We start from the raw sequence: 263,047 nt of genomic DNA on the forward strand, positions 1-263,047 counted from the left end.
TATTCATGGCCACTTTACAGCCATTTGTTCTTGTGCAAGCATTGTCTTTTAGCTTGAACACCTCTTCTGCCTCGCTGCCGTTCCCTACTTTCATGTATTTCAAGAGGCGAGTATATCCCTGTCAGTCCTCGTGTTACTCCACGTTAAATAAACCAAACTCTTTTTGTAAGGTCTCCTGCTCTGCTGCAGGCTGCCCCTGCAGCCGTAGCAGCGTATGTGGGGCTGTATTGAAGAGATTGTACATTTGATACAGTGGGGGCTGCCTGGGGGGCACTTTGGGGGCCGGGCCCCCTTTGCTCCCCTCCCCCCCCCCCCCCCCCCCAGCACAGCAGCCCCTTCCCTCAGGCCGGAGACTGGAGGAGCAGCGGCACACGGAGACCCGGCACCCCCTTCCCCGCTCGCCCTTGCGCTTCACAGGTGCGCCGTCATTATTTGTGTGTAAAGCAAAGGGGAGAACAGCGTGCATTCCTCTGTTAAAAAGAATAGTAAATTGGGACCGCCCGGGAACGGTGCTTTTGAGTCTTTCCAGCCCCTGCTCCGCGCCGCCGCCCCGTCCCGCCGCTGCCGGGTTGGACCGGGCCGGGCAGGGCCGGGGGAGGAGCGGCGGGAGACGGAAGTGAAAACAAGACCGGGGGGACGGGGCCGCCGCCTCCCAGACGCGCCGCGGGTGTCCTCGCCTCTCCGCGCCCTGCACTGCGCCGCGCCGCCGGGGTGAGTGGTGGCCCGGCCGCGGCGGGGGCGGGGGCGGGGGGGAGAGACGAGACAAAAAGTCAGCAGGTTGGACGGGGTTTTTAAAGCTTCACGGTGCTTAATTTATTTTTTTAAGTTATCTTTTTTTTAAGCGGGGCGTGCGGTTTGTCGTGGGCTGGGGAGCGCCGGGCCGGGGCTGTCGGCGGTGCCCGGGTGTCGCGGGGGCGGCCGCGGGGAGCGGGGCGGGCAGTGCCCGGCCCCGGGGGCAGCGCCTCGGAGCGCCCGTGGGGTGCCTTGTCCCGCGGCTGTGGGGCTCCTTGCCCTGGGCCGGGCGTGCTGGGGTGCCTGTGGGGCTGCTCGGGCACGGGGCTCTGGGGTGCCTTGGTCCCCAGGCTTTGTGGCACCCGTGGGGCTGCACGGCGGGGTGCCTGTGGGGCTCCTTGGGCCTGGATCTGGGGCTGTGGGGGCGCCTCGGACCGAGACCCAGCGCTCTGTGGGGCTGTCTGGTCCCCCAGCCTGTGGTAGCCGTGGGGCTCCTCATCCCGGGGCGCTTAGAGCGTTTTGGTGGGGGAGCTGGGCAAAGGGCGTGCTGGGGGGTACGGCGGCCTGTGCTGGCGCAGCGCTCCCCAGGCACAACCACCCTTCCCGGGGGGTAGGAGGGCCCCGCTAGCCACCCCCGGGCTCCTGGGGCTCTGTGCCCCGGTGGCAGTGGTGAAGGCGAGCGTTTCTGCCTGGGTTTTGAAATTCCCCCTTCCAGAAGTAGATCCACCAAGCGTTTGATTATCTAAATGAAAGTTGCACAATTTCACCCTTAGCTGGTTTGTTTGTGCAATGTTCCCCACGTGAAGCGGGGTTGGTGGGTTGCAATACTTTCTCTTAGGCGTTGCTCTAGCATATTTTAAGAAATTTGTTAAATTAAACTTTGAAGAGACCTCCTGTGTCTGCTATTCCTTCCTGGTGTATCTGTAAGCCTAGAGATGCAGACACGGCAGAATCGAGGGGGTGAGAAAGGAAAGATGAGTGATGCATGGCATTTCAGCGTGCAGTCTCTTCCCTCCTATTTGTAGTTGCTACAAATGAAAAAGAACAGTATCCTTTGCTAATATAACTTAATCTTTTCCTAGGTCTGTTATTGTAACTAGCTGTTACTCAGTTTAAAAAAAAAAAAAGCACTACACAGTTCTTCAGTTTTAACTGATGGGTAAAGCCTACTGCATGTGTGCTGGTCACTAGCTGTGGTTTGCTTTTCTGCAGTCTCTTAATTTATAGTGACCTGTCGCTGCGGTGGATTTCATTTAGAGGGAATGACAAGAATTTGTATTTTTATACGGGAAGAAATCTGTGGCTAATTAAAATCCACTTTTTATAAGGAATTCAGCGCACAGAGCAATTAAATGAGTTGTAGTTCTTGCTTTAGTGGTGAGTCCCCTAAGAGTCCTAGCCCAAACTTGCTGGAGGCTTTTTATTTCTTTTTTTTTCTTCTTCAGCCACATGAAAGCTCAGCGGTGTGTGCTTCCCCCTCTGTACGCTGGTGCTTGTTGAGACTTTTAAGGGTGGGTTGAGTCAGCGCCTGGGGTCAGAGCTGCCCCTTTGCTGGATGCCAACAGGCAGGGCATGTCAGGAACTGCCCAGGTACCCAGGCACCTCTGTTACCAGCTCCGAATTCTGCTTCCTAATATATATCTTGTTCTTTCCAATGCCAGCAGCCCTGTTCTGGTTACCTGAGTGGCCGTCAGTGTGAATAAAGGTTGCCGTTTGATTTAGAAACAGGTCTGAGCAGCAGATCTCTGTGGCTCTGGGAGGTGAACCCAGAAACGTGCGTTACTGATGGCTTTCTCAGGGAGTGATATTAAATGTCCTTCCCTGCACCCGCGGGGGCTGTGTGACAGCCCCGCTCTGAAGGTCTGCAAGGCTGGGCTGTGTTTGCAAAAATCCACCGCCTCAAAAAAAAATAACACTCCCCCTGCAGTGTATGAACAGGGAAAACCGGGCTTTGCAGAGCTCGGTGGGGTTTGCAGCCCGCTTGCTTCTGCTTGACTGAAGGTCCACCTTAAATGTCCCTGTACGAGTATGGAATCTGGCTGTGCCCCGGTGTAGTCTTACACCAGCCCGCCCTGGTGTGCTCCTGCCTGGCTTCAACCATACAAAAATAGACGGGATCCACTACCTAAGATGTCATTGTAACGTTACTTATCTGAGGTGAAACTGAAGCCCTTATCTTTGACGCTGAACGGCAATAAAGTGCCTCGGTTGCCTTTTAAAGGTAATTTGTTGCCCACGTTTGTGGGGAGGGGAGGGAGATGCTTGGGTTTTGCTTTGGTTTTGCTGCCTCAGCCTTAAGTTGTGTCCGTGGGTATTTTGCTTTAGTTCACAACTTTCATTTGAGGGTTGGTTTTAATATCTGTTTTGTCTGTAGCATAGTTCTACCAATATGAAGCTATGCTGTAAAAATAAAAAAGCCATGGGGATTTTATTTTCTCCCGATTAACTTCAAAGTTGTGATGTTTTGACATCGTTTTGAAACTGTCAAGACATAATGTGTTTAGAAACAAGCTGTGAGCTGATGACAGGGCAGCATATGATATTCATTTTGTTAGAAATGAATGTGCTAGTAGTGCTAATGTCTTCCATATTTAGATTTAAGGGATACTATCAATTAATGCTTGTGTCAACATTGACTTTTTTAAGATGAGCTTTAATGTGCGGTGGGTTTTTTCCCCCCACACAGTATTTTGTTAGTAGAAGTAGTTGTCAAACAGCACCAGAAGTTCTCAAAGTCCCAAGTCCGTGTTACCAGTTCCCTAGTTATGTTTCTTCCTAAGCTATGGAGGAAAACAACATGTGAGGAATAAAAACACAAGTAATGACAGACATGGTGTGGGGTTTTTGGCTGTTTTTATACTGTGGAGGGGAACACAAAGAAAGAAGGCTTTCAAAAGGGTAGACAGTGCCTTTTGTTTTTATCGTCTTTAAATTAAAACTCTAATCCTCTTCTGCAGGCATCAGTTCTTTGGATTTGATCCTTGAATGCTAAACATCATGAGCAACTACAGCGTGTCTTTGGTCGGCCCGGCTCCTTGGGGTTTCAGACTTCAAGGGGGCAAAGATTTCAACATGCCTCTGTCTATCTCTCGGGTAAGTGCATTTGCCTCTTTGCCTGCATGTGGGTATCTGTTATGCTGTGGCTGATCTGCAGCCTTCAGACTAAGTATGCAAAGCCATTAATTACAGTTGCTGGGGCTCAACTTGCCCTGTGGCATGGAGGGCTCTTGGGAGCGGGGGGGAAGCTGAGAAAATAAATCTTCTTTATTGTCTGAAGGCTCCAACAAAATTGTTTTAGGAAGGATGTGTTCATTTGAAATGGTTGTTTTATCTGCATTTATTTATGCAACAAACCAAAGAAACCACCCTTGAATTCCCCTCCCTGCTCCCACCCAGAAAACAGAGATGCAGGGCTTGGAGCCTGGCAGGAAACAAGCAATTTTCTACGCAGGGCTGAGCCTGTGCAGTTCAGATGGGTGGGGGGGTAGGGGGAAATCACTCATGTTACCCGTGTTTATTCAGCAGCTCTTAGCAGCTTGAGGATCTTCTGGTGTTTGTTCTTGCAAATCCCACTATTTACAATAAAAAGGTACTTAAATGACAGTAGTTGTAAATAGCGGTTCATCAATATGTGCTTGAGGGAACGTGCCAGTTTCTCACGAGCATTTTATAGAGTATGTGCTCTGAACTGGTATTCAAAGGATTTAAGGAACTAAGTCAAAACAAATGTGATCTTTGTACCCAGGCACTATCTAACTAGTTTCCTGCTTTAAAACCACGTTTTCAGGGAAGGCTTGTCTTTCAACGTGGGCCGTGTTTCAAAGCCTTCCTCAGATGGCTGAAGCACTTCACATATAAAATACAGGGACAAACTTGCAGCATTGAATTCATAGGATCGCTGGAAATCTCTGGGTGAAGAAACTGGCTTTTGATGGCCCTGTACCCTGGCACCTTTAAATTTGATTTGCAGCGTGGAAGCATTTATGTACAAATGGCCCCTTCTTTGTCGACAGCTCTCCTCCCCCTCCTGCATATTCGTATAGTTTAGTGACAAAGATGAATTATTTTTTACACCTGTTGGGACTGCAGAATTGATACTGCCCTGGGAGATGGGGCAGGTTTCTATTTGGGTTTATGCATCATGGCAATATTTTTAGCTAATCTCAACTAGCAGTTCAAACTCTGCCAGTTCATTTAGATTTGGCTTATCCTATCCACCTGTGGATTATGCTGGTGAAGTTAAATACAGTTTGGCTCTGCAAAGTTATTTTTATATGGCTAAAATGGACCCGAGAGCTGTAGAAATGCCTGTGTACAGATGAATACAGCTGATATCTGAGCCAAAAAGGGGTTAAGAAGCAGTTTATTCCCAAATTCTGGGGATTTTCAAGCTAAACTGTAATTTAGTTTCTTGTTCAGTAGCTGGTTACTCCTACACTAATGAGAAATTTGAACTGGGGATGCGGATAGCGCTCTTCTGATTTGACGGTAGAAGTGCTCTCATGGCAAGGATTTGCACAGGGTACTTGTGCATGGTACTGATGAACAATTAAGCGCTGTAGGCAGTAAACCATAGTAAACAACTAGTTTTAGGAAAGGGTAGTACTTTTTTGTAGGGGCCTCTGCTGTCCTGGAGATCTAGAGTGCAGTCCCGCTGTAAGCAGGCTTCCATCTAAAAGTTTCTAAAGAGGAAACGTATGTTGAAATTAGCCTAGACTACTACTTTATTGCAGGAATCAAATACGCTGTCGCACGGAGTAGCCTAGGGGAATTGGCCTAAATAGCTACATGTAAAAGCCTCAGTTATGGGATTCCCTAACGACAGATGTCAGCACCCACCAGAACAACATGAAAGATGGGGACCGGGGTGGTTTTAGGACTTTAATTTGCGCATGGGAGGGGGAAGCACGGTATCCAATTCACCTGTTATACCTCGGCACTGCTCCTCAACTGAACTGTTTCTTCTTATTTGCTGTTAAGAGTATGCAAATATTAGACTGCCTGGTGCTTTTTTTTTCTTTTTCCTTTGGATCAAAAAAGTGCTTAGCTGTGGTATGCCAATCCAGCTTTGGCCCGGTAGCTGGAAGAATTCAATGCCGTGTTCCTGGTATGCTAGAACAGCATGTACCATTCACCCCCCCCAGCCCTTCTTTTCCTGATGAAGCATAAATGCCTTCCTGTATCTGAAGACTGCTAATTAAATTATTTTAGCAAAACAGTAATGAGACAGCAGAATTATGTTCTTTGGCAAGGAGGACTTTTTTGGGTTTGTTTTTAATTTGTCCTCTAGATGCTGAGGATGAATCTAGCTGCACTGCTGAGGGCTAATTTCCTGCTTTACTTTAAACTCCTTGAAATTAAGTTCAAATAAAGTACAGTTTATGAAGCGCAGAAAATACACTGGTTTCTAAAGCTGTTTATCTGAAAAGCTAATCTCTTTTTACTAATGATCTGAACAAATTAAGATCTCATATGGTTCCTTGGAGCAAGTTTTTCTAAGTCATTCAGCTTTGTACAGAATGCAGTTTAAATGGGCTTATTCCTTGTTGTCTCTGTAAGGTAAAACGAGCCTGGTTTGTGTTCTTCAGCTGAAATTCTTAATGTCAGCTAAGGTGTAACAGGTTAACATTAATGCAGGGGTAGCAGTAACATTTGATTTTTCATAAGCTAGTATATTGCAGACTAGTTGCAATGTCATAACCAATAGCAACAGTTATTGCAGGGTTATGTCAGTCACTTAATACTGCTCTCTTAGTGCTTTAAAGTTGCTACGTATACTTATACAGCTGTACACATTTCATGGTAAGTAATATATGTGATGTTGGGGATATAGCCTTATAGTTAGTGGCATAAATCAGTACAACAAAAATGCATGCAGTACTTGTTACGTATACTTGTGTCTGGCTGGACTTCAGCGGGGTAGCTTTTTGCAGTCCTCCTCCTTACCTTGCAAAGGCACCTGTCTGAGCCCTGCAGAATGCCATTACACAGGTCAGGAATTCAATGCCGGGAAGCTGATGTGGGGTGGGAGCGGTGATGGGAGTGTGGTGGGGGGTATGGCTCTCACGAAAGAGGGGTCAGTGGGAAGGAAGCTGCTCTGAAAGTAAAACAATTTGATCTTTCCCTTTCGACCAGGAATAAAGGGTGGGCTGAGGTGGTGGATCTACAGCTTTTATTAACAGCCAAGTGTTAAAGTGGCTCAGGCCACCACATGTAACTGTACTGTAGGGCTTCCAGGTAGTTTATTCTGTAGCGGTACTTGTATAACAAGAGATTGCAAACTGTGACCAGTTAGCCTGCAGTGAAGAAGGTAGAAATTACTGGAGCCGAGGTGTGCAACCTTAGATTATTCTGAGTTGCTGTTCTTACTTTTTCCTCACAGCATTTTACATTAATTAAAGAAGCAACTGTTCTCCTTATTCCTTCAAGACCTATGTTGTGATGCAAAACTGAAAAAATGAAAAGCTAGAGCAGATAAGAACAAATTACTGAGATGTGAGGCTAATTATGTTCTGGTAGCTGTAAAGTAGCTATTGTAGGAAATGACTAAGATTCAGGCTATCTCCCTATGGAAGAAAAAGCTTGATGTCTATCCATCTATCTGTAATATATGTAGTCACGTGAAATGACGTTTGCCATAATGCGATTGTCTTCATATGAATTAATTGATTACTTCTGAATCAACACAGACCACTGAAAAGGCAGCTACTTAACAGGCATCTCCATCTCCACCTGGCAGATTTGGGAGGCATTGTCCCAACACTTTGAGTGTTGGCTACACAGCAAGAATTACATCATGGGTCCTCCTCGTTTCTTAATTATTTCCAAACAAAATTTATTTCCAAGTTGCAGGATGTTCTGCTAAACACCAACTGGGTCAAAAAAGACTATCGGACCAAAATAATTGCAGCTGAATTACTTTGTTTTTAATCATGATTGCCAATAATAAGGGATCTGCTGTTGCTGATATCCATGTAGATCTGTGGTCTCGGATAAATCCTACTGATGCTAGGGATATGTCCAGTTTGGGAATAACATTGGTCTATACTCAATAGAGCTTTGCCTTCTAGATTTGTTTGCGCAAGACTGTGTTTCTTCTGCTGAATTAGAATAAAGAAATGCAGTTTTGGAGATAAAGTAATCCAAACACACTGCTCGGTAGGATTTCTGGAGTGGCTCTTGGGCATGCTAAGTATTACATTTACAGAATTTGGGGTTAATGATATCTACAACATGGTCTATGTTGTTTATGTGCAACACAGGAGGTTTTAAAACAATACACATCTCTTTAGAGTTTGAATTGACATTATATTTGCTTTACTTTTTTGGGAGTTGGTTAGTTCCCAATGCTTAATTAACGTAACCAGAATAAACTCAGTAAGCGTGACTGTAGCAGTCAAAACTGCTGTCCTCTGCAGGCTGAAATAAATAATGTTTGGTACTGATGATTTATTCATTATGTTGTGATGACCTGTGAGAGGTTTAGATATTTGTTGTAAATGTATGCTTGAAATGTTTGTAGCCTATCAAAATTTTGTGGTGCAGTCTATAAACAGTGCTTGTCTCTGTTTTATGGCACTATTTACCACTAGAAACAAGGAAATACTGAAGTGAAACTATAGTTTGAACAGTAATGTAGCCTATGTGCAATACATACCCTCCCACCTAATGCAGATACATAGGATGTTTTCTTGTATTTAAAAGTTACTTTTATGTTCAATCCCGGTGGCAACTCTAGCCATCTTCCTTCAGAAGATGTTTTGCTATTTGTCTTTCTCCTCCTGTAAGAATTAAGTGGAATGCGGTCTTCTTTAAATGGTTGACCTGATTGACAGCTCTGTTTTTCTACTGCAACTTCTTTCAGTGTGGGTTCCCCCACCCCAGCTTCTTCCTGCTTCACTGGTCACTTAAAAAAAAACAAAACAAAAAAATGACCCCCACCCCCCATCCCCCCCTTAGAAATAGCCCCTTCTTTTTGCAGTTTTTCAGTTTCATTATTTCATCTGTTTCAAGTATGTTTTTCTGTGTTGTTGTTGCAAGCTTATGGTTGATGGAAGACTCATGATAATCAATCTCTCAGCAAGCAGTACACCCAGGGAGCAGGTGGGAGAGCAGCCCATCTTGGGATGAAGTAGATAATGCGCGTGCAGCACATCAGCTGCTCAATATTCATCTCACATGAGCATACTGACATTCTTCATGCTGGTATTGGGAGGTCATTATCAGAGGAGTTGTCTCCTCTGCTCTCCCACTTTCTTTCCTTCCTGCCCAGGTACATACATGGTTACCCAGCAAGTTGTCCACGTGGATGGAGCATGTATGATTGGTTTTGCGCAGTGTTTGCTTATGCAGAGGTTTGGCCTTCTTACTATTTGGAACCAAGTTATTTTAAAGTCATTAACATCTGTGAAAGTAATATTAATGAGACGAGAATAAAGGAAAATGATGCTTTGAATGGACCTAGAGCATGTCAGCTTTGATTGATTGGAGTCTGGCTGAGCCTCTTGCCCTTGTGTTTGCGTGAATTATTTTATTAAGCTGTATGTGTCATTCCCAGTAAAATCAAGTTTTGTGTATGTATAAAATAAGTTATTGCAGTGGGGGATTGGGGAAATGGTCTTTCAAGCAGGCATGTGAAATAGGAGAGAAACGCTAGAACAACTGCTCGCCTGGCCAGTGATAATTGTGTCGGTAACTTTATGCTTCATCCTGGAAGCTACTGAGAGCTACTAACTAAGCCCTAACTGGCAGCTGCTGGCATTGCTGTGCTGGTTTGATTTGCTACCGAGTTGTGATTGCACATAATACAACTGAAGATGTATTCTACTACTGCAACCTCCTGGCACAGGGTCCGAGATACCAGCAGAGGTCACAGCACTCACCTGCTGATCCTGCTCCTAGGGTAATAAATGCTGCATTTTACAGGAGCTATCAGTGCTTATGAAATGGATGGGATTAGCCAAGACATAAAGCAAGAAGTATTATTCTGTTCTGCTTAATTCTGTTTACAAGATGTGGCTTACTGAAAAAAAATACTGAGAATGACAAATGAGCTACCAGTGCCAAAGTCTGTATCCTCTCCACACCGAGTCCTGAAGGAGCAGAGGTTTCTCTTTGGGAACCGAGTGGAATATGGACAATTATAAAAGTCCCAGCTGCACAAGTGGTTTAATATGAGCAAGTTTTCTGAAAGTCCGAAGAGTGCTGGTTAGTGCTTCAGAGTTTGCGTAGTTGCCTGCAAGCAACATCCTCCTTTAGAGAGCTCCTCAGTTTAACTTGAAGATGGAAAGAGAGATCAGTTGGTACAGACGTAACTTCCCAATTGCCCCTCTTCCCACCGCTGTTTAACCTCTTTGTGCGGAAAATTGGGAAAAGGGCTATGTTTCCCTATACCATTTGTTTTCCTTCCTTTGTCTATTCTGCTATGCAATTTAAAGCAAGGCAGACCATCACTGGAGTGGGGTTGGGAAGAAGGGAGGGCGTGGGGGAGAAGAGGCGGAAGAAAAGTATCTGCATCTCGTCTGTTCATGACCTTATTTGTCAGACAACCTCCTCGGACCAAGCAGGAATCTAACTTATTTTAAAATAGTTCCTCTACTGATGTCATTCCCCCAGAAGTGAAGCTGGCTGTACTGGGGGAAAAAGGAACCAAAGAGCTTGTAGCTGAGGTATATCTGATTTGACGTGTGAACATATTCTTTTTACATTAAAAAATGCTGGTAACGCTCTTCCCCCTTATAAGTGACAGTTTAGTTACAGTATGAGGAGTACAAGCTAAATATTTCATGATGGAAAAACTAAAGTATTTGCAGTGTCTGCTTCTCAAAGACAGATGTAGTGGAAAAAATAAACTCTGATTAGATGCTCAGAGCAGATGCAAAATTGGCAGTCCTTCCAGAGGCCAAAAAGCAGGACCATTTATTGAATAGTAACTGCAGAAAAAATAGGCATGTTTTCTTTGCGAGTATCTGGCCCTGGAGGCCTGACAACTTCTGTCGACTTCCCCACAATTTGGAGATGCTATTTTTAGTTTAACTGTTTTTCTCATTATTCATTGGCCGATGGCTATCAGAAGGCATTGTGAGAAGAGATGTGGTGTTGAAAGGTTTGTTTGTTTGGCTTTGGTATGGAGCCAGGAGATAACATTGTTGGCTTTTTTTTTTCATTTGTTTTGACTTTTTAAGAATAGATTTCATGTTATCAATATAAGGGAAAGTGTGAGAGAAAACTCTCATGTGTGCCTAAAGCAGGGGAAATATGGGAAAGGTGATATTCCTCCTGCCAGTGGTCAAAAAGAAAAAAAAATTGAGGCTGAGGTTTGTTTGAACAAATATTAGAAATAGAAGTACGCTTGCTTCCATAGGTGGTTGATACAAGAATAGAGACAGAAGGAAAGGAGGCCACTGCTAAGGCCGGTATTACATGAGTCTTTGAATGACTCAAGTCTTCAGAGAAGTAAACGTAGGGAAAAAATGACAAAAGTATCTGTTCAGGTTCCCTTACTAAAAGAGGTCCTCAAGCTGAATTTGCGGAGAGAGGTACTATCTTTTCTTAGAAGAGTTGACACGGGTGGAAGAAAAAGGCTATGAACTTTGAGCACAGAGTCCTTTGAGGTGCAAGTAGCTTCAGTTACCACGTTGATTTAAAGCCTTGCTTGTGTTAAGGAGTTTATACTGTCCTGCTGCTCTGATGTATGATGCTGAAGACAAAGCTGATGGGTAAAAGGTTGAGTGTCACTAACTCCGCTGGCCTGGTTTAAATGCAGACAAGCTACTGCTCTAAGTACGTCAGTGGTGACTGTGGGCTATACCAGTCTAGATTAGGGCTATGATGGTCTTCTCAGACAAGTTTGCTGGTAGATCAGGTTTGTAATTACGTTCGCTTCCAGGAACTGTTCTTCAAGGGTTTTCTTCAGGAGCATGGTCATGCTGGTAATGCTGTGCTGTAGCAATTCAGTCTCATGTTCTTAAGAGGAGGGAAAAAAAGAAAGCATTAGCAGCTTGTGCTATGTTTGTGCTGTAAGAGCAGCCTCTCTAATGACTTGCTTAAAACTAGATACCTATGGAAATGAAGTTCAGAGAAAAGTAGGAAGAGGCAACAGAGGAAGAGGGAAACAAAATGTGGATGCTGTTAGGTTTGGTACAGCTGTGAGGAGGGGCAAGTGCTACTCTGACTGACTGCTACTCAAGCATCAGCCAGCTGTATATGCCTGTGGTCACTAAACACTTCTGCAGAACAGACCTAAGGTTTCAAGTTGGGGAATGAAGGCCACCCTTACTGGACAGGCTGTAAAAAGTCTGATTTAAATGACTTGTGTAACACTGCACAGGGGTATTCCCACCCTCTCTTTCCATTTCTCTGCTTCATTCATCACTCCCCTTTCAACACTGTCAGTTAATGGGATGGTGTCCCACACACAGTAGCTTTTCATCTTTTGTCACTTTGAGACACCAGTGCAGTTTCCACCACATAGTCTCTTGTGTATGCTGACCCAAGTAGAGAGGTAGGAGGAGGACAAAATAGCGTGTTATAAATTGAAGACCATATTGTGGTGCATTCCCCTGAAAGCAGATGAATAAGTGCTGTACCAATGGAATATACTCAGTAATTTTGGTGTAAAGTATAGTCAGCAGACACAGAGCACAAAGACTTCTGCTGTCAGTCCTTTATTTTTACTTAACAGGGAAAACAGTAGTTTTCAGTGTGTTACAATCCAGAAAACTTGGAGTGAAATTAATAATTCTGTGACGCCTGGGTGACTGTTCTGCCTATATTCCCTATCATGCTTGAAGATGTATCAAGTGCTGAGTCCCCACTCAAAATAGGAAGATGCTATGCATTCCTTAAGAGATTGGTGTTTTTTCTTTAAACGTAGGCCAGAAATTTTCCAGTAGAATAATCCATAATATTTTTCTATTATGGATTATTATTATTATTATTATAGTTTCTATCTCATTCTGAGTTAGTCTTGCATTAGAAACTTCAGCTTACGCAGTTAAGCTTAGCAAAAGTAAAAGCAAGAGAAAATGCTATCTCATAGTTGAAAGTATTAGAAAGTATGAACTCTAGCAATTGCTGTCAGCTGTGCCTGTAACAAAGCCCTGTAGTAAAATGTAATGCCTTGTGTGAAGTCCCATAGGCAAAAAAAAGTGGATCTTGCCAGGTCTTTAGTAGTCCTCTTGGAAAGGTCAAATGGTTTGCCTGTTAACTGGATATGAAAGAAGTTTGGCTTGCCCTGGTCTATATTAAGGGATGACCTAATGCAGTATCTAGTTCTTTCCCTAACAAGTGATCGAACAATGTGAAGTACTTACCATGGGAAGGCAACAGAAACATTTATTTCGTGTTAATTATTTCATAGTTCTTCTGAAGGCTCGAAAAGTGCTGTAGATGCTAAGCCTGGATGAATATTGACTGTATCAATTTCAGGAGAGTAAAACTCCTTGTTAAGCTTTTGTGTTTATGAACATAATTGGATCATCTTTAGATATTCTTACACCCCAAACTTATTAAACTGGGGAGAAAATGATCAAAGTGTCTCCGTTAAGTGCGATGTTGTATTGGTAGTAATAGCATTTTTGATTTTTAAAAAGGAATTCTGTAGAGCAAAGGCAAAATGCTGTAAATGTGAAAAATGCAGATGTAAATAAAGATGTATTTTTGTTATTAAAAAAGATTATAGCACCTTGGTGGAAACTCTAGCTATAGAACATTTTTTGTTCAGAACACTTAAAAAAAAAAAAAAAAAAAAAAAAAAAAAAGCAGCTTTGCTGTGCAAACGCTCCCTCTGCCCGACAGAGCAGCTTAATCTCAAAGTTCATAGTACATCTGCTATTAAAGCTTTTTCTTTCTAATGTACATCTTATACATGACAAGCCAGGCGTAGTTCTGAGTCCAGTGCAGCTAGTAAGTGAAAATTTTTTCTTTCTTTCCTGAGAAGTAAGAGGCCAAAATTGTTGGTTTTTTTGGGGGAGAGGGTGAGGCTCCCTTGTCAGTGATTTCTACCTCTTCTCTTTGCAGTTCTAGACTTAGCTTGGCATTTTGAAAGACATGGAGAAGTAGACTAATGGGATTGCTTGTCTCCAACTTGCTCATGTATCTAAGCAATTCCTTCTGTGCTGTTCTATTTTTCTTTACCTAATGCCTTTAAAAGGAGGGGGGAAAAAAAAAAAGAAAAAGAAAAGCAAACAAAAAAACAATGGAGGTTTACAAGCCAGAGAGGTTGTGGAAGTTGGGTTGGGCTTGCTTTTATTAGACCAATAGGGAAATGGAAGGCTTGTAAAGCTTTAAAAATCAAAGACATTTTGGTAGAGTAAATTCTCTTGTTTCCTGTTGGCTTTCTGCAGCTCCTCGTCAAATCGCAGTGTTTTGAGTCCAGACCAAATAAGAGTGTTCTCTGCCTAGTGCCTAAGGTGGCTTGTTAGCAATTATTCAGGAATGAAAAGGCATCCCCCAAAATATGTATTCTGACAAGTAGAGTACAGTCAACCCTCAGGGGACAGTGTACTAGTTCTTTGTGAGGGACTGATTGTCTAGATTCATGGCTTGATCAAATGTAATGTAGATAGGGATCAGGGGACGTGATCAACCTCGCAAAGGAAGCAGTCGTGGTTGGAGAGCAGGCAGCATTGCATCCTATCTGGCAGCCTGAGTTCCTGTCCTCTAAATTTTTTCTTAATGCACAGAGGTGTGAGGGGTGGAAAAATACCCAAAACATTGGCAGTTCACTAAAATGGGAATAAGCTCATGTAATACCTAGCACTTTTCTTGTATGTGAACTGGTTCCCACCTCTCTGTCAGTGGTAATCGCTGGCCAAAGAAGGTTGACAGAAGAAACCCTGTGCTTGCATCTCCATGTCAGAGCTCAAAGCCAACTCCATGGATGAAACTCTTCCTTCATCAGTGCCCTAAGCAGGGATAGTAGGTGGGACCGGTGCAGCAGAGGCTCACTCAGCCCAGTGGGCTTGGCCGCAGGAGCTGGGGCTGCTGGCATAATAGTGGGGGCAGATACCTGAGGACAGTACAGTCTAGAAGTGCCGAAGCCAGACTTGCTAGGACATGTCTGTCAGTGTACTAAGCTGTGAAAACTGCCACCGATACAGCTTTTGTCAGCGATGGATACAGTCTATTCTCTCCACTTTCCAGCTGTCATATTCTGGCAACTGGCTATAAGCAAAAGTAATTGTAGCAAGGGCTCACATGAATCTCCTATGAGAGCATACTCAATTTGTAAATTAAATTATTTCGCTATTGTGCAGATCAAGTGTAGTCCTGTAAACGCTAAGAACCCAAGCCTTGGCACTGCAAAAACACTTGAGCAAAGTGTAATTTTAGGCATATAAGTTGTCTCCATAAGATGACTTTTGCTTAAGGCTCAGCCTGTGTTGATGTGCATTGCTGCTCAGCACCCTGCAGTGTTGGGTCTTCAGACTGTTGTTACCAGAAGGAAAGAAACATTGACTTGCTTGGAGGAGACAACTGACCTTTCTCAGCCAACTTTCTACTTTCTCTCAAAGATACATTAGCCAGTGATTGTTAGCCATAAGAGAACTGGCTAGCAGAGATGTTTGTATGACATCCTGAGAGCTACATTAGAAACGGACCTTTGACCAGCCAGTCAATGTCCGTCACTAAAACTATAGGGTTAAATCAAGTGGCTTAGTAGCATTTGGGGATGAGGAGTCTTTGCGTATTAGGGATGTGGTGGTGTTTTTCTACCCCTTGCTCTGGAAATGCGGTAGAGATGCTCTATCCCCTTTTCTGTCTTTGCAGTATGCAATTATAGCACTCTTAAGCTAGAGATTAGTACCTCAGAGCAGGTCCTTTTTTGGGTAATTTTGTAAAACTGTCTCTTCTCAATTATTTTAGTCAATAGTTCAGCTTATGAAAAAAATATAGATGAGTAGTTTTTTTGACTGAAAGAATAAATTTTGTGTATACGTCTAGAAATGCAATTCACTTTCAATGTGAAAACCTAAAGATGGTTTGCTTGAGGTGTGCACTTAAATCTTGGAGACTTGAATTCTTGCAATCTCTCTCTGGATAAAAGTATCACCATCCCTCTTATGTCAGAAGCAACATGATACTCTCTGGCTGGTTGAGTAGCTCATCTGTGAGAGTATTTTCTTCCATTGACACATCTACATTTGAACTTTAAAACGTAGAAACTGCTGATTATTAAAACTTCAAATGACATTAATTTGTTTTGATACCTGACCTGATGAAAACTGTTGCTGTTGCAGTTGACAGCCCCGATCAGTTTATAACTCTGTCCTGGATGGTGTGGGATTAAATAACTGGAAATTGCTCACAGGAAACTCTGATTACAGCAAAGTAAGGATTTAGGGCAAAACAGTTGGTGCTGACACTTTACTTTGCAACCTCCTGCTGTTGGAGAAGGCTAAACTGCTGGTTTGTTTTTTTTTTTTCCCCTGCTTCCTCCTTGCAAATGTAAGGAACGTTTTTGGCATGGTGATGGGTGTAAGTACACGATTTTGGACACTGTAGCTATTGATGTCAACTCTTTCCTGACCTCATCAACGGGATGGAGCCCCTCAAGTGCTTCTGGTAACTCCAAATGCCTCCTCTGTCACTCGCTCGCCATGTGCGCAACTCTGTACTTGGTTTTATTGCATATCCTAATCTACGCCTGTTTGGTTAGCTCAGTAATTACCCCATTCCTGCTCTCTGACTTTTGTTGCTCTCTTTAGCAAAGAATGTATCCCCAGGGTACCAAACGAGGTTTTGTAGAGAGTCTCCTGTCCTGCTTTGCCCTGGTGATGATTACCTAGTACAAGTCAGCCTTTATTCTACAGCATGGACTCATTCCCTTGAAAGAAACTCCTGTATGACTTGGGGGAGGGGAGGCTGAATATGGGAGGGGGAGGTGAGACCTCACAGGAGGGGATCCCTATGAAGAAAAATGTTATCCAGAATAAGGGGATAAAGATGAGCTTTGTGGAATGCACAACTGCTGTGCTTCAGGGGAAGCGTACGCTTGAGAGGGGTGGCATGCAAATAGTTTAGACTTAGATGCAATGACATTTATGTAATATTAGTATCAATTCTGAGAAACGTAGTGCATAACAATGGGCATCATGAGTTAGGAAATACCTCACTTCAGCATTTCAGATTGCTAACCACTCAAATTGAATCAGAATTGGTTTTCTAGTGCCATTTTTTGAGTTTCTGCCAAATAAGTTTTGAGTCTTTCAATTTGTCACCTGTTTTTCTTTTAGCATAAAGAGGAAGGTAGTTTTGCAAGAACACAGTTTGCACTGCCTTCAATTTTTTTCCCCCCTTGCTTTCCTTAGCCTGAGGACATCTGTCTTACTGCTGAAATAAGTCTACCAGGTGTTTTTGCTGTTAGTTATCATTTAAGAGAAATGCGATTCGGAAGCCATTATTATTTGTGGCATTAACAGGGTTTAGGGTTCAGAAAAGTGTATGATGGGATAGGAATGAAGGGATTAATAAGAGCTAGGTATCAAAAAAACCCCACAAACCCAACCCAAACTACAAAAACCGCGCAAAACTATTAAAATCAAATATATAGGATATTTGTCAGAAAGCTCCAAATGACAAATGATGAAAGCTTTGGACTCTGTATACCAGGTGGTATAAGTATCTATAGGGGTATCTTGCCTCTGTTTTGAATTGCCTAAGTACAGCATTGTAAGTCTGTAAACATCCTTTTCCTTCTAATTTTCCCTTACCATGCCAGTCCTTGCCAGACTGTAATATGTCCTGGCTTTACTGTGCCCAGCACTGGGTTTCTGTTTAATCAGAAAAGCAAGGCCGTATGGCAGCTTTTGCTTTATTGGTATAGTTGCAGGAAATGCTTCAGCATCAAGAAACAAGCTGCTCTTTTATGCAGCAGAGAGCACTTGGGTGCCACTGGACTCCTGAACGAGTGTAGGTGCCATCAGCACCACGCGCACGCTTTGGGTTGCCAGCCCAAAAAGCACTGCTGGCTTCTTCAGGGAACATTCTGTAGCTGGCGTTACGTGGGAGGTGGTGAGATGGGTCTAGAGGTGGCTTCTGGCTTTCAGTCTTCTGACAGACGTGTGACCGCCCTGGGCATGTAGACTCAATTACGTATTTCAGTTTCTTGCCGCCCTGCGTGTGGGGCTATCTTTCAGAGTCTGCCAAAAGATCCCTGCCGCTCTCCCAGCTTCATGGCAACGGTAGCAGCTCTCCTCCCTCCGCCACTTCAGGCCGTTCTGTTTCAGGAGAGCAGGGAGGGTTCAGGTTTCACTTGCCCATGAGACTGCTACGATGTGATAGGGCTAAACTGCTTTGTAAAGAAAGTACCAACTTCCTCAGGCTGATCTCTGTTCAGCAGTAAATGCAGTCTAAAAGCAAAGCGTTGGTTAAAAGTCACCCAAAAGATACCATTTTGGCCATCCCCGTCCCTTTTCTTCACACTGGGAGGAAGAGTAGAGGTTGAGGAGCTGTTGAAAGGCTTGAATTAAAATGGAGCCAAAATCTAAGTCATCAGAGGGGCCACACTGCAGTACGACAGAGACGAGTTTGTTTTGCCAATTGTCCCATGAAATGCTTTGAGATCCCCACCAGTAACCCCAGCTGGATGTTTCTTAACACCATCCATAGCTGTCTTTGGCCTCTTTTGCTGTATTCCTGCATGCTGGAGTGATATTCCTAAAGCAGCCCTTCCAAGGAGGGGTCTGGGGGAAGATTGCTCCGGTCAAGATTATAGAGGAACCCAGGGTTACTCTTGCAGGTGTCATTCTTGAGTGTCACAGTAACTGTGAACTTTTGGGAGGGAAGCGGTGGGGGGGTGCTGTTAAACCCCCAGGCCTTTGCACTGATGTGCTTGTATAAAAATCTGGATTCAATTTAAATCATCAAAATAATCCCTCAGTGTTGCATTGAAGATTCAAGAAAAGTAAGTTGAAAAACCCAACGAAACCTCAGAGTGTATCTTGGCATTAAAATCGTGAGATTAAAAAACACTCTTTATTTCTAGGGCCTGACTCATGGTTTTTGAATGCGTGAGGGTGGCAGTGCTAGCTCCTATGGTCAAGTAGCATTATAAATATTTCAGGACTTTAGGGCACAGAGCTGCACCAAATATTTTTCTCGTGTTTGGGGTTTTTTCCTAATTCCCGAAACAAATTTTTGCAGATCTCTTATAACTTGGATTGCATGTGTAATTAAACAGACAACATGTTAAATCTCCAAGTTTCTGAAAACAGTGCATCAAATCCAAGTATTTAAATCGATTACATAGTGAACAAAGTGTTGCTGACTGTCTGAAAGCTGTTTTATTGGGACATAGTGTATGCAGTTTCGTGTATATGCAGTAGAGGAAAGTGACTCTCAGAGCAGCTGGCTTGCTAGAGACCTTCAGAAATAAACAGTACGTGGCATGTGTAGTAGAATTTGACCCCGTTAGGAAAATAAGTAGGGCAAAGTGGCTGGTTATTAACAGTGGTTCCAGCTTCTGGTGGCAGCATAGGCAAAGCAAAAGAAAAGGGTCAGTGGGGGAATCAAGTGTGATTTGAATAATTCTTTCTGCCTGACAGGAAGCCCTCGGTGCCCTGAAACTCGTTCAGCCAAGTTGTAAATGAATTCTCCTCTGACAGATTGCGCTCTGGGGGAAGTATTTTCCTATAAGTTTTCAGGAGGCATCGCAAGCTGCTGCGAGCCCAAAGTGTTAAAGGGTGGAGGGGACTTTCAGCAGAGGTGTGCAGGAGTGTCCTGCTTGGTACTTCATTGGATGCTGGGATGTGGGGCGCTGCAGGCAAGGAGCCAGCACATCACCTGCCATGCCATGGGGTCACCTCCGGCAGTGTGGGGAGGAGCGGGCGGCCGGGAGCGTTGGCCTCATGAGTTTCTCGGCTGTGACTTGCCAGAAATGCTGAACGAGGTCCCTCCATGCTTTAAAATGAGAACTGAACTGCTAATTTGCTTTCTCTGATTACTGAACGTGCAGGTGTGAACAAGCTGCCCAGTGCCCTGTCCTGTGCAGTGATGAAATAATGAGGTTGAATGCTGTGGATGGAAAGTGGTGGGTGGTGGGTCTCTTCTGCCTGCAATATATCCAGATGAAAAAGATGCAGGATGAATACATACACTTATTTCTGTAATTTGTCCAACATGAGTGTGCTGAATCCAAACTGCTGTGCTACATGGAATAAGCCCTTTAACGAATAAAGCTTTGGGCTTCCTTTGTCCTTCAAGAATTCCTGGACCAGCTTCACTGGTTTCTTCTGATCTGCGGGAGACAAGACTTTAGCCAGTGAAAAATGTGTATTACTCTGGAAAGTTTCTTTGCTTGTTGTGTTTGCTGCTGTTTTCCCACACATGACACGTACTTGTTTAATCCTTGGAAGTAGGGGATGGAGCATGGCAGGCAAGATCCTGAGGAAATGTCGGAATAATTAGATATGCGGATAATAGTAACCTGAACTTCTCTTGAAGATATGTAGGAAATATATTGCTTGATTTATAAATTTGTAGTACTTTTAAAAGGCACTAAAACAAAGATGATGGAAGAAGTTATGGAAAAGGTCTATAATCATGTTGCATAAATATCTGGGCTGAGCCTAGTCACTGTAAACTGTATGGGATTGTAATATAGGTAAACTCGTGATTTCTCTTTCTGCAGAGGAAAAAGAATGATGTTTATGATATGTACCTTATGTCTCCATATGCTGCTGTTTAAAATGAGGTAACTGAGAGCAGAACGTAACAAATGTGTAAGCACAGTACTCCACAGTTATCACTGGGACATAATTTCAACTGGCCATCTGCATGTCTAACACACTTACTTTGAAAACTGAATTTCAGTGTAAGAATGGGCTTTATATTGTAAGTTAAACTAGCTTTTGGATTTTTAACTAACATATTGTGGAAAAAATGGAATTAATACATTCCCCTTAAGTGAAACCCTAATATCTTTTCCTTTCTTCATTTGGTTCACTCTCTGTATACAGGAATATGACAGCTGGCGTGACGCCTTCTTTTTGAATGGTGCCATTTAGCATTCGTGGCAGCTGGATACGTGCGGAAAGCTGAATATAGTGACAAATCTGTGTCTCATACCTTTTGTAGTCTGTTTTTCATCAGATAGAAAAATGTTAATACCCCCTGAACTTTCCTCCTTTGGCTCACCCGGACAGTAATTTACTCGAGCATTTCCTGTACATTGTCTCTGGGTACGGAGCTCGTGCTTTCAATCTCTGCTGCATTGCAGAGCTCCACTGGGGTGCTGCCTCATCCCCAAGCTTCTTGGGGCATTTCCTAGGACACCCCAGACTTGCATGCTACAGCTAATTGGGACAGTGCAAACTCATGGAAGGGAATTTATCCCGAATCTGAAACAAAATCTGAAGCGAAACTTGGAAAAATGCTTCACTGTGTATTTGTTGCAATGCTGTTGATGCTTCCTGTATATCTTAGCAGAGTTTCATAGATTTCCCGGTCAAACAGAAGTCTGCCTATAAAGAGTTACTGCTTAGAAAAGAGAAGCTTAGACAATCCAGTTTTTTCCACATGTTAAAATGTATTTTTATGCTAGTAAATTAGTATTTTCATAAGTGATGAATAGAACCTTTGTTTTCAAGAGAATTTTCCTCGCTTTTATTAATGTGTGTTGGCTTCAGAAACCTACAGACAAATGAAGAACACGGCATAGGGCTGATATGGCTGAGTGAGTATTTTGTGTTTCTTCAGGGTGCATGAGGAATTTTGTGATTCTAGTCAACTCTGCCCATTGTGCTTTAATACCTAAGCAGGTGCTGAATTTTGAGCTCTTGGACACCCAGGTATTGGGATCCATATACACAGTCTGGAGCGGTCGGCTAGTGTAAGCAGTCACCGTAATGATTTTACCATCTACTCATTTTCTTCTCCACTTAGGCACTTAATACTGACTCTGCAACCATAAATAGTTCAGCTCGACAGATTACAGTTACAGCTTTCTCAGTGCGCCAATATGCAGACTTGCTGCAATACAAAGGGCTTTTTTGGAGACAGAGCAGTGAGAAGCGCTGAAATGCTGCTCAGAGGTCCCACCTTTGGTGCATGGATAGGCACTGTAGCAATGACAGTGCCTGGAGGAAAAGTATGCAAACCTTCTTTTCTGACAGCAGATTCCATCTTGTCCAGTCTTGTCTAAAAGTTTTACTTGGCTAACCTGCTTTAAAAGTTTATTTATTAAAAACATGCGGTGTTGAGCCCAGGACTACAACATTTTGCTGTTTTTCACTCAGTAAGAGTTTCTCTACTAAAGCCATGTTTTTCTTTACTCTCCCTTCTCTCTTCTTGCTTGAAAAGCTACTTTTTTTTTTCCTCCATTATAGCAAAGCTGAAATAAGATGGTTTTATCCTTGCAAATATGCCTTGCCCTTCCATTTCACTGCTGGTTCTGAATGCTGCCGAAACTGTAATTTGTTCCTGTTCTTGTCCCCTCTCTTCCAGTTCTTCTAAGACTTGGAGCTCTCCTCAGACCTCAAATATTTTCACGTTGGGGGAAAAAAAGAAAATCTTATATTATTTGAGTCATGCTACAAAAAAAAAAAGCAAGGACCAAAATACAAATGGACACACCGTTGAGGAGAGGATGCAGTCTTGTATTTCAACAAGCTCTTCCTCATCAGCAGTTCACTGAAAAACTTACTATGATTCTCCTTAGAAAATGTTTCAAGTTATTAATGGACTTTTAAACTTTATTTAGGACACTGTTTTCTTTTGTCAAGAATGTCTTGAAGTTCTTCAAAAGCTAATTTGTAAGTTATTGTAAGGATTAAACAGACTTATGTTGACATAAGTAGGCTTTTATGTTTATTATGTTTTAATGTAGACATCAAAAATGTGTATGTGCATGTCTCTCTGCATGTTTTATTTTAGTGCTGCAGAATGATGAGGAGAGAGATGATGCAACACTGAGTTTTCTGTTCAAAGTACAAGCTGACCTGCTGCCAGCAGGCACTGGAAAGCTGTCATGCAAGGCTGAAAGAGAAATCAGCAGTGGTTTCCTTAGTACAGCTTTTTATTGATGCATACCAGTCGTTAAACAGAGGTGGTAACAAATATCTGCAGGGATAATGCCTTTAAAAATTTTTCAGCACAGCACTATTACCAAAAGCTTAAGGAGCAGTACATATTTATACTGTTACTGAAGATTTTTTTTTTTGGGGTGGGGGGTGTGGGGGGTGTGGTGTATATTTTTTTTTTTTTTTTTTTTTTTTAAGGGCAGAGCTGCTCAGTTTGGGGCAGATTCAGTCTCTGCAAGCACCCACTGCAACCCTTGGTCCAGGATCAAAAACTTGCTCCCAAGAAAAGCGATATCTGTGCTGGCACCTTCCCAAGGAGGGGGAAGGTGTGACTCAGGTCATGTCCTGTAGGGCAGCTTCATTCATGTAGCCATTTACTGTGTCTCTCAATCGCTAGCCCTTGTTCTCATGGGGGACTTCAACTTACCAGATGTCTGCTGGAAATACAATACAGCAGAGAGGAAACAGTCTAGGAGGTTCCTGGAGTGTGTGGAAGACAACTTCCTGACACAGCTGGTGAGTGAGCCAACTAGGGAAGGCGCCCCGCTGGACCTGTGGCCTGTGAACAGAGAAGGACTTGTGGGTGATGTGACGGTTGGAGGCTGTCTTGGGTATAGCGATCACAAAACGATAGAGTTTTCGATTCTCGGAGAAGTAAGGAGGGGGGTCAGCAGAACTGCCACCTTGGACTTCCGGAGGGCAGACTTTGGCCTGTTTAGGAGCCTGGTTGAGAGAGTCCCTTGGGAGGCAGTCCTGAAGGGCAAAGGGGTCCAGGAAGGCTGGATGTTCTTCAAGAAGGAAGTCTTAAAGGCGCAGGAGCAGGCCGTTCCCATGTGCTGAAAGATGAGCCAGCAGGCAAGAAAACCAGCCTGGCTGAACAGAGAGCTTTGGCTGGAACTCAGGAGAAAAAGAGTTTGACCTTTGGAAGAAGGGGCAGGCAACTCAGGAGGACTACAAGGATGTCGTGAGGTTATGCAGGGAGAGAAGTAGAAAGGTCAAGCCCAATTAGAACTTAATTTGGCTACTGCCATAAAAGACAAGAAAAACTGTTTCTGTAAAAACATTAGCAACAAAAGGAGGGCTAAGGAGAATCTCCATCCTTTACTGGATGCAGAGGGGAAACATAGTGGCAAAGGATGAGAAAAAGGCTGAGGTACTTAATGCCTTCTTTGCCTCAGTCTTTAAGAGCAAGATGAGTTGTTCTCGGGGTACCCAGCCCCCTGAGCTGGAAGACAGGGATGGGGAGCAGAATGAAGCCCCATAATCCAAGGGGAAATGGTTAGTGACCTGCCACACCACTTAGACACACACAAGTCTATGGGGCCGGATGGGATCCAGCCAAGGGTACTGAGGGAGCTGGTGGAAGTGCTCACCAAGCCACTTTCAATCCTTTATCAGCAGTCCTGGCTAACCCAGAAGGTCCCAGTTGACTGGAGGTTAGCAAATGTGACGCCCATCTACAAGAAGGGCCAGAAGGAGGATCCAGGGAACTACGGGCCTGTCAACCTTCCCTGGCACCGAGGTCAGGCTATGGAGCAGATCATCTTGAGTGCCATCACATGGCACGTACAGGACAACCAGGAAATCAGGCCCAATCAGCATGGGTTTATGAAAGGCAGGTCAAGCTTGACCAACCTGATCTCCTTCTATGACCAGGTGACCCACTTAGTGGATGAGGGAAAGGCTGTGGATGTGGTCTACCTGGACTTTAGTAAAGCCTTTGACACCATTTCCCAGAGCATTCTCCTGGAGAAACTGGCTGCTCGTGGCTTGGACGGGCGTACTCTTTGCTGGGTAAAAAACTGGCTGGATGGCTGGGCTGAAAGAGTTGTGGTGAATTAAATCCAGTTGGCGGCCGGTCACAAGTGGTGCTCCCCCAGGGCTCAGTTTTGGGGCCAGTTTTGTTTAATATCTTTATCAATGATCTCGATGAGGGGATCGAGTGCACCCTCAGTAAGTTTGCAGACGACACCAAGTTGGGCGGGAGTGTTGATCTGCTCGAGGGTAGGAAGGCTCTGCAGAGGGACCTGGACAGGCTGGATCGATGGGCCCAGGCCAACTGTATGAGATTCAACAAGGCCTAGTGCCGGGTCCTGTACTTCGGCCACAACAACCCCATGCAATGCTACAGGCTGGGGGAAGAGTGGCTGGAAAGCTGCCTGGTGGAAAAGGACCTGGGGGTGTTGGTCGACAGCCGGCTGAACATGAGCCGGCAGTGTGCCCAGTTGCCCAAGAAGGCCGATAGCATCCTGGCCTGTATCAGAAATAGTGTGGCCAGCAGGAGTAGGGAAGTGATCGTGCCCCTGTACTCGGCCCTGGTGAGGCCGCACCTCGAATACTGTGTTCAGTTTTGGGCCCCTCACTACAAGAAGGACATTGAGGTGCTGGAGCGTGTCCAGAGAAGGGCAATGAGGCTGGTGAAGGGTCTGGAGAACAAGTCTTACGAGGAGCGGCTGAGGGAACTGGGACTGTTTAGCCTGGAGAAAAGGAGGCTGAGGGGAGACCTCATCGCTCTCTACAACTACCTGAAAGGAGGTTGTAGCGAGGTGGGTGTCGGTCTCTTCTCCCAAGTAACAAGCAATAGGACAAGAGAAAATGGCCTCAAGTTGCGGCAGGGGAGGTTTAGATTGGATATTAGGAAAAACTTCTTCACCAAAGGGTTGTCAAGCATTGGAACAGGCTGCCCAGGGAAGTGGTTGAGTCCCCATCCCTGGAGGTATTTAAAAGACGTATAGATGTGGTGCTTAGGGACATGGTTTAGTGGTGGACTTGGCAGTGCTAGGTTAACGGTTGGACTTGATGATCTTAGAGGTCTTTTCCAACCTAAACGATTCTATGATTCTGTGATTCTATACCTGATGGAAACACAGCGTTTGTCATCTACCATGTGAAGCAGCAGTGGTCTGCAATGTTTTGGTATTTTGTTCTGTTTTCATGTTGCCCTTTAACATGAAGTTTGTGTGCTGGTAATGCCACTGCTGTGGGACAGTCTGTCCCTCGTCCTGCTGTCCTGCCTGACCTGGGTTTATGTGCACACTGCTGGTATGGGTATTGCCAGCCCTTCCGGCACAGCGCTGGCACTCTCCCTGCCGTACCTCTTCTGCCATCCTGCATTTTCTTGTATGGCCGGCCCCGGGAAAGCACACAAACTCTTTGTTTTCTGTTAAGTATAGTTCAGGTGGATACCTGGATGCTTTTTTTATTTCCGCTTTAAAATGCGGCTTCTGTTCACAGTTAGAAAGCAGCAAAGACTGAATCTGTAAATCAGATGGGGAGTCTGTAAATCATAGTTATATTCAGTTGCAAGCTCAGTTTGTTTCACTTATTCACTGTAAATCTTATCTTTGTTCAATCTGAGACCCTTTGCTAAGCACCTATGGCATTTTTCACTGCTGTGGGATACTTCTGCACATCTGGATTTGGCAGAAGCATTAACTAAATCTGTAATTCTTAAAACCCTAAAGCTGTAGGCCTCTGTCTGCTCCATTTTACCACAGAACTGGAGATGAAGCTGAAGGTTCATTATAAAGCAGAGCTGTAACATAATCTATAGGCAGTGTATTAAAGTGACGTGCCAGCTCGATGTGCCGTGGTTTTAAATAACTTGCATTCATCTCCCCCGAGTACTAGATGAAAGCTTAGACCCTCGCTGAGCAGCCTACACCACAGTTGGAGCTTGCTGTTCAACACGTAGGCTCTGGGGCGCCTGCGTCCATTTTGGAGGCTTCCCCCTATCACTTGCTCTTCCATTTCTTTTTTTAATCAGACTTGTGTTTTGCTTTTTAAAACCAAATTAAAGTGGCAACTCTGGAGACAAAGTGCTCATTTCCTACATCGTATCTGTCTGTAGATAAATGACTGTGAGCCTTTTCATTCTTTACCACCCTACTGTCTTTGGTAGCACTAAATTAGGCTAGAGTGATTTTATTTTTACTTCCAGATGTTTCATATAGGGGAAACAGTGTTTGACCAAAATTAGATTTTTGGCAACCATTCTAAAATAAGTCTTAACTGGATGATATTTAAAATTTGAAAACAGTATTTAAATTATTTAATTATGCAGAACTAAACCAGAAGACTTTTATGCCAGTAAAGCTATCGTTCTATCAACCAAAAAAGATCAGATTAGTTGGAAAAATAAAGATAAATGTTTTTCATTGGGGAACAGTGTTGGTGAGCTGTGTGACTAGTACTAATTTCTTCATGCGATGTGTCCCAGAAACTAGGAGCAGCTTGCCTGGGCTTGCCTTTGTAATGATGTGTATTTATGTGGTTCACATACCTCAAAATTCTTTTCCAGTCTTGGGGTGTTTCCTCTGGCATTGCAAGTTTTGCCTTTATGGTTCAGAAAGCTCCTCAGCCACATCTCCAATAACCTTGAGTAGGAAGGCACAGTCTTAAGCACTGACTTAAGTCAGCATTGCCTCATCCCTGCCATTCCCCTGACCCCATGTACCACCCCCAGCCGCTATGCTACCACCACTGCTCATCCATTCACATGAGCAGAAAAATACACTTTGTTTTCATTTTTTGCTGGGTAATGCCGTCAGCTTTTTAATTAGTGTTAGGAATGTGTGTATCCTAAAAATTTGGTTTCCAGGAGAGCTGCCTGTAACTGCAGGGCAATGTGTTATTAAAGTGTCAAGTTTAGTTGTAAAAACTGGAGGTTAGAGCACATTCTTGTTTTGTTTTGGTGAAGTTTGCCTAATCCCACCCCAGAGACATAAGAGTTTCCCCACCTGAGCTGGGAAATTAACTTCGACTTGTTACTGACCTGTGTTAGATTCAATGATATAAAGGGAGATGTCACGCAGCATATCTGACTATTAACGCTTCGTTTAACGAATATTTACTTCCTCTGATACCTTCCTTTTCTTCATCTTCTTGTGCACCCTTTTATATGCAGTGATTTGGGTCACCCTCTCTTCTCTGAGCTGTAATTAGCAGACTCTGATGAATGTGACAAGTTATTTTGTTTTCCAGCAGACTCTACTTGATCGCTGTTGTTCCAACCTGCCCCTTCTGCTGTTGAGTTGCTACGTCGGTCTTGTACTCCTCAGGATGATGAAAACCAGCCTGCCTGTGTCGTCTTTGCAACACGGGGAGGAATGACAGCTATTTTATGTTCAGTGAGCGCTGTGGTTAGTGTTTAGGAAGCGCATGTGACAGTAACGGAGAAGCAGGGAGGTCTGGTGTAACTTCAGGCAGGTTAATCACTACACATGTTGACATTTGAATGCAAACTTTCAGCTGCACTGGGATTTTCATATGTCTGCTTGGTATTTCTTTTATTTTTTGTTTGCATTAGTCTCTTGGTCTAGTGTGGAAGAAAAAAGAAAGACCATGTTTTGCTTTAAGCTTTGTTTATTCAGAAAATACATTTTTTTCCCCTCAATTTAATAGGAATGTGGAAGAAACTTTCTTCCCTGGTACACATCTTGTGCTGCTGTCATTTTTATTTGAATTTTATATGCCTTCAATTCTCCAAGGCTTGAGCTTCCTCATTCCAGTTAAGCACTGTGGGTTGAAGGAGTAAACTCGCTTTGCTTATGCGTCTGAAGGGCTTGAAATGTAACTTCTTCAGCAGTTAGCTTAGTGGCATCATGCTCTCCAATATGAGTCATTGCCACAAAATATAGTGCTGCCAGTGCTGGTCTTTCCCTTGGCACGTTTAGTTTTTTTTAGTTAATGAGAGAAGCACTTCAGAGGTAATTAAATGCTTTGTGAACTTCGTGTTAGTGAGAAGTTTCTATCAATGGGAGACTGAGGTCCTCCAGGTGCTCTGGGATGGCAAAATACCCAAAGGCACTGAGAGTGGCTGGGCTGTTGGCTCCTGTGGATGAACGAGGGCCTGTCCCCTCAGGAGGGCTGCTCTCCTGGGGATGCCATCCGCATCTGGGAGTTAGCGGGGCAAACACCTGGGACAGAGGCTTTGAATTCACCAGGTGACCAGTCCCAATGTGCGATGGGAATTATTTTTGTGACTCTGACACAGGATTGCATTTGGCCAGTAACTCTTGCTCGGGCTGAAAAATATCCATTCATTGCTGCATAAGTGACTTCTTACACTAGTAGTAATTGTGGAAGCTCAGTGGCACACACACACAGACAAGGGAGGGGAGGATTGACCCTGTTGCTGCTGCTCCTGTCAGTGAGCATCCTAGCGAGAGTACTGAAGTACCTATATCCATCATCCCTCCACATCTGCTTACCGTGTTCATGCATTTATTTGCAAGACTCCAATTTCTCCCCTTCCCCTCCCCACAAGTCCTAGTTTGGACGCTGCTATTTCCCAGTCTTTAGGAATATGTGCACCAACATGCTTGGCTCAGTGTGTAGCCCTGGAGGAGACCGTGTTGCCTTCTGCTTTACTGGTGTGAACGCTGAGCCTTTTGTATCGAACACTTTAGAAGTGCTGTTGTTAATGCAGTCACTGTCTGTAGACTATGGTGTGAGGTAGAAGGGTTCTGGGGGCGACTTGGGTTGGGGGGGAGGGTTAAGTACAAAATTAGTTGGTTGATATCAGATCTGTAAGGGTGTGTTGTCACCCAAGTGTCTTGCTAACACATGGCTCGAACTTTGCATGATGTCAAGTAGAGTTCTCTGCAGAAGTCTGCAGTTTGGGGTCACGGTCTCATGGAGGGTGCTCAGACCTGTGCACTGTGTATTTCTGTAATGACTCACTCTCTCAAATCCTTCCCTTGCAACAGAGACTGCCAGGTGCATGAGTGTTCTTGTGGTAAGGAACTGAACTCTAGGTTAAAACCATGAATACCATGTCAATTCACACTCCAAGTAATCTACGTGCTGTAAGAAGGAACTTCAGCATCTTCGTTCAACCTAATCGCTCCGCCAGGTCACAGGGTGTCTTTATATGAATGGGAAAAAGAGAAAAACCTGTAAAGCCACGCTAACCTAGTATTCCCTCACCTCATTTGTGAGTGGGAATAAAGGTATGTTTCTGATAAAATGTTTTGGTTCCAAGGTTTCCAGCTTTATTCATTTTCCTGCTTTGGTCATGCTTGTTGTCTCCTCTCGTTTGTACAGTCTGCTTCTGTTCTTCATCTCTGCACTCAAAAGGCAGTGCAAAAGGTACTTTTGTAGCCTGCAAGAAGACTTGAATAACAAGTCTCTTCCGAGAGAGACTGTATTTTGTCTAAAGTGAATTCTTGGCCCTGCTGAACTACTAAATAGCAATTTTGTTAGTGCATTCTTTAGTTTTGGTCAAGAAGAGATTGCAGAAGATGTCTCCTTCAGTTCTCATGCCTAGATGATTCTTGTTTGCGTTGGTTACTTATAGCATAGTGCAGAGATCAGAATATTGTGGTGTATAAAAAAGTATTACATCCTGCTCCAGTTACTGCCTGAAGAGGTTTAAGGACAATCTTATTGGAAAGCTGGAGGACAAAGAAAAAGCATCTCCAACAATATCGCAGGCCTCTCTTGTTTAGGATTCATTGCTCTTTATAACCAATTGGAAGACTCCTACTGATATTAAGAGGAGTTTAGCTTGCATGTGATCATTCCAGGTTAGCTTGAAGTACTTTATGTGAGTGAAATGAAACTTCAAAGTGAGAAATTGTGCATATTAAAATAATTTCAGTATGAAAATCCAGTAAGGATATATATTAATATTGTTTTGTAGCCATGTCAGTGCTTATGACTTTCTCCAAAAATCTTACCGCAGTGCGCTCTTGTTCTTGTTAATGTATGAAAATGCTATATTCTCAGCATCAAAAGTATGTTTAGTGTGCTATAATTGTGCTATGTTGCCATTTAAATCTAGCACCTTAGAAGACAGAGAAAACATCCCTCTGCTCCCTGGAAAAACAAACCTTTTAGTGTATTAGGGGTACGGGCTGTAACTGAACATTAGCGAGAGGTATGAAATGCTTTCAGACCGTTCAGTCTCTGGAAAAGCCGCTCAGGGACATGTGCTGTAAACCTAGGGCCTCCCTTTGGTAGGTTGTGTAATTTTAAGATATCTGATGCCTTCTAATAGGTGGCCGGAGAGGAATGTTTGAAGCTGTTAATTTCAAGAAAGGCATGATGGATGGCTCTGTGAAGAGCCCAGATCCTTCTGTACCTTTTTCATTGTCCCACTGAACCCACTTGGCTTTTAGAAACTCGTTGAATAAAAATGATGTATTTATAGGAAAAAGCTTTCCCCTAAAATTGGTTTGTTAAACAGGCAGTAAATATGCAAACGGTGCATTTTAGGATTGGAGCGACGTGACCATTGATGTCACCAGCTTATATGACATGAGGACATTGCTTGCCAAAGGTCACTGGCTGCACATTAAGTCTCACTTTCTGCTTCCATGTGTTTGGTTATTCCTGCCTTCCACCTGCAGAAGCAGGACTGGGGATGCTATTGCTGTTTGGTGATTGATAAAGTGCACATTGAATGGTGGTCTTGGGTGGGAAGCCATCACACCCTTCTGATTCTGGTGGCCAGCCTTGAATCTGTGATGGCCTTTGAATAATGCATCTTATCCTGCCTTTTTTTTTTTGGGGGGGGGACGACACACACGACACAGACAGGACTGAAATATTATGACCTTTTTTTTTTTTATTATTCCCGTAAACTAAAGGTGGAGCCTCAGCAATTTTGGAAACTGTTCGCATTCCCCAACCCACCTCAGTATATGGGGGTGCTTTTGCTTAGTTGGGTTCCTCCCCCCCATCCAGAAGTTGGTTTCTTTTGTCTTGAAGAGCTGTTGTGCAAACATTCAATGCACCACTGCTCAATGAAGTCTTATGTCCCACTGAAGTGAGTTATATGCTTATGTGTCTTGTTAAATCATGGTTTTGAATGTTTGAATGTTAGTCACAGCTGATGAATGCATCTTGCTGTTAGCATCCGCTCCTTCCCCACAGCTGTGGAGGCTTGCAGCGAAGGCTTGCTCTGCTATCCTCCCCACCTTGGATGACAACAGGCGCTGACATGTCCTGTGTGGCAGTACTGACCTTGCCAGCAGTCCCAGCTGCGGTAAGCCTCCAAGCGGGAAGAAGCGTGAAGGCAGAGTAACCCTGCCAGGACAGTTCTCCTACCCGGCTTTCCAAGATGTTTCTTGGATATTCTCTCTTCCTTTTTTTCTAGGTAGATGAAGAGATTGTCACTGCTTTCGAGAGGCTGTGTTAGTTGTGTAATTTTTGTTGGATTCGGACTGATGCGGAGAATCTCTTTTGAGGATAAGCTGTCAGCAGTGAACATCCCTGACAACTTATTCTGAATACCTTTTCAAATTGAAAATATCTTTCCCATCTTTCTTCTGCCAAAGGCTGCATAATCACTCACACTCCCAGCTTTCACCAGAGCCTTGCTCGTGAGTGGCCTACACAAACTTGAGGCGTACAAAATTCAGTAACATTCAGGATAGTACTGTGAGACACAAAGAATAAGTCACCATGGCTGTTGCCAAAATAGTGGCCGAAAAGGACATTATTATAATGGCCAGAAACTTTGCTTTTCATTTGGTAGAGTTGATGCAGCATTCAAGCAAAAGCAAGCTGAAAAAAACAATTTAAGTACTGACTTTTATTTACTTACTTATTTATAAAACTCTTCCACAGTGTTGTTTCCAGCAGTTCTAGAAGTAATACATTTACTTCTAGAAATTACTTGAAATCTAGCATGAGTCTTTCTACAGTCTTTTTTTTTTTTTTTTTTTTGTTGGTTACTTAGTGAAAAAACCTGAAGTGACATGCTTAAAAAGAAATGGTATGGATTTAGCAGGCATGAAGGTAGGCTATATCATCATGTTTATCAAAAGCCTCCTGCTTGTGTGGTGGTCAGGCTTTTATTCTTAAATAGCTTTGGAGGCATTCAAGAGGCTGTATGTAGATCTTAGAGGTTATGAGAAGAGTGTAAATCACATGGAGGCCAGTGACTCCTATGCAAGTGATCAATATTTTGTACTCTTATCAGCAATAATAAAAACAAACAAACCAACCCAACCTGAAGGCTTTCCATACTATCTGTCTTGGATCAAGTTGGAGAAATGAATGGATATTGGGTTTTGGTGTTGCATTGTTTAACCTGCAATTGTTTCCTAGCTTTGTCTGTAACCAGCAGTGCATATTGGATTTTTTTCTCAGAATGCTAGAGCAGTCTTTTTTTTAGTCCTAAAAATTAAGACTGTAAATGATTTAAATTTTTATTTCCTGAGATGTGATAATGAAGTAGAGTTTACAATGAGTATTTAGGGTGGATTTCTTTTTCTGCGTCTTAATTTTGAAATGTCCTGATATTAGTTTTGGTAGTATAGAGCTCAGAGATCATGACATACAAAAGGGGGGGGGGGGAGGGGAGGGGAAAAAAAAAGAGAAAATAAAAAAAAAGTCACCAGAGAGCTAATGTGACTACCAGGCTCTATTTTACAAGATTCCTCTGCAAGTCCAGGCTTTGAATGGCCGGACACTTTCCACTGCACAGTGATATGCTGAGGGCAAGCGATAGACTGTTGCAGGGAGTGAATTTGAAGGGTTGAGTTTTCTTTGTTGGTTTTTCAGAGCTATTTGATAACCAGCCTTGTTCATTGTTTAATTGTGTGTGTAACTTTTGGATCTCCAGATGTCCAAGTAAGAAAAACCATGTTGCAGCATTACTCAGACTTTAGGTTATTATGATTAGCAGTTGCAGTGCAACTCTCAGCAGTGAAACTCAGAAGACTGTTAAAATACAGCAGAAAGAAATTGTGTGAAGTTCATAGTGGCAACAAGTGCACTAGCATTTTCCTTTCTGGAGCTTTAGTAAGGAAGTTTCATGTGGGTTTATATCCAGTCTTAAATGTCTGCAATGCGTTTGGCAATCGAATGGTAAGGAGAATTTACTTAAAATGAACATCTTCATTTTGCAGTCAGAGTATTTGTCCTGAATAGCTTCCTATTTTCTCTGGACAAGTGCTTTTTGTCACGTGCTGCCTAAAAGAAATGCTGATAATTTTCATGTGGTCATCTCATACAGGTCCCCAGCAGAGAGGACAAATGCCTTTTTATTTATATAGATGTGTGTGTGCATAAAATAAATATTTATATGTAAATATTTACTTAAAGAACATATGTGTATAACACCATCTCTAGTAATATATCCAGTGTTTTAAATACATATATAAATAAATGCATATATAAACCCCCACACACCTGGAACTGTATAAATAAATCGTGTAAAAGTGATGTTTAAAGTCAAGTAAACTAAAACAGTGTGTGTGGGTGTGTATATATGTAATTTAGAAATGGAAAATTAAATCTGAAATTGTTATATATTCTCATGAGCTTTATTAGCTTGTGATAAAGATTTTTGTGTCTTAGCTATAAACAGCTGGTATGAATTTATTAAACAATGTGCAACTCCTTTAAAATGTGTTTCTTGTTTTCTGAGGGTTTTTTATTGGACTTTTTTCTGCAGTATTTTATACTTTGGGGTTTTAGCCAATAACTGTCTGGCTTAAAAGAAATGTCTGCTGTAATATTCCCTTGACATATAAAAGGCAAGATATCCACTAGGATTTACTAATGTCTCCTAGTTCTGTTTCATTTCTTTGTGCTAGAAGTTTGCCTTGGACTAATCCTGAGGAGTTCTCTCTCCATTGCATTAAATGAAGGCACGTACATATAGGACTGTGCTTTCATGGATCTGGAGTAGGTCTCAGCACACCAGCATATTAGCCATAATTGGTTTAATTGTTACTTTCCATGCACTTCAGAGCATGCTTATTTATCTGAGCTGAGTTGTCGTCTTTCACATGTTTAAGGTTGCCTTATTCTTCCACATTACCAAAGGAACATGCCATAAGCATTAGTGCCTTTATACTTAAGATGTGAAGCCTCTATTGATGGAGCACGGTTGAGTTGGAGGAGCTTCTGCACCTTGATGCATTTCTTCTGCACTCTTTCCTTGGGTGCTGAGCTGCATGCTCAAAGGAGAGCTGGCAGAAGTGTAGCTCTGAGTGTCCAGCCTTTTCAGCTGCCGGTTGTAATGCTAACAGAATTTGTTGTTTTTTTGTTTTTTTTTAAATATGTGACTCCTAAATGCGGCAAAACTTTCTGTGGGGCGTGGATGTGGGGGGCTCTCATTGCTGCACTTGTGTTTCACCTTGAAAGTGGACTTCTGCTACAGCTTTTGCAGAGTGCCAGTTTGGGATAGCATTCAGGTGAGCTGTGCTCCCTGGACAGATGATTTGTGCCAATAAGCAATACTTGCAGTGCCTGAACTTGCCTCCATTTTCCTCTTTACTTATGTGGTGCAGCTTATCATTATCTCAGTTCTTTGAAGCACAAGCGGGTTGTTTCCCAGGTGTTTATGCATGCCTGGTTTGTTTCTGGATAGGAGAAAGTGAAACAATGGCTAGTGCATCACAAGGGATTCAATTTGTAGTAGCATTTTCTTGCCACTGGCTGTTAGTTTTTGTCAGATGAGTTTTTGGTTCACGCTTCCCCACTTAACTCTCTCTCTGCTTTGCTTTCACGTGTGGGATTGCTTTGTTAGTTGCATTTCCTTCTTACTGCTGCCGTGTACGAGGCTGCTCTTGATCCTGTGAGAGGGACTCCAAGGCAAAAAAATCAATACCTTTAAATTACACAGGATAACATATTATTCTATTTGTATTCCTAAATTGGATGTTCTGGAAAGAATGGGGTGATTGCATCGCATTTGATGCAGGAAAGGCATGTCCCATTAAGAGGGACTATACCATAGACCATGCAAACCTTATGAAAACAAGATGACACATATTGGGCTACTAAGGTTATTAAGGAGATGGATGTTCAGTTAGTGGAATTAACTTTATTATCTGTAAATGAATAAAAATAATCTCGTTTGGGAAGGGAGGAAGTACACCATTATATGCACTGCAGACATCTGCATATGTATGGCCTTTACAGTATGGAAATGAATTTCTTCTTTGGAAGAAGCTGAGCTCAGTCCCTTTTGCCACTTCACACTTAAGCTCCATTAGAGAAAACTAACTCTTCTTTGTTTTGGGTCAGTTCAGGAGGCCCCAGCAATAAAACTTACTAAGTAACTTCCCAAACTGTTTATTCCAAAAGAGACAGGCACTTAAACTTCTGTTCTGATGCAAATTGCACGGCTCCTGCGGTGATGCCTCCTCAGCAGTCCCAAGTATTTGCATGCTTTGGTTGTGGAGTTAGTTTGTGTTGGCCATCCAAAAAAGCCCAACCCTATAACCTGAAGAGAGACTCTACAGACTTGCAGCTCCCAAAAGCTAAAGCAGCCGTACAAAGTTTACGTTGTGTTTCTAGCTACATTTTCATTCCATTTCCGCTTTCTGTCTCTCCGAGAAATTAAGTAGGCAGTAATTTTTACCCACTGGCATATAGTCTCCCAGGGCAAAATCTGGATTAGTTCTGTAAACTCTCCGAACAGAAGAATAATCTTCAGAGAGAGGACAGCCAGTTAAAATAAATAGGGCTCTCGGGCACGCCGGCAGCATGAGAACATGACTGAGCTCCTTGAGAGAAGGCTTAGTGAAAGCTACTAATTTAGGGTCTTAAATATCTGCAGACATTCTGACACTTGACTGTAAATCATTTTCCATCACTGAAGTATTTGGAAAGTATGTATTTTTTTGAATTGCCCACATTCTTCTTGTAAATATGATTTTAGCCACGATGTCTGAATTATTTTGCCTTAGTCCTTTTGACAACTTGTTTTTTGACATTGTGACGCTATTTCTTCTCCAAATCAGAACATTAGTTGTCTCCTGTTATTCAGGGGACCCACAGGTATTGCCCATCCCATCTTGGTGACAATCCTTTTATCTCTTTGTTCTCTTCAATGCTTCAAGTGGTGTGGAAAAGCAAGACCGCATGTTTAGTCTTGTTAGATGCCAATAGAGGTACACTTGCACAGAGTAGTTTCTTTATTCCTCATGCGAGGTGAGTGTGAATTTTGACTCATTTTAATAATCCTTTGAATTCCAATTTTAACTTGTATGTCACTACATGAAAAAAGTTTAAGCTACATGTAAAACACGTGAAATGTATCAGAATTTATTGCTGTGTGTTTAGTTAACTGCTTCCATTTCATATGGGCAAGTTCAAAAGCAGGGTTCATCCTTTCTAATTACTGCTACTGAATTTGCAGTGATGATGCTGCATTGGTGTTATGTCAAAAATTAAAGCCGAAGGCACCTTTTGTGAAGTTGTTCGCCTCTGCTTCCTTACGTCCTGCAGCGGCTGGGCTGTCATAAGGGAAGGGGGAGAGGTAGCAGAGGTGAAACCTGCTCATGGAAGTGTAGAGCTGCAAGGAAACCACGATCAGTCAAGCCATGACAAGCGGGAGATGGCACCAGCTAATAACCCTTCTGGCATCGGCATGTGGAAACTGTTCCTGCTTATTAACAACCTGTTCTGGGGCAAGCAAGGGAAGCTGAGGGCTGCTGCTTCTGCTTCGCTCCCCTGGCATTGAACTTGATCTGTTTAGCGTTAGTTGACTGAAAAATAAAAGAGCACTTATCCAGAAGGCCTATGCATTGTGCAGTTACCCTGTTTTGTAAACTTAATATATATTTTTGGATCCTTTTCTGCATCAACCCAATTGTGTGTAAGAGTAATTAACACTGTGGTGCCTCTTCTGTTTTTAGCAGCTAATGTCCTCTTGTGCTCCTCTGTAGGTGCATAGCTCCGTGTTTGGTGCACGCAGGGATGGATGTGTGTGTGTATGTAACAGTTTATTTAAAGTGCAAAAGCAAGTTAAATTTTTTTTCTTTGTGGAGGGCATTAGATAAATATTAAGGGCTGAAATACAGTAAGAGAAAAATCTTAAGAAGAAAAGAGAGAGGGTTGAAACCATGTGTCTTTTTCCTAAAACCTGTGAACCCACAGGCATGCTCAGCCATGTTTGTGAGGAGGGAAAACTCATGTGTTAGGTTTTGTTTGACATAATTTCTGAATGTGGGACTACAGGGATACCCAGCACAATCGCATTAAAATGTTTGTTGTTGTCGGGGATACTGCTGAGGATAAGTAGCAGAACTGAGAATGAAATGCAAGAGATGGTTTTGTGGGTTCTTCACTGGCAAAATGGCTGAATGCCTGTGGGCTCTCCCTATCCTTCTCCCATGAGCCGCGATGAGTCAAAGAGCTGGTTTGGGTCTGCTGCAGCCAAGCCGCTACTGCACCGCAGCGAGGGAGCTGCTGTGTGTGGAAGGAAAGGGATGAAGCAAAGCTGGAGGACCTGGGCAGACAGGCAGGGAGGCGCAGGTAGCCTTCTGGCCAGGGCTGGGTGGTGTCTGCTGTTGGGGTCCACAGCCTGACCGAGAAGTATGGTGGGTTGGTACTTTGCCTGTTACTTTTTTACCTTACATGTTATCGTTTATGATTATTGGTGTGCTGTGCACACCTTAGATTACAGCTTTATGGATCAGTCTGGAAGCACCTTTAAAGTTACGGAGAGAAAAAGGAGGGAAATGAAAACTTACAGGAGCACGCGGGAGTGTGGCCTTGTGGAATGAGGTGAGGGCAGGGTTTCCTGGCGGTGATAGGTAGCAAAATACTCTGTTAATCAAAAGGGGTTTTTTGACCTAAGCTAATTTTAATCCCTGCTTGGTTTGGGTAAAACCTTCAGCTTATTTGCAGGACTGCCTCATAACCCCTTTTATAGCTGGTTGTGTCAGCGGTTTCCACTGCAAACCCTGCATTAGGGTTCTTATAACTCAGCTGTATAAATTTGATCTGGACTTTAAAATTGGCATGTATGTTCTTGATTTGGAAGCAAGTATCGAGGCTGGCTGCCTAATCTGTTGGCTATGTGAAAAATATTGCTGTAGTAAAGGCTGTGAGGAATATGATACAGTTCTCAGTTTCCATTGAGTGCAGAGGAAGCTTATTTGCCACAAAGAGCAGGTGCTCCCATGGCTCTTTTTTTCATGCAGAAGTGGTAAGCTAGATCCCAAGTGTCCCAAACCTCTTGGGAGTCCAGAGTATAAGTTGGGTTTTTGCTTCCTTCCTGGCAGGGAAAGAGGCGAGGAAGGGCTTTGGTGAGCTGCCCCGTTAGGTAGGGCATGCTGGAGCACAGCAATATGCTGTTTGCGCTTGTGGTGTCCGGGTGTCAGTACCCGAGCACCCGAGTGCTGCTGCCGCCCCTGCGGGTTGCATTGTGCTGGGGCCACCCATCAGGCATCGGGTTGGATGCACACAATTTGTCTGAGGGAGCTGGTGCAGCTACAGAGCATAAGTGTTCCCCCCGCCCACGTTTTGGGGCAAAGTTGTGTTCTCCAAAAATACAGTAAGGGCTGCTTCTCCAAGCTTGCAGCGATTCACCAACAGGGTGCTTTCTAGCATACCTTGAGCGCTCTGAACGTTTGAGAGCATGCTGTTAAAATACTGGCTATTGGTGCAGGGTGGTACTTTGGTCAGGTGGAATGAGGCTAGGGATAAACAAGGTAGTAACAGGTAATGAGTGTAAATATTAGCAGAAAGTATATTATAGCAGGAAGATAAAGCCCCTGTGGTTTCAATGTCTGTGTGAAAAGGCAGAATGTTTTTTTTTGATGAAAGGGAGGTTGTCTGATTGTTTATTTTGTGATTCTGCAAAGTTCTGTAATATTCTTTCTCTATGGGTATTTGTTGTGTTTTGGTTTTTTAATTATTTAAAATACCTTAATATAGGGAAGGATGTAGATGGAAAGAGAAGCAAGAGTGGTAATGATACAAAGATCATTGTCTGGTTGACTTCTGCTTTGATTATGCATGTCTTTAAACTGAATTGCTGTAGCCGACCGCGTATCAGAAATGCTCGAGGGGTAAAAATCAAGTTGGAGGGATTTCAGATAGCCCAGGGAGATTTAATTTGGGAGCAATGCGTTACATTCTGAGAAAAAGTTGCAGATGACATTGAAGAATGTTTGTGTGATGGGGGGACCGTTGTTTACTGTCAGACGATGAAATAGTTTCCTTGGGAGAGTGGTTGTGATGCACTATCACACGAGCCGGTTGCAGCTAGGATTGATTCAAGGCAGGCGGCGTGGAAAAGATAAAAGGCAGCTTCCATCTCTAGTCGAATAGACCTTTGTCTTATGAGTAGCTGCAATTTAAGTATTTCATTTATTACTGCATAAAAGCTAAATAATGATGGTTCAAAGAAGAGATGCTTGTCAAGTTTACTACTTAGTCATGTGAGGAAAAATAGATGGTTATATGTTAATTAGAAATGAATTAAGCTACAAATTACATTGATTCAGAGATAGATGCACATGTGTGTGCACACATGCAATTTTCCTGGAAAGGATCTTTTAAAATATCTCATTAAAGCTGGAGAGTAAAAGTAAAAAAGCTATTTTTCTTGCTATTTTTTTAAATGTTGGTTACTGCAAAACAAAATAGTAGGCTGGCTAAATTTTAGCTCAAGAAAACAGTTGTAGTCCAGTGTGTTTTGGGCTGTTTGCTTCTAAAAACCTGAGGCATAGAACTATGTTGAGATTCCTTTCTATACTGTTGCTTTTGAAGTTGATCATGGATCAAGAACTGGTTTACTTCTGTTTTGTCTCTGTTTAGAACGTATTTTAGAACTATATTTGCAGTTTTGGAATTCTGATGTTTAAAACAACAAGAACAACAAATATTTTTTTTTTTTTTTTTTTGTCAAACAAAACCGAAATCTAGTATTAGATGGGTGATTTTATTTATGTTTATTAGAAAGTGTCCTGAGCATCTCTGGATGGCATAGGCTGGCTTTTGGCTTTCGGCCATGAAGCTGATTGCTGCTGAGGGGCTGACAAGAGGTTTGCTGGTGGGCGCTGCAGGAGTGATTGGCCTCGGCAGGTGCCTGATCATGAAATGTCTCTCCTGCTCACCTCCCCCTCTGTCTCCAAATGAGCTTCCCAGAGTATAGAGACATGGAACTAAGTAGGAGGAAACATTTCTGGTTTGGCAATTTCATAGGTTTAAATCTGCTTTGTAACATCAGAAAACTCCCTGTTTTGTTGTAGCTGTAATTCATGCTTGATGTTAAAAACTTGCCTCATACTGTAAATAGAGAACTAAAACAGATCCATCAAGGATTTCAAGAATGTTTGTGGTGCTTAGAAGTTAGTTTGATTCATAAGTAGCCTGTTTTATAATTTTAATGCCATGCTCTTCCATGCATATCTCTTGTTGCATCGATTCCATTTGTTTGCATGTGTACGTTTAATAAAGGTGTGTTTTAAGGATATGCATTTTTCCTACTAGGTTTTCAGCATTAGGAGTTTTTTGCTTTTGCCCATCAGTTTACTAGTCTTTTGGTATTTAAGCATAGGTAATACTGTGGTTCTGTGACTGATGCCAAATAATTTTACTAAGCTAAGGCTAAACTTGCAGTTTAAGAACAAAATCGCTCATGCAGGACAAAAAAAGCTGTACAAAAGTAATGATTTATAAATAACACTCCAAAATATCCTATATCTTGGTGCCTACATCTTTTTATATCTTCTGCATCTGTTGGATTGTTCAGAATCTGGGTGGAAAAAATGCAGTAAATTGAGTTAGTTTCCATTGTGCTAAGGAATATGGGGACCCTTTCTTTTAGTTTTGATTCTTGCATCAGTGGTAAAACTCTGCCCTGTAGTTTCAGTACCACTTCATTATAGGCACTTCACAAACCAAGGATGCTGGCCAGTACTCTCAGGAAAGACTTGTGCTCTGGCTGAGATTTCCTAGAAGTACCAACCTCACTTCTCTTGGTTACTCAGATCTCTTATCTGAACTCAGTAGGTGTTACTTGGAAGTCTTATCCAATGTATCTAGATAAGCAGATTACTGCTCTGGCATTGCTCTGCATGTGCAGCTCTTCAGACTCTTCTCCAGTAATTTGTTCGTTCAGGTGTGCCTGTGACAGCCTCACCTATAAGGCAGATTCAGTCCCCTGCCTGCACGGCAGGTCTTGTGGACATAGCCAGGGGCTTGTCACACTTCTCGGGACCTGTCTGCTTTTTTTCCCCATCTCCAGGGTGCACTTTCCAGCCATATTTTTCAGGCATTTTCAGCCTGGGGTTTTGATGAAATGGTTTTACAACTGTTTCCCATGTGCACTTGCAAAGAGTTTCTTCCCCAGTAAGCAACAGTTTAAGAGTGACCTCCTGAAAGTCAGGCAATTAGTTGTGGGTTGTTGTGAGTTGGCTACCGGAATCAAACAAGTGTTTGGTTTTTTTTTTATTAATTTGTTTTATTTTACACTTCTTTGAATGGTAAGCCCCCCCCGCCCCTCCATGAAAATATTATTCCTGAAGTCTGCTTTTGAAGTCTACTGCTGAATGTGTGTAAGTTGCTTTTTTACATCACGAATTATGATGCGTGAACATCATGCGCATTTGCGTACATTTGGAGAGAGCTAGATTTTATTCACTTCAGCAGTCCAATCACAAAGCACAGTGATCCATTTGACCTTTAGCTTTTAGCACCCTTTCGTTCCTTTACCTTTTCCAGACCTTGCTGACAAATGTCAGCATGCCATAACGTATCAGTTCAGGCATCTGTTTATGGCAGGTTCCACCCTTCCAAAGGTTTGAGGAGCTTCCCTATAAATAACTGTGTTGGTCATAGCTTTCTATATGCTTGTAGGGTTCCCTGATCTGTGTTTTATAGTAACAGGATCTCTTAGCTCACAATTTAGGTATGAACACCAAATTTTGGAGGAATTTTGGCTTTGTTGTTGAAGCCTTTTGTAAAAGGATGCACCATACAAGTTGTAATTCTGATGAATTTAGCAAGTCAAGAAGCTTTTCTGAAATCAGTGCATCTCCTTTTTCCTTTACCTTCTACTTTTCTTCATTGCATGGGACTTGCGCTGCTAACTTTCCTTTGTTAGCACCCTTCGGTTTCAACTCTGGGTAAAATTGCTCTGTTGACCTATGATGCTGAGGGACTGGCCGCTATTTTGAATCTGAGAGACGACAAGTCTTCCTACACCTCGGGCTTCCCCTTTCACCAGAATAATGTATTTGATAGCATAGGATTAACACCAAATGGAAGGATTTTTCTGGTTTTGTTTGAATTTTTCGCTATTGTTTTTAGTTGCTGAAGATTGCTACTGCAGATGTCTGTGGGACATAAATTGACGTTGAAAAATGCCAGCCATGATCCACTGAATGTGAAATTTCCTGCTTTCAGTCTGTCAAATTACACATTTTTGGAGTATTGCATTTGCGTTTGTCTTGCAGCATTAGGCAGTACTTTTTCCTCTGTTAAAGTATTTTGTCTTCAGATGCTGTCCGATATGCGTGTCACAGCTGTCATGTATTACAGTCTCTGAGATTTTTAGGAAAGCCTTAGCCATATCAGTTAGGCTGATGGGACACTTTCCACAGGTTTACAGACAAGTGACTGTTCATACACAAATGCAAAGACTGAGTCCCTAGTATTTCACTTATTTCTACTGCTTTGCCATAGACAGTTTTCAAGACCTAGCCTCACTTCTCCTGTTGGAGAAATGAATGATGTGGAGACTGGTGGCTGTACTTTGCGGTTGGTCATTGTCAAAAGGAACCACAAGGAACCAAAACTTCTTGGTCCTTACTGAATGAACTAAAACAGAGGCAGTTAAAAAACAAAAGAGATGAAAGCCTTCCTTCTGCCTCCCTTTGAGAAGACACCTACTAGAGCATGACCATGGCCCAAGGTGAACTCTTGGGAATAAAGATGAAGTAATTCTGCTGTTTGTAGCGCTTTCTTCAAGGAACAGACTCGTGCTTGCAGGCAAGGGAGAGTTGTGAGGTTTTGTATGCACAGCACAAACAGCTACTACTTCTCTGCTATAAGATAGGAAATACATCTGGAAACAAAGAGGGAATTTGCACTGTCCAGGACTGCTCTTTGCAGCTGGCTATAAAATGATGAGCAGGTTGAGGACCAGGGATATAAATCAGTGCATAGATCTGACCATGTGTTGCTTTATTTCTGTTTCTGTTCTTGGGAATGAAGCTAGTTGAAATTCAGTGGCATCAGATGAAAAGCTTAATTTATTGTTCAATCAAGGTCAATAATGTGAACTTTACAAAGGTTTCTATTGCAAGACTTATTTCATTCAAGTGGACCAAAGGCAGTTGAGCTGAACTTCAGCAGTGACCTTGATCAAAGAGGCAGACTGGTCAAGAGGCCTTTCTTATTCTGGTCTGAATATACTGCGGGTCACTGGGGGTTATAAACCTACTGAGAGAAAGGCAAAACAAAGTCCTGTAACGGGTCTGTCTGTGATGTTGAACTTTTGACTTTCTAGTTGTTGCAGCTGGGGAAAATCAGCTTCACTATTAATGGGGAAAATCAGCTTCACTATTAATTAAGTCTTCCATGCACGTGACCAGTCATTGACAAATACATAAACTTTGAAGAGATTGAGATGGAAAAACTAGAATGGAAAAAGCTGGTTTACAGCCTTCCTCTCTCCTCTTGTGAGAAAAATTTAATATCTGAAGAGAGAAGAGGCTGGAACTTGGCATCCAGGAAACTCTGTGTGCCTATCCCTGCTTGTGTCTCTTGGTGAATGTGCACAGCTTCCAGCCAGCAAAGTAGAAGTGGAGTTTGATTTTGAAAAATAGGCAATACTGTGCAATACTTTTCCTGTCATTCAAGTGAAATAAGAACAAGAACTTATAAATATTGCTTCATCAGAAAGAAAGATAGTGCAGCAACTTTCACAGGGACATACTCACAAAGGAGAAAATAAATATATATTTTTCTTTCTATGAATAAGATATTGTGGTCCTGTGTTCAGAGAATATAAACTTAAACCATCCAAATTTCTCATTTACCATTCTTGTGATATTTCAGCTTAATGACGGTGGCAAGGCAGCCCGAGCACACGTGGGGATAGGTGATGTGGTTCTCACCATTGACGGGATAAGCACGGATGGGATGACTCATCTAGAAGCACAAAACAAGATCAAGGCGTGTACAGGCAATTTGAACATGACTCTGCAAAGGTAAGATACCTTTTTCTTTTTTTTTTTTTTTTTTAAGAGAATTAATCATCATCGTAACAGTTGTTTGGCAGATAAAAATGTGTGAGTGGTTTGGCAAAGTGCATGGAGTTAAGTGGCCGCAATTGAAAGATATGCTGCTGTAGCCTGAAATGTGTCTTCATTTATAGCATTTTAGAAAACTTGTTAGATGTTAATTATGTGAGTCAACAAAGACCTTCTCCAACCTTCTGTCACCTGCTCTACACTGAATGAAGTCTAGTTCCTCTTCCTTTTGAGATTCAGTTTTATTAACACTTGTTTAATTAAAAACAGGTCTTATCCAGGCTCTTTTTCCCTCCCCCTCCCCTGACTGACTAGGGGCACTTCTTTTTTGGGTCAAGTCCTACATCGTCATTTTTAGTAGCAAACAGAATGATGGATTTAAACAGTTAACCCCTGAGGTATATGGATGAAAATACTGCAGCTCAGAGTCACGGAGAAATGTTTCCCAAAGCGATACTACCATTTCACAAAGTAGCTGCCTCCCTTTGCTAGTTGCAGCATCTACGGTAGAAGTTACAGCTTGATCCAGTCTCCCCATTCCTGAAACATACAGTTTATTGAATCTCAGCATACCGCTGTCAGCCTGGGACTATGTTTTGGGAGGGGTTGGAAGAAGGGAGCAGAATGCTCACATGCGGGTTATTGGAACTGAAGCAGGAAGAACAGCAGCACAAACAAGAAATTCCTTCGAGCTCTCAAAAGTCTCCCAGGGCTAAATATTGGCTTTTAATAGAAGACTGCTATTTTTATTTAATATGATGTGAGTGAGCATCTTGGAGGAGGATTGGCCTCTGAAGCCATCACATAATGAGAACCATCTTTTCTTGTTATCAAAGAAAACAACAGCAGTTGCACCCCGTGATTGCTGTTTGTGTCTACCTTCAGCAGTGCAAAGGTCCTTGATGAGTGTTGGTGGAGGCCCATAACAGTATCTCCTTACCAGTTATTACCTTTTCTGGCAAATGATCCTGCCCTTAACGAAAGGACCACCTCTCTGAGAGTTCATTTGTGTAAGAATAAAAGAGATGACATGGTTGTAGGTCTGACAAACGTCCATCTCTCCAGTGTGGTGGTGCTTGTTCCCAGCCCTAAGTGACATGTGGTTGAACGGTTGTGTGGGTGCTTTCTTTTCCAAGAGGCTACAGTTCAGCCCTGCTTGTTTCTTGTTTTTTCCTGTTGTCCTTCTGTACTTTGGTCCTTAGCTACCCTTAATAAGGGATTCCCTTTGCTCAGCCTCTGAGGAAAGGAGTATCTTGTGGCGTGGTTCATGCCTAGGGCATCTTCTCGAGTGAAACTTGTAAAGTTGGCATTAAAAGTTTCTTGATGAAACAGGTATTATACCAGCTCATCAGAAGAATCATGCATTGTATCTAGTATGTCACTTGCTTTTCTGTCTCCCAACAAGGTAGGCAGGTCGTTTAGAAATGCACTTTCCAGGAGCCCACTGAGTCACTCCAGCAGGCAGCTGGGAGTGTGGGGATTTGGCCCACTTTCTCCTGTCACCATAAATTGATGGGCAGGGTTAATATCAGATATAGGAAAGGAATAGCAGGTGTGTCTTGGTTAGGCAATCACTTGTCTGAGGCTGCTTCTGGTTGGGTGCAGGGATGAGTGGTTTGAAAATCGGAATTAATCATGAGTTAGCCCGGTCCCCTTCTGTTCTCACCCTTCCTACTCAGCGTAGCATCTGACTCACCAGCGTCAGCTACCTGACAGCTGAAGGCTAAGTCAGGATCAGACTAGCAGAGATCAAAGGAATAGCCTCGGTCCCAGCATCTGGGGGTGGGACAGATGTCCTGTCTTGCAGCTCTGCTGGTCTGCAGTCCCATAGTCTCAGCTGTTTCTAATTCTGCGCAGATCCCATGAAACCAAAGCCGTAGACAGTGCTCTCCTGGCTCCTCTGCCTGTGAAAACTTCCTTGCTCCAATTGCTGTTTAGCAGAAGATTTGTTTCAGTTGTTTATTTGTTCTTTTTATCCTGGAAGAAAGTGATTCTTGGAGTCAGACTGGCTCACGCTAACTGCAGATGCTGGCTGCCCATGGGAAGGACGGCTTGAGACTATAAACAGGGTGGCAAGATAAGCCATTTTACTATTGAGGGATCTCCATAATTATATACTTCTGATCTTGCCTCTTCTCCCAAAACCAAACTAAACTAAATTAAATATTTTGAGCTGTTATTGTTCATGTGCAAAGTTAGAGATGCTATCAATGTGAAACTATGTTGGCCTTCAAAATATGAGTTGTTGCCATAGATAGGAAAATCTAAGACTTATCTAATTTTTTTTTTACTGCTTTTAATTATCTTCAGGGTTTTTTACACTTCCCTGAGCTTTTATTTACTTCCACACAGACTACTAATAGCTTGACCTACAATGCAAGAATGTTGAGGTTAGTCTTGAAAGCGTATATAAATTCTTTGATACTGCCCTAGTTTGCTGCTGCTTTAAAGGAACATAATGATCAGTTGGTTAGCGGTGTTACTTTGAGGTCCAAGAAAATTGGAAGAGTGTTACGGCTTTTGCACTGTAACCGTGTTCATGTGCTGTTTTATGAAGGATGTCAAAGAACTCAGTTTGATCAAATTAGTCGTAGGAACCAGAATATATTTTGTAAGTCCAGTTTGGTACGTTTTTGGTGGTAGCACCAAGTGACCTTTATTCATGATAAATTGTAAGAAGTACTGTGCATTCATCTGCGGATGCCTGCTTTACTCTTGATCAGTTATAATTTGACACAGATTCATGTGGAATATATGGAAATTAATATAGCGGCGCAGACTTAAGTGTAATGTGAAAATAATGGCAATATGGCAATATGGGGAAAAATGGCTGGGTATGCCACCAGCCTCACGGCACGTAAGAGACAGGGCTGGTTGTGCTGTTTGCTAGGGAGAGACTAACCAAAATAATCAGTAGTTATTTGAAAAAGAAACAGGGTTTTGCTCTGGCTTTTTAGTTTTTTGGGTTTTTTTTGTGAGGATCAAAATGATAGTTGGTAAAAAAGCAGTGGTACACCCTAGGGATTAGTAGGCCAGTGAACCCAATGGGTCCCATCTGAGATTGATGGGCTCCAGCATCCCAGTTTGCACAGTGGCCGAGGCATGGCGACAGCCTGCCTTTTAAAAGCTACGAAGGAAACTTCGTGAGTCTACGTGGCAAAGGCGAGAGAGGAAATTCTTTGTGATTAGCTTCCTTATTACAAATATTTTAACTTGTTATGCTTTTGTACTGCTGGTCAGGTTTTCACTTGACTTCTATTCTTTATGTGCAAAGTGGAAAAAATAAAATGAAGAGAAACAAAATAGAGGGCAAGAAGTAGCTTGTCTGGGAGGTTGGAAGGGATATTTAAAGCAATGCCTTCAAAAGCTTTACTTACAGGTTTAAAGCAGTATATTTATGGAGGCAGATGTGCACATACCTTTTGTGGAAAACCAATTTAGATGTTTTGTAACTTGTAAATGAATGTCGGAAAATATTTGAAGGGCGAATAAAAGGTCCCTTTTTTCCTGTGTAAGGCAATATCACATGTTGGGTTTTTAAATATGGAATTGTTCTCTGTCCTTGGAAGGAACTGAAATTACAGCTGTCACAATTGCAAGTCCACTTTACTTAAATAGAAATAAATAAAATTGTGCTTGCCAGCCATGTACAGTAGTAGGTGGCTAACATTTGCATGTGTTGTCAAGTATTTTCAGTTATATGTCTTTAAAATTAATTAGTTCTGTAAACAAGTCTCGCTGTTTATTATGAAGGTTATAATTTTTAAATTGTGAAATAAAAATATAATTTTGGTGTATTTGCTCATTTTTAATATTAGATATAGCTTAAAATTCTGGGGGGATTTTTTTCTTTTTTCTTTTTGTAACATGCAGTTTTAGGTTACTGATAGTTTGTGGGTTTTTTAATACAATAAATGCATTTCATAGGGAATTTTTCTTTGTATGAGTCCCTCCCACCCTGAGATCTTGGTCTTTTGCACCCCAATATTTTATTCTCAGTTAAAGCCCTTTCCTAGTTCCCATGAGGACAGATGGAAACCAGATGCTTGCTTTTTGGATATATTTTCAAGTTCAGTAACTTAGCATGCACTTTCATAAATAAATCTGTAAGTTGCTGAACAGCTAAGAGCCACCACCAATTTTAAATATTGTTTTTGGGGACTGTTTCTCCAGACTCCTGCCTTAATGATTCTTTGGAAATGAGAAAGATAAAGAATTGTGTATTTCTACTGTTACATGAGATCATGATACCCATGAAACTTCTGGAAAAAGTATCAGTGAACAATACAAGGATTAAAAAAACCCCAAAAAACAGAAAAGCCTGGAAAGTTGTTTTTGCTTTTATAATATAGAACTTATTTAGCTCTCTATTTCATAAAACAGATCTGCACAGCTATAGTGTGCATTGTAAAGGAATTTCTTTCACCTCTCCCTGTGAATTCAGTCATTTAGGACAAAAGGCATTGGGATGGCTTGGCTTGGGAAGTGAAAGGAGGATTTTCAAGGTTGTTTACCTCTCTCTTGCTATATTGCGGTGCTTCAGAAATCTTTTTGGGTGCTGTAGGTTGGCAATGAGCAGTTACTACAGTTCTGCTTCCAGCTCTTCAATGGATGGCTTTATGGATTTTTGCAAATGCACGTGGGTGTTACAAAGCAATAGATGAATTTCAGTGATGGCTATGTTTGTTTGTTTGTTTTTCCCTAAACCTTTTAAAATCACAGGTGAGGCTAGGGCCTGTTGGGTAATTTTGATGTCCATGTTAACAGGACTCAGAGCCAAAATTCAGATGAGCCTTAAGGCTGGGTTCTGCAGTTGGTAAACTCAAGTGTTAAAAACTGATGCTTACTTTATCTTCCTGCCTGAGTATGAATCTTTATCATACCATTCTCCCTCATCTTTTCAGGTTTTCGTTCAGGAAACATGAAGTCTAGACTTCTAGCTTAAGAGCAGCTGAAATTCTCATGATTTGAGGTGGGGTAATAGGGAAAAAATGTTATGGATCATTTGATTTCTATTTTCTAAAGTTATTTTTCAAGTTGTCCATTTCAGAAAGGGTTCTCTGCAGTAAGACTAGCTCAGTATGCTTTTTACTTAGTATTTTTACTGTTCTCAGTCTTGCTTTTATTAGAAAACAATATAATGATATTAACACATTGCATTGAGAGCCCTGCTCTGCTTTGGAAATGCACAGGAGGAAGAGCGTTTTGCTGTATAAGGAATGTGTGTTCTGACAATCTATATGGACAAAATGGATGATCTTGTTCTTATTTTGAAGACAGGGAAGTGAGGTGCCTTGATGTAGACCAGGTTTTAAGAAACTGGAGTCCTTTGCTCCTCAGGTGTTGAAATATTCACCTAGTGTAGGTTAGCTGTAAACTATTTAATTTCACAAAGATAAAAAACAGCAGTGTGGGGAATGGCACCATGGATCCCAAGAGCCAGCCTTAGTCACTGTTACAGGGGGTTCTGAAGTTTTAAAGTTTGAAAGTTTGAATTGTCTCCATAGAAAGGTGAGAAAATAGTATAACTGCTAAATAAAATGGCAGGAGAGGCTATTCTAAGAAAAATAAGAGGAGGAGCAAGCAAAAGAATACAAGTATAGAAAGGATTTCAAACTATTAACAATACAGGCTTCACTTAGATGATGGTTAAAACTCATGCTTTCAGGTTTATGAGCTATGGGTTCCTTGGGGTGGATATTTTGTTTCCATAAACCATATAAGGATGAGCTTTAAGAAAGCTATGATAAGAATGCATTCGGAAGTCTTATTTTTGTCCAACTTTGGTTTACTAGTCATCATCATTTCCCTTACATAGGCATTTTGACTTTAGTTTTGTTCTTCAGTGATTTGCTTTTTTAGCATATAGAAGAAGGTTGGTTGTCCTGTGCCAGTTGAACATACACAATAAATCGGTTGAAGACATCCCAAATTCTGAGTATTTTTTTTTTTTAAACCTGAAAGCAATTTTTTTCTGGAATTCTTTTTCCTTTAATATTAATTCTTGCATAACTCTTCTTTCAAGGATGTCAAAACTGAGTGTTTGTTGATTAAGGAAGTAAACAACATTATCCCTTTTCAACTGAGAGAGTTCAGACAGAAAAATTACAAAACTCAGTAGAGGTCATATGGCTAGGAATATATGAACAAACTGTATTTTTATAGTTTAGCTGCTAGTCAAAACCTTAGGCAACTTATTCCTCAATCCTAGATTGTTACCCTCAATGATTAATATTAGTTTTCAATAATTATGCCTGAAAATAAACTGGCTGAAAAATAATGCCTCCCAAACAGAGGTTCACTTCTCTTATTTCTCTATGTCACTAAGCTTTGGGATGGTGGTTATTCCAGGTAGCTCACTCAGTGGAGCCCCATGTAGCCCTGCAAGACTTTAAACGTTCCTGTTGAACGTTGTTATTAACCACAGACTTTTCTGAAAGTTTCAGTAGAAAATGCGTAACCTATTTCTGATCTGTTGCTGAACTTAAACAGTCATGGCCTCCTCTCCTCCAAATGCCAGTGTTCTAGCAACTTGAGGCCTTATTCTCTGGTGAACTTTTTTGAGGAAAAAAAAGAATTGGCTGTCAAAGTTTTTCAGTAGTTCGTAAGCTCAAAGCAGTAGAGTCTTGGGGAATGAATCTAACCAGCTTAACGATGCAGGTACGGATCTGCCTTGCTCCGCGTATTAAAATTCCTGAGTCTCTTTTGTTTTATTGTATTATTTTTATGTAATTGCGTGGAAAAGTGTTTCCAAGGAAGCATTCAGGTTACAAAGCCAGGTATGCAGAAATAGGAAAATGTGGTAATAGAAGAGTCTCCATTAAAAACAGAAATGTGTTACTTATGGCTCCAGAAGAGAGCCTGCATGACCAGGAAAGAAAAGCAATAAGGCAAAGCAAAGTAAAACGGCCCTCAGAGTTTATTGGTTAAAAGTATCTGGTGATTTGTTCTGTAGTCCCTCTCATAATCTCCGAATTCTCTATTTCAGCAGCACTCAACTCGCATGTTTTCAGAAATGTGAACATTTTTGTTGAGGGGGTGGAAGGGGAGGAGAGCTGTGCCAGTGGGGCTATAATGGGGGGGGTCAGCCTGGAAGGCAGGTGGACATGAATATTTGTATAGGCTGCTGGCACTGGTCTTGGGAGCTATTTCATTATGGAAGTGTAAAGGACCGCATATGCATCTGGTGTGGGGCTGCCCAGCCTGCCAGGCCCTCGTCCTGCCCGCTTTGGGGTTTGCTTTGTGGCTCCGGGCTGCTGAACAGGGCTGAGGAGAAATGCTGTGCAGAGCTGGGGCTTGCCCGGCCCACTGCGCTCGGCAGCGGCCGACAGAGATGTTCGATACATGGCTTGTTGAGGAGGAGGTGATCCAAGGTTGCGTGCCTCACGGCATGAAAATCGCCAAATGCTTTTGTCAGCCTGACCTTTGGGTCTGGAAGTAACCTGACCTGCAGGACCAATGCTGCTGTGTGATGTACAGTGAGCGGGTGCTGCTGAGAAAGCCGCTTTTAATCTGCAAATTAGCAGAATGTGTTTCCGAGGCGGCATTTCTTTGAAGTAAATCCCGTGAACTCTGTGCAGGCTCTTCAAATTTTTGTGATCTTTGTAAAAGCCAACTTCAGGACTTGGAGGTGAGGCGTTGCTGGTCTAGAGCCTGGTGGTTTTCACCCTCTCTTGGCTCTGCTGGTGGTGTCTTATTGAAGACTTCCTTCTCTCCTTAGAGCGTGGGCTGGTGCCTTCCCAGACATCTGAGACTGGCTGCTGGTGTGTGCCTAATGTGTAGGGTGACAGTGGACCTGAGGCCTTCCAGGCTTATACCCTTGCATCTTAACAGGAGCTTTTCTAAAGCTGAAAGGGTTTTGTGTGTGGCTTTTTATGCTGTATATTGCAATGCAAGCAACTGAGTCACCTTCGGTCCTCTTGTTTTATCTGGTTTTATTGGTTTGCATGGCAAGGTTTTGGTAGCGGGGGCTACAGGGGTGGCTTCTGTGAGAAGCTGCTTAGAAGCTTTCCCTATGTCCAACAGAGCCAATGCCAGCCAGCTCCAAGATGGACCCGCTGCTGGCCAAGGCCGAGCTGATCAGTGATGGTGGTAGCACCTCTGCAATAACGTATTTAAAAAGGGGGGGGGAGGGAAACCCTGCGCAATTGCAGCTAGAGACACGAGAGAGAATATGTGAGAGAAACAACTCTGCAGACACCAAAGTCAGTGAAGAAGGAGGGGGAGGAGGTGTTCCAGGTGCCAGAGCAGAGATTCCCCTGCAGCCTGTGGTGAAGACCATGGTGAGGCAGGCTGCACCCCTGCAGCCCATGGAGGTCCATGGTGGAGCAGATATCCACCTGCAGCCCATGGAGGACCCCACACCAGAGCAGGTGGATGCCTGAAGGAGGCTGTGACCCCATGGGAAGCCTGTGCTGGAGCAGGCTCCTGGCAGGACCTGTGACCCATGGAGAGAGGAGCCCATGCTGGAGCAGGTTTGCTGGCAGGACTTGTGACCTTGTGGGGGACCCATGCTGGAGCAGTCTGTCCCTGAAGGACTGCACCCCGTGGAAGGGACCCATGCTGGAGCAGTTTGTGAAGAACTGCAGCCCGTGGGAAGGACTCATGTTGGAGAATTTTGTGGAGGACTGTCTCCTGTGGGAGGGACCCCATGCTGGAGCAGGGAAGAGTGTGAGGAGTCCTCCCCCTGAGGAGGAAGGAGCGGCAGAGACAATGTGTGATGAACTGACCGCAACCTCCATTCCCTGTCCCCTTGTGCCACTGGCAGCGGGGGGAGGAGGCAGAGAATTTGGGGGTAAAGTTAAGCCCAGGAAGAAGGGAGGGGTGGGGGGAAGGTATTTTAAGATTTCATTTTTTATTTTCTCATTATCCTACTCTGATTTGATTGGTAATAAATTAAACTAGTTTCGCCAAGTCGAGTCTGTTTTGCCTGTGACAGTCATTGCTGAGTGATCTCCCTGTCCTTATCTTGACCCATGAGCTTTTTGTTATATTTTCTCTCCCCTGTCCAGCTAAGGAGGGGAGTGATAGAGTGGCTTTGGTGGGCACCTGGCATCCAGCCGGGGTCAACCCACTACACTGGTTTTGAAATTAAGCAGCGCTGGGTAAAAAGTTGTCCAAAGAATTCAAAGCTAGTGAAGATGCTGGTTTCTTCTTTGCATACAAAGATGTCTTGGTGCATAAGTATTTGCATTATTTTTTTTTTTTTTTTATTGGAGGTAAGGTAGAAAACTTTTGCTCCTAATTTAGCAGCTGAACAGGTTTTGCTGGCTAAGCATGCCTTTGGAAAGCCTGCCCACAAACTAAATAAATGGAAGGGTACAGCTCTTGCTTCCAGCTGGAATTCAAAATCTTTTGTTGTGCACAGCACTTTGGTGCGCATCAGCTAGCAATTAGATGAACCACAAAACATGCTGCAGCTAAGTGAACCTGACAAACTAAAGACTTGCCTGGAAGTTCAAAGGAGAATTGCTGGGATGAAAATGGAAGGTTGCGGGGTAAAAATGAAGTTCAGTGACTTTTGCAGGATCATACCTACCCATCTGCCAGGAAAATGGGTGGGAGTGAGGACTAGTTAAGCAATAGCAGCCTTCCCGGGGATCATTACAGCTGCAAAGATCAAGATTTGTAAAGGCGGTTCAGTTTCTTGAGGTTGATACAGTATGTAGTATAGGAACATAAACACGATAGTAAATATAGATAATGGACAATGCCAGGTATCATGGGTAGATCGTGATTTATTGTCAAAATGTTTACTTCAACTGTAAGTTTACAGACATTTTTTTACTTTAATTTGGGTTTGTTTTTTTTTTCTTCCCCCTACCATATCATTGATATACAAACACAGAAGGGGGGGGTGGGGTGGGGGGGGGTGGGGGGGACCAAAGAAAGTGAAGCAAAGGAGCAGCCCTGGAATTAAACATTTATTTCAGTGAGGATTGAAGAGGAAACACACAATGTGTCTGGGGGTGTTTTTTTGTGTGTGTGTTTGCCCCCAGAGAAATGCAAAATGTGACCTTTGAGTTGCAGCAATTGAAGCAAATTTACCATTATGCTTTTGGGGTTTTGTCTACATCCTGTATCGTGGTGGACTGAACCAGAGGGCAGTCAGATTAGGAGGATATTTCAAAACTCCACCTTCATTTGTGTGAAAACAAGGAGGTCATTATGAAGTAATTGCCTCTCACAAGCTGGGAGCCTGTAAGTTCAATTTGGGATAAATTTTCAGGATTCCTGCCCTCATAGTCCAAGTCCTCAGTGGAATAAGGGTTGGTCAATTGGGAGGCTGCTTGGGAGGATAGCTCAGATGTTATAATCAGCAGAGCCTTATAAGCAGCTGGGTGGGAAATGAGTGGGGCATCACTATGTGAAGGGTAGCGAGTGCCTGAGGGAGAAGGTTTGCAAGTCTTGTGTAATCTGAGAGTCCCTCACTGAAAACGGAGGGAGAAAGTGTTGGATCCCAGAAGTTCCCACCTGTTTGCAATGGATCAAGTGGAAGCTAAAGGGTGTTAACCGGTTGTCCCGCTTTATTTCCTTAACCGGTGAGAAATGTCTGTGCCTTTGCTTTGTACAAGTTGTTGCATAGCACAGACGTCTGACAAATATGGCAAAATCTAATGCTGCTTTGTCTCTTTTTTTTTTTTTTTTTTAAAATTGCTTGTTTTCAGACAGGGAAGTAAAGATTTTTTTTTAAAGTGATTTAAGTGATTTTGCTGACCCTATAGATGTTTGCTGTAAGGTCTGAAACCACGCATATTTTTCAGATATGTAGGGACTAGCCAAAGAGTAAATGTTTATCACCTGTTGTTATTATATGGACTGTATTCTTTAATTCCTACGTTTAAGATAGATACAATATATCCGTTATAGATACTATAATCCGTTATAGTTCCACTGTAGGGATTAAACTACTCTGATGTACTCTGATATGAGATGTTTTTAAAACAAAGATTCAATTGCTGAAACAAAAAATATACAGTGAAAAAGATTATATGAGTCTTAAAAGTGGTTTTACACAAGCAGATCATTCGAAAGGTAATAGTTTGGGCTTGATGATTAGATGTACAGTAGTTTAGAAGCCTGTTTTCACTCTATTTTAAAACTAAACTAAAACTAACCTGTATTCTAGCTGAGATCTGATATGATTGATTTCTGTCTGTGAAGACAGGAACAAACAGTGATGATTTATTCAGATACATTTTACCTGAAACGGTGTACCTCAGTAAGAAATATCTGGACATTAGAGCATTGTTCTTGATCTCTGCATGTGCTGGATGGTCAGTATCCCTCAGTACGCAAGGTGAGGACTACTTTGCAGTGCTCTGCTTAGTGGGTAAAAGACAAATTAATGACAAATTAATGCTTGTGATTTAAAATAACTTTCTGCAATACCAATAACGTTCTCCTGTCTTTCAGAATTCAAAAAAGCTGAGTTGAGGGAATATCTTTATGGGCAGTAGGGAATCACCTAATGCATTCCACGTGGTTCAGTTTGTATGTTCTTACTGTAAGCAAGAACTAACCTTTGCAAGCTGAAATTTAACACAGAAAATATGTCTAGGTTGATTGTGGTGGTAACTAGTGTTACTAGGAGTCTGACCACTCCCTAACAGAAATCTGCAGGTTGCAAACTCCTCAAGTTAGTTTTGCTTGTCTTTTTTAAGTTGATGTACATTCCCGGTGTTGAAAAGCCTTTTCATTGCTAGTGAAGGGTGGAAGCAGAGCATGCGATACATGCTCAAACATCCCCGCTTTGGAGAGGTGCAACTCTTCCTAAGCGATCTTTAACAGCATAGATGCTTCTAAGTTGCAGATCGAATTTATTTCCAAAACATGAAATATATGTATTTTAGGAATGCAGGAACAAAACTAAGCTAACCTTCATTATGGAAATCTAAAAAAATCTCTTGAAAACCACAGGAGTTAATTTTGCTGACTATTGATATCTGTGATGTGCAATAAAGCTCCTATTTAATGGGCAGAAGTGCCAATGTCCTACATGAGGGGAAAGCATTTACTCTCAGCTGACAGTGCAGTACCAGATCAGCCTTTCTGTAGTCATTCTATCCCAGGTGCTTTGGGCTACACCACCATTTTCAAGACCTGTAGTGGCCACAGAAGTTTGCTTTCTGCGATTTTTATTTTTCCTTATCTCTTCTCCTCACGTAGATGATGCTGAAAGGTGTGTTGTTCTGGGTTTTTTTTGGGGGGGGGGAGGAAGGGGAGTTGGGTTTTGGGTTTTGTTTTGGTTTTTTGTTGTTTTGTTTTTTTTTTTTTTTAAGGAAAAAGGCAGAAATTGAGCTATTGAATACTTCAGATTTTCATGGCTGATAGGCAAGCAATGTTGTTTGTTCTTAGTGTCATTTCCTGATTAAGTCCTGCTTTTTAGTTATTCTGAGGAAAAGGTTCATAGCTGTGCTTCAGGAAGCTCTTTTGGTAACTGTTTTCCTCCCGTTTATAAATAATCCTCAGAGGGGAGTGTAGGATTTTTTTTTTCTTTAATGAGTTACAGCAAGCCATCAGAAAAGTGATATTCTTAGGATTGTGTTATATTTTGTTTCATTTGAAGTGATCTTCATGGAGTATTATTCTCCAGGAGGCCTTTGATGCAATTCTGGCTTTCATTTCCTTATTTTCTAATGGACTTCTGTGGTATTCACGGTGACAGTCACAGATACTCCATAAGCACTGCAGCATAATGTAGCAAAAATGCTTTTTTTTGTTTCTCTAGTAATATTACCTACTGTGTGCGGCAGGTAATTACAGCTTTTTTTAAGATGCTGTATTACTTGCAAAATGTTTTCCATTAGTGATCTTGCTATTTCAGGTGTTATTTTATTTGTCAGAGCTGATTTAGTGGTTAAGTGTAGGTTTTAGATTCGTGATTTCTAGTTCCATTTCTGGATTTGCAGCAGACTTGGTTTGGCTTTAGTGTTTTATTTCCTAAAACTAGAAGATTCCTCTTTTTCTTGTGCAGATAACCTTTATCTACCGTTCACACAGTCAAATTTGATCTTAGTTGATAGCTGTTGAGGCTCTGAGGACTTCAATAGAAGATACTAAGAAAAATAAAGTATCATGATGATCGTTAAATCAGGGATGACTGTTACCAGTCATTTTTGTTTAGTTCCTTGTGAACTAAAGTGTCTGTGTTCTCCCTCCAAATATTTTCTTGTTGTTAAGAACCCGTAGGCAAATATTGATTTTTGTACTTATTTTTACATTTTGGTGATGATGTAAATCTGCTTTGAACTGTTAAATAATATTTAGGTTTTGGAATGCACACAGGTTTCACTTCCTGAAGAGAACTGGCCTACAACAAAATAAAATGAGAAGAAAGGTGCACTCTTGGATGCTCTAGTGCAAAACACTGTAGAGTTTCATTGCCCTGTAAAATAGACCTGAGAGTTTCATCTTTTAATGCTGCTGTTAGTTCAATATTAGAAGTAAAATCCAGCTTTGCTGGGTGGTTGAATAACACAGAGCTGTGTATATATTGATTTTTACATCCCCACCACCGCCTCACATTTTCCGATGGGACATGTTTTGGCCTGATACTGAATAGGATCTGTTTCAGTGGACGTGTTCTGGTCTGAACACTAAGCCTGAAAAATAATAAGAGAATTGAAAAACTGTAGGGATGGCTTTATCTTAGAGGAGTGTATTGGATCAGTGAACCTGTTAGTCCGGTATCCAGACCCGTTGTGGCTGGTATCTGATGATTCAGCAGAGGAGGGGGGGTGAGAAGTAAACCATGCCTTTGTAACCCCTGCGTGGTGAAAACCTGGGTGCTTACACAAGAGATGTGGGTTTGATTATCATAAACACTTGTAACTAATAATTAAATTGGGGTCTTATGGGTGTTGTTTCATATATCTATCAACACGACTCTTGTCCCAGACAGGCTGACAACATCAAGGTGTTTGTGCTGTGTGCAGATGGAAAGTATTTTCTCACATGGACTTTTTTAATTGCACTTTCCTCCAGCTTTGTGCACATTGTATCCCCACTTTCACCTAATGCATGGTGAAACTGTCAATTTTCTATACACATTTCTATGCACCTTTTCCACTTTTGGCAGGGTCTGCACCAGATCTGAGCCTTTGTCAACTTTGTAGTTCGAGACCTGAGCTAGGAAGTATCGAGGATTCACCTGACACTTCAGATTAGTCACAGCTGAACCCTTATTCCCACCAGAAGAACAAAAATGCACTTCGTCTTTGCAGTTGCTCATGTGCACACTCATGGAGCTGCAGCAATTTCTGGTCTTGAAAGGACTTTGGTTCCCAGCTGGGGCAGAGCCCCAGAGGACATGCTTTCCTCCTGACCTCGTGGCGCTTCTGGTGGAGCCCTTCTGTGTTTGAGCCTCTGCCTAAAAAGTGCTTGGAAGGAAAAATTTCCCTTCCTTCCTGTGATGAGTAAGGAGGTTTGAGAGACCCTACCTCAACTTCATAAAGGTTTTGAACTGCCCTTTTAACCTGCTGCTTTTGTTTTGTGTTTGCTCCACAATCCTCCTGTGTCTTGTGCGTGACTTGACACCACCGGCTGCTGCTGGATATGTCAGATCCTTGTTCTCCCCAACCCTGAGGCAACTAATCAAGACCAGGGAAGTGTTTGACACTGCCAACTTCAGGGAGCTCTGAGAAGTGGGAATGTGGGCATCTGGATATAGATTGTAAAGATGAGAGCAGAGAGGGCAGAGCAGGATGAAAACAGTTGTCAGGAAGAATATTTCATCCTCATTTCAAAGAATGAGGATGCTTTTAAGGAAAGATAGTGTAACTCTTAGAGGAAGAAGGAAAAGACAAATAGCAAACGTGAGGGAAAAACAGTGAAAATGATGTGGCACATCCTCAGCACAGAGATGTTAGAGTTGGTTCATATCATTGAATGACTGTCTTGTCTTCTGCCAGAATATAAGATGACAAAAGAGTTGCCTCTGCTTCTGATCCACAAAAGTTTTAAACCAAAAATACTAGCAATAAATGTATAGGGATGAAAGGAAAAAAAAAAAGTTATTGCAGATATTTCAAGAACACTTTGGGCAGTAATTTGCCCACTGAAAAATTTGGGCAAGTTTGCTCACTTGCCTTAGATGCTCAGAACAGGACTCGTGTAGCTACAGTGGAGGAGTTGTGCCTGCTTGAACCAGAACTGAACTTGGACCTTTTTTTTTGTTTTACTTAATGACATCTACTGCACTTATAAATGGAGTAAATTATTCTTATTCTTGTTTATTTTCTCAGTTTAGGTTTAATTGAACGTGATGCTAACAAAGTGTTTGGTGCATACTTTGTAAAACGTTGGCGCAAGTTTAAGCTTTAGCTTTTTTCTAGCATTCTTGTGGACTGTGTAAGCTGAGCGGAGTCGGTCTGTTAAAATGAAATTTGCAAATGATTTCAATCTCTGTTATGCTTAAATTCACAACAGATTTATAAGCTTTCATATTTTGGGATCTTCAGTATTCCTCTTCATGCCTTACAACTTTTACGTTTATAATGTCTACTGAGTATTTTTCTCCACAAATTTGGCAAGCTTTAATTTCCTAACATTTCTAATTCTTACCAAGATACAACTAAAATATTACTAAAAAACCCAAACCAAACCAAAAAACCCTGAAGGTTTTAGAATTTAGTTTTATGAGGGTATGACTGAGCGTGAAAACTTCCAAAATAAAAATGGTGAAATCTGAGAGGCCATAAGCCATTGTCTGAGACACACACAAACTTCATAAAGAATTTATGTCAATAGGTGAGACTGTTTCGAAGCTGGTGGTGTTGCTTTCTGTTTGGAATAAAGTCTTCACCGGGCAATTAAATGGGTTTTCTGAGTGGCAGTTGTTTTGGGGGGCTTGCTTTTTTTGCCTAGTCTGTTGTTTGTGTTTGAGCTATGACTGACTGCTGCTGTACAAGAGAGAGCATCTTGGCAGAAGGGAATGAATTAGGGAAATAATGTGAGCTTCAGCAGAGGGGACTTTTAACACTCGCTTAATGTCTTTTGGAGGGAAAATGACCAAACCCGGGGTAGTTAGTCTATTGACCATATAGTATCCTTTCAAACTACTAAGCTTCTATGCGAAAAATGGAATGTAGAATACATTCTTAAAATGTATTACGGAGTTTAGGAAGCCAAAGTTTTAATGGGCACAGTCACTTCAGAGATAACTAATGCTTCTCGATTACTAACAGATTATTTTTCCTTTACATACAACCGCTCCACGTGAGCAGACTATAAGTTTCAGTGACACATGGAGTCACTAAAATACATGTACTGTGCTAAGTATAATGTATAACAGTTTTTGCAAGTACAAAAATGTGTAATATTTTCCATTCAAGGCCTCTCAAGTACTGAAATTTATAAGTGTGCCTGCTGTTGATAGTGATCTTGGAGTCCCTTGGCCAAGAGAGTTGCCAGTTATCTCCTTTCCAAGTTTTGGAAGGAAGGTGATGGCTCGACAAGTCAGTCATTTTCCACAAAGTCTTGTTAACCCATAAGAGACCACCCCATTAATGTGATAGTTAAGTGAATGCTGGGACTAATGTTTTTGTGCTGCATCTCTTGGAGCTGCCTACAAAGAAGCAACGTAGAATAATTAAATTATAAAGAGAGTACGGTTGTGGGATTTTTGTATCTATTGCACTTGGCTGAAGTGAGCTTTCCTGGACCAGAAAGCTCCTAGCACAACTTGAACGAGTTGGAGCAAGGGCAGACTGAAATTCTCGTGGCGGGGCTGCCACCCTAAGGTGGCACAGTGCTGTGAACGGATATCTTGGGCTTACGTAGAAGTTGGGACAAAATCAAGTTTCAGCACAACTCAGGTAAACAATACTGTCATTTAAAAAAAAAATCAGAAAAAAATCAATATTAAATCTCAGTTATCATATAGAAGGTATTTTGACAGGAAATGGGACTGGGGAGAAGAGAATTAGATGTCTCGTAAGTGAAAATTGTTTCCTGCAATTCCTAGCCACCTGTATGAAAAGCTGTTAGGGTTGGGGTTTTTTTTAGGATCCAGATAAATTTCAGAACTAATATTTTGAACAAATATTTTAAACTAATCAATAAAATCTATGGGTTCCTTTATTTTTTTAACAAAAACAAACAATCCTTACATTAGCTGTTAAGTATTTTAGTGACACTCAATGTAGTTGTTGCAAATAAAGAACAAATACCGCTTACAGATTCTGTTATGCAGAATGCATAGAGGCCCAGAAGGCCAAGCGTATCCTGGGCTGCATCCAAAGAAGCATGGCCAGCAGGTCGAGGGAGGTGATTCTGCCCCTCTACTCTGCTCTGCTGAGACCCCACCTGGAGTCCTGCGTCCAGCTCTGGAGCCCTCAGCATAAGAAAGACACAGACCTGTTGGAGCGGGTCCGGAAGAGGGCCACGAAAATGATCAGGGGGATGGAACACCTCTCCTATGAAGAAAGGCTGAGAGAGTTGGGGTTGTTCAGCCTAGAGAAGAGAAGGCTCCGGGAAGACCTTATTGCAGCCTTCCAATATTTAAAGGGGACTTATAAAAAAGATGGGGACAAACTTTTTAGCAGGGCCTGTTGCGACAGGACAAGGGGGAATGGCTTTAAACTAAAGGGGGGTAGATTTAGACTAGATATAAGGAAGAAATTTTTTACGCTGAGGGTGGTGAAGCACTGGCACAGGTTGCCCAGAGAGGTGGTGGATGCCCCATCCCTGGAAACATTCCAGGTCAGGTTGGACGGGGCTCTGAGCAACCTGATCTAGTTAAAGATGTCCCTGTCCAGGGCAGGGGGGTTGGACTAGATGACCTTTAGAGGTCTCTTCCAACCCAAAGTATTCTATGATTCTATGAGTGGGGGTAGCATGCCAGTGCTAAAATTAATAATATATCAATTCAATGTTATTGTTGATAATTTCAAAGGGAAAAAAAAAGGTTGGAGAAATCAGAACTACATTTCACGTTATCATAAGGTGGTATAATCTGGTAGACTCAGCTTGGTAGGGAGGATGGATTCCTTATATGTGTTTTTTTATTTTTATACTAGAAATAACAAATGCATTTTGGAATAAAATACGGTTATAAAGTTTTGAATTTCTCTTGATGTGGAGAAAAAAAGGTTCTTAGTTTAATGAGAAGGACTTCATCTGCTGTTAAAGATAATGGAGCCTGAGGCATTTAGCAGCCTTCCTGGAGAAAGGTAATACCTTGCAGGGCTGGACCTGAACTGTTTCTGCCATAAGCCAGTAATTAGCGGACACAGCACATCTTTGATCAAGATATGAATAAAGGACACTGTGAACTATTCCTTTTTGTTTTCCTTTTCTTTCTTTGCAGAAGAGAGATGGAGAAGGTTGTAGCTTGCTATGTGGCTTTGTCTGAGGATGTAATTTTATGGCAAACTTTTATTTTAAAGCTACACCTTTAATTTTGATCATGGATGTTTTTCTTGGCTGAGTTGGTTTTTTTTCCACTTTTTTCCCCAATACATTAGCACTAGAGAATGTCTCCTTGTTAAAATGAGATACCATGAATAGTTGCACACTGTGGGTGAGGCAAAAAGGAAGTATGAGGGTGAGCTGGAGTATTTGCAAACACTAGATATTTACTCTTCGTTACCCTATTCATTGTATAATTCGCCCAAATGATTTTATTTTAAAAAATGCTAAGAATTCATCTGATCCTTCTCATGACGCACCGTGTTCCTGCTATTTGGTTTTGTGGTTTTTTTAAACACCATGGAAGATTCCTCTCATGATGAGTCACCAAATTGTTAAGTTACCTCTTGACATTTTCAGCATTTTTGCTCTTTTGCCTGTCTGTCTATCAACCTGAGTGGGGTTTTTTGTGGTTTTTTTTGTTTGTTTGTGTGGGGTTTTTGGGTTTTGTTTGTTTGTTTTTGGTGTTTTTTTAAATTGCTCTTCCTAAAGAGGATCTGTCAGACTTTGCTGCTACCCATTTAGGTAAAAATCTGGAAATGAAGATACAGTATATGTCATTAATGGTCTAATACTATTCCCTGCTTTAGGTCACTGTAGATTGCTAATGGACAGGCAGGAAGGCAAAAGGAAAAACTGGTAAAAATGGACAGAAACTGGCAGAAATGGGCAGGACCCAAAAGATGATCGGATTTCTGTGATGGTAGATGTGGCAGTGTTTCAGTGTGGGATTAGGGAGCTCTTATGGGCACAATCATTTCAAACTCTCTGCACCTCTGGGGCTGGTCAAGCCTGTAGGAGAGGCTTGGGTAGACAAGGATCAGCCCTGGTGAGAACTCTCCAAAAATCACACTTTGTGCATTTGGCTACTGCAACTGGACATTGCTGGAGTGAAGACGACCATGGGATATCACATATGGAGACTAGAAGGTGGCCAGCACTACTTTGGTTTCCAAACCATGGTACCCAACCCAAGCTTTGTTTAACTACTCAGAATATTTTTCAGGACTGTGAAGAAATGATTTCTCATTTTTCCATGAGACTGCAGAAATCTTAAGCCTTCCACAGGTCAGTGAAGTATTTTTCTCCTTGTTTGTGGATGTTTCCTCTTGGAGATAGCAGTTGGCCCAAGAAAAATAATATTGGTCCCTCATCTGCTTAACATAAATGCATTATTAAGAAGAGATGTCTGGCTAATTGAGCTTTTCATCTTTGTCCAAAGAGATCACCCAAGAAGTGCAATTTACAGTGTGGAGACCAATGTTCTACATCATGTATTTCTTAGCTCTGAGTCAAATGCATGCCTAAAAACTGTTGTAGGAAGCAGCTGAGACCTGTGACTTTTTTCCCCTGAAAAAATGCCTTCAAGTAGTAGACTATGGAGTTGCACTCCTCACCATGGCTTACCAGGACAGTATCTTTTACTAAAACAGCATCCGTGTAACAATAATTTGCAGGATCAAATTAGCATGCAACTGTTTGTAAGGAATATTTTCTGCAGTCAGTGAGCCAGTGCTTTTAGAGTTCTTGTATTTCAGGTAAATAATTTAAATGTTCCCCCCAACTCCACTCTCAGGTAAATAATTTAAATGTTCCCCCCAACTCCACTCTCAAATAGCAGATTTTTCTTGCTAATGCCTTTGAAAGAGCGTGTAGGTTCTCCTGTATGACTGGTGGCGATTTGCCATTCACAATCTCAGGTGAAACTTTTCTACCCATTTCTGGTTTGACCTGTGCAACCCATCCAATACCTTTTTGAAATTTCAAGGGCTTATTAGCTAGCATGTAAATTGTGGTGCTGTTGACCTTGCACGTTTATTTTAAGCAGTGTCCATAGTTACAGAGTGAAAGATTTAAGGAAACAATGTGAAGTTGGCCACGGTTTATCTTCACTTCTTAAAATAACACAGATACCTCAGAGAGTGGTATGATCTTTAGTGACACTTTAATTCTGTTGGCACACTTTGAAACAGGCAGCTGGGGCATCACAGATAGTCTACAGTTTTGAAGCCTTGCAGATACCATCTAAATGCCAAACTTTTTGAGTAGCAAAATAATGCATTTATATATAGATTAAACACACAGTAATCAGAAGTGCCTCACGACGCATGCCAGTAATTGTGAACAGCTGCATTAGAACAATGCAGCTGTTAAAACTTCTCCATGCCCCACAATACATTTATTTGTCTGGTCCAAATATTACTCATGAGTATATCTGAATGCTTTTTTTGAGGATACAGAGAATCATTTGAGATGCGTTCATTTGAGGAAATCAGCCCTTGATTATATTCTATCAAGGGAGTGAAAGGTATAAGCAGACTCAGACATTTAAAAAAATAATCCAACCCCATTCTCGCACAGCAAACGAACAGTATCTTGCCCTGAGGATCTTTGCTTTGGTGTCTGAAAACAAATATTGCTCTAACAAAGTTGTATACTGCTTGTGCATATGGTGTCTAATACGTTGCAGTGCTACCGCCTCACAGGCTTTAGCTGTATTTGCAAAATACACAGTGCTGCTGCAGACATATACCTAATCCTCTGTTTCAGCTTGATTACTGCTCTTTGTATGCCATGTTTGGCTGCTCATTACTTTAACGGGGAAAAAAATGCCTGGCCAAATCTTGAGCCAGTTTACAAGGGAGGAGGCGAGAATAATGAAGGGCAGGGCACTCGGATGTGTCAACATAAGCTGTCCGTCTCCATGTGTTAGGACAACTCTCTGGCCCTTTTCCATTGAGTCAGTAATCTAGGCTCTGCGAGGCATTTGTTAAAAGAAGTAATGATAAGTTTAGATATGGAAGAATTATTATTTTTTTATTTTCTCAGAACAATTGCTCCTCTCTCAGTGGGTAATAAATTATTTCTCAAATTTTGCCCACTGTTTTTATGCCTGCTATAGTCACTGAGTTAGAGCAAGCCTGGCCTGTATGGACTGTCTGAAAAAGTCACCACGTTTGATTCGCTGAAAAAATGACACCCTTCAAGTTGTATGTACCAGCAACTTAATCCAGCAACTGGACAGGATTTTATGTGGTATTAGGGTATGAACACTCAAAAATCTCCTCCCCAAGCGATTGAACCCCAGGTTGAGAGGCATCAGCTCTTAGTGTCTTGGGTAGTATTTTTGTTAAGAAATAATAGTGTTACTCCATGCATAAAGCACACCAAATTTGTCATATGACTGAGACAATAGAGGCAGTTTAACTGATCACTTTGTGTTTTTGTTTTCTACATATTGCTTCATTTTACATTTATATACCCAGAGCTATTTGTTTTGTACTTGTTACTTTAATTTAAAAGCATTAAAAGTAGGATGATTAATTAAAGATAAAGATGAGAAAATTGAAGGTCACTTAATCATTATGCCATATCAAACCAGTAGCAAAATGGAGATGAGTCCTGAGGGTGCTCTAGCCTCTTCTAGCATGCCAGTGCATAGCTATAAAAATTATCGGTAGTAACAGCTAATGTTACTCTGTGTCTGTTGCTGAGGCATGTTTTGCGCCAGTGAGTGTTTGAGGACTGGAACATAAAGTTGAAGAAATTCTTTCACCATGATGGAAACCAGTCCTGTCATCATTGTTGTTATCATGCTGTCTAGGTCTTGTTTTTCCCTTGGGGTTTTTATTAGAGGAAGCCTTCAGCAGCCTCTGATTCAACTGTGGAAAGTTACATCATACAAAGGAGACCAAGAGCAAAGCTGTCAAGGTCTCAAACTAGGAAATACAGGGGAAGCCTGTGTTTCTGCGTGAGGAGCTTCACTTTGGAAGTCTGATGTGCTTCGTGTGCACTGTAGTTTCTTTCCTAAGGAATACAGCAGCACAGATCTGATTTTGACTGTGTTACCAATTTACAATCAGCCTGATTAAAAACTTCTTGAGGCTGACATGACTGTACTGTTTGTAGTGCTTTGGGACACCGATGAATATTTTTTTTTTCTTCCCTATAGTAGTTACATAAAGAAAAGTGTTAGTACAAAGATATCAGAAAGTCAAGAAAATGATGACTCTCTGCAAACGTTAGGCAAAACTTTCTTGCTGCTGCTTTTGAGTCTCCAGTGCTAGTGTTAAGCCAAATGTCCATTGAACTCAATAGTTTAATGAGACTGCCAGGAAGACAGTGAGCTTGAATAATAGCCATTTGACCCACGTCCAAAAGTTTTCTGATCAAAAGGTTTCTAAAACACCGTTGGTTTACTTCCCAGAACCTGAAGTAGCCTTGGGATTTGGCAGTCGCTCGGCAGTCATGCGTGAGCAGTGGTGCTTCCTGCGCTCCTGGCCAAGTCTAGATAAATGGAAAAGCTTGCATTTTGGAAAGGAGAAACATTTTTTAGAATATTGACTCTTCTTACCTGTGAATTTGAATAGTATGTGAATATATTTGGGAATGAAACTTTTGCCCCCTTTTTCAGAAAATGTGGGGGGTTGTATTAGATATATTACCTGGATTGTATGACATGCTTAATGGCATTTATTTCAATTCTTCTTTTGAAAATTGACTTAATCTTGCTCCTGTTATCCCAATGTTAAGACTGGGAAAAGAAGAATTTTCACTGTTCTCTCTCTACTATGGCTTTCCTATGGCTCCAAATCTGGTACTGTACAGGCAGCTTACCTGACCCAACGACACACAAGTCCATCCTACCTCAGTCCACTGTGTAATCTGTGTCATTTTTTCCTTCATAAACACTCATTATCTCATTGTTTGGATGCCACAAGTGATGTCACTTGTCTCTATTTACACTTTTGTTTTTCAAATACAGAATATGCTCCACACCTGTTGCTTTCCTTTGAAAAACACATCTCTCCGACAGGCACAGTTTATGATGCTAACTTGCAGGCATTCTTTCATTATAAAAGGGTATGTGATGATCTGTCAAGGGACAGTTGTCTCTAAATGGATTAAAAGAAGCTTACATGGTTTAAAAATGGGCTGTGCCCTTCATATGCTGAAAATAGTTCAAATTAGCTTGAACTGGCTAAATAGCGTGTGTTTAGTACCTATGCAGGTAACTGTTTAGTTTCTTGATTTCAGATGGTAACTTTTACACCTCTGTGAATGTGGGATGTAAAGAATAGAAAAAAAACCAAGGTAAATATGTGAACTCACCGGTGGCGTTAGATAAACTTTTCCTAAGCATCAGCCCACAGGAAAAAATGAGACACTGTTTAAATGAAACCTGTCCTCTGCCATGCAAGATCATCTCTCAGCTGTTGAGAATCAAAACTGCAGTGACCTGACTCATCAACAAGGCTCTTCCTACCTTCCTCTAGTAAAGAGTGGAATGAGAATAAATTAATGATTGGCTGTTAGGAAAAATGAATGTCTTCCTGAAAGATAATGGTAGTATCATGAAAGTGTAACAGCATAAGAAAGATGGGATTTTTGGTAATGCTGGGAAAAGCAGGCAGGTTTTCAGGTATATAGGATTTTCTAGAGGTCTGAAACAAAGATAAATACAAGTTGAGAGTCCCAGCTGCGAGTTTAACTAGATATGTATCTGTTACACCACCTAATAGAAAGATAAGTGGTAGCTGCAGAGTCAAGTGTCTATTAATAGCTGAATTCCACAGCTGCACTGTTTTTGGGGCTTTTTTTGCCCAGTTTTTGAAAAATTACTGCCTTTGAAAAATTCCAGGGTATTGTCAGTAGAAAGTCATGTCTGTGGCACAGAACCACAAAACCCCATGAGGTAATAAAAACACATATTGTGCCTGTCAAACGTTGCTCACTTACTTTCGTCTTGCCTCATAGCCGAAGTAATGTTTGCAGCATTGTGAAAAATCTCAGCAGGTTTTGTGACCATCAGATGTTTTGCATCTGTGATTGGTTGCCCACAAAAGCAGTTAATTGCTTCATTTGCTGTGAGCGTGCTGTGAATGTTATCCCCTAAGTATTTTGAGCGGAGAAGGGTAAAAGCTACTTTTTCTAAAGCTGGACTGTGGGAAGGGAAAAGTCTTTAGTTAGCTGGATCAGTCGGAGTCAGATGGGATTATTAATTTTCCTCTTCTTTCATGGTTGTTGCAAACAACAGAAGAATTACAGCACTCTGTTTTATGCACCTTTACTTAATCAGTGTTAGAGATTCCAGTATAATTGGTTCCTTGTCCACTTTATTGACTATAGGAATTAACTATTTGAGATCACTGGTGCTTTTCCATCTTTCTTGCCTAGCTCTTGCGGTAAACAAAATACTTTCCAGCTACAGCTCATACTCTGGCAGTTGCTCTTTGACTTCCCTTTCCCTTAAAGGTGTGGTAAGACCTGTTGGCCAGGCTAATTTGAGGCCTTCTAGATGTAAGGCTTAATTCAAGTAAAAGTTTTTAGATTTTTTTTTTAGGTATCTAAAGCTATGTTAGACAGCCATGTTGAGACATAAATAGCTTTTCTCAACATGTTAGACCTACAATGCATGCTGCTAAGCCAGTGACCTTAAATATATAAACATTTACACAATACACGGAAATGATAAAGGGCAACAAAGGCGAGGACCTGTAGTGAAGTTAACAACTTCTGGCAAGTGCATGTTCATTAAATTGATCCTGTAATAATTCTGTAATGCAGTTTATAGTGCTTCAGCTCTGCTGTGCGCAGCCACTACTACCTGTGGTGATGTCCCCTTTGGGGACAGGCTGGGGGAGCCCCTCTAAACACACTTGCTGCACTGAAGACTGGTGCAAGTACGTACTGGCTGCAATGTCCCTGTGGTGGAAAGGTGCAAGGTAGTCCTTGCGGCAGCTTGCCAGCCAGGCCCTGGGCTTGTGTGCCTTGAGGGGGGATGCTTATCTCTCACTGCTGGGGTGGCGTAGGAGGGAGGGGGAAAGAGATGTCTGAGGGGCTGGGTGGGAAAGAAAACTTGCTGGTTTGGTGGTGGGTTGATCTCAGGAGTCAGACAAATGCTTAATGGTATTTCTGACCTTAATTGGAAAGAATTAAAACCATGGTGTATCCTATTAAAAGCAACAGAGTTCATCCTTGTTAATATATTTAGCCTCATGTATCTTTAATGGTTCTGCCATGTCCCTGGCTTTTCTGGACCAGCTCCAGGCTCAGCGATTTTCCTGACAGCCACGCAGTTGCGGCAGGCTCTCCGCATGTCCATACGGTTGAGGCAACGTATGGCTCCAAACAGCACAGATGGAAATTCAGAAGTTATAGTTTTAGGTTGCTCATATTGTTCCCATTTCATCGTAAGTCAATGAGAAGCGGGAGGTGTGAGGGAGCATCTGGGATTTGGCCAAAGACGCCTGGGCAGGGCTTCTGGGGTTTGGGTGGGTGACACCACTTCCCATGCTGGTGACCTAGTGAAGGACATGGCTCTTCTTTGCTATAGCTGCCCAACACCTTAGAAACAGAGTTTTCATCCCATTTGGTTAACTGCGCTTCCACTACATTTCTCAGTTTTTCTTGAAGCTGTGGATGGGTGAGCTGCTTTGTAGAGGAGAGGTGTGCTTAGCTCCCATAAGAAGTAAAACATAATAATCTAATGGCTCTCTAAATTGCCAGATTCTTCATCTGAGAGAAAAAAAATTGATACAAATGCTCATTCCCAAGTATGTACTTAAGGGGGTGGGGTGTGTGTGGAAATCCCAAATAAGGATATATTGGGGATTGGGGAGCTGTTTGTCATGAATTTCCAGTTAGAATAGATGTGAATGCTCTTTCAAGCTTACTTGATCTGTGTTTTAGACAAAGGAGGTAATTTAAACATTAGTCACCATATTGCGGAAAGCACTGGAAAAAATAATTTAGTGTTTAGTGTTGAATCTTCTAAATTATAACCTAGATTTGATGACAGACTGAAGTCAGCATGAAGCTGAGCGGTTTTTTTGAGGGCTTTGGAGGACTGACTAGGTCTGCGAGTCATTTAGACCTATGCTTTTCATTAAGATGGCTGTTTTTAAAAGGTAGCTTGCTGTGGTAGAATTAGTATCTAATAAGTACTTCTGAAGAAATTCAAATGTATAAATTCCACTTTATTAAAAGCCTGGGTATAGTTGTTTTGTCTTGTTACTTGCACTTAACTGTTATGTGGATAACAGTTACAGGCAAGACAGCTTTAGGAAAGCTTGAAGAAAAGAAAAAAAAACAGTTTATAACAAGGCATAACTGACAGAAATGACCGCCATCACTGAAGGTAATGTATAAGGAGGTCTTGTATACAAGACATTAGTTTTCCTATTGCTTGTGAGTAGCCAAGCAGTGGCAAAATGGGATTCCTGCCTACCGAACTTGATCATTTAGACACGCTGAGCTACCACTTGTATATAGGCTGCTCTATAACTTTTCTAGGACAACTGGCAGTGATCTCCTGTACAGGATTGTAAGGCACCAGCCATACTTGGTTTGGGCTCTGACCAGGGGAGTCATGGGCAGGTACGGACAGATGTTCCCCCTAGTCCAATGATAGTCGTACACATGGGCTCTCCAGGTTTTTAAACCTTCTCCTTCATGGGAGCAAGAAGCATGGTTTTTAAAAGTCTCTGACAGTCAGAAGGTACGTGAGATAAATTCCACAGTATTTTTTTCCTTAGCTTTTTGTTTGGTTTTTGGTTTTGCTTTAATAGAATAAAATATTATCTGCCTGCACTTAAACTCTCTTTACAAATGCATTCGGTAGGGTTGCCACAGACCACAGGAATGAGACTATGAGCAGTGGTTGCCTTTGGGAGGTCTTGAAAACAACTAATCCTTTGTGGGTAGGAATACCAAAGCAGAGGGCAGCTTGTTTCTCTTCTAAAATGTCAGCACTGTTTATTTTAACACGTAATGATGAAATCCCAAACCTTACTTAAATTTAAGATGGGGGACCTACGTTTGATTTGGCCAACTATCAAATAGCCAGTAAAGCAAGAACGTAATTTTTCTTGCTTTTACCTAAGCTAGTGCTTCATCGTGATCTAGTGTGCTGGGGGAGTGCACAATATGAGGATGTAAAGGTATTATGTAGTGTATACCAAATGTAAAATGCTGACATGCACATTATATTAATTCCCCCCCTTTGAACTTACTGAAAACATAGAATCTGTTGAGAGTGACTTGCAAGCTAATATTCCCAGGCTAAATGTAATGAAGTAAGGTGTTAAGTATTATCTCAAGGCAATAAATACCAATATTCTCAGCATACTCCATTAAATATACCTCATCAAAGGGCATGAAGCCCAAAAGATATAAGCTGTTTAAAAACAGCCCATTTGACTGACGAGATCCTTTTTTGGCATTTCAGGTACAAATGGAGCATCCACAGAAACTCTCTTCAATATTTTGTTAACGCTGAGACAACTGTCTCTCACAGTTTGCATCTTAACATCTGAATTATCATGAGTTTACAGCCTGTATTTTTAGGATAAGAGGAGAAATAATGCATTTTTAATGTAAGAATTAGTCTGCAGAATGAGATGTTCGCACTAAGACTCCTGGAGATGTACGGTATCTGAAATGCCATTATGCATCCCATCTTCTCTCTGGTTTGAAGCTGCCATTTGCTCTCTTAAGCAGGCAGTCAGCGCTGAAGTCTGCATTGTTTGATTGCAATTAACATTCCCATGTTTGTCATAATTTGGTGTGTTCAACTAAATGAAAACTAACATAATAAACTAGAGCAAAGAGAATGACTTAAGAAATAAAATGTTGTTGACAGCCATCTGTTGGTACGTTAGCAAGTATGATGACCGGAGTATAGATTTGAAAACATTGCCATGTTTCTTAAGCAGAAAAAAAAGTAATCTCCTTTTTGCAATGCCTGCAACAGATTCCAGTTCTCATTGAGTAGTACATAGTGACAATTTTGCTACCTCTGCTTTGCCATGCATTGGGATGTGCAGAGGTTTGCAGTCTCTAGGCCACAGGTGCTTGTCCTGGCAAGACTGCTGAAGCGCCGATTTGCCGACTGGTGTTGCCTGGGGCAGTGTGTATGTTTCTACAAAACTGTGGGAAACGTAGTTGTATGTTATATTAGTGCATGTAAGGCAGCCATTTCTTGATGGTGTATAAGTTGCAACAAGAAGCAAGCTTAAGAATGTTTTTGCTTTTCTATTGTTGTGAGCCAGAGCAAGGTTGGTAAGAAATGAATTATGTCTGTGATAGAGAAAGGGCTTGGCTCTAAGGAAAAAAGAAATATATTTGGATTGTTCTTTTTTTCTGTGCTTTAAATTACATCTGCATTTGTTTTTGTTCAGATAACCCCTAGTGAAAGTCATGGCTTGTTATATATGTTAAACGTTTTCTGCTTGTCATCTTTTTGCATGACTTGGCTAATTTATGAAAAGCAAATGCATTTAGCTCTCTGCTCTGTCAACTGACTGCTCTCTAGAAATAAAATCAAACAAACAGAACTGCAGACTACAATGGCAAAACCACTAAAAGATCAGGTTTTCGGAAGGAAGATCTGACCAGTGGCTTTTCAGGGATGTAGTATCTGCTGCCAAAACCTGCATCCTGGTTGATCAGCTACAAAAAGGAGTTAATTTTGAAAATGAGAGGAGTGGGAAAAATTCCTTCCTTCCTTCCTTCTTCCTCTTAGAAAGGTTCAGTTCAGAACAACAAATACAATTCTGTGGAAAATCTTCCAGCCTTGACTTCGTTTGAGGAATGGAGGTTTTACAGCTACTTGTTGTATCTCACACTAGAGTTTATGAGCAATCCTTTAAGTTACAGAGATACAAAACCCCCAAATACGATATCTATATTAATACTGGTATTGCGTGCTCCCCTTGTTTAGAGAGGGGCTCATAAGCGCACTTACCTTCTTGTGATTTTTCCATTGAGTTCAGCATCTGCTTTTTAAGTCACAAATGTAATCCAGTCCTTTTACTAAGGGGCAGAAGGACTGGGGATGGTGGGACTTGAAATGGAGTCCAGAGAGACGAATCTGAAACGTCTTTTGGGTTTTAGGTTCAGTGAAGCTTTAGGGATTTAATGGCTGAGGGTTTGGGCCTCTATTGTGTGGTTATATACACAGGACAGCTGAGACTTGGCCAAAAAATCCTGCTTTGCATTGAATTTAATTCCGTAACGCTAATTATTGACATTATAGTGTTTTCATTGATGATCGGTCTTTAGAGATGATGTATCAAATTGTACTCATTGCAGAAGCGTGAAATACTGTAGCTTTAGTTTTAATAATGTTTTTTCCCAGATACTAGTAATTATGGAAGGATTCTGTTATATTGCTTGTGTCTTTTTTTTTAATGGGTGAAATACTTGGAAAGGGAATGAATAAAAGGAGAATTTAAAGAATGAATAGTTTTTGCTGGGCATGTTGCTCACAGTGAAGAGCAGACTAATTCATTTTCCTAATAAGGCTGTGCTGGAAGTTGGAATGTTTTGAATTACATTAAATCTCATGAAAGTATTCATCGGAGAGGAACGGCTTGTGGTATGTTTAGAGAGCAAATTTGATCATGTTTGGTCAAAATGAACTGTTTACACAGGCTAAATATAGCTTTTTTTTCCTGAAAGAATAAACGACTTTGATGTAGAAGCCTGTGCAAAAACGTTGTGCACTTTCATTTTCAGTATTAGGCTGTCAGTAAGTGATGGTGGCTGCTTCTATTTTTGTTGTCTATAATAATTCGTATGAAGCTGAAAACTATAACCATTTGCCAAGGTCTTTCGTGTTAGTTGTTTATAATAAGCATTTATACCGAGCTTTTATGTCTTTGCTTTGTTTGTATGTTATTGAAAATGTTGCATAATCTAACATACTGAACTGCTAGTTTTAAATCATTCAGAAAATATCCTGCTTCAAGCCATCCTGCTTTTGTAGTAAATAGTAACAGGGCAAGTGTGTCATCTCATTTTGAAACCCTTTATCATCAGTTATTCATACATTCAACGTGACCAAACCAGCATGAAATCCTAATGTGTTTAATTGCTAGGTGGCAAGCGAAGTGCTAACAGCTAAGAAAATGTACAAGATTCTGCAGTTTAATTTTTTTTTTTTTTTTTTTTTTGCTATGCAATTTGGTAGTATCTATCAAAATCCTCAGGGAAATACCCTGAAGGAAGTATTTTCTTAAATGTATGTGGTGGACATGTTTTGCTTTTCAGCTTGAAGTGTGCATTTCCTTTTGTACTGTCTTGTCTAACCACCGTGCATTTTTCACATTCAGATCTTGGTGGCTCAGTTTGCTGGGTGAGTGTTTTCTTTATATGATACGGGATAAATCACAGATTTTAGGCTGAATATGGTCTGAAGTCAACAAGGCCAAGTTAAACTGTTTGAAGTATGTCTGGGACACACAAATTTATGTCCTTGTTTCAAGTATGTTTGGGGGAAATAAAGTAATGTTGTGCTGTCTGACTCCAATGTTAAAAGAACATTGGGAACATTTCAGTTACCAAGCTTTTTTTCCACCCTCTTTTTCTTTTTGTATGATATTTTTGAAGATGAATTTTTAAGAGCATGTCTTCATCTGGAAATAGTGGTTTTATATCATTTTTGCTCAGTGTTGTATTGATGAATGCAGAGCAAATTCATCCATTGCAAACTCAAATTTGATTATTTTGTAAAAACAAAAAAAAATAAGTATGTTCCTTTTATGAGACTGGAACTTCAAAGTCCAGCATTAGCAAAGAGAAGGTTTTTTTTCTCAAGCATGAAATATGGTAGTTGACTTGAATAATGAATGTCTTTCTACTTCGTACTGTTAGATCAGCTTGAAAAATACACAAAACATTCCAAGTTACTTTATTAAAAAACATATACCTAAGATATGGAGTGAGATGCATGTTTCCTTCTAACTCTGGTCTTAAAAAAGAAAGAAAAGTTTCCATATGTGTTGGCATTTTTTTTTTTTTCTTTCTTGTTGCCTTTGTAGCTGCAAATTGACAACTCTGCAATTAGGAGTGATTAATGGTGCACCCCAGCGCTTTGGAGGGCTGGAGGTCAGTCTTCTCACAGGCTGCACGCTCTGTGAGAAAGGGGAGAACGGACCTGTTCCTTAGAGCAGACAAAACCCTCTCTCTGTTGATGTGGACATAATGTGTGTCAGCAGCGATGCACAAATGGTGAAGGCAAAGTGCAGAAGATGGTCTTTTCATGCAGTGTTTGTTGTGGGTTTTTTTTCTCCTTTTTTTCTTCTGCCAACATAACATGTGGATTATATGCGTCTCCCTTTTTGTAAGCTAGGTACTGAACCTGCAGCAGGATTGCTGTTGCTGGAATCTGATGAGCCCTGAGGGCCAAATGGCTTTGAGGGAAGGAGTAAACATTTTGAACGTAATTAGTAAAAAACAAAAAAAGGGGGGGGGGGAAGAGGAAAAAAAGGAAAATAAAAAAGAAGGGAGTTGTTAAATGGACCAAGGGTGCCTAATTCAAATCTAGCTCTCCATGTTTTCCTGGTAGAAATAGAAAAGCTGGTTTATACAATAGAGGTGTTTTAAACTGTAGCCTCTGTTAGCTGATCTCCAATTAAATGAACCTTTTTGCCTCCCCAGCAAATTGTTTTGGAAATGAGAATCCAGCTTCAGTTCTTCAAAACCCTATTGAGAAGATTTGTCGGAAATTGGGGTTGTGTGATTTCAGGCAGGATATGATTGCTGGTTCTTGGATCATTAAGGGTGCCAGCTTTTCTGAGCAGCTACCAAATATAGCCAGAAATGTTTTGAAACGTGGCAGGAAGCCACTTTTCTACTGAAACAGCCTGAAAAGACTCAAGTGTATCAGCAGCAATGTTTACAGACAAAATGTTTGCTGGATTTTTTTTTTTTTAATTTTGTGTATGTGTATTTTTGCATATAAGTATATGCAAATCTGAAAAAACAATCCAGTGAGATGCCTTTACCTGTAACGTTGCCAGTTCACTTTAGGTATAACAAAATCTGTCAATTCTTTATCTTCTTCATCCGTTCCATTGCGATACTTCCTTTCGTTCCCACCACCCCACAGTCGTTTCAATGCACCCATTGTTTGGAAGAATTTTTTTTGCCATCTACTGTGGAGTTCAAGTGACATTAACCTTACCTTTGAAGACCAAAGACTGTGCAAAAAGTGTCTGTATTATTTAACTTGCTAAGTCCTTCAGAAGGATTTTTGTTGTTGTTCTAAAAGGAAGCTTTCTGTTTTAAGCCTGAATAAAGGTTATGTGCTGTTTAAAGTGCAATTTATCTGACCAGAACTTTTGAGTTACGTGACAGTTTCTTATGAAAGGATGGAAGACAATAAGCAAATTGGAGCTGAAGTCTCTTAACTGGTGATATGGTGTTATGAATTTAAAAATCAAATAGTACTTGATGATAGATGCTAGAGTTCCTAACGTTGTATCTGGATAAATTCATACAGTTTGTTTTTGCCTTTTCCTTGTATTAACAATGTTGTAGGTTTAACTTGAATGCTTCTTGTTTCCTTTAGAGGAAAAAAAATGAAATATTCTATATATCTGTGGGTGGACGTGGTGAGTTGGAAGAGGGAAATGCTTAAACATTAAAGAACTTGGTTTTTTATGATTATGTGTATGTTTTTCCTCTTCCAGAGTGGCTTCTGTACCAAAACCCGATCTTGTTCATGTACCAAAGGTATGTCCATCACCACAACCAAGAAATGTAGCATGTGGCGCTGTTACCCATCTGTCAAACCCTGTTGTTGATAAGCACTGTCATTCAAACTTTCCTTTCAATATAACATGCTTGATTTCCATGTGTTACATTAAGAGTATTGCAGCATTTGAATCTTTGAGTGATTTCCCCTGCCCCTAAAAAAGAACTGAGAGACCTGGCAAATGATTGTTCACAAAAAAAAAAATGTGAATAAATGTTATCTTCCAACTCTTGAGACATTTTTTTAGAAAGATATAGTTGAAGTTTTTCCTCTGTCCCTAAGAGAGAAACAGTAGTACAGTTTGTTGGCAGTGGGGGCACTGAAATCTTCCTTTGTATTTGAAAGAAGCTTATCTAAATATTAGAGTTTCAGAGAACAATTCCCCTCAATTTCCTTAGAGCCCTGGGGAAGAATTTGTTCTCGAGTTCTTCTGATGTTATGTTCTCAAGCAATAGTTTCAACCCTCCCTTTTTGATAAGAAGGCTGTTTGCAAACCTGAAAATGCTTACAAGTGGCCTCTCCAGTAGACATAAATAATGCATAGTATATTACTGTTCTGCTGACCATGATTTGAAAGGTCGCAGTTTGGGAACCACCATGTTAAAACATAGCTCCCGGGGAGGGGGGAATCACATTTTTTGGAGTGTTTTGATCTGACAAGGGTATATGAAGATGTTGGGGCACATCAATGGAGTGCAACTGGAAAAGCTCACTGAGTCCTGAAGCACTGGCCTCTAATAAATGAGCTCCAGGGCTCTGGTTCTGCTCTTAAGGACCGTATCAACAGATCAATATATACAGTGTGTGTGTACACATGCACATGCTGTTTGTGTATGGGGAATGTGCATATCTTGAATTGGGTTTGAGAGGTGGAATGTGGATTTTTATAAAAAACACTAATTTTTTCCACATGAGTTACCCAGTGGGTTTTGCAATAGAGTGGTTCTTCAGTTTGTCTTGAATTTGATTTGTGGGGTGTCTGTTTTGGATATGACGAGAGGAGTTAGCATCATGGGATTTCATATTGATCGTGCATGCTTGGATCATTCCCTTTCCTAAAACGCATGGCTTGTTTTTTTCCATACATTTCCTGGCTGCAGTCTCGGTAAAGCTTGCTTCTGTGCTTCTTGGTTTCACGCTAGATGGGTTATCTCCCCTGAGAGCAACGAAAAATACCTTCTGAGGAATGTGCATGCGTTTGGCGTGTTTTTGTGTGTTTCTTTTTTGTTTTTCATCTCGCATAGGGAGAACCTACAGAAGTAGTTAAGCCTGTGCCCATTGCCTCTGCTGTTGCACCCAAAGTCACTGCCACGGCGAGCGTGGCTTACAATAAGACACCGAGGCCGTTTGGAGCCGTAACCACCTCCATCCCATCACCGTCCTCCGCCTTCACCCCAGCCCAGGCGGCGGCCCTGTCGCCTGCGGCTGCCGCCCCGGCCCCGTTTGCTGCGCCTGGACTGCATGTTAACGCCAAGCCTAACGCTGAGCAGCGGTCGCCTGCGCCGAGCGCTGCTAAACCTGCAGTTAATGTCCCACGGCAGCCCGCCACGCACAATGCCGCCCCAAGCGCCTCTGCCGGCGACGGCGCCCAGGATGTAGCTGAGGGGCTGCGACGAGGATTCAGAGAAAACCAGGGGGAGAGTAAACAGCAAAATGGGTAGGTGGGATTTTTTTTTTTTGCTGTGAGGGTCTTTCCTCGCAGGAAAAAAGCTAGGCTTGTTTAAGGGCTAAGTAAAACACAGCTTGGAGGGGTCGTTTAATCCTCAGAAGTGAATCTCTGAGGAAGGACTTGCATCTTAAAAGGGATGCTTCGAAGGGCCAAGCCAGACTTTCAGTGATGATTTTTCTCAGGAGTGACATTATATCAGTTTATAAAGTGTCACAGCTAAATTGAATCAGACTACAAAATGCTTTACACAGTGGGTTGTATCATGATGTGTTCTGGACCTTACAACAAGCCTGGTATTAATTTCGATGTCTGTGTCTCACTGTGTATTTTGACTCCTGATACAGTGACTGAAAGCAGCAGGCACTCAAAAATGCAGAGCGATCTGTCAAGAAGGGTTTGGTGGGTGCTGCGATGGCTGGGAATTAGATGCTCTGAAAGACCAGCCGTGGCCCCGGCAGGACTGGTGGAGAAAGGTCCCAGAAGGGACAGATGTCGCATTACTTCTCTGCACAACACGTGAGAAACTTTAAGATGCATTCAAGGAAGCTGGCAGGGTTCAGCAGATTTTTTGCAGCGTTATAATGTAAATACCTCAACTTCAAATGTTACGTTTACCCTAAAAAAGCAACACAGATTTAAAATTTGAGTCATGTTCGTATTCAAATAATTGTTTATGTTAAAGTGGGTGTCGGAGACTTAACATTTAAGGGACTGTAAGGCTTATACTATACGTGGTGTAGCATCTAGACTAGTAAACAATAGATTAGTAAATTAAGCTGAGCCCAGCAGCAGTCCTGGGCGCTTGGACCTGCACCGCTGCCCTGTTTCGGCGGCATGCTTTTGGCCAGGGCTGCCTTGGGCTCTCCCCGAGCCCTGCCCAGGAATTTCTGGAACTGCGGCGCCCCAGGGACCGGTTCCCAGTGGCTGCTGTGCCGTGGGGAGAGGAGGCGGCTGAGCGCAAGCGGTCCCATGCCAGTTGGCCTCCATGCCCAGCAGCAGTGTCCGGCAGATTGAATTAATTAATAAAAAGGGCAGGAGGGGAACTGTAGGTTTCTCTTCAATCTTAAGAATGTAAAACCTGTGCTTAAAACCTAAAGCCTGTGGTTACTATTTCCCACCCCTCAAAGGAAAGGGGCTGGAGGAATAGGCCTAGTACCTCTCTCCTCTGATATTCTCTCAGTATATAAAGTATATGAAGAACCCTACAGAAAGGTAAACATCCACGTCAACTAAAATACAGAATAAATTGCAGTTTCAATTGAGCTTCTCATGGGGGTAAAAAAACTTCTTTAGGTACCTATTCCCCTTATATTGCAGTACGAATATTTTCCATATGAGGACTCCTATAATGCAGTCCGTATGCATTTTATATCATGCTGTTGTCACGGTAACTTCCAGCCCTTTCTTAAACAGCTGATGGCAGGAGTCCACACCGCATAGAAGCGGGATGAAATCGGGAGATCCCAGGGACTTGCTCAATGCTGGTAGACCTGTTGAATACCCTTTTTGGCAAACTGTCTCTATCTTTCCAGGAATGCTGTTTTAGCAAATACTGTGTACGGAGTACTCAAAAGCAGCAATTAGTAGTGAAAAAGATGAACAATAGCAACAAAATTACGTCTCCTGGAAGGAAGCTGTTGCAGGTGTAGAGTAAGCACTTGACAATCAAGATAGGATGACTGGGCGAGTGCTGTTAAGTGCCTTGCCTTACAGTTACGGGATGAATAATACCGACTGAAGAGTATCACAGCTGACAGGTGAAGAAATCCTTGTCTTGCTGCCAACCTTGCAGATCTAGTTTGGGAAAGCTTAAAAACGTTTAGAGCTGTAAAAAATGACTTTATTTTGCCATCTTTCTTACAATAGTATGTTTGGGCTGTCTAACTGTCTTGCAGTCCTAAGGCAGAAAGCAAAAACAAGCAAACAAAAACCCCTAAAGTGATTGTATCGGTCTGCCACTACACTACTTACTTGGTTTTACTTAAAATTACATTTCTACAATGATGCTTAACTATCTCCCCATTTAAAATGGAATCAATGACATTTATGAAATATCAGAAACATTGAAGTTTAGAATAATTAATCAGTCTGAAATAAATTCCATTTTGCTCCTGTGTTTTGTAGTATTCATTTTTCTTAAAAATAGTAAAAAAAAAAAAAAAGCAACTCTTATCTTGTTCATAAATAGCACTGCTGAGCAAATGCAGTTCTTCAGACGTGCACCTTGTTGTACTCGGATTTTCCTCCCTTCCTCCTGGCTCCCCTCAAACCACATTCAGGTTATAAACTATTTGCCTTTACTTCAGGATGGGGAAGGAAGTTTTGTTTCCCTTGTTTAGTCCTGGCTTAGAAAGAAAGCAATTTGCCTTCACTAGGCGGTGTGCAATTACGCTTTTATCAACACCTTCTTGCCAACTTTTGCATGAAAACGTGCCTGCTGCTTAAAAAAGGTAAGAAGATGTCCACAGACATCACTCAGTTTAAGCTCAGCTGGGCTAAATTTTTCCATTGTAGCTTCTCTTGGTGATTGTAAGTTTGACTTACATGATATATGGCTTTACCAGAGCTTGGATTTGGAAACTCCTGTAATATTTCAAGAAGCCAAGAATGTATTAACACATCAAATACTTTTTTTTTCCCTTGCAGATAACAACAGTGACAAAGTTAGTATCAACAGCACTGGAGTTGAATTATGGTCGTTTTTCCTGTTGGAATAACCAGCATGTATTCTTGTTTTGCAAAATTATAGCTCTTAGAGAGTTTTATATTTAAATTTTGCAAAACAGCTTCAGCTTTTCTTAGTAACTTCTTAGTGTAGTAAATGGTTTTGTCAGCATTGGACATGATGTAATCTTGCTTTTCATTGTGTTAAATTTTGCAGCTTTGTTTTTTTCCACAAAACATTTGTGTGGAGTTTGTGTGTATCGATAAATTCTTGGTGCACCTATGGCTACTTGGTGTTAGTAATACAACTAGTGAATGGTGAAATAAAGTACAAAAGCAAAAAATGGTTTGAGGACTGTGGAACGAAGGGCCAGATATTGAAATAATACAACAAAAATAAGAGCAACATCCATATACTGTGATTTGTACAAGTTAGGGATGATAAATATGATTGAGGTTTTATTGGCTTCTCTTTTCTCCCCTTGCCTCAAGGCTGAGTTAAGGGAGAGCCAGTCTCGTTGGATTTTCCTTTGTCTCTGGCACCACCTTGTTGCCTCAATGAGTCATTACTAGTAGACTCTTGAGCCCTAAAAAAGCGACCAGTAGGATCTGCAACAAGAGAAGTCAGCAGGATATTTTGTTTATAATACTACTTTCAACAAATGTGAAAGACTCCTTATTTCATTGTGGTAGTTGCTAGAATGCAGTCAACTGCATGTAAATAATTACATTTCCATGGAGTTCTACACCTTTAATTACTGCTTTAATTTTCAGATTTTATTTTTGCTATTAACTGTTTTGATGCTTTAGTTCATTTTTCTCTAATTCTTGTACTCCATCCTGGAAATACCACTGTTTTTGTTTCTGTACCCCTCCTTTTAGTAACCTTGATAGGTATGTGCAATTCACTAATACTGTGTGTCAGTAAATTCAATCTTTTGCTATAATTTTGTATGATACCTTTCACATCATTCTTTTAAGTATTCTTTTAAGCTGAAGTATTTACTAATGCATTCCATTCAATGGGCCTAATTCTTACTTGTTGACATTTAATAATTTATATCATTCTCATTCATATTTTCCACCTTTCCTTACCAGAAACACTTTGGACATTAAAAATACAGTGGGGATGTAGTGGCAAAAATGGAAGTGACTTTTAAAGGGATTTTTCTGTAGAATTGTTGTGTCTTAGGAGCTAGTTTTGCACAGTTAATCTCCTGTAAATTATGTAAAAATAAATGTATGTTAAAGGGTCTTGAAGATTAACGCTTTGGGATAATGAATGTAGACTTTAGGAGTAATATGCACGCATGAATCTTCTATTATCTTTTCCTGAACTGATTAGTGTCGTTACATGTTCTTTATATCAGTTACTGAAAGCAAAGTTTTAAAACGCTATATTCTTGCAAGTCTGCTAGCACAGAGACTGATAACAGCATGTAGGCTACTGTGGGGAAAATTTCCCCACTTCTTTGACTTTCAGAGAGCGTATCAAGCATCAGTGTCTTCACATGCTCCAGAACATCGCTACCTGTGCTTTCAAATGGCCTAGTTCTGATCCAGGCTTTGCCAACTGAAAAAGACTTGGCGTGTAGTGGGTGGCCCTTGCTAGTGCTTTGCCTCTTGTGAACGAAGGGGAAAATTTGTCTGGAGCACCTGATCTGAACTAAGTAGACTACCCTGCTTTACCAAAACAAATATAATCGCACTCTTACTCCTGTAAGGAAATTGCTGTGAGTTTAATTTAAGTATGGGGGTTCTGTGCTGCAGTTTTGGTAGTAGAATGAGACTATCACTATTAATTGGATTTCAGTGCCCTTTCCCACAAAACTAATTCAATAGAATAATTAGCTGCACTTCTGTTTCAGCTTTCTGACTTTTATTTCTTGTTTTCTTTTTCTCCTTTTCCTGTTTATGCTGGGAAACCTTTCTCTTGCTGTCTTACTCTGTCATCTCCAAGGAAAAACCCACCCAAACGGTAAAGGTTTAAATATGTAGATGTCTTGATAATACTGTCTTTTTACTATTTCAAATGTTCCAGCTGTGAAACAAGGAAAAATATTTCAGTCGGGTTAGAGTGATTATAAAGCTGTGTTTGATTCACAGAACTGAATCTGTGTTCAGGGGTGCCTGTAGAACTCACTGCTGCACATCCACATACAAATGCAGCAGCTGCCTTTAAACGCTGTGAAAAGTCCATGTCTTTGTAGCTACCCCAACCCAGGTGGTCTCTGAAACTTTTTGCTCACTGCTCTCTCCTCTCCTTGATGCAGCCCCCCGCGGAAGCACATTGTGGATACCTATACAGAGTTTTACCACACACCCACCCACAGCGATGCCAGCAAGAAGCGACTGATCGAAGATACTGAAGACTGGCATCCCCGGACAGGCACCACCCAGTCCCGCTCTTTCCGCATCCTTGCCCAAATCACTGGCACTGATCACAGTGAGTAGTTTGAGCTAAGCAAAATAAAAGTAATGGTCTTGGACAGACAGGTGTTTTTAAAAGCTGGGGCGGGGGGAAGTAGTAAAAGGATTCAGTCACATCACTTGCATTTCCCCTTTTGGATAATGAATCCAGTAGGCAGAATTTTCGTGAGCTCTTTAAAAGAAAAAAGTTTGAGAAGACTATAGTAGGAAAATATTTTTGTAAAACTCCTGCAATTGCTAAATAGCTCAGGACATATAAATGACTGGACATTATTCCTGATTGAGTTGAATATTAATACATTCTAGATAAATCTTAAAATTTCCATTTCTACTTCCAAAGATGTTGGCAGATATGTATTTGTTGTTTCTTTCCCCTCCTGTATCACCAAAATGGCGAAATTCCTGTTCAAATTTAATGCTCCAGAAAAATTAAGGTGTTTTCAGGCATGTAGAAAATCTTTGACAGTCATACAAAGGTATGTGATCTGCAATGATTTAACCAATCAGAAGCATAAATCCATAGTTCCTCAGTTTATTCCCAGGTCATGTTTCCACCCCCTGCTTATGCTATGGTGTGATTACATGTACTGCGGACTGGAACAGATGATGCGGAGAAGGTCATTCCCAGTCATATAATTTTATGGTAAAACTTCAATTTCATATTATGCTGTCAGTTATAATTCACTGGCTGAGATCTGTAATGTTGTGTAAAAGCCATCAGAAGTGCCATCGGGAGATTTGAGCTCAGTCATGTTCAGACTGAGGCAGCTAATGTAGAGGTGATTATTTCATTCTTTTGCTTTTCCTAGCTAGTGCTACAGTAAAGAAGGCAGTGAGGAAATTGGACCCCCTCCCTGGGGGCAGATTTGCTTAAATCAACTATTGATTCTCTGGCAGAATTACTCTAGAAGCCAATGATAACATCTCCCCAAATAAGGATTATTGTCAATGTATGATAAATGTTCTGAACTTGGACATTTACCTGATTGTTTTGTGGTCCTGCGTTGCGCTAGTCTATTAATGGATCATTGTCTATCTTTGGATTCTCTTCATTAATCCTTGTTAGGGCAGAATATGAGACCTGAATGTCAAATAACATGTCATCCAGTACTGATGAATTAATCATGTTGACAAATACTGTAAGAAAGTGGCTGCAACTAGATTTGCCAAACTTAAAATCAGGGCTGGGAATTTACATTATCCCATGTGCAGTCCTCAAGCACCTTGACGAGTCACAGCCTGGCTGCAAACAGATGCTTGGATTATCCGCTGGTATAAACCCACTGGATATTCGTCCAAAAGAAATGCCTCCCAACCTCCATTCATCTTCCCCTTCTCAACTCACCTTTCTCAATGCCAGCGTGGAGAGTGGGCCAAGGGAAAGGGCAGAGACCAGCAGAGCCACCTTTTAGCAATCCTGCTGGCAAAGGGGCTCTTGAAGTTTATAGACATATCCCATTTCCATTGGGGCGTATTTAGAATTGTAGGAGTCCTAACGAGCCTTGTTGTAATTTCTTGCTGTGGTGAATGCATTGGCACAGGGCAGAATCTCAGTGTACAGTGGTACAGTGCCTTTAGTGCCTTAGAAAATAAAAATTTTCTGGTTTCTTGCAGTGAAAGAACCAGAACATGAAGCTGCAAAGAAGACTAAGTGAGTTGATGTTTTACATTATTACTTTAATACTTTGCATGTTTTAATTCTTAACTGATAGTGTTTGGTGCATTTGTGTGACATCTGGGCATTTTTAAAACGTTGCTTCTTTTTTTGCCTTTTACTTCAGCGTGTAAAAATCAAGATCTCTTTTGCGTAGTCCAACCTTTTTAAATCTGTTGGTGCAGTCCAGTATTAATGTTTGTGCAGGAGTTTGAGATTTTCCATAAACTTGGACTGATTTTGTTTTCTGTACGAGGTCAGCTTGTCGACGTGTTTTCCTTTTCCTAAATCTAACCAGGCATTTTTGATTTGCAAGCGCGGATCAGATTGAAAGACATAGCTGGAAAGTATTACCGTTCTGGACTGTGAAGGAGGGTCAGCTGTCTCCTTGCTTTGGGATAAGCGTTGTCCAAAACAAGGACCAACCAGTGGCTAAATCTAATGGTTCTTGCAGTCAGTGGGAGTTTTTCTACTGACTTTGCCTAACACTGGATCCAAGTTTTTGACAGAGAGGAAGGCAATGTGCAGATAGGAATAGTGCATGGAGATTGCATGCTTGCTTGTGAAACTGCTTAAGACAAACTTTCTTTCTTTCTTTCTTTCTTTCTGTCTTTCTTATTTTTCTTCTATCGCTTCTTTCTACAGGGAAAAGGTTCCTATCCACGTCTTTAGCCCTAAATACACAAAATTACGTGACTGGCACCATGAAGTCTCAGCACGTGTTCTTAATGTCCAGTGATTTTACCCAAGTTGCAAAAACAAAATTCAAACACTTCCTTCCTTTCTTCTTTTCCATCTGCTTTGCAAAAAGAAAAAGAAAACGTATTTCACTAGCCTTACTGTGAGACAAATTCTAGCCTTTTCTATACTTTTCTAACACTTTCCTACTGATGTGTAAAAAATGAGATGAAAATGTTTTTGTGCTAATCACTAGTTGACAAAAAATACATATTTAAAACAGAACAACTTGGGTGACTGAATCTCCCAACATGGGGGAGGAGATGGCTGTTGTGATTCTTTTTTTGCCGTAAAGGAGTCATTTGCATTGCTGAGTTTGAGTTACTGTAGGTTGTTAGAAAGCAGAAAATTATGAACAAAAGAATAAGAAATTGTATTACTTTGATTTTGGGGCTGGGGGAAGAAGACGAAGAGGGACTGTATGCACCTATTTCAAACTATTGTACTTACCAGGATAATTATCTTGGATTTCACTAGATTTTCAGCAGGTCAGTTTTAGAGTGGTTGTAAATGTTTTACAAAGTAGAGCAAAAAGACAGACTGCTTTTAAGCAAATAAAAAATAAATTAAAAAAACAATTCCAATGTTACCAATCGAAGTGCAAGCTCAATATAAAGATTCTGCTGCTTAAACTAGTAATATGTTCATATTGTGGAAAACTTAGAAAAAAATGAGCAGAATGTTGCTGTGTACCTGTAAGAGCTTCAACACATCCTCTAACAAGAACAAGATAAGATGGTAGTGTTTATTACAGAGTGAAGCTCATAGGCTTTCTTGTGTTTATAAAAGCTTCATGACCCTATGGTTCTCCTGTAAAATAATGTATTATAGTAGCTACACATTCATTAATTTATGCTTTCTGAAGCTTGAAGAGTATTTTAATAAAAGTTGCTTTTATCTTAGCTCTGTCTGTTTTTCTTTTGAGTCTCTCCGACTCCTTGAACAGTCTTCTCGTGCACGGAGCTGTAATTTCATTGCACCTTCACAGGTTATAGTAAGGGAAACAAATCCCTGCTGTGTAGTAGAAACAATCTGAATTGTACAAAACTATCACAGTAGTAGAGTTCCTGATCATGTTAACAATGGGGTATGTGTTTGTGCTGTCAAAATCAACACGAGATTTGCAGAAATCAATAAAGTGATTGATCTTTTGGGGGGCTACAGGAGTAAGAATTCTACTAAGTAAAACTCGGTCTCGGCTTTTGCAACGTGTGTTGAATCAGAGAAGTTTCAAACCTCAAAGGTGAATTGTAAAGCACATATAAAAGCCAGTCTTTCATAATTGCTTAATGAGAACCATTGCAATTGGCTTGTAGCTTGTGCAACTGACCTACACGCTTTTCTGATGGAATTGGTCCTGTGAACAGATTGATGTCCACTGCAAATGCTTCTGCAGACCTGGGGGGATTGTTTTTTTTATTTTATTGCACGACTTGGAAAATTGAAAGGAAGAGAGACCTTTGGAAGCATTTTAAGCTTGTTTCCTTTTCAGATGGTTTATACTGCTATACAGTACAGCAGTAGCTTATGGTATTTGTCATTTTATCTTTAGGAAAAGCCAAACAGAAAATGGAGACTTCAGGTAATAACCAAGTCATCTAACACTAACAGTCACTGATGTGGATGCCTAACAATGCACAGCATAAGTACAATTAAATTTGCACTGGTCATGATGGACCAAGGCATATCACATTTTACACACTTTTTGGGTTAACTCCTTAGGGACAGTAGGGGAAAATATTCACTTTAATAATTTCACTAAAGACTGTTTTGATGAGAAGTGCCAATCAGTTTGAATCCCCCCCCCCCCACGTAACTCGGTAGTGAGTACTGTGTTACTAAACCCAAGTGTGTTACTGACTGCACATACACCACAGTATAATCATTTGATAGAATACTGCGTATTAAAGTAGGAATGTGAAGTAGTGTATTAAAATTGTTTTGCTGGGTTTAAAGAATTTTTTATGAATGGAAAGGAAGACAGGAGTTTCAGATGACATCAGTGCAATGAAAGCTACTTAGACTCTCTGTAAGTTTTTTCTTCATATGGGCAGAATGGTTTGACCTTCAAGTATTTTTATATTTTGGACATGTCCCTAGGTAATGAGAATCATTGGTATTTAACTTACCATTATGTTTATCTGTCTTACCAGCTCTTATCCCTTTGAAGGGTGAGTTGCTTTAGCGAGAAATGGAAGAAAAAGCCTTTCTAAATAATCCAAAGTATAGAAGCCTCTGTTTTGATAAAAATTAAACATAGATAGTCATAGAGTCTATCTATTGAGGATATGAAACTAGTTTGAGAAAGGCTACCAAGATTTCCTGTAAATTAATAGTAACAAATTACTAGTTCCAAAAATGTTTTATGGACGTGTGAAATGAATTTCATTTACTGCTTTAAAGATGTCATCTCTTCGCCCAATATCCCCATTGCACAACACTTGTTGACATTTAATTTTGGACCTTGTTACTGTTTCCAAAACAATGGACTGCTTTTCCATTTGCATGTGGATAACATGCCCCAGCTCATGTCTGATTCCCAGCATACATCTGCTCTTTGAAAAAATACTGAGTGGGTTTTGATATAAATGAATAAGCTTACATTTTTGAGATCACCTGGAAGGATGAATATGACAAACAATGAAATAGAAACTTCTCTTCCAGCAGTAATCTGCAGATAAATATCCCAATTTAATAATATTCAACTTTTCAGGCAGGCATTGTCCAAGACAAATCCCTGTGGATTTTTTATTATTATTTATCCCTAAACTGTAACCCACTAGGGATTTTTGTGTGGATAAAATAGATTTTTTCTTTTCAGCAGCTGGAAGGACAGGAAATAGAAGTAAAAGCCCTCACTGAAATGTGTAAATTGCAACTCAAGACGGTTACTTAAAGCTTAGAAAGGCAAAGTCTAGCCTTTATGTAAAGTTTGTTTATGTGTTTTAGTAACTGATTAGTTCTAATTCTGCAGCACCCTATTTCCAAGTATGTTTTAGATGTTCATTTTTAACCATCTCCTTTTGAGCAACCTGGTACAGATTTGTTTTTGGCCTTAAACTGTAGAGTCAGTTCGCTGTCCTGAGTGAAGATGTGTTTAGATTTTCCAGATTTGTAGTTTAGCTAATCCATAGCCACTGGAAAATATTTGCCTCACTCTTGGTCAGTCCTGAAACAACGTGTCATAAATCATGTATTTATTTTGTGTCGTCCGTCCCCGTTCCCCCCCCATGTCATAAATATCTGTAAAGCATACCTGCAGATCTACCTAATGGAGCAGGAGCCCAGGATACCTCTATTAATCTGAATAAAAACTCCATAGCTACCCAGACTTTGGAGATGCCACCTGTACCAGAATTTCCATCCACACCTTTACCACCTATGAGGTCTGCTCCCTCGTCATTCCTAAGTCTGTTCAATAATTTTCAGCTCTTAAGGCTCCCTACTTTATTAAAATACTTAATTCTGCATGCTAATATTAAAAAAAAAAAAAAAGGGGGGGGGGCAGCAATGCCTACTCCTGTGGCTAATTCGTCTGCTCAAAACTTGTGGTTGTAATTGCTCTCTACCTCGTAGTTTACTTTTATTTTTGTGTATTACAGTGAGATGTCTGACACGTAGAGGGCTTTAAGACAACATTTCGTAGATTTATTTTTTTTCCTATCACAACTGAAAAAAAGAAAGGATATGGAAAAAATATTGAGAAATATATAGTCTAACCTTCATAAAACTAACACCCTAAAAAAGTTGCAGCAAAAAGTGTATAAAACTTTGGGAGTGAATCCCACTAGCACTTGTGTCTGTTTCTTTTCCAGTATTTCCTAAAAGTTTTCCATCACATAATGTAATACTAAATATATGTGTTCCATCTTTGTAAATGTAAAATACTGCTTGGCTTTCTGAGTTTATAAGCAGCAGGACATTTCTCAACCTTCACTAAAAGCGTGACACTTCCTAAGTGTATTGTGCCTCATTTTATCCCCCTATTTGTATTTTGCTGTAAACTTCACTTTTTGTTTTGTTTTGTTTTTCAATTTACTAACACTGTCATGCACAGTGTCTCCCATTCAGCATACTATTTCAATGTGGATTAAAAATCTCTTTCTCTGTGTGTCTCCATTTGGTTTTATTACTGTGAATGGAGTGAAAACGGTGCTAGACCAGAACACGCAGCCGCTCTTTTGCCGATAGCAGAGTCCTCCCCTGGCAGTGTCCCCTCCCCCAGACTTTCTGAACACATTGCCACAGCAGCTCCTGGGAGGTAAATCATTCAGAGGGGGGTTTGATTCCGTTAACGATCTATTTGTATGTTGTTCTAACCTAGATTTGTCTGTCTTGGGGGAGAGAGGGTTGTCTGTCATTCACTTAAAATAAACTTTATTAATCTGCGGTGACTAGGGATTTTCCTGGAAATGATAGGAGGGGGAAGGAGAAGAGAAATGAAATAAAGCTGAGCAGATTAATGAACAGTCTTGTGGGTACCAGTTAAAATAAGACACAATATTTAGTGTGTGTCGGTATGTTGTCAGTGGGTGTCCACCCTATCACCCAGAGGGAGTAACTTTTCAGTGGTCTCACCAACTCAAAAGTGAATGCAGATTTCTTCAACACACAGAAAGTGCTTTTAAAAATATAAAAATATTTTTTTAAAAAAGTGGATTATTTTGTTCATAACACTATGCTGTGCTATAATGCAATCAAAGAAAACCAGATGATTATCCAAGGTCATTGGCCTTGGATAGCTTCACCGGCACTTATCTTGGCAGATTGGTGATGTTTTAGAGGTCATCTATGGGTACTAGACAGCGACGGTAATTTTGGATGTAAGACAGTGACAGCAATTTGGAGGGTTATGATGCTATTATTGAAGGTCAGTAACATTTTCTGATGGTTTGTGTTTCATAGTGCAGGAGTGTTTTTTAATTCCAGGTAGCTAGTGTTCATTACATGTGCACAAGCACAAAGTTATAACACGAAACAAAGCTGCTCCTTTAAAAATGAGTCGAATGAACAGTGCCTGGTCCTGCCAGGCCCCTAGACAGAGACTTGTCCTTGTGAAAAGCATACAGGAATATACTGTTGCCCATACCTGTATGGGCTTTCTGCAACTAGAAATCTAATACTAAGATTTGGGATTGAGAGTTTCCCCTTTAAAGCAATAGTCTCAACCAGCTGAGAGAGATGAGGCGAAACCTCACAACAAAATATGTCAAGTCTGTTTTGTTGCAATGTCTTTTGAAGGCTTTTTTGATGTCTGGGAGAGCTAACGTGAGGTTAGTTAGGAAGGGATGGTGGGTGATGACAGAGGTTTGCTTGGACAGCAGGCCAGTACCTTCATGGTAACCTTTGGTTTGAACCAACACAAAAAAGAAGATTTGGTTGTGATGGTTTCAGCAGCACGTTCTCTTAAATCCCAGGAAGCAGATGGGGTGAGTAGTTATGAGCCACCAAAGATGAAAAATACACACAAAAGGTGTAAGGCAATACTAACGGTGGGTTTTTTTTTTTAAAGCAGAAAACCTAGGATAAAAAAGGCAGGGGAAAAATATTACTTCAATAATTGATTTTCATGTCTACCAGTGAAACTCTAGTATGATTACACCTACTGAGCTGCAGATGCCTTGCAGATACTGCTACAACTACTGTGCTCTGAGTACCAAGGAGTTCTTTCTCAATCCTAGCTCTGGATCTGTGTCCAGGGAAAGGAAATTTAAATCTACTCTCACTCAAGACCTATGACTCTAAGTTTATTATTTGGCAAAATTAACCTAGCAAGAAAGCAGCTTTAAAATGAGCCACAGGAAATCTGAAAGGACAGCTACATTCATGGTGGTTCAGGATGAGAGCCGAAGTTTTTTGACAAATAGTCAAAAACGTAGATGATGAGTATTTTCTACTCAAGAAGAGCAGAAATCTGAGCAGCTTCTGCAGAGCTGTAGAAGGAAGGATTAGCATTGAGTGTGGGAAGGAGAACGTAAATTATTTGACAAAGCTATGTAGTCTTGATTCTCTCCTGAAATGGGGTGTCATCAGTGTAGCAATTATATTTGTTGTTTTATGTTCTGTTACTGAGCCAATGTCACTGCTTTTATAACACTTTCAGGTGGGAAATACACCCAAAGCTGATCTTCAAAACCCCTTTTTTATAAAATGGCAGCTATCGGAAATCCGTATGGAGCAATTGATGCATGCTATGTCAGACTTTTAGTAAAGCAGAATTGGGCCATCCAAAGGACAGTAGACTTGCTTTTGCTGCTAATACCCCACATTTGTTGTCAATGACTGGCATAGGTCTTTATTTTCCTACTGGGCTCTGTCTTTTTTTGGCTGAAGCTCTGTGATTTGTACCACCCACTACTGAACCACCAAGAAGGAGAAAGTTTGCTGTGAAATGTATGAAGGAACTGGATTTGATTTCTTGATTGAAGTTAGGTTTGCTGCTTATAAGGCAGACTTCATAATATAAAGCATAATGCTTTTTTATTGTAGTTTTAGTTCTTTATCGAAAGCCTAAACTAGTTATATGGCAATATAGCCAACTACTGTAATTTATAGTGTATTATTACACAGTTTCATATATGCAATGTCCTCCTATAAGTTCAACAGTAAAATATTTAAGAGTAATTACAGCCTTTCCAAAAAGTTGCAAAAAGTCATCTTAAAAAGTCATCCTGGCAAATTTAGACCATGTAAACCACAGAATCTGGCACTTCCCGAGAAATACATAAATAATATAAAGCAGATCCGGTGCCAGCAAGTCTTTAGATTACTCTTTTATATACATGCTTTTTACAGTCATACAGACCTACTTTTATCTTTTCTTTTAATGGAATTATCCCTGATAGTCATAAATACAAAGACTTAGTATTAAATAGTAGGTATTAATCCTGATTTTTGTTGTGTACTTTCTGATTAGCGGACAGCCAAGAATATTCTCTGCAGAAATAGTAATCTCTGAGAGTAATTTCTTACTCTTTTCCTAGCTACTGCCAAAGCAAGTGAAAAATGGAAATACAATGAGTATGTATGTATGTTTGTATGTATGAATAAGATTTGGAGTCAGCTTGCTCTCCCTTTGGAGCATATACCTAGTGTGATTTATTCCCCTTCTCACCTTCTTCAAGGCCCCTTTTATGACTTATAAAGCTTCACAAAGATGCTGTATGAAGTTTTGGAGAACTTGAGGGCAACTCCAGGAAAGGGTATAATCTGTGCATACCCCTGTTTTGTCATGAATTGTTGTAACTGTTGCTGTACTCTCCTCAACTCAGCCAGATCTCCTTTTTGGCAAGTTTGACGTTTCTACATCAATTTTCCTAAACAACTTCCCTCGGTTGTACTCATCATGCAAAAGGGAATTTGCAAAGACAGGAGTCGCTCATTTAATTGGCAAATGAGTATTAGGTTGGGGAGAAGAGGAGGCCTCAGACTGACTGAACTAAAACTGTCAGATCTTTTATGGTTGTCTTGGTTTGGTGACAAGCAAGAGGAAGCAAAATATGGGGGAAAAATGCTGCTTTCCTGTGGTGAATGCTGTTTGCCCTTCTGCTTTCTTTTACTTCAGAGAACTTTTGTTTGAGAACCCTTTGGAAGCCTTACCCAAGCGCGCATCTCATCCCCCTGCAATTGTTCAGGTTTTAAATACCAACAGCCAAGTAGCCACAGTGTTGAAAGCGTCATCTGCTTACACTAGGTAGAGTTTCTAATATACTGGTTGTGCTCTCATTCAAGTTTGTTGTCTATTTCTTGAGCAACTACTTTAAACTACCCAAATAGTTTGGTTTTGTGGTTAAACACGCCTGGTTCTAAGGTCTCAAGCTTCAGCTGTAAAAATGCCCCAAAGAACCAGTTTCAGCATGGTCTGATTCCTAGTGGATGAGTACTTGGTTCCTAGGGAAGCAAAAAAAAAAAAAGCCCTCATGTGCTACTCACTTGTTCTTCTTACGAAAGATGCAAGAACACCAGCTAAGAAAGAGTTGTCCATTACTGTTTGGTATTTTTAATCAAATGAGAGATTTCTTCTCCGTATGTTGTCTCGTTATAATTACTTGTGAAATTAACGTCAACTAGGAAAACAACTGTGGAGTTGCCTGCTCCAGATGCAGCAAGCTTTTTGACAGCTGATAAAGCGCCTCCTCTCCCCGCGAAGTGCCCTGTGGCCACGCAGACCTCTGAGCTCCCCCTGCCCACCGCCGCGGCCGTGCGGCCGCCTTCTGCATCCCTGCCTGTGGAAACGGCCCTCGTGCTGCCTCCCGCTCCTGCCAGGTACATCCCAGCCAGCTGCGTTAAAAAGGCACGATCAGAAACTATAATTTTACATACGGTTTCACCTGATTTTTTTTCTTTTTTTTTTTTTTTTTTTTAAATGATGATGCTATCAAGATGGAGCAGCTTACAGGTGTCTCCTGATCCTCACGCTGCTCTGGAAATTTGCATAGCAATTAGAAATTCAAGTAGCTTTTAGACAAAAGTTAGAAAAATAGTTCAAAAATTAAAGTGGCCCTTAGATGGAGGTGGAGAAACCAGTCAGGGGTAGGAGATTTGGTTGGAAGGTGACTTTGTTGGCAAAAGTTGGTGACGTGGGGTGAATATATAGTGTCAAAGTGTGGAAGAAGGTTTTTGGAGGAAGGCACAGCATAGTGTGCATAATGTATGATTCTTTGATATTACACATTTTATTCACCTGGCTTTCAGAGGTTAGTCACCCTTGCTATAAAATGCATATTTTTGAATTGTCCAGTAACCTGAAGTTTTCAGAGGAAAATAAAAGCATTAACTTTTGTAGTGACGGGACATCCAGAGTATAGTGTTTACCAATAGGGAAAGAAAGGGCTTCCCTCAGTAATTAACAATCAGGGATATTAAACGATGCCTGTTCTTTTTTTTTTTTTTTTTTTTATGGGTAAGGAGGGCTTTTAAAAATCCTTAAATGAACTCCTCCTGAGCTTTAGTTAGCATTGCCAGAAGTGTAATAACTGTTTGATTAATGACTTTTCTTCTCTTGCTGCTTTTGGGCAGGCATGATGCATCTCTGCCTACTTGCGAAACAAATTCTTTCGGTAAAATCTCAAGCTGTCAGTCTAAATCATCTGTAAGTCACACAAGGTAAATCTTTTAAGGTATATCTACAGCAGACTGCTAGGTGTAAGCAAGGTTTTCAGGCAGCATTTTTACATTTAAATCTGAGAAGTGGTGTAAAGTATAGTTGTGTAAGTGTTTGGAGTGTTTTGTTCACTTCTGAAATTATTTAAAAAAATGCACAGCAATTCTGTGGATAATCTTGAAATTTTAAAATAGAGCCTGGGTTATGGATTCATCACTGTAGAAACAATTTTGGAGCCATTTTGGTTTTTTTCACTTTTTTTGCCTGTTTGTATTCCTCCCAACCCAGTTAATAAGTAGGGAAAATGAAAAGGGGGTGAGAAGCACACCAAATTTGGTAAAGGTGGCTAAAAATAGACCTACTGAAGTTATATCACCAAATATTCCAAAGCTTTCCATGCTTATTATTCATTATGAAAAAGAGGAGAAGCTAAATGATCTTCAGGGCTCTTTCTGTCAGCACCATGGAGACTTAGATGGATCCACATGGAGTGTCCTGGAGTTCAGTGGGAATGACCCAGGGGTACGAGGCAAAATCTGGGATGGGGAATTTGAAGGCTGATAGATGCTGAATCCTGACTTGAGGAGGGGAAAGTTTTATTTGTGGGTGAAATCAAAATTGCCGTTTTCTGCATTAGTATTCAAGTGGCTAATACATTGCCTGACGTCTTTGTGAACTGGGAACCTACAGTCACATAACTTTCCAGTGGTTAATGCAGTCTGGTATTGTACTGTGTCTCTGTCAATCTTTCTTGCTTTCTCTGTTTTCTCCTCTGTTGGCTCAAAGCTTCTGTGCTAGAAAAGTACTGCTGGAAAATCCTTTGGGAAGTCTGCCCAAGTTTGGACCTGCTTCTCTTCCTGTTCTTTCTCCTTTCAAGCAGAGATCAAAAATTAAGAGCATGGCTGCTGCTGCCGTGTCTGCTGCCATTGCTGTCCGGGCCAGGTAGACATCAGCTTTAAAAGAAACATTTTATAGCTTGGTTTAAGAAAGTTCAAGCTCACACAAGAATAATCGGTTCCTGGCAGGGTTGCAAAATCAGCTCTTTCACAATAGCACGGTGGGCAAGTCATCAGAATATGTCCAAGGCTCCCATGCCCTATTTTTAGCTTAGCTCCAGACTGCTGCTCTGAACCTTGGTGAGTAGTTCTACTTTTCTGATCATCATGATATCCATTTTATGGTTCAGTCAGTAAACCAACTGTAAAAAATAATTATGTTACAGGGGTGACAAAGAATAACCTGCATCTTTGACTAAGTTTTGGATGCTTGAAGACAATAACTCTCTGAGTTGCATCTAAATCTTTATTGCATTGCTTTTTATAAAGGCTTACTTAAACCAGTGGTCTCAAGTTTTTCGATCATGCAACCAATCAGTAAAAAATTTTTGAGCATGCACCTCCAATATATGTATATTTATGTATTTCTAAATTATATAAATGTCCTAATGTACTAATATATTATGTACATTATAAAACACAAAAACAGAAATTAAAATAGTGTTTATTTCATCTTTTTCTCATCCTTTTTTAAAAATATTTTCTATTTTACTTTATTAATGGTAAGAATAAAATTAAAATAAATTTCTTCTCACACCCCAGTGGGTTGTCTTGCACATCCCCTGTGGTGTGCGACCTCCACTTTGGGGACCGCTTAGATATATATATTTAGATATAACTTCTAACTCAGTTATTCTAGGTTCAGTTTTTCCATATGGCTACAGAACCAACAGGCTTTTCGTAAGGGTTTTTGGGTTTTCAGTGGTCCCAGACAACTTGAACTTTGTTTGATCAACTAGTTTGTTTACGTGGTCTTCTTAAATGCTTGCTAGACTCTCTGAACCTAGTGTCTACCGCTCGCTCTTGGATGCCCTGCTCATCACGCCTGTCACTAAGCCTCCTCTGCAGGCCACCAGGCCCTCCAGGAAGTCCACAAGTGCTCTGGAGTTGCAAAAGAGCAAGAGGTATTGTCTGAGTGCGGCGTGTGGTTGGCACTGAGGACTCGCAAGAAACTGGCTTCTCCTTCAAAGCCTGTTTCTGTTTTCACGCTTCAAGCAGTCTGCCTGTTGTGGTCTTTGGCATGAGGTCACCAACCCCAAATCCTACTGGTTTTCACCTCTTTGCAGAACTAATCTGCACCCTGAGCCTGCCGATGGTGTTTGTGCAAGTTCACCGTACTAAGCAAAGGTTTCCTCACTTGCATCAGGTGCCCCTCAGAGACGCACAGTGCTGTTTGTGTTGCGTCACAAACCTCCGAGGGAGGCACTGCCGCTCCAAATAGCCAGCTGGAGAAGAAACATTCTGGCTTGAGACCTCTATCCAGGTGAATTATTTGCAACAGTTCCTTGAGCAAGTAAGCGGCATGTTAGGCTGCGAGGGTGCTCCGGGAACAAAGAGCTGCTATTTTTCAAAGCTCACTTTTAACGTATAAAATCAAATAACTGACATGAGGTGCAGCAAATAACTATTTTAAAACTAATTTGCTGTCTAGGCCCTTTGTTCCAGCACTGATTCTGTTCAGTGCACAGGACTCTTTGTTCTCGTTTCCTGACCGCAGCTATGTGGACACTGTGGAAAGCTGCTTTTTATGTAATGGACTTCAGCCTCAAAGGCAGAAATCTATTTGGTTATTTTACAGGACAGTATGTATTAAGTTGTGCTAAGGAAGAAATAATTTGTGGGGTTTTGTGTACTTATTTGCATTTTCACAAGAGTAAAACCCTTCTAGAGATAAGGCCCAATTATAAGTAGAGCTGAGATCCACTTGATGTAAGAAATTTCTGTTGAGTAAGAAGTATTAGATCTTTCCCTCCTGTTTCATGGCTTCCAAGGTGACCTCAGTCACTAGAAAAGCCTAAAGTAGCCCTAACTTTGGGGAGGGGGAATGGTAGTTATTAGACACCAACAGACAATCAAGTTGTATCAAATTTTCCGACATTGTGGCATATCCACTTTAAAAAGAAAAAAATATTAACAGAATTATAGTGATATAACACAACCTTAGATACTAATTTTCTTTTTGCCACTGAATGATACTTACTAGGAAATCTTTTTATGTGCGCATCCAAAGGGAAAACCTCTCCAGGAGTTCTGATACCTGTGCACCACGGGTGAAGTCCAGGACGTGCTGCCAGCAAGACTTTATTCTTTAGCTGTGGTGTTTGCTATGAGCCGATAACGGTGGTGAAAATTAATTCCCTGACTTCCCTATTCTTTTTTCCTTCACTCACTAATGTGCATTGTTTATGGCATAAGCTGCAAATGAAGGTAGGTTGTTACCAGAATGGAAACAATCCCCCTCCTGACTCTGAAACTGGCTCTATGTTTACCCATCATTTCCTCACCATACCGGGAGAAACTCGCCTCGTTTTGAAGGTTTGTTTTTGGAGATGCAAACACTTATTTCTGCTAGAAAGTTGAGATTCCCAGACTGGCTCTGTCCAGTTGCTGTCCCTTAGGAGTACATGGGACTGCCCATCGGGAAAGGCAGCAAGCAGTGGAGAACTTCTTTCATCCCGCCACAGTTAAAGTGCAGTTTTGGAGGTTTTTCTCTGTTTTGCTCTTCCAGCTGGCAGAGCTGGAAAGAAGTGTACTGGGGAGCCAGGAGGTATACTGGGAATACAGAGACCATATAAGCCTGCCTAAAAGACCTTATCAGTATTAGATATATCAAGATCCAGGTTGAATGGCTTGAAATAAACATCCACAGATTATTAAGGTTTTTAAAATGTCATTTCTAAACTTGTGAGAAACGAATTTTCTCTTAAACTATTGCAATAGCCAGGTTATCCTGGTTCAGGTTGCTGTGTATAGGCGGTGGCATAAGGCCATACAGGAAGCATATGATTTTCAGGCTGTTAGGGACATCTCGAATAGGATATGACCTAAAATTAGGGAAATGTGATGTAGCAGTACTGTTAGTCTGAGCATGTTCTGCATAAATTGCATTTCTGAAGGATTTTTCCCAAAATAACTGGTGTTGATCTGAAGTTATCATACAACGTATCAGGGTAATGATTTCTACTTTCCTTATTATCAACCTGAGCTGCCAGCACCGGTAAGGAGGAAGGGGTTGCCGGTAGATGGAGCCATAGAAATGAAGCTTTGTGCTGCCTCATCCTAGTGAAAAAAGGAGCACAGCCCTATTGTATGGATTGAGAAACATGTAGGAAAAAGACATAGAAGATGACAAATTATGCTTACAATTTACTGTCAGTAAGTACATGTTCTCATTTAAGTTCAACAAAGATCAAGCAAAAGCAATCAATTATGTCAGAAAAAAGAAAAATATAATAGAATTGAGAGAAATGTGCCCAATGAGTGTGACAAACTAGGTATTAAAATGTCTTTGCATTAATGTCCATCTAATAACATATTGTAATGTGTGCACAAATGTAATGCTGAAAAATTATTTTAAGTGGCAGCTCACTTCATCCCACAATGCCATAGTTGATAAGGAAGGAGAGCTGAAATCTTATGTCCCATAACTAAAGAGATGAGTGTACAACATTGTATAGTAGAATAACTTGTTCAAAAAACAACTGGCTCGACCAAGAAAGCCAAGTAAATAAGCTTAAACAACTTTGGGGTTTGTGTTTTCCGGCTCTATCTTGTATAACTCTCATGAAAAGGTAATGAATCTACTCTACTGAGGTAGCTTAGACCTGTTTGCATTATCTCTGGGGAAAAACTCAAGAAGGTTGTAGCTATAACAAAAGCAGGGTTTCGATTTTGTTCTGCAGTAGGGTTGCTCCAGAAATATTTCCCTTTTATCCCTCTCACTTCACCGTCTCTGTTCCAAAAAGCTGGCTGTCTTAAACTGCTCTGTACTGGGTCACTGCCAGAGAACTTGACCTTTTTCTGACTTAATATCTGTTATTAACTGACCTGAAGTGGTGCTGAACATCCACACGTTTTCTTCCCCTACCAGACTCTTCAGAAACAGACTTCTTTTTTGGTATAACAGCCACGCAGTCTTTCACTAAGCTACGTGTTCATCCTGATGGCAACAGAGATAGCCTGAAGTTTATGGGGGTTTGTGTTTTTTAACAAACTACATATATGCAGCAAAGGAAATGATGTATTTAATATCTTGCACTTCCAAGAATTGGAGCTCTGCCCTAAAACTAAATTGCATGGCAAAAATGCTGTGAAATTTTGGGAGACGCTAGCAAGAATGGACGTTGATGTGGCTTTTGCTTTATCTGCCCAAAACTATGCCATGTACAATTACTTGAAAAGAGTGTAGTCTGGCCTTGTGAGATAAATACTGGTGTTGACTCTGAGAGAATACTTATTCTGAAAGATGCTTTGAATTGTTTCTGTGTAGAGCACTGCTTACGGAAGGTTTACATATTGCCCTCACTGTAACTTGATATGGAAATACCTCTACCCACACGACTTTCTCTGTTCTTTCTTTTTATTATTTTGTTTTGCATTTTCTTCTTTCTTGCAAGTTATTGTAACACTGTTAGGTTAATGCGAAACATAAACATGGTTTTAAAAAGCTGACTGAGACCATGGGTTTGCAGTAGGGGTGGGAACAAGGTCAGCACTCAGTATTTCGTGTCTTCTGTTTCTCCATTGTTACACCAGAAAGCCCTTGCAAAAAGGCATATGTATTTCCCCTGTTCATGGGGTTTTGTCATCGTTCTCATACCTGGCTTTTTCTGGTCTCCTATATGTGTCTTCAGCTAACGTGTATTTTGATACTGGTCAAAATACATCATGTGATGTGTATGACTTAAACAACATAGCTTAAAACAAGAAATTGAGATCTGAGATTCAAGTTTTATTTCAGCTGTGCTAATACCTTGCTGTAAAGCTTTGGAGAAGCACCTGTGTAACAGTTTACTTGGTCTTAGGGCAGACAAATCATTCTTTCCTTACTTTGACATTGCAAAGTTTCTTTAATATAAATGTTTCAAAAAGTTCCTATTAAAAATTTCTTTTTTTTTTTTTTTTCCCTTTCAGTGCTATATCAAGCACTGTGTGTATATTTTAGAAGCCATTTATTCAGGTTTCTGCAGCGTGCTCAATGCCTTCTTGGGGTTAACAGGCAACCAACAGGCAGCAATGTGTAAAGCAAGGGAAGTCTTACTTTTTTGTTAAACTATTTCAGTTTTAGAAGCCATAAAGCAGAATCAAGGCTATCGTGTTCCACTTGGTTGTGCCAGAAACCAAGAAGAGTGATTTGCTCACATCTTTTTTTTGTCTTGTTTTTGTCTTTAAAGATTTAGTGTTCTTAAGGGAAAATAACCTCACAGAATTCCTGGCCATCTGAAGAAAGCATGTGCAGACTGTCTCTTAGATACTACATGACCTCTCCTGTCAGCAAGCTTCCTCAGACCACAGGGGACTTGTTCCTGACTCACGCAGTCATTCTGGACAACAAGTGGGAGTTAAAATATCATTTATAATCCAGAGAACTATTAGGAAAATACTGATGTACCAGACTGAGCTCGAGGCTCAAGTGATGATGTTTACAGACAGATAATCTGGTATCTTGGGCTTGCATGAGGAAAAAGTCCACCCAGACCTCTTGAACTTGCTTGGGAAAGTCTGAGATACTTGGCCCTTGTTACCATTTTAGTGGTGTTAGAAGTTACGTGACGACAAGCTGTATTTCATTTTCAGTTAGGACCATAGCTTCTCCTTTGGCTAATAACAACATGACACATAGTTATCTTCTCTAAAGTGTGTGTGAAGAAATTCTAGGCAGCTTTATATAGGAGTTTCCATGGAAGGATGAAGGGAGGTTTAGGCATCTATAGCCCCAGACCATGTGTTTTTCTTCGCTTGGATTTTGGGGAGAGGGGGCGGGGCGTCAAAACCTCTAAATACATTCAGAAGGATTTTCCAGTGCAGATTTCTTAAAATGCCTCTGAAATGTGCATCAAGACAAGGCTGAACACCTGATTTTGGGAAGGAAGGGGGTGTGGTATGGATGCAAATATCCCAGCTGGTCTCTGAAAAACTGGTGCTCATTTCACGTGTGACCTGGACCCGCTTCCTCCCCCGCAGGTTCCTTGCCCATCGTCCCTCTGTGGCATCCAAGAAGTTCGTTCAGCGATGGGACAGTCATCTGGCAAATGTCTTTTTCTCCCTGTTCTCCCACCGAAAAACGTGGTATAATACAGTGTTTGGTATTTGGGGAGGAAGATGAGGAGGAATAGCGGAGGAATTATTACTTGCTTTTTAGTCTATTTTGCCTGTTTCCACAGTGCTTTTGTTGATCAGGAGGGGGTAAGTCTGAGGAGCCTGTTGTGAGCTCTGGATAAAGTTTACACTGGCACTGGAGCCCTGTGTGTGTCCCCAGGTTTCAGACTGTCCCCCCAGAAAGTTCCTTCTTTTCCATACGTGCCCATACTCTGATAGAATAGGGCTGCACTGTGCGGTAGGAGTTGTTCTCCATGGAAATTCAGGAGAGTGTCATGTACGAGCTAGCATATGCCAAAGAGAGAGAGGTGCTTTTGCCTTGCTGCTTTGCTGGACTTTTCTCTTGGGCTGTTTTTGCAATCTGTTTCCCTTGCTACCCACTTCCAGGATTATTTTGATTAATCTTCTCATAACTTATTAATTAAACACATTATGGGTTTTCAGGACACGAGACTCTGAGTCAGTCAGGCTCACATTCCACCATTCCTTCATTCTTGCAGTGTTGAAACCCCTTGCCTAAAGCTTGACAGTAGAGCATTTATGTCTTGCAAGCAACATTGTCTTTCTTAAAATGGATGTGATTCTTGGTTGCATTAGTTTTCATAATGGAAAACTTTCATTTTTGCTGTAAGTATTCATCAGGTGGAGGAGGAATCATTTGAGAGTTATGAAACAGTTAAAAGGTTAAAGCTGGAGTCAGAAGGTAGGCTTGTCATTAATAACAGTACAAGTGTTTTGACAGTGAAATGTGCTTGACCTGAACCTGACCTATGAGTGTCATCTGGGAAGTCTGAGAAAGCTACTCATGCAGAACTTGGTAAATACGTAAGGTTTAGCATTCCTCCTTCAGTCTTCTAGTGATGACACTGAAAAGCAGATGGGAGCTCTCTTCCATAACCTATTCATTTTCTTGAATTTCTGTATATATCTTTGTCTCTTCAAACCATGTATTTTCTAGGTAATGAATCTTGGGTCATCATTATACAATATCCTAGTGAGTTACAAAATACTAGTAGGGCTAATTGTGGGTATCGTACAACCACTTTGGAGAAGGTAAGTGTGCTTCTGAAAAGATACATAGCTACATTTATAAAGATGGATAAAAATAATTGGAGTTTGAGTGTTTCTCAGTGTAGAAAAACATGAAGGAATGTAGAAGAACATGTTGAGGAATTAATTTTGAAGCATGAATTTGAAGAAGTTTAGCACTTAAAAGGTTGAACATCTCCAGGGTGAAGCACTTCTTTGAAAGTGAGACAAAGATGGATCTATCTTTCTACGGAGAATGCCGCACGCGTGGTCCCAGGCAACTGTGTGATTAGAGGCTGTAATTCAGGAAACCCCGTGCATTCGCTATTTCCTGCAGCCCACCGTAGGTGGGCAATATCACACTGGAGAGACTTGCCAAGCTGCAGTAGCAGCCTGCCTGTTAAATTTACAGGCTGTAGTGCTGGCTTGAGTTTATTCAACTCTTGCTTGAAAGAACCAGGCACAAAGTACAAAGGGTGTCCAAGACCTGTCAGAAGTTTTGCCCCGAGGCCAACACGATCCCCTCCGTCAGAGTGATGGCTTCAAGCTTTTCCCTTGGGAAGCTTCTCTCTAGGATATGCTCCTGGCACGTAAACCACCAGAGGTGGTCAAAAATCACAGGTGGCTTTGTAGCTGGGTTTATCATTGTCTTTTAGTTTGGGGTCATTAGGATTCACCTTTCCAGTCTTTCTGTTTTCTAAATGAAAGCCTAAGTGTCTCCCATAATCTGTTGCTTGAGGGACTAGCATGCCATGTCATGCATAAGCCTCAACATTTCAACCACAAAAATGGCAATGGTGGAAGTACAAATTGGCATTGCAACTAGCCTTGTGGCTAGTGCCAGTGTAATTCCTCACCTCTACCTACTATAAGGCTGCAGTTTGCCAGCAGCACACCTCAGCTGTTTCTACATTTTTCTATCCTTCTTCTCCCTGAAGGATACCCTTCTTGCTTGTCTTGCATCCATTTTTGAGGCTTGTTAAGTAGCCTCTTCTGTGTAAAGACAGCTGCTGGCTCAGCAGGATTTTCTTATTTATGATGGATGATTTATATGTTCCAGACAAAGGCAAAGGCAGCAAAGAGGTGCTAGACTTGAAAAGTGATTTGATGAGTGGTGATGAGTCTTTTGGACGGAGAAGGAGGAAGCGCTCTTTTTTTTAGGACCAACAGTGTTTTGAGGAATTCTTAAAGTTGTAATGGGGCTCTGGCCTGGAGTAGGTTTGATGAGTTACGTGTCAAATGTACTCAACAGCATAGAAGGAGATTTCTGTGACACTGAAGTTGCAGACATACACTTTTTCATAGTGGAAGCCAGTCCTAAACTACCTTGTCTTCAACTACTGAGCCTGCTACTTATGTCAGAGGATGTCTTCCTATCCTTTTGCTTTCAGTTTGCAACAGCGCTTTTATGCAGTATATCTCTGCTGCCTCAAAATCTGTTGTTAAAGACTTGTATCCTAAGCCTTTAAGGAGTCTAACGTGTACCTTAAATGCCTCCATTTGCGCTATACAAATGTCTTAAAATATCTTTTAACATATGAACATAACAGAACGTGCTTCACTGGGCTTGTGCACACTGCATATAGCAAATCCATCAGAGTGTCAGTTTGGCACAGCTACCGCCGTTATCAAAAGCCTACAAATGCAATAGCTGTTATTCATTAAACTGAGCATTCAGATATATTCTCTAAACTGTGAATCTCTTTTTATCCCTTACCCAGAAAAAGGTTCTAAATACATCCATTATTAACCCTGTAAATCTAGAGACAAAAAAATCAAGGTTATGAACTTGCGTTTTGGCCTCATGGTGTGTTCAAGTTCTTGCATGTTGTATGGCCAAGGCAATATTGTGCGTGTGCAATACTTGTAAAGTAAAAATAGCTCAAGGATTTCTACTTTACGAACTTGGCACAATCTATAATTCTGTGAATGACCCTGGTGAAATATGCACGATGCACGTGTGCTGTAAATTTGTTTTTCTTCAGTAGAGGAAAGAACGCAAGGCTTCTAATGTGTTAACTGATGGATTTCCAGATTGCACAAAATATGTATTTGGAATTGTTTTGGCTGTATTTCGCAACGTTGTTGAGTTCACTTCCTGTTTTTGTGATCCTCTTAGTTTGCAAATGACCTTCATTAGCAATTACTCCTCTACTTTGAAGATTTTTAATGAAAATATTTGTTTTCAGCTTCCCAAAGGCAAATATCTATTACACAAATACTGTTACACTGCATAAAAATTTTATGATAACTTCCTCATTCTTGAACAGCCTCTGGAAATGAGAAATGAAAAATTTTTTTGCTGGCAATGTAATTAGTGGCTACTTACACTCTACATGAATTGTGATTAAGTGCAGTTTTCATCATGCATGTTTTTAAATAGCTAAAAGAGTTCTGCTAACCCTTAAAAATATAAAAGCAGCTGTAAACTGCTCTAAAGAGGCAATATAAAATATTGTGCATGTTGTTAGTGAATTAAGAAACTTATAACTCTTTTAAAATACTTACTCGTTTGGGGGAGCAGTGGCCCATAAAAGAAAATTGCATATAATTAATAAGTCGCTTTTAGATTGATGATTTTTATTAAGATCTATAAGTATACTCTGACTATATGAATATTTGCCTACTCTCCAAGAAAAAAAAAAGTATTGAAAAAGTCTGGGAGTGTACCAAATTTACAGTAAGGGTCCTGCTTTAACCTGTATCGCACTAATACTTAATTATTTTAAATGGAAATTGTGAAGGGATTTAGTTGTCTATATTGACTTTTGGCAGAAATTACTCAAGTGTCCAGTTCTTAAAAAACAGCTTGAAAATAGAACTTCCACAGCATTCTTGTGGGGTGATCACTCCAGCATCGGTGATGACAGAGTAGTGGGTGCTGCTCTGTTGCACCAGGGTGCAGTGAAGTTGCTCCACATCTCTGTTTCACAAATGCTCTTGTTCTAGCAAGAAATGCATTTTATTTTTTCCTCCCTCATTTCTGAACAGTGATTCCCTGGAGGCTACCCAGCCCGCTGCTTTTACGGCCGCCTCGGCAAGGAGCATGCCCGCCCGCCAAGAAAACGCCGACGTGAGACCTGCTTTCGCCAGTACCACATCTGCTGGAGCCCTCAAGCCAACGGGACCCCTGGGGGCTGCCAAGTACTCAGGCTGGCAGCCTGCAAACCAAGCAGGTAACTTTCAGTGAGGCTTTTTCTTGTTCGCTTAAAGACCTTTGGATAGTTCAGGAAAATATACTTCACCATGGGTCTAAAAACAACAGCCTTCAAATGGCTATTTGTGTGTTTTGAGTACAGGCCAGTTTGTCTAGAAAAGAGGAGAAGAAAAACAGCTTTAGCAGTTCTAGTAAACCAGTAGCCCTTTGTAAGTAGCCTCACAGATGTAATTGGTTTCACAAACAAGCAAAATCCGATGTCTCTGACGTCTATTAAAAGCATATATACCAATCGACTATATACATGTACACACCTCACAGTTTCAACTTGGCGCTTCCCATGTGACTGTAAATTCAACAGAGCATATTCCATGCCATTTCAGGGGTGGGAATATCAACAGACACATGTTTTCCAAGTCATCTGTTCTGAAGTAGATGTTAATTTGGAAAAAGGAAAAAAAAAAAAAAAGACTAAGACATTAGAGTGGTTATGTATTTGGCATTTGTAGGTTTTATTTGAGCAGGGTGCCAGAGTGTTGCATAGGTTTGTGATATGGAAATTTGTTTAAAGGTGGGCTCTTGCAAGGACAATTTAAATAGCTATTACCTTTGAATGTAGTTTGGTGATTCTTACCCCTTTAAACCAGCACCAAAATGTCTTACGTCTGGAAAGCATGCCATTTTCTTTATGGACGCTCCTATGTTATAACCATATCTGTATTAAGAAATGCTATATGTGTAATTGTGTACCTATATTTTTGTAATATTACATGCAGTATTTTGGGGTAATCTTTTAATGTAACTTGTTTCTTAAATTGAATCACTCTGGTGCTGAACTAAACTTGAGTAGTATTTTCAAAGGATCTGGGAAATCTGTATTACTAATTAAGCTTTAACTGCAGATTTTTCTTGTAAGAATGAGGTGAATATTCTTGATTCTCCTTCAGACAGGATCTAAGGTGCTAAATAGCATTTTTTTTTTTCAGTTCTACTGTAAAGGGTTTTCCTTCTTTAAAACTATATCCAGTCCAGAAAAGGAACTACAGAGGCCCTGACATAAAAATAAAGATAAAACATATAGCGTTAATGCTGTATGTTTTATAAAGGCTATGGCACATCTGGCTAAATTACTGTTGTGCCTGGTAACAAATACATGTATTTTGTTTTGGACATGCAGTTTTGCTAGCAAGCCTCAAGATGGCAATACACTGTCATTTCTATACTTACCTGTCAGATATCGAGTATATTCTTAAGGACAAGGTAAAGACTTCTTTAAATTTAGCTCAGTTTAATTCTAGCATTGTTTTACTTCTTTGAGTTAGGTATCATTAGAGGAAAAAAAAACCCAACTCTTTTTAAAGTTACATTTTTGGTAGCATGTGTACTTAAAGCAAGCATCTGTGGGAATATGATAATCCTGCATTTTAATAAGTGACTGATGGTGCTACGTGTTTGGTGTAATTCTTTTTCTGTCTCACCAAGTGATAAATTTATTTCACTTGCACAGAAACCACCTGTCAACTTGGGGTTTCAGTAGTACCACAACCATTTTCATTATGTTGGTAGGTGTTTCATTGCTAAATCCTACTAGCATGCTTTAGTATTAATATAAGTCTAATGTTTGAAATAGAAATTATTTTTATTATTTTTTTATGATGGACACATGAAGGAGAAAGATTTATAAGGATGAATTAAATTACACTTGATTCCATACTTCTCTGAAAATCTGTGCCCGTGCTCTGGATAATATGAAGTTCTCTTTTTTCCACATTAGAGGTACCAAACAGGTAGGTGAGGGGTAAAGCCAGCCGGAGAATTTTTGGCTGTTATGTTCCAGAATAGCTTACAAAAAATGTATGTAATTCATTCTGACAGAGAAGCTGGTGGAAGGCAATGGTCATGAGGATGTCAGCTCTGTGCTGCCTTGCTGTAGTGGCCTGGGATGTAGTGCTTAACTTCCGAAGAAGCAAAGTCATCACCTCCCCAAAAATATTGGGGGAGCCAGAAGTAAAAACCGTAGGAGAGAGAGGCATTGAAAACTCAAAGTTTCCTAAAATGGGGAAGCGCAAAAATAAAAACATCCAAAGTTTTGCTGTACCTGAGCTTACTCAATAAGGCTGAAACCAGCAGTCTGACAGGTAAAACCGTTTCAATAGTTGAGTGTTTTGGTAAAATTAGTCAGATGTTGAAGGAAAAGACTATAACTGTTTCAGGGCATGTTTGGACTTCAGTCATTAATTCTGCTGTTTGTTTGCAGTCTGTGAGCATAAAGTGTTCTTTAAAGTAAAATTGCCAGTGCTTCACAGGCCAAACAAAATTTGGTTTCGTAGATCATAGGCCTGACAAAATTTTAAACAAACACCCCACCCCCCCGAGCCTGATTGATTTTATAGTTGAAATCTAGCTTAGGAAATAATTAGAAGACAGACATAATCTTATATAAATGTGTATATCAGTACGCTATTAATAGCAGAAACTTTTTTGGAGTACAGTTTTGTAGCTCTAATAGCACTCACCCTTCTAATGAATACTGTATGTAACACTAAGTTGTTTCCATAGCAAAGCAGATATGTTGCAGGATTTTGTTTGTGTTTGGGGAAGCTGTAATCTGCTGTTTGATGGCATGGCATGAATATTACCAGTGATTTTATTTATTAAGATGTCTGACTACACAGGTAAGTCATTTCGTCAGGCAGCATCTTTTAGTTTATTAGCTGGAATCTCCCTTTCTTGGATAGACCACCAGAGAATACTCTTATATTTTTTTATTAAAAGTAGCATGGTTTCTGGTTTGGGTTTTGCTTTAGGGTTTTGGATTTTTTGGGGTTTTGTTTTTTTTTCCTTTGAGATTGTGCAGAGATGCCTGAAGGTGTCAGAGGGGGTTTTTTGGAACTGGGGTATGATCTCCATTGATCTCTATTTCACGACCTGGCAAAAAAAAAAGGTACGGAGGAAAAAGATAGTCTAAAATGAATGCCTGAGGTAGCAAACCTGGAGGTGCTTCAGGCACTGGGTTTCTCTGTACAGAAGTCAATTGTGATCCCGGTGATCTTGCAGTGACAGCACTCTTGGAGCTGAACCATCCTCATCTGCTCTTGGAGGGCACTCCTGGGGTACCCACGAACACTACTATGCTAGTCACCCACTGTGAAGGTAACAGAGGTTTTATCCCTCTCTGGAATAAAATCCTGATATTAGGATTCCTCAGTGGTTTGGTAGAGGAAATGAGGGATGGCTGCCTCACGCTTACTTTTAAGGCATGGGTAAGAAGCTGGATAAGCAGGATAAAAGCCTGGCTTGTCAAACAAATGAACGAAAAAAATCTGATCTTTGGCGTATTGGGTGCACAAGGAGTTGAAGATGGGGGACAGGTGGGGTGTGCACACAGTGCGGTGGTGACATCTGCCTGGACAGAGGTTTCCAAATAATGCATTTGCTATCAGCCTCTCTTGTCTGTATTGTTGATTTTTTTTCAGTTGTTGAAATAAGTCAAATTGTGGCTGTTACTGTGTGTTAAGTGTACAGTCTAGAATTTATAATTTGTTGAGCTCTGATGTTCTGTTTACCCACCAGAGGGACACGTTTTTTTATATTTTATAGATTATATTCAATTTCAAAAAAAATTGCCCACAACATCCTAGCTACATCACAGTGAGTTATGTTACTATGTGATAGCTAACTATTACCCTACACTTATATAGCATTGCTCACTCCCAAGGAACCCCAAGGCATTTTACAGTCCTGGTACCACGTGCAAGCACACGATGCACGCACAGGGATGGCTTTCACCCACCACTGCCGTGCAGTCACTTCTTGGGTGAAACCTAACAGCTGCTTGTCAGCACGCTGTAACACTCCACGGCATCTTGAAAGGAAGTGAATAGCACCGTGGCAAATTGAAACTGCTGGGACAATTTAAGAAAGTATAATTACCCAATAAATGCAGTTACACAAACTGGAGTTCGGCCAGAAGATGAACTGTTCTCGTGGAAAGCGCAGCAGGATCTGCGATGGTCAGAAGCGGTTGGGACTTCCAACGTTACGTTTCTCACGCAAAATCACTGCCTCTTTCCCAGCATCTTCAAAACGCTGTTGTCGGAGTGTGAGCTGCTGGCACAGTGGGGACCAGAGAGGCTGGGCACCAGGCACGGCACTGCCGGCACCGCGTCCTGCCTTCCCACGCAGGAGCTTGGCAGGCAGTGTCCTGCTTCGCTCGCAGGGGTCCGGTGGGATCACGGGGGGTCCTGTGGTGAGCTGGTACAGCTGGTAGCCAGAAAAGCTGGCTTGCTGCTTGGAGAGGAGGGTTTCATTGCAATCGATGGCCTTCATTCCTCCTGGGCTTGGCAGCTGAGTATGAGGATGGGATGGGACGGGTTTACAATAGAAGTGTCCAAAGCTTGCCTTTTTAAGTGACCAGTTACCTGCGTGTGCCAATTTCCTTATTCCCAGGGTCTCTTTCAGCCTGATACCACTGGGATATATAATCCCCTTCCAGTAGAGCTGCTTGGGAATGTCAGCATATTCTGCAATACCCACAACTGTCAGTTGCCTAATCCCGAGCCAGCACATGTGTTAAGCACATGCTCCCTTCAGCAGAGGGAACACACTTGGAAGCTAACTGTAAGCATAGAAAAATTGCTCCCCAGGCAACTTTGTTTGAAAAATTCTGCTATTTCCTTGCAGTTGTTTCCGTGTGTTTGGTAGACTTGCATTTACCATCTCTGGAGTTATCCTTAGTGTGCTGTCTTGCTGCATTTTTTTTTTTTTCTATTTCCCATTCCCTCGATAATTTTAAAAGCAGAAGAAAATACAAGCCTGCTCCTAGGTGTGATTTGACATCCTGTCCTGCATATACGGACACTTTGGGTCTTTGTCTCCTTCCTTGCGACTTATTCTGTAGAGGTTTACAAAGGAAAATGGGGTAAAAATCCAGACCGTATCAGACTGGGGAGTTTGGCCATAAGGTCAAACAGTATGAAGCTGGGGAGAGGGAAAGGGAGGCACCAAGATTTATTGTGCTATCACAAAATGCTTGTCCTGCCAGTAAGGCCTTGCTCAACATCTATAAAGGGATGGACTGTGGCGCTTTCTGTCTTTGTCACCTTTGTTTTTCTGTGTTTCATTTGTAATTACCCTAGCCCCTATCTCAGTTCTGTTGACCTTACAGGCCACACTTACTGGGTAAGTTAAGTTGATGGCCCTTCGGCTTTGGGAATAATTTTGCATGGAAAAGGTAACCAAACTATTGTGTCAGCATCACCTTGTTCATAAACTTCTGCAATTTTTTTTTTTTTAGGGCCATCTCATCCCAATTTGTTTCCTTTGTAGAACAGGAAATTAAAGGCAGGACTAATTATTATAGGGGTTCAAGAGGCTACGTGCCCATTGAGGACCATGGTCTGGAATTGGGGAAGAAACTGGAGTAACACTAGGAGTTGTTAAGGCAAATCCTTATATTGTTGGTAAGGCCTCTGCTAGAAACAGTCCCAAAATATAAACAGTTCCAGTATTTTTCACTAAAGAAGATTGTTAAAGATTGCTCCTCCACGATACAGTCACCATTTGTAAAAACAGAAAGTCTTGTCCGTAAAAGTGGTATGATTGACAGGTCAAAACACAAAAGCTTCCTGATCCTGGTGTATGGACTGTTATTAATTTTTCATCTAATCTAAATGATTATATTGTCATGTGACAGCAAACCACAAGAATTTATTCAAATTAAGTAATGTGAAGTCACTTAGCCAAGCAAAACCCATTGTGAAACCAGAGTAATTTATAAATGTCAACCTTAATTTGATGGTAGTATGAAATTGTAACTCCTGCAGACATGGTGAAAAAATGAATGTGTTTCTAAAACTTGAATGTTTATATTTAAGAAGGGGCAGATCATAGTAATGATGCAGAAGTGTACCACCTACTTGTTGGAGACGGAATGACCTGGTGTACCTCACTACAGGATATGCTGAACAGAAACTCAGCTTTGTTACATATATGACCTTTGACAATTTTCCTGTGATCTGATGTTGCTAAATTAATGTGCTGTTGCACCAAGCTGTGCAACAATGCAATTAAATTAATTGCATACCTAAATCAGATAGATGCATGTCCCTTTCTATAGTCGTTTAAACAGAGGTGAAGAGATTATTTGTCTCTGTGGTTATTTCACACTCATCGAGTGGGAATATTCACCAACTTGCAAAATTAGATGCTCGTCATCTTTGATTTCTTAAAAAGCAACTAGACTGTTGTCATGGACTGGCTCACCAGATCAGTTCCCCTTCATTCGCTAGCACCAGCTCAGAGCAGTGGTGTGTCCTGTTCAGATGTACAGGTGTAGGACAACCAAAAATTATGCCTAATATTTATTCAACAAATGAAAAGTCAATATTCCTCTGGTAAATGCATTCTCATCACTATTCAATGTTAAACATCAGCTCCATGAAACTGGCAGATAATCTGCATGTGAGCAAGACTGGACAGTCATGTTTTCTGCAGGCATAGTCAAGCTGTCGAGGTCAAAACAGGAGCTAAAAGCAAGGGAGGCAAAATGTTATTGGCGGAAAGCTACCAAATGGGTTTCTAAACTGTCAGTCCAGAGCAATGAAACACTATTGTACAGGTCTTTGTTTTCTCTTTCTCCTCGAGGCACGTTTTCGGTAAAAGCGACGCCAGTTGTGCCAGTTGTGCCAAATTTGTGACGGTATGTGATGTAACAAATCACAAGGAGATAGGCTGAGTGAGCCAAAACCACCATACTCATTTTAATTAAGATGCTTTACAGCTAATTTAGCCGGAGCCTTTCCAGTTGAAAGGCTGGGTGCTAGTGCAGGAACTAGCCCCTCGAGTTGCAGGGGTTGTTGAAATTGGGCCGGGGTGGCACCTGTTGTGATTTTCCACGGGGCGCATACCAGCCTTCGCCGGCATTTAAAGACATGATAATGGTTTAATCCTTCCTGTTCTGCCTTTAATCAGCAGCGGGGGTTCAGCTCTGACTGTGCTTCCAAGACTCCGTAGGAAACAAAAGGAGAACTGCTGAACACAGGGGTTTGGGTTGGGGTTTTTTTGTGGTTTTTGTTTTTTTTCCTCCCCTCTTGCTTGTCCTGTAGCTTCCGCCATTGAACTTGTGCGATTTCACACAGGCCTGGGAGTGGATGGGGGGGGTTATATACAGCTAATGTAACGAGCTGACAGCCGAGCTTTTCGGACACGTTGCTTCATCCGGCCATCTGTTTGGTTTGGAGGGAAGGAACAGGAAGATTTCTTACTGTACAGATATATTAAGAAAAGTCAGAAAATTGGACGTCTGAAGCTTTATATTTTCCATTTATAATACAGTAGTTTGATAGCAGCGTATAAATCACTGAGTTAGAACACTTTAAAATGAAGTTCTGGCACTCCCACTGCTTAAAGTAGCATTGTTATTTATAGATATTACATGAAGTCTGATGTTATGTTTAAGTGAGCGTTAAACAGTTCAGGCTGTTGTATTGTTGCTACGTACCGGAGAACCTCTGTCAAAGTGACTTTGGCACCGCCACGTATCCGCCTTTCTCCCTTTGTCTTCCAAGCCTTTCGCCAGTGTTTGCAGTTATCCATGTGCTCAGCGATGGAACAGCCTATTGTTAGTCTAACGAGGGCAAAGTCACACTGGGATTTTTGAAAAAGAAAAAAAGCCAGTTCTTTACTTTGCCTAAAACTTTGTTAAATATTAAACTAGCCATACCAAGGAGTTTAGTGAAAGCAAACACTGAGGGTTTGCTAAACTTAAACCTAATAAAGTAGAAAGTTAATAGTTGGGTACAGAGTGTTTTCTGGTTTAGAAAAGCCAGCTATGACAATACAGAAGTGCAAATCAACAGTGCTTTAAAAGGTTTAATTAAAAAGAATGAAGGTGAAGTGAAGCCTGCAAAACTCCAAAATTTGGCCACAGAGATCTTTTCGTGACTTGTGGAGAACCTGAACCTCTCTGGCACTCAGGGTAGCATAGCTCCTGATGAGGTGTATAATTCTTATAAATTAGAATTTCTTCTATTTATTTATTTATTGTATTTACTTCTTATAATTTACAGTTCTTCAGAGCACCCACGAAAGTTGCTGCACCCTGTCCCATTTCAGGCAACAAAGGTGGCACCCAGAAAATACGTGGTGAGATTGTGTTGTGAGGCAGCTGGAGTTGTTTCCTTTTCCCTCCCCACTCGGCCATCGTTTGCAATTAAAAATGTGTGTGCATCTCACCAGATCTCGGGTACCAGGGCACCTCCCCAGCACTCTTTGAGAGCAGAGCTGCTGATGGGATCCAAAATCATATATGTAAAATGTAAAAAGCAAAGTGTAAAGCACAAACCACAGGAGGGCTCAAACTGATTGCCAAGAGTCGAGAGGTCTTTGCTTAGATTGAGTGTAATAATTTGTACCTACTTTGTTATTACTGGTGTGCCCTGGTAAAAGCTTCTCATTGCAAGGAAAAACACCTGCATAAGTTTTCAGGGCCTGATGTTTTTCTTTAAATCGTGTGGTTGTCTTTCAATCTGAAAGGTTTCCAAGGGCATAGGGAAGAGAAAGGAGAGGAGGAGAATGCGGGAACTCTGAGAAAAAACATCTTGTCCAGCACAGTAGTTAACTTGCTGCTTAAGTAGAAGGGATAGTTAGGAAACATCAATGTTCATTCTAAACAAGGAAGCAGACCTAATATTTAAAATTCTGTAGCTACAAGAGGTGGAATATTGTTGGAAAAAAATACTGAGAATTCATATAGACTTTAAGTAGGGAACTAATAGTGGGGTTTTTTTAAACAAACTAACAAAAACACAAAAATACCACCACCAACAAAAAATGCTCTGTGGGTTGCAGTGGAAGTAACGAACCTTTGCTAAAATTACTGGAGTGTTAAAGGCATGTTTCTGGCCTATGGAAAGACACAAGTGGGCAATAAAAGCTGTCCTCAGGCTGGTGTTCAGATGGGAATGAGGAAGATAAAAGGCTGAGGTAAATCAAGCGGTGAGAAAGGGAGAATGATCTATGGTGAAAAAAAATCTAGTAGAACAGCTCTAGAAGGTTTACAAAGAAACCAGTGTAATAAATGTGGTGAAATAGCTATTACTGCACTTCACTGGTGTATTTTCTTTAGTAAGAGTATGGAGCTAAAGGCAATGGAAGCAGACTGACTCCTCTTTAGGATGAAAAATCTGAACTGGAAGAAACGTGAGTCCACTTCAGAACAGGAATAGAGGGGAATAATACTGTGCAAGACCAATGAGGTCAATGTGAATACCAGCAAAGAGAAAAATACCCCTTGAGAGAATGCTGTGGGGACAAATTGGGAGCATGGGCAGAGAGCTTCCTGGCTTTACACTGGCCTCAAGAGATGGAAGAAGAAGGCATTTAATAAAATGCTTTAAGGTCTTGCTTTTCAAGGATATTTGAGCAGAAGGCAACCTTTTCTGTCTTAGTTCTCAGCTGCTGATGGCATCTGCGGTCATCAATTAGATATCGTTCCCATCGTAGCAGACCAAATAGTGACAGGCAAAAGGCCTTTTATAACTTAGTTTTTGTCCAGTATCCAAAAATATTCTGGCAAATATAGAAGTATCTGAAGGCTTAGGGCTTATTTGTTACTCCCCTTATTCTGTTTGCATTGTGGCTGTGATCCCATGGGAGTCCTGCATCTGCTGGAGGTCTGGGCGTTGAACTTGAGTTCACCAATTTCAGTGGAAGTGGATTGGGTCCATTTGCCTTCGCTGGTCCTCAACACTAAATGCCCAGTTTGTTTGTGCTTAGGCCACACCTCTTGCTTAACACAGTACTAATTTGTGTGGTTTATAGTATGGTTCGCTTAAAAGAGAATTTTTGTTTTAACATAGGGTCTTTAATAGACAGAAGTTATTTTCCAGACTGATGGACTATCTCCTTCTCTCCTTTTTTAGTGCTTTGAATAACTCAGAAATGACCGATTTGTCGTAACAACTCTGAGAGAAAGTTTATGTAGACGTATCCTGCTCCTGGTCAGTAGTAATTTTAAAGTTGGGTAGTATTCAGAAATGCATCATTCATAAAAACAGCATTAATGAAAGCTGTAATGAGACCAAAGAAAAGGGGATAATTGTGGTGTTTGTACTTTTTTTTTTTCCCCCTTTAAACAAGCAGAAGGAATTTTTTAACTACACAGTGCAAACAAGAGCTAGCTGATGTGTCTGAATGGGCTTTGGGATTCAGCAGATAACTTAAACAGAAATTAGCAATATACTAGAAGCTGCGCTGCAATTTGATTTATGGCAAAAGCAGTCTTCAAACAGATTTGGTTTTAGTGTGTATTTTTGTCTTCTCATGAAATGGGATCTGAAAATTAGAAGGCCATGTGTGATGACAGAGGAGGAAAGTGCTATTAATCAAAACCACTTTTGTTCATGTCTTCAAAGCCTTTCTGCCACCTTTTCCATTTTTATCTGTTCCTATGTTTTCAGTTTAGCAGGCATTTATAATCTAAAATGAACTACAGTAGCAGAGTGACTTGTTCAAGATCAAGTGCTTTTATTCCTAAATACTTTCTACTCAGGAATGCTGAATGTTTCTAGAATCAAGATGTTATTTTTTTTAAGATATTGCAAATTAATTAATTAGACATTAAATATACTCAGTAGTCTTGTATTTTTTTAAAAAAAAGAACACAACAAAAACCCCCTGATGAACTGGTATACTTTTTGCTACTTCACATACTGAAAAGGATCCAAAAATATGTCAGTCTTGAAATTACCTGATTCGAGAAAAATTGATGAACCAGCTAGTTAGACAAAAAAAGATGTATGACTATATTGCTTCTTCATACAAAGAAAGAGTAAGCAAAAGTAGCTATTGAGCCCATTTCAGTGGATTAATACCGAGCATAATTATAGTACAAAAGTATTGGTGTTAAAAAGGATTTCTCTTCCAGCTGTGTTGCCTTAGCCTACAAATACGGATGAGTAGAGGGGGGTTTTGTTAACTGAAGTTCACTATATTGTTTTGATTAAATTATGTAGTGTGTGGCTATCTTACTTCTGTAAATAGCAAGGGATTGGCATTTCTGTTGAATTTTCTGTCATATTCACTGTCACTTAAATTTATCTTCTCTGTGAATTAGTACGCCACTTCCATTTGAGCAGGGAATGCAATGTTTTACCTGAAAGGTATTTGCAACTTTTCTGTAGGGCGGAGGCTGATCAGCGTTACATTAAGGGAGATAATGATAAACAATCTTCATCTTTTCCCTGGAAGATGATATGAAAGATAGGAGAGGAAGACTAGCACAAAGATTAACAGCTCCACAAACTAGTTTTTTTGCAAAGCTACCTACTGATGCCCTGACCTTGTGTTGGAGAGCTGCATCATTGCAACAGAAGCATCATCCTGCGCTGTCCGACGTCTCTGTCATTGCTTTCGTTGTTTCTCTCTGAGCTTCCACTCAGATCTTAATTTCACTTTTTGATTTACAAAGTTTAGTACGGCCATACTAAAGCCAGGACACTGAGTAAACACTCACGGTTTCTCTTGCCTGTGGTTATAAACAAAAGGCTATGGAAATGTGGGGTTTTTTAGCATACTTGAAAATGAAAAAGAATTCTCCACTTGACAGGAGTAACTGCTCCCATAAACTCCTGTTGCTGTAGCTTGTACGTTACCAAGGTACATATATCAGTAGAGGAGAAAGAAAAGCAGAGGACTGTTTGTTTCTTCGTTACCCTTGGCAACAGTATCATCTGTGCCTTTCATTTTTGTAAATGCATTTTTTTGTACTCCGTAAAAGCTTATGTCTATTCTACAACTCTAAAAACCTGAGCACAAATGGGAATGTGTGGATGTATACATTTCTGAAAGCGTCAGGTTTTTATTTCAGTGTCATAACTTTTATAAGGAGGATGTGAATGTGGCCTTTGGAGTGCTTCAGATTGGCGGTATCTAGTGATCTAGACTAGTGTTTAAATTTGATTTAGAAATATGTTTTCCTTATACAGTACTGTATTTTAAGTTCCTGTACGTGTTGTATTGAATGTGTACTCGTTTAATCTGTTAGTAATGATGTATGACCTATTGCACTCACTGTAAAATGTTTTGAGTAGGTATGTCATACTCTGCTGTCTCCGTTCATACAGTGATATTGTTGGCTTCAGCTTTCGTATCTAAAGCAAAATAATACCTTCACAGGTTTTATATTCTTTCACCTAACTTCTTTAGTATGTTGAAATCTGTCCACTACTTCTACAAGTTAGCCAAAACCATTCTGTGTTATTTCACAGACATTTCATAAAGTAGGTAGGACTTACTTGGTGGGGGAGGAGGGGAAAAGAAATGCTTTTTAGTTTGTTTCTTTAAGTATACACTAGACAAAGATGTTAGGCAAATGTTGCCGGTTGCTTGTATTTCAAAATAATTTACTTGGTGCTGAAAAGATGGTCTTCTAAATGCTTTTGGCACTCTTTCTCCAGCTCCTGCCAGTGGATGGACTTCAAACAGTATTAAACCACCTGGAACAACTGACCCGACTGAAAAATTTGCGACAGCACCTCAGCTAAATGAGCAAGACACGTTGGTTCAGAGGGCAGAGCATATTCCTGCGGGAAAGCGTACTCCCATGTGTGCGCACTGTAATCAAGTCATTAGGTTTGTACCTCCTCATCCTGCGGGCTCTCTGACAGCAGGGCTTTGTTTTGCTTTCCTGGGTTTTGATTCCTTAGTCACAAGTGTTTTAAGGCTCCATTTCAATAATGCAGAACACTGTTTTCACGCATGGTTTATCTAACAGAACTGAGAATGAGAGTAATGATGGAGGAAAACATTGTGAACTGCTAACAGTCACAGCCTTACAACCTGTTTTACAGAGAACCAGAAAGCTGGGTGGAGTAGAGCAAAAGTGAAAACAAAGCAAAGTAAACAAGTTAGTTTTCACTTATACACCCATTCCAATAAAATTGAGAAGATTAGCAAATTGGAAACCAATGAGAGAGTACAGTCTTATAAAGACTAACTTGTCACAAATGCTGATTTATAAACCAGAATTTCTAATTAAGAAGAAGAAAAATAGCAGGCTCCATCCATATAAGAAAAGCAAGGAATAGAGGCTTAACAATTGCTGGGTCTGGATTAATAACAATTCCCTGCAATGTTAGACTTCAAGCTCTTTGGTGGACTCTGTGGCCTTTGGGTATTATGGTAGCTAGTGTCCTTGACTTGTATGACATGGGTATAAAAGATTAAGCAACACAAAAATGAGTTTGCCAAATGAGATTAAGTTAAATAAATTCTGCTGAGCCCCTAAGATATCCTGTCGTTAGCCAGAAGTTCATATGGAGGAAGAATTGAATCTGGGTTGCATTGTTCAGTCAGTGATTTCTGACAATTAGTCATGATTGTCTCATCCAGGGAACTGTAACCACTTTTTGTGTCAATGTGCAAATCATCCTGATTTTCATCTACCTTGCATTTTATTTCTTCCCTAAAATAGCGATTTCCTGGGATTATTGGAAGAAATGTATTCTTTTAAAATGTTTTCTTGCTTGTTCAGTTATCTGCATTGTTGAACTACGAGGGGAAAGTAATGCATTGTAATATTTCTTTTTTATTCATCTATGTCCTATGTTTTCAGTGAACAAAATAGGAGACCCTGCACTACGTTTCACCATGGTAAAAGAGACTTGTTTGATTAGAAAAGTGAGTTCTGAAAAATGAGGAGCTCTATGAGCTGTACAAGTTTAACTCAGAACAATGGAAAATCAGCCTTTCTACTATGGCATTTTACAGCCTCTTGAGCCCTGGCTTGGATTGTGCATCAGAAGATGCAACTAGCTCAAGTCACTTGATCTCTAGGAATGAGTTGAGTCCAGCTTGCTTGCTTCCATTAGATTTCCATTCTGATAGTTTACTACCAGTTCAGTTAACATCACGTTAATTTTAGAGGCCTTTTTGCTAACTGATCTGTGATGTTTTGGAGAAGTTTTTCCTACTTCCATCGTATATGTCAAGGTAATAAAAAAAAAAAAAAAATCTTAATCCCCTTGAAGCAATAGAAAAAACAAATTCCCAACATAGGTGTACATCTTTTCTAATCCAGATTTTTTTGCTTCATGGCAAAATGGAAGATTAATATCAAAAAGGTCTACACACTTTTTGGATAAGATTGATCTGATTCGTTGAGCAGTTTGGCCCATATAATCACCATGTCTGTCCTTAGTATTCTGACTTTTTTGTTCCCTGGGCAGTGGAGAGCTTTGGATTTGTGTCTAGTAAATAATATGTAAGCAACCATGCACCTTCCTTTTTGTTACCATCATTTCAGTTTAAAAATGAATGTGAACATAGCAAATCCACTATATGCTGCACCTTTCATGCAAGAAACGTCAGCACCTTTTAAGGCACCTGTGGTTTAGCAGGGTTCACTGATGCTCTGTGCCGTGGGGTCTCACAGCACAGTCTGTAGATCGCTCCTGAGCAGCCAACCTCTCCTCCTGGCCCTTAAATCACTTAGAATCATAGAATCATAGAATCATTGAGGTTGGAAAAGACCTCTAAGATCATCGAGTCCAACCGTCCACCCAACACCACCATGCCCACTAAACCATGTCCCTAAGCGCCTCATCTACACGTCTTTTAAAAACCTCCAGGGATGGGGACTCCACCACTTCCCTGGGCAGCCTGTTCCAATGTTTCACCACTCTTTCAGTAAAGAAATTTTTCCTTACATCCAATCTAAACCTCCCCTGCCGCAACTTGAGGCCATTTCCTCTCGTCCTATCGCTTGTTACTTCGGAGAAAAGACCAACACCCACCTCGCTACAACCTCCTTTCAGGTAGTTGTAGAGAGCAATGAGGTCTCCCCTCAGCCTCCTTTTCTCCAGGCTAAACAACCCCAGTTCCCTCAGCCGCTCTTCATCAGACTTGTTCTCCAGACCCCTCACCAGCCTCGTTGCCCTTCTCTGGACACGCTCCAGCACCTCGATGTCCTTCTTGTAGTGAGGGGCCCAAAACTGAACACAGGATTCGAGGTGCGGCCTCACCAGGGCCGAGTACAGGGGCACGATCACTTCCCTACTCCTGCTGGCCACACTAGTTCTGATACAGGCCAGGATGCCATTGGCCTTCTTGGCCGCCTGGGCACACTGCCGGCTCATGTTCAGCCGGCTGTCGACCAACACCCCCAGGTCCTTCTCTGCTGGGCAGCTTTCCAGCCACTCTTCCCCAAGCCTGTAGCGCTGCATGGGGTTGTTGTGGCCGAAGTGCAGGACCTGGCACTTGTCCTTGTTGAACCTCATACAGTTGGTCTGGGCCCATCGATCCAGCCTGTCCAGGTCCCTCTGCAGAGCCTTCCTACCCTCGAGCAGATCAACACTCCCACCCAACTTGGTGTCGCCTGCAAACTTACTGAGGGTGCACTCGATCCCCTCATCCAGATCATCAATAAAGATATTAAACAAGACCGGCCCCAGTACTGAGCCCTGGGGAACTTGCTGCTTCTCCCAGCTTTGATCACCATTAAAAACGAGATGAGCTGCCGCCCTGTAAGTAAGGGAGTGCATTGGTCCATAGAGCAACCTTTGCTCCTTAGTTGCTGCATGAGGAGAAACTGTGGAGCCCTACTTCACAGTACTCAGGCCATTCTCACCTATTGTAAGTGACACCTCTTCATGAATAGTAACTGATACCCACCTCTAACTTCTTTGTAATTTGCTGGTGGTATTTAAATCCTTACATTTCTTCATATGTTAAATGCCACCTCAATTGTTAAAAGGAAGCATTGTTTCATTTGAGGATGAGTTGATGTGCGTTAATCAATCCCAAATATGCCTCCTGTTCACAGCATACAGTGAATTTGAAAGACTGCAATGGCATTTTGAATTCAAGTTTTAGCATAATTACAGTTCATGCCCTTAGCGGTAGCCTTACCTACAAAAAGGTAGGAGGAGGATCAAGTGACATTGCATTGTACATCTGTTTTGAAGCCAAAATGCGCTGTGGAGTTGGTTACTTTACACTCAGGCATAGAATAACCATGGCTGGTTGAGCCAAAACCATTTCTTAAGAGACATCTTATAACTTTTTAATATAGCTTTAATTATTCATACCGTGATTGTCTGAAGATTCCAGTTTTTTCCAAATCTTCATTAAGTAAGCTTTTCTTTCCATGTCTGAAAGAATCAAAGTTGGAGGCAAATTAAATTTCCTATGATCTACTTGCTGTGAAGATCTGGCAAACTTCTAACATTTTCTGATGAAGACTTCTGATTCCTGGGCAGTCTTACTGGGTGCCGCAGTGCAGAGTTGGCTCTCCCTTTGAAGTCCACATGTGTTTTCCCTGGATCTCCATTCAGAACACACTCTGTGGCGTGTCCGCTTGTGAATGATGATTTGGTTTTGTCACCTTTTCATACAGCTTAATTATTTTAAAGGCACAAGGAAGAAAGTACAAATGGTGCTTCCCTTCAGCATTTCCCGTACGGAAATTATATATTGTGGCATTTTCAAGTGAGGAGATAAAGAAACTTCCCAGAGTGTAGACTGCTGTATGGTTAACTGTAAAGTGATTAGCCTACTTAGCAGATGTGGAAGTCCTTTTGATCTCTCTACCACCAAATTTCAGTTCTGGCTTGCTATCATAATAAAAGCCACATGAGAAGCTAGATTATCGGCATACTAATACCTCATGACCATACTGATGAAGTTATATTTAGTTACAAGTGTAAAAAATTACGCTTATATTCCCTGTACGTTATTTACTTCTCCTTCCAATTTGCCCGTATATCATTGCTGTATGCAGGACCCAGATGTTTTAGGTGGCTACCAAATTGATATACCTGGTGATCCTTTGGGGCATAAGATTCTGTAAATACTGTTGTAAATAAATCAGAATCTCTTTTAAAAAAAAATTAAAAAATAATTACAGCTATTTGCCTCCATCTGTGAGTTTGGTTCACATGGTCTAGGTGGTGATGCCAGAAATTTGTTCAGAAATGCTTAGCATGTCAAAGTAGCCTGGGATAGAGGCGCATTCATAGACAACTGTTTCCAGTTGGATCATCCCATATCTTTGGATGGAAGGAACATGTTTTTATAGCACCACCTTTAAAAATATGTTCTAGTTGAGAGGGGCATGTGGGGTTTTTTTATTGTTTTTAAATGGGGAAGGAAGGATGAAGCTATCTGCAGCCATCTTCCTAGCATTTCATGCCCTAGCTACTTCCCATCAGGTTGTGTGAGTGCGGGCATATGGCCCTCTTACTCAAAGCGGGGCTTTAAACTCCTTTTCAAATGAATACAGCAAATAAATACCTTTCATTACTGGAAGCTATTGTTTCGATCGTGAAAATATGCAGAGACCAGGAACACCTCCAAGTTCTGAATATCGTGTTTTAGTGTATTTTATGTGGCAGGTGTTTGGTTTTTTTTTTTCCTTTCTTCCACATGCTTTGGGGCAACTTTTAAGTCGCTGGTGTCATTAAACTGCAGCACCAGTTTGACGTGTTTAAACTACGGACTGATTAAAAGTAAAATTGTATTTAGAAAGCGTTCTTCTGGACACGTGTGTGCAGGGAGCCAGCCCGCTAATGGAACACCTCAGAGACATTGTGCGGGGCACGGCCACAGCTGTCTGGGGACTTCGGGAAAGAAACTCCATAGATGCACTCTCGGGCTGTTCCCCATCCGTCTGGGTTCCTGCGTGCTGTCCTGAATGGCTAGCCTCAACATGTTAGAGCTGTAAACTCTGGAGAGCTAAATGCAGCAGATGTTGTAAAAATTCCTTCCCCTCCTGTCGCTAGCGTACTTTCTTTCCATTGCAGAGCTAACTGAGCCTATCGTTTCGGTGCAGATGGCCAGAAACTCAATCCTACCTGGAGCCGGGAGAGCCTCTTCAGTGTCAGCCCCGTGTTAATGAATCTGTTAAATTAGCCCGTGCTGACACGGCGCACTGAGAGCACTTTGTTGTACATAAGGGCTTGTATTGTTTGATCAGTACATAACTGAAAGGGCATTGATGTAAAAAGGTGCTTGTAGGGCGGCGGGAGGGTATCTGGTTAGGTCAGTGTTTGCACTGCTCAGGCATCCGCTGGGAGCCGGGGGCCAGAGAGCTGCGCTCAACCCCGGCTCCCTCCTTAAAGGGCTACAAGCTACTCTCCAGGAGCCCTTTTTCACTGCTTTCTTTCCGATAATCAGAGGTAAATAGAAGAAACTGTTGCAGATTAAATATGTTCATCATCTCAGAAGGTGTGCGAGTTGTCCTGAATCTGTTTGAGTCCCTTATTTTTGACTTCTCATCCTGCTGAAAATACATAGCATCTCCAGAGAAAATGTAAAAGAGAAATGAAAATAGTTACCCCCTCTCTCAAGGAAGTTGCCCTCTGTCCTCTGCCTGCTTATATTCCCATCTTACAGTCAGTATAACCCTGGAAACAAATTTTAAGGGTTTTTTTCTTCTCTATTGCTGTTGCTTTGTTCATATGAGAATCTTATCTTACACAAAAATGTTCTTGTGGCTTACCTGATTTAAAAAAAAATGTTTAGCAACAGGGTGGTGATATTAGTACCTTACACTTTTTTTGCAGTGAAGTATTAGATCAGAAAAAAGTGATGCATTACTGAAAGAATGGCATCTCTTGGTATTGCAAAAACGGGAAATCTGGTGGGGGAGATGAACTTGAACCGCAAAGTTCACCTGAAACAAATTCTGGAAGGTTGAGTGTTGGTGGGACCTAGGATGCACCTCATTAAAGTAAATAAGTTCATTAAAGAAATTAGCATGCTGAATATGTTTTCAAATGAATACAGATACAATGGCATATGCCTGGGATTTATGAGTTACAAACTGTGAAGTTTTTGTTGACTGAGAAATGGACAATTTCATCATGTCTATTAACCTCGTTGCATTAGCCAGACATATGCTATAAAAGCATCATTATTTTGTGTTTACAAGTAGTAGAGGAGGCTCTGTATTTGGAGAAAATGGTCATATTTTAACTAACTTCGGGGGGGAGGGGCGGGGAGGGGAAACCCCAAACAAACCAACATAAAAAACCCCAACAACTGGGGTGGGTTATCCTGTAACAAACTTGTTGGATAAGGACAGTGATTGAATTTTTGTCTCACAAGAAACTGGTGTTATTGGCTCTTAATGGAGTCAGGTCTGCTTCAACATTTGTGGCCTTGATGCAAATGCACACTGAAAGAAAGCCGATTGTATCACTGAGCCAAATACCTCTTTGCAATAGAGGGAAAAAGCTGGGAACATAGGGAACATCCTTCTTCTTTTCCCTAGCAGCCACTTCAGCACTGTATTGAATGTAGTTCTAAACTAAGATCTCTGAAATGCAGTGAAGCAAAGAGAATTAGTATTTGTTGTGGTCAGGTGTTTCTGGGAGGTAGTTCAATGGGAATAGATCTAGTCAACTCTTGACGCTTTCTTAGAGCCCGTAGGAGGAAAGAGGGATGGAGCGGGATGGAGCAGTATAAGTTTGTGAACAGTGTAATAATGGCACAGAGGTATCGCAGTTTAAGCCTATTAACAGCTTTTGCAGGAGCCAACTCAGGGGCATTTGCTGACAAAATCTCTTCTTTCTGACCAGAGGACCCTTCTTGGTGGCTTTGGGGAAGTCGTGGCATCCAGAGGAGTTTAACTGCGCTCATTGCAAAACCTCCATGGCTTACATTGGATTTGTGGAAGAGAAAGGGGCCCTGTATTGTGAGGTCTGCTATGAGAAGTTCTTTGCCCCTGAGTGTTCAAAGTGCCAAAGGAAGATACTTGGGGTAGGTGACCAGCAAGTGGCCTGTTTTTCAGTGGGAACAATAACCACAGTGTTCAGTGCTTCTCTGTAATGAAATTCCCTTTTATCTGACCCAGTCTGCATTCCTCCAAACGTACTCTGACATACCTTTTCAGCTCCATCACGTACAGAATATGTTTTTGGTTCTTCTAATGTTGAGCCTTTTCAGTCTCTTTGTGAAAAGGTGCTGTGGTCTCCTTGGCTCTTCCAAGTTCAGCTCCTGTTTTCATGAAGCTGTTCTGTAGCTGTTGTGATTACTAAATTTTCTTGAGCAAAATGCTTTTAATTGGCAGCTTTTTACAAAATGGGGGGGGGGGGGAGAAAAAGAAGTAATCCTCCTTAACTAAGCTGAGTGCTGGGGAACATGCTGGTTGGCTAGATGTGACGTACTGAAATATTCCCAATGGTAGTGTAGATAGAAAGATGCATTATCCTACTCGGCACTAATATTGCTAATTTGAGCCTGCCAGCTGATCGTCCGTCGCTTTACTGCAGACAGCGATGTGTCTGGACTCTTGTGTAACTGGGGTCACGCAGGGCTCTGGCAGCACAATTCTCAAGTCATATTTGGCACTATAGCATCTTCCAAAACCCCACAGAGCAGTCATAATTTTCAATATGATGTCTTTTGATTCACACACTTGAGGAGACATTGGAGATGCTGCTTTTCTTATTTCAGGGGACTGTTATGGGTGAGATCCTAATTAAGATGGAAAAGGTGAACAAATGAGTTGTTAAATCTGTCCAACTCTACATTGAACGTTCCAAAATATGAAGGGTTGCTTATGACAGATAAGGAGATGTACCATAAATAAAACACCTCATTAAGTTTAACATCAGCAGAGTTTGCGTGCACAATCCATTGTCAAAGTAGCAGTAGGAAACAAAGTATTCTTGAAACGAATCAAGTGTGGAGGCATGGTCACCACAGTCTAGTCATCACATCAAAATAATGTGTTAATAACACTTTTTCTAATCCCCACAGGAAGTAATAAATGCTTTGAAACAAACTTGGCACGTTTCCTGCTTCGTGTGTGTGGCCTGTCATAACCCCATCCGCAATAATGTCTTCCACTTAGAAGACGGCGATCCCTACTGTGAGACAGGTAAGAAGCAACACAACCAAAGTTTACCGTGGCTGTGCAGGGAAGCAGAGCTTAATAAGGCTGGAAAAAATAATAATTCCTTTTTCTCAAGCTTCACTTCAGGAGAAGTGTCCCAGCAAAGTCACGTAACTTTGATATGTTAATTCAAAGCAGCAACAAATGCTGTAGATGCTTTGAGTTTGCAGCAGAAGTTGGTGAGAATTTCTTCATCAGCTTCAGTGGGAGCAGGCTTCTTGTCACTGGTTTTACTTGTTGCTCCTGTTAAGCCCTCAGCTGTAGGTATCAGTGATACAGCAAAGTGTTAATTTTAGGGTGACTTTCTGGTTGGCTTTAAAATAATTTGGAGTTTATGTAAATCTGCTTATTTACTAAACAAGCAAATGCCAGTGGAGTAATGTGTTTTTGCTCTGAATAACCTTATTCACAGCCGGGAGGGACTTCCAAGAGTAAGCAGTCTGCCCAGGAAGTTTTTTGCAGGATCAGGGATAACATCTGTGGAACATAAGCTTGGGATAAAAAAAAAAAAGGCTGTTGGGGAAAAACGCAGTGATACGATTAAGGCACTTGAAAGCCTGATGAGTAATATTAAGTGAAAGGTGCGGCTTAGAAGTTCAGAGGGATTCTGGTTTGGTTTTTAGCACTTCCAGCTAATCGTATCTTTTTGATTAATATGAACAGTTTTTATTTACGTTGGTTTCCTAGTTTGCTTAAAACTTTTCATGTACCCTTCTGGGCTAGGAAAGAAATAGATAATATTTGTAAAACAATTCCCACAAAATGGAAAAGAAACAAAGTTATATCAAAATTGTCTATTTTCATACTATATGCTGTTTACATCCATGTTAGAACCATCAGTTGGACCTTTTCTGTGTTTTTCCTTCTACTGTAAGGAGCATTAGAGTTTAACTAGAGGTGGAAGTGGGTTGACCAGGAAGAGATTTACCATGAAATCCTAGTGATCTGTTTGGAGCTAAGATTTCCTTCTGGGTTGATCCCACAGTTGTTCGCAGTGGGTGCCATGGAGAGTGCTAGGTACTGAAAGGATGAGGAAAGCAGGCAAAACTTATCCAAAATTTCTCCGTCAGAGCAGCTTTAATGAGGTGTTGGCAGATACGAAAGGTCGCGGTAGGTTATTGCTAACTCAGTGACACAAGTAACTGTTGCTCCTATTGAATTCGTGGAGCAGCAGAGGAAATGGATATATGAGCAGCATCCTCCAGTGTGACAGCACGGTGAAATTTCATCCTGAAGCAATCTGAAGCCCCTAATCTTGGAACCGTTTGATGATTCAAAAATAGTGCTGGAGGAATCGATAACTCCTCTTTGGGTGGAAAGCTCGTGACCGGGTTTGTTCTGCTAATATTGAATTCTTGTTCCTGCCACCAGATGACCCGTATGTTGTGCGGTGCATTGATTTGTGCTACTGTTACGACTCCTGTGCACAAATGTGCACTTTTCTATACTGTGAGCAGGAAACACTGGGATAAAATGTCAAGCATATTATACTTCTCGCAAAGTTTATTTCTGAGATAGAAAGTTGCTAGCACAAGTTAATGTAGACGCATTCTGTGAGGTGTTATTGGCAGTGATACATTGTAATGGCTCTGGCTCTCTAACTACATGTTAATTTGAGATATTCATTCTTCAAAGACTTTCAGTCCAGCTGGAGTTAAGAGTCTATGACTAATTTTAAAGAAATAAGGAGTAAATGTCATTGCCAACTTTCCTTCTTCCTAGTGCAGAGAAGGGTTCTAATTTTAAATCTGTATTTGAAATTATAACAGCAACAGCTATTAGTATTAAGGGGATTTAATCTGCAAAATGTTCTGGGTTTGGATGTCGATGCTAAAATTAAATTAAAAGTGCAGATATCTACAACTTTTGAACTTTTTTTTTTTAAGTGCAGAGTTAGTAACCTAGTTTTGAAAATGCTGTGTGCAGGAAACATTGATACGTGACTGTATGAGAAGTCTGCCTTGGGAGGCTTCTGTGGTATCACAATTCCAGCATGCAAAAGCAAAAGAAAGCTGATGCCCTTCGTTCTGCCTTATCTATTGCCCTTTCTTCAGAAGAAAAGTCAATAAGCTTATCAACACAAACCACAGGCCAACTTACAAAAGGCTTTAACTACTGGCACCAGGAAAATATCAGTAAAAGATTCTGTACGAACACAAATGCAAAGATCTGAAATGGTATGGTCATGAGATGGTGTCCTTCAGGGGTTTTGGACAGAGGTGTTCTACCATTTGACATTTTTATTGTCTGTCTTCTGTTTAAACACTTGCAAATTCATGCCAGTAGCATGGATTAATGAAGGCAATCGGTGAAGCTATTTCTTGCCACTGGCAGCCATCAAGGGCTTTGTTTTTCCAGAGCACTTGTGTTCCCCGTCCTGCTGAGACGCCTTTTATGATGATGCTTTTTGAGGTCATCATACAAAACACTGTCTTACTAAACCAAAACAGGAGCCTTCCCTTGGGCTTGACACATGTGATAAGCCTCTGTTGGCTCTGCTGCAGTAAGCACTAGAGCTTCAGCAGATCTGTATAATCTGGTAGAGAAACAAAATCTCCTTGTACCCCGCTTGCTACTCCTTATAAGGCTCCTTGAAAACAACCCCTGACATCTAATTTCCTTGTCAGAGCCAGAGTGTTACTATTAAGGATGGAGTCCAAAGCTTCATTGTGGTTGTCACTCTATAGTTCATCTTATGAAGGCGTAATGTTGCATGACATTGTGTTTGGCATGGCGGTGTGCTGATCCCAAATGCTCTCGTGTTATAGCACTAACGCTGTTGTCTTCTGTTCAGGAAAAAAACATTTCCTTCTTAGAATGGGGTGTTTGAGAGTTGAAGTAAGTGGAAAAGACCAGACAATTTGGGGTGAAATTTAGGTCTGCATAGGTGGGCAGGAGGGCTGTGGTGACTTGTAGCCCCTGAGATGCCTCTACACACAGAGAGGCGAGTTTCACACACCGAGACTGTGGAGATGCCAGTGGGTGTCAGGGCCTCCCACCCAACTTTATACATGTATTTTATCCTGCTAGTCTGCCCTGCTTTCCTCTTTTTCAAGCTCTGCAGTTGGCGGGGAATATGAACGGTTCGGTGCCCTTGGTTTTGGTCCCTGCTCTCTGAGATTGCTGGAGGAGCTTTTCTCTGCTGACTCCAGGGGAGTGTCCAGAGGCACCAAGTCAATCTGGTGCCTAAAAATGAATGGTGCAAATACCCTTCAGTGATTCCAGTCACTAATAACCATCCTGACACCCTACTGATCCTTTTTGTTAAATGCAATAAATATATTACGTAAAGCCTCTGGTTTGTTTTTGGTTTGTTTTGTGTGTGTGTGTGGTTTTGGTTTTTTGTTTTGTTGTTGTTTGTTTTTTTTTTTAAAGCCATGTAATAAGCTCCAGTGACTAGAAAACTATTCTGACTTGATCCAAATTGCTAGACTCTGTTAGGACAGAAGCGTAATGATTGCATGATTTTGTGTAGTGCAGTCTGGGGCAAATATTGTGCGAGAATGTAGGCAGGAGTTCGTTACTCACTGAGGAGGTCTGTCGTGTGAACAGCCAGGCCATGCTTTCAAGGCAGAGCCGGAGAGAAGGTAAGGAGCACGTATCTGCAAGGAGTGCATTTCCCCCCGCCCCGAGCGCACTATTGATCTCAGGGGAGTGAAACACCAGGGAGTTGGAAGTGTTGCTCACTTGAAAGGATAAGGAACGGGACGAGAACTGCATTAGCAAGGAAAGGAGGGCAGCCCGGTCTTTCGATCTAGGATCTCTTTACTCAGTGTACCCAGTATTATAAAACTCAACAAGTGCAAACCCACTGCCATTGAAAGAAAAGCACAAAGGTTTCAAAGGGTCAGTCTCGCTTTTCTGCATATGCCTCATCTTTAAATCTGTTTGTATTTGTTTGCAGATTACTATGCCCTCTTCGGTACTATGTGCCATGGCTGTGAATTCCCCATTGAAGCTGGAGACAGGTTTCTTGAAGCTCTGGGCCACACTTGGCATGACACTTGCTTTGTATGCTCAGTAAGTAAAGCTAGTCTACATTTTAAACAAACCCATGGCAGCAGTGCTTGTGCTAACCTGACCAATATGGGAGTTAACAGCTATAACCTCTTTCAATCCTCTGAGCCCAAACAAAAAGCACTTTCCCAGTTATTTGGAAGGTGTGTTGCTATTGTGAGCCTTTGGCACCAGTCCAGAGGAGCTGGCCTGGATTGCAGCCACGTGTCCTAGCATTTAACCCTTGACGTTTACTTCCTCGGAGCAAGCATTGAAGGCCATGCAGGAACAGGCTGTGTTTCTAAAGTAGCAAGAGTGCTTTTGATATAAAGACACTGTAGCCAAGGTATCACCTGGTAATATTGTATGCCCCCCCCCAAAAAAAAAGCCCCAATCCTAATGATTGGATTTTTTTTTTAAATGCTGAACCTAACTCTGCTCCCAGTTAAGAACCTGTTGACTTAAAGAAAGGAAGGTTATGTTTACGTCAACCTATTACATCAAAAAGAGTATTCCTAAGAAAAAGGTAATAATTCTTATTCTTTGAATATATTTGTGCATAGAACAATGCCATGATTTGGCATTCTGAATAATGGATGGTGTAATTCATCCATCTGAATGGGGTGATCTTTTCTTTTTTATCCCATTTCAGGTATGTAGTGACAGTTTGGAGGGTCAGGCTTTCTTCTCCAAGAAGGACAAGCCACTGTGCAAGAAACACGCTCACTCTATCAACATCTGATGCTTGGAGCTCATCTTGTGTAACAAATGTACTGAGCAGAAAGAAAGGTTAAAATGTCTGTGTTCAATAATTGGTTAAAATTATTTCTACATGATTTTCTAGAATGGAAGAGAAATGTTTAAACTTGCGGAGGGGGTTGTACACTAATTTTTAAAGCATTTATCAGTTAGGGTTTTGTTTCATAAAAAGACAGGAATTGGGAATTGCACCCAAGCCAAACAATTAGAGTGCCTTTACCTCTACACTTGGCACATTACTGTATTGGTTTCATGATTTTATGAGCACGTTTATATCTGCTTCAGTATGAGAAGTGAAACATCTATAAAAATAAATACCAGATACTAGAAGTCTTGGGTTTGCTGCTATTCAACAAATAAAAGGAGGTTGGCTTCAGCGATACAGATCACTTTATTGCGCTGATGTTTTTTAAAGTGTGCCTAGAAGTATTGCAGCTAAACTCCATTAAAAGGAAATCAAAGCAAAGATAAGATTACATGGAATATATAGTTCAACAACTGATATTTTTATCTGATACTCGTATACATGAAGCCTCCTGCACAATTACATGTACCTGTGCCTTTGCAGTGAAATCTCTGATGGGTCTGCGGAGGACAGACATTTTTACAAAGCAGTTATGTGGGGTGGTGGCTATGCTGGTGAACAAGAATAGTTTAGAAGATTCCAGTTAGAAGAAAACATAAATGGGATACTCTTCCCTAACTCATGTCCTGCCAGAACACTAGCCAAAAAACCCTGCTAGTGAAGGTGTGTTTGACAGGATGGAAATGTCAGACCAGATCTTAAAAATAAGGGCGCAGGGAGTTACACTTATGTTCGCAGTTCAGGTTTTAGATGTTTTAAGTGCCTTGGAAAGGGGAAGTTGCACTGAATCTGCAGGTAACAGTGTTTTATATCCAGAATGTGAGACTCTGGTGTTGAATGAGGGAAACTGCTGGAGTGCAACTGAGGACATTGTTTTTCTCTCAGTACATTCTTTAACATGTAGCTCATGAATATGTATATTGGTGGTGTGCCAGGTAGTGTACTGAAAACTTACTTTCTTGCTCACTGTTACGATTTTTATTAGTTTAGGTTTTCTTTCTCTCTTTTCCTCCAGATGTAGGGAATATATTGTTGAACAATATAATATTGAGTTAGGCAGCTCAGTATCTCTCAGTTCTTCCAAGGGAGCAGAGAGACAATGCTGTCATTATGCATTTACTGCGAGCCGGGAGACGCAGCCAATTCTGTGGCTTGATATGAATTTTGCCTCCATACAGAGAGTCAGCGCAAGACCTGTGCACCAGCTAAGTCCCACTTAACTTCAAATTAGGGCTTAAGCGGTATGGAGCAATTGTAGGCAGATAGGGAAGAGGTTGTGACCCTCTGCACGGAGTGAATTTCGCTCCAGCAGAGTTGCACAACAGAGAAGGGGGCCCTCTCAGGGCCAGATCAGGTTCCTGAAGGAAACTGAATTTACATGCTGTTTAATTCAACTGGGATGTCAGAGCTGAATCGTTAGTCTTTAGTGCTCTTTCCAGTAGACATTAAAAGTAACCATTTACTGGTTTTGTCGTTGGGTTTTTTTTTGTTTTTTTTATTACTTATACAAAGGGCAGATTTATCCATAAAACCATGGGGAAAAATCACAAAAAATTGCCATGGTTGAGTAAAGCAATTCTAACAAGGAATGTCAACAAAAGAGGGGGAAAGAAAACCAAAACTGCTGTAGTGAAATACGAAAAGATATTTGGCTTTCTTATTAATTCAGTGAGACAGGTTCACGTTGTGGGGCTGTTTCACTTTATTTCCTGAAGCTGTTTTTCTTCAATACTACCACGTTTCTTTTTTAACTTCTGGTGGTACGGAAGAAATGGCATAAAGCTGTTTAAAGTGTTTACACTCTTGTAGATGTACCCTTTTGTGAGTTTGGCTGAAAATCAGAAGGGTAGAAGCAGACTGGACAAGATACGGTAATATATGAGCCAGGTTGCTTTTTAAATTAGGTGGAACGTGGAGAAATGAGACCTAGAGACTAGGTTTCAGTGGAGCTATATTGCACATGCGTGAGGAAAGAGGATGGGAATGCACAGGATAAGGCGTTCAGTAATTTCTGCAATTCAAACCTCGCTATTTTAAAGTAGGATAGAAACTTTTCAGTTTGTCATTGTCCTTAAAATCAAACTGAATTTTGTTTAGTTTCATAATTTTAATTGGAATTATATTTCTTAATCCATATGCTCTAGGGTTTGAAATTTTGCAGTCGTTAATGAATTTGAGGACAATAGCCTGAAAGGCTCCGATAATACTGCTTCATTTAGCTGCTTTGCCTTTTAATTTCTGCTTTTATCTATTTGTTTAAAATTTAAAAGGAAGCATAGAGTCACTGATACGTAAGGAATATTTAATGGCTCTGCCAAATTATATAAATCAACTAAAAGGAACATAATTTTTATCGTTATTTTAATAAGTGAGATTTTAGTAGAGCACTTTATAATAATGCCATATATCTCACTGAATATTTATTACCTTTTTTTGTTTAGGACTATTTCATACTGGTATCTTTGTATTTTGTTTTATTTGTAAGCCTGCATATTTACCTCTAGAATCTTTTGGGGTGTGAGTGTGTGTATGTGTTTATATATACTTCTCTATACATGCACACATATGCGTGTACATTGAGAGACACACGTATATATGCACATATACATACATATATTTGACTGCAGACTTCACATAGCAAAAATCAGCACCGTGCTATCATCATTGGGGGATTTTGTGAGATTCCCAACTATTTTTCATACAACACGTATAGCATTCATGTTTTGAGGGAATGTTAGAAAGTCAGGAGAGACATGTTAGTAACCTAACTACTGTAGTTTTTTGCATGCGTTTTCAGTCAGTAATTATTTTTCTCCCAAAACTGCCTTTAAAAGAATCGGGTTTAACTCTGTTTGAAGGTAGAAGGTCTTTATAAGTGAATAATGGAATCATGATGACAGTTTCAGTATATTGTAACTAAATAATTCAGAATTATGTGTAAATATAAATGCTTAATATAACAATGCAATAAACTTAAAAGCAAAAGTTGAGTTGTGGTTCAGTGTGTGTTGGTCTGTTCAGTTGTGTACCTGTTTCTTCATGGAGCTACTTGCATCATCTAGCCATATAAGCGGCTTTGCAAACAAGAGTAAGAAGGGGAAACTACATCAATTCACAGATTACTTGTTTGAATTTCCTTTTTTTTCATTGTTTTATGCTAAACAACTAGCTGTTAAGTCCTGGTGATTTCCTTGCTTGTGTTTAACAGTCTTTGGCATCAGATTTTGGCTGTTGACATTTGCAAATTTAATTATAATTAAAAAACAAAACAAACAAACCCAACACAAAACCCCAAACTCTCTATCTGTCCTCAGTTGTTTTGTGGTTGTTGGATGTTTTTCTTTTTCTGAACCATAGTCAGTAAAAGAAAGTCATGATTGTACACATGAATAGATTCGAAAAGGCCAAGTGCCGGGTCCTGCACTTCAGCCACAACAGCCCCATGCAGCGCTACAGGCTTGGGGAAGAGTGGCTGGAAAGCTGCCTGGCGGAAAAGGACCTGGGGGTGCTGGTTGACAGCCAACTGAACATGAGCCAGCGGTGTGCCCAGGTGGCCAGGAAGGCCAACAGCATCCTGGCCTGTATCAGAAATAGCGTGGCCAGCAGGAGTAGGGAAGTGATCGTGCCCCTGTACTCGGCCCTGGTGAGGCCGCACCTCGAATACTGTGTTCAGTTTTGGGCCCCTCACTACAAGAAGGACATTGAGGTGCTGGAGCATGTCCAGAGAAGGGCAACGAAGCTGGTGAAGGGTCTGGAGAACAAGTCTGATGAGGAGCAGCTGAGGGAACTGGGGTTGTTTAGCCTGGAGAAAAGGAGGCTGAGGGGAGACCTCATCGCTCTCTACAACTACCTGACAGGAGGTTGTAGCGAGGTGGGTGTCGGTCTCTTCTCCCAAGTAACAAGCAATAGGACAAGAGAAAATGGCCTCAAGTTGCGGCAGGGGAGGTTTAGATTGGACATGAGGAAAACTTTCTTCACCGAAAGGGTTGTCAAGCACTGGAACAGGCTGCCCAGGGAGGTGGTTGAGTCACCATCCCTGGAGGTATTTAAAAGACGTGTAGGTGTGTTGCTTAGGGACATGGTTTAGTGGTGGACTTGGCAGTGCTAGGTTAACGGTTGGACTTGATGATCTTAAAGGTCTTTTCAACCTAAATGATTCTATGATTCTGTATCATTTGAGTTGCTTGTTCTTCAGTTTTTTGGGGTAGAATGGAGGTTTGCTTTACAGAAAAGGACCTGGGTGTCCTGGTGGACACCAAGTTGACCGTGAGCCAGTGATGTCCCCTTTGTGACAAGGAAGACCACCAGCCTCCTGGGGTCCATTAGGGGGAGCATTGCAGCAGATTGAGGGAGGTGATCCTTCTCTGCTCAGCCTTGGTGAGACACATCTGGAGTGCTGGGTCCAGTGCTGGTCTCACCATACAAGAGAGACATGGATGTAGTGGAGTGAAGAGCTAGGAAGATGTTGAAGCGCTTGGAGCATTTGTCGTACAAGGAGAGGCTGAGAGAACTGGTACTGTTCAGCCTGGAGAAGAGCGGGCTTGGGGGGACCTCATTCATGTGTACAAATACCTGGAGGGGGGAGTAAAGAAGATGGAGCCAGACTTGGCTCAGTGGTACATAGTGACAGGACAGTTGTGAGGATGGTCAAACGCTGGCACAGGTTGCTCAGAGAGATTGCAGAGTCTCTGTCCTTGGAGATACTCAAAACCCGACTGGACACGGCCCTTGGACTAGATGAGGTCCCTTCCAACCTCGGTGAGTCTCTGATTCTTCATCTTTTCTCAGGATGGAATGAAAGATGGAAATGGTATTGAACGCTGCAGAATATGTAACAATGTAAAACTCAGTATTGGCCAATTACTATTTATTTGCTATCTTTACTTCATTCTACCTCCCATCTGGAATACTTTGCAATGCTTGTTTAGAAGCGTTTAATGTTTTTCCTAAGTTGAGACTGTTCAAGGAAATAATGCTTGCCAGAGCAGGCAGTATCTGATACTGCACTTAGCCTTGGCGCACAGCAGTCTCCGCTTTCACCACGGGATACTTATCCGTCTGCTATAACATGGCCAATTACTTCATGATAATACCAGCCTGGTAAGACTCTCCTTAGCTGAGTATCTCTTAACCAGGCAAATGCACTGTTGTTTTCTACCTTTATTTACACAAGCAAAGGAAAACACTGCACACAGCTCTATAAAATTTAGAGGCAACTTTACAGAAAACTTGCCTCCCCTTCAGTGTTTAGGCTATGAACGAGACAAACACAAGTCTATTTGCAAATAGTATATTAAACTCCAGAAGCCAAACTTTTAAAGGCATCAAGTCTGAATTTGACGTTTTAATGGCAAAGGTTTGGTTTCTATCAATCACAGCGTCACGTAACATTAAAATGCACCGACAAAAAAATAGAGATCTGTCATTCATTCATTAAGACACTGTAATCCAGTGTAAGATTTATAGGCTTAAAACTCAACGGTGTGTTTTCACAATAAATCCACTTTCACTGCTCAGCACAGAACAAATCTCTCTGTCACTCAAAATGTTTGCTGGTCAAAATGTCCTGTATGAGATCTTCAAAGGGTTTCTCACAAAATTGCATATAAATCCTTTTACCAGCAAAGGCTTAATTTAGGTTCGAGTTTTACTTTCTCAGGACATTGGTTAATATCTTGTGCTCAGACAAGATCTTGGTTATATCAGAAACACATAGGGCCTAATTTATTATTAGCAGTCTGGTGTTAATTAGGGGGAATTACCAGAAATAGTTTGCTTGATGGAAATTTATTATGGGATCACACTTTACTGATGGCAAAATAGGAGTCACTGAAAGAGTGCAGCTCCTTCTCATAACCAACTAATTAATAAGGTGCCAAAATTCCTCTGAGAAGGGTTTGGTCCTAACTATGGGAACCTCACAGAGCAAATGGTTCCTATGCAGTATTTAAAATTTAAAAGAGGAAAAGAGAGAGGAGAAAAAGCTGCCCAGCAGAAGTCTCAAAAGTGGTATGGCTTTTTCTTGAATTTATGAAAGAAAATATTTAGCTGTGTTTCCAAGCTCGTTAAAGAATTACTTTTCCCAGACAGAAAAACAACAGCTAGTTTATAATCTCATTTGGTATGCTTGAACTTGGTTTTCAGTTTTACTTGTGCATACTGCACACTACAGCTTGTAATTTTATGAACTGGGCTTATAATGAGCTTTTATATTGCTCTTTATTGCTTTGCCTAAAGGTCTTTTTCATTATCATTTGCCGTGAAAGTTGAGGTTGGCATAGATCGGAAACTTGTGTTGATGAATGAAAAATAGGGCAAAGTATTCACATCTCTGATAAGCCCAAATCTAGCGCGTGTATGGCAGTTTGGGGACAGAAAACCACTGTCTGTTGTTAGGGGTCTCATGAAAGTTTTACTTGTGTCAGAATGGCATGTTGTAATAAGATGGAGTGCAAGCAAAAATGTCTCTAAAGAAATTTAAAATCACCATGCTAAAATTTACACACGGCTGATTTGGAAAAATATTTTCCATAATTTTTTTTTCAAAAATACTTAAGGTGGTAAGGTATGCAAGTTGTAATAAAGCACTTTTGTATTTGCACTGGAAATACCTTAAACTCTTTAAAAATATCTAACATTTTGGTATGTTTTAAAAGGTTTCTCCTATACTGTGAAACTAAGGATTGTGTCATTGTGCTCTGAGTAATATTCACACTTTTCATAGAATCGCATTATTTCCTTTTCAGTACTTAGGCCTTCGCTTCGCTTTTTCTTACTGCTGGGCAGTGCCGTTGTTCGTTTTAAAGCATTTCAGTACAAGATAATTCTGTCAGGTGTGTCCCTTATTTCTCTTTGTGATGCATCAATGAAATGTCAAATGTTCCTTTGGTAAATATAAACTTGCACTAAATTTTGGCACACTTTCCAAAGTGTCAAGTTTTCCCACCCAGAAGTTTCCGCTGGAAAAATAACTCAAGATACTAGACCAAAGAGGTAATTATATCCCACATAAACTCTTTCTTTCCCTTAAAATCCATCAAGTAAAAGGGAAACACATGAAAACGAGTGTAGGGCCAAAATTACTGATAACCTAAGCGGATACGGCCTCGCTGATTTCAACTTATTCCCCTCCAAATTAAAAATTACTGGTTTCAAAGCTACAGTAATTTTATGCTTACATTTGCCCAGTGAGTGAGATCAGAATTAAACTAAGGATCTGGCCTTTGGTTTTAGCAGGATTTCCGTTAAGTGTCACAAATCTACTTGAAGGAATGCTCTCGTTTGGTAGATGACAAAACAGTTGAGTACCACGCTACCCAGAGACAGGAGCATCACTACAAGAAATAACACTGCTTCCTAACAGTGTGTTTCATTTCTCAAACCTGAGATGTTCAGTGTCTCTGGACGAACCATAACAGGTTGGGTAAGAAAGTGAAAATCTTTCCCTGATATTAGTCTGCCTGCTCTAGCACCTTGCTGATTCAATGAAATTAAATTGAATTGTTATACACTTCCACTCAAATAGAACATAAAATTTTTGTACTCATCCTGTGCTTGGATCAGTATTCTCTGAGAATAAAAAGGATGGTAAATTTATAAATAATTTGGCTCTGCATGAAAGATGAACTGTTAGTATTTGCACTAAATTCAGGTACTCTCTGCAGGTTTTACCCACATCTGAGTTCTTCAGCTTTTCTTGCCATTTATGTTGTCCTAGCAGCATTTCTCCAAATTATGTAAACCCTTCAAAGTGTCCTTTAAGGGTAGATTGAGAATTATTCAGATCTCTCAAAAATTACTGGAGTATATATTTTTTTAAAATTCACTTCCATTATTGAATGTGTTGATCATGACACATAAAGCAATCACTTACCCTCTCCTGCTGTGTGCAAAGAATAAATTACATTTATAGGGCGGGACTTTTTTTTTTTAAATAGGGCCTGCTTTTCTTTGTATGTTCTCAGCCTGTGGCCGTTGGAGGCAGGTAGGATATAAAATAGAGCAACTTAATATTTACAGCACCTAGGGCCCAATCTTGGACTTATACTTGGCTTTAAACAACCCCAGTGAAGTTAATCTGCTGTGTGACTTTTTTCCCCCGTGTGGTACCCACTGACACACGGTAGAGGATTACTGGGAAATTCTGACCAGTGGTATCTGGAGAAGCAAATAGGTTGGGCTTTCTCTGAAATAATTCAGCGTATATCAATGGAAGTAAAATGATAAGGCTGCAAATTTGTCTTCAAATCTTGCATATTCTTCCTCATTTATTTATATATTTTCCTAAGTATGTGGCTAATCAAGTGTGTTTTCCCCACTTTTAATAGAACACATCTCATAGTTGGCTAGAAGCTCCCTCTGCAAAATTTGGAGAGATGTTATTTTTTTTGATGCTTTCCTTTTTCATTTATTCCAAGTGAACGTTTGTAGTGTCTTGGTGGAGATCAGTTTCTGAGGATGCTCTGATGAAGTCTATGATACTCCCCAAAAAAACAGCAAGAGCATATTTTCTTGCTTTCAGTTTGTCTTTTACAAGGTTTCTAGAGCTTTGGCATAGGTTTCCTAATACCATATTCATTTTCTAGGCAGTTACATGATTGTAGTAGGAGAATCTTGTATTTTTCTGCTCAATAGCAGTAGCATTCAAGGATTGCAGTGTTTTGTGGGAGCATTGGATCGCTAGTTAGACAATGTTATGGTACTACCGTGAAACCGAGAGTCGTCATTTGGAACATGATGGGATAGATGCGGTAATCGTAGCTCTGCTACACAAAGGGTGCAAACAGTTAAATGAAAATCAATATATGGGAGCTGTGGATTACCACCTGCATCCAGGCTCCAGCTTCTCCCCTTGGATAGGTCCTGCTGCTGCTGCGGTCTTGGCAGAAGCAGCCAGCCAGGCCAGTTCATCCCAACAAATGCCCCTGCTCACTGCCTCTCCGCTGTTCATCTCCCATCCCTCTGCCCAGCAGCACCCTGGTGACACGGAGCCTTTGCTCTCCCATATCCAGAGAGCAAAAAATACATCTTCCGAGGCTTATGTATAGGTTAGATTTTTAACGTAATTTAAGTTCAGGCCTAATCACTGTTGAGTGCAAGTGTGAGCCTACTCTATCAATATGTGTATGAGTTAATGTAATAAATTATTTGTTTTTCAGGGAGCATGTTGATGGAAGACCCTAACTTCTTCCTGGCAGGGGTTGGCAAAATCAACTAGGATGGAAATTGGCACTCCAAATTAGTTTCTTCAAACAGTAACCGTGTTTGCTATTCTGTCCTTCGTGTCTTCCCATGGTATATGGTAAGCTCCTGTCTTACTCCTGGAAGGGAAAAAAGGCATGCTGGGCAACAATTTTTAGTTATGCTTTCAGTCACCATAGAGACAGAAGGGAAAAGCGAGCTGCAGCCGAGGCCAGGAGATGGGGCATGGTGACGGGAGGAAAGGAGAGGTGACAGCAGGAAACAGTCTGGAGTTTAGAAAAAGGGCAAGAACTTGTGCGAGTCACGCCCTTTTGTCAGTTGTTTCTTGTCAGAGATTCATAGAGCATGGTCTGAAAAAGGGGGATGATTTGGGGAGGGCAAGGTAAAACAGCGGGCAGGAGCTGAGGATGCTCCTAAGGGGGGCGCAGACCTTGCAGCCTCGTGGGAGGGTACTTTTCTCCCCTCCCTATTCTGCATTTACATTCATCACCAAATTGTGTGCATTTTTCTTCTGCTGGCTTTTTTCTTTGAGGTCAAATAGCTTTTTCATCTTCACAATGTACTTGGGAGCACAAACAAATCCTTTTTTGTCATCGGCTGATCCTGGGCTACCCAGAGGCTGAAGTGAGTGTTGTTCAACATTACCAGTGCCGGCTGCTACTTCGAATTACACCGTCCCATCCTGTGCTGTCTGTAAGCAGCAGTCCCTATCTCAAATTCCCCCAGGGCTTTGCTTCGCTGAACAGCTTCTGGCTCCTGGCATGGCCACCTCTGCTAAAGTCCACATGGAGATTTTGCAGAGCAGCTCCATGGGTCTTGAGAGTGGGAAATACACCTCAAGCTGCTGCAGCCCTTGTGCAGTACCATAACTCGCAGGGGATGAAATGGACTGGAAAATCTCATCTAATCATTAAAATTAAGCTTTTTATCTATTGCTGTGTGCAAAGTTGGAGCTGCTGTTCTCCACATGCTGTTTAAAATGTTGGGTGAGGGAGCACTGAGCATCTGAGCTAACCCATGCCCCCGTGCGAGGGGCATCCAGCTGCTCTGGGAGCTGACAAATTTCTGGAAGCTCTTTGCTATGGCTCACGCTCCTTCTGGTCCGTGGATTATGTACCTTGTCCAGCACTACCCCAGTGCATAGATTTGATATCCTCCTCCATGTCAGCCAGAGATGAATAACTGCGTGAGGATCCGCAGAGGTAACCCGCAGTCTGACACCCCGCTTTATTTTTGTCAGTGCTGCCTTGTTTGGAGTTCCTGTCCATCTGGAAGAGCTCCCCGGCCCTTCCCCTCCCGCCTGCTACCAGCTCCAGCAGTATTTGCAGGCGGGTGGGCAGAGATGGGGGAGCCAGAACAACTGCGGTCTACCTGCCAGAAGCCGGCTCGTGCTGTGGCCGGCGGCAAGTGCTGCTGGTTACCTGCCCCAGCTGCTGTTTGAAATGGCTGCGGGCCGCTAGGTACCAGCTACAATTCGACCGAGCGGTGGCTAGTCGATGAGGATGCTTGAGGAGTGAAATGCCTCGCCTCTCCCAGGCCTGGGTGTCCCCTGCCTCAGCCAGGCTGGTGCCCTGGACCACGGATGGAGGAAACCTCCAGGAGCTTCTGCTTTTCCCTTCTTGTCCGGGTTTCTTTCTCCTGGGGCCTGTCCAGCCCCAGCTGGCACTCATGGTGCCTCAAAGAGCACACAAGATGAACCTGCAGGACATTTTAATGTACAAAGCATTTTCAGTGTTTGGGGGTGAAAGATGTGATTTAGCCCAGAGAAGTGTATTTAATCATAGAGGCAATGGGAAGACAAAACCCCAAGTGTTTAGCCATCAGTGTGTTCTCTGTTATTCACGAATGAACTTTGTAATGTGATTGTGTTAGATGAGCCCAACACTCCCCATGGTAAAGTCTGTTTTCTCTTTCTTATGTGATGTTTACAAATAATAACTTAAAAATTAATGGAAATAAACATTGATTTTGATTCATCGGCTTGCTGGGGGGTTGTTCATCTGATTCCCAGTATCACTGAATATTAGGATCTGCATCTCAGCGAAAACATGCCATGAGGAGAGCGGGGATCCTACCTTTAGGAGGTGTTCTCATTTTGTTGTGTTGAACTGTACTGAAGGAGAGTGGATTCCTATGGAAAGAGAGCATACAGTCAGGTAATCAAAGGTTGTATCTGAAGAGGACTGAATCGGCACTATCTGCTTCCTAACTTTGGAGTCCTTGACTTTTCAACCTTACCGATGTTCTTTTAATGGAATATAATCTGTATAACAAAGGCACACGCTGGTGTGGTGTTTATATCAATGCTCTGGTCTGGTTCAAAGCTCAAACTGTTCAGAGGTTTGGAGTATAAAAATAAATCCCAGGGAAGATTTATTAGTAGACAAAGGCCAGGCACAGCAGTCAATGATATGACCTGACTAGTGCAATGTCTATATGGCTCGTGTGTGTGTGCATGCAGTTACAGAAATGAAGGCCTCTATAGTGAAAGATACACTGAGCATCCCCTTAATTTTCCCTCCCCAGGAATAGATCATACTACGCAGCAAACGGCACATGAGGAAAAGTGCTTTGAGTGTCAGTTTGCTCTAGATAGGAAGAGATTAATAAAAGGGCGTGTCAAGCTCCTCTAATGAGCAGAAATGAAGTTGCTTTAAATTCTACCAGAGACTTTGGGCAAGCTCAATTCAAATATTCATGTTTAAGTTAAAGGCTTGATACGCTAGACATGGACACAAAAAGCTAGAGCAAAACTTGTACAGCTGAAGCGGCGGCTAATTGCACAGCCTTTCTTGCAAATGGAAATTCTAAGTAAGGACTTAAATACTTTTCTGGTTAATTTAATAAAAATCATCCTGGTATATTACTAGACTCTTTAACAGCTGGCCAGAGGAGATGTGTGGAAGAGAGCAAATAGAGACGGAGAAGGAATTGATGATACTGGAGAAGTGGTGCTGGCAGTTTAAGCAAAACAGGATCAAAGAGGAGATTGCTTTCAGGTGAGGTAAGCTAAATATTTTGCTTTTTTTTTCCTATTTCCACCCCCACACACAGCTTAGACAGAAGCATTAGCTTCACTTTTCTCATAAGATAAATTAGCCAGAGATATTAAGCAAACTGTTTATTTTGTATTAATTCCAGTCAGTCTGGTTTTCGTTATCTTTCTTTTGTTATGGCTGTCATATGGATAATACTATGCAGATGTATGCAAAGAATAGAAAACCTTACACTCTGAATCATAGAGACAATGAACATAAAACACAACCTGCAGCCCTTCTCTCATTCTTGGTCATTGGCTCTGGATGGGCGAGCTCCGTTACAGCAATCTGTACGGCCTTTTGACCTGGGATCTGGACCCAGGGAAATGCCCAATGGAATAAGGCAGAGACTGCAGGTAGCACAACGCTTGTCACAAACACAATATTCAGTGCCTGGAACCTGCAAAGCCCTGAAGTACGTGCTTCCTCTTAAACATGTAAGAAGTCCCCTTGAAGATAAGTGCTTTATTAGCCGTTGACTTCAAGCAGTCTGTCACATACATGTTTAAAATAATATTTGTAAGGCAAGTTTATCAATGTTTATATTCCCAGCCTTTTTTTTTTAATTATTATTGTTTTGAAATTGAGCAGGCTACTTCTCTTCCTTGCAGACCCAGACAATATGCACACTTTCCAAGCTCCTCACATTTGTCACTTTATGTAGAGGGTGGGTTTTATCAAAATGATTCACAACATTATTATTACTCTGCATGGCTGAATTTGTGGAAGGTAACAAGTTTAAGTGATCTTGAATCAGTGCAATTACTTATGTGAGTCTAGTTCCAGCGTGAATCTTCTCCTGAAAGGTACGGCTGCCTAAAAGCCAGCAGTGGCAATTTTTAATTCTGGACCAGTGACATACTTAGTATTTGACATTTTATATGTTTGCATAGCTAAAAATAACTGCAGTCACTGGGACTGTGCTATCCTGCTGCTTCCCAGGTCCGTATCTACACACCATGCGCCCTGTGGTGTAACAAAGCTATCCTCAAGTCAACAGCATTGACCTCTCTCAGTTCTTGTTGCATGGCACTAAGATGTCAAACCTAAAACATGTCACTGATCCGGAATTGGGCAGATACAAGCTAAGGGAGAAGATTTATGCTGGAACTAGAGGAGGAAATAGGTATTTATAGATGCTGTCAAGAGAAAAGAGGCCATCTGAAGCTGGTCAGGTTGGAGTCTGGAGCAGATACAGCAGCCAAGAGGGGAACCGTGCCCCAGCGGTGCAGGGCTCCACAGGGCTCAGCAGCAATCGCCACTGGGCTTGCCCTTGATGGCTGCAACTGGTAACCGCTGCACCTTCTCAGGAGAAAGCAGCTGCTGTTTTTCTAGGGGATATTTTAAAGCACCTTGTGTTTTGTCAGAGTTTCCCCGCTCATGTTGGAGAATGTTTCTGTGCATCACATCCTTGGCTTTGTTTATCAATTTGCCCATGGCAGAAGTGGTTTCCCTTCTGCAGTGCCATGGAGGAGCCAAAAGCAGCACCGTGGAAATGAGTCCAACAAAATGTCAAAACAGGTTGTATGCAAATAGTGCCAAGCAGACATTTACCTGTTGGGAATTACAGCTGATAGACCACCTTCATGTGGGAGAGCTGGCTTTAACTTTTAAAGCCCTGTGTGAGAATTACACTGTGTGCAAGAAACGCGTCGCCTGCAGTTTTATGAGTGAGTCTCAGGTGCTCCCAATACACCAGAGCACAAAAAGAAATAAAAAGTTTGCAGAGGAATTTCATTCAGTGGCAAGTAACTCTAACAAAACAGATATCCCAGAGGTTGCTGGCGTAACTTTGGAATAAAATCTTTGCAATAAGGCAAAGAAGGACATGGATATCTGCAAAGAAACTAGGTTCTGTAGCTGTGGTTCCTAATTCATGTCCGCCCAAGGTAGGATCAGCCCCATCACATTTTTTGCACGCTTGCATTTGAGGGGTGGTTCCAGCTGCCTTTGCTGTTTTGCAGGGCTCCTGGCTTTCCTCCCTCCAGGAAGGGCGCAAGGAAGATGCACGGGGCGCCCTGTAAAAGGGAAAGGAGACAGTAAATGTTTGCATCGTTACACAGCTCGCATTAAAGATACTGTCCAAGCCTTTCAAACTCCTCTTCAGTAACGAGATAGCGTTACAGTGCATTTGCACAGGGAATACCTAGGAAGAACTGAAGTGAAATTATTTAATTGTAAAGGTTGGAGACTTTTAAAAAAAAACAAAAAAAGAACCGCAGAATTGCAAGGGGTTTGGTGATTCTTTCTTTTTGAAGAGACTGCAGGTAAAATTGCTATATAAGTTATATTCTGTTACATTCTCTCAGAATTTGGAGCCTCTGTAATATATACTGTCTGTTTAACTTATAAATGTCAGAGCCCTTCCTAGCAGATTTCACCTGTAATATAGTTAATGTATGGCACTTATGCATAGCCAAAATTACCCTTCCTAAATAAGTTTCAGCAGGGATTTACAGCCCTTGTTACAAGAATAGTTCATGCTGGCACGTGGTGTGAGTTTACCCAAGTGGACCGAGATGAAGGGAAGCGTTACCTCAGATCTTGATATGATTATTTGCCCATCTGTGTAGTCCTTCTTTGAATATTACCAGGATAGGCAATATAAAATGGCTTCAAAATGTCAAAGTCTTTAATTAAAAAATAAACAAAACAGTGAAATCTGAAGCTAATATTATGGGGGGAAATAAAAATAGGAACGAAAGTGTAGGTAAGGACTTTGATATGATTAGTCAAATGCCAGTGAAGCCAAAACTCAAGCTCTGAGGGTATTTTGTGGGAAGCAGTTAAAGGGATCGCTGCACTGCTTGCTCAATGGGTGCTGGGCTTGTCAGCAGGGCTAGGACTGGTTTGGGTGTTTTGGGTTTTTTTTTCTGAAACACTAAAATTGAGAAGCTGGAACGAGGGTGGTGGTTGGGATGTGCATGGCAGCTCCCGGGGCTCCCTGTCTGCCTGTCCTTGGCAGAAAAGGAGCCAAAAAGGAGCACGTCCACTCTCTTAAATTTTGAATTTTGGGTCTCCTTACCATAGCCTGCCTGGGCAGCGGAGGCTGAAGCCAAAACCTCGTCTGTTGTATTACCAGAGCGTTCCCACTCTCGCCGAGCGTTACGAACTATGAAAGTGGGGCGGATGGGAGAAGCCTGGTTACGATTGCTGTTTCACCAGTGCACATTTCAGTCCTGTTTTCTTGGCTGCGTCCTGGGCTGCTGAGGCAGGGCAGGAGCCAGCTCTCCACCCCCTACACCCACCGGTGCCTCCCGCACCTTGCACCAGCGTGGCTGTCCCTGCCTGCAGCTCCAGGCCAAAGAAAATATGCCCCAAAAGGCAGAAAGGTTAGCTCATCTGTTGCTTACAGCCTGCAGTCTTTGTTCACGATGGCTACAATATTGGGAGTTTTCTTGGAATACGTAGTTATAAATGATAATGGGAGTTCTCAGAAATATCATTTCAACTCCCTGAGCTTGTAACAGATGTCAGCATATTCGGGCTGTGGTCGCAGTTTCCAACCTTGCCCTCATCTTTGAGGCACACCGCTTCCTTCCTCCCCACAGACAAAAGATGTCTGGCTATAAAATGCAGGGGGCAGCGGTCTGGCAGAAGAATGAGGTTTGTCATACGTGTTTCAACGCTTGTCACATCTCCCAGGAGATGCTCGTTAACCAACTTGAAATGACTGCATTTGCATGTAACACTAAAGGACAAATGTGCCCTTGAAGTGATCAGCCTGCAAACATCCCGTGCTGGTCCACAGGAAAGGATGACTTTTTTTTTTTTTCTATAGAGAATGGAAAGTAAAATGGATTTGACAGGAGTTTTTCTGACAGCAAAGCAATTAACAGAGAAAAAGTTCTTTATTTAGAAAATGTCATTGGCTATTCGAGAATAGAGAAATGGGAATTGAAAGGTATATCACACTTACAATTTTAACTAGCGGTTTGCAGTCACTTTCTTTGGATATCCTCTTTCCTAGCTGATTATTTCCTCTGATTTATTCCACTGTAGAAGTGGATCATTTTAGTGAGTTTTATGTAAGTCCACTTGGCTGTTTTACAGTTCTCTGCATGTTTCAATATATTCCACTGTTAAAAATTTTAAAAGTAGGTGGGGAAAGAGGAAATTTCTGGTTAGTATATAACAATTTCTGAAGTCAATGTGCCTGGACTCAATTTTTCAGGGCATTTTTCCAGATACCTAATGATGCCAGAAAATAAAAATAGCCAACTAGCAAGACCTTTCCTACAAACTCCTCTGCAACCCATCAGAAGTTTCACGGCCCTAATCAGGCCCTTTTTCTACCATCATTGGGGAGAAACTGAAAAAAATTATCACGGGCTGTTTAAAACTGCTATAGATGACTAAGTCTGCTATAGCAGAAAGAGTTGAAATTAATATGTGATCTTTTTGGTAACATCAGAACAATCATGGTTGACCAAATGGTCTAGCTGAGCTTTGCTCACAAGAATACTGGAAACTTCAGCTGAGCATTTGTATTCATTTACAGTTGGCCACAGGAAGGTCAGCAATCTCGGCACAGACACCAGGTTGGTGCTATTATTATTGCTATTACACATGCTGTGGACAAATACAGGTACGTCTGGAACCAGTGTATGCAATCCCAGGGGTTTCGGGTAAGTTCACATCCAACTGATGAGCAAAAAATCTTGGATTTGAAAAAAAACCTACTCACTTTCGAACACGTGTTTAGGATCATAAATAAGAAAAGCCACACATTGATAATTTTTATAGAGTTCAACTAATGAAAGATTAAATGGGTGAAAAATGGAAATAGAAGACCTGAGATGAGAATGTTTTGCAGTTTTTTTAAATTCTCTGGCTTTTGAGGAAATGTAGTAAGAAGATGTACATCTTAAAAAAAAAAAAAAAAGTGCATCTTGTGGGTTTGCCCATGAGATTTATTGCATTGTATTTAAAGAATTTCTATCTTATTGGGATATTGGGTTGCCCAGAGAGGTTGCGTAGTCTCCATTCTTGAAGGTTTTTGAGACTGAATAAAGCCCTGAGCAACTTGGTGTGACTCCACTTGGAGCAGGAGGTTAGGCTAGATACCTGCCCAGGTCCCCTCCAAACTGAATTATCCTGTGATCCTACCCAGCAGACAAAGAAGGATGATTTTTATTTCACGCTTTTAGACAAAATTTTGTGAGTTTGTGATTGTGTGCAAGAAATGCTTTTCTTGATGGAAAGCAAGGACTTAACTAGATTCACATATAATTTTACACACTTTCCAGGAAATGTTGCTGAAAATATCATATCAAACCACCTTCCATTTCATTAATAGCCTTCTATGATTTTAGGTGTGAATGAAAATATTACAAAATGTGGAAGTTAAATAAATGACGAAACACAAGAGCAGTTAATGACTGAGTAGCTTGGCAAATGAAGTAACAGGATAGTGTGAACTATATTAGCTTAGTAGGTTGACCTAAGCGTATTGTTGATAATACTCTATGCAGGATCAACATTACGGGCTCTGCGGTTATCGCTAAAGCAGAAGGACCGATCTGGAATAATTCTGGGACCATCTCGTTCACCCCACCTATGATTTACGCCAGCTGCCAAATGTTCTCTATGAAATTCTTAGTCATGTCTTTATTTATTCTTATTCTTGGTTTAGCTGATAAGACAGTATCTGTGCTGCTAATCCTTATTATAGGATTTTTTCTGTCAGTCACCTTGTGTTATTATTACTTATACACGTTTCCGATATCTGAAGAAAAATGGATGTATAAGAGACTGAATCTGAAATCTTATGCTTGTGCCATTCATAATATTTCAAACTCTTCAGTAAAATATTATTTCAATTGGCCAAAACTGTTAGAATAAGCATAGGGAAGAGGCTCTATATCCTTGCCTCCATGTGTGCATACACCTTGTTTTAACCTGACTGCAGCCCTAAATAGTAATGTTCACGAAAAACTCCACAAAGGTAATGTGCCACATATTAGCTTAGCAGCTGAAAGATGAGTAAATTCAACAGCAAAGGAAAAATGAAATTAGCTAAAGGGAAAAATCAGCCAAGTATTTAGTGATTCAAAGTCACTCAGACCTTAGCTCTTTTGGGTTTGAACACAAGAAAAAGAAACTACATGGGCTTTATGTGAAATCTCTTCCATCTGGTTCAAACAGGAAGCCAAACTTTTTGTCATCTGGTAAGCTATGATTTTTTCAAACGTGTTTTTCATAGATCCATTCTGAGTTTATCGTGATGCCTTCCAGAGGTCACGGTAGAAGTCACTGTAAATAGATTAAATTACCATTCTTGTACAAAGAGAGGAGTGTATACAGTCGCTGGAGTAATCCCAGTCTACTGACTTCCCAACCTTTTGTGGTTGTTTCAAATAGCAAAGTGAAAATCTTCATCTGCGTTTCTTTTGCCTTTGGATTTTTCCAAGCAAGGCATCAATTTCCCCTTCACCTGCACAGAGCTACCCGAATCCTCTTATTTCATGATACCGATTTATTTTATGATACCAAAACTAAAAGGATCCAAACTAATGTAAAGTCAGGGTGACTCCAGGTGATACTTTATGTCTTTTGAGTCCTTAAAAAACCAGCTGACTTGTGAATAACATGACAGAAAAGCGCCTTGTCATCCTCCAAGAGGTTCAATCTAATGGACTGCAATTCAAATGTGGCAGAGAGGTTGGCGTATTGTGGGCTGTTGTTGGTATTTAGTAGAGCATGTGAAATTTTGCTAAAACATTAACAATCTTTACGAGGAATATGTGAAGCAGAGAAGATGGACTAGGAAGCTTGAAGGAAAGAATAACTTGGATTCTTATTGTTTTCCTATAATTATTTAGCGTTCGGGGCCTGTCCTGTCTCTTCTGGCCACGTAAAGAGATAGTAGAGCGAATACATTCAAAAGGTTTGAAGTGTGCATTACTGCAACTAGACTTACGTATAGTATTAAAATTGAAAGTGTTAGATTTAGAAAGAGGTAGACATAGGTTTAGGTACAGAACAGCAGCTGGAATCGATGGTGGCACTAGGTATAAAGTTTACTGTTGAGAAAGAATTTGCAATAAGTGTCATTTTAATTGTTGATTCTGGGATTAGGATTTCACCTTGAGAGTTCACTGCGCAAGAAATGGAGAAATACATGTTAATACAGATGGAGTAATATGTGTCAATTTTTTTTAGCTATAAATCAGTTCTGAGATAAAATAAGAAATACTTGTTGTCAAGTTTAATCTCTGTCATTTGCAGAACTGGAAAAAAAATCCCTGTCCCAGGACTTTTCAGTGCTCAGGAGTAGTTGCTTTTGGGCCTGTGAGACACTCCTTTGCATCTGCCTGTGGACAGAAACTTGCTCAAGTGCTAGAGGTGAAAATAATGGAGGAAAGGAAAGAGATTTTTTTTTTTTTTTTTTTTGTATGTGATTCAGGTTTCTTAGAGTAACATTAGAATGTACTCTGAAGTTTTAAATTTTAGAGAAAGTTGAAAGAATTATGTTATTGAACAGATACGGGCAGAATGCTAATTGATTGTATCATATCCCTGCCAAATTATCACATGGGTTCTAACTCCCATATCAAGTGTGCTTGTGGATATAAATATATACACATAATATGTACATGTATATATATGTGTGCGCATGGGTTTCTGTCAGATGAAACAGCCTGTATACTTTTTCCTGGGTTACGCTCAGCACATCCATTTAATTATTCAGCGAGGACACACACTACCAAGTTCTTGGACCTTTTTCTTTTATTTCTTTTTCTTTGTAAAAGCTTTGATACTTTTTGGCACTGGTTCATATAGTCAGTAGAGTATATTTAATGGGCCAAAGGCATTTTTATTACCCTTTAAAATGTTTAACAGACTTTCTGTATAATTTCTCAACATGTTCTATTTGTTTATTTCTGTATATTTTTGGTATAAAGTGGTAACATTGTGGTGTTAGGTTTTATTACCTTGGCACTGTCATCATTAAAGATGTATCAATCCTTCCATTATGCACCCATATTTTTAGGGGCTTATATTCTGGACATGGAACTTCATTCCCAGTGGCTGTCCTGATGGAAATGCCCCAGTAAGATGCAATTCATAATTTTCTTTAATTAAGTTTAAAAGAAATTGGTTTGGCAACTTTTAAATAGCACAAAATCTGTTTTGAAACTTTTTTTTACACAAATGCAATAGAAGAAATGTAGTTTTTATTTGAACAGTTAAGGGGTTGATCCATCACTTCTCAGACACTTCATTATCTTAGTTGTAATGGGACATAGTTTGAGATGAGACTGAAGGTTCAGGCTCCAGAAGTGACATTCAGTTACTGAATAGCTTAGCCTTACTTTTACCATTATGTGAGAAATGCAAGTGGACTGGACACTAAATATAAAGGAATAGTTGTTTCTTATGAAACATGAAAATTGAAGTGCATAGAATCTGGATTTTCTCATATACTACAAATAGGGATAATAGTACACATTTGGTCTTTTGAGTTCAAAATAACAGCAATGTATTAGTCACTAAAATCACATGCATTGTCTGTGTTTCTGTTTGCACCACTGATTATTCCTTCGTTTTTATGTGTGGGTATTCTGCCAGTTAAATATTCTGATTTGTACTTGATTCAATGTAGATTTTTGAAGAGGATCGATCAGTAATTAGGACTTGGTTATAAAATCCATAAGAAGGAGCTGCACCAAAGTGTTGGTTGCTTGTATGCAGAAGTCAGGCATCAATCTGAGTTTTGTAAGTATAGATGTCTTATTAATTCACTTAGTGTGAGCATAGTAGACCACCTTCTAGACATCTGGTGGGTGGCAACGCAGGCGCTTTTTTTACTGCCTGAGTTCCAGTCTGTTGCACAGCTCCATAGAAAGAAATGGTTCATGGTTAAAACAACTCAGAGTCAGATTTCGTTTCTGACTCTGCTGAGCTTTACCTTTCAATAGGCAAGGGGGCAGCTACACCAACAAGCTTTTGGAATCTCTTTCTCACCGCTATGTGTATTTTGCAAGGATTTTTTTTTTTTTTTCTTTTTTGGCAAAGAAGACATAGCAAGAGGCCAGCAGCACTGTTATCCTGTAGCCTGCAAGTCTTCCTCCGAAATGGTGCTGAGAAGCTGGAGCTCTGCAGATGGAGAAAACTAGCAGATCTGCAGTTTGACCCTAGACTCTTTCACCCCCTCTTTTATCATATGCAGAACACAGAGGTTCAAACAGATGCTAGTAAGATCAGTGGTCGAGTCCAACGCTACACCAAAAAGATAAATATGGCAACTATATTACAGAGCCCAGAGCATTACCAACAATCAGGGCCAGTATCTGTGTACCGGCATCCAAATGGTCCAAAGGTTCCCAAGAGTTCAAGGCAGAGCCAAAAGCCAGTTTTATTTTCAGTTGCTCCAGACAAGGCCCACCAGTGACTTCAAGTTCAGTGCTATTCCCAAATATGGGATAACTCATTAAAAAGGTCCAGTGTTTGGAAAAAAGACCAGCATCAAAGATATTTGTTACTGTTCTGGTCTTACTGAAGATGGCTCCTCTGTGTTGGAACAAAATGGTCAAGGTATATCCATTACATTTTAGATGCCTTCTGATGGCACAAAAAATCATTCCAGAATTGGCCGTGCATGTCACTACTATACAGGTAAAATGTGTAGGAGGCCACTATATAGCGCATCTTACTCAGTTTGCAGAATGAAGCATCACTTGTGCATCTGTTCTAGGAGAAGCTGATGGAAAATTAGTAGATTGCAGTCAGTTACTCATACTACCCGATATCCTAAACTGATGGGAGATGAGTAAGTACAGCAGCACCAACTACTTTTTTCCCGGCTAAGGATTTACTCTTCATATCTTTGGTCAAACACCATCCCCTCTGGAGTGGCACAGAGCCTTGTTCCACATAAGAGTTAGCTTCCCCATAAAGCTGTGGGGCAGTGCACAGCCAAGAAGCAGGTCAGAAGCTCCTCCTGTTTGTCACTGGTTTCCCTGCCTCAGGAACAGCTATAATCCTTGCCTGTCCTTGCATGCTTGGGATCTGCAGTGTGGAATATAATGGTTCATAAATCACAGCATATCAACTTTTGCTGATTTAACTGATTTAACTGATTTTGCTGATTTTAACCGCCAGACCCAAAAGTCATGTGCTGTTGATGAGGAGCCAGTCTGAGCCCGGGCAAGTGAAAGAAGCCATCAGGTTCCTGCTGACATTTGGAATCTGCTGTCTCAGAAACCGTCATTTTTAATGCATGACTGAAAGCCTTTTTTCATTCAGGGGTCTGTGCCATTGGCTACCAGCTGTGATGCTGTGGAGTTTGCTGTGACAGGGTACTCCCTTTTCCCAGACCAGAGTCTCCACTCAGTCTCTTGACAGTCTGCCAAGCTTCGCAACTGGAATGTGTGAAGTTCAGTTTAGAAACAGTTTCTTTCCATCATTTGTGCCTGTTTTGATCGAGCATGTGAAACAGGTTTCTACTTTTGTTATAGGATTCTTGTTCATTCTTGGCAGATTTAAATTCATTATATAATCTAGTGGCATCAGATGACTGCCTAGGAATGAGTTGCAGATGCATCTCCTGAGAGACAGAACTCCTTGCTACAGCCATGCGTTGGTGACTTGATAGCCACCACTATATGACCGGAGTGGTGGCAACAAAGGCATCGTGAATTTGATAAAACCAAAACCAGGTGTAATGGACTCTGAAGGGGTGTGATACAGAACTGGCCTCCCACACCTTAAGAATGATGGGGAAAGCATTTGTCCTGGCACAACCACACTGTCATGGTAATCCTTTCCTGCCTAAGCGCAACTCAGGACTGTCCTCCCTGAGGATAGTCATAGCTATTGTCAGCATTAGTCTGGCTTCTCCATTTACACGCTGCTGTGCTGTGAGCAGGCTCTGTCTGGCTGACACACTGCTAAAGCATGTTACACAGCTCCTCTTGTGGCTAATCTACTAAGGATGACCACTGATCCAAGCTAATGGATGAGGTCCTTTCATGTGAGGGGCTTTGAGACTGCAGTCTGGGTTTTCATTCCCACTGTTGGCGTAATGAGAAAGAAGTTACAGGTGGTAATGCTCATGGGGGTGCCAACTGCTGTGCACTTCAGAAACTTGGAAAGAACTTCTGAGGAAACGGGCATAATGTATTTCCCATTTTTTTTTTTTTTTTATCATAATCTACAAAAGACAGCTGTCTGCTACTGCTACCAGCAAGCAGTGCAGTGGCAAAGGCCATTAAACAGCTTAGGAACCTCCATTCAAAAGTGCTCTGAAAAAGCTGGCTAAGCTGCTACTAGACTTTGGAGGTACCTGACCTCTCTTGGAGCTTTCCTGCTTGGTGTTAAGTTCTCCAGGTGCCTAGGGTTGTACCTCTGAACATTTCACCCTAATCTTCACAGGACTGAGCAACCCAGCTGTTAGCATGGAAGCAAAACACTTCAAGATCTTTAAACAGTGCATTCTTCCCCTGATGTCCTCAGGAACAGTTGATCTTGTAGCATAGCGGTCCCCAAAATGGAGCACAACAGTTGTCTGTGCAAGTCAGTTCGAAGGGGTATACAAGTCTGAATGGAACTGGCAGGTTTTGCCATCAGTGGTGGTACCTACTCCCATAAATGGTGATTCCCTCAAAAAAGCCCCTCAAAAAACAAACAATAAAAAGCCCCACTAGTGGTTTAACCCAGTTGTAGGCATTCTCAGAAAAAGCCTGATACATACTGAAAGGATTAGGTTCCTCACAAAATGAAGTCACAGCTGCCACTGCCTTTTAAAACATAGCTGGAGGAAGAGAAAAAGGCCTTCATTTCCATAATAGCATCCTAGTCAGATCATTCACCAGATGAGAGGATGCCTTTGTTTCTTCCTGTACTGAAGGGAATCCAAGGTCAGAATGTCCCGTCTCTGAAAAGCATCCTAGAGCCCATGCTATAGGTCTTTGTTTTGTTTCGGGTTAATTTGCCTCTGAGCAAAATAAAAATAATAATTCCAGATTCATTGGCTCAGATGAGATGTGTGACTTCATAGCCTATAGAGCAGAGCTTCAACATGTGAAGAGTCTTGTGTTCTCATCTCATTATCCCAGATCACTTGTGTATTTCACAGCAACCAGGCCTTGGACAAGTTGCACAGGTGAGTCCTTCAATGCACAGGTGGGCCTAGACCTTCTTCCTTCCCTCTCCAATCCATCTTCAACTGCTGAATGAGAGGAGTCCTACTTAAGATGACTACCTTTTAAGTAAAGGATTATGAGTGGGATGAGACCACTCCATCCTCTGAGCTTCCTCCCTCTGTTGGGTCTCAACTGCTTTCACTCCAGCTCTGACACCCTGACACCCCAAACTCTCTCGCTCCATGGTGAGGTACTGGTGCTAGGGTACTTGATACAGGGCTCATTGTCTCATGGGGCTTTACAGACCAAAGTCCTTCACCGTGTCCCTAGTTATCTAGCTCACCTAATAGAGGTCTGTCCCTGAATCGTATCCTGGGATAGACATCCTTACACCCCATGGGTGTAACCAAGGTGAGAAGAAAGGGTCTTTCTTCTTAGTCCATCACCGCATTTTGCAGAGGCAGGCATAAATTAACCCTTAGCTTTGTATACCAATATTTATCAATAGTTCTTCAAGCAGATGTTAGTGTGTTACAGATTGACTATAGACAGTCCTATAACCAATCCTCACTGAATTATCTGCAGGTTTCTCTTATAGATCAACAGTTGGCAAGAAGTTTTCCCAACCTGACTAATGTATCATATGCATTGTCTGGAGGATAATAAATGGAAGAACATCTGTGCTTAATTCTTTTCCTCCTTTCAGAAATTCTCCACATTCCACACATGCGAAATGAGATCCTTCCTAAGTGAACAGTGCTTTTGAATTTCTTTCACAGCTAAAGAGGTTAATAACCTGACAACCACAAGGAAACCTCTTGGAAGACAAGGCTTCTTTGGCTATTAGATGAAGTAATTAAATTTAGTAATAGTTGTTGCTGTATAAAAAAATTCCAATGTATTGGCCATAATTTTTCTGATGGAAAACCAGTGTTAAGGAATCTAAATGTGATACTGGCACATATTGTGTTAGATGGTTGGATATGCATGTAGCAACTACCAGAGGGTTTTATAGGTCTCAGCTGGTGATTCCCACTCTGGTTATTAGGGATGCTCAGGGTTTTTTTCAGATGACTCCAATTATCAAGAGTGTCAAGAGCAAGCTGAACCAACCTGAGTTGGCAGACATGAGGGACAAATTGGGGAATGGATATTATAAATTATATAAACTTCAGCCAGCTAATTCATCACAAATGGAAAAGCAGAAGGAGATATTTGGATGTTGAATTCTGTGCTAGGGGTGGGTCACTTCTTGCCTTGAGACAGAGGGCACGTTGTAAAGGGTGCTTTGAATTGTTTTGAGGGCCATATGCTAAGATTACTCATTAATAAGTGAATTTTTTCAATCTCATTTCCAGGTAACGATTGTTGAGTCATAAAATGGAGCAGAAGAAGCAATATGCCACAACACTTCCACAGCCCGGCTTGTGCTCTCTACCATACGCGAAGGACCGCAAGCAGGTCGCCCTGTGCAATGTGCACCAGTTTCGGCATACACTGAGACAAAAATGTTGGCATAGAGTAAATCTGCACACTCAAGGGTGAGGACACTTTGTTTCTGTTGCCCAAACACTCTTAGAAGGTTTTGTTTTAACCAAAGTATAATTGTGTATAGCCTTTGATTCAGATAATGAATCTGCATTGTAGTAATTTAAGAGGGACTGTGTGAACGCGGTCTCTCTGTCTCTCTCAAGAAAGAATTTCCTCTATACTCTCCCACTGTGGAAGATGGAACAAGGGATTCAACTACTAAAGGCTAGATAGCAGCACAGGACCTCATCAGCATGTACTGGAGGTCTCCTGACACAATTCCCACTGAATTTCCAAATCTGGCAAATTACTCTGTTCGCTTCCTGCCAAGTTGCTGACTTGATGGGAGATTTTCCAGGACTCCTCACCTATATGACTATAAGCAAACCAAGAAACAAGGACTTTTACATAATATGGACAGCTTTCTGGCACAGGACAAGGGGAAGAATGATGTACAGTCGGCAACTCAAGCTTCAGCGATAGCACTTCTTGTTTTCTGGTGAGAATCTTAGCTTGGCGGATCAGGCATACTAGACTGACATTCTTCACTTGGTGTTTCTGGTCTTATGTCATCATCTGGCTGATTTGAAATCGAGGAGCATTTTTCTTCTGAGGTCGATAGCTCTGTACTTTGCTGGGCTAAACTCCTTGCCTCAGCAGTTGTCAAACATTGAAGACACCAGTGACTTTGTAAACTACGCACCATAACAGTACAAAAGGAAGCTGCTAAGTTAAAGTCGCCATGTGGCCAGATTTTCTTAGAGTATCTTTATCTGATGGCCTTGGCTTCAAGAAATATTGTTAGGCATATTAGTAGCTCCAGATTTTCCATTTACCAGATATACCTGATGTTGTTATCAAAGATCTGTTTTGTATGTATCAAAAATACTGTTTGGTCTATGTCAGAATTTTTCAATATTTTTAACATTGTTGAACCAGTCACCGCCAGTCACTGTTTTTTCCAGTCACAATGAGGATCTTTTCAGAGATTATGCATATTTCAGATCAGTGCATATGAAACTGCTTTTTGTGTTGTCCCTTTGTGGTCTTCTAGAAGTAATTATCCACCCTTCTGGGTTGAAAACTTCTTATCTGCATGTATCGCTGCACTGGGTTGGGTGTGCTCATTTTACCAGGAATAAACAATCTCGGGGAATGAATAAGCTGTCACAAGCAGTTTTGGGAATAAAGAGCAAAGTCAGGGAAAGCACAGAGCTATGAAGGTTCTTTTTGTCAATGCTCATATTCATGGTTCATAAAAATCTAATTCAGAATGTTAATTTACTCAAAAAAAAAAAAAAATCCATTCGGACACTGTGCATTTGTCACTTGTGAGCCAGATGCTGACAATCCTGGTATTGTCCTGTCTCGCAATCCAAGAAAAATCAACTTTTATCTTATGAAAAATTGTTTTATGTACCTAAAATATTGCAATATTTTGGGGGGAGGGGATGTTTGTAATGCCTTGTTATATTACAGAGTTAGTACAGCAATCTGTCCCTTGATGGTTTTATGTTAATTTTTAACAGATACAAAGAAAATAAGAGCAATGCATCTGATGCTGAGGTTATGGTAAGACAAACTTCCAAATGACAGTGAATTTGAAGTAAGATTCCTGCCACACATTTCTTATTTGTTAGCATGTTTCTATGTGAAAGACCAGAGCTTTTTTTGTCCAGGTCCTGTGCTAATGCATGCAGAGAGTCCCTTACTTAACGAATTTATACCCTGAACAGAGAAGAGAAATGGGGGGGGGGGAAATGGAGGCACAGTAATGGAAGTGTTTTGGCCAAGCTGTGCAGCAGCCACTGCTAGACCTGGCCACAGCATCCAGTTTGCCTCACTGGAAAAACAAAGCTGCTGGCCTTCCCTGAAGCAGTCACCTTTAACTTAAGCCAAGTATTTATTCAGGTTGATCTCCTTATCTGGAGATTTTTATTTTATATAGCCAGGAGGTTCAGTGATGTGGCTGCAGAAGAGGATCAGAAGGCCTTTCTGATGTCTCCTGCTTTCGTGGACAGTTCTGGTAGCAGGTGCTGGTAGCTAGGATGAGGGAGAACACCAAAGGGTTCCAGGGGGACCACACATTAAAACAGTTCTTTTCTTCCAGAAAAGGACAAAAGAAAATGCTGTCAGTGCTAGATTCTTTTTTTTTTTTTTTAAATCTATCCTACTAAATTTTATGACAAAATATGAACTGCATGGTCTGACCTGTTATATATCATTCATCAATGTTTTCTTACACATTGCTCCCTAAGAAGAGCCCTGTAAGTCAAATAAAGCACTTTGGCACACTGGAATTATTGATGTTCACTACAAGCAGAGAATAAAATTGGGAACATTTCACAAACAGTGATGGCCTAAAAAATGGCAAGAAAGGAAAATATGGGTAGCTGATCCAGGCAGGTGATTCACACCCTGTTCTTGCTCCCAAATCTGTAATAAAATCTGCCATAAAAGATTCCTCAGGCGGGCACATACAAACAGCTTTTGGCTCTGTTATTAGTCTAGCTTGTACAATGTCAGGTTTGATGTCTCTGGGAGAGGTGTGAGGGTTGAGTGGCATCAGGACATGTATGAATGTGTAGGGGGAAAGACATTTCTTTCTCAGTTTTGCAAGCAAAAGCTCTGAAGCCATGAGCGTCCAGTCTACAGAAAAATAAGTATTCTGCACCAAACGGAGAGTTTTCTCACCGCAAAAGGCAGGTCTTCATACAGGCTGGAGGGACATCTGGCCAGTCAGCCCCATACAGTTATAAAACCTGCCTGAAACGTGTCCAGGTGCTCCCTATCAAAGTTTCAGGCAATGTCCTGCAATAGTCCCCGGAGCAAAGGAACTGAAAGGAAGGAGGTTCAGAGGCGGGGTGGTAGCCCAAGCTAAGCAAAGAACTGTTTTGTTTGATATTTTGCCCAAGGTTCATAATTGAAAGAAAAAACTTTGACCTGTAAGAAACCCTGGGTGTGGTGGAAAGTGCTTCCTGGGCTGGGAGAAACAGGCGAGCCGCCCTGTCAGCTGCCTCGGGCATGGATGAACAAATACGTGGTCTCTGGCTGAAAAGTGATTATGATGGGAAATATTTTGGATGGATTCATACCTAATGATTTTCAGGATTACTCAGGTTCTTTTGTTTTAGGCTTCAGAAAGATTGTTCTTAAGGGCTGCGGGAATAATCCTATGCAATAAAAGTTGCTGATGCTTTGGGACAAGCAAAATTTTACTCAGATTTAAATTTTCTAAATCCTACAAGCACAATCTAGCATGGCAGAGTCCATTGATGAGGTGACGCAACCTTTGCTGAAATGTGCAAATCCTAACAAATGAAGATAGTACAACTTGAAAGGCTTCAGAAGTGAACCTTCTTAATATGCTGTGTAGAGTATACGTCACAAGGCAGCGCATGTTTGAGAGCACACGGAGGTGCATGCACATGTGTGCGTATTTTCTACTGGACAAAAGTGCAGGCTTTACATTGCTGAACATGAAAATCCCCATCAGATAGGTAGGCAGCAGATGATACTGGTCCTAGTACTATGGCTGTAATGATTGTCTCCACCTTTTGTGCTGAGGACCTTTTTTCCTTCCATCAGAAAAGCTCAAGTCCTTTCCTTAGGCCAGGATGTGTGAATTTTTTGCACCCCTCAGATTTCTTGAGGGAAACATATGTGGGTTTTTTTTTTTCTTTTCTTTAAGTAATTTGTATTGAAATATACACCCAAATCCCTCCTCAAAAGAGCGAGAGCTTTCCAAAATAGCCTAAAACTTAATCTAGCATGAGGGAGTCTCCCCTAAATGGGAGCATTTTGGAAGGGCTGTAGTACTCCTGGGCTCTTTTTTGCATGATACTCCTGATAAAATGTGCAAGATTTTGTGGTCCTCAAGCTCAGAAAATCCGACATCACATATCACAGAGAAGAGCACCTTGTGTGTACAGAGGAATAAGTCTATGCAAGAAGATTTTGTACGGGCTTCCCAGCATGGAGGAGTTTTAGTCTGTACATGCCATACACTCTCCTCATTATTTCACAGTATAACGTTGCTTTCTTTTCACAGCCGAGCCATTTCTCTTTCGGCTGCTTGAATCCGGCATTTTCCTTTGTCCCCACAGCCATTCCCATGTTCACATTCTGGCTGGTACGCTGCTTGTTAACATACATGCCCAGAGGACAGATGACACCCTCTTCTTGATTCCCAAAGCATCATATCGTCTGAGAGTTTAAAATCTATCTAATCTAGACTTTTCCAAAATGCCCATGTTTATAATGATTGAGCAGCACCCCCGGAAAACTTCTGCCACTATATAACCACTAAGTTAACTGGAGAAGCTATTTTATGAGTGTTTCATCACCATTTTGGTTGTAGGTGGATTTCTGTAACAGCTGTTCTGCTCCAAACCTGCTCTGCATGTGGGCTTCACCTAATGAGGTAAACGGGAAGTAGATGATGATTTACCTGACCAAATGGCTGCTACCTGTTTTCTTGCCTGTCCTGCTTCCCACCTGTGGCCATCAGAATCATCTGTTTATTAGGGATTCTGTTCATTAGGATTTCTTGTCTCCCTATCCACAGTGTCTGCTCACACTGCTTGTCCCATCTATGCTACTTGGAAGAACATGAGGACTTTTTATATTCTGAAGTACCTCTTACGAAGAGGGATGGAAGTAAGCTGTGGATGCATCCATACGTTACTTTTCACCAGGGAAATGAGCGATACATTTCTTAAGAGCATGTTACTTGTTTATGTCCTCCTCTGAGATGCACACTTTCCATATAGAATGACCCTGGCTCAGAAAGTACGTTTATTTAAAATAACATCATTTATTAGCTAGGCTATGGCTGACAACAATCTGTTCCCTGTTTTGGACAGATTTTAAAACTTCACTGCACTCCACTGCATGTACCCATCTCATGCTGCTGTTGTCTCACTTTGGAGACTGTGGGAGATGCTTCAGGATAGCTTACGTGGACACTGTGATAAGCACAGAAGAAACATCATTACAGTTTGTAAAAGAGATTGTTTTAATCCAGGAGGCAACAGTAACATCTTCTAAATTGTAAGCATCTGGTCCAAAGAGCAAATCTAAAATATTACATTATCACTACTGGGAAATGTGAAATAAGAGTCCATTTTAATAGTCCTCAGCAGTACTTTTTTTCTGGTAAATGTTGTGGTGTTGGTAAATGGAGTGTATATTTATGGAATAGATTTGTCTTTGAAGGGATCGGTATAACTCTGATGAAGCTCATGTCTGCAAACAGACAATTTCATTAGGGAGTTTGAAGACAGTAGTATCCATTATTACGAACAGTAACATTTCATGGTTAGGTGGCTTTATATATGTGCTAACTGGCAATATGCGACAGTCTCTTGCTTAGCCAACCGATCCTGAGGGCAATCTCATTGCTTTCTCATCATTCAACAAGGAATTAGAATCCTGAACAGTGGTAAAATGCATTCAAAAGTATCTGACCTTGACCAAATCACAGCTTTTAGTTTAATTTTATTTTTCATTCCGTGTGAAGGAGATGTGATAAACCACAGAAACTGGCCATGAGTTTTGCACCTGCTATAACTTACTATTTGGCACTATTTGGAATTTGTCTTGTGTCTTTTGTGAGACGCCTAAGCGTATTTATGCCAGTCTACCCAGCACAGCCTGTTCCCTTCAGTGCTCCAGTATAAAGTGTCTGTTGCTTTTAAATCCAGTGACTTTCAGAACACTTTAAGAGAATACATTTTCTTGAAAAGAAAAAGAGAGGAAGTTAACAGTGTCTTGTATTAACTTGTTTATACTCCAGTTATAGTTGAAGAAGCTGCCTGCGGGCTAAGTGTCCTCAGCTTTCCCCAGCCAGGGCAAATCAAGGGAGATAGCTTGTCCCTGGCACCTTGAGAGAGTCTCAGCTTTTGTTGTTTGCATTTATGGCATGTAGTTTTCACGTGCAAAATAATAAATTGAGGGATGAGCTCCAGTCTTGCAGTAATCTTGTGAGCTTCCCACCTATTACCAATCTGACCGCTCTCTGTCCAGGCCTGAGCATGCTAATGAGCCTTAATTGCCCAGAGAGGCCCCACCTGGGACCCCACCCACACATCCTATGCAGGTGACCGGGGCTCCATTTAAGGTCAGGTCTGAACAGCTACTACTTCTCTCTGAGCACACCTTTCTCTAACCTTTCTCTAACCCTTGTCTCCAGCCCTGTCTCCTGCTGCTCCTGCCTTCCCCCCCGCCCCAACTTGGCTCACCCCTTGTCATGTCCAGGGTCGTCAAAGGACCTGGCTCTGCCCATGGTGTGCCGGTACTGGGGGGGGACGGCGTCCTGGTGGGTGAGGGCATGGCTGGTGCTGGGGTTGCCCTCGGCTCTCCCCTGCACTGAGCAGCCCCTCTTGCTGTTCCCTGACGCTGCAGCCTTGCAGCTCAGCATCCTTCATCGTGGTGGGGCAAGGATGTGGTAGAGCATAATTGAAGAGTAACTAAAAGTAATTTGTGCTCTAAAGAGACTGTTTACCCACCCGGTGAGCATGTGTGTGGATGTGGCCCAGCCTACTGGCCCTTCACCTGGACTTTCCATGGGTAACGTGGATGATTTTGCACTAATGAGTTCGTCTCATATGTTGGTGTATGGTGTGTGAAAATTTTAAAAGATAATTCTGAAGTGTAGTCCCTTTGCTTCTGTTTGCCGTTCTCAATATTCATTAATTTGGGGTGGAAGAGGAGGGAGGGAAGGGCTAGCTGGAGAACTCACTGTCTCCAGCCTCGGTCACAGACTGGGAGAGTGAATAGGCTTTTGACTGTGCTGAGATCAGCTGAGTGGGTAAATGCTGATTAATGTGCCTTCTTGTCAGAAATATGATGGCATAATGAGTTAGCACAAACTAGTTAGACCTCAAAATTTCTGAATATGTGAATTGGGAAGTCAGGATACGAATCTGGAATGGGACTTGACTGCCTGCTCCTGTCTTTTTGGTCAAACTGAACTTTGATCCCTGTTTCAAAATACCTTAAAGAGAGTGCTTTGCATTGTAGAAATACAGCCTTTGCATGCTGCTTCCCGGAGTAAAAATTAAGTTAACCTCGCCAGAGCACCCCCCCAGTCCTCATGCAACCTTCTGTGCAATTCTTGCATCTTACTGACTGCCCAATGCACCTTTAAAATCCTAATGGATGGTGATCTTTCTGTATTCGGATGAGTACAGACTGTTAGACATGTATTGTTGGCTTGTTCCTTGCTTGGTGTTTGGTTTGTTTTTTGTATTTTGTTTTTTATTTTCTTGCCACAATGTTGTTTTTTCTTACATAGAGTTTTTACTTTACTTTTTCTTTCACCTGGAATCTGAAGACCTTTGATTCATATTTGCTCTTTGCCTTTGGTGCATGGAAAAAGCTTAAGACATACTTGGCTCTAATAGTTGTACAAATTTAAACACTGGTAAGGAATAGAAATATTTGAAACTAACCCCATCCTGGTGTATTTAAGGGTTTCGGTTACTTAATAGCTGTGGATTGCAAAAAAACCCCTCATTATCTGTATTTTGTTACTAGCTCTTAAAAGAATAGAATCAGCAGTAGTTGAAATGCTTGCTGGGTGATATTGGGTGTTAAGCAGGAGAGAAAGCTGAGGTTTGCTTCCAAAGTATTCTTGGGAAGTGACTTTGAAACACGGCTTAAAGGGTAATTGCTTTTCCATCATAAAATTTTTAAAGGAGAGTGATTTTCCAGGTGTTTGATAAACACTTGGTTAAATAATATGTCTAAAGTCAAATGCTCAATGAAAACCTGTGTTTGGAAAATAACAATTGCAAGGAGAGAGGAAAAAAACCCAGCTACTCCAATGGCGTAGCACCTCACCCAGAAAGAATGTAAGGGGCTGTAATCAGAGTTACAGGGGTCCAGCATTTACCCATTGCTGACTGCATCCAGAGATGCAATAGCAACCACTTTAAATTTTATGGCTGAGATATTAATGGATTAATTTATTTTTTCTTTCTTCAACATTGTTCACAAAAATAATTTCAAATTGCAAAATGCTTGTAGCTTTCCCCAGTCTGGAGAGAAAAAAGTCAAACACACTTTGGATAAGTAAGACCATATTTTTAAATGCTTTCTCTGTAATCTGCCACTACCTTTAAATGTCATCTCAAAGGTGTAGTAGTGTTCCTATGTCATGATAGTTATAAGTATGGGAGAAATGCTGGTGCTTTAGTAATAGGAGAGTTCTTCAACTTCCATTCAAATGACTGTTTTGATTGTGGAGGTTTTTTTCTCTTTCAAATAATGGTCTGGGTTTTCTCCCCCTTGTTCTAAAAATAAAATGAATCCATACTATGTGTGTACTATTTCTGGTTATATAACCATGTGTATCTGCATTCTCTAAAACTTGGAAGGGTTAACACTGAACAAATAGAAAGATCTGTGTAAAAAGGTGTGGGGTTTTTGTATAAAAGAAAACTGGATACTGTGGTTGCAGGGTAGAAGAAAAAAATTTTTTTTTTTTTTCCAGTGCACCTTCCTAAATCTTTCTTTTGTCCCACGAGTATATCAGTTTTCAGCAGTAAAATGAAAGTCTGTAGGAGTCAGTGAAGGACGCGACTAAGTCAACAGGGCAATCTTTTTTGTTTCCCATATTTGCATCAGCTGAGCTTTACCTCTTGTGATCAGTGCTTTCTGCACTCAATATAAATTTATCCACTGAGGCATACTCATGCCAGCCCTTTGCACTGCTTCCCTTCCACTTGAATCCCCCAAACGGCGTTTGTGGGGCTCAGACACTGCCCTCAACCTCCCACCGGTTACCTAAACTGTACCAGGGCCACTCCAGCATGACAGCTTATGGGCCAAAAAGGGCTGAGCGGGAAGGGATTTGTAGGCTGCATTTCTGTATTGTAAAACACTTTCCAGAACTGGCAGGTGCTGATGCTCTACAGGATAATTGCTTTTTCACCTTGGGAACTGGAAGCAAAATATAGAGATCTCATATATTTTGTCTTTGTGATGGATGGTGATAAAAAGGATGGTGCCTCGTGTGCTGCTGCTTTTTATTGTTATTATAATAACAGTAATAGGAGAAGGTTTAAAAGGGGATTTCTATAATTCTAATGCAGGAATGGCTGTATTTCACTAGCAGCAGTTACTTCTCTGTATTATGCTCCTGTGAATGCAGGGTACCGCTTAAACGCTTACAGGTAGCTTGTGTGTGTGTTTATCAGTGTTGGTAACAAAGCCTTCGTAAACTTTTCATTTGCTTAAACAAAATAGAATAAACATCACATATAGGCAATGTCACCATGTTGTTAGCAAGGGAAGAGAGATATGTTTTGTTTTATCAGATTCTCTGATATGTCTTGTTTTACCCAAAACCTGTGGGGAAGACACTAGACCATCATTTACTGCATGAGAGTATATGGTCATTAGGGCCTGGAGAAAGCTGCTCAAGGTGAAATAGGTTGGTCAGAATGAAGGAGAGCGGAGGATGAAGGCAGCCAGATCTAAGAGCATGCAAGGAAACAATTTGTTGCTGGAAAAATTGTTCCTAGAGTGGCAGCTCCTCCTCTCTTGCTCTGCTCTGCTTCCAGCGCAGCATCGCGATATGCAATGATACAATTAGCTGTGTCCTCCACGCACGGTTTTAGAGATGCCTGTGCCCTGCTGATCCACTGAAAAACAGAATAGTGCAAGCTTTTATTAATAGGGACTGCCAACATTTATGTGCAGCAAGTGTATGCCGATCTGCAACTTTTATCTGCTAAAACATATTTGGGGCTCTGGGGGAGTTTTACTCTTGACATCTTGGCAGTGTGAGGAGACCATTTTCAGTTTCATCATATTCTTATTATGAAATAAGAGCTATCTATTATAAGTGGCTTTATAGCTAAGCACTACACTGGGAATTTTAAAAAAATCTCACTTCATTTTCCACCAGACAAATGCCCTGCTTTTTTTTGGCCTGGGTCTCGGAACACAGCAGGAAAATAACTGTAATCCAGTCTCTGTGTAGTGTCTTCTTGCTTCTTACGGAGTTTGGATAATTTCACTGGTTCTTCTCCCAGTTCTTATCTACACCAACAACTACAACGTAGCTTGTGGTATGCAATTGCTCTACGGCCCTGGATTTGAAGAAATTTCTTAGCGTGGCTTTTGGTAAATGCAAGCTATTTCAGCTTCCCCACTTACATCTGTCAGTAAAACCCCCTAAACCCAAGCAGTGTCCTAACAGTATGGCTGGGATGGGTGGTCCCATCTCTAGTAGCCTTTATAAAGGACATAATGCCATGGATATCCCTGCGTCTGAGCTGCAGTATGTTCCAGGAGAGTCCTTGGGGGGATAAAAGACACTAGTGGGAAGCTCAGGATCTCTCTTGTGGGAAGTCTGGGGTAGGACAGCGAAACTTTCCCTGGCTTCTCTTGAAATCATTCTGTTGCTGTGTGTGGAGTAGCTGGATTGACTGGGCCAGGGAAGGAAAGATGGGCTCTGCAACCTCTGGTTGAGGGCTTCAGTTGGATAGCAAAGGATCCTTTCTCAAATGATTTTTTTTGTTTGTTTGTATCTCTTACTGTAATCGGATATTGGAAATTACATGTAAGTGGCGATTATTTTTTAGTTTGCTTCTTTAATAGTATTTACCTCTGGTTACCATTTTTTATGACTGAAAATTGGTTTTAAAGTTCTCTTTCCTCCTAATATCATTATGAAGACTTAAGTCCTTTTATTGTGATATTTCTCTGTATTTTAGAAGGGAAACTGTAATAGCAGAATTTGGCCCAAATGACTAGCTTTCCAATATGCATAGCCAGCATCTGTAGGGGGGAATATACAATGACGAATATTTTAAATCTGAGTAGTCTGGAGGCACGGCAGAGGTTGGAGGGGGGGAGGGGATGTGGTGGGTGATTCCTGGATACATAAGCTGTTTTTAAATGTTTTCTTGCCAAGAAATTTCTATTTTTTATAATGATCTTAAGACAAAGAACCTTTCTTACTTTCTGGACATTGTATCCATTGGGTTTCACCTGATGCAGTGCTCTGTCATTAACTCATCAAAAGGCTGACTCCTTGGAGCCTCATCAGGAGAAAGCCAGGATACTAAACCGCTGGAAATCATCTCTGCGTTGCAGAAGAGAGAAGCAGTCCAATGGATTATGTGACATGGCAGATCTTGAAAGCATAGCACATCAAGGAAGGAAGGAAGGAGTGCCATAAATGCAAGGGTATTTGGCTGTTATTTTTAGAGTTGTTTGACTGACAGATCACCGTACGACAGTGATGTGTATGGGGAGAGCTAGTGAAATAGTGCTGGAGATAGTTATAGTCTGATGTAACTCCAGTGTGATGACAATTCCCTGGCTCTTAGTGGTGTTTTATCCCTGACATGCAATGTTCTACACGTCAGCTTTCTTTTGTTTTCCATGGCTTGTTTCTCTTTGCTTTCCACACCATACAACAGTGAGCAAATGGAAAGGATCCTTTCATGAGATAATGAGTGTCCTTTGTGTTTTTACATATTCCACTTTGGGTATAGAAGAAATGCACTATATGGTTGGGCCTGTGGTTGGCGAAATGGGTACCCACAAATAAAAGGACACCTAGTTTAAAGCAAAGTAAGACCCTGTTCCTTTCCCCTGGGAGAATGTAACAGCCTCTCAGCATGGGACTTCTTTGCGGTGGGTGGGTCACTGGTGTAGAAATCAGCCCTTTTCTTATTCCCATTTTCCACATCAGGCCTGACACGCTTAGAAAAGGCAAAACATGTCCAAGGAAGATCTCGGTAAAGAAATGTACCTTTTTCTATGCAGGCTCTGCTGGCTTTGTCAGTGCTTCTACTAGTGTCTCCTCTCCAGGTGGTAGTCGTATAGCTCCCCAGATAAAGGTAAAATAGCTTAAACAGTTTTGTTCCAAGAACTTCCTATTGCTGCTTCAAGATTGAGCCCCTATCCTTGTTTTGATGTCTTGAGGAATACCTAGATCTTTCGCTGTCATTCTGCAAAAGGTCGAATTTCATCCCCTGTGAGAACACAGCTGCATTCAGGGAGAACTGCTGTTGTTACTGCGCTAAACCGGTCAGTTTATGCTCTCCAGAAAGCCCATCCCTTTTCAAGGGTTTAAATCCAAGAGGAAATTCCACTAATATCAAATAACATTACAGCATAGGAAGAATAAGAATATTTCTATATATATACCCTATATAGAAATAACAAATCGTAAATATAAAAGTCATACTTATTATGTGAGTCCTAAATTAAGGAGTTGCAAGAGGAAGACAATGCATAAAGTATACTCCATAGCAGTGAAATGAAATTAATATTATAAAAGAATGATGACAGACTTGCTTTTAATTAAAATAACACCTGTTGGATTAAGTTTCAAAGTGATCAAAGAAAATACTGTAGCACAAAACAAGGCACACAGTAAGTGTTTAGTAGATCAAAACATTTTAAAATGCTTCGGAGAAGTATGAGATGTAAAAGGGAAAAAAAAAATCAGGGATTATGTTGGGATTATACTGAAACTTGACTAAAGGACCAGCACTCCTGAACAAATAACATTACATTAAACTAATTAGAGTTCAGAATATGAAATTGTTAAAGTTTGCTATCTCAGCTGTTTCTTTAAACTGGAAAAGGGATTAATCCATATTGTAAAAATAGTTAGTGGTTCAGAGGGCAGAAGCTATAAAATACTGCTGAAGGTTGAAAAAACAATAACAAAATCCATGAAAAAGTGGAGCCTGAAGTTCCAGCCTGTGGAGCTCTTTGGCAAGTGAAGAGCTGTTTGTGCGAGTCCGTTCACTGGACTCGGGTGCGCCGCCGCTATCAGCAAGGCGGTACGTGTACGTGGGTGCTTTGGGATGTACCCTAAACCCAGGATATTTTGTCTGCAGTTTAAGACTGAGCGGTTTAACTGAAGTTAAAAACTTTACAGGCAACAGATTTATTTTTAATCACAGGGCATTCTTCCCTGCTGCTATTGTCCTAGGGGCAGCCATTTGTTTTTATTCTTTTAAATTTCCTCTAAAGACTTCTGCACTGTAAACTTTCTTATTTAGTAAAGATGTCTAGCGTTCAGTTCTGATGGCTTTCAAGCCCCATTTAAATCAATAAGGACTGCGAATGCCAGAAATCCATAAGGAAAGGACTCCGGCACATTGAAACTTGCAGAGGATGTTATGGCTGACTGCTGGCTCCTCTTGCTGGTGAAAGATGCTGAGGCAGGCAGCCAGCTGCTCTCCCCATGAGGGAGTTAGTCCCTGGATCTCAGTTTGGGAACGGCTGTCTTAAATAATTTTGTTCAAATATAGTGCCTTTTATGTTCTTTCCAATTCTCTGTCCCTCTCACAATTACCATTTCACATGGGAAGCTTGTACCCTTTCTTCTTGTTCCTCTCCTTTTATTGAGATGAGCTGTCAGTGTTTTACTCCCGCTGTAATACGCACTCAAACACATATTTGTACATCTGCATCCTATGGCAGAGTGAGGTAACAAGAAGTACATTTGATCCTAAGCTTCTAGAGTTTGCACAGCAAATACAAAATAAGACTGCGCTGCATGTAAATAAGCATAACTTAAGTCTGCAGATAACACTTGGATCAACTCTTGGACATTAAAATGCATTTTACTTGTTTGGTTTTTTTATAAGCATACTACAAGAGACATTGGGTAGGTGATCAGTATACCTGATAAGCAAAAGCATTTTTGACAAAGTGTATGTGGTGATTATCTCTTTCCTAAGTCATTTTCTAGCTGGCTGATGGAGCTTTTTGATACTCTGTTTATCACAGTTTAAGGGCTGATTTGAAAATCACAGCAACGCACTACAGAGACTGTATTCCAGCACACAGATGGCAGAGAACCATCAGCTATAATCCATGAGTAAACAAAGACAAATGAAGTTTGGTATTGAGTTTTGAAGATGAGATGTAATCGTGTTATAAAACTGTAAGAAAGCCATGAAATATTGTATCATCCTGCCTGTACAGTAAAGAACAAATGCTATTTAATCTGGCATGGTAATACCATTTCTTGATGCATTACTGAAGCCTGCAACTTTGGTACGGTAGGAAAATCATAATGTCTGATAACAGTTAGGAAAATGGGAATAAATTGGTTGCATGTGTTTGTTTTTCCTTTGTGACATACATAGGGCCACCGAATGACAAACAGACTTGAAGTTGTTCACCAAGGAAAAGCACTGCATAAGGCGCAGAGCCACGGAGCTCTTCACAAGACAGAAAGAGAACACTACTGCTTTGGAAAGAGAGCGAGCATTCACTTCTAGAATAGAAAGGATTATGTTGTCTTTGCTAAACATAGACAAAACGTGAAGAGATCACATGGTATTTGTTTTTCCACCGGATGGTTTATTTGCATGTGTTTAGGGGGGGATTCTCCTCCACTGACAACACATAGTATCTGAAGAAATTGCAGAGGAGTAGTGCAGCGCTCAACACTTTGAGGTCAGGAAGGTGAAAGCATGCTGAAAACTTTGCCAGGAGGCTCAAACATTTTTGTGGTTTCACCTGTTTACCTTAGCAGTGATAGAAGATTTAGACGATTACCCAACAACCTCAAACAGTGTCCTGTTTGGAAATACTACATCTCCTTTTCGGTGTCGTCATCGGGAGCTCAATATTTTGAGCGTTTTCTTTCAAGTGTTATAATCAGGTCTGATATAATTAGGAGTTAAAGAACAGTGGCTGAAGTGATCCATCTAGGAAAGATTAGCTGAAGGTTGTGGAAAGAAGGGGGAACTGTCATGCTTTCATTAGAGCTCAGTCTGGGACTGCATAGTTTCTGTGGCTGCTGATTCATCGCAGCTCAGAAGGGCATCCGTTTTTGAAGATTTGCTGTATGTTTTCAAGGAAGCTGGTAAACAACTAGCTCCTTTTGGGCTGCATGCTGGCACTGGAGCACTATAGCACAAATCCTTGATTCTCACATACTCAATAGACATTTAATTATTTTTGTGCTTCAAAGGTGACCACGCTTCTCAATCTCTCAGTTTGGCAGTGTGAAGCAAAGGTGTTCATAACGCCTCATTTCTCATTGCCAACTGTTTCATTTTACGGCACTTTTTAATTCTGTTACGCCTTCCTTTTGTTCCCTTTCTATTTATTCTTATGTCTTCTCTTCCCTTTCATCCCTCTCTTTATTACTTCCTGAGGGTGGTGTGTCCCCCCCCCTTTGAGTTCTCTGTTTTCTAGGTTTCTCTTGCCAGTACAGCATGGGGTAGTTATTCAGCTGTTTTCTAGAAGAGCCAGTACTTCTATTTGTCTCAGTCTTCTCTTGTTTGTCTGCAGGAGGCAAACAGAAGAGGGAAACCAATTAAAAAGTGAAGTATCTCTGCTGAGAGGGAAACTTTAGGCTCACAATAGACAATATACCTGTGTTATAATGAGCTGTGACTAGGATACAGGCCAAAAACAGTGTGGAGCATGAAGTGCACAAGGACAAGTTGCACACACAGATTTCACAGAATAGCAGTCCAGAAGTCTTGCTGCAACAAGCTTTCTCCTAGTTTTTTTAGCATTTCCAAATTTGCCTCAGCTAGTAATAAGTCTTTTGTCCACTTCTGCCTCTAGTATTGACTGAGGCACATGTAAAGTAAAAAAATCCATGCCTACAGTGGTGGAGAGAGTATAAGTTTGGGCCTAAGAACAGAGAGAGAGACAGTGGAAGAAGCTCTCCTTCTTTGGAGCTGCTTTGCTCTCTCCTCCATGTAGCTGCCCCAATATATTGATGCAATCTTCCGCAAATTAAATGTTCTGAGTCAAAGAAAGACTAGCTTCTGTGTATGTGATTGTAATGTTAATATATCAATGCCCTTGGAAAGTGAGGGAGAGTATTGACTCCTCTTGAGTGTCAGAAATGGAAATTATATGAAGTTAGGGTAATTTGTTTCTGCACCACCAGCAAGTGTTGCTCAGTAGATTTGCCATTTGAAACAGCTGGTGCTGAGGACCTGGTGCTCAGGCCAATGCATTCGAACTGGCTGCAGCCTCGCCTTGTGCACAGGATGCCTGTTGGCCCCAAAGCGTGTTAGCTGTGCTCCTGGGATGCCTTTTCTGGCTTACTGCTTGTGGTCTGTGCACTGAGGCTACTCCATGACTGCTTCAAAGTGCACTCCTGATGCACACTGAAATGCTAATGTCATACCTCAAGTATTCCCATTTTAAATTCACCTTTTTCTTAGTAGTCACAAACTTTAACGTGTTGTAACAGACTAAATTGTGGTCACAGGCTTCTAATATAGAATCATGGAACGGTTTAGATTGGAAGGGACCTTAAAGATCATCTAGTTCCAACCCCCCTGCCGTGGGCACGGACACCTTCCACTTAGACCAGGTTTCTCAAAACCCCCTCCAACCTGGCCTTGAACGCTTCCAGAGATGGAGCATCCACAGCTTCTCTGGGCAACCTGTTCTAGTGCCTCACCACCCTCATAGTGAAGAATTTCTTCCTTATATCTAGTCTAAATCTAACCCCCTTTAGTTTAAAACCATTACCCCTTGTCCTATCGCTACAAGCCCTGCTAAAAAGTTTGTCCCCATCTTTCTTACAAGCCCCCTTTAAGTATTGAAAGGCTGCAATAAGGTCTCCCCAGAGCCTTCTCTTCTCCAGGCGGTACAACCCCAACTCTCTCAGCCTTTCTTCATAGGAGAGGTGCTCCAGCCCTCTGATCATCTTTGTGCCCCTCCTCTGGACTCGCTTCAACAGGTCCATGTCCTCCTTCTTATGTTGGGGGCCCCAGAGCTGGACGCAGGACTCCAGGTGGTGTCCCATGAGAGTAGAGTAGAGGGGCAGAATCACCTCCCTCGACCTGCTGGCCACGCTTCTTTTGATGCAGCCCAGGATACGGTTGGCTTTCTGGGCTGCGAGCGCACATTGCCAGGTCATGTTGAGCTTCTCATCAACCAACACCCCCAAGTCCTTCTCCTCAGGGCTGCTCTCAATCCATTCTCTGCCCAGCCTGCATCTGTGCTTGGGATTGCCCCGACCCAGGTGCAGGACCTTGCACTTGGCCTTGTTGAACTTCATAAGGTTCGCACGGGCCCATCTCTCAAGCCTGTCAAGGTCCCTCTGGATGGCATCCCTTCCCTCCAGTGTGTCGACTGCATCACACAGCTTGGTATCGAATATGATAACCTGAACTGCTGATCAGTTATTTTTTTTAATCAATCATGGAAAAGATGGAAACAGTAATAAAATAATACTGAGATTGAAAGCCCTGGTCTGAATTTTCTATTGTGCCTGTAGGTTAGCACGGGACAGTGCTGGACTGCTTGTGAGATGTAGAACAAGTTACAGCAGGAGTATCTATGCTGGGGCTGTGGTGCAGCCTACGCTTTGCAATAAATTATTGCTGGCACTATAAACGCTATACAACGTATTGGCGATTCATTTTTTTCAATTGGCTGTTCCCACGCTGTCCATCTTATCTCAGTTGTTAATTTAATCCCGGCAGTAAATTGTCTCGCTTCTCTTAAATCTCCCCGTCCCTCCAGCCAAGCGCGGGGGGGACTCGGCCGGCTGTGTGGGAGGACGCGGTGGCCGGTTACTTGGCTGGTGATTAATGGATGTGGGTAACCAGCCCGTTAAGCCCCGTCCCTGGGGCTCGGCAGGCCCCGGTGGGTGACCGAGGGTCCCCTCAGCTGGCGGCGGGGGCCGGGGAGGCGGCTGGGCGGCAGCTCCGCGCCGGCCGCCCGCCCGCCCGCGGGGGGGTGGGAGGAGGCGGCGGCCGCGGCGGCGGCTAATCCTCCGCTGGCTGGCCGGGTGTGCGATCACTAGTGGGAGCTGGAGAGGGCGAGAGGAGGGGAAAAAAAAAAACCCGAACCCAAGTACAGAGGCTGCGAGCCGGGCGGGAAGGGGGTGTGTGCGAGCGCGGCGGCAGCGGCGGGAGAGGGCAGCCCCGCCGAGCCCACCAGCCTCCGCAGCCGGTAAGGACGCCGGGGCCGGGCGGGGAGCGGGGGGGCGGCGGCTGGTGGCCGGGCACCTGCGCGGCTGGAGCTGCGGGGGGCGCCGGAGCTGCCCCGGGGCGGAGGGGGGTCCCGGGGAGTTGTCGTGCCCGACCGGCGGCAGCGGCCTGCGAGCGCCCCGCACCGCGGGCGTGCCCCAAGGCACCGGGTGGCCCCGGCTTCGTGCCCACCTAAGCGAGGGGAGCCTTCCAGCCCAAACCTGGGCTCTGCTTACCCCGGCTGGGGTGCTCGGCGAGCTCCGCAGCGGGCTGGCTTCCCTTCCCTTCCCTTCCCTTCCCGTCCCGTCCCACTCCACGCGTGGCATCGAGCATTTGCTTTAGGCTGTTCCTAACTTAGCGCAGCGCAAGAAGCTGCAGCGGAGTATGTTACTTGCCCCAGTTGGGAAGCTGGTAGGAAGCTGTTGGACCTTCTCTCTTCGGTCATACGCTGCGCGTTGATACAATCTCATTACTTGCACGCCAGAAGCTGGCGATTAATCTTCAGTGCTCCCAAAATGCGCTTTTAAATCAAAATGCCAATTTGTCAAGGTATGTCTTGTTTCATAACTGAAGGTGATGGAGGACTCTGTGAATCTTTGGGAAGCTGTAATCTCTCACACGGTGGTATGGGACTGTTAACTGATGGGCTTTGTCGCTTGTGATGGACTGACGTGAACTCTGATTTACCAGTCAGATCATAGCGCTCGATTTTCTTGGTGGCGCTGTTCAGAAATAAGCATTTGGCAACTTGATTTAAAAATGTGATGAATATAAATTACAGAAAATGTCACTGTTTAGGAGGCTTTTGTGGATAAAACCAGAGGTCTGTCTAGCGTCCTGGGTCTGACTGCAAGAATCGGTGCCTGGGGGGTAAAAATAAGGCAGGCGTGTAAGGATAATTCCCCAGAAGGCGCTCTTAGCGTGCAATCACTTGCAGCTTGGATGCTTCCTGAGGGAGAGCTGGTGTCTTTCTAGCCATCACTGATTTTTCCCTTCCATGAACTGGTCTGATTGCCCCTTGATCCTGTGTAAACTTTTAGCATCTGCAACGTGCTGTGGCAAGGAATTTCATAGCTTTAACTTTATGCTACGTCAAACACCACACCCTTTTATTTTGAACCTTTGTTTAATAGCACCTATGTCTTGCATAGAGATAGTGCAGAATTGGTCTCTATTCCTTTCTGTCCCATTCATGCTTTTATAAACTTCCAGTGTTTCCTCTGTCATCTCCTTTTCAAGCTGAAAGTTCTCTTCTACTTCATTTAAAGTTTACATTAAGAGAAGGGAAACGAGTACAGCCATTGTTATTTTCTGAGAACAGATCGTTTTGAAAGACAGACGTGTTAAAGTTAGGATGTTAAAAGCTACAGTCTCTGGGAATAACTCATGGAGGCAGTGTACATTAATTTGACAGAGTGGCTACCATGTGATTGCCTATGGAGGACAAAATCACCTCTGTCTGACGACTAGCGAGAAGCTTACGGCACCACTTACTCCTGCTTTCTTTTTCTGGCAAAGGCTGGATATCCGGGGAGTGAATTTCTTTCAGAGGTTTTTAAAAGTAACCAAAAAACCAAAGTGGCATTTTACTCTCAGAGTTATATGATGAATTCATAATCTACTTGTAAGTAGATTCTCTGGTTCATGTGTTGAAATTTTGCATTGTTATGAAACAGTTTTGCAGTTATTTCAAAATAAGGAATCCATTACAGTAAATACAACCTAAGGGCTTTGTCTGTCTTCCCACAACCTACTACCCTGCTTGGCTTCAGCTGAGCTGCTCTTGATTGACACTTGTGCAATCAGGAAAAAAAACCTCAGGCCTTTGGGGTAGTTGTATCTGTACCTATCTATATTTGTGTGTGTGTGCGCATCCCTGACCTGGCAGTCCTTCCTGTGGGTCACTATCCTGAATGCTCTGGCTTCAAGTTAGCACTGAAGTACATGCTTAATTTTAAGGATATGAGCGGGTGCATTTTAATTGGTGTACTTGTGTAATTAAAGTGATGCATGTGCTGGGGTCTTTGCTGCAGTGAGGCCGGAGCGCTTGGCGCTTTGCAGAATCAAGCCCTCAGGTCTTGAAACTCTCTTTTAAAGAGCTTTGGTTGGTAATGATGTAAACTGACAGATTCACAAAGGCTGTTCCCAGAGTGTCGTCTTTCTTGCCTGTTTCTGTCATTTTTCTCTGTGTATTGTTTCCTAGAAAACAAGAGCTTCAATACATAAGACACAATATCTGTTGCCAGGTGCAAGGAAACAATGAGAGGAAGTCTGATGCTCAGGTGGGAAATGGTGTGTTACTACTCCCAAGAAATAAGATTAACTTTTTTTTTTTTTTTTTTTTTTTTTTACATGAATGTTTATGAGCTGCTCTGTTTCTTAACCACTGGTCGCTTGCTGTTGACTACAAAGCACTTACCTAGACTGTAAATCCTGCGGGGAAGGGACTGCTTTGCTTTGTCTTATGAACGCAATAACTGATGCAGTGTGCTGGGGGGAGTGAAGGGGTGTCTCTGTGTCCGGCCTAAACGCTGCTGCTAACAACAGCCTTTGCAAAGTAGTTTGCAGCCTTCAGATAGAGTAGGGATAAACCAGAAAAGTCTCTCAAACTTGTGACAGGTATTTTCTACTGACTGTAGGGTAGTTCCAAGGATAGAATAGTATATAAAGCAACATGGTTATCTTGGTTGTCATTACTCTACTTAAGAAGTTGGTGAGGATTTATAGATGTATCAGTATTTGACTCTACATGCCAAAATGATCTAGATCATTATGCTGTAGATACTGCAAATATTGAACAGAAATAAATTAATTAGATCTATTGGTGGTACCCTGTAAAACAAACTATAAAATATATCTTACAGACTTACGACCATTCAGATTTTTGTTCCTTTTCAGAAGATACGAGCTCCTATTTTTAAATCGTCTTGAATGAACTGAAAATGTTGCCACTGATAGGCAAAATGTGGAGGAAACTGATTAGAAAACACTGCAGTTTGGTCTAAAATTTGCATGTGCCAAACTGGTTTCTGCACTAGCGTGCGTTTCAGACAGGGCTTGCTTCTGTTAAGCACTTTCCTCTTGCTGTTTGTATCTGGTTGAGGTAGCAAAAATGTAACAAGGGTTGTACGATAAGGTTTTGAAAAAGTCTACAAATTGTAACATTCCGATGATATCTATGAATCGTATCATGCTTTACATCAACAACCTTTCTGAGTGCGTGAAAGGAGGAAAGATTTATCTATCACAGCTTCCATAAGGACTGGACTTTGTTTTGTAATAAGGAAATGATTTTGAGGTAACTAAAATACTTTATAAAGTAGTGGTTGCTTACATTACACCAGTTTTTTCATGCATTGCATTACTGAGTTTACTTTTCTCTGCTTAAAACGTCAACACCTCATCAAGCTGTAAAAAAATTCCTATGTGATCCATTATTCTTTATGATCAGTTCACGCTGCGCTGTGCGCGCACACCCACGTGTGCGTGCTTACACAGACAGCGCATGCACAGAGCTGCGTGTATCTGCGTGTATCTGGTACACAGGCAATATGTTTTAATTGCTCTCGTACACAGAATATGCTGCAGGATTTTGATAAGAAGCAAAATCCAAGGAAGCCTCTTTTCTTAGGCATTGCATCTCAAGGCTAGAGTCCCCGTTAGCCGAGCGCTAAGTCCCTGCTTGAGCCTTTCTCTTCGCAGGGTCACTAACGGGGGCTGTATTCTCAGCCCAGCTACCTGCTTTTCTGCCACTTGTCAGAGTGAATATCTCTTAGGCCTCCAAACCTATGTCAAATTTGGTTATAATTGGCCAATAGGCTCAAAATTTACTAGAGAGGGTCTGGCACATGTGTTTATCCGCAGATAAGCAAGTCTAAACATTTCCTTGGGAAAGCAGGCTGACGGAGTTATTTTCTGTTTGAGTCTGGATGTAAAGCAAGTCCTCATCTAGTAGTGCAACGGCCAGCTGGGAGGGCATTTTCCTGGAAGTCCTGATCACAATTTTGAGCCCTAGGTAATTGGTATTGGGAGTCATCTGTGGCGGCTTGCAGGATTGCAGATACAGGTCCACAGAGTTTGAGGAAACGGGCACAAAGCACTGCATGTAATAAAGAGACTGGGGTAGTGATGTGGGTGTGGGGAGAGCATCAGTGAGCGCAGGTTCCCCCTTTGCATGTTCCAGAAAGTTTTTCCAGCAGTGAGCGAACTGTAGTATGCAGGGACCTGCATGTGCACAGGTCTCAGGAAGTTTCTTCCCCTGAAACTGATTGTGTTACACACTGAAAATGAATTCAGTGCTAAAGTCAAAATACATTGCTAGAAACCTCTACGCTTTGATGTCATTAAGCCAAAGACTGTAGTTTCACAGACCGGAATGAATAAAGGCACGTATTTAAAATGTTCATTCTTTAAAACTACTTATTTCCTAACACAAACATAACTGCTGCTGTTTTTCTGAAACAAAAGCAATTATCGTTTGGTGTTCAGAAAAATTTCACATGTCAAGCTTAAAATACAAAATGGGTCGTACATAAGAAATATTTATAAAGCAGCCACTTAAAAGTTTTTAAAAGGTTAAGTTATTGAAGATTTATTCCCTGAATCTACAAACGTATTTGCTCATGCGTAACTTCACTGAGCAATACTTAAGTGAATAAAATTATGCACTTGCAGGTTTGTAGAATCAAGACCGTAATTAGCTCTGTTGGTTAATTAGGTTAATTTCCCCCCCCTTCCTAATTAAAAACACACAGGTCAATTAAGGATCAAATGAGACTTTACATTTCTGATTATCTTCCTTGGCAGAAATAGCTGTTCTGATAAATATTTCAATTTCAGTATAATCTGACCTTTTGTCCAACTTGCTTTCCTTTATCCTTACCAATTTTGGCCAAGGAAAAATAGTTGTATTTAAAACAGACTATGAAAAGGTGAAATGCTGAAGCACGTATTTTGGGCACATGTTTATTTTAGGGGGAAAAAACCCCATGGTGGGTGAAATAATCAATTTATTCGCCTTGGATTGATAATGTGTATATGAACAGGGTTTGGCTAGTTTGTTTTTATCTCTCAAGTACACAAATACAGCTTTATTTGTAACCAGATAGTTAAATAAAATTTTCTTCACGTGTCTGCCAATTTCTCTCTTCCCCATTAGAAGTGATGATGAAATGACATCCACAAGTATGCATATAGAATACAGTGCAGGGGGTATAGGTATACTTACAGGCTAAATCTTTGCTAGTCAGATTTGCTTCAGAGCCTGTTGATTGCAGGCTCTGTACGTACGTGAGAAGATTTGGACAAGGCAAACAAATTCTTGCTTCTGTGCCAGATGTATTGCAAAGTCAGGACAGTGTAATGGAGATAAGGTTAATTAGCTATTTGCATTTGCTACTGAAGTTGGATGAACAGTTTTTTTTCCTAACAGGGAATTTCTCTTCAGGCATAACTAACCCATAGGGTTTGTTAAAATTAATATAGCAAGACTTTTGTAGCCTGCAGAAATACAAATAAGTGTGTGCAAGCACCGTACACTTCTTTTATTCATAGGCAAGTCTTGTAGGGTCTTGTCCTACTGGAGAATCGAAGTGGAGAAACCCTTCAAGCTGAGCAGGGTCCTCTTGCTTTAAGGAGGTGCCATGGGATTCGTCCCTAACGTCTCTGTATCTCGGTTTCTGTCCAGTGAGGTGCAGGCACAAGTACCCTTTGTAAAGTGTTTTGAGATCCTAGGTCAAGAATGAGGCCGGGTCCAAGCTGCTGCCGTTGATGGACAGAATGAGACTTCAGTTACTCAAAGACTGCTTTGCGCTTTCATCTTTAAAAATATTAACGTGTATTGTCTTTTTCCTTTATTCACAAGCGTTCCTAGGCAGGCATTCAGGGCTACGATGTTCAGCACCTTGCAACTATTATGAATGTAAAACTTTGAATCTGTGTTGTGTTTAGAGTTTAAAATATATATAGTATAATTTCTTTTTGGGAGATGGTAAGAAGTGCTTTGACTTAAGGCTGCTGGTGTGATTTCTGCGTTCAAACTACAGTCTGCTTAGCTTGGTGGTTTTCACGGGACACCCATCACTGTCACATGAAGTGAGCTTCTTATGGCAGGAAACATTCTTCCCACAGATACTAATCTCCTTTTTCAAGTTTGCCTTGGCACAGATGTAATCACTTTACTACAGCTAAAGAGCAAAACTGTTCTCCTCCAGAATTTTGGCGTGAATTGGAAATGGATGGTAAACTCGGGGGGGTTTACCTAGGGGTTAACTCTGTTTACGTAGGGCATGTAAGTAATGCTTGCCAGCGGTACGTGAGCAGCAATGGCATCACATAGATGCATATTTGTATTTTATGGAAGGAATGGGATTTTTTTTTTTTTCCTGACAGCCATTGGAGCAGCAGGCAGATCCATATTTGCGCATTTGAAGAGGAGGATGAGTACAGTTTTAACTTGAAGCTAATTAATTTTTCTCTGATAACCACATATGACAACAGTTTAGGCTTGTCTGTTTCCCTTGTGCTTCTTCCACAAGCAAGTCAGAACTGCACCACCACCACCCCCCCAAATAATTGTTTACAATGGGGGTTACGCAGCATTGTTGGGCTGTTCAGTGTAATAGGGATGATGCTGATTGAGGACCTGCAGAAATCACTAGTTTACTCCAATTAAAAATGAAAGAAAATAAAGATAATCCTTAAGTTTTTCACTCAGAAATCTATTGACAGGGAGTAATCAAGCTTCTCTGTAACTGAATTATGGAATTTTTGAGGACTGTTTCATTTTGAGTGAAATTTGTTCTTCTGACAAGAACTAATATGTGATGTGAATGACACACTGTGTTTTGAACTCGTGGAATTTTCTTATGACGTGCTGTTTTAAGGTTTCATGGAAGTTATTGGTTATTTGAGAATTAGCATTTTAATTTTAAAAAAAAAACAACAAAAACAAAGCAACACAAAGAATAGTTTCTAGTCCTCTTGGTTGCAAACTTTATTCTTATTTTTTGAGGCTTGACTCTTGAGTTGTTTGGCTTTGTGTGTGTGCATAATACCATCAGATTTACTTAACTTGGACCTTAATTTGTGCATAAATGTTTTGCTAGCTTTCTGCAAAAGAGTAGATTTCATACTTTGTGCAGAACTAAGTTTTTCTGATTCACCTTGCCAGTTTAGGCAACGTGACTTGGAATGGTGTGAAGAAATGAGAGCCTGTCAAAAGGGTTTGATCTATTTTTATACTGCCCTTCTGCTCTCAAATGCTGCACATATATTTGAAATTATTAATCCCAATGTAATTTCTTTCCTTAGTAGCATTTCAGCTGTTTCTATAAACCATTCTTGGCATTTCTTCTCTCTTACTGCAAACTTAATAAAAACTAAACCTGTGTGACTCTACTTTTGTAAATGGATATATTCTTACAGGTTTAATCATGGATGCTAAATCTTTTTAGAAGTTGGTGGGGCCTTTGCATACAGGCAGAAGTTGTCTTACATGTATTGAAATATCTTTTGAAATGTTTTTTATGCAAGTTATACTTAAATACTGGACTTGGCTCAAGGTGAAAAGTAAACTGTAAATGGTCTGATTGATCAAAAGCAGTGCTGTTAAGGATAAATTAATGATTTGAAGGCTGAGTTAAGCTTTTAGAAGTGCTTTGCCATAAAATTAAGGACCTAAATGGGGAGTCGCTTTGGGAATTGTTGGAGCATTTGAGGAGCTGCTGTGCCTAGTCCTTCTTGTTATCCTTCTTGCTGGAAAATAGGGTCCTCGGCACTCTCAGCAGGTGGCGGGAATGTGCCTGGTCTGCATCAGTGCACAGGCACCTTCCTTGTTTTGTCTCTTCCCCAGCTGTGATATGAGAGAACCTCACTCGCTGTCCTCAAGCAAAGTGAGGCAATCCTCCTCTGGAGTGTGTCTTGGTTTAGCTGGCTAGCGCAGGAATGAACAGTTGAAGATGCTATCTTTCTCAGAAATTAATTTTTTTTACCTGTGACTGCAGAATAAGCAATACTCTCAAATGGTACTTGACAGATGTCAAAGGCTAGAGATGGAGAGGTTTGGTTGTTTTTTGGTTTGGTTTTTTTTTTTTTCTGTGCAACTAATATCCTAAAGAATACATGGGTTTTTAAATTGAAAATAGCAGATGGCGCTACCCATGAGGTAGGGTAGAGAAGATCCAACCACAGCGATACCAACAGAGGTCCTGCAAAGTTACTGCATTTGGTTTTGGTCTTGTGAATAGTCTAACTGATAGTAATGGTGTAACATGCAGAGCTTAACAAGCTACCAGTAGGTACACTGGTGCTAGGTGCTCAGATCCCTGCTGGACTGGAGTGAATGAATGCAGCTTCAGTACCCTGAAACAAATCCCGCGAGTTGTCTGAAGGTACGACCGAAGGAGAGTGCTGTCAGCCTAACCCTGGGGAGAGAAAGCACAGGAAAGTTTGCAGAGGAAGGCCAGGACTTCTACTGCTTCTGCTTCTCACATTGGCCGAGGACAGAAGGGACAGGTTACTTCAGGCAGCAGCTGTCTATACATTCTATTAATGGTTAGAGATCACAGTGAACATTGGAAAGGATTATAATAAAATCCTTGAAGGATGCACACAGCAATTCCTGTTTTCATTCCAAGCTCTGGTGTTGACCGTTTCATTTAGTCTGCACTTTAAAGTGTGGATGTCACAGCTATAATGTAGACATCACATAATGAACAGCATGGATCTTTTTTATCTGCATAGGTTATTTCACTTAAACAAGTACAGGCTGAAATAGTAAAATCATACTTAAATTGGCATATCGGTCTGGGGGTGGGGGGGCGGGAATCTGTCCTCTAAATGGCATTACTGTCCCAGGGAGCAGTCACAAACCCCGATAGTCCTTTCTGGATGACCACTGGCTGTTCATCACTGGTTTGGTGGTTTGGTGGCTTGATTTCAAAGCATGCGTATGCATCTCTGGTGCTTGTTAACTTCTTTGAGCAGTATGAGTATTCAGCAACTTTAAAAATGAAATAATTACCTTTCTTAGTTTGCTTGTGTACTGCAAGTTTTAATTCAGATTTGTAAGGCCTTTGAACTATCCCAGGTGATGATCTGTCTTTTCAGAGAAAACACGTGCTAAATTACAGGTGATTTTTCTCTTTCTAACAGATGTTGATCCAGTTACCTGTTTTCTCTAGATGCAAGAATGGACTAAGCAGTGGCTTTTCTTTTTGTGGGGACTGGAAATGATCACAGAATAGTTGCTAGCAACTTTAAACTCCATCTTAAACTGCTTGCAGTCTGTAAGCCATATCATCAAATAAGGAGAGGTGGCGGGTGAGAAACTTTCTGCACAGAACAATCTTTTCTGAATCTCGTTGTCCCTTCCATATTTTCCCAAAAGTATATAAAGTGAAATGTCAGATCAGGGGCTGTATTCTTGAAAGGGTCTGTATCTGAGAGAGGGTAATTAGGGTGATTTTTATCCCACGGTGAGGCACTGCCAAGCGTATGGCATGGACAGATCTACAGGCTAATCTTTGGTGAATGAGGAAGGAAACCGTATGATGCTGGTGGCAGTACTGAGTGGTTTTGGGAGGGTGGGGAAGCAGCTCTGGGCCGCAGCACAAGGGATGCATGTGTGAAGTCATTAATCTCAGGGATTTGCTGCGTGGTTTTTTTTTTCCCTACAGCCTTTCAGCCCACACACAGCTTTTGGCTATGGGCACAGCGTTTTCCAGCAGATGGCCTATGGCACAGGAAGGAGAGGATGGTGTCGGAGACTTTCTGAGCGCGCTGATGTAGTCAACATTTTCGCACATATTCTTAAATTCTGTGAGCCAGTTTCAAAGGAACTGAGTACGTGATTGTAAACTTAGGATGTCTTTGCCCCTCCTTTTATTTTCTTTATTGTCCTCAGATATGGATAAAAGTATGGCTCTGACAGAATGTATGGCTGGACAAGGAGGATAATTAGTGCAGGTTTTACCACCTCCCCCCTTCCCTTCTTTTATTTTAAAGCCGGAAAACAGGTTAGCGATAGAAACAGAAGAGCTGTTAAATGTTTGTTCAACTGCAAAACTAGGATCAGTTTATGCTCTTGAGAACCCTTCATATTTTATTAATCTATGCAGGCCAAGATTTAGATTTGTAACGAGATAAACAGCTGTTTTTGCAGTTAAAACTGGCACTACCATCCTTTAAAAGACTGTTCCTTCTCTAGTTATCTGACTTCTGTAATGTCAGGAAAATACACCACAGCTGACAGGATAAAGTCAAAGGTTTTTATCGCTATGACTGTGTATCGTTTTGTTTTGCTAAGAGCAGTTGTGTGCTGCAATATCGGCTGTTGCATGCACTTTTAAAATAGAGGTGTCCACATTTAAATACAATCATTTCTTTGTGATGTTTCTTCCATAAAACTCTTAAAGGGAAAATATATTTTCAAATGAGATTTTTTTTTAAATGTTTATATATCTGGGTTAAGTATTTTACTGTGGTTTGTTACATTAGCACTCCAAGAGTGAAATTATATTATCTAAATTGAAAGAAATAATAAAAAATAAACAGAAGTCTTGCAAAATACCTTTTAAAATTATTACATTTAAGTGTAATTAGAATATCTTGTAAAAGGTGTTGCAAATGATAACTCTTTAATTCACTAATGAAAAATAAAATAAATAGGCTGTCTATTTAATGAATGAAATAATGAATCGATGGAGGCTGTTCTGCTATTTCTGTAACAAATGGAAATGTTATTTCCATTTAAGTGACTTTACCTCCCCTTCTTCCTGCACTATTTCAGTTCTCTTCCAGCCGCTAACCTCTTCTGTTCCCCCCGAGTTCACCCTCTTTCCACAGTATTCCTCTCTGCACAAAAGCAGCCAACTGCTGTGCTTGTTGCCAAATAAGCCAGTGTCAAATTTTTCAGCTGCTTTTATTGTTCAGAGGATGTTCCTTTGTGTAGTATGAAAACTTTTGTTGAGTATTAGCTTTGTGGCAGTAATCATGGCATTTAATGATAATACTCTGCAATTAGAAGATAAATGCTTGTTTATAGCAGCTGTTTTACATGTTAATTAATCAAGAAAGGTTCTTGACACAGTGATAAATACAACTTTAGTTGTTGCTTAAAGGTACCATATACAAATAATACAATCCTGTTCATCAGTGAATCAATGATAGATATACTGTAAGGTACATAAAAGAAACTAGGAGTGTATGTCAAACAACAGAATACTATTCTGCCACACACTCGTTGTTAAAATGATCTTGTACACTATTGTTTTGGCAGTTTTGTGGCTTGCTTAGAGCCTATGCATGCATTGATGCTTACTGATACGGATTTCAGAAGTTCGAAGAAACCTTTTGGCATTAGTGCTGCATCTATCTGTCTTGACAGGGTGACGGGTCCACTCTGCTTTGTTCTTGGGAGTCCTGGGTGTATCAGCATCTAGATTAAGGAGCTGACCAGAGTACAGGGCAGCTCATGCGCAAGGGGTCTTTCCCCAAGACTAGTGCCCACAATGGTCTCGTTTGCAGTATGGTGTGAGGATGCGACCAGACTGCATACGTAACCTCGGTGGTGAATCTTCCATTGGTATCAGTAGTCCTTGTTGGTCCTGACTAAATAGGTTATCATTGTGGGGAATGTCTCCAAATTCCTGCTTGACATTTTCATGCAGTGTATGCTCAAAACCAGTCTTTGCACAGTAGGAGTTAGCTGGAATCTATTTTCTGTCTTTTGGCGTGGTAGAACTAACAATGGCATTCACTTGTGCCCCATTGTTTGAGGCCAAAAAAATTATATGCAAAATAATACATTCTGCTTCTTTATGGGAAGTGTACAGAAGCCTCATTTATTTGTAGCAGTCTTCAGGTAGTTTGAAATGGAGGCAATCCCCTGTGGCACAGAGAACAGTCATGTGGGCTTTATCTCAGTCATTTTCCTTTCCTAATCAAGATTTTGAGGCACCTGCACTTCCTTTTGATCTGCTTTTGAAAGTAATGCTTGGGCTGGATCCTCAGTCGCATCTCTGAGCTCTTTTTACTGAGTTTTTTCCAATAAATACAGATTCTGTGACTACTACATTTTGCTGATGGGCTGGCATTTGCAAAGCCCGTGAACTGTGCCCATGTAAACTTTCTTCGTTCTTTGAGCCGTAGCATTCCATCAGTAATGTTACTATAGTGTATATATAAACCATCCTGGAGATGGTTTCCATGGGTGTTATAAAGCCTTATCTTTAAAGTTACAGTGTTTGTTTTTCATAGGGGTCCATCTGATACTATAATTGTCCAGGAAATAGGGCCTTACTAGTGAGAATACAAACAATGTTGAGCTCTTTGCTTTGAGAGTTTCTCAATAAATTCCTGTCTGCCTTGAGTATTGCGATTTTTTTCAAACCCCTACTTTTTTTTCATGTCTGAAAAGATTTAAAATTTCTTTTAAACATCTGGTCATAACATTTCTTTGAGGAAGGTTTGCTCTCAAAACAGTACTTCTTGAAACCATTGTGTGCTTTCTCTAGGTGGTCGTCAACATCTGCCAGGGCCAGTTGACCAACTGATTGACTAACAAGATTAATATGTTTATTACTCATTGAATACGTCTGGTTTTTTTCTCAGATTTTTCAAATAAAGCTTGGTATTGCTTGGTCTTTTTGAAGCCTAGATAACTGCAGATCTGCATAAGTCAGCTTAATTTAAAGTTATTTTTTTGGGTTACTTGATTTTTGTGGGCAGAGGCATCAGCGCTCAGGAGATCCCCAAAAGGATCCCCAAAGGCATCCCAGTTCAGATGACCAGCTGACATTTGTTACAATCTCTGTTTGTCCTCTCTCTTGATATATTTATGATCCTCCCCAGGAAGTTGAGGGATCCAGTCTGAACTGACAATTCATAGTCACAGGGTGCGAGTGGCAAGTTAATAAATGCATCATTTGGACGTAGTAGACTAGTGACCACCATGTGCAGTTCAGCTGGTCTCACAGATAAGTCTAGGGAATCATGCCGCATGTGGAAATCTCTGTCCTTCCACACTTGTACTGCCCCCAACATAATGCTTACCGTGTCAGTTGATGTAGGAAATCCAAAATGGGATTAGGTTTCCATAACGTAACTGATGTACATTTCCAGTAGGTCCTTTGCTCATGGAAATAAAACAAGGGGCTGCACTAAACTGTACTTGGTAGATATCATCAGGACACTGCTAATATGTGAAGGGTCTCTTTGAAATAGTATACATTCATAAGATTTCACAAAAAACTTCAATCAAAATTGCCATAATTGTATACATAAAAGCAATAATAGTGAACAAACAAAACTGATACTTCTCAGTGAATTTCATGTCTGTGACCAGCTTGAGAAAGGTTTATCCAAGTAATTCAGTTGAAGCTATCTGGCAGAAATCATGCTTCTTCCCATGTTATGATGGACTGCTCCGCAAAGCCTCATTAGCAGGCTAATGAACACGGAGCAGAAGATGATTGTGGAACTCATGATGCAGTCCTGCGTTCATGATGGAAGAACTTTGGTTTTCTCTCCTCTACGCTGAATTTCATGGTAGTTCTGTGTGTGGGGTATTCCCTTCTGTTAGATTTAGTTTATGTGGGCTGTATGGTTCAACAGTTACTGGAGGGAAGAACAGAAGAGGTGGTAAATGACAAAGATGAGGATTGTAAGCCTTATATTTTTAGGAAAGCAGGCTATGATATGGAGCATGTGTACATAGTTTGCTTGAAAAGTATCTAGAGACAACTTTACCAAACAGCTTTTAATCTTACCTATCAGTTGTGTGTGTGTAAACGTGGGAATGTCTCTTTTTCTCATCAGAATTTCATTTTGACTTTTGGAGTCCTTACAGCTAAGCTTGTGGGGTGCTGCCATCTTACTGTCACTCGGAGAAGGTGGACTTGAGGGTGACGGGCACTGGGAGAGACTGACAAATTGAGACTTTTCACACTGAAAATTGAACAGAACTAGCAGTTTAGTTGATCTTTGGCTAAACTTGTTTATTCAGATTTAAGGTCTAGTCTTTAAACCTGACCCTGCAGCAATCAGTTAGAAAGTTGCCCTTGTGTTCAGCAGCAGGAGCAAGGGGTATTTGATGTGATGGAGTTACAGACGTTATGCTTATGAGTTACGAGGAAAGAATGGCAATAGACGATATGAAAGGTCTGAAATGAAAGCAACAGATGATTTTGTTCAGTTCAAAATGACCCTGCCAAAAGAGGCAAATGACATCACAAACTGGAAGGTCAGTGTTTCTTAACAGACTTATAAAATATGTTTTTTCCAAAAAATACACTGAGAAACTCGAATGATGATGAATAAACCACTTTAAACTCAGGGGAAACAAGTATCCTCAGCTACTCAGAAATCTTCAAAACTGCTGATGGGAAGGAGGTCTAACCTCATCTTAATGGTTATAATCAAATTCCTCACTCTGTCAGGTATGTGCATATGCAGTATTTTCCAGTGTCCTATTCCACTTGACCAAAAAGTCTGAAAATACAGAAATTACACAAGCTCACTTGGTTATTTTTACAGACCTTGAGAGGGTGCAGTGTCATTTGCCTTGTTTATTTTCCCTTAATCCGCTTTTCCTAGTTAACAGTTCTATCATCAGCTGTGGAAATGAACCACAATAGAAGCAGCAATGTAAAAAGTTAATTTTTTTTTTTGTTAGGATGTGCAAATTACTGTAGCTATGGGTAAAGTACTCTGTGTAGTCTCCCATTTTAAAACACAACAAAACTTAGAGTCTGAATAATTCTAGAGACCCTTCCTGTTTATGACCCAGAAATTCTTGGAGTGCATCCTCTTGCCTTCTAACACTTTCCTGCGGGTGGAAAGGAGCCTTCGTTTTATTATTCCACAGATGCTCACTTTTGTTTTCAGAAAATTATCTCCCTCGTCTTCTTTTTCCTGCTATGTCCTAAATCCACTTCTGAGATAGAGGTGGAGACATCTGAACAGCCCCGCTCCAAAGAAGCATCACCTAGTACTGGGTATGGGAAGTTCTTCCTCCTCTGTCTTTGTCTGCCCTCGCTGAGAATACAGGGAGCAATTGTGGTAAACAAGCCTGTGTTTTTAAAGAACATCGATCGCCTTCAGACCCTTTTTCTGTTCCCTATAGCATTTACTGGTTTTACATGCTCAAATTATTTTTGTGAGGTGCTTTTGATTGCTTGAAGATATTGCTTTGACACCTTAATGTCATTTTTATTCAATCTGGTATGTAGTCAACTATTAATCTCCCCTTATAAATCCACTTCTTCAGCCCTTAAGCAGCTTTTTGTTCGTACTCTCTGAATTCTCCAAGTTTTTTGTGCTTCTGTAGTGTCAGGTGGTAGGCTGGTGCTGCTCAGCGGTTGTCAGACTTTCTGACTGTGTTCCAGTATTTAATGGTGTAGGCTATGTACAGATAGAGCTCACCTAGGAGGACGTTTAGCTCCTCTCCATGGAATTCAGTTTGGCTGTATTAAAGTCTACTGACTTCTCTTTCCTTAGGTGCAAAACCCTAGCAGTTTGTGGATTACAGTTAGTAAAAGCACAATTTCATCAGTTTTAAAATAATTTTCATTTTCACTGGTTATACTGCAGTTTTGTAGTTTGTTAGCTGAACTTTTACTTTAGGGTCCATTTACTTTGGACCCTAATCCTATTAATTTTCATGCGTGACTTTAAGTACAATATTGACTGAATTCCTCTCTTTTCTCCCTTAGGAGATGGTTCAGGATGAGTGTTTAAAAACAGTCTGAAGAGCAAGGAAATAAGTTAGATATGTAAACCAGAGCAATTCCATTAGCAATTTTTTTCATTTTGATAAACTGCTTTTCCACTGCGTTCACCAAACATTTACCTTGAACGTGGTAACCTATTCAAACCCTTTTTTATTGCGGTGTGTTTATATACTTACCTCCTCTGTATTTCCATGTTGCAGTTGCCACTGGTTGCTTTAAGTGAATGCCGCTGCATGCATGCAAGAGCTTATCTGCTGTCTCGTGTCTCTCTGCAATTTTTCCACGAGCAAGGTGTTTTGCAAGGAGCAGATTCAAGTGGTCCCTTTCTCTGTGTGTGGTTTAATGCCTGCTAAATACATGACTTCGAGCTTGACACAGAGTACATGGTTTTACTCCATTTCACAGAGCAGAAGTTGCATTTAATTTAGCATCAGGTGCTGTATCCATGTCATGGACTGTTTCTGGAAAGCAAGCAGTATTTTGGCAGAAGAACCTCCTGTGGCTCAGGATGGGTGCGGACAGGGATGCTCGCTCAGCCTGAGTGGTGGTATGAGTGCACAGGCTGCCTGTGGGTACTGGCCAAAGGGGCAGTATGCTTTGTGCGTTTATGAATTCCCTGGAGGCTCTGTGGAAAGATATAAAACATGCAACCTTTAGTTATAGCTGTATGTCAAGCTCATCCCATATATGCAAAGCAATTTTGTTGTTGCGTAATTTCAGATATGTTGTCTTGCGGCCTTACCTTCTGCTTGATAACACCCTTTTTATCCTGTTCTCTTCCCTCTGATTTTCTAAAGCTTCAAAAAATGATGGATCATCTAATGGACTAGCTGTTACAAGTGGTTTATTGTGGATGTGGAAGTGTTTCTCATACAACTTGAGCATATCCAGAGCAAATCGTATTTCAAACGCTGGCTTTGCTCTCTTTCAGTGGACTCCAGCTGTTCTGCTGGACTACAGGGTACAAGTGTTGAGACTACAGATGCTTTTATCTAGTATAAATTTTCAAAGAGTTTCACTGTTGGCGTTTTACATTGCTCAACATATTCTCTTTTATGCTTTCTATATAATATACATGGAAATCACTAGCTAGAGAATCATACTTAGCAGCTGGTTAGACTCTATATTTCTTTCAAGATCTTGTGTGAAATTTCAACGTTTACGTGGACTTACAGGAAAAATAACGCTCGAGTATCAAAGGGAGAAATGAGCAGAGTACTTGATAAATGTTGGTGCTGGTTTGAGTGCTTCCATGTTGCCCTGAACACAGCTCACTTATTTCTTTAGAACGTGCACTGATATTTATATTACCTTGCTCTATGATCCTTTCTAAACGATTCTTGTCTATTTAAAAAAAAAATCAGCAGTGAAAAAGTTTAAAATTAGGTTTTAAATGTGCATGAGGTGGACGTGTATCTTGATTTTTTTGTTTTCTATTTTTCAGAGTTCATTTATGAACTGCCTTTAATCTACTGAAGGAAACTAAGATGTTTATATTATGTCATTGGTCTCTCATTAGTTGCTTGCTTGTTTTTTTAATAGGACCATAATTTCATTTGGCAAGCCAAAACCTTGTCTTACCACCCCTTTACCTCTGTCTTTGTCTGCAAAGCCCAAGAAAGTCTTCATCTGAACGTTATGTTTCAAAGCAAAACAAGAAACCCCTAGACAAAATAATTCAACTCCCACTCGCTAGGTTGGTAGGAAAGGCTTAGCACTGTGTGTGTAACGTTCCTGGGAGTCCTTGGCTTACTCAGCGTTGCAACCCCCCCAACTCCAGAGCAGCCGGGTGAAAGCAGTCACAAGCTCGGGGGCACAGGTGAGTGACAGCTCCACTCCAGGGTGGCTTGAGAACGCTGATGAAGAATATTTGGATAAAATCAAAATGAAATCTTCTTGTTTAAGGGCTACAGAAGAGAGAAACTTTTAAAATCATTATTATGATTTATGAGCTATTAGTTAATGTGGTTCACCCATGAATTTGGGAATTTGTACTCCTCTGAAGTTTACAGAAATAAAGCGAGTTTGTCATTCACTTGAAGGCAGGTTACTAAGTATATTAGTTAAGCTAGGAGCTTAGACCCTCACACCTTAACTGCCAGTGAATTCCTTGTTTATTATCTTTCTTACTTAGTAGGTTTTCTAATGGCCCGTTCTGACAGGGAAAACTGTGTCTGGGTCTGTCCATTTGATTTTCTTCTTTCTATCATTGCATTGGTAACTGGGGTTCATCTCACTTAACTTTCATTCTCTAGCATTTCTCTGTAGTCAGTGGTGGGAAATGGACACTCCTGAAGACAGTTCAGTTTGTCCTATCCTAACATTAAGATGTTTTAAGACAGAGCGATGAATATTTGTAAATCCAGGGTCCTTTTCCTTGAGGTATCAAAATAATGCTGGGACTTGTAGATCAATACATGTGAGAGAGAAATTACACCTTTTTTAATAAAATGTGTAACTCTGTATGAGTGCCACTCCTTTTTATTTAATTTTTTATTATTATTTAGGAATGGTTTGAGATGCAGAGGTTAAACTATGCCTTCTACTAGGGTTTAGGGACCCCATCATCAAAATAAGCTTTTGAGATGAATTCCTTCCTCTCTTGAGGAATCCTAATTAGAAGCTGACTGCTCCACCAGAAGCTCTTGCCCAGAGCTCTGGGCTTCTGTTTCAGTCTTTCCTGGCAGCAGACCAGCGAGACTTCCTGGGTCACTTTCCAGTTCTCTGCCTTTTTATGTATTATACAATTCCTTTGCAGAAGTAGCAAGTTTCTTCTTCTAAAGGCTGAATGTCTGCTTTCTGTTTTTCCTGTGTGGAGGGTGTTTTCTGATGCTGAGCTGTGGAGCCGTGAGGACCTTTGTTTTCATTTCCAACCCTAACATTATCACAACTGGTTCATACACAATGCTTGACATTGCCCTTAGCATATGTGCTGCTTTTTCCTCTCTGCTATTTGTGCCTTCCTGCCCCTCCCTTGATATGCTGGTAGACAGCAATTGAATGCCCTCTTAGCCTTTGTTTTGCTAAGGTATGTTAGCCAGAGCAGGCAAAGCTAGTGTCACTCTTCACATGTGTTTTTACTTATTCTTTGCTTCTTGGCAGATGTAGCTGCAGCAAGGCACTAAGTGGAAAGGTTTGTAGTGACGTTTTGTTGTGGGCAAACCCCGGTGGACAGCTCAGCCCCACGCAGCCACTCGCTCACTGCCCCGCAGCAGAGTGGGGGAGAGGATGGAAGGGTAAAAGTGAGAAAACATAGGTTGAGGTAAAGACAGTTTAACAGGTAAAGCAAAAGCTGCACAGGCAAGCAAAGCAAAACAAGGAATTCATTCACTACTTCCCATCAGCAGGCAGGTGTTCAGCCATCTCCAGGAAAGCAGGGCTCCATCACATGTAACGGTTACTTGGGAGGACAAACGCCATCTCTCCAAACGTCCCCCCCTTCCTTCTTCTTCCTCCAGCTTTATATGCTGAGCATGACGTCATATGGTCAGGGGTATCCCTTTGGTCAGTTGGGGTCAGCTGTCCCAGCCGTGTCCCCTCCCAACCTCTTATGTACCCCCAGCCTGCTCGCTGGCGGGGCGGCGTGAGAAGCAGAAAAGGCCTTGAAGCTGTGTAAGCACTGCTCAGCAGTAACTAAAACATCCCTGTCTTATCAACAGTGTTTTCATCACAAATCCAAAACACAGCCCCATATGAGCTACTATGAAGAAAATTAACTCTATCCCAGCCAGAACCAGTACGCGTTTCCTCATCAGTAGGGTAGGGAATGCGAGTCAGGCAGCTGGTGGGCTAGTGTGGACAAGGGCAAGGAAATGCAAAATGAAGATTTGATCTATTTTCAATGGCTGGTGTCCTCAGTCCAGAGCCAAATCAAATTTCTGGTGTGATGTGTTTTCTTTTTTTGCCTTTCCTCCCCCCCCCTAAGGTTAATTGGTCTGTCTGTATGTGTGTCCACATTATTGACATTCCAGTGGTAGCAGCACGGGACTAGTGTTACATGGTGTGGCAGCGACCCCTGACCATGGGGGGTGGCTGTAGTGAGGCTTCCCAGCAGAACATGTCCTGGTTTTGCAGTACCTGCTTTTTCCCCCCTGGTCAGTCTGATTCAGTATTCTCCTCCTCCCATCATAATCAGGAGCATATCTCAGGGTCAGGAACACCTTTCCCATTGCTGAGATAAGGGGAGCTCGTAGGCTGGATGCTACTGCGAACAACTCAATGGTGGCAACTCTAATTAATGTAAAAACTCTCTCCTGTTGATTTATTATATGTTGCTTGTAGCTAGACAATCCTTTTGTTTTCTCAGAAGTTTCAGACTTCTAGACACCTGACTTGTCACACCATACATTTGCTTCCCATTGCAATTCTCAACCATAGGGTCTAGCTTGAAAAGTGCACGGGTCTAGGTTCTCTGCTGTGCCCAACTTCTGAGCATAACTAAGGTGACTGTAGGTAAAAGGTAGACTAATTGCAATGGAACTACATGATATCATGGTGTCAAATCATATTTGATAAACTCTGAATCCTTCCTGGTACTCCTACCAAAAAAAAGTATTAAGATGTTATGTTATGTGATACTGTGATAACGTTGAACATTTTAGGCAATGATGGTGGGGGATTCTCCCATGCTCTGCTTTGCCAACCTTTTCCTCCTAAGTTGCTGAAGCAGAGGGGATGGTAGGCTTATTCCACTTGGATAGTAGATGGGAGAGATGCATGAGCGGAGACGCATGGATTGGTGAAGAAAGGTTGATGGGATTAGTATTGTGGGTTTAGCAGTAGCGTGGTACTCTCAACTAGTAATTCTGGTATTGCACACATTTAGTCAGGAAGGCTGAGATGCCTGTCATAGAGGTGGTAGCAGGAGAGGGGCACAAAAGATGGCTTTAGTGGGAGGTTGAGATGTATTTTTCCTGTTCCCACAATTTAAGTGTTTGCTTTTTCCCCTCTCGTAGCTCCTTAGATTGTTTTTCACCATCCTTTTATCACTTTTTCCTTTCTAGTACATCATTTTGAAGATTAAATGTTAAGATTCTGATATTTCCATTGTGAAGCATCTTCCACCACACTTCCCTGTAGTGAAGTGTAGCACAAACGAATGCCAGTAACGGTGTCTGAATCCAGCCTTGATTCACCATACCTGCTGTTACCTGAGTAAATGCGTTATTCACAACTTACACGATACTTTCCTGAAAGCGGTATACTTGAAAGCAATGTATGTAATATAATGTATCGTTATTCCAGAGCTCTCAAAATGTCCTTTTATAATTCTCCTTAGTAGTACAGTTTATGTGATGTGGAAACTATTTTCTAACGTGTGCCTAAGCAGTGAGCCCTTTGTTAGATCCAATTAGAATTTCTCCCTTGATAGAGTGTGAGGCTCTAAAGCGGTGTTATACTTGGCCGCAGACAAAATTAATCCAGTCAGCTGGGACTCTCAACATCAACTTTCTGCGATCTCAAGGTATAGAACCACTGATATGTATGTTTACATTCAGCAAATCCAGCATTCACTGCAAGCGGCGATAGCCAAGCCGCTTGTCTGGCGTAGCGTGCGACATGTCAGCGCGTTTCAAAATTATTATGTGCATACGAGCTACTGTACAATAACGCTTTCCCCCACAAAGTGGTGTAGCTCCTCTCCTGGTGGTGAAGAGGGTTTCTCATTTGTCTTTTTTTGATTTTTTGAGAATATGATGAACACGCTATATATGCTATGTTCATGAAACATAGCATGTTCATGAAACTTAATAGCATTTAAGAAAACCTTATGGATTTTCTGTTTCTTTTCCACTGTAAACTGTAACTAAACCCCCCCCCCCCCAACATTTTGTTGACTGCCGACTATTTTGTTCAGTTTAGTGTTTATTATGGGGTTTAGCGTCATAAAGGATTGTTTGAGAAATTTAGCTTTAGGTTGTGTGTTAAGCACACTGATATCAGATGAAGTAAAATACTTTAGAGTATCACTGATTGCTTTTTCTCCCCATGTAGTTCCTGGGCTAAAATCTAGGAATGGAGAGTTAGTTGCTGTTGATGCTTTGCTATAGCAAGAGTGATGAGCATGACTTAAATCTGTTGAAAATTTACTGGTTTTCCTGGGAGTTTATACAAAGGCCAGAATTGTTTCGACAGGTCTTGGTCCACAGAAATCTCTGTGAGCATCAAAACAACTCATAAGCTTCTTCAGACATGCAAATGTTTTTATACTGAACCTTTGTTTTGCTGGCTAACTGTGCTCTTCAAGCATTGAAAATCCACATCCCTCTGCGGCTGGAAATGGTATCTCACCCTTGGCATTCTCTTAGGCCTGACTATTCCTGGTGTTCAGTGGGCTTCTGCGGGTGCTTACACTAGCTGGAGAGCCCTTGTTACCCTCTTGACACTTCAGATAGCTGTTGCGGAGTGAGGTCAGGTCCCATCCCTGGACAAAGTTTGTACTTATCCTGCAGGCCTACTTGTGCTGTTATGGCATAAAAGAGCCAGGAGCAAGGTAGAAATGACCCTCTGAGGAGCAGTTCAGTGGAAAACTCTGGGAGAGGTGATGGCATTGCTCAGTGCTGGGTCGTGCAACTTAAAAGATATATTGAATAAAAGGTTAGGAGTATGTGCTCTATCTCGGCGACGTTCAGCTGCAGAACGGTTTCCAAACTGGAGGGGTCAACAGCTACCTGAGGCTTTCACCAGGTGTCATCTCCATCAGATTGGCTTGGCTGGGATGCAGGGCTCCTGGCACCAGGGTAGGTCATTCTCCCTTTCCAGTTCAGACCAATATGGAGTTTGTTTACCACTGGCCAATCCCCATATCAAAGCCAAAGTTTTTTAAAGATGCCCTTAGAAACAGACTCTCCTTTTTTTCCCACCATAAAGGATGCTTTTGTAGTTACAGAGAGGAGTCAGAAACCTTGTTTTGATTTTTACATTGTTTTCTTCTCTTCTGAATAAAGAAAAATTTCTTTACTGAAGGAGTGGTTAAACATTGGAACAGGCTGCCCAGGGAAGTGGTTGAGTCCCCATCCCTGGACGTATTTAAAAGACGTGTAGATGAGGCGCTTAGGGACATGGTTTAGTGGGCATGGTGGTGTTGGGTTGACGGTTGGACTCGATGATCTTAGAGGTCTTTTCCAACCTTAATGATTCTATGATTTTATGATTCTATGAATATGCATGAGTAGTAGAAATATTTCTTTTTTTGGGATTGTAGTCCCATTCTTATTCTGCCTACCCTGCTCCAAACGCTTTGCTGTTTCCTTAAGAAAAGTGACTCCACGGTGGTTAACTCTTCCTCCTGGGCTGACAATGATGGGTCATACGTCTTTGGGTTGAAAAGTGCTCAGTCTCAAACTGCTTTTGTTCCAAAATCAGTGTATGTGTGAGAAAGCTGAACCAATGCTGAGTGCCTGGGAATAACCCATCATCAAGTTGTTCCTATTTGCTTCTAGTAGCTCCCGGAAGGAGCCAAACGCTGTACAACATATACAGGGAGCATGACCCCTACCTTGAAGATAAGTCTGAAAGAGCCCCAAGTACAGCATACTACTCGTGATATAAAGTTTAGTGAAATGCATGTGGACAGGCACATATTTCAATTATTTGGATAGCTATGACAGAATTGGATTCTTGACACATTTCTTCATGTATGAACAGTTGCAATTATGCCTCAGATCTCACTTTTTTTAAAGTTAAGGATGATATTATCTTAAAAAAATGGACATAATACATTTTGTCCATGCAAAGTACAATTTGTTGTAATTACTAACTTTGCTTTAAGTGAGAATTTGAGGGCTAGCAAATCTTAAGTTAGCTCTGCAGTTACAGAGTGAAGCAACTAAATTGTATTCTGGATGTGTTTTGCATTGATCTGGTGGAATTCAGCCGAGGGACAAGTTTTAGATTGCCCTGAAAAAAGTCATCAGCAGATGACTAAGAGATTTACTAAGATATTAATAAATGTTCCTGAATGTAACTGGTATATGCATCTTGGAAGTGTGTAACTGATCAAGCAGATGCTAATTTATGTATCATCAGTTGTGCCATTTTGTACATAAATTTTAATATCTTCTTGCTCAAGAAGAATTCGTTTTCACAGTGCTGCTGAAAATATGTCCCTTTAAATTTCATGAAGAAGCCTTCATGGTAACTTTTTTTCTTCAAGATAATATAAGAAGGTTTATTTTACTGTCAGCTAAAACATACATTTTTATATACCTTAAAGTATACAAAATCTTGCACTCCATTATCTGAGTGTATATAAGTTAAACAAAACACTTCATGTAAGACTCAAGTATTAATTTTTATGAAGCCAAATTCTAGTATTATGGCAAAGCTAGTGGAAAAGTTACCAAGGCTGACAACAACATAATTTTTAGCCCTCTATCTGTTCCTAACTAGAAATGTTTATGAATCTTAGGAACGAAGGTAAAGTGGCATGGGCCTCACTGAAGAATAAGGTCATAATAATTCTCATTAAAAAAAACAAACCCAAACTGTTACAACTTTTGAGTTTATTCCTGTAAAACATCTGTTCATAAATTACACTGTGTTATCGGGAGAATTATTTTGTCAGCTTATGATTTTTCTGTACTGGGTTTACATTTCCCATTTTGAAAAAGGTAACTTGCTGTCTTGATTGTTGTCTTAGCTGTTTTGCTAAATGATGAGCTAAATTTGTCAGAATCTGGTTTTTGCTTTGTTCTCAAGCCACGTTGTTCTCTTGCTTCTCTTGCTTCATTCGCAGCTCTGCCAAGCCCCATCAGTTCCACATACTGTAATGCTTAGCTTGCTTTCAGGCTTGCTGCAAGTATACAGACAGTTTGTTCACTGCATCACTCATCTCTTTCCTCACTTGCGCATAGCATCGCCTTTTGAAGCATGACTATATCTGTAAGCCCAATTATGATAAGCTTTTTGGATCGCTGTAACAACTTTGAGAAATCCATCCACATGAAGACTAGTGGCCAGGTTATTACATAGGTAGGGTGACTCTGAATGTAAAACACTTAGTTGTTGGTAAACTTTTTGCATTTGACTTCCTTTGATTTTTAAAGAATGTTTTTTATGTAGTGTAATTTATTTAAACATGAGTGTAAAAGGCAGAGTGTGAACGGTAGAGGAATTCTTTAGGCAAGATTGTATGAGCAATAAAGCCTAAACATGAATTTCTTAGTTCATCCTGACCATGAACAAACTGTGGTTTGGTCCTACTGCTATTTATTCATTCGGTCAGTATTTGAATGGTTATGACTGACAAAGCACTGGAGTGCCTGACAAAGTGAATCCAGTCTTACTGGTGAGTATTTGTCAGTTTAAGTACCAGTTCTTCCTCCGAGTTGTAGTACTAGCCAGGAGTCATAGAATCATTGAGGTTGGAAAAGACCTCTAAGATCATCGAGTCCAACCGTCAACCCAACACCACCATGCCCACTAAACCATGTCCCTAAGTGCCTCATCTACTCGTCTTTTAAATACCTCCAGGGATGGTGACTCCACCACTTCCCTGGGCAGCCTGTTCCAATGTTTCACCACTCTTTCAGGAAAGAAATTTTTCCTCACGTCCAATCTAAACCTCCCCTGGCACAACTTGAGGCCATTTCCTCTCGTCCTATCGCTTGTTACTTGGGAGAAGAGACCGACACCCACCTCGCTACAACCTCCTTTCAGGTAGTTGTAGAGAGCGATGAGGTCTCCCCTCAGCCTCCTTTTCTCCAGGCTAAACAACCCCAGTTCCCTCAGCCGCTCCTCATAAGACTTGTTCTCCAGACCCCTCACCAGCTTCATTGCCCTTCTCTGGACATGCTCCCGCACCTCAACGTCCTTCTTGTAGTGAGGGGCCCAAAACTGAACACAGTATTCGAGGTGCGGCCTCACCAGGGCCGAGTACAGGGGCACGATCACTTCCCTCCTCCTGCTGGCCACACTATTTCTGATACAGGCCAGGATGCCATTGGCTTTCTTGGCCACCTGGGCACACTGCTGGCTCATGTTCAGCCGGCTGTCGCCCCAGGTCCTTCTCTGCTGGGCAGCTTTCCAGCCACTCTTCCCCAACCCTGTAGCGCTGCCTGGGGTTGTTGCGGCCGAGGTGCAGGACCCGGCCCTTGGCCTTGTTGAACCTCATACAATTGGTCTGGGCCCATCGATCCAGCCTGTCCAGGTCCCTCTGCAGAGCCTTCCTACCCTCGAGCAGATCAACGCTCCTGCCCAACTTGGTGTCGTCTGCAAACTTACTGAGGGTGCACTCGATCCCCTCCTCCAGATCATCAATAAAGATATTAAACAAGACCGGCCCCAGTACTGAGCCCTGGGGAACACCGCTCGTGACCAGCTGCCAACTGGATTTGACTCCATTCACCACAACTCTCTGGGCCCGGCCGTCCAGCCAGTTTTTGACCCAGCGCAGAGTCCACCTGTCTAAGCCGTGAGCCGCCAGCTTCTCTAGGAGAATGCTGTGGGAGACGGTGTCAAAGGCCTTACTGAAGTCCAGGTAGACCACATCCACAGCCTTTCCCTCATCCACTAGGCGGGTCACCTGGTCATAGAAGGAGATCAGGTTGGTCAAGCAGGACCTGCCTCTCATGAATCCGTGCTGGCTGGGCCTGATCCCCTGGTTGTCCCGCTCATGCCTTGTGAGCGCCCTCAAGATGAACCGCTCCATAATCTTCCCCGGCACCGAGGTCAGGCTGACAGGCCTGTAGTTCCCCGGATCCTCCTTCCGGCCCTTCTTGTAGATGGGCGTCACATTGGCAAGCCTCCAGTCGTCCGGGACCTCCCCCGTTAACCAGGACCGCTGATAAATGATGGAAAGCAGCTTGGCGAGCACCTCCACCAGCTCCCTCAGCACTCTCGGGTGGATCCCATCCGGCCCCATAGACTTGTGAGCATCCGGGTGGCGTAGCAGGTCATTGACTGCTTCCTCTTGGATTACGGGGGGTTCATCCTGCTCGCCGTCCCTGTCTTCCAGCTCGGGGGGCCGAGTACCCTGAGGATAACTGGTCTGCCTGTTAAAGACTGAGGCAAAGAAGGCATTGAGTACCTCAGCCTTTTCCTCATCCTCGGTGACAATGTTGCCCCCCGCATCCAATAAAGGATGGAGATTCTCCTTGGCTCTCTTCTTGTCATTAATATATTTGTAAAAACTTTTTTTGTTGTCTTTAACGACAGCGGCCAGATTGCGTTCTAGCTGGGCTTTTGCCTTTCTCATTTCTTCTCTGCACGACCTAACGAGATCCCTGTACTCTTCTTGAGTCGCCTGCCCCTTCTTCCACAAGCAGTAAACTCTCCTTTTTTTCCTGAGTCCCAGCAAGAGCTCCCCGTTCAGCCAGGCCGGTCGTCTTCCCCGCCCGTTCTTCTTACGGCGTACAGGGACAGCCTGCTCCTGCGCCTTTAAGACTTCCTTCTTGAAGATCGTCCAGCCTTCCTGGACCCCTTTGCCCTTCAGGACTGTCTCCCACGGGACTCTCTCGACCAACGTCCTGAACAGGCCAAAGTCCGCCCTCCGGAAGTCCATGGTTGCGGTTTTGCTGACCCCCCTCCTTACTTCACCAAGAAGCGAGAATTCTATCATTTCATGGTCGCTAAGCCCAAGACAGCCTCCGACCACCACATCTCCCACCAGTCCTTCTCTGTTTGTAAACAGCAGGTCAAGCAAGGCACCTCCCCTGGTAGGCTCCCTTACCAGCTGTGTCAGGAAGTTGTCTTCCACACACTCCAGGAACCTCCTAGACTGCTTCCTCTCTGCCATGTTGTATTTCCAGCAGACATCCGGGAAGTTGGAGTCCCCCACGAGAACAAGGGCTAGCGATTGAGAGACTTCTGCCAGCCGCTTATAGAACGCTTCATCCGCCCCTTCATCCTGGTTGGGTGGTCTATAACAGACTCCCAGCAGGATATCTGCCTCGTTGGCCTTCCCCCTCATCCTTACCCATAAACACTCAACCGTACCATCATCACAATCGTTGAGCTCTAGACAATCGAAACACTCCCTAACATACAGGGCCACCCCACCGCCTCTCCTCCCTTGCCTGTCCCTTCTGAAGAGTCTATACAACTTTTTCGAGTTGCTTTAGGAATCAACGTTGAGGTTAAAAATACTCCCTGCACCCTGCGTATGTGCTCGCTACCTTTCTGTGGCACTAGCTCAGCATTTGTGAATGACTCCAAAATTGGTCAGACTGCAAATGTTTCAAGGGCAGAACCAGTCTGCCGATTTTCATCAGTACAGACTTCAGAGGAAGAACTAACAGTTTTTTAAAAAGTGAGCATTACTTCACAACTATTACTTTTGCCATCAGTTTATGTTCATTTCGCTGTCTTAGGGAAAGCAGCAGAAATGCTTTTGAGCCTTCTTGAATCACTGAGGTCTTAATTTGTGGTAGATCCACACAGCAATGTGGCTGAGTAAAATACATAATAAGCATTTTCATGTATGGAGTATAATTTCTGTTTTCAGTTGAATTAGAGAAGCGGTAAGTACAGGGGAGTGCTATGTAAATTTTTGCAGTGTTTTTGACTGCATTTTCTTAAACAAATAAAAAGCAGATTTTGCCTACCATTTTTTATGATTCATCTTGTGTTTTTAATCAGGGTCATAAGTCCAAGGACTAAAAGATTTACAGGGTCAGAGCTTTTAACTTTGCAGTGGCAAAGAAGGGGAAATCTGTCTCTAACGTGTTTAATTTGTACATTTTAGTTTCTTTTTTGTTGAATTGCCTAATGTTTGATGACATTTTGGGCGAATTGTATTATATGGTGCATGTTCATGTCAGTGTGCTTAGGGGTGGAAAAGGGGAGGCGTGCACTTGTTGGGAGGGGAGCTATAAACCACAGTTCTTCAGGCATCATCTGCATAGTGTTGCACTGAAAGAAGCTTTGTGCAAGCAGAAGAGCATAAGCGCCTCTTTTTGGTAGATCTGTAGTGTTGTCCAGGGAAAGATGATGTTTCACATGAACCTTTCACTGTATTTGTATCCACAGTGTGCTTGACTCATTGTGTTGGACCTTACTTCTGATAATGGTGAGCTGGTGGAGGTCTTGGCAACAGATCTCTTGAGAAAAAGGACCTGCGTCCAAGAGGAGGAATAAGGAGACATGAAATAAGGGTGTTCAAACTGGTCTGTTCGGTACCTATGGAAATACCTAGGGTAGAGGAATGGATGGAATTCCCCTCAAGTAGTATATAAATTTACAGGTCAGTTACCACCACATAGTTCCCTTTTTCCTGAGTCTTCTTGGAAAAAGCAAACACAGACCAGGAAAGTTAATGAGAAACCATTTGAAGGCCTCATTCTTCCAAAGCAGAAGGGAAGAAAGAACACTTTTTTGCCTTTTCACATTGATTTCCTTCATGTTTCATGTTCAGGAAAGAGTGCATTCCACCACATCTGCTTCAGCCCTGGTTGAGAATTAGCCTTAAATTTTCCACTCCTGGACATACATTTTCCCCTCAGTGTACAGTATTTAGCTGCATGCCATAACCTAAGAGCCCAGCCCAACTCTGTTCAGGCAAGTTGTACCGATGTTAGTATTAAGCATCAGGCACCAATTTACCAGTGCCATAGCTGCCCAGTAACACTTCTCTGCTGAACCATTGACAGTTGTCAGATACATTATAGTGCCTACGATACGATGCTTAAGGAATTTCAATTAAAATCAGTTAAATGAGTGGACTAGGGATGTTGCATACATCCATGACAGGACAGAACTTGGCGATCTTTGAAGTAGTAACTTTTCTGTTTCTTTTATTCTCTCTTCTCACATTTTGGGTTTTCTTGAACGCTTCCTTTTGAAAACTAAATCTTAGTTTTCTTCCCCTTTCTCATTTGTTTTGACTTTCATGTTCTGTATTTTCTGTTGCCTTTATCTTGTTCGTCCACTGACCATGTGTCCTTCCTAAGGTAGATTATTCTCAATGTTTGTCTCATTTCTCTCCTGATGTTTGTTAGGTGGATATAAAGCTATTAGAAATTTCAAGTATAGAAGCACTTTCTCCCACTTTGAGCATTTATATATAATCTCAGAATTTTTTTTTTGTTTTTTAACAGTAGACCTTAGAGAGTTTTAAAAAGAAAGTCCAATAAAACAGATCAAAGAGACAACATTTATGAGAACTATATATTGAAAGAGGCTTTTGAAATCTATTGTTTAAATTACTTTTCCTTTTGGGGAAACTGCAAAAGTACTTAATAAGCTGGTTTTGAACAAGAGCTGGAAGGAAGTAAAAGAATTACAAATATTTTCTTACTTTCCATTTGTTACAAAGAACAGTTAGTTGCTCTGCCAAGTCTGCTCTCAGTTCTGTTTAGTCCAAATAGGAGCCCAAGAAATTTTGTATTGAAAGGAAAATTTTCTACGTAAATAAAAAAATTTATTTACATCTTGTATATTTATGTAAAGGAATGTTCTACATATCCCAGCTTTATAAAACTTCAGTGTTACTAAAAGTATCCCTAGTCCAGCTCAAGGCTGCACTTAAAGCTATGCCAGTATTTTTGAGGGCTGTGAATGAGGGTGTCGAGAAGAAAACAAGGATACATTGGATTAGTAGTCTGCTACGGTTTTGAACAGAAATAAATGTTTGAGTAACTTCCAAAAATGAACAACAGAATAAAAACAGGCAGAATTGTCTTGACTAAAACAGGTTATGAGATGTGTCAGACTAGTGAATATGTTAAAGTCGGTAAGAAGGTTTTTCACTCTCTGCTTATTCAAGGGGTATGGTCTTGGTCTCATGGTACAGGCAGGTGTTACGGGGCCTCCTCACAGAGTGAAAATGCACCCTTGCCCTGACTTATGGACCACAGCTGTCCCAGCCCACCAGCTGGGTCATGTAGGGAGTGCCAGGAGAGCATCAGAATGAGACCAAAGATTCATTCTCATGTGTAACCTCAACCCCATGTTGACATAAGCCAAAACTGACTGCAGAGGGATTGTTCAGCACCTGTGGAGCTCGGCCTGTCTTTTTTAGAAGTGCCCAAATTTCACTTCAGGGACCCAGTTTGAACAATCCAACTTGGTTTTATGTGGTTTTTTAATTAAAGGGTTTCTTGAGGCCAAATAGTCTAGTCATATCTTCCTGTCTGATAGAGAAGTTATTCACCTTGCACCACAGGCAGACAAATTTGAGTCTTAGTTTGTACGCTAAGAGGGGTAGGAAGGCTTTTATTCTTGTTTGTTAAGTTCAGCTTGGTTATTCAATGGGACCTAACAGAACTGAATATTGGATTCCAATCAAAAGATTTTAAGAATTGTATATCTGAATTCCTTTGGAATTCTTAATATTTGGGTGCCTGCAATTTAGATTCTGGCTTTCATACTCTGTTCATTTCAGTGGGATTAAACTTCCCTGTAGGGGGGAATGTAAGCTCTTTGCAGATTTGCATGTAATCAGGTAGAAATGGTATAGTTAAAATACCAAATTCAGCAAACGGGAAACTTGTATCAGCAGCCAGGTTCCTAGTCGAGCAACCAATTGCGGAAGTTCATGTGCAGCAAGTCAAGTTTTCTAGTGTCTTTTAGTGTCTTTTTTTGGTGTCTGTTGTCTTTCAGCACTTGTAGAAAGAAGTTGTTCTCCCACCATTTGTTTTACTGGGCTAGTTTTGCTCAATATTTTTTTTTTGTCTCCTTTTTTGAGAGAGGTTCTCTGCTCCTGTAACATCCTGGAAGTCCTCCTGTGCCACTGGTTCGTATTCAGTTTCCTGGAGTGTAAATGGCCAGATTTTCATGTGCTGTTCCTGAAGTACAGTGGCACTAATGCTTTCCTGTCTCTGTTGGACACACGACTCCTGATACATTTTCAGATCATATTTGCCTTTGAGGTGTCTGCATTATGTTGTCAGGTCACAGTCAATCTGTTATCAGTGAGTATTGTCAACAAGGTATTTTCCCTCCTCGAACTTTTCCAGTTGATAAATAGCTTCATTTTCTGGTGGTTCCATGCACGTAGGCTTCCATTTTATGCTACAGGACTTCATGCTCAGGTATCTCAAAGTTACCCATTAAATTCTGTGTGATATTCTGTACGGTCCTTCTATGTGTTGGTCGTATCTCCTAACTTTGTGTTAGAAGCTGTTTTTAATAAGGTACTGCTGGTTTTGGTTTTTTTCCTTGCTAAGTCATTGGTAAAAGTGCTAAATAAAATTACTTTCTGAACAAATGTTTGTGGAAGTACAGTAATAATCTACACATGGTGCATGCTTTCCCTTTTTAAAACTCCATAAGCTAGTCAGTTCATTCATACTGCTAGTATGTACTTCAAGTTTCCCTTCTGTTTCTGAGTTCATTAAAGAATTCTTTATACGTCACGCTATCATAGGCTTTATTGAAGGCCAGATAAATGGTGTCTACTAGAGATGCTCACATTAAAAAAAAAAAAAAAAATTTGTTAGTCTGACATTATTAATTTTTTGTGAAATGCAGATAGAAGTATATTCCTTTGTTTACTTCCATCTCTTCAACATTTTTTTCCCCTCTGAATAGTTGTCCTAAAGCCTTGCATTCTGCTGGGATCAGAATAACTGGACTTTCTTTGCCCAGATTGCATTTTTTCTTTCTCAAGTTATGGGTATTACAATTGTTATTTCCGATCAGGTGGCACCACCCTCAACATCGGAGACCTATTAAAACATTTTCTTTAACAACTCCTGCTTCAGGTGCCAGTGTTTCCAGAGCTCTGGGATGTAAATTATCTAGTCCTAACTTGAGTTTATTAAATTCTATTGAATTTTGCTTTCACATTGGCTGTGTTTATTTTCACATCCATTAATTAATCTCAAAGAAGAAAATATAATTTTTTGCTTTATAAGTTCCTAAATTAAAAACACATATTTGGTAATTCACATTCTCCAGAAATCTTGGAAATAGCCTAGTAAACATTCTTTAAAACTGCTTGTAGAATCCACTGGCCTATTAATATTACCCAAGAAGCCATAAAAAGTACAAGCCAATTGACAGTAAAAGTAATGTACCTTTCCCAGAAATTTAAAATCGGGGGGAGTGGGGGGGTGGTGAAGAGTCATTTGGCAGAAGAATGACCATTTTCCTCCGTGACTTTCAACTAAGTTTTGACTTTTGTTCAATCTGTTGCCTCTTGACATTCCTTTAGTATAGGAGGAAGAAAATGGATGCCTTGAAATCTTCCATGTGGAGTTTTTCCTTTCATGTGTCTGATGTTCCAGCCCATCAGAAATGTTACTGTCCTTCCCATTTCCTTTCTCCCCTACACGTATTTCATCTCTGTGCTTCTATCTGTGTTTTGCTGTCATAAACTTTATAGTCTTTCCAGCTTCCAGCACAGCCTTTCAATTCTTGCCTGACTTCCTTCGCAGCTACCTTCCCCATGCTGCCTTTTTCGTGCTATTCCTCAATATTTTAGGAAGCAGTTGCTTTGCGTATTCAACCATCTGAGTTTGTAAAGTTTTTTTCTGAAAATCTATCCTTTCCACAGGTAATCTGGTGGATGTAATTAAAAAAAAAAAAACAACAAACTTCTACATAGTATTTGCTCATTCTGTTAGGCAGTGTTTGTTCTTCATCACTCAGGAACTTTTTCTGCCTATACCTGAATATATTTATTCTCGTCTTTTCCTTTAGGACCTGTGAATTGGTGCAATTTTTTCTTGATGACTTGATGATTTGGAGTCCTTATTGCAGTAGTTCAGTTGCTAGCAGTGCTTCATATTACCTAATGGGATTGGGAGTAGCAGAAAATGTGCGATGCTATTAGCAAAGCAGCTGTCAAGGTATAGATGTGTAGGTATAGAGTGTTCCACAATTATGTATGGAGAGAGCCTTGTTTTCCCTTTTGGTGAGAAAGGAGGAAATTGTGCATTAGACCTGTCATTCAGGAGGTCCCTTCCAGTGCTGCTTTCCTGTGAAAAGCCATGGTCACCCATCACCTTGTCCAGAAATGTCCTCTCCGGGGTTACTCAAGTTGCTGACAACATTGATTGGAGCACTTTCTAAGTGTCGGGAGCCAGTTTACGGCTGGCTCTCTTTATGGCTGGACAAGATGTGATTTAACACGTACTTTTCATTGCAAGACCACCCAACTATAACACTCAGAGGGAGAGAGCTGTGGTGCTTGACCATGTTTTTATACGCTGTATTGATATGTATTGGCTGTGAGAGTATCTGGTTACACATTTGAGCACTCCCTAGCTGTTCTCTAATTGCTCCTGTTTTGCTCATGGTTGCTTAATGTGTAATCATGACTGCTACACTGAACTCATATTATTTAAGCTGCTGGGAACCTGTGCTCGGTGTTAAACATACAGCTGGTACAGCTGTGGCTACTCCACTCTGCCATTGTGGAAGCTGCAACATTCGCCAAGGAGCAAGCTTGCCAGAGCGTTGACCTGTAAAGTGAGTTGCTTTAATGTAAAGGCCATGGAAAACACTCCAGCACGTAGCTGCTCTAGTACAACTTGTCGTGGTGTGAATGCACTGCAGAAACCCTCTAATTCCCTCCTGTGCTGGGGGAGCTCTTTTTCTCATAAGTTTCGGTGAAGAGGTTTAGCAAGTATGGAATAGAGTTGCAATGGTCTAAATTGACTGCAGGGCTGTCTTTTGTATTAACAGTGGTTTTCTGATCTTCTTGCCCCCCAAAGCAAGCATGTATTGGTTTAGAGAGCTCTAGTTGCTGGTAGGGGAAAAACTCTCACTATAAGAGTTGTACTTAAGGCCAAGAGCTGGATCTTTACCTCCTGTAAATGGACAGTTCGTCATCTGACCTGGTATTGCTGCAGCAAACGAGAGAGAAGTTGCTGGGACAGGGGCAGAACTCTACCGGAGCCACTCATGCAGTCTGTGTGCCAATGTGGCCAATAATGTATTTACTGTATGTATGCTTTACATATATGTATGCTGTAAGTATACATAGCATATGTATGCTGTAAGTATACATCGCATACTGTGTGTATGTGAATGATACTGTATGTGTATGCTAAATGTGTAGTTTAATAAGAAAGTGTGGGGAAAAAAATACACGAGGAGGAAAAATGGCTCAAGATAAGCCACTCCAGTGCAGGGTTGTTGCAGGACAACTCTTTAACTGCAAGAAATCTAGCTTGAGCCCTTGCAGAGGCAGCCGTGGGGGTTTTGTCCACAGGACAAAAGCTCAGCAGCTGCCAAAACTAAGGGAGTTCTGACTGGATTCTAAAAGGCTACTTTTTCTTTCTAGCAGGGAATGTGGTTGTTGGGGAACTATCTGAAGAAACTGGACTTATACAGGGAGGCAAAATCTGTGTAGGCTGGCACGGTCTTTTGAGTAGTCATCCCACGCAAGTATATTTCTCCTGATTTTTGTGAGCTGATAATACCAACCTGCAAACTGCCTTTTGGAGCTGGGTAGGAATCATGGCCCAAATGCTCAGATCCCAAACCTGTGGAGGATTGCCAGCATTGGTTTGCCATAACAGGTTTTAGATTTATTGCCTTAGGGAAAGTGCTTGCTGCTTGCTCAGTGGGACTTCAGTTACCAACCAATTTTTAAAAGAAGAACTAACAGCTTTCTTCTAGTAAAGAAAAAGGGTTAAATTCTTGGTACAGTATTGGAGGCTTAATCACAAGAGAGAAACATTAAGGCAATAAAATCTGTCCACAGAGTATACTTGACATAAACTTTTTTCTAGAGGTGTCTTTGGGTTATGAAGAAGCGTGTCTGAGTTATAGTAAACTCCAAGCTGAAGACCTATTCTGCCAGAACACTTCTGTGGAGTCCTCTGTTTCACAAGATCTTCCTGAGTTTTTGAGTTTCTATGTTTGAGCGGTGTACTGACTTTCAATGCTTAAAGCATATCTCAAGACCCTTCTTATTTCCCTGCTATGAATGTGTGGTGTTGCCTGACTGCTTGGTGTCTGTGAGATTGCTCTGCTCTACTTCAGAGTATATCCATGATGAGTACGAGTCTTGGATGTGATGATCTTTCCCTTGTGTTTCGTCTTTTTCTCAGGAAAAGAAATTGATTGCAGTCATAAAAGTTCACTGTTCCATTTTGCAGACACAAAGCACAGAAGCTTGGTTGTTGGGGTTTTGTTTTTTTTTTTAAATCCCAAAAATCATGGCTTGTAACATGAATGTTTTCATAGCTACGTCATGGCTTATGTATTATATATTCAGTGATTTCAGCTCTTTTAGTATTCTCATGCTACATCCAAAACACAGCATTATACCAGCCACTGGGAAGAAAACTAACTCTATCCCAGCTGAAACCAGGACAAATAAAAAAACACCCTAAATAATTTTTTTTTTTTTATTTGAAGGTGTACTATGCAGTTTCTGTAGAAAGCTCTATACAGGGTATTTAGAATATTAATGCCTGACCTACATGACTCAATTTCTTCCTCCTTTTAGTTTTAAGGAACTTGGTAACATAACAAACATTTCTGTTGTTCATAAAGGAAAGAACAGCATTTTTACTAGATATGGAAAATTCCAAGTAGAACATGTACAGAGACCAAATACCATTTGGAGATTTAAGAACACATTTTGTGATTCTGGCTTTTTTGACACACAGCACACAACAACCTCACAAGTATTCTCTTTTCCATTGCATTAGAGTAACTCGTACTGAGAGAAATTACATAGGTAAAGAAAGACACATTATTTATTTGAATAACCCTCTTTTCAATGCTTTCCTGAGAAGCCAGAAGACAGTACCGCATACTGTTGAAAACTTCTTTTACAACTAAAATACTTCATAGTTGCAGGTAATGTCCATTTTTTATTTAGTATTTGTGGTCAAACAAGGAGCCAGTTCTTGTCCTTTCTCCATCTTTTAATAGCTTAGGACAGTTTTGGGGCTCCTGTAATCAGTGCCGACTGGCACTGGTCAGGGCAGCAGCAGAGTCATGCCAACCTGTGTAGACATCCACTGCATGTTTATGGGTGTAATGGATAAGATTGACTGGATGCAATTCTCGTTAGAATAAAGGTTGCATCATAGAGATTGCTGAGGTGAAGCAGAGGTTGAAAGGATATAGCAGATTTGTTTTCTTTTCCTGCTCCAGTTTTAATTTGTTAGCACACCTGCAGGTCTGGCATTTGTTTTGTTCTTTGCTTCTCCTCCTTTCAATATATATAAATGGCTCACTGGAGGCAAGACTACCTCCAGTCTTATTTCCAGCTAACTTAACCCCATGCTGCTGTTGCCCCCCAACACCCACATCCCCGCACCCAGAAGTGCACTCCATCCTTTTCTTTCTCTCTTTGTTAGGTAGTTTGCAAGAGGGAACTGGTGAATGCTGGTCTTTGAAATCTCTACAGAAAATAAGATTTAACACATTGTAATTTAAAAATTATTTTTAATGTTTAAATATAAGGGTAGATATAAAGAGCTTGTGTCATGTTTTAACCCCAGCTGGCAACTGAGCACCACACAGCCGCTCCCTCACTGCCCCCCAGTGGGATGGGGGAGAGAATCGGAAGAGTAAAAGTGAGAACACTTGTGGTTTGAGATAAGAACAGTTTCATAATTGAAATAAAATATAATAAAAATTGTAATGAAAAGGAAAATAACAAAAAGAGAGAGAAATAAAACCCAAGACAGACAAGTCAGGCAAATGAAAAACAATTGCTCACCACGAACTGAGCGACGCCCAGCCAGTCCCCGAGCAGTGGCCCCCCCCGGCCAGCTGTCCCCAGTTTATATACTGAGCATGACGTCACATGGTATGGAATGTCCCTTTGGTCAGTTGGGGTCAGCTGTCCTGGCTGTGCCCCCTCCCAGCTTCTTGTGCACCTCCAGCCTTCTCGGTCGGTGGAGCATGGGAAGCTGAAAAGTCCTTGACTAGTGTAAGCACTGCTTAGCAACAGCTAAAACATCGGTGTGTTATCAACGTTATTCTCATACTAAATCCAAAACACAGCACTGTACCAGCTACTAGGAAGAAAATTAACTCTATCCCTGCCAAAACCAGGACAGCTTGTAAGAGGAATATAGTTTATTGTTCCACAGGGACAAAAGATGAAAAGCATGACATCTGGAAAGTTTGGTAATATAAATAAAAACAGCTGGAAACAGATGGATAATGGGGAGCTCATCTCCTACTACAAGCCTTCCTGTTTTAAGAAAATGCTAAACCTGCTTTTAGTACCTGGCTGTATTTTAAAAAGGACTTTCTGTATCACAGAGGATGTTGATAATAAAGAAATAGAATTCTTCTGTTCTCTGTGGAGTCAGGATTTATTCACCCAGGTGAGTAAAAACAATGAGGCCAAATGTTTCAAATTCAGCTATTGAACCTCCGGTCTTTAGAGAAAATAACTGTTATAAAGCTGAGAAATATACAGAAAATATATTATTTATGTAACACAAAATCAGGTCTAGCCTCTAGAGTGGCAAGGACCAGTTGTACTAGTACTAATAATTGCTCTTATAATAATTACATTTAATATAATATTAATATTAATTAAAATACTAACTACATTTATAATTAGTATTAGTAGACTATTTACTCTTGTAATTATTAGGTTAAACTCCTTGTCCATTCGAATGAGAACTGAAAATTAACACTAATGGCACCAGTGTAAATGCCAAATTGATAATAACTTATTGAGGATCACTTAAAATCATATGATGTGGTATCTAGAAGGTACAACCAGAAGGTGAGCTAATAGCAACAGCTAAATTACCCCTTCATCTGCCATAGAAGACACATTCTTATACAGAAATACTAATTGATGTAGTTAAAAAATAAAATAGCATGCCTTTGATTTATTTGTTTGATATAGAATCACAGATTCACAGAATACTTTGGGTTGGAAGGGACCTCTAAAGGTCATCTAGTCCAACCCCCCTGCCATGGGCAGGGGCACCTTCAGCTAGATCAGGTTGCTCAGAGCCCCGTCCAACCTGACCTGGAATGTTTCCAGGGATGGGGCATCCACCACCTCTCTGGGCAACCTGTGCCAGTGCTTCACCACCCTCAGCGTAAAAAATGTCTTCCTTATATCTAGTCTAAATCTAACCCCCTTTAGTTTGAAGCCATTCCCCCTTGTCCTGTCGCAACAGGCCCTGCTAAAAAGTTTGTCCCCACCTTTTTTATAAGCCCCCTTTAAGTACTGACAGGCTGCAAGAAGGTCTCCCCAAAGCCTTCTCTTCTCTAGGCTGAACAACCCCAACTCTCTCAGCCTTTCTTCATAGGAGAGGTGTTCCATCCCCCTGATCATTTTTGTGACCCTCCTCTGGACCCGCTCCAACAGGTCTGTGTCCTTCTTATGCTGAGGGCTCCAGAGCTGGACGCAGGACTCCAGGTGGGGTCTCAGCAGAGCAGAGTAGAGGGGCAGAATCACCTCCCTCGACCTGCTGGCCACGCTTCTTTGGATGCAGCCCAGGATACGCTTGGCCTTCTGGGCTGCGAGTGCACATTGCCGGGTCATGTCCAGCTTTTCATCCACCAGTACCCCCAAGTCCTTCTCGGCAGGGCTGCTCTCAATCCCTTCATCCCCCAGCCTGTACTGATACCGGGGGTTGCCCCGACCCAGGTGCAGGACCTTGCACTTGGCCTTGTTGAACCTCATGAGGTTCACACGGGCCCACTTCTCGAGCTTGTCCAGGTCCCTCTGGGTGGCATCCCGTCCCTCTGGCGTGTCGACCGCACCACTCAGGTTGGTGTCATCTGCAAACTTGCTGAGGGTGCACTTGATCCCACTGTCTGTCATTGATGAAGATATTAAACAGTACCGGTCCCAAAACGGACCCCTGCGGGACGCCACTCGTCACCAACCTCCATCTGGACATTAAGCCGTTGACCACTACCCTCTGGATGCGAACATCTAACCAATTCCTCACCCACCCAACAGTCCACCCATCCAATCCATACCTCTCCAATTTAGAGAGAAGGATGTTGGGGGCGACCATGTCAAAGGCCTTACAGAGGTCCAGATAGATGACATCTGTAGCCCTTCCCATGTCCACTGATGCAGTCACTCCATCATAGAAGGCCACTAGGTTGGTCAGGCAGGACTTGCCCTTGGTGAAGCCATGCTGGCTGTCTCGAATCACCTCCCTGTCCTCCATGTGCCTTAGCATAGCTTCCAGGAGGATCTGTTCCATGATCTTCCCAGGTACAGACGTGAGACTGACTGGCCTGTAGTTCCCCGGGTCTTCCTTTTTTCCCTTTTTAAAAGTGGGTGTTATGTTTCCCCTTTTCCAGTCAGTGGGATTTTATTCTATCAGGGCTTTAGCTTTCCTAACCTGATCCCTGGCTGCTCGGACAATTTCTCTGTATTCCTCCCAGGCTACCTGTCCTTGCTTCCACCCTCTGTAGGCTTCCTTTTTGTGTTTGAGTTTGTCCAGGAGCTCCTTGTTCATCCATGCAGGCCTCCTGGCGTTTTTGCCTGACTTCCTCTTTGTTGGGATGCATCGCTCCTGAGCTTGGAGGAGGTGATCCTTGAATATTACCCAGCTTTCTTGGGCCCCTCTTCCCTCCAGGGCTTTGTCCCGTGGCACTCTGCCAAGCAGATCCCTGAAGAGGCCAAAGTCTGCTCTCCTGAAGGCCAGGGTACTGAGCTTGCTGCGCGCCCTCCTCGGTGCCCTAAGGATCTTGAACTCCACCATTTTGTGGTCACTGCAGCCCAGGCTGCCCTTGAGCTTCACATTCCCCACCAGCCCCTCCTTGTTGGTGAGAACAAGGTCCAGCATAGCACCTCTCCTCGTTGGCTCCTCTACCACTTGGAGAAGGAAGCTATCATCGACGCATTCCAGGAACCTCCTGGATTGCTTATGCCCTGCCGTGTTGTCCCTCCAACAGATGTCGGGGTGGCTGAAGTCCCCCATGAGGACCAGGGCTTGTGAGCATGAGGCTGCTCCTATTTGTCTATAGAGGGCCTCATCCGCTTGGGTCTTCCTGGTCAGGTGGCCTGTAGCAGACTCCCACCGTAATGTCACCTGTCCCTGCCTTCCCTTTAATCCTGACCCACAAGCTCTGGGTCAGCTCCTCATCCATCCCCAGGCAGAGCTCCATGCACTCCAGCTGGTCGTTGACATAGAGGGCGACACCCCCTCCTCGTCTCCCCTGCCTGTCCTTCCTAAAGAGCCTGTATCCCTCCATTCCAACACTCCAGTCATAGGAGCCATCCCACCATATCTCCGTGATGCCAATAAGGTCATAGCCCTGCAGGCATGCACATGTCTCTAACTCCTCTTGTTTATTCCCCATGCTACGTGTGTTTGCATAGAGGCATTTAAGTTGGGCCCCCGATGAAGCTGTCTTACTGGCTGGAGTTCCTCTGTGCTGCTCTTCAGGCGCTCTCATTCATTGTGGTGAATGGAGTTAAATCCAGTTGACAGCCGGTCACGAGCAGTCTTCCCCAGGGCTCAGTTTTGGGGCTGGTCTTGTTCAATATCTTTATCGATGATCTGGATGAGGGGATCGAGTGCACCCTCAGTAAGTTTGCAGACGACACCAAGTTGGGCGGGAGTGTTGATCTGCTCGAGGGTAGGAAGGCTCTGCAGAGGGACCTGGACAGGCTGCATCGATGGGTCGAGGCCAACTGTATGAGGTTCAATAAGGCCAAGTGCCGGGTCCTGCATTTCGGCCACAACAACCCCATGCAGCGCTACAGGCTTGGGGAAGAGTGGCTGGAAAGCTGCCTGTTGGAAAAGGACCTGGGGGTGCTGGTTGACAGCCAACTGAACATGAGCCGGCAGTGTGCCCAGGCGGCCAAGGCGGCCAACAGCATCCTGGCCTGTATCAGAAATAGTGTGGCCAGCAGGAGTAGGGAAGTGACTGTGCCCCTGTACTCGGCACTGGTGAGGCCGCCCCTCGAATACTGTGTTCAGTTTTGGGCCCCTCACTACAAGAAGGACATTGAGGTGCTGGAGCGTGTCCAGAGAAGGGCAATGAAGCTGGTGAGGGGTCTGGAGGACAAGTCTGATGAGGAGCGGCTGAGGGAACTGGGGTTGTTTAGCCTGGAGAAAAGGAGGCTCAGGGGAGACCTTATCATGTTCTACAACTACCTGAAAGGAGGTTGTAGCGAGGTGGGTGTCGGTCTCTTCTCCCAAGTAACAAGCGATAGGACGAGAGGAAATGGCCTCAAGTTGTGCCAGGGGAGGTTTGGATTGGACGTGAGGAAAAAATTCTTTACTGAAAGAGTGGTTAAACATTGGAACAGGCTGCCCAGGGAAGTGGTTGAGTCACCATCCCTGGAAGTATTTAACAGACGTGTAGATGTGGTGCTTAGGGACATGGTTTAGTGGGCATGGTGGTGTTGGGTGGACAGTTGGACTCGATGATCTTAGAGGTCTTTTCCAACCTTAATGATTCTATGATTCTCCTGCTGACCTGGGTTCCTCCTCCAGGCTCTGGGCATCTATTGCTGGCCCTGGCATCAAACTGGTAGGAGTGGGATGGATTGAGGTTCCCCTCTCCCAGTAACTTTAGATTAAAGCCCTCTTCACCAGCTTGGCAAGCTTATGACTGAAGATGCTCTTCCCCTTCTCTGACAGATGGACCCCGTCAGCCCCCGGTAGACCAGGTTTCTCAAAGCGAGTCCCATGGTCTAAGTAGCCGAACCCCTGGCTGTGGCACCAGTCCCGTAACCATTTGTTGACCCACCAGATTCGACTGGCCCTTTCAAACCCCTTCCCTTTGACCGGCAGGATTGATGAAAAAACTACCTGCGCTCCCGAGTCAAATATAGACTGTGCTTAATGCCATGATATGTTCTGGAATGTGTGATGAATGTTTTAGCTGAAGTAGACAACTTCAATATCAAGTCTTTTTTTGCTTTGCAGCATCCATAGATGAAGGCAAGGCAAAATTGAAGTTTTAAAAGCTAAGTGCTTATTTGTGTTTGTTTCACAATTCCGTATCATTTATATGTATGCGTGACTGTGTGTGCATTTACACAATATGAAGGAAACAAAACGAGAAATAAATTTTAAAGCGTGAGGAATTATTGAAAACTGAAATACAGTGATTTTGTGTTTGTGGGACTGAAATGTCCTGTATGCACTGTGTGAGAAGTGGCCAAAACCAAACAAATTGTTCTCAAACACTTAATACTACTGCCTGACAATCATGGTTTGCTTTTATTTGATTAACTGATAACAGTAATAGTGCCTGCTAAGAGCAGTCGGGCCGACAGCAGGTCTCGTTCAGGAACCTGTCCCTGGTTGGGGAGGATGGCAGCTGTGGAGGATGTGCCATAAGGAGGACAAACAAGCCTGGCCCCATCAGTGGCCATTCCCCATTGACCCTCCCAGCACTTACCGCTCTTGGGCTGCGGGTGTTAGAGATGACATCCCAACCTTTTGCCCCTGAGCTTGCCTAGTCTGTTTTTGCACCCAGTCTCCCACTACAGCCTCATCCAGCAACAAAGATGTTTGCTACCAGCCGTGGAGAAAGGGCGTTTTTGCCTGTTGTAAACCACCTACTTCAGTCCTAACTTTCCTGCCTAATATCACTAATTGCTCTCTAACGTCACTGCCTTTGTCATTTCTGTTTCTTAGAAAAACCTTGTCAGTGTGGCGTGGCTGTTGTAACTCTGCTGCATGTCCATGTAGCAGTCAGTACCTGGCCTGAATTTTGTAGTGGCATTTCACCGGTGTGAAAATGTAATACAAGATTGTAGGCTTAGCTGCATGGGGTTTGCATCCCCGTATGATGAGGTAACACTGTAAGGGGAAGGTACTCTGTAAATCAAACCATATATATTTAAGTATTCTGCAAAGAACAAAATTACGGGAAATACTCTTACAGATGAGCAGGTCTCCTCTGAAAAATGAAATCTAAGAAGATACCAGATGCTTACTTTTATTGGATCCATAAAATTACCTTATGAAATCTGGTTTTATAATTGCAGGCTGTACAGAAAAAGTCTGAAAAACACCCATATGTTTTAAGGTATTAAATATCTTACCAGTGATCAGACGATTTAAGATAAGTGGAGGTGAACAGGTCTAGCAGGTTTCTGTTTTCTCTTCTCAGCCAGATGCATTTTGAAAACACTAATACTTAACTAATCTCTACAGCCTAAAGACATTCATGGGTTTACATCAGGAGTGGCTACAGTAACTAGGGGCGCTGCAGGGAAGCATGGTGTTGCGGCTGCAAAGGTGGGTTGGTGATGAGGGCAGAGCACCGGCCTGTGCGGAGGCTGGCTGCAGATGGCCAGGGTTGCTTCACACCTACCGCCATGTCAGAGATGGGGTTGTAGTGAGAAGAGCTGGTGATTTTCCTGCTTTGTTGGAATTCCATGTGTTATGGCGAAGATCGTTGATTGGGATTTGAGGTTTGATGCTTCTAGATAAATTCATATTTCCAAAGCACTAATGTATATGTAACCTTTTAATTTACTCACCCCCCCCTTTCCTTCCTGGCAATAATTGGAATTGGAATGAAAGCTGTATAGCTAATTCCCAGATGGTTATTTTTTTTGTTTCATATTGCAAAAATAGGTTGAGCAGTAGCCTTTGACAGAGTGCTGTTCTTGTAGAAGACAATTATAGGACGTACTGTATAAGGGATTATAAATCGGTGCTGTTTAATATTTGTCCTGCTAGGCAGGACCCTTCTACAGAAAGCTGAAGTAACTGCTGTTGCTTCCAGAGAATGCCATGCCTTGCCATCAGCAGTGCCAAGCAATTTTTATAAACAAATGGGCCATCAGTTTAAATTCTGCCTGTCAATTGCAGCTATAGCAATCCCATGGCCAATAGCTACTCTAGTGGGCAGTTACTGAGCTATGACAGGCCGTAAGTGACAAAAATAACAAGGAACGTTATTCCCCATCTGAAAGTATACATCACATTTCTTCACAAAGTATATAGTGTTGGTGTGGCTTTTTTTAGGTACCATTTTAGCCTCAAGTGTTGAAATGTTACGGTAGGCTGACAGCTCATTTTGGGTGAGACATTCCTTTGAACATTTCAAGGTGGGTAACATGTTCCAGCAAAAGTAGGTGCTTGCTGAATCAGGGCCTAGTTTCTTTCTACTGAGCAGCACAGAGAGTTCACAAGTTGGTTTGCGTTGGCACCTTTTCATTAGCAGTGGTTGTAAACAACAGGTGCATGCTGTCATACTTTCCTTCAACAAAAAGCAAAATTTATATTTGACTATGCATACATTTTCGTATTGTTTTTATTAACTGTCTCACCAGTATTGTGCACCTTGATTTAGATCAGTGTTTATTTCTAATTGATTGTAGTTTTCTGAATTTTAGGTATCAGCCTGCTTGTGATATTTGCATATATCAATTGAACACTCTTTTTCTTACGCAAGTTTTGCAGATGCCTTATGCTTTAAGGAAAATAGCACTCAATTTATAATTCTTTGCATGCTGAATAAGGTCCATAGCTGGAGATGTCTGAATCCACCCTGATTCCATATAAACATTTTCTTTTTACCATGTGTGTGTCTCTTCAAAAATACATCTTAACTTTACATGTGTTAAGTGAGTGATGTTTGAGAAGAGATATGTTTGGAATGCTTGAATATTCACATCTGTATTGACTTCAGCTCATCCCTTGCAAACTTTCAGTACGACCCAGGAGTTCCTCTTGCATTGACCAGGAGGGAAGACCAAGCAGTGAATGCTTGCAGCGGACTCGTTAGTGTTCAGCAACACTAACGTGGCTGTATGTAGTGTGTAGCAGCTCACTAGTGCTAGAATAGAAAGGGGAAAGGAAATCTCAAGCCTACCATAGGCAAATCTAATGTTTAAAGCTAACCTGCTTCTGGCATTCCTGTTGTAAACCAGTAGAGCTTGACTCTTGCCAGCAAGCAAAATGTCTAAGCCCGTCCCTTTCACATGCCACTCACAGAAGATGACCAATGTTACCATCAAAATGAAAGGATTACTGATGCAGAGTTGACGCCCATTTCCAATCTAGGGGACACGAAGATACTGAAGAAGGAAGAGGAAGGAACTGAAAAGCCAGACCTACGTTTGGGACAGGATCCCATGCTGTATCACTGTGCTGGGATTACATCAGCGATGAATAGTTTCCTTGGGAAAAAAGAAGTAGAACAAGAAGACCTGAATGCCAAGTGTTAACAAAAAGATCGGTACCTTGTACAGTGCAGGAACTGTGTGAGAACGGTTAGTCCTTGTGTAAAGACTGCCCCATAGTGCTGAAAGGTCAGGGAGACCTTGGAGTTATCTGCTGCTTCATAAACTGATGAACAACATTTCCTGACACTGGAATTGGAGAAAGAACATTTTGCTATTTCCATTCCCTCTCCATCCCCTAGATGTCATCAATATAAACTGTACTAAGTGAGAAACAATCAGAAAGCTATTTTTAGTGGCAAAGAGGTATCTTCCTGAATACATACAGTTTTATGTTTCATCTTGTAGAAGATACTTGGGGAATCCTTTTAAGATGCTCTCTGATCTCATTGTAGCTCTGGATGTCGGAAGGTCAAAATGGTTAGGAAGAGTGTCTGAAACGTAAAACATCTTGGACTTTGTTCTGTTGCCTGTATTTTAGTGCTTGCCGCCTTTGGCAGATACCTAGACAGATCCATTAGGCGACTGTGTTGGTGAGTGAGATGTTAATGCAACTCTGCAGAAAAATTGCCAAGGAAAGGAAAACATGGGGAGAACTCTAAAAATGTCAAAACCAGTTAGGGTGGTTTTGGGGCTTTTTAGTAAAACTGGAATGTTTTTAAAAATAAATAATAGAAAACTTTGAGTAAACCAAAATTCTTAGTCAATACCTATGGTCATTTTGGTTTGGATTTAAGTTTCAGCTTGACACTATAGTAGCTCAATGTTGAATTCTGTATGTTATGAAACTCCCTTTTCCACATTTTTATACAGTCTTTTTATATGTTGTGGTACAGTGATATCTTAGACTTTTGTATCATCTAGAACAGGATAACGAGTGAATAAAATAAAGATTTAAAAGAGAAGAACAATTTTAGCTTAAAACATTGCACTGGTCACAGATTCATCAGTGTTTGATTTGTTGTTTTTTTTTTTTTTCTTGGCTGCATAGATGGCTTGCTCTGTAATATTGAGCAAAGCCCTTACACTGAATACATATAAGAGGTCTGAATTAATGCTTCATGAACAGCCTTAATTCTAGTATTTACTAATTTGAGAGCTTGTTTTTTTTAACATTAATCTCCTTTTCATGAGTTTTTCAAGTTGCATATTTTTTTTTTAACCAAAACCTTGGAACTTGCTTGACAGATTCCATCAATTGCACCACTTGCAATTAAGTACTGAAGTAGTTGTTTTTCAGGACCCAAACTTTGAATTGGTGCTTACAAACTTCATTATGAACACCTCCCATTGATGCTTTCACATAAAAAAATCAAAGAGAGGCCGTAGCTGAGCATAATCAGAGCCTTGTTAATAATGGCAAACAAATAGCCTTTTATTTATGTCTTATAAATTGCCAATGGCAAATTAATACAATTGAATATCTTTTTGTTTCAAATTAATGCATACTGCATATGGCACTCGTGCATATTTAATGGGAAGAAGGAGATTAGAAGACTCTGTAGATAAGAATTGCAAGGTTCTCTCATTGTATAGTATATTATCCACTTGACTTGAGTTCCTGCCTGTTTTGAATGCTCACCTCTTCTCAGCCTTTTCCCACTGTATGCCAGGTAATTTCAGTTTATGGAGTTGTATTTTTTTTTTTTTCCTAAGAGCGTAATTTATCTGAACAGGTACTTCGTGACATGCACAGTTTGTGGGCTCTCTTCCCATCTTTGAAAACAAGTTTCTGTTCCAAAAACATGCCATGAAAAAGTAAATAGGTGTTTTGTGTTTGCGTGAAACCATATTTTTCCATTTAACAAACAGGGCTGCTCTTGATGCCTGTGCTGTTGCAATGATCCACTATTTTGATCCCCTACTGAATCAAGCAATTGACAGCTGTGACCATGCTTTTACGATGCTTCCTTTGAATGAACTTGAAGAGGGAGCTCATGATTCCGTTTTAACCGTTTATTATAACTGAATAATAATGTTTCATGGCCCAAATTGTGTAGGCTGCAGATAGCTTTTCCTTTTGAGATACACTTTGCATAGAACTGAGTAGTAATAATAAAAAAGAAATACTTTGAATAATTGGACTCCACAGTGTATTTGAGAAAAATAAATGCTTTGTGTTACAGGTTTCCCAATTTTACCCACAGGCTAAGTCTTGTAGATATAATTATGCTTTAGGAGACATTTTAAGTGCTAGTTGAACCTTTAACCTGGTTTCCTCTGGAATAATTACAGGATGTGAAAATGGCCAAATGAAATGCTTACTCATAGAGATTAATAGAATTAGTTAAGCTACTGTTACCTTATGCTTGATTTATATTGTATGTGTAGGTCGAAACAGGCTGTAATGGCATGTGGGTGTTTTCCTATCTTTTCATACTTGCTAAAGTTTTTCCTTATGTTTATTACTTGCTGTGTTATGTGAACCACTTAAAAAGGCATTTTAGACCACTGGCAGGTAGTTGAATTTCAAAGGCTGGCTCTATTTAAAACAAAACAGTAGTCTTTGAACTTCTATCAATTTTTCTGAAAATAACAGTAATAGAATTGATTCCATCACCTTCCAAGGAAACAAGTTGAAAAATAAATCTCTGTGGATTAGTAGTCCAGACACCAAATATATTTTGCAGACATTTGAAATGAAGCCTGAGTCAGCTACAGCACGGGGGAAACTAATAAAAATAATTTGTCTGTCTGCATTGCCAAAATTGATTAAAAACGTAAAAATAAAAAAAAGTCTATAAGCATGGGGAGTGGTACAGCAGAAGTAGAGCATTTAATCTTATTTAAAGATTCAAGATCAGTGGTAATTCTAGTATTTTAAGTAGAACATTCACTTAAGAGTGAACTGCCTTTTAAAATTTGGTGTGTTTCTTTAAAGAGTAATGCATTGCCTTTGAAGCAACTTGAATTTTGATCTTTGAAGAAAAAAACTGTTGAACAGTTACTGGCCTAATTTTCAGAAACTGAATCTTTAACAGAAAACAAATTTAGAATTAGAGGAAAGTTTGAAATTGGCTAATCTTGTTAGATAATATGGTGGGAGCAACTGGGCAGGCTCTTACCACGTTTCACTGGTGTTGAAGTACTTTCTGTTGGGTTACTTTCAGTGAGCCCTTCGCAGCCCTCCTCCTGCAGCCTCTACCAGCTGCAGCATTTGGGGGCTTCATGCAGGTGAGGAGGAATGTGCAGTGGTGCTATCAAGGAGCAGTAGCTCGCCATGGCTCATTTAAAAATCTCAGCAGGTGCCAGCTTAATATATTCATTACTGCTTTTTTGGTTGTTCAGCAGAATCCTATTTGAAGGTGCAGATGATGGTGCTCATCCTCTGTGAAGATCCTGGGAAGGCTTTGGGGCAGGGAACTGAAGCCTTTAAAAGTCTGACCCACTGTTAGAATAAACCTTTCTCATAGAAAATTCTTTATTCAACAACTTCGTTTTGAATCAAAGAGCATTTGGGTAAACCCATTTTACCACTCGCATAAGGTATCTTAATGAGCTATTTCACTATTTTAAAATCCTGTTTTAATTTGGTTTAGAGTTAATGTTTGTTTCAGTGGTTACAGCAGCCAGTGAAAATGAGATTATTTTTTTTTTTTTTTTTAGTCAGTGAAGTATAAAGGCAAAGGAGATTAAAAATCAATTATTAAATCAAGATTTCCTTTATTCTCATTCTATTCATGTTTACCTCTCTTTGATGACTTCCCCTTAAAGTATTATACTAACGTAGGAAATTAAAGATTTTCCTTATATACATTTCTGTATCATCTGAGTTACAGGATTTCTTATCTCTTTCCTGATAAACATGCTCAGTAAGTCCACTTAGCATGTATGAGAGATATGTCTGTGTACAGAGAGGATACAAGTTATTTCTTTATAGTAATTATTCTGTTATTAATTATACCAAATTTCTTTTAAGGAAGAAATCTGTATTTTGCCCCTTGTGTAGAGTGGAGATACAATGCAGGAACTACAGCATTTCACCAGAGATGCAAGCAGAAATCCTGGAAAAGGATCGCTAAACATGGACTCTGAGTGAAAATGATCTGCGATAAATGTGGATTATTTTTGCCAAAGGGTGTATGTGTATGCATCGTTGTAGTACTATGATGGCATGAAGAGCGTTTATGGGCACAGCTGTGTGTGTTGAGGTGTGACACTTCAGCTGGGAAATTATATACTAAAATATCTTTCCTTTTATCTTTGTGTCGTCATGTCTTTTGTTACTTAAGTAATTTTTAAGGAGCTTTGAGAAACACACAGGCTGTGGTTGAAGGGAAATAAACTTAGCAAATTATTGACATCAACAAATACAATAAAATAGTAAGAGAAAGGAGAGTCTGTAGTATTGGACTATTGACTGATCTGTGTGTTTATTAGAAGACATTAGAATACCACGTTTAAAGTAGTTGACTAAAACTTCAAAAGCGTTACATTAGCATAGGCTTTATTAAGAATATGCTATTTATATTGAAATGATGTGAAGGGACAGCCAAATCCTTTAATGTCCAGTTATCACATGCTGGTCAGAGAGCTTCCAGCATTTATTGGAACATCAGTGCCTTGTGAAAATGTTTTTAAACTTCTACCAGATTTTCTAAGATTATGGAATGATTAAGTATTAGCCAATTGTGGTGCTCTTGGGAATCATGCATTTCTGGAAAATATCCTTCTGCTGTCTAAGAAATGAAGTCCTGTTCTGGGGAATTCATCTGGAAAGAGCATTTCTTTGGGGGCGATGGGGACCATCTGTGGAATTCCAACTACGTGGAAAACCCGGAGCAGAGATGGGCAAAAAACACACCAGGAGGCAGGCAGTTCTGAAGAGGTCACTGCGGCAACCTTGTTTTGAGGAAAGGTCTGCATACGTTGGCTGATCTTCTGACCCTTAATTATTCAAGGGTAACGTTACACACTCTTCATGCCTATGCAATATTTCCATGGCATAGGGCTTCTAATCATTCCCAATCTTCATACAATTTCCATATATATTTATTGACACATACACAATATATACACACACAAAACCTGATGGTTATTTAGTATGCAGCCCATATAGTTTAAGAACATTCAACTCTAAAGTAAACAAAAGCAAAAGGAAACATGCTCCGAGATTCAATTCACAAATTACTTTCTACTGCAGTGAATTAGTAACTTGCTTTGTGCTGCAGTGAGGTGCGTTTTTTCTGTTTGAACCATTTGGTTCACAAATGACTTCGTACTCCAATGGTTTACTGCTGTTGCGAGATTTCATCAAGCAAGCAGTGTTTGTCGAGTTACCAGTTTTCGCATGCGTGTTCGTTTGCTTTTGGCCATCTAGTTTGAAATTGCATGATATGCCATATTCCAAGTTGCGATGGAAAGCCACCCTTTTTCTCTCCTTCCTTCAAGGCAATGAAGTCTATTCATAAATGGAAAAGATCTGGCTGTCATTTCTTTTGTAGTTTAACGTGGCAATGTGGTTGTGTCCTTTCAGAAAGGAGTTCTGTGTCTCTGTCCATTGTGTGTCCCCCTCCCCCCCAATTCACTGTATTTTATTTACAGTATGTGGTGAATGGTCTTTTTAATGCAAAATGCAGAGTGCTTGTGTATGAAGTCTGAAAATAGGAGAGAAAAGATCTTGTTCCTTTTTTAAAATGGTAATAGCACATCATGTTGTAAATAAGGAAGGATTTAGAAATTACTCTGATTTTTATGCTGAACGCTTTAGCTTCCTTGTTTTTCACTGCATCAGCCTGAAATGACCTGTAATTCTATCTCCTGTGGGTGTTTCTCACTATCTATTTACATTTTTCAGCTGTATTTAAAAAAAGAGAGTAAAAATTGAAGTTTTGTAACATTTTTTTGGTAACCTTGTCCCATTATAGCTATTTCTTTCACATTGGAGCTATCGTATTTATGGGTAGATAATTTTAACATATTTCACTATTGTCATAATCCTGTTGTTTCAATGGAAAAAGTTTCAAATTTGCAGAGGCACACCCGGAACTGGATGCTGAATTGGATAAATATTTCTGTTTTAATAGGCAGTCCATGGTTGTGGCCTGCCGTATCGACACTGAGTTACAGATTAAGCTGAGAAGGTGGGTCCATTAGGAGACCCATCTATCTGTTTCAGGTGGATGTCATGTTATGATGCAGAGTGTGCGTTCAGAAAGGAGAAGGGGGTTGGGCTTACGGTTTCTCTTTGGACCGCTGTCCTGGGGATCCTGCTTGCACACTGCATGCCAGCTGTAGGAGATGGGGAGCGTGTGGCCCTCGGTGCCTCTGGGAGGACCGTCTGCATGCTGCATGTCATTGGCCAGGTACACGCATTGCTCTCACATAAGCACCCATCGCAGAAAAGTGAAGCTGACTGATGGCGACCTGCTGCTCCTTGGCATGTATTTTGTCAGATCTGATTTTGTGTGCTTCAGCTTTGTTAGTCCCTTATGGGGACATTATTGAGTTGACACCAAGTATGTCAAACGCTTTTCAAATATACGTACGTGCTTTTGTCATCAGCACCCTATAGTTTTGTGTTCCGTCTTCTCAGACATGCCCCGCTGTAGGTATTGATGTCATTTTAATGGAGCACATAGTGCTCTCCTTTACGGTACGTAGCCTAGTGCTCCTTTCAACATCTCTAATAATAGTCTCCATCAGCTCCATGTGGAAAATGTAGCTACACAGGCCCAGCATTTCTACCAATAGTGCCAGCCAGTTTGTGTGTAGAGAACAAAATAGGTCTTCGGGGCCCAGTCTGTGCTTGAGACTGGAAATTAATTTCCAGTTGCTAAGTGCAGGTGGAAGCCACAGTTAAATTCTTAATCTCAGTCCTTTGAAATGTATTTTCTTCCCTTAAACTTACCTGCCTCAAACTAATCATGGTAGTTACTTTAAAAAGTATAAATAGATGACTCATAATGTCCACACACATGATTTTTGTAGTGCCTTTTCTCCTCTGCTTCGGAGTTAAAAACAACACTTGAATGTCTCAAGTATTAATTTCACGACTGGCTAGAATACAGTATTCTAATATTGACAACTCTGATTAGTCTCAATAGAGCCGTGTAAACTTAAGGGATATTTATACTGTCTCATTTTGTTTGTACTTCTAACTTTATAGAAAATCTTCAAAAGTTGACTTTGTTTTAAGCGATTACATTTGTTTAGTTTCTTGGTTTCTTTTCCATGAAGTAAGTGGGAATGAGTACAATGTTACTGCATTTCTGCTGATAGGGAGGCATTAAAACCCTTTGAAGCTGAGTGGATTATTAATTATATATTGAAGCTGTTTATCAGACTTTTAAATATCAAAGATTTATGCAGTTGAAAAATCTATAATTTGCTTTAAAAACAAAATAAAACAATCAAAAAAATCCAACAACCCTCCCCAAAACCTCAAAAAACCCAGAAACAGAATCGATTACAATGCCAAGCAATGAGAGCCCTTGTCATCTCCGTTGTTTATGATTGTGTTGTATCCCATTAATCCTGGGATAAATCTGACCTAGTCTCATGAATTGTGAATTAAACTTTACTCCCTGAGCATCTGATTTGCGGTACTTGTGTGCTACGGAAACAGGTCGCAGCAAATACTGAAGCCAAACTCCCCATGCTCCTTGTAACGCTGGGAATGTAACTCTGCTGTTTTTCTTTGCAGAGACTTTTCAGACTGGGAGGGCGGAGTTTAGCCTTTTCATACTAAGAAAATATTTGAATGTATTATTCCAAAAGACAGTCTGACATGTCTTTTTTTTTTTTTTTTTGGGGGGGTGGATTTTGGTTGAAAACACATGGATCGGGTTTCATACTGGCTGTTTAGATAGGTCATTCTCATAGTGAGCAAAGAAGGCTCAGTGTGTGAATGCCTGAATGGCATGGAGCCATAGGCAGGGAAAGCGTATTATGGGTGGATGTGGGAAAGCATGAGCAAGACAAGGACTTCATTGCATAGGAGATCACCTGAGGTTTTTTTAGTGCCCGCACCTTGGCAAATCTCTCAGACAGCACTAATTTGCAGCACAATAAGTACCGAAAATAGGAAGTAATAAGGCCTTACAGAAATGCATCTAAATAGATGAGCCTTCAGTGTATGGCAAAGCAGCAGTAGTTTTATTTCTGTAATAATTTAGGAATGTCATAAGAAAAGGCCTATTTTTTTCCCGATAACCTAAACGCTGGCAGCTGTAGGGAACCTAGGAAACCTATGGAGAAAAGTTTAGCCATATCCATGAATTATCTTTAAGGTGGCGGATTATCAGCACCTTACCCACTATGTGCTGTAGTTTCCCCTAGTGTTTGACTGTGTGTGGGCGATAGAAAAGTTCGCAGTTAAAGTCACTGATGGCCACCTTCCTGCTAGAATCATGTCTTTCCAAAGATTCAGGTCTCCTCAGCTGAAGGTTCATGTCAATTCAGCTGTCTTGCTGAACCTTCTGTTCTATTTTTTTTTTTATTTAGAGCCTTCTGCTTGTCTCACTGATACGCCACTTTAAAATTGCAAACTTAAAATTGCCCTGATCTTAGCAAAAGTGGTATCTTACGTGATTCTGTCTTATTATGAAATCATGTAGTCTAATGGGAGGGGAGGAATTGATTCACTTTTAGATGAAATTTTTTTGGTCTATTTGTAATTGGAATGATGTGCCTACTCAGCTTGTCTGTATTGCACTTATATTTTTCCCTAATAAAATTTGTAGGTACAGACAACTGCAAATGCATTAAACTGATTTCATTCTATCATAACATAGTGTGATTTGAGAACTGAAGGCACTGATGAAAACTGATGTCCAGAAGAATTATCTGGGTTTCTACAATCAAACTACATATTTATATATGTTATGTTTACATATGTTACAAAAAATTTTCTCATAGGCTTTTCCATTCAGCTTTTTTGCCTCATGGAGGCTGCATCATGTGAAATATCATATTCCTCATGCTGTAGCACTTTTCTATAATCTGTCTCCCTTAGAAACTTTCTGATGGCATCTATTAATTTTCTCCATAAATTTTAACTACTATTGATTCTGAGTAATTTGTTTAATTAGCCCCAAACTATCTGTGTAATTATTCCAATCTGTGCTTCTCTCTCAGCCTTTGCCTGCAAGGCTGACAAATGGCAGGAGGGGGAAAGGGCACCTTCCTGTTAGAGGCTGGGGAGCCTTTGGTCCTCAGTCTGCTTTGTGCCATGGGTTGTCGGAGCGGGTGGACTCCTTCTGAGAGCTGTGAGAGAACGATGAAACTATTATTTAGCTTCATTTAAGAAGTCAAAACAAATACCAGTTGTGGCAAAAAGCTTCCTTATCTTATGAAACAGGACATTTTTATGGTTACTTCAGTGCTTCGTAGCTTTTTTTGCCATAGTATCAGCTTACTCATGAAATCCCGGATTGTATCAGCCAGTGTTAAGATCAACTTTCTGTCTCTATTCTTGCAAGGTTTAAGAGAAATGATAAATTAGCTGGGGATTGCGGGTGTTTTGTATGCAATTTAGAGTGAATGCTAAGTGAATCATCTTCACATTTTTATGGGCATTGACCTCTTTGGCTCCTGTATTGGTTATGTACCAATTCTGGCGTGAGGCACATGGATGTCAAATCACAGCTATATTGGTCTGCTAAAGCACAGCATAAATTGTACTGCTTATTTTTAATGTATTGTTTTTCTTACTCATTCTAGGCTTTTCTGTCTTTCTGAGAATAAAATGAAGAAAAATCTTTACATTTTAACCCAGCCCATACAGGTAACACGGTCAAATGCCAGCTGAAACATTTGTTGGTTAGGCACCTCCTCTAGATCACAAATAAAAAAATAATTAAATATATTAAGAAGAGTGGGAAGCATTCTCAAATAAGACAACATGCTTTTTAGAAGCTGGAAGCTTGCATGCAGTGTCATGGCTAAAGCAGAAAGAGGGACCTGCCCTGTCTGTAGTGAAATGTGTCACCATTTCTCTATTTAACATTAGCTTAGTATGGGAAAATTCTTTTTCAAGAATCCTTTAAAAATAAGGTAGTGAAATCATATACTTGAAGGCTGTTTGTAAGTGGAAATTATTATTTTGAGCTGGAGAGGCTGCGATTATTGGGGACATTGTCTTGTAGGGTGTACCCACTCGAGACCAATCCCTGATCTCTGCAGGGTGGAGTTGGGAGAGTAAAAAAGACTAGGAAAATGGTTTCCAGAGATTCGAGAAAATGGGAAGATCATGTGAAAATGTCCCTATCATGTTTTTGCCTGTTGCTGAGCATGGCGAAATGGAGAAGGGCATTATTCTTCCTTTGTGGGAAGCTGAAGGGAAGGAGATGTCATTCTTTGCTACCAACCATCCTGTTTAAACTCCTCCAGAAAAAGATCATGGAAATTTAACTGCTTACATAAATTGTAACCTCCCAATCAGTTCCTCATCCCTCTTTTAACCATGTAAAAGGACACAGTCAAACAGATATGAATGACTTCAGATTGGACATTAGGAAAAGGTTCTTCACAGAGAGGGTGGTTGGTCACTGGAACAGGTTCCCCAGGGCAGTGGTCACAGCACTAAGCCTGTTGGAGTTCAAGGAGCGTCTGGATGATGCTCTTAGTCATATGGTTTAGTTTTAGGTAGTCCTGTGAGGAGCAGGGAGTTGGCCTCGATGATCCTTCTGGGTCCCTTCCAACTCGAGATACTCTATAATTCTATGACTCTTTACAGAAGCATTTGATAGGAGAAATTGGGAAGTTCAAACAATTGTGTGGCATGCTTATCCCAGACCTTTGCCTTTTCTGTTCGGGAACAGAACTTTTTTTCTCTATCCGTACACGAGCATGAAGTTGGCATTTTCTGTCTGCTTTCCGCTGTTGTCTCAGGTGTGAACGCAGCTTAAATCTGAGCTGAGTTGCATGTGACTGTGGATGGTACTACTGTTCCTCTCCTCCACAGATGTCCCGTGAGAAGGTACAAATGGTGCTCTGTGGGAGTGAAAGATTGAGCTAGGTTTACTGGAAAATGGTCACCCTTCGGATAGAAGCTGAAGTCGTTCTGGTTTACTGGATATCACTTTTTAGCCCCTAAGTCATTCTCTTATAAACTTAAAACCTTTGCTCTGGAGGAAAAGTTTACTTTAATCTAGACTTCAGAGTAGAGTTTAAATTAGTATTAAACTATAAATAATACTTTGGTTTTCATTCCTGAAATTGCTATGCTTGATTATGATCCTTTTTACTTCGAGCTCAGAGGCTTATGTCCCTTACTGGGTGGGATCCTCACTGTGGGGAAGCTTGCAGGGGCAACCCTTCACCATAGCCCTGGGCGGCTGCCAGGCAAGTCATCCTGTGAAGCCTTGGTTTGCCGATGGCTGGATTTCCTTGGTCACATAGTGATGTTGCAAGAGTTGTGCATTTCCCTCTTCTCTAAACAGGAGCCAGGGGGAAGAGAGAGAGAAGCAGAGCTGTGTGAATGTTTGGAAGAGGCCACGAGAGTTTGCTGATGAAGGTTTACTAACTTGAGAAAGTTTTTGATGTTGGTGAAAGTTGCTGTGTTAAACGTGTGCTGTTAAAATAATTTGGTGATGAAATATTGATACAGAGTGGATTGAAAATAAGTTGTTAAACCAAACCTTTTCTACCTGTAGCTTTGTGTAAACACCAGACAAACCTCTAGGATGTATAAACACAATTTAACTTAGTATTTCAGAACAGATGTGACCTTACTTTGGGCCCTTTTGAAGAAATTCAGCAATGAAAAAGGAAGCTTTCAGAATCCCTCCAGAATCTTGGGGAGTGAAGGCAGTAATTTTTCTGGCTTTTAATCTAAGTTGAAATATATATTAGAGATGCATGAGAGCTCCGAAGATGTCAATGTTACAGGTATTTTGGGGAAGATGCACTCACCATTAGCAGCTGGTCTCTGTTAATAGAAGCAAAAGCAAATGTTCACAACTCACTTCAGTAGTTTGTTCTATACATGAATGTTCACAGAACTAGTATGAACAAAATGCATGGAGAGTTTCTTTTATCCCAGAAAAAGGGAAACTGTAACATACACTGTGAATTAACTATGTCATTACAAGCTAGTTGCGTATTTAAAATGTGTAGCATCTGATTAGTGGCACTTACCTAGGTATTTTCTTTAATAACAAACAACATTCATTTTTCCTTTCAAACAACAGATTATAACAACTGCAGAATAACAAACCTGCTGTAGGAACAAGGACAGCTACTTGAATTGGGCCATTATCAGCAAGTCAGTTGTATTTATGCCCTTGCAAAATTTCTAGCTGCTCCAGTATTGTGAAGGAAATGATAAATATTTGGCCGCTGTTTGGGACAGGAATGAAATTGAGCCATTCTGCAACTCTTGAATTGGTGTTGATATGTGTAAAACTACTTCAGATAAGATAAGCGGTGACATTGTAAAGATTTTAGGGAAGCTGTCTAAATGAATAATTCCTGCTTCACATTCTACTGTGATAATGGAGTAGTTAATTAAAGAACAAAGAAGCAAAAGCTCTGGTCCTCCTGTTTCTCCTTGCCTCTGTGCTCTTCCGCCTTTTGTTTAACCCATGAAATTGCTTTTCCCTACAACACAAGCGTGTAATGCATTCATTCTCCAGCAGCCTTCATCATCATCATCCTACTATAGCTGTTGCTCCATCTTCTTTTTCTCTTTTGCTTCTAGCCTCTACGATTAACTTTCCAGCCTTGTCTTCAGTCCTCTGCAGCTGACTGAAACTGCTCTTGCTGAGGACTTCAGTAAAGCTTTTATGGCTACATTGCAGAATAAACGAATCTTGATCCCTCTGCTGCTTATGAGACTGTTGATCTCACCCTAAGACTTATAACATCTGTTGCCGTACAAATCCCATCCTACTCCCCTGAAGTGTTTGGGTTCATGTGTTTGTTACAACAGGGAGGAGCGATGATCCTTAGTTTATAAGATATGTGAATTATTAGGGCATTCAGAATTATTTTTAGTAATGTGTATCATATTATCTCATTCTTCTGGGGCCTCTATTAAGATGTAAAGGAAACTTGTGTGGTTGAAGATTGCACAATGGGTTGCAATATTGCCATTTTCTCTTGGAAACTGACCTAATAAATAAAAGTGTAATTTTCCTTATAAAATAGTATTGTTGAATATTTCACTATCAATGGGCTGCAGTTCACAGGAGAATTTACCCTGTTACTTGTTGAAATAATGTAGTAAATATATAACTAGCTATATGCCATCAGTGGGCTTTTTTTCAGATATCATTATATTTTTACCTGAGTATCATACCAGAATTGGAAGGTCTGTATTATTTTGTAATGATTTAAACCTTCTTTCAGAATATCACTAATCATTTAAAAAATGTTCTTTGCCCACAGGGTGGAGTTCATTTCTTTTGTTCTTGGGAGCTGAATAGGAGAAAGGGACATTTCAGCTTTTCTTGATAAAGGTAAGACAGCATCTGTTGATAAAGATAAGACACTGTTCATTATTATGAGCTCATAGAAAGTTTGTCAATGGAGGGTTTGTTTATTTTGGGTTTTTTTTTTTCAAGTTCTGTGCTTTGTAGTAAGTTCAATATGTGATAACATAACTTGTATTGGGAATGTAATGTGTAATTCTACCACAGGTATCAGTAAAGGCTCTGAAGATAAGCAAGTACCTGTAGATCAGCATGACAAAGTGGATAGCAATTTGTTCCACTGCTGGAACTTGTGACATTTTCCATATGCCATTGGACTGGCCTGCCCAAGTTCACTCCATCACGCTTGCACACACTCGGCGAGAACTCTTAAAAACAGTAGAATTATGTCCATGCCACTTCTCAAAGAAAGTGTATAGGCTTGCCCGGTGCTGTCTTTACTGCTCTGTATTGTCACATGAGAGCGCCGAGGTTTGATGTGAGGAGAGAAGGGTGTTGAGACCTATTTTAATTGAGCTACACCTTCAAAATTAAGCAGCAAATGCCTATCCTACTTCTGCTTGTCAGAAGTAGGAGACAGAGAAGGGGATAAAACTCTGGAAGTCTTCTCAGAGGCATGTTTTCCCCAATGGTTCTTGCTTCATGTTGTGCTAAAAGGTCTGATGTTTTATAAATCTTATAGAGTGTTAAATTAAAACCTGCAAAAAACATGTAAAGGTATAGCATGCAACTTTGTGTTGAACTCTTAATTGCAATTTTTGATGCAGAAATCAACATAGCACTGTCTTTCCTTATTTCCATTTGGCAAATTTTGAAAAGTGCTTGTAGGTAGGTTTGATGCGACAACTGCAAAGAATGGGGTTGGTCTGGTTTAACAGTTACCACACACGCAGCAGATTGACCACCTGTGTGTCCTTCGTGCGGTGCAATGCAGGTAGGGAGCACAAGCCTATTTCAATTTCTATTAAAAGGGGCTGGAATTCATACATGGTCATTTATCATTTCTCATCTGACAGAGGCTGCAGTCTCTAATTGAGGGTGGTAATGTGTTTTGAGTACAAGCTGATATATAATACCTATTGTGTGACTGTATCTGCAGATCCACTTTTGACTTGCTCAGCATTGTGTTTAACTGGATGGTAGTACAAAGGCTCCAGTTGTACGTTAACCTTTAGATTATCGAGAACAGCAAGGTGTAAGTCTACTTCTTGAAAGTTAAATAGTTTGTAGAAGAGAAAAAGACTCAAAACTCTAACAAACCTGAAAAGAAATCAGAAGTTTCACCAAAAGTCAAGATGTGTGTGTTTGTGCTGATGTGACTGATTTTGAGGTTTTCTTTGTAAGCATTATAGAACTTTTTTGAGCAGTAGTTTAAAGCAGCATAATCATGCCACTATGTATGGATGCAGTTTTTATCGATTTACAGATGCTTACTGTACTATAGCCGCCTACTACAGGGAATGAGAAAGAGCTATTATCACCTTCATACCCTTATGATTGTATGGGTAGGTAAACATTAAGTGTTACATTGACTTCTTGCTTAGCAAAACATACAATTAAAATATTTTTGGTTTAAAAATGTTCTTTCAAATTCTTTGACTGGTTTCTGAATTTAGGCTTTAGCTTTGATCTCTTATCCACAGATAAATACAAAAAATTCCCTTGAGTTTAGTAAAATCCTTCTAATGTACCCTGCTGCTCCTGTCCTTCCTCCCCTTGTGACTTGTGAAGCCATTGCCCATCATTTCAAATGTTCACATTTTGTGTTTTTTTAAATTTACTCATCATGTATAATCTCAAAGGTTAAACTGCTGTTGGATGAATTCTCAATCAATCATGAAAGGGAAAGAAATTTTCCTGCTGAAGTGGTACATCTATTGGAGGACTCGCGGACTCTTAGTGAAGGAATGTGTTCCAGTGTTAGCTTGCTAAAGATGCAGGGGGAAAAACTGCTATGCTAACATACATTTACAGATAAATTAATATGGCCTGAGCTTAATCTCATTCTGGCAAAACCCATGTTGAAGGAAATGAGAATTTACTGGGTTAGGATCTAATTGTGTCTGATTTTTTTTTTTTCTGTCTTTTTTTCCCTTCTTTCCTGTACTGGAAAACTCATTTAAAGTAATAGCCTTAAATATTTAACAGTAGTGTACCTACTGTGTTAATTTGTTGGTTAGAGGCAAATAATTTTCTTCCTATCTTTGTAAGACTCAGTTGCCTGTATAAAGCACAGATCTCTGGTGAAACAGCATGCTTTTGCGTTTTCTGAATGCTGAGCAGAAGTTATTCCTCCTTAGAGATTGCTCCATGCTTCTTGTGCATCCATTAAGCCTTGCTCAGCGATATATGTAATAGGCTAGATCTGACTCGCTGCACTTCTTTCTCTATTTAGAAAAAATCAGTATGTCTGAAGTCTCTGGTGTGCGTGGCTCCCCATGGGTGCACAGACAGAGCAGCAGTCCTTCTCTTGCTTTAAGTTACTTGTGGGAGTGGAAGAGCTCGGAGTTCATACTGAAGTTTATCAGTACCCAGTAGGGTTTAAGAATTGCACTTAATGACAGAAATTCCCAAATGTAATCAGTGGCAGATTCAGTTTCTGGCTGTGTTGAATCAGTGCTGGTGTGTAGCTGTGGGAGGAACTTGAGCTACACAGGCAGGATCAGTTAACGGTATCACTGAAAGAAAATCATAGTTTGTGAGCTCTGATGCTTCCCCGTATCATAACTACTTCTTCAGCTGAAATACTCTTGCAATGACAGCAGGCTTCATGAAGAAAAATGCTAACTGTTCCCTGCCTCCTACCCGCAGTCTGCTCTGAAAAGACTCCCTTAAGTATTAATTTAGCCTTATTTTCAACATTATATGCTTCTGTATTATACACTGAAAGTTTAAGTCTGTAAATTGTGTGTGACTGTAGGACAAATGCTTTGAAAACTGAGGATGGCAGTGGGCTGCCAGTTCAGCTGTGCTTTCTCCCAGGAGTGGTCCAAGTTAACATCATAGACTGGGAAAATGCTGGCCCTCAGGAGGGGAAGGCCAGAAACTGTCCTTCAGCTTTCCTACATCTTCCCTCCCAGTTACGACAAACAGTGTAATTTTTTTTCATCACAAGATAGTTCAATTCCAAACCCAACAATCCTGCCCATGTGCATCTTAATTCTTTCTTCCCTGACCCTTTTTTAAAATCAAGAACACCTTGGGGCAGCAGCACTCTTCATACTGGTCTGGTTTACAGCAGAGCACGTGCCTGTTCTGCTCAGTCTTCTCCCTGGATGGAGCTCTGTCAGAAAGCAAATGCTGTCCCCAATAATAATATTTGCCTCAAAGGAGCTTGACCTGCTTTGTGATGTTTTTGGAAACAAAATACAGGAATAAGTGTTATATCACAAATGGAGCAAGGAAAATAAGGTTGCTGTTTTCCTTAAATATGAACAGAGCTTTAATACTGCTGAAATATTTGTTTTGCTGGGGAGGTTAACTTTCCAGGAAGTTGGACGTTTTCTTGACTTGTTTATTTTGGATATTTCTACTAATTGACTGTAATCTAATTATCAAAATATAAAGCCAGGCCTCTGAAACAGACAGTAACTGCAGTTGGAAAGTTTTGTTGTGATTCCTCCATTGAAGGAGGAGAACTGAGTGGCATTTACGTTTCTAGTACGGTATATAGCTGGCAGTGGTGTCACTGAGTCGGTGCAGTATATACAGTGTTTTGTGGCTGGGAACCATCCTTCCATAACTGCTCTCATGACTTTCAGTTTATCAATGCATAACTTAGTTGCATGTTATAATCTAGAACAAATATCAAGAGGGTGTTGTGGTTTAACCCAGCAGGCAGCTAAACACCACACAGCCGTTCGCTCACTCCCCCCCCGCAGTGGGATGGTGGAGAGAATCGGGGAAAAAAAAAAGTAAAATTCGTGGGTTGAGATAAAGACAGTTTAGTACAACAGAAAAGGAAGGGAAAATAAAATAATGATGATGATAGAATATACAAAATAGGTGATATACAATGCAGTTGCTCACCACCCACCGACCGATGCCCAGCCAGTCCCCGAGCAGCGGTCACCACCCCCCGGCCAACTCCCCCCAGTTTATATACTGAGCGTGACATCACACGGTATGGAATGTCCCTTTGGCCAGTTTGGGTCAGCTGTCCTGGCTGTGCCCCCTCCCAGCTTCTCGCTGGCAGGGCATAAGAAGCTGAAAAGTCCTTGACCAGTGTAAGCACTACTTAGCAACAACTAAAACATCGGTGTGTTATCAACATTATTCTCATACTAAATCCAAAACACAGCACTGTACCAGCTACTAGGAAGGAAATTAACTCAATCCCAGCTGAAACCAGGACACAGAGCAAGAGCGATTTGTGTAGAAAATTATGCAAGGGAACATCTTGTTACCTTTCCTGTTTCATATTCTAACAAAATAGTCCATTTCAGATTACTGGTAAACAGTTTTCAGCTTGGAAAGGTGACTACTATGAAATATAAATGCTGAGGAATATATCTGGTTAAAATACACCTCTTTCCCACATTGCAGCTGACTTTCTTTTGTGTCTAAAAGGCGATTAACACAGAAGAGGGAGGTTGGGGGAGGAGTGGATGTTGCTGAATGGAGTGGAACAGGTTACTCATTCTTTAGAATAGCCAGAAGGTAAACTCAAGTGCACTTGAAAAACTACGCTGGTAAAATACCCCATGTGTAGTTCAGGCTTTTAAATACAATGTTTACTATTGACTTTTATATTGGGTTAGAGAATGAATCAACTCCCGAGAATGCACTGGAAAAATACGCTGTGGAGGATGTTAAAAAGTGGCAGTGTAGGCTGTGGTGCTTTGCACCCTGCACGGTCACTTAAATGTGTGTGTGTGTAGTGTGTCTATGTTCTATATACATAGAGAATATACATATATATGTATATGTTCTATATACAGACATACATATATAAATATTCTGTATATAGAATATGCATATATTCATACATATGCGTATACCTATATATGCACATATATATACACACACACTCATATATATGTGTATATGTATGTGTATGCATAACAAGAACAAATACAGAGATTCTCAAACTGGGGATGCAGGAAGTATCCTGGAAGGTAGGAGGTGGCCCAGGAAGATTGAAACCAGGGTTTTCCCTTCCTATCCATCCACAAATAACTCTCTCATCACCAGTACTCATATAAAGAGAGTAATGTTTAATTTGATCTAGTGGGGAGGAGGCAACAGGAGTCAGTGAGGGAGTACAAGAAGCTTGTAGGCAATTGGGTGGTGTAATCCCCAGCTGATAGGTGAGGTTCAGGATTTGGGAAGTCTGGCTGGAACGGGCTAACCTAACTCTGAGAGAATTTGGTACTTAGTGCTTTTTTTTTTCTTTTCTTTTTTAGTAGGGGAGGAAAAGGGAGTGAAGGGGTTGATGGTATGATTTATTACTAGACCTGGCAGGACTGAAGTTTGGGGCAGGTTGGGAATGAGATTCTGTTGAGATATATATTTATATTGCAGGGGGAGAAGCAGCATGAGAAGTGGTACAAAAAAAAACGATTAAAAAACCTAAGATAGAGGAAGAAGAATTTACAGTGCTTGAGAAATGTGGAACAAGTCTGAAACCACAGACTATGCATGGAGAAGTTGCTGCTAAACTGATGTGATAAAAGAAAACAACTTGTTCAGGTATTTATGAAAAGATGAAAATAAGGTAAAACAAGTTGTGGAGGCAAGGGCAGGGTAATGTAACCTTGGCAGTCTTCAGGGATCAAAAGCAGGATGTAAACACAGAAACTAAACCCACCTTATCTTGGTACAGAAAGTACGATTTGTGTCTCCCCTGGCCTTGAATAAAAAGACAAGCTGTAGGTTGCCTAACAGAAGTTGTTCTAGCCACTGGGAGTGGAAACAAACCTATGTCATCATATGAAATGAATGATTTTCATTAAAATGCACATCTTGTGGATCCATAGAGTTGCAAGTCCGCTGCCGAAAATGTGTTGGGTGGCAAGTCCAGAGCAAAAGAGGAGGAAGCGGAGTAAGATTTTGATCTGCCAGAGTTGGCTATTATTGACTGAGACTATTTTAACTAAATCCTGGCATATTAGTATTAAAATACCAACTGTGTCAACCAGCGTTGTCTACTAGAATAGCAGAAAACACTTTGGAAATAAGCTGATCACTGCAGTTCCCTGGAAATTATTATCTGCAGTCATGACTACCTAATGCACAAAAATGTAATGTTCTGCACCAGGGTAGTACAATAGAAGCATTGTGATAACGTGATAATTTCTCTTATCTCTTATTCTGTGTAATTTAGATGACCAAAATCAGTGGGACTGAAGGACAAAGTTAAAATAAATCATGTGCTGCTGCTGTGGTTTAACCCCAGCTGGCAACTAAGCACCACACAGCCGCTCGCTCACTCCCCCTTGGTGGGATGGGGGAGAGAACTGGAAAGGTAAAAGTGAGAAAACTTGTGGGTTGAGATAAAGACAGTTTAACAGGTAAAGCAAAAGCCGCGCGCACAAGCAAAGCAAAACAGGGAATTCACTCACTGCTTCCCATTGGCAGGCAGGTGTTCAGCCATCTCCAGGAAAGCAGGGCTCCATCACGCATAATGGTTACTTGGGAAGGCAAATGCCATCGCTCCAAACATCCCCCTCTTCCTTCTTCTTCCCCCAGCTTTATATGCTGAGCATGACGTCATACGGTATGGAATATCCCTTTGGCCAGTTGGGGTCAGCTGTCCCAGCCGTGTCCCCTCCCAACTTCTTGTGCACCCCCAGCCTGCTCGCTGGTGGGGTGGGGTGAGAAGCAGAAAAGGCCTTGACTCTCTGTAAGCACTGCTCAGCAACAATGAAAACATCTCTGTATTATCAACGGCTGTTTTCAGCACAAATCCAAAACACAGCCCCATACTAGCTACTAGAAAATTAACTCTATCCCAGCCAAAACCAGCACATTCTCCACCCCTTATTCCATACCATTTACGTCATGCTCAGGTACCACACTATCCAATACATCCTCATTAACCACCCCCACCTTCCCATCCTTTGACAGAATATGCAGATATCATTCCCTTAGTCTATAGACCACCCTTGTAAAATGTCCATAAAATGACCAGAAATGTCCACAAAATATCAGTTGAGTTCCTTTAGTCCATGACTTTGGGCTCCATCTCTTTTATGGTGGTCACTCAGGACAGGACAGGTGGTGTGTTGCCTGGAGTTACTGGGCACCAAAGCCAGCTCAGGTTGGGTCGCTGCTGCACTTGCACTGCTTCTTGTAAGGCTTGTCATCCGTTGGTTCAGGTGTTTCCTGCTATAGAAATTCCCATAACATGCAACTCAAATCATGGGTTACAACAATTTAAAGGTATATCCATTACAATCTCCATCCCTGGTCCCTTTGGACCAGACCATCGGGTTTAACATTGCAATGAACTCCTCTCCTTGCCCCTGCTCTGGCTTGGACTTATCCACAGACTGCAGTCCCTTAAGGGAGTACCTGCTCCAAGTGGAGCTGTATCTATGAGCCACAGTCTCTCCAGGGGTTTACCTGCTGCGGCATAGACTTATCCACAGCCACAGTTGCTTTGAGGTGCACCTGTTCCAGCGTGGCCTTATCCATGGGCCACAATGCCTTCAGAGACATACCTGCTCCAGCGTGGCCTTACCCACAGCCACAGTCCCTTCAGAAGTAAACCTGCTCCAACATGGCCTTACCCATGGCTGCAGTCCCTCCAGGGGTGTACCTGCTCTGTCGTGAGCTTATCCATGGCCACACGCTTTGAGGTGCTCCAGCATGACCTCATGCACAGCCACTGATGCTTCAAGGTGTGCCTGCTGCAGCATGGACCTATCCACAGCCACAGATGCTTCGAGGTGTACCTTCTCCAGTGTGGACTTATCCTTGGGTCATAATCCCTTCAGAGGTATACCTGCTGCAGCACAGACATAACCATGGCCATAGACGCTTCAAGATGTACCTGCTCTGGTGTGGACTTCTGCATGGTCCCAGACACTTCAGGGTGTCCTGCTCCCATGTGGATTCATCCACAGGTCACAGTCCCTTCAACTTGAGTTCACACTGGAGTTCCAGCCTGTCCAGTACAGCAGCACAGAAACAGCAGCGATGCCCTGGCCATCTGCCAGCCCAGACGCATCGCCATTGTTGTTATCAAAATGTTCCCAGGCACAGCAGAGTAAGATGATAAGCAGTACAGCAAGCAGCAAAAGCAAAAAGCAGCCACTAACAAGCACTAGACTCTAATATACATTAAGGCAAGCAAGCCCCATGGCAAGCACAGGAACCTGTCAATTAATAGCTAAATGGCAATAACAGCTATAAATTTGATCTAGCACATTCCAATCAAATCTGCCATTATCTCGAACCCTTCAAGCCCCACGTTGGGCACCAAAAAAGACTGTCATGATTTAACCCCAGGCAGCAGCTAAGTACCACACAGCTGCTCACTCTCTCCCCCCACCTGTGGAAAGGGGGAGAGAATTGGAAGAGTGAGAAAACTCGTGGGTTGAGATAGACAGTTTAGTAGGTAAAGCAAAAGCCACATGCACAAGCAAAGCAAAACAAGGAATTCATTCACTACTTCCCATCAGCAGGCAGGTGTTCAGCCATCTCCAGGAAAGTAGGGCTCCATCATGCGTAACGGTTATGTGGGAAGGTAAACGCCATCACTCTGAGTGTCCCCCCCTTCTTTCTTCTTCACCCAGCTTTATACTGTTGAGCATGACGTCATATGGCATGGAATATCCCTTTGGTCAGTTGGGATCAGCTGTCCCAGCTGTGTCCCCTCCCAACTTCTTGTGCACCCCCAGCCTACTGGCTGGTGGGGTGGTGTGAGAAGCAGAAAAGGCCTTGACTCTGTGTAAGCCCTGCTCAGCAACAATGAAAACATCTCTGTGTTATCAACGCTGTTTTCAGCACAAATCCAAAACATAGCCCCATACCAGCTACTATGAAGAAAATTAACTCTATCCCAGCCAAAACCAGCATAGTTGCTCTCCTGAATAGTTCTAGCTGGACCTTAAATACATTCCTAGGTAATGTAGTTGGAACCGTAGCACATCCCTCCATCATATTTGGGACACCAAGATCTTCAGCGGCCAAAACTGTATGTGTTATGGCTGAATAACATATTGCAAACTACTGAACCTATGCATGAAGATACCACGTTTTGTTAATCACGGCTCTGTGTCTGGAGTTGAATTATTTGTATAATACATTGCACAACCTATTGGCATGTTGAATGAATAAAAATGTCTCTGGAGACCTACAAATGGTAATACTTATTTGGAGAATTAGGAGACAAAACCAAAGGACTAAGCCTTCTGTAGAGATCAGACTGCTGCACTGAGAAAATCAAAGTCCATGTGCATGATATAAACCATGTTTGACATGCCAGGCTTTGGTTTCACCAGGAGACTCACTACGGTATTTGGTTATGTTTTTAAAACCCACAAGTGTAAATTAGAACGAGCTAATTTTATAATTATTCCCAACAGACACGCAAGTAATTTAGTCTCAAACATGTTTATTTTATAAAGACACAATCATTCAAAAAAGAAGTGCTGAGAAACCACAAGTGGTTTGAGCAATAGAGGCTTAGAGCTTTTGCAAACGCACACGTACTTAAAATGTGGTAGCATTTGTTTAAAAGCCATCGAGTGTTCTGTCTCTTTCTTTGCAGCTTTATGACTGTCCTTAAGATTAATACCAAGGAACTGGAGGGTGGGAGGATTGTTTTGTTCTCGGTGATGTTTGTCATTAATTTAGTTTAAATTCCAGAAAAAAACCTCCGTTGTTCAGACTTGAGGAATGAAGAACAAAATCACGCTTGTTTAAGATGCTGCTGGAGGAGCGACTGATCCTGAGACTGAATAAAGAGAGGGAGGGTTTGGGTTTTTTTAATCCTGAGACTTGATGGATTGTTCATTCTGAAGAGACAGGGATACCACTTTAATATGGTTTTTTTCCTGTCTCAATAGTTTGAGGAAGCTACTGCTGACAGGATACAAATATGCCATGTGGAAAGGGCACCATATGCAAATATTTATTAAAATCAAGATTGTAACATTAGCCCGTATATAAGTCCATAAAAAGATGGTTAGAAATGGTGAGGTTCTCAACAGTTAATGAGCAAGTTCACATACATCATGACTGTCACCAGTTCTCTGAGAGTTATTTTGGCATGACCCTAGAGGAAATAAATACTTGACAGTGACAGAAGTCAAGTGCCCCACAGCTTTTGGGTGTTATACAATGCATGATATGATTATACAATTTTTTGAAAAATAGTGCTAGTAATAACAATACAATTTACAGGTGGCAAACAGCTTTCAAAACCATTGCGCTTTCTGAGAGCAGTAAGCTTTACTGGCTAGTTAGTCTTTGCTTCTGTTACTAGGAAAGATTAAACAAACAACTTCAGCGTGGCTGTCATGTGCTGTCAAAGGTGAGTTTTAGCCTACTTCACTCTTTAAGGTGTTGTTTAAATAAATCTGTATTTGCCTTTTTGTAAGCAGTACTTTGTTTTCTGTTTTTGAGACAAATATCAAGTATCAAAGATATAAAAGTATCTTTGAGGGGGGGAAAGGGAAACTCGTGGTGGTTTTTGTGTGGCTGTATATACAGGTTGTTCTGTTTCTAATTGTCTGTATTTACATTTATTTCATATAGTGCAGAGATAAAACTTTTTGTAAACTTTTTGTAAGATTTTTAAATACAGCTAGGTAGCAACCAGACTTTTTACATTAGCTGTGTAAGTTTTTAGGATCAAATAACTAATCCTTAATCAGGCAATGTATCATGTTTTAGTTTCAAGCGTCTTGCTTCTGGAATAAGTTATTTAGCTGCATCTGAAGCCTAATGCTGCTGGAGTTAATGTATAAATCTCTATTTCTAGATTTTTCAAAAGGTCTACAAAAATCAAGCACCAATTTTTCAATAAAGGTAATAGGATTTAGGACTATAACTTCATATAAGCTTTTAAAATTTCAAGCCCTGCTCAAAGTATGATAGTATAGTTGGGAAGTCAAGATGACGTGAATTACAAAAAATTGTAGTAAATGGTTATTTTAGACACCAGACCTTTCTGGCAATTTCCATAAAATTTCTAGTATAAAGTAGACATGAGTATTTTGTGAATGAATCAATTGCTTTCTAAGTTAGAATATATATTTTAGTCTTTCAGTCTGCAGAACTCACACTGATTTAAGGAGTTTTTAGGCTTTATGGAATATCTTAAAATGTATTTAGAACTTTTCACTGAATTCTAGATAACTTTCTTAACGTCATATGGTCACTGGTTTTTTAAAATATAACAGATTCATAGCTTCAGAGAAAAATAAGATTTTTAACTTGAGTGAAGAAATATAGCCCTGATGAGAACAGATTTTAGTGGCTTGAGGAAAAGAATTATTAGGAGTATTCAAGTCACACTTCTGCATTAACTTACTCTGTACTGATCTCCTGCGATGTTTTAATACCGGTCGTCAAGTTTCCGGCACAGTCTAAAACTGTAATTCTAAGCCTTTCTCTTTCATCAAATGTACAAGTCATTGCTCTCATTGCGCTCTGCTCTAATAGGTATGCCTTCATATTTACATTTCCCATCAGAAAATGTGTGTTTTAAATTGTTGAGTGCAGGTTTCAAGATTGTCTCCAAAGTTGGAGAACCTTGTGCAGCAAGGGGTTACGTGTGGTACGTCCTCATCCACATCTCGCCAAGGTCAGCAGAAAGGCACCCGTTGATGGCAGTGGGTGGCTGAGCACCATTGGTAGCGTTCTCCTCTAATATGTTACTGTATGGGTTTTTTCTGTTAGTTTACATGGCTGTATGCTAGAAACACATTTTTGCAGTTTCAGTTATTAAAAAGTTCTGCCTGTCAGTTTTTGCAGCAATATGTATGACGTGTAGCTCTTCTGTGACGTTTTTAATGTAGATGCACTGTTTCACCACTTCCATCTAACAAAGAATTTTCTTGATAATCACACATCAAAATCCTCAAATGTCTTCACCTTCAAATCGGTATTTTATTTTAAAGTTACCAAAGTTGAGTACTTATATACTTGCTTCCTGTAAGTTTTAATGCTGAAATACTTTATTTACATATTTAATTTTCTGTACATTATCTGCAGCATGTGTTTTCCTATTTCATTTTGATTTCCTTTTTTATGCCTCTAAGACACCTTGCAGTTTTTGAGGTTGGATGTTGGGCTTCCCTTTTGGGAATATCAGCTTAGATAAATGGGAATGAATGTTCAATATATTCTTTGTAGCCCTTTGTTATGAAAAGCAGATGGAATAAGTGATTCCTGCTTTTTTTTACTTTAATGGCTTTCCAGCTGCATTTAGCTAGTTGCGTTTGTTATAAATGTCATCATTCACAAGAAGAAAAAACTAAATGCAATGAATATTGCAAAGCTGCAACAACAGAAAGTATCACTTACTTTGTCAAAGCTGAAAGAAACTGGTTTTAGTCTCAAGGTTTCTGCAGTGATGCAAATTTTCTCAAAATAAAGTATACATATCTAAAACACCAACAAACACATGAAACCTATGAATACTGTTATTCCGCATATATCTCTAGTGTTTATAGACATATGAAGAATTGCACTAAACACTAGCGCTACAAAGGAAAAGGAAGGACCTTAGCAAATGTGGTACCACATGGAGAGAGCCTCAGGGTGGTAAGTAGACATTTCTCACTTCCTTTTTGGTTTCATAAAGCTGTGAAGTGTGGGAATTCCGCTTCCCTTTTTGCATGCCCATCCTTCTGCGCTTTTAAAACCTTTTCACAAATGTAAATATTGTCAGTGAGGCTTTGCGTATAAAGACCACCTAGAGAACATCTTTTATGAGGGTCACAATATTGACTGGGAAAGAATAAATTTGTTCATGGCTGAAAGCAAAATAAGTAAATAAAATCACCAAGTAGTCTTATGAGAATACACACACACACACACACACACACGGGGAATTTTTGACAGAATTAAAAAAACCCTAAACAATAAGAGGTGGCAGATATCGAGATTTGGGAAGTTGTTTGCGTAACACCATGAATTATGAAATTACATTTGGATTTTAAATGCTTACATGCTGCAAATAAAGTTTAAAAAAAATTTCTGAAATCCATAAAGTTTATTTTAAAGTTTTTTTTTCCAGTTGCATTTAACAGTATTTATATGTATCACATTAATATAAAGTTCAGCAGTGCAAAATAAATTCTCTCAGTAAAGCCTCTCCATCTGAATGTATACTCAAAGAACTTTCTACTCAGTTTTCCTCCATTAGCCTATGTGTAGTTAAAAGCTACAATTAAAATGTCATCTGGGATAGGTGAGCAATGAATTTGTTTGAGACTTTCAGATCTGAGTCCAAATGACTTAAAAAAAAAAAAAAGAAAAAAGGATCCTACAGTACTTCAAACATGCTGCATGCTCCTGTGTGGCTGCCAAAATTACCCTTGAAGACCTTATTTAAAATGATAGAGATTTACAGCACTTGTGTGCGTAGTCGATGAAGGGAAATGAAAATGTAATTGCAAGCACTCATCAAAAGCTCCAGCTTTCAGTTAGCTTCAGTGAAAAAGCACAGTTTATTATGAAGTGACATGGTAAAGTTGGCAGGATTTTGTCAAGTCTAAGATGGGGTTGAATGAGCTTACAGGTAGGAGATTAAAGACCCGATCCATGCCCCACTGAAGTAAATTGGAAGTTTCCCATCAGATCTAAGACTTTAAAATTTGCCAAAAGATTTTGATTGTGTGTGATAAGATTTTTTTTTTTTAATTTTCAGTAATTATAAGAAACATTCATTTACATATGTTTAAATAAGAATAACTTAATATTGCAGCTGAAAATCCCACTGTAACATGTTGTGGAAGTCATTGTGTTGATCCCAGATATCGGTGAGTGAGCCCTGGGTGTTGTGAAGAGTCGAACAGTGCCTGTTACCCTGTGAGGCTGTGATCATCAATATTTGTTGCTACATCTGCACGCTGCAGCATGGCCAAGCCATGTGGATTTGAACCACTTCAGATGTAAGAACTTGCTCATGTTTTTGTCAGCCTGGCAGGAGCACACAATGAGGTATTTATAGCTGCCTCGTACCAGCTGCAGGAAGAATGATGATACCTGATCTGGCATAAAATCTACCAAGATAAAATTACTTTCAAAAAAATTTTTAAAATTTATTGTATCAGCAGAATGGCTTGGTACCAGTTCAGCTTTTTTTTGTTATGAGCTTTTGCTGCTTTTTTAGGTACCGAGCACCTGGAAACAGCAGTTACCATCTCAGTGAACCACAGCTTACAATTATTGTTATTACATACTGAATATTAATGTAGTAATAATTTAATATTATTAAATAGTTGAGCTGTATTGAAGTAAGTTGGGCTGTTATCTGAAAGCTGGTAGTTGTCAGGGTCTAATTTGAGGAGATTTTTTTCTTCCTCTTGTTGCAAAGAGGATTTTCTATGACAGGCTGCTTTCTCCTCTCCCTTCCCCCAGCCTCTCCTCCCACACAAAACTTGTGCTTCTTCCTTGCCATGATGTAACCATTTTTCATAAACAGGAGTCATACTAAAAGATAGAACGATACTATTTTTTAAACAGGAACTTACCAGGCATGATCCTTCTCTGTTTTATCAGCGTAACTGGTGCCATGGTGAACCTGACTCAGGAACATGTAGCTGAGCATGGTGAATGACAGAAATGTTGTAAAATTTGTTACTGGACAGGGAGTACGGGCCTTATTGGAATAAATTTGTGTGGAATTGCACCCTCAGAGCAGATGATGGTGCAGTAATATTTCACATGAGAAAGTCTTATCAACAAAGGTTTAAAAGTTGCACCCTTTGTTTTAATTTCATTTTAGATATTTGTTAATATTTTCAAATTTCGGTCAACTTGTGGGCTGGTAAAAGCCCAGACATGAGGCTGGTAAAAGTTTGTTGAAGAGGAATGCAGGATGATGACAGGAAACAGCTCAATTCTGAGAAAAGAGGTGATCACGTGGGAAATGTGTTGGAAAAGGTAATTTACGGAGGGGAAAACAGAAAATTATGAGAGGAGAAAATAATTGTCATGTTTCAATCGCAAGTGCATATGCACACATGCTGTTCTTCCATGTATAATCACATTACACTCCAGGATAAGTGAATAGAAAAGCCTATGCAAATTTTAGTAAGCGATCCCTGCAACATGAGATGTGGGAGGTGAAAAGCTCTGGTGAATGACAATTGGTTTTATCTGGGTTAGAGAAGAAACGGCACTTTCACTTCTCAATTTTATAACACACTATCCGCTATGTTTATGTCAATAAATACACTGAAAATAAGCTCTCAAGAATTGACATTTACATGCAGCTGCAGCAGTGTCAAGAGTTTCAGAGTATTGTCTTGTTTTGCCTCTGAACTTGCAGCTCTGACTCAGGTAAGAGTCATCATTTATATGTACAAATTTGGCAGCACCAAATAATCAGTGGTAACAATTTTCATCAAAGAAAAGTACAAGCATGTTGATTTAAAACAATGTATAGAGCGTATCTGACTACTTTGGAGCATTTCATTCGCGCAGTAATTACCCGTGAAGGGTGTTGCACAACTGCTTTTTACGGTTTTACTGACTGTTGCCCATAACCAGGAGTCAGAACACTGGAGAGGTTTTTGCAAGCTCTATTGACCGTACGGCCACAAGTAGGCAACATCAGCGTTCAGGCAGGAGAATTTGATGGATAAGATAAACCCTGTATAAACTAACAAGTATATCCCTTGGCTGTATGAAAGAAGATGACGGCTGTAAGGTCACGTTAAAGTCCTGAATTGTTTAGGAAAGCTTATGTCTTCCAGCTGGGAAACATCACACAGACAGTTCAGAATACACCAAAGTTTTGGTTTAACAGAAACATGGAAAGTCAACTTAGGTAATTTCATCTGCTGTGTTCCCTTGCGCCAGTGCTTTGGAAAGGAGAGTACGATCTGTCATTAGTCATTGTTGCTCCTTGTGAGCTATTAATTTATTATGCTCTTTTATGTCTGTATGTACTTTTGTAAATAGTGCTTAGATTAAAGTTAAGTGTACGTATTTGTAAAAACAGATGAATTGGACTTTCAGGGAAAGTCAAGCTTTTTGCCTCTGAGTAGGGCTGGTACCATTCATGCTCATGTAAAACATCTACACTTCTCTGCTGTCTGTAACAGGTTTGGTAAATTTAGAAGCAAGACTAATGGTCGGCGATAAGAGCAAGTTGCAGAAACTCCAATTCCAGTTTTTCTCATTTTTATTAACGAAGGAACAGCCCGTGTGTGCTTGCATATCTTTAGTAACTTGGTAGAACTTCATATACCCAGCTCTGTACTCGCAAAGGGCTGTTGGGGTTGCTTAAGTGCTGTTCTGTCCTGGGGCTGCGTGTACACAGTCATGGAGTGGTCAGGAGAGAGCTGTGTAAGAACTCCTGAAGGATCTTTCAAGGTAACCTGTAAATTTAGCATTGTTGTTTTATTAAATAATCTTTCAGCTTTTCCAGCTTTTGATCCCGTTACGCGGTGCTTTGTGTTGAGGTAAACAGGAACCTTGGAAACATGATGTGATGCTGCGTAATCGAGTTCTCCAAAAGTCGTGAATGAAACTGTGTCCTCACTGTAGGAAACTGAGCTGGGATGCACGAACAGGCGCTACTTGAGCAGAAGGTGAACTCAGCTTTTTGAAAGGAGGTGAGGTACAAGATAGCTTTAAAAATCTCAGGTGAGCTCTTAGTTTGATTTGTCTTTAGATGAATCTAATACATTTTGTGACTGCTACAGTTTGATAAGGAGTACTGTACTTAAGTCTGACTTCACTGTGCCATAGGCAGTTGTTCTACTATTTTAAAAGTCTTGGATTCCGTAAAAAATGGATTAAGAAGAAAAAAAAAAGGCGAGGAAATCTCACTGTGGATTGTGGTATTCAGTGGCTCCAGGCAAGCAAGGTGATGACATAAAATTAGGAAGCATATTTAGGTTAGTGTTTTGGCAAGGTAAAGGGTAGGTTAACAAGGCAAAGATAGTAATTAGATAAACTTCTGGTTTAATTTCTCTTTTAGTTTCTCATTAGGTTTTGCCTGTGGATATAGTCAGCTGCGGCATGATTTTATGCTTTATCATGTTGAAAGGGGGTATTGTAATTTGGATGCAGGCTTTGGTGTGAACAACCTTCTGGCAGAGGGAAGGCTCTCTGGGAAGGATGGATCCTGAAAGGAGGGACTCCAGGAGAAATCAGACCTGCAGAAAACCTGGCCTGTTAATACAACATGGCCTTTTGCATGCTGTCTCTTGATTCTTGGCTGTACCCTTAAGCTACAGCTCTTCTTTGTAGCTTAGCTTATGCCTGCTAAATGTCATTTTGTCAATCTTTTGCCTGACAAGGAGGGACAATGGAGGTGTCACAGCTTAGCAGTGTCCCAGTTATTTCTGTGGCAGTTCCTTAAGCGGAAGGGCAAAAGTTGCTGAGGAAGAAGATGAAGCTTTGGGAACATGTGCCTGGAGCTGAAAGGAGGATTGAAGCACATGCAAAGGTGCTTTGGCACTGCTGGAAGGTGTTGTGTGGGTAACCTGAGTTGAACTATGTACTAGCGTAACAGTTGGGGTTCCCTTCTATGAAAGATGAGATAATACTGAGTTACCAGAGGTTTTTCACCCTTTCTTAGTTAAAACAAAAGCTCATTTTAGGCCTATTTGCAACATTGCTACTAAGCATGATGAGGCCTCTTTACCCAGAGATCTGCTCTCTTCTGAATTGGTTTATTTATGCCAAAAATGGATTATCCCAGCATTGCCAGCGAGCGTGACCCACAGCGCAGTGTGAAGAGAAATCCAGTATGCATACTATGGAGATAACTGTTTTCCCACTCATACTGTCTGCGGCTTGCATGCTTGCCTGATGTCTCTCCCAGCTCCCTCTGTTGTTGTAGCTGTCTGAATGCTTGGAAATATGCAAGGTGGGTTTTTTTTCCCTATTTGCATTGTCAGTGAACAGACGGCCCGATGGCTGGTGGTTGCTCCTGCTGCTGCTGGTTTTACTGTTCTTCTCGGGTGCCTCACAGAGAGCTTTCCCAGCCTCGAGCTAGCCTTATGCTCTGCCATGAGGGTAGTGCTCCCAAGCTGAAGAAACCTGAGAAGGAGAGACAGCCTTCCTGCAAGTAACAGATGGTTACTGTTTTAAATACAGGCAAAAAAAAAATTTATGAATTCCTACCTAACATGCAGTGCTGGGAGAGAAGAGAGGGTTTTCTTGGGGGGGTGTCTGAAGGGAAAAGAGGTGGAAAGAGGGAGGTGAGGGATGAAAAAGAGAAAAATTGATTGGAGCTTTTTCATATCCTACTTAATCACAGTCATATGTCAGGCTGTTTGAGAGGAGGAGGGAGGGGACGGCTTGTTGAAATCTGTAGCGTGCTGGAATTCTGCGAGTGAGTTGTGCGGTGTGGCGAGTCCTGTGGCTTGCTGCTGCCCCGATGAATAGAGCCTTTCCAGAGCTGCCAAGCCCGAAGCAAATGTGGTCAGGGATTTATTACGAAATGTACCAAACCTTGGCATGGGGCTAATTGCGTATAACAAGGAGCGTGCTGGAAACTCAGACCTGAAAGGTGACAAATGCAGAAAGTATTCTATATCTGATGCTGGTGAAAGAGGTTTTGTGTAAGGGAATGTCTGTATGTCTGTGCTTTTTGCTAATGAGCTCCCAAACATAGCTGCATGTTTTCTTGTTATTAGCTTGGTTAAGATAGATGTAGATTTCTTGTTTTGGTTATTTATTTCATAGCCAGCATAGAAAGAGTAATGGTTATATGGCTGTAATAGCTGAAGTTCTCAAAGCAAGTGTGTGGATGCTGTCTTCAAAGTATCTGATGCACACATCCAGAGAGATGGTAGAATAGAAAGTTATGAGGCTGGATATTAACAAAATACTGAAGTTGAGAGTTTGAAACTTGAATATAAAGGTTCCAGAGACAGCAAAAATAAACTGTTGGCCTTGAAGAGAATATTCTGTTCAGTATCCTCAGTGGTTGAGCGACACATTTGTATCGCAAGACCAGTGTTTCTTCAAGTTTTTAAGTTTACTGGACTTAACTGTATCCACATCCCTGAATGCCTAATGTTCATTATTTTATTACACAGCATAGACCTGTACCACAGTGACATTTAATCCGGTGGAAAACTTCTTGATTCCTTTTGGCGCTTCTTCCTGTTCTTTACAATATTCATAGCTGCATTTTTAAATCTTGTATTGGTCTTTGACATCAGCCGTAGGTAAGCTTTATGTCAGTGGCCATGCTTGTTGGATACTGTTTGTGCCTTTGAAAACCATCGGACTGTCCAAATGGCTACTGTCAAAAATCAGAGGTACTTCAAGGAGGGGTGTGAAAAGAAAAACTGGAAAAAACCAACCAACAAAAAATAAAACACAGGATGGGTATAGAACTTAATTGACTTAGATGTTAACTAACATACAAGCTAGGCAATAGCGAAATGTGTTGTAAGAAATAAAAAAAAATGCTGCAAAATTTTATGCGAATATTCTTTCTTGTGAAATTGGCAGCATCAACTTTTTCTTTTTTTAAATTTTTATTCCTTTTTGAAGGAGAGCAGCTTTTGAGTTGATGTTTCGGCCAGAAAACAAACATAAATCCATAGTAAGAGATTTCTGTTGTTTTTCTTCATAGGACATCTGCTCCTTGACATTTCTAAAACTCTTTCTCATCTAAATTATAGGGTCTGAAAAACATACTAGCTCATTTAATTCTCTTCCTGGTGGTGCAAGATTTGCTGTACAGTGGAGTATTAGGGAGAAACAGACATTCAAAGTAGAAGCTTCCTGCATAGAACTGCCTTCATCTCAGTTTAGTTGTGCCTAATGACTTGCATCAGTTTGAGACAGTAATGACTTGTGTGGTCTTGGTTTGTGGAACTGCTCTGAACCTGGCAAGTCTGTGGCAGGTGAGTCCTGTCAGGTTTATCTTAGCTCCTTTCTATCCACAATAGTCTTTATCGTATTACTTTCCTGCCAGTGGCATGGGAGAGGAAGCAATGAGAACCCAGCAAAGCCTAACAGAGTTCCTTAGTCTCGACAATCCTCCAAAGGTGTCAAAGCCCTTTATTTCATAAAAACAAGGAAAGAGCTTTCCGCTCTGAGCCAAATCCTTCAATGTCAGCATTGACAGAGGTTGCATTGTCCTGGTTGGTAGGGGGAAAAGAAGTGCTTGGTGAAAGCGGGCCTGATCCATGCAACAAACATTGCCTTCTGGTCTTCACACTGCTTCAGTCTTTGTATTTGCTCCGCACCTGTCTCCTCTGATGCACCAAAGGAGCAGGTCCTGCACTCCTGAAAATAACTGACTACCCCTTAACCGCCAAAATCTCCTTGACCTATCTCAATGATGCAATAAAAATGATCCAGTCCTGTTGTAAAAAAATGGGATTTTTTACAGTATTGATTCTTAATTGCTACAGACTCTTTAAATCATATTACACATGCATTTAAAGAGGTATTCCCATCATGAAGACTGAGCTGTGATATTTAAAAATGACCATGTTAACAGAGAAACAAGTCATCTAAAATAAATGCCTCCCATAGGGAATGTCTGATACCTTCCTAACTGCAGAACAACAAAATTGTATATGCAGAGTGATGGGAAAAGAAGAAATTGAAAGCAAAAGAGTATCTGCATTACAAAGTAACAGTTGGAAACAGTTTTGATTTTTCTTGTATTTTTTATTTAGCTTTTGTTTTGTATTTCCGTTATGGATGGGTGTACACAGAACCCCTGTGCAGAAACTCATAATTTAAAAGACCAAAAATTTTCCAACATGCATGATCCAACTGGTATTTTCAGTCATGAAGAAATTTGCTCATTAAAAGATATTTCTGAGTTTGGCAATCTTTTTTAATTTTGGTTTTTTGTGTGATCAATCAAAGTTTAATTCAAAAAAACCATTACTTTTTCAAAAAACATCTTTAATGAAAAATTATTTTAATAGAAACTGTTCATGCAATTTTAACAATTCTCTGCCTCTATTTTCAAGAGTCCCAGGTTGGGGAGGATACTTAGTGAACTAGAAACACCTGTGGCATTTGGGCTTTGGTAATACTTGCACATTAGGTAGTGCAGCAGCATCATGAATCTTTGCTAGTTCCACAGTCAAAGAATCATAATCTTTCGGACAAATTATGTCAATGTAGCAACTTATCATTCTTGAATCATAGCATGTTAAACACAGAAAAGAGTAGTCGCTGTATTCCTCCAAGTATTCCAGATTCTCCTGTGAACTGCTGTAAGTACTGGTAGCACTGGTAGTACCTCCTGCCATGGTTTCTTGTCACGCTGATAGTCAGGAAAGGAGAGATTTACAAATGAAACAAAAGAAAGCACAAGAAAACTGAAAATAAGCATGCTACACATTCACTCTTGTTCCATCAAAATCTTTTATATGGACTATGCAATCTAAGGCACTTGGTTCAAAGAATGCGTCAGCTCATAATAGCTTGCTGTGTAAATACTGATGCAGGCCTGATACAGTGTGCAGAATAAAATGTTATAGAATTGTCCCCGTGTAGAGATTTTTTTGAGTATGGTATGGTTATAATAACTACCAAAGCTTTTTATTATTTAAAAAATAAAATGCGGTAGGTATAAATCTAGCAAAGTTACAGGGTTCTTCGCAAGAAGTGTTCTTGCTGGCTTTAGCAGCATTACAGAGATCCCATTTTCACTGAGATAAGCTGTTCTTGAACCATCTCCTAAACCTATGAAGCCCAAACAAGACTTGTTTTCTTTGGCATAGAACATATACATGTTCTACTTCACCTTCATTTTCCACAATAAATATTCAAGATTTTTGTAGAAAGCTATAAATAGGTAGTTTTGATACCAAAATGGCAGTGTAAGTTTTCTAAAGATGCTGCCAGTTCGATTTGAACACATACAGAGTTGTATCTGAAAGACATTCAGTATAATAAAAGGAAGGGAAAGGACCACAGAATCAGAGAGAGAATCTCTCAAGATTTCTAGAGTGCTCCATCTTCCAGGATAGAAATTTTTGATGGCTACTGACTATCATACTTCCATCTGTGCAAGTTACAGCAGTTTTTGTGCCCATTACAACCTCTGTCTAGAGCATTAATAGCCCGATGGTCCTTCTGTTGAAGCTAGCAGGAAATCTGTGCTCGATTCCAGCAGAGCTGAAGTATGCTGTAAGTGAGGGATGGTGCTGAAGGAAGAAAAACAAATGCTACCATAAATCATCTTCTTATGCACAGGCATAATGGTTGCACAGCAGACCGTAACTTTTTCTGATCTCTTCTTGCTACCTTTCTAGCAGTCGTTCAGAATAGACATCAGGGGATGCCAAATTGTGCAGTCATTGACCTGCTTTCCCTAGATGAACAGATGAAATGGGATATCCAGTGGGAGATGAACTGACATCTTTGAACTAATTTTTGAACTAAGTGGTGGCCAAGTTCATCCCTCTGTTTTCCTAGCATAAGAAGGATTCATAAAAGCTGCAGTTTTTGGTCTGAGGACATTCTCCAATTTTGGAGGCTTCCGCTGAGGAAATTATTTTCCTCCTCAGTTCATGATCCTAATAAGCACGTTAAAAAAAGCAGCATACAAGTAATGCTGTGATCCAAGCCAAAAATAATACTGAGCAAGAGCGTTGTCATGGACTAACTATATCAGAAGAGCGGTAATAAATTTATTACTTACAGACAGCATAAAATTTGAGAGATTCTCTTTACATTTCATCAGACAACCTTTCAACAGTGTCCTGTGACAAATTAATGTGTATCAGGAATGTGTAAAGGTGAAGATAAAGACTGCAGTAAAGATGGAATAGGTGTGTGAAATAGCTGGCTGTTGGGTTTGTGCGTGAGGCAAAAATAGGGGATATTTATGTCCTGGCATTAGTTATGTTCCCTTGTTAAGGAGCACTGAAGGTTGAAACCTTTATAACCCTTTCTGGGATGTTACTCTTGATACGAGTTTATAGATAATACCAAGTACGTATGTGACAGTTTGCACCAAACCCAGATATACTGCCTCTGGCCAAACTTTTTACAAAGGATACTTAGAAGGAAAGTATAGGTGACTCAGTGAGGCAGTTTTGTCTGCAAGAATTCTGGATTTTTGCAAATAAACCTATTATTGCTTCATAGTTTAAGACTCTTAAACATGAATTTCAGATGAAAAGTTAACAGCTTTTAATATAAACAACACAAGATTGTTCCTTGGCACTATATTAATGGACTAGAAGCACAAAAATAAACCCCCTGTGAAGTTAAAAGCCCCGGAAAGGTGATTTCTGTTACAAATACCTCATAAGAAACATGTTTTAATGTAAGATCAAATTACCAATGTCATATGTGTGAATATTTAATATATACAAGAATAGATGTACATGGGACCATGGTTAGAGTGGGCACATAGGCTGGACTAAGATAGTGGTTAGGAATTGTGTAGGTCTGTAACGGCTACCCATAAAATGTGGTGCACACAGAGTGCTTTAGGATCTCAGGCTTCCAGCTTGTTTGGCATTAACTGCTCAGGGATGAGGGGCTGTCAGCTTGGTAAGTGCTGCTGGAGAAAGTTAAATAAAAATAGCCCTGTGGATTTCATCTTATTCAAATATGTGGAGGGGAAAAAAAGTTTTAAAAAACAAACAAACAAAAAAAACCCCAAGCCCCAGTGTACGCTGTGCTAGGACATGAGGGAAGTGCTTTTGTTTTCTGAAGTTTGGGATAGAAAGTCAGGTATTTATCTTGATGAGTTTAAACTTCCTTCAAGTGCATTCTCCTAATGATTTCTGCCACTTTAATAATGCATAAAATAGACAAAACCAAGCTACAAAAGTCAAGGCACGTGGAACGTGGCATTTGCCTGTGCCTCACCCAGATCGGAAGGTGCGGTGCAGTTGTCACCTGAGGGGACGAGGGCCAGATGCAGTGGCCCTAAGACGTCTGAGTGGTGAAATACCCCTGCGCTTCAGTGGGGCACAGAAGCGGTCCGTAAAACATCAGAAGTGTTGTAGCTTATTATTCAGTGTGCTGTCATGCTTGCTCACAAATTTAAAGTACATCTTTGTAAGTGTTACTTGAAACAGCTTCCTTGCTCTATGCGGCGTGTGCCGAGTGATGAGCAGACGCCACAGCAGACCTCATCAGCTGGCGTCAGTCTTTTTCTGCTGATTAAATCTGCACTTCTAGCTATCCTGGCTGAGCAAGCAGAATTGCAGCAGGGCATGTGAAAACAGGGATTGCTTTGCTTTTTCTTATTATTTATCATTTGTGCTTGTGCACTGCCTAGACCTGCTGCCCAAGGACCTCCTCGCTGCGCTGTTTGGGGTACTTCACGATACAAAGTAAAACCATGGTCCCTGCCCTAAAGAGCTGGTAGGAAACGTACTTCTTCGCTCTGTCTGCAGGCTGCGAGTGATGTACCGGTATACAAGTAACCGCAGACTGCCAGGTCGTACTTCTGTCTGTTTTCTGAGGAAAAGCCGGGTGAAGTTCAATGACCCATATTAGAGTCAGTCAGATAAATACTGTCTAATTTACTACAAACATTACTTCAGCTAAAAACGGGTTTGTTGGCTGTTTTTGCCTAGATGCCAAGTGATGATGCTGTAACAAAAACTGCCATGCCAGTGGAGTTGGGCTTAGATGCAGTTAACCATTTCTGCCTTCCTTCTCCAGCTAGGATAAATAGTTACGGCTTGAAGCGTGCAGCACCGGCAATTTACAGCCAGATGTTTAACCGTCGCCGCTGCGGAGAATGGCAGGTTGTTACCGCGGGGGCTGGCTGGAGAGGGGCACGGGGGGTGGGAAGGAGGCCGGGGGTTAGAAATAACCTGCCGATGGGGATCTTTAGAGCCTTTATGTAAACACGGCTGGAATGAAAACAAGGTGTTTTTTTTTTTTCTTTGGAGACCTGTACGGCGTCCAAGCACAACACTGCAGGCTGAGCTGCACGCTCCCTTTCAGAAAGGCACCACAGTGCAGGAGATCGGGCCCACGAGTCCGATTCAGTGCTGGCTTTGTGCACCGCGCCGGCCTTGTACGTCAGTTGTATTTTTGCACTGCGGCCATAAAGGGTGGAAAAAAAAGAAGGAAAAAAAGGATAGTGATTGTAGGGGGGGGAAATAGCTGGTATAATAGCAGTGAACTGGAATGACAATATTTATCTTTAATTTGAATGATAGGGCCTTGGGTGTAATAGAAAATAATAATAAAAAACTATACTTGAGGTCTTCTATGCTTTTGGTTTTTTTAAAAAAACTCTCTTAAAATAGAACCTTCCTCACTTCTTAATCTGAAAATAAGCAGTTTAATATTAATAGCCTGCTTTTGTTTTAGTAAGACTCGTACTTTACTCATCTCCACGTTGAGCAAAAGTGTGATTGTATACATAAGTATCTTGTTAGAAAACTATATAGTGGCATGTCATTTTGACAAATTTAAAGTTCTTTTATTTATGCAGTTCTTGCATTAAGTATAAATGTGGTTATACACTTCTTTGTCTGAGAAAGCAGGGTCAACAAATGTGCTTTGGATTTGGAACAGAAGGGGTAAGGATTAGTCTGTGGGGCTTGGAGGATGTTTGTTTCATCTTCGTGGGTCAGCACCTCCATAAATTTGTGCCAGATGTAGGAGGCTTATTGCAGAAGTGCCATATGGTGCCGGCGCACACACTTGTTTTCAGGAAACCCTGGTCAGAAAGGTAGAAGCCCCTACTCCTTGCCGTACAAGATGTCAATTCCTAGCACAGTGCAGGATCAGACGTGTAACCCTTTTACTGCTTCTTGTGCCATGTTGTTTAAGAGCTATGACAATCGAGAGAGATTGTCTCTATCCCTTCACCTATTCTGCTTTGGCTTGGGGGAGTTTGCCGGTAAATGCCTTACACAGTTTCGTAAGACGTTCATGCCCATGTATCTTACACTGATCCTGCCGTTGTTTTAGATGGATGTCACTCCTTATCCAAGTGCTCCACTGACCTGGAAAGACTCAGTGCAGGTTAGAGGTCTACATGTAAGGATCAACTTACAGGTCAACCCTCATTTCAAATACTGTTTCATTGTCTTTCCTTCCCCCCCCCCTTTTTTCCACACCACACACCCCCCCCCCCCCCTTTGTTTTGGCAGGGGATGGAGGTAGGTAGAGGAAAAAGCAGAGGTTTCAGCTGCCTGGGAATCTGAGTCCTTTCACAGATAGTGAGGTGGGGGTGAATGCCACTCATTTGCTTTGTCCCATAGAGAGAGGAAGTTCAAATACATTTAACCATGGTGGGCTTTGGCCAGTTCCTTCATCAGCTTTGCAACCCAAGGGGCACACAGTGCGTTACATCCGCTGCTCAGCCAAGAGGTACTGAAGGGCTTGCCCCCACTGGGGAGCGGGGAACAAAAGCAGCCTTCAAAGTAGAGAAATGTATTTTTAAAGGGAAAAAAAAAAAATGAAAAGGGTGAGGGGCCTTTGGCTTAAGCGCTGTATTTTCATAGGCTGGGGGCAGGTAGGGAGTGAGGACCACAGTGGGCTCCATGCAGGAGTAGCTGAAAGGCATACCTTAATAGAGCGCCTGAACTGTGGAGTCAGGAGTGTCCTGCAGGAAATGTTTCCCCCTGCAGTGACCAAAGTCCCTTGCGTTTGTCCCTGTACTACTACTGTAGTACTACTACTAATAGCTGAACTATTAGTGTAGCTTTCTGAAGCATCTACTCTAATACCGGTGCTAATGTTGCAACAAACATAACAAGCTTTAGTATGTTTTGCAGGAGGTTAAACAGGTTAGCGAAGAGAGAACAAAACCTTTCTTCTATTTTTCCATGCCAGCAAATATAAGCAAATAATAATGATAGTCAGTTAGAAACAAACCATGTTCCATTTAGTGTGTAAATGCTAAATGGAAAATATCACTCAGAATTGTGACTTGCTAACCATGTATACAAATTACTTGGAAAACTAGATGTGATGTGCAGCCTGTATTTCAAAATGCATGGGTTCACAAAATGCCACTGGTGACATTATTATACACTTGAACAATTTTACTGAGGTTTAAGAAACATTGACTAGTTGTTAATGTGAAAAGCCCCATTTTCAGTTACTATTTTCTTTTCTAAGCAGATATTAATGT

General features: G+C 41.2%; 1 protein-coding gene across 7 annotated transcripts; it reads left to right on the forward strand.

The window, feature by feature from the left end:
• Positions 1–644: 644 nt before the first annotated feature.
• PDLIM5 (PDZ and LIM domain 5) lies at positions 645–135,993 on the forward strand. 7 transcript variants are annotated; one of them, XM_076336779.1, is made up of 16 exons: positions 645–711; positions 3,690–3,825; positions 44,520–44,671; positions 77,602–77,644; positions 78,911–79,323; positions 84,273–84,445; positions 86,044–86,080; positions 88,374–88,403; positions 90,073–90,258; positions 90,966–91,082; positions 107,099–107,283; positions 119,723–119,897; positions 126,845–127,025; positions 128,028–128,148; positions 132,068–132,183; positions 132,812–135,993. In XM_076336779.1, the coding sequence occupies exons 2-16, from the start codon at positions 3,718–3,720 to the stop codon at positions 132,899–132,901; spliced, it is 2,127 nt and encodes a 708-aa protein (XP_076192894.1). In that variant the 5' UTR covers positions 645–711; positions 3,690–3,717; the 3' UTR covers positions 132,902–135,993. The 7 variants fall into 7 exon arrangements, with proteins under 7 accessions (XP_076192894.1, XP_076192888.1, XP_076192891.1 ...); XM_076336773.1 differs by lacking the exons at positions 88,374–88,403; positions 90,073–90,258; positions 90,966–91,082; ... (4 more) ...; positions 132,068–132,183; positions 132,812–135,993 and adding exons at positions 83,960–83,977; positions 86,729–87,723; XM_076336776.1 differs by lacking the exons at positions 88,374–88,403; positions 90,073–90,258; positions 90,966–91,082; ... (4 more) ...; positions 132,068–132,183; positions 132,812–135,993 and adding exons at positions 83,960–83,977; positions 86,729–87,723 and having other exon boundaries at positions 79,208–79,323.
• Positions 135,994–263,047: the final 127,054 nt, after the last annotated feature.

The sequence above is a fragment of the Aptenodytes patagonicus genome, chromosome 4, assembly GCF_965638725.1.
Source record: "Aptenodytes patagonicus chromosome 4, bAptPat1.pri.cur, whole genome shotgun sequence".
Classification (NCBI taxonomy): domain Eukaryota; kingdom Metazoa; phylum Chordata; class Aves; order Sphenisciformes; family Spheniscidae; genus Aptenodytes; species Aptenodytes patagonicus.

Coding starts and splice junctions, on each gene's coding strand:
- PDLIM5 (XM_076336779.1), top strand. CDS start 3,718: ATGCTAAACATCATGAGCAACTACAGCGTGTCTTTGGTCGGCCCGGCT. Junction 3,826..44,519: donor TGCCTCTGTCTATCTCTCGG/GTAAGTGCATTT, acceptor GTGATATTTCAG/CTTAATGACGGTGGCAAGGC. Junction 77,645..78,910: donor ATCTTGTTCATGTACCAAAG/GTATGTCCATCA, acceptor CATCTCGCATAG/GGAGAACCTACAGAAGTAGT.